The 288,358-nt window shown below is 45.1% G+C and overlaps 3 protein-coding genes and 1 pseudogene across 5 annotated transcripts; all 4 read right to left on the reverse strand.

Moving 5' to 3' along the window:
* Window positions 1-34,239: 34,239 nt before the first annotated feature.
* On the reverse strand, window positions 34,240-79,655 carry TGM3 (transglutaminase 3). Its single transcript, XM_077951383.1, has 13 exons — window positions 79,521-79,655; window positions 65,599-65,772; window positions 65,007-65,246; window positions 64,304-64,422; window positions 62,355-62,483; window positions 58,163-58,340; window positions 57,923-58,058; window positions 49,152-49,255; window positions 47,036-47,281; window positions 43,068-43,376; window positions 40,113-40,270; window positions 35,429-35,562; window positions 34,240-34,984 (listed from the first exon to the last, which is right to left on the reverse strand). Exons 1-13 carry the CDS (start codon window positions 79,525-79,527, stop codon window positions 34,837-34,839), a joined length of 2,082 nt encoding a protein of 693 aa, XP_077807509.1. The 5' UTR covers window positions 79,528-79,655; the 3' UTR covers window positions 34,240-34,836.
* An 8,969-nt stretch (window positions 79,656-88,624) lies between these two features.
* LOC716458 (ATP synthase F(0) complex subunit f, mitochondrial pseudogene) lies at window positions 88,625-89,061 on the reverse strand (annotated as a pseudogene).
* On the reverse strand, window positions 88,625-171,593 carry LOC144332053 (uncharacterized). 3 transcript variants are annotated; one of them, XR_013399768.1, is made up of 4 exons: window positions 170,603-171,592; window positions 165,054-165,168; window positions 119,286-119,397; window positions 91,691-92,736 (listed from the first exon to the last, which is right to left on the reverse strand). XR_013399768.1 is itself a non-coding variant. In XM_077951384.1 (3 exons), the coding sequence occupies exons 1-3, from the start codon at window positions 170,924-170,926 to the stop codon at window positions 91,662-91,664; spliced, it is 456 nt and encodes a 151-aa protein (XP_077807510.1). In that variant the 5' UTR covers window positions 170,927-171,593; the 3' UTR covers window positions 88,625-91,661. The 3 variants fall into 3 exon arrangements, 1 of the variants encoding a protein (XP_077807510.1); XR_013399767.1 differs by having other exon boundaries at window positions 91,691-92,739; XM_077951384.1 differs by lacking the exons at window positions 91,691-92,736; window positions 165,054-165,168 and adding an exon at window positions 88,625-91,681 and having other exon boundaries at window positions 170,603-171,593.
* A 55,883-nt stretch (window positions 171,594-227,476) lies between these two features.
* Window positions 227,477-274,789, reverse strand: STK35 (serine/threonine kinase 35). The gene is made up of 4 exons (XM_015149399.3): window positions 273,857-274,789; window positions 272,667-273,264; window positions 258,300-259,049; window positions 227,477-232,253 (listed from the first exon to the last, which is right to left on the reverse strand). Exons 1-3 carry the CDS (start codon window positions 274,145-274,147, stop codon window positions 258,337-258,339), a joined length of 1,602 nt encoding a protein of 533 aa, XP_015004885.1. The 5' UTR covers window positions 274,148-274,789; the 3' UTR covers window positions 227,477-232,253; window positions 258,300-258,336.
* Window positions 274,790-288,358: the final 13,569 nt, after the last annotated feature.

Below are 288,358 nucleotides of genomic sequence, written 5' to 3' on the forward strand. Positions count from 1 at the left end.
AGCCTCCTAAAGTGCTATTACAAGTGTGAGCCACTGCACCTGGCCCATACTCAGTTTAGAAGTGAGCATCATAGCCTGGCAGTAGAGTCCTGGGTTCTGTTATCTCCGGTCCAAACTGGCTGTGTGACCTTCAGCAGGTCGCTTACCTTCTTTGGGCCTTATTGCCTTCATTTATAAAACAAGGGTGTGAACTAGGTGTTACCAGTTCCAACGTTCTCTGATTCTGATGATCAGGATAGAGATGACAGACAGCAGCCAAAGCCTTGGGCAGCTCAGGGTACCCCAATGCTAGGCATAAAGTGAGTGCTTCACAAATTAAAACCTGTGCCTGGTGCATAATCAGATGCTTTAAAAGCAGTTTAATTGTTCTTCTGGCTATAAAGATAATACATACTCAGGTACAAAATTCAAGCAATACAGGGAACGAAGAAAGCATACATGCATATTGCTGCATATGCATGGCAATAAATTTACATGAACTGCATCGTACACAGAAGCTGTTTTGTAACCTACCCTTTTTGCTTGACCAAATATGGTGCTCCCTTTTCTTTTCTTTCTTTTTTTTCTTTTTTTGAGACAGAGTCTCGCTCTGTCACCCAGGCTGGAGTGCCGTGGCTTGATCTCAGCTCACTGCAAGCTCCGCCTCCCGGGGTCACACCATTCTCCTGCCTCAGCCTCCCGAGTAGCTGGGACTACAGGTGCCCGCCACCATGCCCAGCTAATTGTTTTATTTTTATTTTTAGTAGAGACGGGTTTCACCATAGCCAGGATGCTCTCAATCTCCAGACCTTGTGATCCACCCGCCTTGGCCTCCCAAAGTGCTGGGATTACAGCTTTTTAAATCACAGAGTATAGTTATGCATTGTCATTATTAAATGTCATCTCTTGTGTGAATTTACATAATTTTGCTAACCCTTCTTAAATTTGCAGGAATTTAGGTCATTTCCACTTTTTTGTCCCTATAAAGAAATGTAATTTTTTGCATGTATTTTTGTGTGCTTCTATGATGGGACAATTTCTGCAAAGTGAAATTGTTGAGGTGAACCCACTCTTCAAAGCAGCAGTTCCATGTGCAAGAATTTGTCCGACAGATGGATCAAAAAGTGTGGAAAGATTTAAGTACAAGGATATTTATTGCAACATTAATTATAACAGAAAGAGTGAAAACTCTCCTGTCTTCATTAGTGGGATAAATTATGATCTATCCACGTAATAAAATACTATGTAGCTATTTAAAAAGTGGAGGCAGACTGATACACGTTGATGTGAAACAATCTCCTAGGTACATTGCCAAGTTAAAAACAAAAAGTAAGGTGAAAAAAAAAAAGAGGTGGTAGAAACGAGAAGTCAGGGGGAAACCTAATTTTTGAACTCTTAGAAATGTTTGACTGTGGGTATATACTACCTTTCAAAAACATCATTATTATTATTTTTTAAAAACAACAAGCCAGGCATGGTGGTGCGCACCTGTACTCCCAGCTACTTGGAAGGCTGAGGTGGGAAGATACGTTGAGCCCAGTTTGGGTCCAGCCTGGGTAACGTAGCAAGACTCTCTCTCTAAAAACAAATAAACAAGCAAAATTATGGTGTATTTTGCCAAATTTCCCCTAGATACATACATATTCTCAAACCACCATTTTTATTCTGTTTCATTCCTGGTTCCAAAGGCCCTGTGGCTTCTCACTGCCAACAAGGTCCCAAGTTCAAACTCTTTATGGTGGCCTTCAATGCCTTTGCAATACAATTTTTTTTTTTTTTTTTTTTTTGAGATGGTGTTTCACTCTTGTTCCCCAGGCTAGAGTGCAGTGGTGCGATCTTGGCTCACTGCAACCTCTGCCTCCCTGGTTCAAACGATTCTCCTGTCTCAGTCTCCCAAGTAGCTGGGATTACATGCATGTGCTACCATGCCCAGCTAATTTTTGTATTTTAGTAGAGACAGGGTTTCACCATGTTGGCCAGGCTGGTCTCGAACTCCTGACCTAAAGTGATCTGCCCACCTTGGCCTCCCAAAGTGCTGAGATTACAGGTGTGAGCCACCATGCTCAGCCAGCAATACAATCTTAATGTATCCCAAGTCTCTTTGTTTCTCTTCATGAATGCTTGGCCTCACACAGGCTCAGCAGCAGCCCCCAGAATACCCCCGACTCCACCATGGCATGAAGATGCTGAACAAGCTACTTCCAGAAATCATGTTCTTCTGTCCTATGTGCTCAAGTAGGAGACCACAGCCAACAGTCAGATTCATGAATCTAGAGTTTAGTGGGTTCCTGGCATGTAGAAGATGCTCAGCGTATGACTGTTTAGACGGGTTATCTGTATTTAGATGGTTTACCTAAGATCTTGGCTCTGGAGTCAAACTGCCTCAGTCAAATTTCAGCATCATCACTTAGTTCCCTATTGGCAAATAAGTTAACCTTTTTCGGCCTCTGTTTTCTTATGTGTAATGTGTGGATAAAAGCAGTGCCTACCTCATAGGGTTGTTGTAAAAATTAAATGTGAATATATGTGAAGCACTTAGAACACTGCCTGGCACACACCCAGTAAGTATTAGTTGTAATTATTTTTACTTTCTTCTTTTCATTTTCTGTATTGCTTTACTTTTCTATACAAATCTGTATTATCTTTAAAGTCGGGAAAAAAATAAAAAATTTCTCATTCATGTTGCCCCTTTTTCCCATCCTAAAAACTGAATTCCAGCTCCACGTTCTTCTGGGAAGCCTGATTGCCATAGTCTCCAGGGGTCTTGCCTGCTTGGAGCTCCTGGGCACGTCCATCATCTGTCCATCCGTCTGTCTGTCCGTCCACGCACTGCACACTGCAGTGGCTTGTTTCCTTCCCACCGCAGCCCCCTTGATGAGGATGTCTTGAGGGATTCAGGTCTCTCTGTCCTCTCATCTGCTCCCCAGCACCAAGCCCTAAATCCAACGAAGAGGAGGTCATGCTAAAGCACCCTGTCCTTTGGGGAGGGGTTCAGAGAAATAAGAGTCTCTTGGGGAGTGAGGATGGAAGAGAGGCTTTCTCCAGGGAGCCAAGCACAAACGCCTGGGCAGGGCCCCTCCCCTTTGATCAGTGATGAGTTGTTCATATGCTTAAGACACCAGTAAAGTATGGGTACCAAACAATTTTTTTTTTTTTTTTTTTTTGAGACATGGTCTTCTTGTCTCCCAGGCTGGAGTGCAGTGGTGTGATCTTGGCTCACTGCAACCTCCGCCTCCTGGGTTCAAGCGATTTGATTCTCCCGCCTCAGCCTCTGAGTAGCTAGGATTACAGGCGTGCACCACCACGTCCAGCCAATTTTTTGTGATTTTAGTAGAGATGGGGTTTCACTATGTTGGCCAGGTTGGTCTCAAACCCTGGCCTCAAGGGATCTGCCCAAAGTGCTGGGATAACAGACTTGAGCCACTGTGCTTGGCCTGAATTTAAAAAAATATTTTACCAGCACTTTGGGAGGTCGAGGCGGGCAGATCACAAGGTCAGGAGATCCATACCATCCTGGCTAATACGGTGAAACCTCATTTCTACTAAAAATACAAAAAATTAGCCGGGCGTGGTGGCATGCTCCTGTAATCCCAGCTACTCGGGAGGCTGAGGCAGGGGAATCGCTTGAACCCGGGAGGTGGAGGTTGCAGTGAGCTGAGATCACACCACTGCATGGCAGCCTGGGAGAGAGAATGAGACCCTGTCTCAAAAAAAAAGAAAAGAAAAGAAAAGAAAGACTCTTGAGCCAGAATCTGCATTTTAACAGTTCCTTGGGTGCTCTGTCTACATCAGTGGTCCCTAAAGGGCGATCTAGGGTCCTCAAGACTCTTTTAGGGAATTTTTATAATGCTACTATTAAGGTTTTGTTTGTTTTTTGCCTGTTTAACTCCCATCTTCTCCTGAATGTACAGTGGAATTTTCCAGAGGCTCCATGATATATAATGTTTAAAAAGTTGAATGCAAAAGCAGCTATGAGAATCCAGCTGTTCTCTATTAAGCCTTCCAAATGGAACTAAATAGTTAAAGAAATTTGCAAAAAAAAGTTTTTATCTAAAACAACGCCACTCTTACTAATGCTATTTTTGTTCTTGGACAGTACAATTATTTTTCATAAATATGTGTTGTTTGTGTTAAGCTGCAATAGGTTTTTCAGTTTCTAAGTGAATGAATGCATACATTTTTGTAAGTTTCTCATTGTTAGCTTCCAAATCAGTAAATATCTATAGATATAACCCACATAAGCAAGTGCTCTTTGGGATCTCAATAATTTTTAAAAGTGTAAAGGGGTCTTGAGCCCCAAATGATTGAGAACTGCTGGCCTAGAGTACACTTCCCCTCTAGGATTCCGGGTCTGTTCTTTAAGAGAAAACTTCAGACTGACCCAAATCACAGGGGAGGGGGCCTGAGGCTATGGACTCAAGTAAAGATGAGGCTGATGGCCAGAAAAATCCAGAGCAGCTATGCTCTGTGGGTGGCACCCGGGCCTCTCTGCTGCTTGGAACCCCCATTTCCAGAGCCCTATGGGTCCAGCAACCACAGACCTGGTACTGCCCATGGGTGAGTTCCAAGGTCCAAGTAATCAGCTGGACACAGGATTCCCTGTGCACTCTGGCTGGGAGTCACCTGTGTTGTTTTGGGAATTCATCCTCACAAGACAATGAGTTAGAACAACTATCACAGCTAGACCTGTACTGGTTGGGCAACAGGGTGTCCCTTCCCCTCTCTGGGCCTCTGTTTACCTGGATATAAAAGGGAAGATGATACTGCTCTCTCTCACCCTTGCGTGAAGTCATCGGTCAGCTAATAAAAGACTGTGAAGCTCTAACTCACCGCTACATCACCTCATCCTGAGGGCCATGCCTGTAGCCGGTGACATAGGTGATAGGCAGCTGGCGTTCAAGCTCTTGCAGGGAGGTACTCACCCAGTCGGAAGGCAAGACGCTCTAGTACTGTCATCAGTAGACCTTCGTCCTTGCCCACCTTATGTAGGCCAGAGCTGGGTGGCAAGCCTGGAGGTAAGAGGTGGCCTCAACCCTGTCACCTGTGTCCTATTGTGCCCCCGTCTGTCTTTCCATACATCACACATTGTTAGCACCTACAAGCGGCTCTGAAGCTGCAAAGACCGCAGAGCTCACTGCGCCACTGCTTTAGATGCTCAGGAATCACCTCACTTATTATCTCTTCATTCATGTCATCCATTCTGCATTCATTCATTCCTGTCAAAACTCACTCAGCAAATACTTCTTCATGCCCACTAAAGGGAGAATCACTGTGGAACCTATTGAGATGTCAGTGGTTCTGACACTTTGTCTATCAACGTCTCAGTGTCATCTGATTCTAGATCATCCCCTTGGTTCAGTTCTGCTCAGTCACTCTGTGATGAGGATAGTGTTTTTGAAATATTTTCAGCCATGTTTCTGGTAAATTATGTTGCCCTGAGGTTCCCCACCCACTGAAGCCAAGAGTCTCTGTGCTCCAGGGAAAGGGCACAGGAGACCAATTATAATGAGTCATCATCCAGCACGGACTGCCCAGTCAGGTTTTTTGGTTTCTGTTTTGTTTTGTTTAGTCCTTCATAAGACAATGTTGTTTTTAAAGCTAGGCTTTGCCAAGAAAGGGTTTAGTAAACTCTTTTAGTTTCCATTAACTATCAGGATCCAGGCTTAATGAATCATAGCTCATTGTAGCCTGGATCTCCTGGGCTCAAGTGATTCTCCCACCTCAGCCTTCCGAATAGCTGGGAGTACAGGCATGTGCCACTATGTCTGGCTAATTTTTATTTTATTTTATTTTTTGTAGAGGCAGGGTCTCACACTGTGTTGCCCAGGCTTGGCCTCAAGTGGTCCTCCTGCCTCGGTCTCTCCAGTTGTTGGGATTACAGGCATGAACCACTGCACCTGGCCTCGATATACCATTTCAGGGAAGTCCTTTCTACCAGGGCACTGAGGGGAGCCTACCTCTGCTGAGTATGGGGAAGAGAAGTGAGGCCAAGGAAGGAGAAGCCGGCAGATTCTCTATCTGGTTTCACCTTTCCGGGGCAAATTTCCATAGTTTCAGGGAAAAGCCAAAATTAAAGGGCCTTTGCCAACCAACCTATGGTAGGCAAAAAATCAGAATGGTGGTTGCGTTTGGGGGTGGTTAGAGACAGAGATTGGAAAGGGGCATGAGGGGAGTTTCCGGAGTGACCATTTGTTCTATATCTTGATTGGAATATTGGTTACATAGGCATTTATTAAAATGCAGCAAATGTACACTTTAGATTTGTATATCTCATTATATGTGAATTTAACACCAAGAAAAAAAAACTGTAAACTGTATATCTCATTATATATGAATTTAACACCAAGAAAAAAAACTGTAAACAAACAAACAAAAAACTGTAAACAAACTCTAGTTAACCATAGGCATGCTGAAGTATTTAGAAGGAAGTGTACCAATGTCTGCAATTGACTTTGAAATGCATCAAAAATTTACTTGGTTGGATGGATGTGTGGATGGACGAATGGATGGATGGAAGAGCAATAAAATAAGCTTAGTAAAATGTTAATGGTAGGATCCTAGGTGAGGGGCATATGGCGTTCACTATTAAATTCTTTTAACTTTGCTCTCTGTTTGAACATTTTCATAATAAAATGAAAAAAGGGTTTTTGCTTCATGTAGCATCATGTTGTTTAGCTGTACAGTTCTTTTTATTGTTATTTAAATTTTTTTTTAAAGAAACAAGGTCTATGCTATGCTTCCCAGGCTGGACTCGAACTCCTGGGCTCAAGAGATCCTTCCATGTCAACCTCCTGAGTAGCTGGGACTACAGGCATATGCCACTGCACACGGCTTGCAGACCCTTTTGAATGCCTTTGCTGTATTTTGCAAATTTCCAGCCTCAATAGTCCCACCATCCAAAGCCAGAACACAGAAAACTCAAAGCCCAGCCTCCCTGGTAGGTAGGATGCAGGCCTGCCACATGCACTCATCAGATCAAACTCAGGCAAGCAAGACTCCAGCTCAGAAGTGTGCAATTGGATGGCATGGATTACTTGCAGGAAGCAGGTCTGTTGGCATGGCTGGTGGCAGAGACCAGCTTCCATGGGGATTATGGTTTACTAGTAGCTGCAGGATGAGTTCCTGCCCCAGAGGAGCATTGGCAGAGCAGGGGCAGGAGCGTTGGTAGCAGCTTCTATTTCCTCGTCAAGCCGGTTCTGAGGTTCTGGATCTTATTCCTGGAAGCTGAGTGCTCCTGATGATTCTGCGGGTCCTCCTTTATCCTTTTAAAAATGCATTTTTGCAGAGAGAGGAACTTGAGAGGTAGGACTGAAACAAGCCTCCTGTCCATGGCAGGTAGGGATCCAGAAGTTCCCATATGGTCAAGGGAGGGGAATGGAGATGCTGAAAGGACTTGTTGAATGGCAGTAGCCTGGAGTTGGGACAGAAGCCATGGAAAGTGAAGACTTCTCGGTTGGAGGCACAGGGCAGGGACCACAGCCTCCAGTGCTGGGAGCCAGCACCACATCCAGAAGGCCAGATGTGATCAGACACACATCAGCTGTCACCAATCAAGGACCAGGCCAAACCAGACAAGTCTATAAACAGAGAACATGTGGGTCCCAACCTCCCTCATAGAAGCTCCCATTCCAGGCTCCCTAGATGCAATCCTGGAGGAGAACAGAAGGAAGAAGAGTCTGAGAGATTAAGCACTTACTCAGCAGGGGCTGGATTATAATTACAAGACGGCTTGGACTGGAAGAGTCTAAGGTATGATTTACCCAAGTTTAAAATGTATTTCTTTTCTGGAGCCCAGTAGGACCAGGGCTAATAAAGATTAGTTCAGTGATAAAAATAAAGTCATCTTTTCATTACCCATTGGAGAACTGCAGTGCTACCATTTACTGTGCACTTTCTATGTGTCAGGAGCTGCTCTAATTTGCATCTTACCTACTACTAGGCACCAGTGTTGTTCCCACTTTGCTGAAGGGAAAACTGAGGCTCAGAAAGAATACACATAATTCTCAAGTTCACAAAGTTGATAATGAATAGAGTCAAAATTTGAACCCAGAGAATCTGAGTTTAGTATCTAGTTTCTTAACCATGGTGCTAGCGCTAAAATGGGCAAGGATGGACATGGCAGAAACAGAAGGAGGTTGCCATGCTCTAGCTTTGCTGCTCCATTATCACTTTGTTCAAGATTCTGCACTTCATTTGGCCAACCACCAAGCCTATGTTAGTGCCTATGTGGGCAAGTCATTGTAGAAGAGTGAGGAATTAGACCCGATCCTGCTACCAGGCATTACCTTGCTCAGAATCTTTTCATTCATTCATTCATTCATTCATTCATTCATTCATTCATCCAGATGATAATGGTGGGGAAGAGGGAAGGATTAAAAATGAATGAGACACAGTTCCTAGCCTTAAAGGAACTCACTATCTGTAAGAAAGAAAAACAAATACCCAAAAGTGACAGCCCATGGTAGAAGTGGATTATTCCTAAGAAATACATTAACAGAGAGCTGTGATAGCTCAGAGCTGGGAGAGGACATTTCCAGCAAAACTCTCCTGGGAAAGAGAATGAAAGTAATTTAATTCTGTTGGGAGAATAAGCGTTTTTTAAGGAAATCAGTTGAAAAAATATTCTTACAATAGAATCCCCAGTCTTTCCCGTGCTTAAAGAATGTTTCAAACTCTCAAGGGAGATGAACAAGGAAGAAAAAGATGAAATGGTTAGGAGTGATAATCTTCCAGCTCTGACTGTGTCCCGGCCAGTACAGCCTGGCTCATCCTCAGGCCAGTCACTCCAGAAAGTCAGACATGAATGCCGCTCCCTAAAACACAAAAATGCCTGACCGAGAGCTTTGCAGAACAGAGGAGTAAAAGGGGCTTCCAGGTATAGATATTGGCGTGAACACCTGCTGTTAGTTCCTGAAGCCTCACCAGTATGGCAAGAAGGACTGGGAGAATCAAAGAGAAGGTAACAGCAACAAAACCTTGAAAGCTCAAAAGCAGGGAGAAGACAGGTAAATAATGAGCAGATCTGGGAAAAAAACAAAAAACAAAAAACGATTTCTTACCTGGCAATGAGAAATCCAGGCAGTGGTGAAAACCAACCCAATCTTCCTTTGTAGCAAGCCGAAAAGCTCTGGAATTTGACAGATGCCTCTGTAGATGGAGGTTGGGGTGTAAGAAAATAAGAATTGAGAGCTTATTTATGAAGTATTGGGTCCCAGGTCCCCTCCACACTCTGTGAACTGAATCACTGCCCCTTCCCTGGCCCAGCAGAAGTCTGCGACTTTGTTCTTCAGTGAGAGTAAAAGAGAGGGTCTCCGGGCCAAAGCACAGCAAGCTCAGCTGAGGTCTCGGGTCTATGCTGAAAATGGGGCATTCAAGGGACATTTGTCTACTGGATGCTGAGACACTGGCCCACCCACCTCCACCTGCCCACGTGCTCCACCATGATGCCGGCAGCCAGGAGGAAACAGTGCTCACAAGTCTGTCAGCCCCAAAGGAGAGACTTAAAGATACTGACATGGGAGTTTCCTCAGCTCCACAGCCCTGTGTAGTCACCCTACAAGGTCACCCTCAAGCACACATTCCAAACTTCCAGTTTTTTATTTGTTTGCTTGTTGATGTTTGAGAAAGGGTCTCACTCTGTTGCCCAGGCTGGAGTGCAGTGGCGCCATCTCAGCTCACTGTCACCTCGACCTTCCTGGGCTCAAGTGATCCTCCTACCTCAGCCTCCTGAAGAGCTGGGACCACAGACACACACCACCACACTCGGCTAATTTAAAAATGTTTTGTAAAGATCCGGGTCTCACTATGTTGCCCATGCTCGTCTTAAATTTAGTCTAAAGCAATCCTGCCTCAGCTTCCCAAAGCATTGGTATTATAGGCGTGAGCCACCACACCCAGCCCCAATCAGTTTTTTTAGCCCCTCCTTTTAAATATGAGCAGAAAAGATTTGCCAGACATCTAAAGAAAATTTCTAACATGAAAGAGAAAGGAAAAAAATAAACATACTAAAATAAGAATCTCAGAGGAAACAGCCCATTTGAGGAGAAGAACATTCGGGAAAATAAACTATTCTTGATGTTTTCAGAGCTGTGAAAAAATATCGCAACCATAAAACAAGAGCAGGATATGATACAAAAAAGTAACATCCAAACCAAAAAAAGCTCTAGAAATTTACAAATATGATAGTGGAAATAAAAATATCTCAAAGTATACAGATAGGACAATAAAGCTGAAGATACTGCTCAGCAAGTTGTTTAAAAAGAAAACCAAGAATGTCCAAGAGAGAAAAAGACAATCAGAAGGCCAATTGATATTAACATTGATGCAACCCATCAACCTTATGCACATTTCCCTAGTTTTTACTCCTATAGATGTGTGTGTTTATTTGTATGCAAATATTATCACATGTGTAAGTTTGTGTATCCACCACCACAGCCAATGTATAAAACAACCCCATCACTAAAAGGTTCCCTTATGTTCTTTTTTTTTTGAGATGGAGTCTCGCTCTGTCGCCCAGGCTGGAGTACGGTGGCCTGATCTCGGCTCACTGCAAGCTCCGCCTCCTGGGTTCACGCCATTCTCCTGCCTCAGCCTCCCTAGTAGCTGGGACTACAGGTGCCCGCCACCATGCCTGGCTAATTTTTTGTATTTTTAGTAGAGATGGGGTTTCACCGTGTTAGCCAGGATGGTCTCGATCTCCTGACCTCATGATCCACCTGCCTCAGCCTCCCAAAGTGCTGGGATTACAGGCGTGAGCCACCGCACCCTGCCTCTTAGGTTCTTTTATAACCACATCAACTTCACCAACTTCTGCCCCTACTGTCCCTCTGTCCTACTGGCAACCACTAGGCTGTTCTTCATTTCTTTAATTTGTGTCATTTCAAGAATGTTATATAAATAGAAACATACAGTATGTAACTTTTTAGGGTTAACTTTTTTTTCCTACACAGTGTAACTCCCATGGGATTCTTCCAATTGTTTTATGTATTAATAGTTTCTTCCAAATGCTGGCCAGGATGCAGAGAACTAGGATCAGTCATGCATTTCCAGTGAGAATATAAAATAATACAGCGTCTCTGGAAACAGTTTGGCAGTTTCTTACAAAACTAAACATACAATTTCCGTATGACTCAGCAATTGTCCTCTTTGGCATTTAACTTAGAGAGGTGAAAACTTATATTCACACTAAAACCTGCACATGAATGTCCATAGCAACTTTATTCTTAATACTCCAACGCTGAAAACAGCCAGTCCTTCCGCGGATGAATTGTTAAACCATGGTACATCTGTACTGTGTTCCTCTATGCAGCTGCAAAGAGGAACAAACTATTGATATGCACGACAAGTCAGAGGCCAGTATTACCATGATAGCAAAACCAGAGAAAGGCAGTAAAAAACGAACAGACAAACAAACAAAACTAGGGTAGTGCTCTCTTTTATATTTCCTGCAGAAACCCGAGCCACCTTCCGTTGCTATACTGGGGCTGGGGCTGGGTAACCTTCCTCTGATGGGTGTGAGTTGTAAGATGCTGTGTTGTTCCTCCAGTCCTGGGATCTCTAACTAGTTCCTCTTCTTCTTACCACCTCTCAGAGTTCTCCTTTGGTTGCCTCTTGAGTTATTTCTGGGGCTTATTGTTGTACTCAGTGGGGACAAGTGGGGTGATCAAGTCTATGATGTGTTGTTTAAACTGGGAGTCCTGAGGTGTCATTTTATACTCTGAAGGGTGGCACAGAGCCACAGGTGGGAAGGAAGACAGAGATGATCTAGGGCCAAGGGTAGGGAGCTTTTTCTACACTATTATTTATGAAACAAAATTGGAGCTGTCTAAAATTTACACTGGGTCTTCTAGGTCATTTTGAATATACATATTTGTCAAGGCTGGAGTAGAGAATACATATTTTTCAGCAGCTTATTAACATGACTTATGACTTTTAAATATTTGCATACCAAATTCGTAAACCTCCATTTCTACTCTTGCCCCAGCCTGGCAATTGCTAAGGGCAGGCCTGATAAGCGTATAAGTCATTAATAAGAAGTAAAAATAAAAATACTTTCTTTAAAAGAGGGTAAAGCATTTTATTGTTTTACCTTTTAGTAAGCTGATTAGAAAACTGAACTTCGGGGCCAGGCAAGGTGGCTCGCACCTATAATCCCAGCGCTTTGGGAGGCTGAGGTGGGAAGATCACTTGAGACCAGGAGGTCAAGCAATGTGCAGCACAGTGAGAGCTTGTCTCCAAAAAAAAAAAATTTTTTTTTAAAAATTAGACAGGTGTGGCGATGAGTGCCTGTAGTCCCAACTACTTGGGAGGCTGAGGCAAGAGGACTGCCTGAGCCCAGGAGTTCAAGGTTACAATGAGCTATGATGGCGTTACTGCAGTCCAGCCTGGGCAAAAGAGTGAGACCCTGTTTCTAAAGAAAGAAAAAAGTGAACTTTATTTTTATTTCATTTTTTCTTTGCATGTTTTTGAAAGACTCATGAGGAATATGACGGGTGGTCAACTTGGAGAATGAGGCCTGGTGTCAGTTTAGAGCTGGGTCTGGCTTCACATAAAAGATAGATATTATTGCTTAGTATTATGCTAAGAAAAAGGGGGCAGTTACGTTAAAGAAATATATTAAGTAACAAAAGTAAATAGAAGATTCTAGGGCCATGGAAGAATAAGAAGCACCAGGAATCTGTCTCTTCACCTAGGCAACAATTGAACTGCCAGACTCTGTCTGATATAACTATTTTGAAACTCTGGAGTCTACCTAAGGCTTGTAAATTCCAAGGGAAGGTTTGGATGGTAAATTGCAATTAATTTTACTAAATTTTAGCTTTTAGTACAGTAGCAACTACCCATTCTCCATAGTAGGAAACTTTGCATGCATTCTGGGAGCAGCTTAAAAGAGCCAGAGTGGGCAAAAGGGACCCTGTCCTCCAAATATCAGGAATCTGTGCTCTGATTGCTGATTGCTGCTTCTAATCACAGAGGTACAGCCAAAGAGGTGGGCAATCACTCTTGTTACACCTCCTGTCATTGCTGCAAGCCCCTCTCCCTCCAGCTGAAGCAAATTCCAGGGTACTTAAAGGGGTAGGACATCTGACTTTCCCTTCATTTTTCTGTTTTTGTGGTTTTGGGGACCAGACATTAGACACTAGGATATTCAAAAGCAACTGTATTTATGGAGGAAATTAAAAAATGACTGCACATGCTCCCAAAAGGGGCAGGCTCAGCAAAGACCCAATACAACCTTAAGTTTATACCTTAGGCTGATTTTCAGCACAGAGAGAGTCTATAAGAAAAAAAGTCAAAAGCCATAAACAAAACAAAAAAACTGCAAACTCTGGGTAAAGGGGAATTGGATTTCCAGAGTTACCACATTGTTAGATTCAAATGTCTAGTTTTCAACAAAAAATCACAACGTGTACAAAGAAACATGAAAGTATGTCCCATTTAAAGGAAAAAATAAATTTGCAGAAACTGTCTCTGGAAAAGGTTTGATCTACTGGACAAAGACTTTAGAATAACTGTCTTAAAGATACTCAAAGAACTAAAGAAAAATGTAGTGAAAGTAAAGAACAAATATATAAATAAAATGGAAATATTAATAAAGGAGATAAAAACCAAAAGAGAATCAGAAACTCTGGAACTGAAAAGTACAAGAAAGGAAATAAAAAACATTTGATAGAGGATTAAAAAGTCTATTTGAACAGGCAGAAGAAAGAATCAGCAAACTTGAAGACAGGACAATTGAAATTATTGAATATAAGAAACAGAAAAAAAAAAGATTGAAGAAAAGTAAACATAACCTAACAAACCTGTGGTACACCATTAAGTGGGCCAACATAAGCATTGTGGGAATCCCAAAAGGAGAAGAATGAGAGAAAGGGCCAGAGACAATATTTGAAGAAATAATTGCTGAAAACGCCCCAAATTTGATGAAGATACAAATATAAACATCCAAGAAGCTCAATGAACTCCAAGTAGAAAGAACTCAAAGAGACCTACACCAAGACACATTAAAATCAAACTCTCAAAAATCAAAGACAGAAAATCTTAAGAGCAGCAAAAGACAAGCAACTCATCACATACAAGGGAATCTCAATAAGATTAAAAGTAAATTTCTCATAAAAACTTTTAGAGGCCCAAAAGCAGTGAGCTGATATACTAAAAGGGCTAAAAGAAAATAACTATCAATAAGAATCTTGTATCCAGCAAAACCGTCCTTTGAAAGTGAGAGAGAAATTAAGACATCCCCAGATAAACAAAAGCTGAAGGACTGTGTCACTGCTGAACCTGTTCTAGGTGAAATAAAAGGACAGTATATAGTGACTCAAAGCTGTTTGAAGAAATAGCAATCTCAGTAAAGGTAAATACACGGGCAAGTATAAAAGCTAGTATTATTGTAACAATGGTTTATAACTCCTTTTTTTGTTTTACACATGATTTAGGAGATTAATTTTGTGACATTTACAACTGAAAGGGTGGGGATGGAACTGTCAAGAAGTAGAGTTTTTGTGTATTATTGAAGTTAAGGTGGTATACATTCAAATTAGAGTGCTATGACTTTAGGATGTTAAATGTAACCCCCATGGTCACACAAAGAAAATAGTCATGGGGAGCTTTCAGTTATATGAGATACTTAGAGTAGTCAAATTTATAGAGACAGAAAGTAAAATGGTAAATTCCAGGACAGGGAAAAGGGGAATGGAGAGTTATTGTTTAATGAGTATAGAATTTTATTTTTGTGTGATGAAAAGAGGTTTTGAGATGAATGATGGTGATGGTTGCACAAAAATAAGAATGTATTGAAAATCACTAAACTGTACATTTAAAAATGGTTAAAATAGGTAATTTTATGCTATGCATATTTTACCACAATAAAAAATTGAAAAAAATAAAAAAAAAAACCCTCTATTTTAGGGAGGAGATGGAAGTGTTCTACATCTTGATTTGGGTGGTATTTACATGGTGTGTACAATTATCAAAACTCATCAAATGTAGGAAGAATCAATCTTGTTAAAATAGCCATACTGCTCAAAGCAATGTACAGATTCAATGCTATTTCTATCAAACTTTTGATGACTTTTTTTACAGAATTAGAAAAACTATTCTAAAATCTATATGGAACCCAAACAGCCTGAAGAGCCAAAGCAATCCTAAGCAAAAAGAACAAAGCTAGAGGCATCACATTACTCAACATCAATCTATACTACAAAGCTACCAGTAACCAAAACAGCATGGTACAGGTACAAAAAGAGACACATAGACCAATATAGCAGAATAGAGAACCCAGAAATAAAGCCACACACCTACAACCATCTGATCTTTGACAAAGTCAACAAAAACAAGCAATGGGGGAAGGACTCCTTATTCAATAAATGGTGCTGAGATAACAGGCTAGCCATGTGCAGAAGATTGAAACTGGACCCCTTCCTTACAACATATACAAAAACCAACTCAAGATAGATTAAAGACTTAAATGTAAAACCTAAAACTACAAAAATCCTAGAAGAAAATCTAGGAAATACCATTTTAGACAAGGGCCCTGGCAAAGATCTCATGACAAAGAAGACAAAAATAATTGCAACAAAAACAAAAACTGACAAATGGGACCTAATCAAATTAAAGAGCTTCTGCTCAGCAAAAGAAACTATCGACAGAGTAAACAGACAACCTACAGGATGGAAGAAAATATTTGCAAACCATGCATCTGACAAAGGTCTAATATCCAGAATCTATAAGGAACTTAAACAAATTAACAAGCAAAAAACAAACAACTCCATTAAAAAGTGGGCAAAGGACATAAACAGACACATTTCCAAACAGGACATATATGGAACCAACAAACCTATGAAAAACTGCTGAACGTCACTAATTATTGGAGAAATGCAAATCAAAACCACAGTGAGATACCATCTCACACCAGGCAGAATGGCTATTAGTAAAAAGCTAAAAAAATAACAGATGCTGGTGAGTTTATAGAGAAAGGGGACACTTGTATACTGCTGGTGGGAATGTAAATTAGCTCAGCCATTCTGGAAAGCAGTTTGGTGATTTCTCAAAGAACTTAAAATAGAATTACCATTCGAACCAGCAATCCCATTTTTGTATATGTACCCAAAGGAATATAAATCTACCATAAAGACACATGCACGTTATGTTTATTGCAGCACTATTCACAATAGCCAAGACATGCAACCAACCTTAATGCCCATCAACAGTAGACTGGATAAAGAAAATGTGGTACATATACACCATGGGATACTATGCAGCCATAAAAAAGAATGAGATTATGTCCTTTGCAGCAACACGGATGGAGCTGTGGGCCATTATTTTAATTCAGCTAACACAGGAACAGAAAACCAAATACATGTTCTCATTTATAAGTGGGAGTTAAACTTTGAGTACACATGGACACAAAGAAGGGAACAATAGACACCAGGGTATACTTAAGGGTGGAGAGTGGGAGGAGGGTGAAGATTGAAAAACTACCTATTGGGTACTATACTTATTACTTGGGGGATGGAATAAGCTGAACATCAATCCCCCATGATACACAATTTGTCTATGTAACAAACCTGTACATGTACCCCTGAACCTAAAATAAAAGTTAAAAATAACAAAAAGTCATCAAATGGAGCACTTAAGATTTACATTCTATTGTATGTTAATTATATCTCAATAAAAAATATAAAAACATTAAAAAGTTAAGACAGAATCAATAGTTCTCAGAGAAAGGTGAAAATTATGAGGATAGTTCACAATTCACAGAAGTTTGGGATTCATAGATCACCTTGAGGCCATCCTCTCTGAGAGTTCATGAAGCCTTATGCTTGTGAAGAAGCCATTGCTGGTGACAACAGTTGGGCAATAATAACAACCCCCTTGTTAGTGTTTCCAGCACATTATAATTTACACTAAAATTTCAGATATATAATCCTATATGACTTTGCTCAAAGAGGCTGAAAAATATATGTAATTACTGATGCCTATCTTGGGAAACTGCCCTCCAAAACATTCCAAAGGGGCTTGGCAACTGTTGGGTGGTGACTCTGTAGAACAAATAAAGCTTTTGCCTCCCTTGAGCAAACCCCATGGAATGCAATTTCTGGGCACCGTGCTGGCCAGACCTGGCATATCTAATGTCAAGAGGATAGAACAGACCTGCCCACTGAGTTGGACCATGTGTTAGGAAGCTGGCCCCCCTCCTACAGGTGCTGAGAGGATGTGAGGAGAAGGGTGCAGCAGGTACAACATAGGAGGGTCTTTGTCACCATGTCTTTCACTCTTTTCTCTCACTCTCAACTCCTACAGATACGTATATATTAAACAACAAATCAAAAGTGTATAAAGTGAAAATAAAAGTTTCTTCATTCCAATACCACTAAAATCCACCCTTCAGAAGTCACCATGGTTAAAAGACCATGATTCTTAAATTCTTTTTCTGCTCTAAGCATTTATTTTGAGTGATCTCATCCATGCCCATGACTTTGAATATCACCTGTAGTTTGATGTGTTTCGTATCTCTTATCTTCTGAGTTCCAGAAATCAATAACCAATGTCTACTGGAGAAACTCCACCAGGATATCCCTCAAGCACCAAAAACACATGCCCCAAGCTGTCTTTTTGTCTTCCCTTAATCTGATTTGATGGTGTCTGTTCCTGTCCTCCAACTCCAGCTGGAAGCATGTGGTCCTCTTCTACTCCTCCTGCCCCTCAACTCCTACATCTGGTCACCATGGCCTGTTTATCTTGTTTTTCTCATACATAAAGAATTTAAAATATTGTATGGAGTCAACTTTTCCCTGAGTTCAGATGGGTTTCAGAGGTGAGGAGCAAAAGGTTAAGATCATTGAGAAGCACAGGGAAGGAGAGCTTAGGGCAGTGATTGCCGCACACATTCCACAGAGGAGCAGGGTGAGGGGTGTCTTAGTTTGGGTTCCCTTGGAAGCAAACCCTAAGATAATCATGGGTACATAAAGTCGATTTGGGAGGTGAGTCAAAGAAACAGAAGTGAAGGAGCATTCGGAGTGATACTGGGAAGGGAGGAATGTCAGTCAAGCGTTTGTGAATGAGTAGATCACTATGGGTAACTGGGGCTCAGTCTTACTGGGACTGTCTGAGAAGCTATATAGAATATATCCTAGAACTGTCCCTCTAGAGCTGTAGGGCTGATCCCAGTCTCCACTGGTTGTGTGTCACCTCCAGAGGTTAACACCCCCACACTTCTGGAATGCACAACACATGGCTGAGCAGTCTTCTTAAGCTCCTCTAAAAGCAGAGCAGAGAGATGCCATGGCATGCACTTGATATGGGACCCTACAGTGGTACACGGAGGAAGACATAGTGCATCACAAATGTTTACGACAAGGGGAGGTGGCGTGAGCCCAGCTCCTGGACCCAACACCCACTAAATAACAGAACTTCCCTGACTATTTTATGTACATCAAAGTTTCATTAGTTGTTTGATTTGAAGAAAGCATTTTGCAGCTGCAATCATTTGAAAGACACTGTTCTTTACAGTCTGATTTCAGCCTAATTAGTAGCTTCACTGTGTGTGCCCCTCCTTGACATATATGATTGTGTATCTCCAATTCCCTGGCAGATACTGAAATTCCAGCATTAAAATCTCAAGCACTCATTCTATTCACATGAAATCTCTGTTAAGATGCACGTCCCCCTGACAGGACCCTTTCTGAGCTGCCGTTTACATTTAATGTAATTACTGATAAAATAGGATTTACATCTGCCATTTTGCTATTTGTTTTCTGCCCTGAGTCTTTGTTCTTTTATTCCTCTGTCACTGACTTATTTTATGTTGAATATTTTCTAGTGTACCATTTTAATTTCCTTGTTATTTATTTCACTATAATTCTTAAGTCATTTTCTTAGTGGTTGCCCTGGGGTTACAATTAGCATCTCAGCTTTAAAAATAATCTAGTTTAGGTTAATGCTAACTTAATGTCAATTGCATACACAAACTTTGCTCCAATAACGCTCAATTTCCTTGCCCTTTCATTGTGTAATTATTGTCATACAAATTACATTTTTATACATTATAAGCACATAAACATAGTTTTATAATTATTGCTTCATGCTGTTGTCTTTTTAAAATAATAGATTTTTAAAAAAAATTTGTGGCAAAGTATACATAACACAAAATTTAGCATTTTAACAATTTTAAGTGAACACTTCAGTGGCAGTAAACACATTCACGTTGTTGTTCAACCATCACCACCATCCATCTCCAGAACTCTTTTCATCCTGCAAAACTGAAACTCTGTGCTCATTAAACAACAACTCTTCATTTCCCCCTACCCCAAGCCCCTGACAACCACTATCCTAGTTTTGTCTCGATGAATTTGATTACTTTAGTAACTTACATGAGTGAAATTATACAGGATGTGTCCTTTTGTGACTGGCTTATTTCACTTAGCACTCAGGTTCATCCATGTTGTAGCATGTGTCAGAATTTCTTTTTCCTTCAAGTCTGAATACTACTTCATTGTATGCACATACCACGTTTTGCTTATTGCATTCATCCATTGACGAGCACTTGGGTTGTTTTTGCTTTTTGGCTAGTTTTAATAATGCTTTATAAACATGGGTATGCAAATATCTCTTTGAGACCCTACTTTCATTTCATCTGGATATATATCCAGAAGTGGAATGCTGGATCAGATGGTAATTCTACATTTAATTTTTTGAGGAACTGTCATACGGTTTTTCATAGTGGTTGTCCTGCCTTCCATTTCCACCAACACAACACAAGTGCACAAAGATTCCGGTTCCTCTACATTTTTGCCAACACAAATTATTTTCTGTGTGTGTGTGTTTTTTTAAGCAGCCATCCAAATGAGTGTTATTTTCTTAATTATTAGTCATGTTGAGCATCTTTTTATGTGCTTATTGACCATTTGCATATCTTCTTTGGAGAAATCTCTCTTCAGGTCTTTTGCTCCTTTTAGAATTTTGGATTGTTTTTTGTTCTTGAGTTTTAAGGATTCTCCATACATTCTGTATATTAATCCCTTATCAGAAATGTGATTTGCAAATATTTTCTCCCGTTCTGTGGATTGCCTTTTTACTCTATTGATAGTTTTTACAAAGTTTTTAATTTTGATGAAGTCCAATTTGTCTATTTTTTCTTTTGTTGCTTGTGCTTTTGGTGACATTGCCAAATCCAATGTCATGAAACATTTGCTCTCTGTTTTCGTCTAAGGATTTTATAGTTTTAGCTCTTACATTTAGGTCTTTGGTCCATTTTAAATTTGTTTTGTATATGTTATTAGGTAAGGGTCCAACTTCATTCTTTTGCATTTGGATATACAGTTTTCTCAGCACCAATTGTTGAAAAGACTGTCCTTTCCCCCTACTGAATGGTTTGTGTGCCCTTGCCAAAAATCATTTCATTATATGTGTGAAGATTTATTTCTGGGCTTTCTATTCTATTCTATTCTATTCCTTTGAGTCCATATGTCTGTCTTTAATGCCAGTACCACACTATAATGATTACTGTTTCTTTGTAGTAAGTTTCAAAAAATCAAATAGGAAAAAAAAGAGTTACAAAAAATAATACACTTGTACTATCTTTTATATTTGTCTAAGCAGTTAACTTTACCAGAATCTTTGTTTATTTATGTGGATTAATGTTACTTTCTAGTGTCCTTTCATTTCAGTCTGCAGATTCTTTTTAGTATTTCTTGTGGGGCAGGTTGGTTAGTGATAAATTCTGTTTTTATTTATTTGGGAATGTCTTAATTTCTCTTAATTCTTGGTTGACAGCCTTGCTTTTTCAACATTTTGAATGTGTCATCCCACTAATCTCTGGCCTCCATAGTTTCTAATGAGAGGTCACCTTTTAACCTTATTGAAGATCCATTATATATAATGAGTCATTTTTTAATTTTCAGATTCTTTCTGCCTTTGAACTATTTGATAATAATGTGCTTACATGTGAATTTCCTTGATTTTCTCCTATGTGGAGTTCATATCCTTTGAGACTCCCATTATATGTATGTTGGTGTGTTCGATGGTGTCATACAGGTTCATTTTTCTTTATTTATTTTTTCTTTCTGTTTATCAGATTGGATAATCTCAATTAACTTGTCTTCAAGATAATGGATTCTTTCTTCTGTCATCTGAAATCTGTTGTTGAGCCTCTCTAGTCAAAATTTCATTTTACTTATTTTATGAAAAGTCACTGTGCTTTTCAACTCTGGAATTTCCATTTGGTTCTTGTTTATAATTTCTATCTCTTTATTAATATTCTCTATTTGGTTAGACATCACCCCCATACTTTCCTTTAATTCTTTAGACATGCTTTCACTTAGTTCTTTGAACATATTTATAAATCTGATTTTAAATTCTTCACCTAGTAGGTACAATATCTATTTCCCTTTGGGGACAGTTTTTATTAATACTTAATTTCTCAGTATGGACATATTTTCCTGTTTCATGTGTATCTCATAATTTGTGTTGAAAACTGGACATTCTACATAATAGAACCTGGCAACTCTGGAAATCAGATTTTCACACTTTTTTGCTGTGCTGCTATTGTTGTTTCTATTCAGTTGGCTTAGTGGTCAGAGATTCCCTTAAATCCCTTGATCAATAAGTGTTTTTATCCTTTGCTAAGGGGCTCTGTGTGTGTGTTGGGGCACACCTGCATCACTTGGCAGTTCTACAATTTCTGCTTTAGACTTTACTTCCTGCTTGCATAAGACCTCAAGGCCAAATACATGTGAAATAGTGAGGCTTTCTCAAGGCTTCACACAAGCCTGTTGACAAAACAGCCTTCTAGATCCTCAGGAATACATCAGATCTTTCCAATGTGGATATTTCACTTCTCACATCTTTCTTTAAGTTTTTGGCCAGGCTCTTGTTTGACTAAATTGGTATCACCGCTCCAGGCAGCTGTGAGGTTAAACAGGTGCTGCTGATTGTTTTTCAAAAACACTTTGGGGCTAGGACTTTTCCTCCAGGGCAAACTTTAAGTCAGATCATATAAAAACAACACCTTTCCAGGGAACTGCAAGATGAATCAAATAGTGACAATGTTCTGGCGGTGGGACTACATGAGGAGCTTCAAACCTGGTCTGCCCCATCTGGTGGCTGCAAGTTACTGGTTTTTAAAGATATGGGTGATTGTGAGGTTTCTGGGTTATAAAGCTACAGAGAAGAGGGAAATGGGAGGGAAACAGGTCAAATTACAAAGTCACAGATCCTGGTGTTTTTACTGAGATTTTGCAATTTTTCTTGAATGAATGCTCCTCAGATTATTATAAATGTGGTTAATTTTGAGTTCTATAAAACTGATTTTGACAATTTTCATCAGCATTTTCATTGCTTTTAAAGAGGTCCTTATTCCTGAATTTCCAACTCCAGAATATGCATTGTATGTATGTATGTGTGTATTTTCTGTTACGGAAAATTTCAAATACATACACAAATAGAGAGAATAAGATAATAAAGTCCCATGTATCCATCAAGACAGGTTCAACAAATTTTAACATATGCCTGGTTTTGTTTCATTTTTTTGTAGTCTGCATCTCAAGAAAGCAGAGGCTCAAGTGAAGATGTAGATACTTTATTAAGGAGGGCTTTCCTAGAGAAAGAGCCAATACTAGGGTGTTATTGAGCTAGCCACTGCTAAGTGCCAATTATTGCCTTTTTTTTTTTTTTTTTTTTTTGAGATGGAGTCTCAGTCTATCACCCAGGCTGGAGTGCAGTGGTGTGATCTCAGCTCACTGCAACCTTCGCCTCCCAGGTTCAAGTGATTCTCCTGCCTCAGCCTCCTAAGTATCTGGGACTACAGGCATGCGCCACCACACCTGGCTATCATTATTATTATTATTTTTTGTATTTCTAGTAGAGATGGGGTTTCACCACATTGGCCAGACTGGTCTCGAACTCCGGACCCCAAGTGATCTACCTGTCTTGACCTCCCAAAGTGCTGAGATTACAGGTGTGAGCCATTGTGCCCAGCCTCCCAACTCATTGCCTTTGAGAAGTCATTATAAACTGCTTTTCAGGGCTGTGTGCTTCTGTGAGAAAGGTGGAAGAATGTATCCATTGAGCCCTCTTTGATGAAAGGATCATCACGCAGGGTATTAACTCCTCTATACTTCCAGTTTCAAGTGTGTGGCTGCTTAGGTGGCTCCTTGGCATCAGAAGGAAAGTCACAGACAGGGAACAAGAGTCCAAAGTACAGGTGCAAAGGGACATGCTATCACGTGCCAACACCAGTTCCTGCAGCAGCGACTGGCACAAGTGACAGGTAAGGTCAAGAGATTGCTGGGCCTAATACACATCTGTATGTTACCCCAGCTCCCTGTCCCCACCTCCCATGTTGGATTAGGATCTGCATTTATAACAAGCTTCCCAGCTGCTTTCAATGTACTCTGGAGGGCGCTTATCTCACTCTTGACGCAACTCTTGATGCACGATGCACGTTGAAATCACTGGGTTCCTGAGTCTGGTATTCACTAGTTAAACTCTGGAGGCTGGTTGTAGTAACTAGGGCTCCCTCTGCTGGTTACAATTAAGATTTCAGCAGGCTGTCTTCAGCCCACAGCTATCCATGCCTACCCCTGTGATTCCCCAGAAAAGGGGGCCTCTGCTGTGCTCTAGGCAGACCCACAGATCCCTCAATCTAGGGATCTCGCTGATGTCACAGACTCAGCTCTGACTAGACCACTTCTGACCAAAGAAAAATCCAAATCTCACCTCTTTCAAAAGTCCTGTCAATTACCTCCATTCAGAATGAATTGTACTCTCAAATCCTGGTGCTGTGGGGTGGCAGTAAGGAACCACTTTGACAGAGATGATGCTTTAGCCAATGCCTGGCCCTTACCGAGCACTTACTATCTGCCAGGTGCTATTCTGAGTGTTCGACATATATTAACTCACTCATCATCATGAGTCTATAAGGTGAGCACCATTATTATCTGTCTTGTACAAATGAGGAAACTGAGGTGCAGAGAGTTTAAGTAATTTCGCCAAAGTCATACAGCCAGTTAAGGGGCAGAGCCAGGATCCCTAGGCCATCTGGTGCAATAAATATTACTTGTATTATGACTGTGCCCACCGAGGCACTGTTAGGGCCTTGACATCCATGATCACATTTAACTTTGCAGATGAGAAGCTGGGACTCAGAGAGGAAGAGGAAGACATTGCAGCTGACCTGCGTCTGCCTGTGCCCCTGCTCAACGAGTCTGCCCAGTGAGCCTCCTGCATCAGACGCATCTGTATGCCACAAAAATGCATATTCCTCGTGAGTCTCAGCCAGTGAGCTTTGGGAGGGATTGTGAGAATCTGCATTTTAATAAGCACCCCCAGTTGATCCTGATTCACACAGAAGTTTGAGAAACCTTACCACCCTGCCCATCCGCGTCCATTAGAGCACATTCTACCAGTCACCTTAGATAAATGCTACTCGAGCATGGATCTCTTTTTCTTTATAATGGTTACAAATGCCTTCTCTGCAAGTAACAGAATCTTTGACAACAGTGGCTTAAAATCCTCAAGATCTTTATTTGTTTAGTTCATACAATGTCCAGAATTTGACAGTATCAAGATTGGTGTAGCAGCTCAGCAATGGTGCCAAAGGACCTCGTTCCTTCAACGTCTGTGTTTCACTATCCTTGACACTTGGCTGTTTTCTGTGCTTGTTGCTTCATTGCCACAAGGTGGTTGCTGCAGATCCAGGCATCTTATCTAAACAGTTACTTCCTCGGATTTTGTTGCAGCGAGGGCATGGTCACATGACAGGCTTAGCCTAGCAGATGTTCTCACCTGGAATTTTTACTTGGGAGCTGGTGTCAAGAAAAGGGCACAGTGGGGGCTCCATTCTGGGGGACAATGGTGATGGCCCTGGTGGCCAAAATGGATTCTCCTGCCACCTTTTTCTTAGGTCAAGCAATGATGTCGTTACCTGATGGGTTTTGTCGTGCAATTTTGGCTGTAGTGCCTGGCTTCATGGTCACTCTTTGCTCCTGCATGTTTTCTAAGCATGATTCCCTAATATTCCCAGCTAGTCTGTGAGTTTCCTGATGTCCTTTCAGTATTTTCTCCTCTCCTTGACTCAGCCAGTGAATGTTCATTGCTATAGACAGACTTACCAGGCTTGGATCCTTCAGGTCTCAGCTGAAACACATTCCACAGAAACGTCCCCAGGGCTCAGAGGAGAGTTGCCTATTATTCCCGTAACAAAACCTGTGTCTTTCCTTCATCACACTTATCACAGCCTGTCAGTATTTTGTTCGATTACTTGCCTTCTGGCTCCCCACTGGGCTAGAAGCTCCACGGAGTGATGGACCACTGTCTTCTTGTGTGGATAGCATAGAGCCTGACACACAACAGGTGTTCAAAATGGTTGTGGTTGAGTAGATGAATGGATACATGAATGGCTGAAGAGGGCTTGTTTTGAGATGGGGCTGACCTGGGAGTCACCCGATGGGCAGATAAGCTCCTTGCTTCAGGTCACATTCCTTCCTCCAGAGTCACATGGAGACTCCAGTTCTGTTCTTTTGCCATCGTTGATCACAAGAAGGCATCATGAAGAGAAAACCCTATTCTTAAGCAGGGTCACAAGGGTTGTCCCTGCCCTGGGTGGGGAGGGCACCCGCCACCGCAACGAACACCCATTAGCCAAGCATACCAGAGAATAATAATAAAATAATAATTAGATATAAACTATAACTGGCTCTAATGCTTGTGCATAATGCCTAGTTAGACACTGGTAACCCTGGAAATAACAGGGGGGACATTAATGATACCAGGGAGTTTTTCACCAGGCTGGCCTGTGTTGGGGCTTATTCCAGTTACTGTTGTTGCATAACAAACTATCCCTAAATGTAGTGGTGAAGAATACTCATTTATTATTCTTATGGGTGAGGATTTCCGGCAAGGGCACAGTGGGGATGGCTTGTCTGTGCTCCACGCTGTCTGGGCCTCAGCTTGAAGACTTGAGGGCTGAGGATAACTGTCAGTGTCTGGCGCTGGCGTTACCCAGAAGCTTAGTTACTCACACGATTGGTGACTGATTAGCTGATTTGTTGGCTGAATGCCCACATAAGGCCTTTCCATGTGATCTGGATTTCCTTATAACATGGTGGCTAGGTTCCAAGAGTGAGCGCTGGTGGAGGTCGGGGCAGGTGGGGGGAGAGAGAGAGCGCAAGAAAGAGAGCGAGAGAGAGGCAGAAGCCATATTGCCTTTATAATTGATCAGAAGTCACATAGGATCGCTGCCACTGAACTCCACCAGTCGAGGCAGTCTCAAAGGACCCATATTCCAAGGGAGAAATTAGACTCTGCCTTTTGATTGAGACAGGAAGAGTGTGTAGAATTAGAAATACCACTGTGGTCATTTTGGGAAAATATGATCTGTTACCACAGCCCCCCTGCCCACCCACTCCGCACTGCTCTAACCCACTAAATTGGGATTAATTCCAGCCAGTCGAGGTCAGGATCTTCCCGGTCCCTTCCACCTGCCTCTCAGCCTCATGTCACTCTGGTTCATTAACACATCTTCCCTTCTCATGTTTCTCCCCCTGCCTGAATTTGAGGAAATCGTGACGTTCTTCAAGGCCAGCTCTTATGAGAAGTCCTCCTTGATTGTTCCAGCCTCCCAGCTGGGCCTTAGGGCTTCTTTTCCCTCTGAAACCTGCTTTTCCTTTCAGGACTGGTGTGGAGCTCTGAGCACCCGGGACTTTATCAAAGAAGATGCAGCTGTGACTTTCTGGGCTGAGGCCAGGATTGCAGCACAGTGATTAAGGAGTCAGACACAGAGAGGTGACTGAAAAGGGGACAGAGTGAACCTGAAGAGGAGGGAAGGAGCTTCCCACATCACAGCTCCCTAGGGCCCACCTCATGGAGGAAGAGCAACAGAGCTGTGCCCCATTACACCTGGAGTCCCTGGATTGCTCAGGTGGAAAAGCACTGGTGTCAGTTGCACGCTTCTTTCTTTGACAGCCCACAGCCAGTCCCTTATCACGTCTTGTGGGCTCTGCCTTCTCCACTTCCCGCCCACCCATTGCTACCAACCTGGACCACACCACCCTCATCTCTTACCTGGGTGGTTACAACAACCTCCTCCATGGACTCACTGCAGCAGCCAGAGGGTTTCCTTTAGAACACAAGTCATATCCTGTCACTTCTTTGCTCAAAACCTTCCTGGGCTTCCCATCTCAATCACAATAGAAGCCCAAGTCCTTACAACGGCTTACAGGGCTCCACAGGATCTGTGTTCCCCTCCAGTTACCCTTACCCTTACTTTTTCACTGCAGGACCATTGCCTCCTTTATCTTCTGCAAACACACCAGGGGTACTCCCAACTGGCTTTGCTCCCCTGCTCCAGAACCTGCTCCTTCAGATGTTCACATGGCTCTCCCTCATCATTCATGTCAAATTTCTACCCAAATACCACCTGTCAGAGAGCCTGCCCTGCCCAATCCTGCCCCCAACATACTCCCATCCTGACTTTTATTCATCAGTGTACCAATCATTACTTGAATTTATATTTTAATTTGATTATCCATCTTATCATGTATCTCCCCCTACCTTCTCCCACTTCCATCCCACTGTCCACCTTCCCACCTCCTTGATGATAAGTTTTCAGAAAGCACTAATCATCTGTGCTGAATCCCCAGAACCTGGTCACAGGAGGGGCTCATTAATCACCTGTGATTCAATGAAATCTTGGCCATATAATTTAATGGCCTGGTGCCCATGGGAAGTCACATATTGCAAAATCAGATGAGGTGGGTTGCCAGTGTCAAACACAAGATACTAAAACCTTTTTATACAGTTATCCTCCCTACCCCTACATGCATTTCATGATTAAACAGAAGGCTGGTCCTTCAGGCGGAAGCATTGGCCCTCAGATGTTTTACAAATACCTGTAATTCCCCCATCTACCAGTAGGAGGTGCCCTACTCTCATTCCTAAGGGTTAAGAAATATTGGGAGGGGCATACTTCATACTAACATGCATGTCCTCTGAGGAGTGGGGAAGGGGGAACTGTCTATTTTTTCACTCTCTTACTGGCTTACATATTTAAGGATTTTTTATAATGTGAATATATTTGTATAAAAATAGTTTAATGCATCTATATACTTTAAAATTTTTTTAAATAGAGAAAGCAAATTTATGACAGAATGGCCAGAAAGTCTGACTATATAAGTAATATTACTTAATTTTGTTCCAGATTGAACCCCCTTGATTACATCTTCTGAGGCATACTAAAACTGCAGGTTTATTCCATGAAAGTCAGAGGCACAGATCATCCAAGGCAAAGTGTGAGAATGATGCAGTTGCTGCATAACACTCCACTTTCATTGCAGTTTTGCACAGCACAACCAATTATGCCCTGAGGAGGGACAACACATTGAACTTATCATGTTAAGGTCACTGAACTTATAATGTATTGTAATGTGACATCAATACATCATTTTATGTATATTTACCTGTGTTTCCACCTGTAGATTGGCAACCATTGACACATAAACAAATGATTTCAATAAAGTATAGTAAGTGATTATAAAGGTATGTGAAGACTAGTATGACAGCAAGGAGTGGAGAGAATTTGCTCTAAGCCTCAGCTTCCCCATTGGTACCAGTGTGTAATAATTCCACCTTTGAAGGTTGCTGGGAGGAGAAATGATATAATGTCAGGGGGAGTCCCTGGTACTAACATTCATTGTAATGGGACATGTTGAATTCAGCTCTTTGAGGCTGGCTTCTCCAGGCAAGTGTGATCAAGGTTGGGAGGAGGAGTGGTCTAGAGCTAGAAATAGGACGGGCGAAGAGGCTGCTTCTGGGAATAGGGATGCTCATCAGCATAGGAATGAGAGAGCCAATAAACTAAGCAGTTGCAGGAAAGGAGGTTGGGAGGAGGTGTTCAAGAATGCCTCCCTAGGGCTGGGTACCACAGCACAGACACACTTCCTTGTTTCTGCTTCATTTTCCCTCTGTATCTCTTTGTAAACCTGTGATGGGATTTATCAGTGGATACCTCTTTAGAATTTGTGTAGGTAGTACTGCATAACATACAGATTAGGCACTAGAGCCAGTCTACGAATCCCAGCTCTGTCATTTACTATATTGTGATCTAAGTAACTCTCAAAATCTCTGCTTCTTCATTTACAAAATGGGGATAATATTAGTACTTTCCTCAAAGAGTTGTTGGAAGGATTAAATAGATACTTATGATAACCTTAGAACAGTTACTAGCATATTGTACACTCTCAATGAATGTTAGATATTAAAATTCAATCAGTCATTTCATTCATTCATTCATTCCCAATTTCATTTATTTTTTGGCTCTTTTATGAATTCTTATAGGTACTTATCTACACCAGGCACTAGGCTAAGTGAGGAGAATGTAGGGCTAAACAAGACATGGTTTTTGCCCATGACAAGCACATAGTCTAGGACAGGGGAGGAGAGATGTAGGCCAGATGACCTTAAGCCAAAGTGGTCTAGAAAGACATGCGCCAAAGTGGTCCAAAAAGACAATGAAGGGAAGGCATAGAGAGAAAAAAAGAGACCTAGTGTGCTTGGATGCAGCGATGTGGGAGGAAGATGGGGAAAGTTTTGCAGAAGAGGAAATATTTGAACTGAGTGCTGGAGAGTGAATAAATATTTTCATGGAGCTAATTAATATAATACAATACAATAATAAATAATATCCTATGCTGCATAACAAACCACGTGAAAATGTGGTGACAAAACAACAACTAGTGCTGTGGCCAGGAATTTGTGTTAGGCTCAGCTGGGGAGTTTTCTACTGAACTACACTCCAAACTCAAATTTTAAAACAGATATGGGGATACTCTGGATATCTATTTCTTCCTCAATGAGTTTTGATTGTTTGTGTCTTTCAAGGAATTTGTTCATTTTATCTAAGTTGTCAAACTTTTTTTTTTTGAGACTGGTCTGGCTCTGTTACCCAGGTTAGAGTGCAATGGCTCCATCTCGGCTCACTGCAACTTCTGCCTCCTGGGCTCAAACCATCCTCTCACCTCAGCCTTCCGAATAGCTGGGACTACAGGTGTGTGCCACTGTGCCTGCTATTATTATTATTATTATTATTGGTACAGACAAGGTCTTGCCATGTTGCCTAGGCTGGTCTCAAACTCCTGAGCTGAAGTGATTCTCCAGCCTTGGCCTCCCAAGATTATAGGCATGAGCCACCACACCCAGCTAAGTTGTCAATCTTTTTAGCATAAGTTTGTCCATAATACTTCTAAATTATTCTTCAAATAGCTATTGGTTCTCTTATTCCTGATATTAGTAATTTGTGTCTTTTTTATATTTTGCTGATCAGTCTGGCTAGAGACTTATCAATGTTATTCATGTTTCCAAAGAACCCACTTTTAGTTACACTGAATTACTATTTTGTTTTTCTATTTTCTGTTTTATTGATTTATGCTGTTTGGTATTTCCTTTTCCATTTATTTTAGATTTTAGGTCTCCCTTCCCTTCCCTTCCCTTCCCTTCCCTTCCCTTCCCTTCCCTTCCCTTCCCTTCCCTTCCCTCTCTCTCTCTCTCTCTTTCTCTTTCTCTCTTTCTCTCTTTTTCTCTCTTTCTTTCTTTCTTTTTGATGGAGTTTTGTTCTTGTTGCCCAGGCTGGAGTGCAATGGCACAATCTTGGCTTACCACAACCTCCGCCTCCCGGGTTCAAACGATTCTCCTGTCTCAACCTCCTGAGTAGCTGGGATTACAGGCGCCCGCCACCATGCCAAATTTGTATTTGTAAAAATACAAATAATTTTGTATTTTTAGTAGAGATGGGGTTTCTCCATGTTGGTCAGGCTGGTCTCGAACTCCTGACCTCAGGTAATCTGCTGGCCTTGGCCTCCCAAAGTGCTGGGATTACAGGCGTGAGCCACCGCACCCGGCCTGGTTTAATTTCTTCTCTTTTTAGCTGCCTAAGGTGGAAGGTGAGTTCATTGATTTTTTTTTCTTTGTTTCTAATATAGACATTTTAGTGCTATAAACTTTCCTCTGCTGCATCCTATGCATTTTTATATGCTGTGTTTTTAGTTTAAAATACTTTGTAATTCTCTTTAAAAATTTCTCCTTTGACCCATAGGTTATTCAGCAGTCTTTTCTTTAGTTTCCAAATGTTTGGAGACTTTCCAGATATATTTATGTTATTGTCATCTAATTTAATTTCTTTGTCATCTAATTTAATTTCTTTGCCTTCAGAGAACATTGACACTATTTATAATTTTTATTATTGATGGACTGATTCTTTTATCATTCAAAAATATTCTTTTTCTTTAGTAACAATCTTTGGCTATTTTGTTAAATATTTCGATAGCCACTCCAGCTTTGTTATGGTTACCATTTGTGTGGTATATAACTTGTATTCTTTTATATTTAACCAATTTCAACTTTGTACTCAAATTTGATTTTTTGTAGCAGTATATAGTTGGGTCTTGCTTTTTTATCCAATCTGATAATAGTTGCCTTTTAATTGGGTGTTTGGGCAATTTACATTTAATGTGATTATTAGTATGATTGGGTTTAATCTACCATATTGCTACTTATTTTAAAAATCTGTCTCAACTATTCTTTGTTCCATTTTCTCCTTTTCTGCCTTCTTTTTCTATTAATTGAGTATTCTTTACTATTACATTGTGTTTACGTTGTTGGTTTATTACTGATAACTGGGTTTTCTTGTTGTTTTTTCTTGTTGTTTTCTTTCTTTTTTTTTTTTTTTTAGATGGAGTCTCACTCTGTTGTCTAGGCTGGAGTGCAGTGGTGCTATCTCAGTTCACTACAGCCTCCACCTTCCAGATTCAAGAGATTTTCCTGCCTCAGCCTCCCAAGTAGCTGGGATTACAGGCATGCACCACCACACCCAGCTAATTCTTGTATTTTTAGTAGAGACAGGGTTTTGCCATGTTGGCCAGGCTGGTCTCGAACTCCTGACCTCATGTCATCCGCCTGTTTCAGGCTCCTGAAGTGCTGGGATTATAGACATAAGCCACCATTCCCAGACTGTTTTCTTTTCTTTTCTTTCTCTTTCTTTTTTGAAACAGGGTCTCACTCTGTCAACCAGGCTGAAGTGCAGTGGCACCATCTTGGCTCACCGCAACTTCTGCCTCTCAAGTTCAAGTGATTCTCCTGCCTCAGCCTCCCGAGTAGCTGGGACTACAGGCACGTGCCACCACACCTGACTGATTTTTTTTTTTTTTTTTAGTAGAAATGGGGTCTCACCATATTGGGCAGGCTGGTCTTGAACTCTTGGCCTCAAGTGATCTACCCATCTTGGCCTCCCAAAGTGCTGGGATTACAGGTGTGAGACACCGTGCTGGCCTTCTTTTCTTTTACTGGTTTCTTTAGGTTTATAATATAGATTTTTAACTTTTCACAGTCTGTCTTCAATTAATATTTTATTACTTCATGTATTATATAAGAAATTTACATCAGTGTATTTTTTTCCTTCCTGGCTATTGTGTTATTATTTTCATACATTTTACTTCTACAATGTTGCTATTATTTTTGCTTTAAATGTAGAGGATGCCACCACTGAATTTCTTAGTGATGTTGATGCCCCTGTCACTACTCAGTGACATGGTGAATGGTGGGTGGGTCCTCTGGACCATCTGAGGGAAATAATCCTTTGGAAGATGTCTCCTGGCCCCTCATAATATATCAACCCCAGCATGCCCATTTCCCTGAGCCTTTTAATTCTTTCCTCTATCATGCACCGTAGCAAATCAGCCCCTTCAACTGTACTTAGCATAAGTCATCACTTCTTCCAGATGTTTGGAGCCACTAAGCCAGTTTGCACCAGCTCTTGGTATCCTCACCTGGGTGTTAAATCTCGTATCACAAAAGAATGGCCCCAAGTCAATAACTTTTTCATTGTTTAGGCTAGTGTTACAGCTTCCTTGATTAAGCACCCTCAAATCCACTGCCAGAGTTCTCCCATGATCCTGCTGTCACATGATGGCTGGTTTTTCGGATCCTTTAGACTACAGACCCTTTATTTCTTTATCGGATATGGCACATCCCCAACTGAGTTATGCTGCAACTTAACGGGACTTATCAGCCTGGAGGCCAAGAGAAGAGGCAGAAATAGATCCTGAGGAGGGCTCCTGCTGCAGGGGAGAGATTTCTTCAGTGTCTTCCCATATGGGGCAGGAGGTGGGGAGAGAAGTTACTGGATCGTAATAGGAAGGAGGCCAGGCCTGTCTATGGGCTCTGAAGGTCCAGAGGAGTTTGGAAGTCAAAATGTTTGAGGGTATCCACCCAGATGTACCCAATCCATATTGCCTGGGATAATATGGGATGAGGATGGGTTCATGGCAGCTGGATGGTGAGTGATTCAACCCCAAATCCCTAATTTACTGACTGCTTTTTTTTTTTTTTTTTTTTAAGAGATGGGGTCTCACTGTGTCATTCAAGCTGAAGTACAATGACACAACCATAGTTCACTGCAGCCTTGAACTCCTGGCTCAGGCAACAAGCAGTACAGAAAGGCTGCATTTAAACACTGGCGACACAGAGACCATCACTGGCGGCATTACATCAGCACCAGTGAAACAGACGACTGTCACTTCTCTTCTCTCTCTGTTCCAACTCTGAGGGATCAAGCAACTTCCCAGGTCGAGGAAGGAAGGGAAGGAAGGTGAGAGATGGACAGTGCCTCCTCTGCAGGCGTGAGTAAGGCCTGCGCTGCTCCCAGGGGAGAAGCTTTGAGCTGGATGTGAGGTTGAGGTTTCTATTTAGATTCTGCTGGTCTCCTGAGTTCAGAAAATGAGGCAGAGTTGTCAAAATGGTGTTAGTCAGCACAAGCGACAGAAAAGCTAATGGGATCTGCTTGAGGTTATTTTAAGGGACAAAGGCTGAGGAACCATCAGAGTGTGTATAAAGGCAGAGAAGGTTCAGGTTGAGTTAACAGCGCTGTGGCTGGCAGAAGCACGCGTTTGCTCCTGGCTGCAAGAGGAGTGTGGAGCCCCGTGTGAGCAGAGTCTAGGCCACCCCCGGAACCAGCTCTGCCAGAGGGTTCCAGCAAAAACTGTGAAGTCCCCTCTCACTCTGATGCATGTAGAAAGGCCTGAAAAGTTTGTCCAGCCACACAGAGAATGTTTGAAGCGTTCTGTGACCAGGGGCTACCTACCAAGGCAGCCTCATCTATTTTTGGACATAATGTTAGAAAGTTTTCCTAAACTGGATTGAAATGTTTCCCTATTTTTGCACCTACAGCCTTGTAGATCAAGCCCACTCCCTTTGGACATTGAAACACAGAGAACGTGGCTTCCTCAAGTTTATTCCCTGCTCCAGAAGGTCACGGCCACAGCCTCTTCTCTCCTTCACCACCTCTGGTGCAATAGCAGTCAGGTAGAGTCGCTGCTGTGTGATCGCACTTATTTAACATTTATTTTGAGTTAGGGTGTGGGTGCTGGGGCAGCTGGCTAACCATCCCCTGCCCTCTGTGGTGGCCTGAGAGAGGAGCAGGAATGCCCCGTGCAGGTTGGGGATCAGCAAACAATCTAGACCAGCTTTTCTCCTGTGTCCCATTTGGAGAGTCCCTAGGTCAGGGGCCAGTCCATCCTGCAGCATTGAAGGGCGTGAGGGATGAGCAGGGCTGTGGGGCCCACAGAGCAGGCAGCCCTGGGGAGAAGTGGCCAGGGAATGTGCAAAAGTAATCAAGTCATGGGACAGGGTGGACCTAGCCCCAACCTGGGGGAGAGGGGAAGGGGATGTGCTGGAGCCTGGAGGTCCATGTCTGGCAGCCTTGGGAGATGAGAGGGTTTCCCAGGCTGGACAGCATGGGCAGGGAGTTCATTCCATGGTGAGCTCTCCCTGCTCCGTGTTATCCAAGTTTGTACAGGAGGCCACCAGCGCCCTTCATTCGACTACGTCGATGGACAGCATGGCCTTGATTGCATGGAACTTGTTGCAGGAGAAGTCGGCGAGCAGTTGCTTGGTGCCACTCCGGGTGGGCAGGATCTCAAAACGGACCCGGGACCGCTCCTTGGGACGTAGGGTCGGCACACTGATGGGGAGTGCATGGATCAGTGTTGATATGAGACACACAGACCTTGGGCTGGACGGGCCTTCTGCAACCTCCTGTCCTGTTCTGATGGAGGCTGGGCAAGGCCACTGCTTCTTTTGCTCCCTCTAGCTGTCCTCCGGGTTACGGGGCCCCTCCAGCCCCGGGACACTTCAGCAGAGGAAGCGGGAGGGGGGTCCCATGATCTCCCAAATATTCTAAGCCCTGAAGACCAGCTCTTAGCTCTGATGACCTGGACTTCTCAAGAGTTCAAGTTTGGTGAACCCCCAAACCAAATGCAAATGCAGATTCTAGAGTTCCAAGGCCCCCAAAAGAGTAAAGAACCTAAGGTCAGAGGGAGCTCTGTCTGTCCCACCCAGAGGATCTGGAGGGCCCCCCCCGCCCCCTCCCACCCTCCCGCACCGGCCACTCAGGCCCAGGACTCACTCGATCTTCAGGTTACCCAACAGCAGGCCGCTTCCCTCCACCATCAGCACACAGTCCCTCACTGGCTCATCCAGTGGATTGGAGAAGAGCATCTGCACGTTCACAGGCTTCCGCACACGAGCCTCATCCAGCACCTACAGAGGAGAGGGACTGCCGAGTCAGGACTCCAGCTGCTCAGCCCCTGCCTGCACCTTGGTGAGGGCTGGGCAGGGTGACTGAGTAAAGGGGGTGATGTCACTGAGGATGAAGGAAGCGGAGACCATTTAGCCCTCCTAAGTGCCAGGCATATTCTGTCTGATGCCCCCTGCCCCCCAGTACACAGGGTGGTCCTAGGACATTATCCCATGCTGTGGATGAGAACCTCAGCTTTGAGGAGGAAGGGGCCCTCTGCAGCAGCCAATAGCACTGTGGCTTCCCTGTCCTGACTCCAGTTCAGCCCCTGCTTCCCAGGACAGCCCAACTCCACTGTGGGCTCTGTGAGGGTCAGGACATTTTTCATGCTGAATTTATTTTTTTCAGGGACAGGGTCTTGCTATGTTGCCCAGGCTGGCCTCAAACTCCTGGCCTCAAGTGATCCTGCTGCCTTGGCCTCCCAAAGCACTGGGATTACAGATGTGAGTCACTGTGCCCAGCCACATGCTGGATTTAATATTACTTTCCTTGGCTTTCCTGCTTATAGGTCCTGTTTCTTCCCTTAAAGCTTGAACCTCCCTCCCTGGGAGGCCCCACAGGTGTTGAAAAGGGCAGCCCCAGGCCCTGCAGCTGCTCATACCCCGGCTCACACTGTGGCTCCTTAAACTCTTTTCCAGGGCTTGGGTTCCCCCAGCTCAACCCAGGCTACTCTCCTCTGCTGACGCTCCAGTCTACCAATGTCCTTCTAAACTTCTAGAGCCCAGAGGTTCCCTGTGCACTATTTATAGTCTGAGCGGAGCTCTAGTACCACACTGTCCTTGCTCAGGGATCAGAACAGGTGAAGGCTGGGTTTGGGGTCAGAAAAGCAATTTGGACTGTTTATTCAGACCAAAAGATGAAAGCTGTTGTGTTTCTGCTAAGAAACAGCCATAATTCATTCTGAGCAGACAAGTCATCTCTTTGGGCCTCAACTTCCTCATCTGATAAAGAAGGACAATCATTTCTGCCCTCCCAGAAGGGGCCAAATGAGATCAAGGATGGGGAAGAAAGCATTTTGGAAATGGAAATGGAAATTGTATGGCTATGGGATTTCTTCTTCTTTTGAGAATGACTGAAGGTTGCTAGGGGGTTTTTGTGTTTTTGGTGGTGGTTGTTGGATTTTGTTTTTCTTGTCACTAATCCTCAGAGCAACCATTTTACAGTGACAGAGCTGAGGTTCAGGCTGATTCAATAACCTGAAAAATTCACACACTAGAAACAGCAGAGCCCAGCTGGATCTAAAGTCTTTGCTCCTTCTGATAGGTCTGCAATACCTCCCAGTAATTTGTGAATAATTGAAGCATTTTAGACACCATGGTCTATATTATCATCTCTTCCATGAAACTCATTTAAATGTATGACATAATTTGAAGAGTGCAGCATAATTTTATGCTATTGGGTTATAACAAAGCTATACAGATGTTGCCACATTTTTCATGTTGATATTTAATTTGAGATTTCCGTGCATTTTTTTCTTTTTTTAATGCTGCTTACCACTCCCTCCTATTGACCCAAATCTGTAAATGTACCCAGAGGAGAGGATAAAAGCCACCAAAAACCTCAGTTTGATAGTCACAGATGATGAGGCAATTGGGAGGACATCACCCTTTGGAAACAATGTTCAGATTGTTTTTGGCCTGGTTTCATGGTCTAAGGTCCTCAACACTAATTGCCAGCTAGTACCAGGTTAGATAATGGGGTTTTACCCAAATCATTATCTTTTCGTACAAATCACCTTCTCCAGTTTAAAAATCCGTGCTCTGTTCTGAGTGAGCTATGCACTGATCATTCAATAGAGACAAGAATGTCTTGATTTTCCGAAGGCTTAGGTGGAGGAAAGAATGTGTCTCGAAGAAGGAAGATCAGGAGTCATTTAAAAAGATTAAACTTTTAAAAAGAGTTAGTGATGGCACATTTCTAGCCCATATAAATTCTGATTTCCTTTCTAAAGATATTGTAGTATCTTTAAAGATAAGTAGACTTGCCATGGAAATCTGGAAGATATATAGCAAAAGTGTTGAATAAAAGATAACGCTGGAAGAAGGTTTGAGGACATCGGATAAGGGAATATAATGGGGAATATACTGGGGAAAACACTATTTTTTTTTTTTTTTTGTCTGAGTCTCTCTCTGTCACCCAGGCTGGAGTGCAATGGTGCAATCTCAGCTCACTGCAACCTCTGCCTCTCAGGTTCAAGCAATTCTCCTGCTTTGGCCTCCCAACTAGCTGGGATTACCGGTGCCTGCCACCATGCCTGGCTAATTTTTGTAGTTTTAGTAGAGATAGTGTTTCACCATGTTGGCCAGGCTGGTCTCGAATTCCTGATCTCAGATGATCCACCCGCCTCGGCTTCCCAAAGTGCTGGGATTACAGGAGTGAGCCACCGTGCCTGGCCAAAAACTAACTTCTTTTAAACACTGATCACTTTAGTACAGAATGTTTTCAAAACTGGACTGGCAGCCACCCAGTATCATTTTCTGGACTCAGGAGTTAGAATGGGCACTCTGCTGTCCACCATGTCTAGAGAGATAGGGAGTGTTTCTCAGAAGTGTCTTGTGAAGCAGGAGAGGCTGTCACACACAGGGCACAAGCCTGGACTGGCAATGAAACCTCTCGCCTGTGCGGGGAAGAATGCAAGTCCAGAGCCAAGGGGCTCTGTTCCAGTCCTGCCCCGAGGAAGGGGCTATTTCTCTTTTACAAACAGTGGCTCTCCACTAAGACATTGTGCCAAGGGAGACAGTGATGAACTCAGAACAGAGGTAACGCCTGCCCTTGTGGAGTTTACGGTTGGGGAGGGGTTCACAACCAAATAATTGCACAAAGACAGATAATATTCCAGTTGGGACAAATGCCTTGAAGGTAAAGGACAGAAGGTTCTGAGGGTGTATAACTGAGACCAAGCCTAATTTCGGAGCTCAGGAAAGTCTTCCCTGAGGAAATGACACTCTGCAAAGGAAGTAATTGATTGTCCCAATGACAGAGTTGGAGCAACTGAGACTCAGATTAAGGGACTTGCTCAGTGTCACCACTGATCAATGGAGGGGTTTGATACAATGCCAGATCCATTTGGTTGCATGGCCCAAGGCCTGAACGACTGCCCCTCTCAGCCCCCAGACTGGCTGCCCAGTCACTGGCTCTCTAGCCCCTAATGTAGGGGACGAACTCCCCCATCCTGAAGCACAGTCCAAAGTAACCAGGACAGTAAAAGGGTGCAATTGCAGGCCAACTGTATGGGAGAACCAGGCCCCGCATCAGAGCCAGCACCCTAGATCCCCCTGCCCTCTCTGAGGTCAGGAACCCCTGTGGCCAGCTTACAGCTTAAGGAGGGATGGGCCAGGGCAGCCATGATTATCTGGCTCCTCCTGGTTTCTGGGGCTTGGGAAACCTGTGGCACTGTGATTGTACAGAGAACGGCAATTTCTAGCTAGACGGGGGGGCGGGGGGGCAGATGGTGGGCACAGCAGATGAGAGAGGGCAGGGCCTGGCACATGAGGCTCTTGGTTGGACCCCAAGGGAAACCTTCGTGTTCTCTGTCCGTTTGTCTGCCTGTCCTTGTCCAGCCTTTTACCCTTCAGACCTATACTGCCTGGCTCCAGCACCCTCCACCTAGGGCTAGGGGGATCAGGCACAGGGGCTACAGGGTGAGGGACAGGCTTGGAGCCAGCACAGGTGCTCCTGCCGGTGCTGAGGAAGAGACAGAGTGGCACGAGGGGCCTCCCACAGACCTGCAAGCCCCACCTTCCTGGGCTCCTGAGAAGGAGCTTGGGGGTGAATGCTGCAAACAAAAGGAAGCCCTGTGAGCAGAGAACGAAAGAGGGGTCTTTGTTCTCAGCCACTTTGAAGATGCTGTTGCTGGCTGGTGATGTATCAGCACACCTTGGAGGGGCATGGGCTGGGAGTCCCAGGGCCTGAGGCCTAGCCTTGACTCTGGCAGTAGCCAGCTGTTCCCTTCTCTCTGGGCCTTGGTTTACTCGTGTGAAGTGAGAGTGGAGCATGTGACTAGGCTCCTAAGAGTCCATGATTCTGTAACTCCAGGGTCTAGACAGTGGAGAGATGCTGTGGCTCAGGCCTGTTTCTGACAGGGGGCTGGGCTGTGGCCCTGACACATCAGCTGGCTGTGTGCGGGACCCACACCCGTGCCTCTCTGTGATTCCCAAGCCTGGCGTGGCCCAGAACACAGCAGATGCTCAGCAGCTGAGTGAGAGGGGAATGAACTGAAAAGAGTCCCTCCAGACCCCCTCTCAGCTGATGCCCCCAGTGGTTCTGAACTAGAATCCGAGAAGCAGCCAGGCAAATGCACGCGTTTATCCCACCAGACAGGGAGCAGGAACACGGGCCTGAGTGGGAGTTCTTGGCTATTTGGCAGAGGCTGGACCCAAGCCGGGCCCAGTTCTCTGCCCCTCCCAGCAAGAAAAACTCTCCTTTGCAGTCTGGGAGAACTGTGGCTCTCAGGGACGGTGGGGCTCCTGGGAGCTGGGCTGGCTGGGGGCAGAACCCCTTCCCAGCCCGTTACCTCCAGAGTCAAGGTGGGGTTGTCCAGGATGATGTCCCGCTCCACCACCACCCCAGGTTCATCTGGGACCTTGCACACGGCTGTGATCCGGATCATGTTGTCGGACTTCAGGTACTTTTCATACTGAGCGTACGAGATCTTTACAGGATGCTCTGCCTCTGGAAGGAGAAGTCGGGAATCCGAGTGAGGAGGAGTGGGGATGGCTTCTGAACCTTCCTCAGAACTGACGCCAAGCCAAGGCAGGGTGAGCTGGCGGGAGGAGCTGCAGCCCCGGGCTTGACTGAGCCCTCCTTGGGCCAGGTCCTGTGGGAAGCCTCCCCTGGTTGGAGTGGGCTCCAGAGCAGGGGCCAAGGAGGCCCCAGGACTCCATCTGGCTGGGCAGATTCCCAGGAGGATGGGCTCAGAGGGGCTAAAGATACTGCTGCTTCCTCCCCACCCAAAATGTTGGAGGGCAAGTGTCCTTTTTTTTATTTTTTAAATTATTTGTAGAGATGGGGTCTTCCTATGTTGTCCAGGCTGGTCTCAAACTCCTGGGCTCAACTGATCCTCCTGCCTTGGCCTCCCAAAGTGTTGGGATTACAGACATGTGCACTGCGCCCAGCCACAAATGTCCTTCTGAGGGGCAGTGGAAGAGTACAAATGCCACCTGATTGCCAACAACAGTAGCAATCATGACAGTAACACAATAATAGGTAGGAAGGAAAGCCAGGGTATTGGCTAAACAAACACTTAGGATCCTCCCCGTCATCTAATAACCTGGGGTTCTACTGTCACAGCATCCCTTTCATTCCTCGTGCTCTCTCCTGCTTCTAAGTCATCCACACACCAGCCAGACAAAGCTTTAGAAAGCTGTTTTTTGTTTTGTTTTGTTTTTTTCTAAATCACTGTTCTTCCACGTCATATATCACTTCAAAATTTCTCCGTGGCTCCTCATTGCCTTAGATAAAGTTCCGACCCCTCAACCTGGCCCTGAATCACCTGTCCCTTAAAAGAACCTTCCACACTTCCTGTTCTGCAGACAAAACAGGCACCTTTTTGCCCCCATATTTTGACTCACATGATTCCCCCAGATGGAAATGCCTCCTCTGGCTTCTCTCCATGCATCTGGCTCCTTCCCCATGCTTTAAGTTCTCTCTTCTGACCCTGTGGGCTGTGGGGCCCTCTTCTTACCCTGACAGGCTTAGGTGCTCCCTTCCCTCAAGCTTTTATGCTGGGTGACCTGGAGGTGCCCCAGCACCCACAGTGTTACACACTCTTGTAGGTAAGACTGTGAGGAGGAAGTTGCCTCTGCTTTTAGCACTGGAGGAATTTGCCATCCCTGGCCCAAATGTGGAGAGGACAGGCCCTTGCATCAGCTGGTCCAACCCTCACCATCAGTGACTGCCAAGGTTCAGAAAAGGAGGGAGACTTAACCAGGGTCACCCAGCAACTACTTGGCAGATGACCAGACTCTAAGACCACTATACCTGCCTTCTCTCTCTTTTCCATTCCATTCTGCAAAAGGATTTTTTTAAACCATTTCCATCCTGTGAATTTTTTTTTTTTTTTGACTTCCAAAATTAGCTCTTTTGGCCAGGTATTGTGGCTCATGTCTGTAATCCCAGCACCTTGGAAAGCCAAGGTGGGAAAATTGCTTGAGGCCAGGAGTTTGAGACCAGCCTGGGCAACATAGGGAGACCCCATCTCTACAAAAAGCTTTAAAAGTTAGCTGGGCATAATGGCATGCCTATAGTCCTAGCTACTTGGGACTACAGCTACTTGGGAGGTTGAGGCAGAAGGATTGCTTGAACCCAGAGTTTGAGGCTGCAGTGAGCTATGATCACGTCAGCCTGGGAGATAGAGCAAGACCCTGTATAAAAACAAAACAAACAAACAAAAACAAACAAACAAATTAAAAAAGCCCTTTCTTTGAGTTTCTAAGGTCAATAACAGCCAGGCAGTTCCTTCTAATATTGAAAAGATTTCTGCTAAAATTCTGCCAGAAGACGGATTGCTAGGGGATGCTGCCTTCTGACAGGTGTGACACCTCTGTTTCTCTGGAGACAGAATTCTTTCAAGATGGGCAGTATAATTAATCAGTTTCTATTAGCTCCTTATGTGAAGCAAATAACCACCCCACCCTGCTAATCTGGTTTGTAAGTCCAAACTTTTCACAACAGCTTGAAGGATTTTACCAATGTGGGCACACCTGCATTCTAATCCTTCCACAGCACAACCTTTATCTGCTCCACCTTGTTCTCTTCCCATCCCTGCTACCCAAGGGCAAGGAGTCACATCCTCCCAAATGATCAGACTTCTAAGAAAACCTGTCACTGTTGTCAGGGTTCCCGAAGGTCCACTCACCCCGTGGCAGCCGTGGGAGAGCCCTGGACCAAGGTTTAGGGCCCTGTGGTCATTGCCACCCTCCCGAGGTCAAACTAGAAAAGCGATTTGTTGTGGGGGTGGGGGTGGGGGTGAGGTGGGTAACAGCAAAACAACATAGAAAACAGGGGGTGGCTCTGGACTCAGTATCAGGAAACACAGGACCAAGACCCAGCACTACCGCTACTATCTATGAGACTTTATCTCTGAAGCAAGTCACAGATCTCGCCCAGCCTCACTTTCTGCCTCTATAAGATGGATACTGAAAATCTGCCTTTTTTTAGAAGGTCAAACTGTGTGAGGTGGTGTATAATTGTAAGGGATATTGTCCATAGCCATGAACTGCCAAAGCCTCCCTCCTTCCTCCCTTGGGGCGTAAAAGGATTTTGGTTGGCATCACCCTGACATTTGGTTGGCATCACTCTGTTCATAGAGACAGCAACTTCCAAAGCATAAGACATGGATTAACCACAGGGGCTGCTCGCTACTCCATTCTTAGCCAACTAACCTGGAGCCCAGCAGACACCCTGCAGCCCCAGAAGGCCATTGGCTACCTCGGATTCGTGGATCCCCTCCAACTGCAGGATGCATTACCTTCCTCAGGGTCCAGGGACATGGTGGCAGAGTCCTTCCACACTTCATGTACAAGTGTGCCATTGTAGACGATGGTCCAGGCTGTCATGTTCACTGTCACTGTCTTCGTATCGCTGCTCAGGTTTTTGAGCAGTAGGACCAGGTTGACTTCTTTGCCCACTGCTAGCATGCCAGTGACCTTGAACTTCCCGACGATGCTGGACTCCCGTTCCTCTGCTTCCAAACCCATTGAAGACGTTGCGCCAAATGACGCATTGGGTTTAAGTTTCCCCAAAGCCTTTTGGAACACTCGTCTTTCCTGGTCAGAGCCTGTGTGGTGGGAAAAGACAGAAACACGCTAGGGATGTGGTGGCAACCTGGGCAAAGGACAGTATCCTGCCTGGACAGGTGGCCTAGGACTGGTGCTGGCTCCATTGCTGTCCTAGCAGGCATTCGACTTTCGCAGGTCTCCAGCTCACCTGTCTTAACCGGAGACTCACAGACCAGTTGGTCTCTGGCGCTTTTCCAATCAGCTCTAAATTTCCCAAAATCTGTAGAAAAGCTTTATCAGCACCTGCACACAATTACTACGTGGCTTGATCATTTGCTTGTGTTAATTAGGTTAGATTTCATTTTTTTTTTCTGATAAAATGTCTTTTGTGAGACTTAAAAAACAGATAATTTCAAAATAAATCGTAAGAACTGAGCTGAAAAAGATTAGAATACATTCATAAGCCAAAAAACGAGGTGATGATTTAAACTGACCTCATTAAAAAAATTTTTTTTGGTAAACCATGTTCTTCTGCCTTGTTTCTAAAGGTGCTTTGAGAGTCAAGGAGTGACATTTTGATCTGTGCTGGTTGACAAGGACTTCCCATGGTCGGTATGGTTCCGAGTTATGACTAGTTGAAATTGTCAAGAGATTTCAGTTTTCAAAACTGCAAGGGCTGGATAAAAATATGGGTTTTCTGACTCTGACTCAGGCTATGGGCGCTGCTGAATGTGATAGCATAAGGAGCCCACAGAGAATGACAGGGATGTACCTGAAAATGGCTCTCAGGGCACACAGAGCTGAGTAACTGACTACAAGCCCCTGAGCCAGGGCTGACTGAGCCGTTCACAAAAAGCTTGACCTGGAGATAGATCTAGGAGAAGGTGTTGACCTTCCAGGAACACAGGCAGAGGTACACAAGGAAGAGTGACCATGTTGACACCTGCAGACCATACTTACAGTCTCCCACCTTCCCCAACAACCTGTGAAATACTTAAGGCACCAGATGACTTCCTTTTCTTTTTTTTTCTCTTTTCGTTTCTTTCTTCCTTTTTCTTTTTTTTTTTTTTTTGTGGCAAGGTCTCACTCTGTCACCCAAGCTATAGTGCAGTGGCATGACCTCAACTCACTGCAACTTCCACCTCCTGGGCTCAAGAGATTCTCCTGCCTCAGCCTCCCAAGTAGCTGGGATTACAGGCACTCTCCACCAAGCCCAGCTAATTTTTGCATTTTTGGTAGAGACAGGGTTTCACCATGTTGGCCAGTCTGGTCTCAAACTCCTGATCTCAGGTGATTCGCTCACCTCGACCTCTCAAAGTGCTGGGATTACAGGCATGAGCCATGCCCCCCGGCCAGATGACTTATTGTAAGCATTTTACAATACAGCAAGCCCCTTCCCATAAATTACATGTGATTTGCAGAGACTTCAGAGGCCAACTCATCCATGCCCATCAAGTTAAGGCCCTAAGAAGAGACACAACTTGTCCAGACCACTCTGAGATGGACTGGACCAGTCACCTGCAGAGGCAGAGAGGGGGCCAGTTCCCTGGTGTCTGGACCCCTGGTCTAAGTTTCCTCCCACACACCCTGCTAAAAAGGAGGCAGGCGGCCAGATTACCTACGCTGACAGTTCCTGGTGGGCTGGGTTCCTTTTGATGCCTTCCCATCCTCTAGTCCAGTTGTAAGTCCAACCCAGAGCCGAAGGCAGTGCACAGATCTGAGCCTTCTGTGCCTGGGACCTTGAAGCAGGTGTGTTTGCACAATGAGGCTCGGAGCCTCCATGCCTATATAGGTCATCTGCTGGGCTTACTCAAGGCTAAGCTTCCTCCTGTTGTTTTCTCCCTTTGCTGTTGCTATTGCATCAATACGTAGCAACCTATTTTATGGGCTTTTCCTCCCTGAGGCCCTCAGAGAGAAGCTAGAATCATTGGGTAAGAAGATCTGGGCAACATCAGGCAGGGTGATCTGTCCTGTCATGTAAGGGCTGAGGCATTGCTAGGAGTCCTGCAGGGACCCCCTCCCCTGCCCCCATAATGGACCTGCCCGTTCTCCATTGTTTAGGAGGTTTGGCTGAGACAGCCAGAGATCAAGGTGTGGGGGTAAGGTAAGGAACCCCACAGGATCATACAGTCATGTAAGCAGCACCTGCAAAATAGTCACCTTGGGAAGTCATTGTTCCAGTGAGGCTATAGAGGTTCAAATTGATAAACAGCACCACTGCTATTTATCAAGTCCTGACTATATGCCAGGCACTGCACTTGGCACTTTGTATACCTTAGCTCATTTAAATCCTGCTAAAGACAGGCATTGCTCTTCTCATTCTTCAGGTGAGGAAGCCAGAGCTCAGAGATCAGAGGAAACTTGCTCGAGGCCACACAATTATGGCTGGTAGGGCTGGAGTTCACCTTCCGCCCCTGAGTTTTTACTCCCTGGCCCCCTACGCTTGTTTCTACGTCATAACATTGTTGAAAATACTTGTCCTACATCTCCACACCCCCAGCCCATCTGCAGCGTCCTCTGTTGCATCTGCAAGGCCCAGCATGAAGCAAGCACTCAGTAGGGGCTCAGAACATGTTTATTGACTGAGCGAAGGTCTATCTGAGCTCAATCTTGGGAATGACCTGCAGAGGAAGACTGGGGCCAAATTGAGGCCACCAATCTCATAACCCTAAAATTGTGCCTCCAATTGTTCACAAATACCAGCACCCGGGGGGGACCCGCTTGGACTTGAAGTCAGACCCCATCGCCTGCGCTCAGCTTTCCTTTTTTGTAAACTCGGCCAACACCAATAGCCAACAGTCACTTAGAGATTCAGGGCTTACTTTAGAGGGTACTGTGTGCACATTTATGAGAATGCTTTTCTTGACCCCTCAGAACCAACTGTGAGGATCAATGGAATGAACCGTTTCAAAGCATTTTAGAAAGAGTGAAATGTTGACCCCATTAAGGAGTGACTGTGGCCTGCAAGAGCAAGCACTAAATTACTTTCGGCTGTTTCTAAAAATGAACTTCGTCTTCAAATGCAGAACTTTTATCATCATTGAGAATCCTCCAAGAGATGCGCTGCTGGTTTCAAAAGCAACTCTGGGAAGCAAATGTAATTGAGTCGAGGCAGCCTCACAGCAACTGGCCTTCCAAGGTGACTTTAGGGGGACCAGCAATGTATGCATGCCTGAGATTTCAGGAGCCCGGGCATTCATACCATGTAGTCACACCTCATCTGGCCTCTTCGGAGACCTCCAAATGTGCACAATGCAAGCCCAAGTCTCTGGGTTTCTTTGTCCATTTCTTTGTTCAGATGGTTTTCTCCCTGAGTTTCTCAGAGGCTAGGGGAGCAGACTGATGGAGAAATCTCTCCCAAAGCCCTTGGGGGCCTTTCATGGGGGCCTTGTCTCTCCTTATGATGCTCAGTCATGGTGCTGTCACCCTAGCTGTGCAGTTGAGACAGGGACACAGCTGGGGATGGGCTGGGTTGGGTTGACAGCCACCCGTGCCCTGCAGCAAACTTCCACTGGCACAGCAGCTGCCCATGATGGTTTTGTTCCCTCTGGAAACAGTGCTGGGAGGTGGGGGTTAGGTGCTAGGGAACAATCCTATCATTCAGGCAGAACTGGCTGCCAGTGCGGGGGAGGGTGAGGCCTTTTCTCCTCTCCACCCTCAGAGCCATCCTCCCACAATAGAACCCCTCACAGCACTGCCCCACCAGCGTCCCTCTTACCTTCTGGGTACTTGTACTTGTCCGTGACGTCCATGCGAGCGTTACTTCCCACTGCCTTGGTGCTGATGTACCTGCCAATGGTGCGAGTATCCACGGAATTCTTCGTCTGTCTGCCGGTGGTGCCATCATACAGCCAGGTGATGCGGTCGGCATTCACCTCCGCGAAGATAAAGGGCATGTCGAAGTTCAGGTTCACATCACCCTCTCGAATACCAATGACTGAAGCGGGGCCGCACTGGAACACCCCTGGAGGCCAAGATGCAGAAGCTGGATATATGCCAAGGCCACAGCCTGCCCAGTGCCTGATTCCCCAGGGCCTTCCAGGACTGCTGCAAAGCCCTGCCTCTGCACTGCCCAAATTCCTTTATCCCTGAGTGTGTGTCCCACTCATTTGGCATTCCGCAGAGACCCTCCTGGGCTATTATTCTCTTGCTGGTCAGACTCAACCTCTACATAAGACTACACAATTCTGCATTCCGGGTGCCTAATCCATGCTGACCCACTGTCCTTGGTCTGTTTCCTAAAGAGGAAAGTCTTGCTGTCTCGTGCTCAGGGTGGCTGCCTCTTTTCTACCTCTGCAAATCGTTCTGACCTAGAAGCTCATCACTTTCCTATTAGAAGACTTCCCTGAACACGCAGCCTGCAGGGACCTCTTGTTCCTCTGAGTTCCTAAGCCTGAGCATTTCTTCCCTCTTCTTAGCACTCAGCATAGGAAGCTTAGATAGATAGATAGATAGATAGATAGATAGATAGATAGATAGATAGATGTCAGTGACTTTCATCTTTTTTCACCACAACCCCTAGAAAGAAATACATTTGACATCTTGGCACACATGTGATACAGAAACAAAAGTTTCACAGGACAATGGTCTTTAGTCTAACTATATCTAATGAGCCTTGATAGTTTATGTTCTTTTCCCCACTTTCCATTCCATTCAATTTCACTTTCCTTTTCTAAAATGATGGCCACAACCCACTAACTAGATTTTATAACCACTAATGGGTCACAATGACACTTTCGTAAAATAGTGGCCTAGCAGACATCTCGGTTTCCTCCAAGCCCCCAAATCTAGTAGCATGCACTGATTCTGGTAGAGGAGCTAGGGGTTGGGGGGTGGGGTAAGACTTAATTTTCATTGTTAGTCCTTTTAGAATAGTTTGAAGTTTTTTCAACTACATGCACGTATTACTTCATAAATCACCTTTTTTAAAATTTTTTTTGAGATGGAGTCTTGCTCTGTCTCCCAGGCCGGAGTGCCATGGTGTGATCGCGGCTCACAGCAACCTCTGTTTCCTGAGTTGCAGCGATTCCCCCTCCTCAGCCTCCCAAGTAGCTGGGATTACAGGCATGCGCCATCACGCCTGGCTAATTTTATATTTTTAGTAGAGACGGGGTTTCACCATGTTGGTCAGGCTGGTCCTGAACTCCTGATCTCAAGTGATCCACCCTCCTTAGCCTCCCAAAATGCTGAGATTACAGGTGTGAGCCACCACGCCCAATCCCATATATCACTTTTTAATGTTTCAAAAAACAATTGAAAATGAGGGTAACAGACAAGGCATGCTCTACAGGTCAGAGAAGGGAAGAAGAAAGGCTCCCGGAGAACCTGGGACCCAACCCCTGATGGGGCAGGAGACAGAGGGAGGCCAGAGGAGGAAGCAGAGGCCCGGGATGGGGATGGCAGAGGCGGCCTGCCTAAGGGGGAGCTTCGTGTGCCAGAGGGAGCTGCTGTGGGTGGTGACCAGTGGAGAACGTGGAGTAAACCCCAAGGGCAACAGGGAACCACAAATTTTCTGTGCTGGGAAGGAGAGGCTGCTGCAGTTGGTGCAGGATAATCATTACTGGCAGAGGAAGACTGCTCTCCCTGCTCACCTGGCCTGTGCCAAGGCTCTGTGCAGCAACAGTGGCCATTGTGGGTGCAGGGCAGGCACTCATTTAAATAGCAGCCCGAGCCAAACAAAATTAGCAGGGGAGATCTATTTTTAAACTATTTTTGTTTTAATCCCATCATGCATTCCAGAGGGAGAGGGCTTTGGAGTTACTTCCCTATGCTGCTGTCCACGGCTGTAAATAACTGTGAGGCTCACGACTCAGAACCACACCCAGAGAAGTTACCTTGGCTTCTTTCCTGCGGGGTAGCATCCAACACCTGCCATCCACCGTACGAGGGACCCAGGTCAGACCTCACAAACCAGCCTTCATTCCAGACATGGAAATTCCTGCAGATAGAACCAGAGACTGCAGCGCTTGCCCAAGACCACACAGCAGATGAGTGGCAAGACAGCACATCTTCGCCCCGACAGTGCAGCACGACAACGTGCATTGAGTGAGTTTGTCCTGTGACAGCTGTTATGCTAAGCCCTGGTGAGCATCGTCTCGTGGAAATCCTCACAGCACTGTGAAATGGGTACCATTTTTATGCCCGTTTTATAAAAAGGGAAACTTGGGCTCAGAGAAGTTAAGCAGTTAACAATGGTAGGGTCAAAATGTGGACCCATGTATGCCTAACTCAAAAGTCAAAGCCTTGACCAGCATGCACCTTTCTAAGGAGCAGAATGAATCCAGATTGGAGCCAGCCACCCAGGGACAAACCCACACAGCTTTCTCCCTGTGCCTGGCAGGTTATGCTTCTGTGCTCGGTGTGGGCCGAAAATGAATGGGGTTGCTGCAGGAGTGACTGGCCTACCTAAGAGCCACACCGTCTCTTGGCTGGGATCTGAACTGAAGAATGACATCTGCCAGGCCTCAAATGTTCTTCGTCTTGTGTCTCAATTTGTAAGCCTCAGTCACCACTCACCCGACGCCAGGCACAACCAGGTAGCCAAGGTCTTACTCATTCCGTCCCCCAATTCTGCCCTCTTCTCTCCTCTCCACTCCCATGGAAACTACAGTCACACTGGTCTTGGCACTTTTCAGTTCAACATGAAGAAAACATAAGTTCGACATAAATCCAAGTTCTAGTCAACCTGGAAAAAAATTTCTTTCTTTCTTTCTTTTTTTTTTTTTTTTTTTTTGTTGAGACAGAGTCTCGCTGTGTCGCCCAGGCTGGAGTATGGTGGCACAATCTCGGCTCACTGCAAGCTCCACCTCCTGGGTTCCCACCATTCTCCTGCCTCAGCCTCCCGAGTAGCTGGGACTACAGGTGCCCGCCACCACGCCTGGCTAATTTTTTGTAATTTTAGTAGAGACGGGATTTCACCATGTTAGCCAGGATGGTCTCCAGCTCCTGACCTCATGATCTGCCTGCCTTGGCCTTCCAAAGTGCTGGGATTACAGGTGTGAACCACCACGCCCACCAAAAAAAATTTCTATACTCATAAGGTGGAAAAGACAGTTCTAAGCACACCACCCATTTTAGAGGCCATAAAGGAAGAGACTCATATATTTGAGTACATAAAAATATTGAAACTACATGTAAACAAACAAAAAACCTGTAGTTCTGTTCTTGGTATGAAGGGTAAGCTCAAAACAGATGAATCTTTTTGCATATAATGAGAAACTGTGGGGGAAAAATGAAAAACTAGAAAAGACACCTGAGCATGATCAAAGCATGATGATTTTGGAGAGGAATCAGAACGTGGAGAAGCTGCACTTTGTATGAGTTTGCTCCAAGGAAAGGCCACAGTTGGGGTAAAGTACATGGAGCAAGAACTCGACAGGCAGCCCACAGCTTTCTGACCTGAGGAACCAGGAACAGAGCCTGGACCAACCTGGGTTGCTGGAGAATGAGGGGGGAATTCTGGAAAGAGTCAAGGAAGCTGCCCAAACCTCTGGGTGACCCTCAGTCATGCATGGATGAGGCAGACCACGAGCCGTTCAGCCGGAGATAAAAGTACTGAACTGAGAGCAAAGCCACTGTCTACTGCAGGGAAAACAATTTGCACGTTGAGTCACCCAAGATAAGCAGCTAAAACAAGATAACAGAATTCAGACACATGCAACATCTGGGGTATGAGCCAAAATTACTCAACAAGCAAAGAACCAGGAAAATGTGGTTTATCCTCAAGGGAAAAGACAATCCACAGAGACCAACCATAAAATAATCCAGATGTTGGAATTGTTGGACAAAGACTAAAGCAGCTACTAGAGCTAGGCTCAATGAAATAAAGGAAAATATGCTCATAACGAATGAAAAGAGATAAACTTTGGGCTGAGAAAGAGAAAATAGGAAAAAAGAACCAAATGGAAAATTTTTAACTGGAAAAAAGACCAATATCTGAAATTAAATGATAAATAAACTTATTAGCAGGATAGAGATGACAGAGGAAAGAGTCAATACATTTGAAGATAGATGACTAGAAACTATCCAGTTTGAAGGCAGTGAGACAAATGATTGAAAAAAATCAATAAAGCAGAGAAAATATATCCAACATACATGCAAGGGATTTACTGTATCAATATTGTAATGTACTTACAAATTGATAAGAGAAAGCATACTTTCCTTGAACTAAGTGATGAAAAAATAAGAAATAGAAAAAGAAAAGCATGCCCATAAATAGCAATGAGCAGGCAATTTTTACAAGAAATACAAATAACCACTGAACATATGAGAATAGTTTTAACCTCAGTACTATTAAAAGAAAATTAAAATGACAAAGAGATAATACGACAGAGATACATAGATGACAGCTATTAGACTGACAGAGATTAAAGCATAGGGTGATACTCATTGTGGTGCTCATTCCGGGTGGGAAAACAAGCACTGTCATACCCCACTGGTGGGAGTTTAAATTGCTATGACCTCTGTGGAAAGCAATTTGGCAACGAGTATAAAAACCTTTAAAAATCTACATACTCACTGAGCCAGTAGGTCCACATCTAGGAATTTCTCCCATGGAAAAACTCATGTAAGTGCACATAGATGTATATCTAAAGGTATCCACCGAGGCATTGTTTGTAATAGCAAAAGTGTTGGAGCAAAAGTTCATCAACAAGGGAACTGGCAGACAAATGGTGGCAGAGACATGGAATGGGATATCAAACGGCTGTCAAAAAGAACAAGCAAAATCAATCTAGTACTTACATGGAGAGATGTCTAAGAGATATCATGAAATAAGAAAATCAGTGTGACCAAACATCATATGTTCTCATTCATAAGTCAAGCTAAGCTATGAGGATGCAAAGGCATAAGAATGATGCAATGGACTTTGGGGACTCAGAGAGAAAAGGTGGGAAGGGCGTGAGAGATAAAAGACTACAAATTGGGTTCAGTGTATACTGCTCAGGAGATGGGTGCACCAAAATCTCACAAATCGCCACTAAAGAACTTATATAACCAAATACCACCTGTTCCCCAAAAATCTACGGAAATAAAAAAGGAAAAAGAAAAAACACCTATATGTATATATGTAGATGTATGATAAATCCATTTGTTAAAAAATTATACATAAAACATTGGAGAAAGTTAGTCTCCAATAATTCTATTTTCTTAGATATCCACCATGAACAGTTTGGTGTATATATCATGTATATAGTGCATATAAACTAAATTTTATGTTACTTATTTCTGTAATGTAATGTTTTTATTTTCTATCATGTGAATTACTCATTACTTCTATAATTAGAAAATACATGTAAGTTGAATAATCATAGCTAACACAGTGTTAACACAGAAAGTTGTGTTCTAACTGTGTTATTGCATACATTAACATACAACACCCTAAAAGACAGAAATAATTATTATTCCCCATTCAGCAACTCTGGAAACTGAGGTTCAGAGAAGTTAAGTGACTGAGAAGGTCTTACAGTGAGTAATTAAGCAGAGTGGGATTTCAATCCAGGCAGATGGGCTTAAAAAAGGGAAACAGGTTAATGGTAGGTTCCATTTTATGTAACTTGATTTTACATCGGTTCCATTCCATATAACAGAATATGATGCATTTTTGATGTATTTGAAATGATCTTATTTTTGAAGATTTTTTAATGACATGGGGGAATGTTCATGATATAATGTTTAGTGAAAAAAAAACATGACTAAAACTAAAGGTGAAGTGGTTGGTTTCGAGGTGTGGGAAAAAATGGGATGTATCTATTATATGCTCTGTCTTCTACTCATGCCTTGTAAAATGTATCATCCCAGTTCTATAAATAACAATAACTCATAGAGAAAAGATGAATGGAAAACTACCAAGTGTTGAAGATATGTGAATAAGATCATAAATGATTTTTATTTCTTTATGTATTTTGAATTTTTCTATAATTATTTTTAAAAGGGCATCATAAAAATGATCTCCAGGACCCAGGAAGTCTTTTTGGACAGGCCTTCATGGTCAGTTAGAACTCACCAAGGAGAAGGCAAGGGAAGAAGTGTGGGAAATGGTCCTAGGTGGGTGAAAGGGGCAAGGGAGGGATGAGAAAGTGAGTGAGGACACCAAGTTTCACACTCAGTTTGCTCCTGGCAGAGCAACTGAGGGGAAGGGCAGGTTGGTTAAAAAAAAAGAAAAAGTGATAAGTAGCTGTATTTTAATACTTGCTTGCAAGGCAGGAATTTAAGGCAGATCAGAAAACAACTACATCCTGGTTCCTCCCTCAGGCAAAAGTCAGCCACTTCACTTACACAGAAATATTTGGGATGTGCGTCTTTCTGATGCCCAGTGGCGCCATGTGGAAATTCCTGTGTGAGTTTCTGGTTGTGCGCCACACTCTCTCCCACCCCTCAACCTCGGGCTCCACTCCTTTCCTGAGGGTTTCAGGAGCAGGAGCTCAGGAGAGGACAGGCTGTGGGCATCAGAACTACCCGAGGCATTTATTAAAAAGTGCAGATTTCTGCTGCTTTCATCTTTCCCCACCCATATTAATTCTGATGCAGTCTTTGACATTTATAAACCACTGCTCTACAGACACCAACTGTGCTATGCTTACCTTTGAATTCACAGAGTTAGGAGACTTTGCCTAGAAAGTGGCCCCAAACCCCACCCTTCTGTAGGTAAACTCCCATTTGTCCTCACAAATTTTGTTCGGATACTACCTCTGCCAAAAATGCCTTTCCTGACACGCCGAGAGAGTGCCAACCTTACCTCTGTGCTGTCTCGAATCTTGCAAGTAATTCATTGATTTCATTGCAACTCCATACTTGCCAAGCTTTTAATGCAGCTGTAAACTCCTCTATTCAGTCTCTAAGGCCCCGTTATAAAACAAAACAAATAAACGAAAACCCTCCTCCAGCACATCTTGTTCCTCTTGGTGCCCAGAGTCCAGTGCAGGTGTGCACGGAATCACGTTTGCTGAATTGAATTGTTTCTGGGCTGAAACCACTCTCTGTCGCTTCCTCACTAAGGGCCTAGGAGCGAGTTCAGGACTAGTGGAAGCAGGTATTCAGAGGCAGAGGCCGTGGAGAGATTGCACGAGGAGCCGGGGCTTGGCTGAGGTGTGGGTGCTGACAGCTGGAGGCACTGCCTGACTCCACCTCCCTGGCAGGGCTGGGCAGTCTCTAGGTGCCTTCTACCTCAGAGTTCTGCAAAGTCTACAGGTAGAGTCAGATCTGTGACTCTAGAAATTGGGGGATCATGTCAAATGAATGAAGAAAACAAGTCAGAAAAGTCAAGATAATTTGACTAGATTGTTCTAAATCATTCGGCTGCTGCTCGGTGGCTGAATAGGCTTCAGAGACCTCCTTTGCAGTGGCCCCGAAGGAGGACATCTCAAAGAAGCATCCCAAACTCAGCTCCCCCGAAAAGTGTCCTGACTCGGAAGACAGTGAATACTCCGGAGCTGTGTGCCTCTTAAGCCAGACCATTGGTATGAGCAAAGTGGTTTAGAAAAAAATTCACCCCACTGGCTGCTGTGAATCTGATTAAAAGAAAGGCCTAGAAAATGTTACTGAGGTCCCCTGATCTGGCCCTTTGTTTTACAAGTGGGAAATTGAGGTGTAGCAAAGGCAAGGAACTTACATAATGTTATGCGCTTAAGAGTGTCTACATGTCTCCAAGTGTTTAATCTTAGACAGGTTACTTCTCTCAGGGCCTTTGTTTTCTCATCCATAAAAAATAAATTGGGGATGAAAATAACAATGCCTACGTCATTTGTGAAGATGAAATGTAAGCACTTAGAACAGTACCTGGCACACAACAATTGCTCAACAAATTATTATTTGCTGCTGTTACTATTACTAAGCACTTCTATGCTTAACCTCCCCTGATTCTCACATTCTATTACTTTAGGCAAATCTGGGCACGGTTCCAAAGCTTTCAAGACTTTTTGGTAACATACAAAGATTCATATCAGAGGTTTTCTGTCCAAACTCCAGTTGCCCTTATAATAACAGCTTAGTAATTTCACTCCAGGCAGAAGCTGGCTCTTGGTTTAGCTCTCCCCTGCATGGGATTTAACAGGGAAGGAACAGTAGGGCCCCCTTGGTTGGGAGGGCTAGCTCTCTTATAGAAAGTGGAATGGGCTGAAGCTCCAGAGAATTTAAAAGTTTAAGCTGGCAAAGGACTTAAGAAATCATCTAGTCCTAGGCTGACCCTTATATTTCACATATGAAGAAACTTGGCACCAGAAGGATAAATTGCCTTGCACAAGCCTCACAGCAATTTGGTAGTAGGGCTGGAGCTAGTGCTTGGGACTCCCTGTCCTCATGCCCTCCAGGGCTGGCTCCCTCAACCATCAGCTGTAGGGAATGGTGTAGGGAGTAACTATCAGCTCCCTTGGCTTTCTGAGAAGGTTCAGAAAAGGGGAGAGGAAGGGAGGAGTGACAAGATCCTCAGGAACAGTCAGAGCTTCTGCATCTGGCCCCCTCCCATAGGCCACAGAAGTTACCAGGGAGCCACCCTGGAATGTCTCCATCAGCTCCTACTTGTCCCAAAGGTGATGTTAAGCTGATGTGGGGGGCAGTGTGAATCACTAACCAGGAGACTTGGGTTCTAATTCTAAATTTAGCTTAAAAGCCTCACTTTCCCGCTTCCAGGACACCTTCCTTGAGGATTTCCTCCAAGTTGCCAGTATCCTTGTCTTAATCACTTGTCTGGGCATCACACACCATGCTGTGTTGCTAATTAGCCTCTACTAGTGGCTTCCCCACCCCTTGTCTCCTAACAGCACCATAAATGCTTTCAGTGGAGGAACTGAGACTTAAGCTTTCCATGTCCCTGCAGTTCCTAGTGTACAGGATAATCACAGAAAGGATATGCTGAGGGGACCTCCAACTTGTCTGACCAACCATCTCCTTTTGTAGAAGAAACTAAAGTTAGGAATGGCATAGCCCCAACGATCAGAGCTGGTTGTGATGGGATTTTGGACACAAGAACAAAGAAAAGCCCAGGGAAAACAAAATCTGGCCACAAGTAAGCGATATCATTAGAGAGAAAGTTGCATATGTGCAGATCAAGAAAGAAACTCCTTAAATAAGCTTTCTCTCCCCCAGTAAAACCCCGGAATCCATTGACCCTGGGATGAGTTACATAAGCCTCACTCTCTTTCAGAAGGGAAAGGATGCTTTTATTACTCAATTCGGTTGTTGGCATGGAGTTGTTATTTATTTGTTTTAACAGTGTTTTCCATTATTAGCTATTTTCCTTTCATTTTATACCCTTAGTTACATTAAGCACATTTCAGATAAGTTAGATATATTTATTCTGGTAATGATAAGTAATACAAATATTTTATGCAGACTACCTTAAAATTGAACATCTGAAAATAAGATGACATCTGTCATACGATTATCTAGACATATACATGCATGTGAGCAACTATGTGTGTGTGTAGCCTTTGAAATGGATTAAAAGAATAGATAGATGGGTACTTTATATAGACACATAGATATCTATGTGTATATACAGATATAAACATCATTGCCAATTGCCATCCAGTAATAACTTAGTATATGATGTAACCTTAAACAGTTGTAACAATATCTATTTTTATCTATATAACATCTATCTATCTGGTGCTCTATGCAGTTACAGATATAAGTCTACACATTTCATATAATCTACTTCCTGTGGCATCTATCATTAAATTACGTGTGTGTGTGTGTGTATTGATAGTGTGCACATGGCATATTTATGGTTAAGAATATAAATGCCCAAATATATATACAACATTTTGGCCGGGTGCAGTGGCTCACGCACGTAATCCCAGCACTTTGGAAAGCTGAGGCGGGTGTATGGCCTGAGGTCAGGAGTTCAAGACCAACCTGACCAACATGGTGAAACCCCGTCTCTACTAAAATACAAAAATTAGCTGGGCATGGTGGTGCATGCCTGTAATCTCAGCTACTTGGGAGGCTGAGGCAGGAGAATCACTTGAACCTGAGAACATGAGGTTGCAGTGAGCCGAGATATATATATATGCTAAGAGAAGATGTGTTGCTCTTCTTATTCTCTTTAAGAAAGTTTAACCCTGTCTCTACTCAAAATACAAAAAAATTAGCCAGGCGTGGTGGTGGGCACCTGTAGTCCCTGCTACTTGGGAGACTGAGGCAGGAGAATGGCGTGAACCCGGGAAGCGGAGGTTGCAGTGAGCCGAGATCACGCCACTGTAGTCCAACCTGGGTGACAGAGCAAGACTCCATCTCAAAAAAAAAAAAAAAAAAGAAAAAAAAGAAAGTTTACAAGTCATATGGATTTTTCTCTTCCAAAGTAGTATAAGGTCCAATGGATCCCATAAATTCAGAGTGAATTTAGGAGCCCTGTCTTTCACTGGGATCAGACCCTTCGTCTGACGGCGGCAAGACAGACCAGACTAGCAGACCGCAGAGCACCGAGAAGAGGTGTCTTGGGTGCTGCTAAGTGTGTAATCAGCGTTGCCAGCATTTCCATTCTACACGCTGTGATGACATGTTACTTGCCTTGCAACTCCTGTCTGGACCTGGGTCTCAGGAGGATGGTGAGAGCGAGAAGCCACTCAAATGTGGTGCTCGAGGTTCAGGCAAAGGGTGAGATACTTACCATACACTATCACTACCCTTGTCCAGGGGGTTTCCCATGCGGTCGTAGTACACATCCACACTGAGATTTCGGTCTGTGTCATGAGCTGAGCTGAAGTTGGTGATCACCCGGGAAGGAATCCCCAAAGACCGCAGCGCTGCAAGTCAGGGTGGGCATGAGAACTCAGGTGGTGGAGACGGTACCTTGGCATAGCCCACTGCCACCCACTGACCCAGCGAAGGCACACCACACCCAAGGTACCTGTGTTGAGGGTCCCAGCAAAGACCCAGCACTGGCCATATCGGACTGGGCTGAAGCCAGATTTTTTCCAGTCCTTGAGGATCTCCACGCTGCCGTTCCAGTTCCTTGGGTCACGACCACCCGTGTAAGTGCCGCTCCAATTCCCAGCAAGCACACCGTTGTCATCATTGCTATTGATCTGGGCAGAAACCACCCCCCAAAATGAGTCAGCACTAATGCCTTTCCTAGGGAGACTGACATGCAGAATTCAGAGGACAAGGTGGGGAGATGAGGAAGGAAGCCAAGGACCATGATTGAACTTTTCTTTGTCTTTCTAGGTGACTTGGGGATGATCATTGTAACATTTAACCCCTAGGGGTATGGAGTGGTTTACGAGTTTAGAGGTGCTTTCCCAAACAGGCCATGTTTGATTGTCCTTGATCCACACGTCATTCCTGTGTGGCAGCCTGACATGGGAAACAGACAGCACAGCTTGCCTGTGGCAAGGCAGGGCACAAATCCAGCTTGCAGAGGACTTCTGGTAGGAAAGAATTCACAGGCTACCACTGTTATCTGTCTGCCTGGGAGTCCATGGTTTGAAACTCTTTTTTGGTGTATGGTCTTACAAAAAGATCACTGTATTTATTTATTTATTTATTATTTTCTGATACGGAGTCTCTCTCTGTCACCCAGGCTGGAGTGCAGTGGCGTGATCTTGGCTCACTGCAAGCTTCGCCTCCCAGGTTCAAGCAATTCTCCTGGCTCAGCCTCCTGAGTAACTGGTATTATGCATGCCACCATGCCCGGCTAGGTTTTGTATTTTTGGTAGAGATGGGGTTTCACCATGTTGGTCAGGCTGATCTCAAGTGATCCGCCTATGTCGGCTCCCAAAGTGCTGGGATCATAGGCGTGAGCCACCGCACCCCTGCCAGAAAGTCACTTTAGAATTTCAGCAACTAACTTCTTCTTGGAAAGAATAAAGATAGAGTATTCCTTTTCTTTCATTCATTCAGCTATTTGTTCGTTTGTTAGTTTACTCGTTCATTTATTCAATTTAAGGCAAGGTTCTTATCTAAGTGACACAACCAAGAGGCAGCCTGAAAAGATCACTGGACTAGAAATCAAGAGACCTGAGCTCCATTGTCTTTTAGGGACACACCTGGAAATATTTACAGGTGAAATGATGACAAATGTGTAATGTCTAAGATTTATCAAATCATGTGTGAAAGAGAGGGTCAGAGATGAAATGACACCAGCCTTGAAGGGGTAATTGTTGAAGCTTGAGATGCATACACAGGAGTTCATTATGCTTTTCTCTCTACTTTTATATAGGTCTGAACTTTTCCACAATAAAAGTTAAAAGAGAAAAGGAGACAGCGAGGTTACAAGCCCCACTTTGCCACTTGCCAACTTGATGATTGCACAAAGGTCTGTTCACCTCTCCAGGCCTTAGTTCTTCACCTTCCAATAGGGAAGAGAATTTTCAAGGGAAAGTTAAGACAAAGGCGCTCGGAGGTGTCTTCTGTAGTCAAGGGTCAGGGTTTATGAAACTTTGGCTGTCGTTTATCTAAACTGTGCAATGAGAGGCTGGACCAGGATCTCCGAGGGCTCCTCCAGCCTGTGTGTCTTACTCCCTCTCCTTGGAGTGCCTGTAAGGGGCAAGGCCTATGAGAATGGACAGTCTGGACACAAAAGGATCCCTGCCCAGAACAGGCCGTGGCCAGCCTTGCCACCCCTCAGTGCAGTGGTGAGTTCTGCACCCCTTCCAGGAGGGCCTGGGCTGTCATGGCAGAGTCAGGCAAGACAGAGCCTCCTTCAAGACAGAAGGTTGTGCAGTCCTTCCCCATCTCCTGAGTCACTGGTGCCCCAGCCTCCAAAGTGGCTATCAGCATGGTCATCTCTGGCTGAAAGCTGAGCATTTCAAAGCTCTGCACAGGCCATAATTAGTTCATGGCCCAGCCCAGCTGGGAGGTCTGAACGGAGCATCTGGGAGGTGCAGCTGAGGAAACTGGCTCCACGATAAAGTGGTTTGGCCCTGGGGTGCGAGTGAGTCAGTGGCTGCAGGAGCCTCTGGCCTCACCCACTCTCTCCTAGGACAAAGAGGCTCAGCTTTCTAAGTCACCAGGGCTTTAATCAAACCTCTTCCAGGCCATTTGGTTTCAAGATTCTGCTCCAGGCTCACTTCCTCTCCATACCCTCCCTCAGCTACTCAGGTCCTCGTTCATCTCCTTAGAGCCTCTGAGTTCCCCGGGCCACCTTACTCCTTTCCTGCCAGGCTCAGTCTAAGAGTCAGCTCTTTCCAGAAGCCCTCTCAGAGGCACTCCACATATTTATTATGCAGCTGAGAAGTTGTTCACATTTCTAACCAAGTAACTAGCTCATTAGCATGAACATATCCAACTCAAAAGTCAAGAGCTCAAGAAATGCCTAAACCATGAACCATAGAAATAAATAAATAAAGGTTACAGAATTTCTGGGCAATTACTTAGTTTAAGAGGGTTAAAGTAAAGAATTCACTTTGACTTTTCACCTTTTTTTTTTGGAGACAGGTTCTTACTCTGTCACCCAGGCTGGAGTACAGTAGTGCAATCATAGCTCACTGCAGCCTGCGACCAATGGACTCATGCAATCCTCCCAGCTCAGTCTCCCGAGTAGCTGGGACTACAGGCATGTGCCACAATGCCTGGCTCCTTGTGTGTGTGTGTAGATGAGGTCTCACTATGTTGCCCAGGCTGGTCTCAAACTCCTGGGCTCGAGTGATTCCCTGCCTCAGCCTCCCAAAGTCCTGGGATTACAGGTGTGAACCACTGCGCCTGATCATGACTTTTTGCTTTTTAACTTACAACTTTTGAGCAGGTTGATCTAGGTTTAGATATTTTGGACGAATATTTTTGGAAACAGGGTCTTACTCTATAACCCAGGCCTGAGTGCAGTGGTGCCATCATAGCTGACTGTAACCTCAAGCTCCTGGGTTCAAGTAGTCCTCCTGCCTCAGCCTCCTGAGTAGCTGGACTACAGGTATGTGCCACCATGCTTGGTTAATTTTTGTTTGTTTGAGATAGGGTCTTACTCTGTCACCCAGACTGGAACACAGTGGCATGATCTTGGCTCACCACAATCTCTACCTCCTGGGCTCAAGTGATCCTTCCACCTCAGCCTCCCAAGTAGCTGGGACTACAGGCACATGCAACCATGTCCTGCTAATTTTTTTTTTTTTTTTTTTTTTGTAGAGACAGGGTTTGCCATGTTGTCCAGGCTAGTCTTGAACTCCTGGGCTCAAGTCATCCACCTGTCAAAGTGCTGGGATTACAGGTGTGAGCCACTGTGTCTGCCTATGCCTGGCTAGGTTTGTTTTTGTTTTGTTTTGTTTTGTTTAATTTCTGTAGAGATGAGATCTCACTGTGTTACCCAGGCTGGCAGCAAATTCCTGGGCTCAAGCCATCTTCCCACCTCCATCTCCCAAAGCACCGGGATTAGAGGCGTGAGCCACCACGCCCAGACTGGATGGAGACATTCTCTATGCAATGAGCGCAGAGCCATAGATGCCTCCTAGGGGATCTAGCTTGTGTGTGTGTGAGTGTGAGAGAGAGAGAGAGATTGTGAGTGTGTGAGTGTGTGTGTGTGTGTGTGTTGTAGGGGCACAGGCCTTTTCCATGAAGGCCTTGTTCTGGTCTGACTCGCATGCTGTGTGGTTTGAACAAGCCACTTCAGCTCTCCAAGCTTGTTTCCCCATCTAGATCATGAATGAGGCAGCCTACCATCTGACACTCTGGGCTGTGCTCTGGGCTGCCGAAGAGATGAGTTAGGCAAAGGAGGTCACCACCTCCAGCTCAATAGGGGTCTCGCTTCCTTTCCCAGGAGGCCCAATGATGGAGCAGAGCCCTAGATTTGCATTCTCCCATCTTTGGCAGGCACCCAAAGAGCAAGTTCCCTTTTCCTCTGAGAAAGGCTTCATGATGTGGTGGAAAGGACTTTGAAGCTGGCTGGACCCCTGGCTCTGCCTCTGCCGCATACTCACTGTGTGCCTCAGGCAAGCCCTGTAACTTAGAGGGGCCTTGTGCTCCAAGTTGGTAAAATGTGTATGATTCTAACCACCAGCTGTAATTGGTGAGGCTTTAATGAGATGACATATATAAAGAGTGTGCGTGCCTAGCCCACAGGTGGTGTTCAATATATGATGACAACTAGTTGTGATCATTTTCCTGTTACTCACCATGGCACTCAGCACCCGGCCAACATATTTGGGGTCATTTCTGCGGGCCACATCAGTAGCAGGGTCACGGCGGAAATTCAGACTCCTATCCAAGATTGAGAGGCAGATGCTCAGAATGTCTTCTTCAAACTGTTCAGAATGAGACCATACATTACAATGAAATAAATGACAAGGAGAGTTGGCTCAAGAAGGGAACTACACTGGTGAGAACCACAGGAACTGTCAGATCCTTTGACTCTGTGGCCTCTGGAACTGAGAGCTACTGAGGACAGCCACCATGCCCAGCCCTCAACCCCGCAAACTCATCCAGAGCACTCACTACACACAAGACCCTGTGTATTTCCTCAAAGACAGCGTTTGAAACAAAAAACCAAAAAAGAGAGGAAAGGATAATAAATTAAAAAATTATAAAAAAGAAAAAAGCATAAGACCTTGTGCAAACTCTCCTAAAGTGAATGCATGGGAGGTGGCCTGGTCTAGCCGACGCCCTGGCTGCCACAAACCTCAGGAGCAAGCCGTTTAGCCTGTCTGGCCTTGATTTCTCCATCTGTATAATCAGGCCAAACTCATCTCAGAGTTTTCTTCTGTCTCTGACTCCCATCCTTTTTTTTTTTTTTTTTTTTTTGAGACGGAGTCTTGCTCTGTCACCCAGGCTGGAATGTAGTGGCGCGATCTTGGCTCATTGTGACCTCCACCTCCTGGGTTCCTCCTGGGTTCGAGTGATTTTCCTGCCTCAGTCTCCCAAGTAGCTGGGATTGCAGGCCCACACCACCACACCCAGCTAATTTTTGTATTTTTAGTAGAGACAGGGTTTCGCCATTTTGGACAGGCTGGTCTTGAACTCCTGACCTCAGGTGATCCACCCGCCTCAATCTCCCAAAGTGCTGGGATTATAGGCGTGAGTCACCGCACCTGGCCTGCCTACAATCTTGAACGCGTTATTGAGACTCCTGGAGAATTTTATTTTAAGTTATAAAAATAAAATCTCTTGTTACGTATATGTATTTGAAGCGATTTTCACAAAATAAGACTTAATTGAAGTCATTGCTTCTCAAACTGAGAAGGCTGAGCTCCTCTTGACTTAGGTCTTTGCATTTGCTTTTCCTTCTGCCTGATGCTCTTTCCCAGGATCTCTGTCTGGTGCCCTCATCTCCTTCAGGTTCCTGATGAAAGGCTCCTTTCTAAGTGAGGCCCTCCCTGACCATGCCATCAAAAAAAAAAAAAAAAAAAAAAAAAAAAAAAGCCTCTGTTCCACTCCTAGGTGCACTCTATTCACTATCCTTCTCTTTTTTCCTTCCTCACAATAAAGGAGATAGCCAACTTGCTCCAGTTGACTACAGACAGGGTCTGTAGATGGTCCAAGCACACATCCTTCTGATATCCAAGGCACCCCGCCCAAGGTGCTTTATTCTAATGCCTTTGTCTGGTGGACAAAATAAAAAGTGGAGGGCATACCTGAAGTTTTCTAAACTGACCAAATCTGAGAACTCTGTAGACTCAAATGGGCATCACTGTAATAAAGGACCAAGAGGGTGTGGCTTGGAAAGGCTGAGTGGGCACACTAAGGAAGTTTCATCACATTTTTACATGGAATGAAAAACAGAAGCTACATCACTGTCCCCAGTGTCTCTAGGGGGCCTTATATCTATGTGTGCATCCTGGCACCAATACTACTTCATTGCATCAATTGAGTTATGTGTATGTTCTGTCTTGCCCACTAGATTGCGACCCCTTCAAAGATGATCTGTCTTATTCATCTCCTATATCCTTAGTGTGGATCCCAGGGTCTGACACATAATAGGTGGCCAATGAAAGTCTTCTGAATGCATGAACAAATAGAAGGGCAGGCAGATGGACAGATGTGGGACTTCCCATTGATCTGTGGGGCAAGCTGCTGAGCTTCTTGGGTAAAAGGGACATTACCCTCAGCCTCCTTATGACCCTTTTACCTGTCCAAAGTTCCAGCCAATCATGCTAATTCGATTTGTGCTTCCCACATAGATGATGCCGGCATCTTCCTGAACATACTCTTCTCTCTCAGCATGGTTACCCATAAAGACGCTATCCGCTGTTTGATACAAAAAGCAGACACCAGGGACTAGAATCCTAGGAGGACTGTAGGGATCATTCCTCCTCTTCTCCAACTCCTGAACTGGCCTGGGGGTCAGAGCAAGCCCCACCTTTAGCCCTCCCCTGACCCTTGGGTTGAAATTCTTCCAACTCCAATTGTGGGAACTATGAGCTGGAAAGAGAAGCTAGGATGACTTGAGGGTCTGAAAATGAGACCCTGGGGATGAGACACCTGCTCTTTCTGGCAGGAAGCTATCTCCAAGCTGTGGAATTATACTGTGGTATTGTCCCTTAAAATGAATCATGCTATGCAGTTTGTAAAAGCTCAATGTGATCTCGACAATATTCCCAGAAGAAACAGCAGGATGTCCATTTAATGGTGAGGACTTGGAGAGAGAGAGGGACTGCCCAGACTCAGACGCTGCTGAAGTGTCAGAGCTCCTCATTTCTAGCTTCTGCACCCTTTCCACAGCCCATGGACTTTCCCTAATCAAACTTGAGCCTGTGAAGATCATTTCCCCCATCCCCTTTCTCTTTTCTAGCTTAGGCCAGGGCTGAGAGTGTGGGTGGTTAGACACCTACCGTTCAGCCAGGGGTTAAAAAGCAGTATGAACGTCCCAAGTTTCACAGAGGAGACGCCGCCCTGGGAGGAGATCTGGAGGGCCATTGTGTACTGTCCTATGGGTGCGCTGGCAGGACTGGAGATGCTAATAGTCAGAGTATTGCCATTGATGGCCTGAAGCACCGCACTCCAGCCACCGCTACTGCCATTGGAGAGTGGAAACACAGCCTTCGTCATGGCCGACTCGGAGGGGTAAGGCCCTGTCAAAGAAGACAGAGGTTGAGAAAAACCAACAAGCACTGGTCAGACTGTGGAGAGACCAGGTTCCAATACAACCCCCGTCTGGGGGACATGAGCCAATGAAGCACCATATTCTGCCACTGGAAGTAACTGGAATGAACATACAGGCCAGATCCCTCTTGATTTGAGGATGGTGACTCTCAGTCAGGCTCAGAGATGGACAGCAACTTGCCCAAGGCCACATTGAATCATTGACAGAGTAAGGCTAGAGCCCAATGCCAGTGGTCCCACTATGGTCCCCATCACTCCTTGAATGCACAAGGGCTACTCAGGTATGTGTGTGTTTGGGCAGGGAGGGGAATGCGCAGGTACCTGTGGAGACAATGAACTCCAGTCTTTCGTTAGAGCCAAGGCCTTTGTTCATGAGCATTAAGACCTGGAAGTTTTGGCCTCTCCGCAAGATGAGCTCCCGGCTAGAGAACTTGTGTGTGTGATGCGCTTGTCGGTTGAAGGCCGTCTGCCAGTTGATACTCTGGAGTCCTAGAGCTGTGAGGCAGAAAAGAGAACCTGAAGTCCTAGGAGGCAAGGAATGGTGGTGTGGGGGAATGGTGTAAGTTACCAAAGAGCAGCTTTGGGGTGAGGCTCGTCGAGGGCAGAGCCAAATTCCTGGAAAGAATCACGTTAAAATCCAAAGACCTTGATCTTGCATAGCAAGAACATCACAACCTATTCCCATTCAGTCTTTCTAGTCTCAGTTATGCCAGCTCCCAGGATGCAAGATCACAGAAAATGCTCTGCCCTTTCAGACAGCTGAACCTCTGTGCATCCTGTTCCCACAGCTAAGAGTGTCTTTTCCCCTCCATCTGCTGAGCTGTCACTTGGCCCTTAGGGAACAGGCCAAATGTTCAGTGGAACTCCATCCAATCAATGAGGAGAACTATGTCACCAGAGCGCCTACATTCTGTCTGCTTTCAGCATTTCTCATTGCTTTGTGGATGGGGGCTCCAACAGAACTGAAGTGAGGAGCCGGGCATGGTGGCTCATGCCTGTAATCCCAGTACTTTGTGTGGCTGAGGTGGGCGGATCACCTGAGGTCAGGAGCTTGAGACCAGCCTGGCCAACATGGTGAAACCCCGTCTCTACTAAAAATACAAAGAATTAGCTGGGCGTGGTGATGCACACCTGTAATCCCAGCTACTCAAGAGGCTGAAGCAGGAGAATCACTTGAATCTGGGAGGCGGAGGTTACAGTGAGCCGAGGTCACAACCATTGCACTCCAGCCTGGGCGACAAAAGCAAAACTCTGTCTCAAAAAAAAAAAAAAGAACGGAAGGGAGGATACTTCTCTCACACCCATCATCCTGGTTTGGCTTCTTTGTTGTACCCTTGTGTGTACCCAGACGCCAAGCATGTTTCGCCTCTCCAGCATCCAGCAAATGTTTACTTTTGCATCCTTTACCTTCCCTGTATTTGTAACGCCTTGGTGTTGACCTGGGCCTCTGATGCTAGGGAGGCTGGCAGAGACTCTGAGCAGTGTTTCTAGGACTAGTGATTGGGGAATCCTTGGCCCAGAGGGGACTTGCAAATGCTCACTGGCAAGAGCTGTTTATAGGAGCAGGTCAAAGGCCATGAATGACCTGGATAAGACTCGAGGACAAACATCTCAAAATCCACCCTCCTGATTTCTTCTCACATGATTGTGAAGATGACGGAGCTAAACTGAGAAGGGTTTATGAGAGATGCCACGATGTACCAAGTGTTCGCTGAAAGAAACTTTTTGGGAAATCTTCCTATGAGTTATGTTTAAGAGGTTACGTCACCCATTCTTCTGCAAACCAAACTGGTCTCTGTCTTTACAAAGAGGCCACAGCTCTAATGAGAGTGTGAGGGTGCATTCCAGTGCCAGACACAGCTCTTTTTTATATGTGTCCATCTGTCTGCATCAGAACATCCCTTTTTAATCTTTTATTCTATTTTATTTTTGAGGCAGGATCTGGCTCTGTTGCCTCAGGCTGGAGTGCAGTGGTGTGATCTTGGCTCACTGCAACCTCTGGCTCCTGGACTCAAGGGATTCTCCCACCTCAGCCTCCCCATTGGCTGGGACTACAGGCATGAGCCACCACTCCCAGCTAACTTCTGTATTTTCTGTAGAGACAGAGTTTTGTCATATTGCCCAAGTTGGCCTCAAACTCCTGGGCTCAAGTGATCTGCACGCCTTGGCATCCCAGAGTGCTGGGATTACAGGCATGAGCCACTGCACCCGGCGCCCTCTTGATCTTTCTATTCTGATGCCTAGTGCACTGCTTGACTGTATTAGGATAATTAGATAAATAAATAGATGAAGGAATAAATGAACAAAGAAAAGACTAATGTCATGAGATAATCGTCATGACAACAGCTCAAAATTTAGTCTACAAGGAAAAGTGAATATGAAGTATTCATTCAATAAAAATATTAGAGCAACTATTATTCATAGGACATTGTGTGAGGCACAATGTTGGGAGTGTAAACGTGTATGAAGTGTAGTTGTAACTCTCCAAGAGCTTCAGCAGTGGATAAGACAAGCATAAGTGATCATGAATGATGGAATGGGGTAAATCCAGGAAAGGTGTATGAGAGATGCAGGCAGGAAAAAAAAATCACTTTCAGTTGTAGGGATCAGGAAAAGCTACACTGAAAATGCTGGGCCTTGAAAGGAGAGAGAATTTTGTCAGGGGCCCATAGAGCAGCCTGCATTCTAGACGGTGGGAAGGAGAGGCTCAAAGGCACAAGAGAAGGAGTGATGCTATTTGTCTAGAGCAGGGGCCCTTCGTGGAGAAGAGAGAAAGGTGAGACAGGAGCGAGTAGGGGCCAGGGCAGGACTGGGGAGGGGCTTCCACTCAAGAGCACTGGAGATGGGGCAGAGGGTCACCATAGGTACCCTCTCCAGTAAAATGCAGGCTCCCTGGGATGGTGAGCCAACCTGCTGTTGGAGAGAGGGGACTCAAGAGATGAGCTTACTCCCAGTTCAGGGTGCTAAATTCATTCATTCAAACATCCACTCACTCATTCATTTAACAAATATTCATTGAAAGAATAAATTAATAGATTTTTGCACAAATTCAGGGAAACTGAGACATTCGTGCAATCAACAAGGATCTGTTGAATGAAGGGAAGAAATAAGGGAGGACAGAAAGGACAGAGGGAGCAGGGGGAAAATGAGCATTCCTGTACCTGAGTAGCCAACAGAGACAGCCCAGAACTCAGACACTGGCAAACACTGAGCCCTAGATGGCTGTGTACAGCTGATAGATGCCAGATCTCTCTAGGGAAACGGCCCCCAACTTTCTCCCCTCTCCTCCTGCCAATCTTGCTCACTACTTTCTGTGCATCCCAGCCAGTTGCAATTTGGTAGAGCTTTACTCGCTTTAGAAAAAAGAATGGCTGGCCGGGTGCAGTGGCTTACACCTATAATCCCAACACTTTGGGAGGCCGAGGTGGGTGGGTCATTTGAGGTCAGGAGTTCGAGGCCAGCCTGGCCAACATGGCAAAACCCCATCTCTACTAAAAATTAAAAAATTAGACTGGCATGGTAGCGCATGCCTGTAATCACAGCTACTCAGGAGGTTGAGGCAGAAGAATCACCTGAACCTGAGAAGTGGAGCTTGCAGTGAGTTGAGATCATGCCACTGCACTCCAGCCTGGGTGACAGAGCAAGATTCCATCTCAAAATTAAAAAAAAGAAAAAAGAAAGCAAAGAAAAGAAAAACAAAAGAGAAGAGCTCTCAAATAAAAACCTCTGGAAATATATATTTTTATAAAACAAGAACTCTATGGAACATATGGTTTCAGACCACTTGAGCCTTCCTAGAGATTTTTCACCCCACCCCCAAATCCCAAAGGACGCATGTCCTTTTCCAGATAAAGCTCACTCTAGACCACGAGTTCTTTGAAAGTAGAAAGTCCGTCTCCAGAAGGCTTTGTCCAGCACAGAGGTAAGGAAAGAGGGGCAGGGTACTCAGCATCTCTTGCTGGCACCTGCCTCTCCCAACAGGCCCACACCCTTCTTTGCTCCACCAAAGCTCATGCATTGTTTGCTGCGGCTGTGTCAATAGTAGAGGCCCCTCCCATTCATCCCAGAGACCAATGTCTTGTCCCTAGAGAGGATGAAAAAGAAAAGACTGAGCTCCAGGGTACCTCCCAACAGGGAAACCTGCAGAAAGAACATGAGGGGCACTTTGCATGCCCCACTAGGTCAGACCTGGGGTGACTGTGGTGGTGGTGATCATACTATTAGCTGAAGTTTACTGGGCATTTGTGTGCCAGCCATCTTTCAAAGTGTTTATGTGCATTAGCTCATTAACTCTATGAGGCAGACACTTGCAGACGTCCTGTTTTACAGACAAGGAAGCTAAGGTGTAGAGAAACCAGGTACCTTGGTCACGGTCACCCCACTCCACAGTGGAGGACTGCAGGCTCCAGAGCCCACACTCATCATCTCTGCCTTTTCTGACACCAAGCATGAGTCCCGGCAGCACCAACAAGCCTTGCTCTCTGTTAGGGTGGCTGTGGGATGTGCGAGACTGCTGCAAGCTGGAGGAGGAGGAGGAAAAGTGGGGCTCACTTTTGTCATCAGCCTTCTTTATGCCAACTGCTATGCGCAGTCCACAGAACACGTTATGTATGTGGTCAATGAAATCTTACAATGAGAAACCAAGGCTCAGAGACCAGGTAGTTTATCTGAGGTCACATACCTGGAAATTGGCAGAGCCAGGATTCTGAACCCAGGTGTGGCATAATGAGAAATATATATTTGATCTCTGCTTTCTCTTGGCACAAAGTCCCTGAAACCCTTGGAACCTCCAAAATGATGAGTGACTTTTTGTATGCTAATGAGATGACTGGTACTGGCAGCTCCTGGATAGCCTCAGGACGGGAGCTGGTTGCCAGGGGAGCCAACCAGTGATTAGAGACTTGGGACTTTCAGCCTCATGCCCACTACCCACTTCCACAGAGGGGAGAGGGACTGGAGGTTGATTTCATCACCAATGACTGATGACTTAATGAATCATGCCTAAGAATGAAGCCTTCATAAAAACCCAAACCCCAAAGGATGGGGCCTGAGGAGCCTCCAGGCTGAACTCATGGAAGTGCTGGGAGGGGGACATGGGGGCTCTGCGCCCCTCCCCACATCTTATCCCAGGCACCTTTTCCATCTGGCTGCTTCTGAGTTGTATCCTTTTATCATAAACTGGTCATCTGTTTTCCTGAGTTCTGTAGGCTGTTCTAGCAAATCTTCAAACCTGAGAAGGGGCTGGTGGGAACTCCTGATTTAAATCTGGTCGGTCAGAAGCACAGGTGACAACTTCTGAAGCACTGGCATCTGAAGTGGGGCAGTCTTGTGGGACTGAGGGGCGTGTGCACACCCTGTGGGCTGTGTGCTAACTCCCAACAGTGTGAGAATTGAGTTGAGTTGTAGGACACCCAGTGGTGTCCACAGAGAATCGCTTGGTATGAGAACAAACCCCACACATTTGGCGGCTAGGAAGTATTAAGAGTGGTCTGGAAGAGAAAATGGTGTTTCCTCTTCACCAGGTCTTACTGACTCTACCCTGTCACTGTGGTCCTGAAACCTTTTGGAAGAGCGTCTCATGTAGGATTTTGAGTCCAGAAAGTGCCCTAGGTGGTGAGGGGCCCTCATGCTGCATCGTACACCTGCTAGCGTTTGGATTCTGACAGAGGAGAGACACCGAGCTCCTGGAAGGAAAACATCTCTTCCAAAAGAACTGTCTTCACGGGAGCTGGACAAAGGGGACAGCCTGCCCTGCATCCCCGAGTAGGGGTGCCAGCTGAGAGCGTGCTCATCAAGCTTCCGGTGTGGTTCTGAACCGTTCACCAGCTGCCTCCCTCAGTCATCATCCTGTCCCTTAACCCTAGGATTGCTCTGCCAGCCCCCAAATCAAGGATCCAATGATCCTGTCTCCCTAACCCCAAAGCCCTTGACATGGCACTCATCACAGCCCACCCTGTCAGAATGTGTAGGAAAGGAGAGGAGGGAAAGGTATTCAGCCATCTAAGGTTCTCAGGTTTACCGCTTTATGTATATTTATGAGCCTCAGGGCTGTCTTCTGCACCAGTCTGGGTGAAGGGAGGAGAAGAGACAGGAGTCGCGTGATTCTTATAACTGACTCATCAACGTACATACTTAAAAGACATCAGCGGGAAAAGAAACCTTAGAGACCGATCACATACTCCTAACCCTTATTCCAGACGTGAGCACACGGAGGCAGCAGAGGTGCTTTGCCCACAGTGTGACATCTCCAAACTCTGATTCCTCGCCACCTCCCTGAGTTAATGCTTAACTCCAGTGTCAGGCCTGGGGCAATTTCTCAGATTTTTTTTCCTGAGAACATCAGTGCCAGCAGCAATTCTAATGTGGTGGACTGCCAGATAAATATCTATCCTGATGTTCACTTGTTCCTTCTTTCCTGGTAATGAAATCCCCCATATGTACAGGCACTGCTTTCCCAGGCTCCACTCTGGCTCGGTGGCCATGAGGGTAAATTTGGGCCAAAAACTTATAGGCAGAAGTTATAGGTATTAACTTCCAGGAAATCTCTCTTTTAAAAAATTGAGGTAAAATTCACAACATAAAAATTGCCATTTAAAACATTTTAAAATGTACAATTCAGGGGCGTTTAGTACATTCACAACATGCAATTATCTCCACTATCTAGTGGCAGAACTTTCTCTTCACTCCCCAAAGAATCCCCCAATCCATTAGGAGGAACTCCCCATTTCCTCCTATCCCCAGCCCCTGCCAACTCCAGCTCTTTCTGTCTCTATGGATTTGCCTATCCTGGGCATTTCTTTTTCTTTTTGTTTCTTTTCTTTTCTTTTCTTTTTTTGAGATGGAGTCTCCCTCTGTTGCCCAGGCTGGAGTGCAGTGGTATGATCTTGGCCTCACTGCAACCACCACCTCCCAGGTTCAAGTGATTCTCCTGCCTCAGCCTCCTGAGTAGCTGGGATTACAGGCGGGTGTTACCACGCCCGGCTAATTTTTTTGTATTTTTGATAGAGATGGGGTTTCACCATGTTGGCCATCCTGGTGTCGAACTCCCGACCTCAAATTGTCCACCCACCTGGCCCCCTAAAGTGCTGGGATTACAGTCATGAGCCACCTCGCCCGGCCCTATTCTGGGCATTTCATAAATTAACAAATGGAATCACACAATGTGTGATTTGGGTCTCACTTATTTTACTTAGCGTAATGTTTTCAAGGCTCGGTCATGTTGGAGGATGTATCAGTAGTTCATTCTTTTCTTATGGCTGAATGATAGTCTATTACATGAATATTCCATGTTTTGTTGATGCATTCATCAGCTGATGGACATCTGGGTTGTCCCTACCTTTCAGCTACTCTGAGTAGTGCTGCTATGAATGTGTACTTGGTAATATTTGTTTGAATACCTGTTTTCAATTTTTATTTTATTTTTTATTTTTTAGAAAACCTCTTTATATTAAACAGTTGGCAAATGCCCTTTGCCTGTTTTCTTCCTCTTGTTCCATCCTGCTATCTGGACATGGACAAGGTTCTAGCGGTTGTCTCAGACCATGCAGAACCATATGTACCCTAGCGATGGTGGAGAGGAGACTGGACAGAGCTGGGCCCTGAGAATGGTGCCACCACCTGGCCTGCCCAGAACTGCCTGCATACAGGCTGCTCATGCAAGGAAGAAATAAACCTCTGTCTTATTTTTCTAAGCTACTTTTTTTTGGGGGGGGGGCATTCACCATCAATCACAGCCAAACATAATCACAAGTATGTTAATGTAACCCCTGCCCATTTATTCTGTGGTCCCTCTTTGGCAGAGGTTATGTGAAAAGCACAGAGAAAGACTCCAGATGTGAAAGGGAAGCTGCTATTCCGCCGTCTTAATCCTTGTCAGCCTGGCTCTGCAGTTGAATCACCTGCAGCAGACGAGTGAGAATGACTTGGTCGCCGGGTGTGTAATGGGGCTCTCATCTCCTATTCCAGAGAGGACCACCCCACAGAGGGGCTGACAGGGGGCCCAATATGGAGTGATGCTACTCCAGTGACTGGGACTATCCCTAGCCCCCACCCAGACTCTACTTCCCATATCTTTTCTCTAGACATAGATGCATTTTTATTTTACAGAAGTCTAGAGTTAATGAGGGCTGATAGAAATGCTAAAAAGTGGCCGAGCACGGTGGCTCACACTTGTAATCCCAACACTTTGGAAGACCGAGGCAGGAAGATCACCTGAGGTCAGGAGTTCGAGACCAGCCTGGCCATCACGGCGAAATCCCATCACTACTAAAAATACAAAAATTAGCTGGATGTGGTGATGTATGCCTGTAGTTCCAGCTACTCGGGAGGCTGAGGCAGGAGAATGGCTTGAACCCTGAGGTGGAGGCTGCAGTGAGCTGAGATCTCACCACTGTGCTCTTGCTGCTCCTGCCTGGGGGACAAATCAAGAAATCTAAATAGTCTTTACACACATGGATCTGGAAAAGACATGAGGTTTCACAGGGCTAATACTATGTATCAGGGTACTCTGATATTTTCTCTTCGGCTTTTTCTCTTTCTTAATGGCTGGTCACAGTCCACTAAACTGATTTTACAACCTGCTAGTGGATGGCAACTGGCAGCTTGAAAAACAGTGATGTAATCTAGTATGCCCACATGACAGGTCAGAAAGTTGAGACCCTGAAAGGGGAAGCCATCTGCGGAGGTCACAGAGTTGAAGCAGATCTTAGCCCAGAAGCCAGGTCTCAGATCCTGGTCACCGACAGGCTGTGAGTCATCCCACTTCCCACCCCTAGACACTGGGAACATCTTTAGCCCCTGGCCAGCCCTCCTCTGGCTCCAAGGACACAGGTGCTTTCCTCCTCAGCACCCATCTCTCTCTCCTTTCTCTCTTTCTAGCCTGTGCTGTTTCCTTTTAACTTCTGCCACATATCCTGACATTTGCAAGCCCTGTGCAGCACAGGTGGCACAATTTCTTGGCATTCAGGCAGAGTAAGGGGCTGGTAAGGATGAAGAGAAATGAGCCCTGGATTGGTGCCTGGACCGGTGAGAGGCCCTGAGCAAGGGCCTCAATGTCTCTGAATTGTACTTTTCTCATCTGTAGAAGAGGGACAGTGAGACCTGAACATCTTCCCTCTTAGGGTTATTGTTGGGATTCAACATATACCCATCACTAGCACCGGGACCCCCAGAGATTGGGGGAAACAAATGCCTTGGGATCCCATATATAATGGCAAAAACAAGTATTTTAATGGGCTTTTAATGGGCTGCTATTGAGGACCTCTTATGTGTCAGACACTGAGCTCAGAATTTCACCTGCGTTATGTCTTTTAATAGTCACAAAATATTGACTATTAAAAAGATGTTGCTATCCCTATTTCACAGATGAGGGATTTGGAAGTCCAGTCAGGTGAAGTCACTTACTCAATATCACATGCTTAGGCAGAGGCTGGACTGAAGCCCAGACTGAAAGCCAATTTTGCCTGAGCAGATATGACCCCTGCAGCCAACCAAGGCAGCAGTGACTTAGATACAGATCCTGGAGGGGCCATCCACAGCCTACTCCCTGCCTAGACACCCTATGGTCAGGGCAAAACAAGAGGACAGAAGGACTTCTCTTCCTAAGCGAGAGTTTAGAATCTCTGAGACCAGAGGCTGTCAACCCTAGCTGCCCAGAAGAATCACCTGGAGAATGTTCTATTGCTCTGAGACCCACCCTAGGCAAATTCAGCTAGAATCTTTGGATAGGGATGACACTGGCATTTCTTTTCTCTCCCTCCCTCTCTCCCTTCCTTCCTTTCTTTCTTTCTCTTTCTCTCTCTCTTTCTTTCTCTCTTTCTCTTTCTTTTCCTTCCTTCCTTCCCTCCCTCCCTTCTTTCCTTTCTTTATTTCTTCCTTACTTTTTTTATTTTTTTATTTTTAACAGAGTCTCTCTCTGTTGCCCAAGCTGGAGTGTAGTGGTGTCTCTAGGCAAATTCAATTAGAATCTTTGGATAGGGATGACACTGGCATTTCCTTCTTTCTTTCTCTTTCTTTCTTTCTCTTTCTTTCTTTCTTTCTTCCTTCCTTTCTTTCTCTTTTCCTTCCTTCCTTCCTTCCTTCCTTCCTTCCTTCCTTCCTTCCTTCCCTCCCTCCCTCCCTCCCTCCTTCCTTCCTTCCCTCCCTCCCTCCCTCCCTCCTTCCTTCCTTTCTTCCCTCCCTCCTTCCCTCCCTTCTTTCCTTTCTTTCTTTCTTCCTTTCTTTTTTTTTTTTTTTAATGGAGTCTCTCTGTTGCCCAAGCTGGAGTGTAGTGGTGTGATCTCAGCTCACTGCAACCTCTGCCTCCCAGGTTCAAGCGATTCTCTTGCCTCACTGTAATCTCAGCCTCCCAAGTAGTTGGGACTACAAGCGCACACCAGCGTGCCCCACTAATTTTTGCATTTTTAGTAGATGAGATTTTGCCACATTGGTCAGGCTGGTCTCAAACTCCTCACCTCAGATGATCTGCCCACCTTGGCCTCCCAATGTGCTGAGATTACAGGCGTGAGCCACTGCACCTGGCCAGCATTTTCTTTAAAGCTCTCTTGGTGATTCTAATGTGCAGCAAGGACTGAGACTCACTACCTTAGGCCTATTTATTGTCTACACTTATCAAATCTCCTTCACATGAATTATCTGACCAGAGCCACCCGGCAGTCATAGGAAGGAGGCAGGGGAGGAGTCACTGTCCTCTTTTTTAATAAGGAAAATCACGCTGAGAGAGGGTAAGGCTGACTCCTTCTGACTCCATCTCTCAGCTCCTACCAAGATCTTGGGCCTTGTGCCCTCCACTACTAAGCGAGATTTCCTAACTTCAGCACACACCCCAGCCTGGCACGTGGGCCCTGGGGAGGAGAATGATTGCTCCATCTACAGAGACAGCCCTGCGGGGCGGAGCCAGCATGAAGTTATTTGAGGTGAACAAGAGGAGCGCACAGGCACGAGGACTTTGGACTTGGGAATGGATGATGGGGGAGCAGGGAGGACTTGTGCTAAAAGGTACTTAATGGAGAGGGTCCCCTGGGAATCGCCCCGATTAGAAAATGTAATTCACCTCATAGGGTTTTTCTTAAATCCCCCAAGACAAGGAGAAAATAGGCTCATGAAAAAAGTTTCCAGGTAATCATAAGCACCCATGAGGTGGATACTGCAATAACCCCATTTTGGAGATGAGGAAACTGAGACACACAAGTTAAGTGACCTGCCCAAGACTATTCATCTTGTAAGGGGCAGAGTGGAGACTTGATCCAGAGAGCACCTCTGAACCTTCACTATTAACTCGTCAGCTATCCTGTAAGGAATCCTACAGGAACAAATGCTGAAATACGGGCAGCTGTCATTCCCGGTGGAATGAAGCTGCTCATGGGCTGTCTCTAAGGAACAGGGAGTAGCCACTGTCCCAAATGGAAGAAGGTCACGGAGCCAGGGAGAGAGGACGCAGCTGGTCCTCATTTCAAACACTGAGCAGCTGGAGTCACAAGACTCTGAGCCCAGAGGGGTGATCTCCTTTTCAGAGAGAGGGTGGATATTGCCTTGGTCCCAATGCCAGGTACAAAAATGTGAGGAGGGCCCAGGAAGCGCCTAGAAGATTTACAGAAGAGAAGGAGGCCAGAACCCAAGAGCAATTCCTGACTGCTTCCATGGGAGGAAGGGCAACTGGTGTCCCAGCTCCAAGGAGAATGGTTTCGTGGCAGACCCCGACGCTGGGAATGTTACAGGTCCTTTGGGAATGGAGGAAATGAGGCCTGGAGATGGGAAGTCCCTGAAGCCAAGGCCAGTGCTCTGCCCAGAAAAGTAGTTGGCAAGAAAACTCGCTGCCCCACAGGAACAGAGCCATTAGTCCCCAAAACAGAGATTCTGGTCTTTTGCAGGCAGAAGCCTGTGGTTCAGGTGTGTACCCTGAGGACTCTGCCACTTACCCAGGGCTTCCAAGTGGCTTTGGGGATGGGGAACTTTGCCTCCTCTCCACACTGGAGCCCTCGTTTGTGCTCACAAGCTGCTCTCCCATCCACTCTGGGGATGCCAGGCCACTTGGTGCAGATCCCTGCCAGGTCTCCCTCCACTACCTTCATTTCCAGCCGCAGCCCAGGCTGCCTTCTCCACCAAGGGGCGGAATAATAGAATCCTTTCTGATTGCAACAAGAACCTTAAATTAGGAGCTGGACACAGAGCCCTCTCAAAGCAGCACACATGTGATCCTGATAGTCCCCTGGGTTACACCTGCTCACACTGACATTTATTTTCCTGTTCCCTCTGCCCTGCAAAACCTCTCCAGATCAAGTCCAACTCATTGTCCGTGACCAAGTACTATTCATTTCTCAGAGTCTTCCCTATCCCAGATTCCAGACGAGACTAGTCTCTTTCTCTTGTTGGTCCCCGTAGCACTTACTTTGTATTTGTCATGCAGCTTAATAACAGTCTGCCTTGCATGCTACTTACCTACAAAACTGGTGTTACCAAAAAATAATCAGACTAAAAGCTACGGAGGGCAGAAACCACATCTCATTCACCTCCATATTTCCCACTACTCCTGGCACAGCTCTTCTCCCTTAGGTGTTCAGTGAATAAATTCATTAATCCAAGAAACATTGACTGGGAACTTCCTGGCTGAGTGACTTGGAGCTGAGCTAGGAACTGCATGTGGGACAAATTTAAGGGACTGAATGTATTCACCTGTCTCTCCACCACCTTTTCAAAATTGATGTTCTCCCAACCAGCCTCATTCTGTTGTGACCTTAGAACATCTCTGGTTGTTAACAGACATTTCATCACGGCTCACAGCGGGCAGGCCATTCCTGGGAGTCCACGGGAGGTCCTGCACAGGGATGGGAGAGCCCATTCCTGGGGGCTGGGCACGTGCCCGTCCACTCCCCAGCCCTGGTTTCTCTTTGTGGAGAAAGAGAAGTTAGTACTGGAAGCAACCTCAAAATGCATTCATTGCAAATCTTTCATCTTGAAAACTTGAGACTCAGGGGTGGCAGAGAACACACAAGCAGTTGGTCACAAAGCTCAAATGAGAAGCCAGGTTCAGAATTGCTTTTCTGTGTTCCGGATATTATGTGCACTTATGTAGGAGCTCAGCTCTGGCAGCAGGACATGGTGGAAAGGGCACTGCTGAGACCTAGCTGGCTCTGTGATGGATTAACTGTGTGTAAGCCTCCACCCCTTCCCGGGCCTCAGCCACCTCTGGAGGGAGAGAGATGGGCTAGATGACATCTGACCTCCCCTCTTGCTACAGTCTGTAGGGTTCAGAGCACCTCTTCTTAGCATCCCAGCCATGCCATACATTACAGCAAGGAATGGGAGACAGGGGAGGGGACCCAATGTGCAATCACCTTTCCCAGTTTTTGTGGCTTCCGAAGTAGCCAGCATTTGCCTGTTGCATCTGGCTCAGTGATTTCTTTGGCCAATCTTCCAGCAGCCCTAACTGCCATTCATAATATTTTACAGGTTTGATTCATATCTTGTTTGGATTTGGCGTCCCTGTCAACCCACTAGGCTGAGCACACAAGACAGATAATAATTAGCATGCTGCTTAGCAGGAGTGCTGATTAACAAAGGCCCAAATCCTCGACAGTAACCGCAGAGCTGGGGAACCTGCACTTCCTGTTGTTCTTTGTAACCCCTGTTCCCTGGTGCTCTCCTGTGAACCAGGACATCTTGTGGCACAGCTGCTCCTGCTACGGGGACGCTTCAGCTCATCAAGTCACTTACACAGAGCCTGTCTGGTGCTTCCGAATGTGTAGTTTGCTCCTAAGTAAGTTGATTTGAAATAAACAGTGGTTTCTTTCAAATCAACTTACATGTTGCCACTCTCGCTCCCTGGTAGCTCTGAGATGTGCTTCTTTGCTGACACTGCTGACAGCTGGATACAGCTACACTGAGAAACACGAGACCCGAATCCTGTCTGCTTTGGTTTTACGGGTAGTGATGGATGTGTAAAAGAAACACAAACAAGGCAAAGCTCGTCCTCTGCCTAAGGAGATGCGACCTCCAGCTGCACTGAACACGCTGCCCATCACTCAGAGCTACATTCCAATGATGTTCTACCCCAAGAATATGCTAGAGGTACCCAACCACCACTGAGAAAGAGCCGCCTCTCGCTAGCACTCTAAAATACGAAGTCCAGCCTTCAGAGCCCCCGAGGCAGGCAGCTGTCCCGGCTGGACACTCTTGCTTCGCAGGCTGGCCCAGGGGAAGCACAGGCTTCTGGCAAGGACCTGATGGAGAAGATGCCGGGCACTCACCAGCCATGTTTCGCCCTCCTCTGCCTCTTCTCAGGCTCCTCTGGGAATGGCACGGACAGTGCTGACAGACAGGCTGCCAAGGATTGCCTTACCATTTATAGAAGCCTCTCCTACACACCCCAATTAGAATTCTAATGAGGTGGGCGAGGCACCAGGTCATTCCTGTAGTGCCTGTAAACGTTTCACTTACGACAGACTTGTCACCCAATGGACGTGCATCATGTTTGTACAAGACCAGCTTGGGGAGAAAGGGGCAGATGATAAAGAAACTCCAATAGTTCGCATTTATAATTTTATAAAATGACGGACTGTTTCCTGGATGGTAGGGTTAGGAACTGATGACATGCTTTTCTTGTTGATCCTGGGAAGTTCTCTCTGAATCAAAGAAATGTCTCCGCAGAACCCAGAGGCAGAAAATTGTGAGGTCCTTTCTCATGATACACATATATTAGCATCTTCCACTTGCGTAGGGAAGTGAGATACAACACAGTTCGTTTGTTTAGGGTTATAGTGTGGCATAAACCATTTGATTTGGAATTAGAAGCCGTTGGTTCTGATGCTGGCCGAACCCTCAGCGGTTTCCAACCCTTGAAGCCTGGAAGCCTTGCTTATGGTTGGGGATAATCACTCCCACCCATCTCAACTCACAAAGCTGTGGACACGATCACATGAGACGGTGCACCTGAGAAGTGTCACATGGGAAGTGCATGCATGTGTACCACGACGGGTTAAACTGAGATCATGCCTGGCATTGAATGTCAGTTTCAGTCCAGATTTGGGGGAAAATTGTTATTTTTAAGGAGGCAGCAGGAACAGCCTCTAACCTTATGCTTCTGCCATGTCTTTCTCAGACTGCAGGGTCCGTCACTGACCCTCACTGGGCCCACCTTGACATCGGTTTAAAGGATGGGTATGGAGTGGGGAGAAGCTCTGACATTCTACATGTTTTTGTTTGCTTGATTGTTTCTAAGGGGATATGTTTTTTCAAAGTTCCTATTATGGATATTTACAAATATCAAAGTTTACAATGGACAAAGGAGTGAGTATATATTCTTTTAAAGTAATGCTTCAAGGATTCACGAGAGAACAGAAATGTCCCAAGGCTTCCCCCAGCATAGCAGTGGGGAAGGAAGACCGAGCACCATAACAAGGTTGGAACTTTAGGGAGAAGTGAGAATGTTTGATCTTGAGAAAGATAAAATCGAATAGACAGGTGGCTTGGAAAATTGAAGAACATAAATCAGTGTCCTTTCTCTGTCCTTTAGGCCCATGCAGCCTTTTGTACATCTTAGGACCTCTATTACCGTATGTATCCACTGCACTGAAACTATCTGTTGATATCTGTCCCCATCTCCAGACTGAGCTCCTTAAAGGCACAGGTTGCATATTATTCAAATCTTCTTCTCAGAATCTAGCACAGGGCTTGACATGTGGCTGGAACATGCACATTCTTGAATAAGTGAATCAATATCACTGTAAAGATGGGAATCATAACTACCGATTTAGTGCTTACTAATAATAGCTAATTGATTTAGTGTTTACTGTGGACAGGCACTGGCTAAACACTTTACATACATTAACTTTTCTCACCTTCATAACAACCCTATACAAAGGGGCTATTATTATTTCTATCTTATGGGGCACAGAGAGATTAACCTGGTCTCCAACCATGAGTTTCATACCCATCTGTAAATGGTTCCAGAGCCCGTGTTTGCTTAACCTTGGAGGTCAGCGCCTAAACGAGGCAGCCTTTCCCAGGCCTCTGGGGCTCTAAGACAGCTGGCTCTATACCCATGCCAGGCAGAATGGGATGTACTGTTGGCTCTGGCAGATGACTAAGAAAAGAGCAGAGGGTAGAGAGGGACATGGAAAGAGCCTGGACCCAAGAGGAGACTCATGTGTGGTCTTGGCCCCTACCCAGGGCACTAGCTGTGACGCTGGGCGAGGCCTCATGACACCAAGTTCATCCTGCCAGAAAGCTGGAGGACAGCTCCATGAACGGCATGGGATGAATAGGTGTGAAAGTGCTGTGTATGCTTCTGAGTGTGGTCTAAAGGAAAGGAGGGGTTTTGCTTATTATTGTGGTTGTTGCTGTTGGCCTGGGAGCCAAGGAAAACCAGACCCCGGGCACTCCTTTCAAAGAAAGCTGCAGCGGTGACAGGGAGGTGGTGCTCCCCTTACAAGGCAACATGAAGACACACAGTCTTGGCTCTACCAAGTCTCCTCACCTATCGAAGCCATTGTTTCCTCAACTGTAAAACTGAGTGGAATTGCTCTCAGAATCAAAGGAGATGGTGAGTGTGAAAGGCTCAGCACAGCGTTGGGCACAGCCCAGTGTAAGAAGTTAGTATTAATAATATTATATTATTAGCCTGGCTGGGTGCCATGGCTCGTGTCTGTAATTCCAGCACTTTGGGAGGCTGAGGCAGGAGGATCACTTGAGGTCAGGAGTTTGAGACCAGCCTGGGGAACACGGTAAAACCCAGTCTCTACTAAAAACACAACAATTAGCCAGGCATGGTGGTGCATGTCTATAATCCCAGCTACTCGGGAGTCCGAGGCACTGGAATCACTTGAATCTGGGAGGTGGAGGTTGCAGTGAGCCGAAATCATACCACTGCACTCCAGCCTGGGTGGCAGAGTGAGACCTTGTCTCAAAAAAAAAAAAATATATATATATATATATATATTTTATAATAAAATATATATATATATATATATATATTTTATTAGCCTCAAAGTCCCTGAGTGCCACAGGTTTTGCAAGGGGTCCTACAGGTTTGGACAGTGGTGTCTGACCACTGACCACTTGATCTTCTCTAGAAGGGTCTATAGCTGGTCAGTCTCAATCCCAGAGTAATGTAGTAAAAAAGATCCCTGAGTTGGAGTCAAAAGACCCGGATTCAAAGCCAGGCTTTGGAACTTGTCCACTGTGTGATGTTGGCTGAATTCTTTTACTTCTTTGGCCCTTGGTATCCTCATCAGCATGATCCACGCACCTTCCAGGGCTGTCGTGAGGCTCAAAGCCATGGTGACATTGTGGGTGTGATGCTCCTCTGTAGACAGGCTAGTGTGACACAGCCAGCTTGCCTTCTCCCCTCCACAGCTCCTCCAGCCAGGCTGCCTGTAGTCTTTGCAACTGACCAGCAGTAGGGCCCTGGTAAGAGTCTGCCCTGCGTTACTTAATGTTGGGTACTGGAGGATTGCGCCATGCCGCAGCCGCAGCCCCAACCTGCAGGCAGACTATAATTTGCAGCTGTGTCACAATTTCAGCTAAATGATTTTCAGTTCATGGGTGGAGCCACCCAGCTACACACAGGATGAAATTCCTGCTTGGCCACACTCTGCGCCTCAGACTGCAGTGAAGACGAAGCATGCAGATATGGGCTTTTAAAAGAAGCCAATTGATCAGTTGCCTTTTCTCTCCCTCTAATTAAGGGATTTAGGATTGTTGAAGATTTCACAACACGTGTAGAGACACAGAATCTTCTGAGAAGTCATCCAGCCCTTTCAAGCATGACACATGTCTCTCGACAACTCCTAGGATGGGGGATATTTATTTTTTATTTTATTTTGAGACAGGAGTTTCACTCTTCTTGAGCAGGCTGGAGTGCAATGGTGCAGTCTCAGCTCACTGCAACCTTCGCCTCATGGGTTCAAGTGATTCTTCTGCCTCACCCTCCCAAGTAACTGGGATTACATGCACCTGCCACCACGCCTGGCTAATTTTTGTGTTTTTAGTAGAGATGGGGTTTCACCATGTTGACCAGGCTGCTCTCCCTTGGCCTCCCAAAGTGCTGGGATTACAGATATAAGCCACTGCGCCTGGCCGGATTTTACACTTCTCAAAGCAGCCCATACTTGTACTTGAAAAGCTCTGGCTATAACATTAATTTCTAGGGTGGTTCTGTTTAAGGCCTATCTTCCCCCCATTTCATATGAGTTCCAGGAGGGCAGAGATTTTTGTCTGTACCAGTCCCTGTTTCCTTCCAGTGCTTCGCAGGTGGGCTCTCACAAAACTCAGGTTTGGCCAGGTGCAGGGGCTCACCCCTGTGATCCCAACACTTTGGAAGGCTAAGGCGGAGCATCATTTGAGGCCAGGAGTTTGAGACTAGCCTGGGCACCATAGTAAGACCTCATATTTACAAAAAACAAACAAATAAATGAATTTAAAAACTTGAGTTAAAGTGCACTGAAAGGACCAGAAAGGTCTTCATTATCTGAACTGAACATTTATTTCTCTAGAGCTTTCACCCCACTGACCTTCACTGCTCCCCAGGATGCTCACAGAGACCACATAAAACAAAGCAGTCTTTTCCTTGGTCCAACAATGATTCTACTGTCCCCCAAGTCTGGCGAATACGCCTTCCCTCCCCAAAGTCTTCTCTTTTCTAGGTCAAACATTCAGTTTCTTCAGCCATTCCTAGTGAGTAAGGTTTGGAAGCCACCATGTTGTCCTCACCATCTGTTGCCCTGTGAATTGTGCCATGTCCTTCCTCTGGGAAGGGAGTTTCAGTGGCTCCTCATGGCCTAATAGAGCCCTAGTTCCTTAGTTTGGCAGTGGAGACCTTTCAGAATATGTTCAATCTTAATTCCATTATTTTATACTACTTTTTTTTTTTTTTTTTTTTTTTTTTTGAGAGTCTCACTCTGTCGCCCAGGCTGGAGTGCAATGGTGTGATCTCGGCTCACCACAACCTCCACCTCCCGGGTAAAGTGATTCTCCTGCCTCAGCCTCCCAAGTAGCTGGGATTACAGGTGCCCACGACCACACCCGGCTAATTTTTGTATTTTTAGTAGAGACAGGGTTTCACCATGTTGGTCAGGCTGGTCTTGAACTCCTGACCTCAGGTGATCCACCTGCCTCAGCCTCCCAAAGTGCTGGGATTACAGGCAGAAGCCACCACACCCAGCCATTTTCTGCTACTCTTACATGAACTCCCCTACTCAGTGATACATGTCTAATTCTTTCTCCTAGAGCCTGACATGATGCTCCCTCACTCTACACCTGTTTGTAAAATGTGCCTGCCTGGGACAGCCACCCTATTCCTTATGTATGCAGGTCTCGTTGTCACCAAGTCCCAAAGCAAAGTTCCACTCCTCTTGAGTATTCCAGGGTGTTGTTGTGGAAAGAGGAGTTGTAGCAAAACAAGCAAACCCAGGTTTAAGTCTCAGGGACACAGTCTAGCTGTATGAACCACCTCACTGGGCCAGACACTCAACCTTTCTGAGCCTAAGGTTTCTCCTCTGAAAAATGGGCATGATGATACCTGCCCTGCCCAGCCTGTACAGTGTCATGTGGAATCATGAGATGACACAGGTAAAAGCCCCTTGTAAAAGACAAAATGCATTGACTTCTTGCTCCGAGCCTTTCAAACATGCCTGTGCCACTTGTCAGGTATCTAACTCCATTAGTGCCATTTCTAGGAACACCCTCAGAGTATAAGGTGCTCCAGGGGGGTGAGTACACGTGTCCGCGTGGTGGGCCACCATTCCTGAAGCCATGCTCTGTGCTAAGAGCTCCACATCGGTCAATGTGAAGCCATCTCAGGGTAAAGGTATTAGCATTCCATTTTCTACATAAGAAACCAGAGGCTTAGAGAGGCTAAGAAACTTGTAACACAGCCTACCAGTGGCCATAACAGGATCTGAACCCAGTTCTTTCTGACAGCAGAGGCCCTAGTCTTAACTACTATGCCTCACTATCTCTAATGAATCCTTCAATTCACTGAAACCTGTGCCTCTGGGAGGCTCACAATTGGGTTTTTTGTTTAGGAGACTGTTGTTACGGATCCTGGTGATGATGATATTCAAAATTCAGGGCTGAACAGGGAGGCAGGGCCCCTTGGGGACTCATATCAAAGCCTCAACTTTAATGTGTTTCTGCCCAAATTTTCCACTTAGACCCAAACAAATAAAACAAAATAAAACCCTGAAGGAAGAATAGATGTCTACAAGTCCCTTATAAATCACGGCAGTGCTCGTTTCGTTGAATGCCTGCTAGTATGAGGCACCGTATACATTAACAGACACCCAGCCCTTCACAGACAAGAAGCAAGCGAGCTTAAAAGACAAACTGATAATATCTAAAAATAGATGCATACCACTTGTGAAAAGAATTCAGAGGAGAGATTGATGGTGATTTTGGAGATAAGGAAGGGCTATTTATTGAGGAGGAGGCATTTCAGGTAAATACTCAAGGAAAAGATCATAGAGAGGCATCTCAGGCAGGAGGAAGAGTGAGAGAGGAGCGCATGGAGCCCTTCCTGGGGAAAGACTGCCAATGAGTTTATCTGGAGTACTCGGTGCCCTGAGGACAGCGAGGAAAAAGCTGCATAGGTCTGGCTACACCTTTAAACATGCGGGGGACACCAATCCTCAGGAACCGGGAAGGTATAGCCGTGTGCAATCCTGGCTCACCACCTAAGGCCTCTTGATGGAAGGATTGGTTTCACTGCCAAGCCGCCACTAGCCCATTTGTGAGCATGCAGCCGAAAAACCAAACAGAGAGAAGAAAAGCCACAGCCTATTGTCTGTGGTCTCTGAGGCTGCAACCTGGAGGGCCAAGTTGTGGCTTGCATAAGAGCACATCAGAGGGCCGGGTGCGGAGGCTTACGCCTGTAATCCCAGCACTTTGGGAGGCTGAGGGGCATAGATCACTTGAGGCCAAGAGCTCAAGACCGGCCTGGCCAATGTGGTGAAACCCCGTCTCTACTAAAGGTACAAAAATTAGCCGGGCATGGTAGCGCATGCCTGTAATCCCAGCTACTCAGAGGGCTAAGGCATGAGAATTGTTTGAACCCAGGAGATGGAGGTTGCAGTGAGCCGAGATCGCACCACTGCACTCCAGCCTGGGCAACAGACGGAGACACTGTGTCAAAAAAAAAAAAAAAAAAAGTACATCAAAGAGTAGCAATGACCATGGGCAGGTCATTGGGATTGTGTAAATTCTCAGAAAGGAAATGGACCAGAGAAGGCATCCAACCCAGCCTCTTCATTTGACTAATGAGGAAACTCAGGTCTGCAAATAAATAATTTGCCTAAGTTCACAGAATAACTCACCTGGATCCCAGAGCCGGAAGAGAGTGTAGGGGTCATTTTGTCCAACTTCCTCCTTTTACCCATGAAAACACCAATGTCCAAATCGTCTGGAACCAGAATGCAGACTTTCCAGCTCTCTGAATATGGTTCCTTCTGCTATGTCATTTTAGTCACTTCCTTTCTTTCATTTGAGAAACCCATCTTAGAAAGTCCTATGGGGCCAGGCATGCAAGATTAGGGAAATATTTTTCAACATGATCAATAAGAGCAAATGTTGTTGTTAACATAGTTAAGCATTTGTACAATAAATACAAAACTTACTTTATAGTCACTGTCTGATCTTTATAAGGCTCCCAGGAAGCAGATATGAATACACCTGCCATTTTACAGGGGAGAAAGTATATGACCAGATAGGTTGTCAGCTCTTTAAAGACAATGTCTTATTTGATTAACACTTGTTTGGAAAAAGAAAAAGAAAGCTTTCTTTTCCTTCTTGTTATGTCACTTATGCATATTCATTATAGATACTAGAAAATAGAGCAAAACAAAATCATAGCATACAAACCATTTGTATTTTGTTGTACGGCATGCTAGGGGTTTAAAATTCTTAGACTCAATTCTAAACTTTTGGATTCCAAATTTCATGTTCCTTCTCCTTCACCTCATGTTAGACACTAACAATTATAAATTTTAGTTGCGGAGGGAAATGATTAAACCACATGTGTGCTGCATACTTTACAGGAACTCGCACTTACCGTACTTTGCTTTGTTTTTGCCATCAGAAATAGTATAAGCTGCTTGAGTATAAACGTGATTTATTAAGAAATTGAAAGGTTTGGGAAGGGGTGAAGGGCTGCCCAGGGGAGTGTGGTGAATTAATGGGGAAGGCAGAGCTGGGAGTCTGACAGTCTCAGAATCCCTCTCTAACCCACGCCCTGTGACTCACCCACTGGTAGATTCAGAACAAGGTGCTTCCTATGTGGGCCATTTTCTCAGTTTACTAAAGTGACAAGAGAACTGAAGGCTGAGCATGGTGGCTGGCTGGGCGCGGTGACTCGTGCCTGTAATCCCAGCACTTTGGGAGGCTGAGGCGGGCAAATCACGAGGTCAGGAGATGGAGACCATCCTGGCTAACACTATGAAACTCCATCTCTACTAAAAATACCAAAAAAAAAAAAAAAAAAAATTAGCTGGGTGTGGTGGCGGGTGCCTATAGTCCCAGCTACTGGGGAGGCTGAGGCAGGAGAATGGCTTGAACCCGGGAGGCCGGAGCTTGCAGTGAGCGGAGATCGCACCACTGCACTCCAGCCTGGGTGACAGAGCAAGACTCTGTCAAAAACAAACAAACAAATAAACAAAAACAAAAACATCAAAAAAGCAGTTGGTTTACCCAGGCCGTACCTCTAGTGGCTCCTCTCCCAAGGTATCTGATAAGTAAACAGATTTTCCACTGATATCTCAAAGCAAAAAAAGTAGAAGGAGAGGAAAGTTATTTATTCTGGAGTCCATTTTGGAGTCCATTCATCCTACTACCCTATGTTTATTACGTCATTATAGGCTAAAGCTCTCTTTAGACATTTGGGGAAATTTAAAACAACACATTTTATGGAAAGCAATTTGTATTAAATCCTGGAAAGTGTAAATCTACCAATGCATATACTAGGATGATCCATAACATTTGTTAAAGAAATATTTTGGAAAAATGTAAGCAATCAATAATAGAAAATTTATTAAAGTATGAAAGATCCACACATAATCTATGCAGATACTTTAAAAAGATATAGATATATTAATTATTTGACACTGAAAGATGTTCACACTATCTTTGTATAAGAAACTTCATGTATAAATGAAGATATTTAAATAAATATATATTGATGTGATACACACACATACCTGCTCCCCAGGAAAAAATATGAAAGGTTATTTACTAGAATATGAACAGTGGTCTATGTTGTGTGATTAAGACATAATTTTTATTCAATTCTGTATGCAATTCTACATTTCTTTCATTTTTTTATGATGGGGACATGTTTTTACAATCAGAGAAAAAACATATTCCCTTTTTTTTTTTTTTTACCAGTCATCTTTTATTTGGAGATTAATTCCCATTAGGACATGAAAGGATTCAGCAACGATCAAAATTGTGTTCCTTACAGAGGGGCTCGGGCCAAGGTCATGGGGTTGGGGGGTGGTGCAGAGCGTGTCCTCTTCAGTGGTATTTGCGGAGCTGCTTGTGATTGAGATGCTTGTAGGAAATGCAGTAGTTGAAGAGCACGTAGCATGCCAGCACCATGGTAATCCCCGAGATGCTCCCCTTGCTCATGTTAATGTACTTGTTGTAGTACCAGTAGTAACCTCTTCGAAATGCTCCGAGAATGCCACTAGGGCTGAAGTCCTGCATCAAGATCCAGCTTGGCAGCTCCCCCAGTTTGACCTCCAGAAGTTTCTTGTCCTTCACTGGTACGACTGACGCCATCTTGGAGTCCTGGTGTCCGCTCCATATTCCCATTTTTAAAAACATGATCATGTTAACACAAAGAAAGTTAATAATATGTTGTAATATAAAAAGTAGATTTAAAAAGTTTATTTGTAGTGTGATCCAATTTTGATATATCTTTTTTTTTTTTTTTTTTTTTTTGAGACGGAGTCTCACGCTGTTGCCCAGGCTGGAGTGCAGTGGCGCGATCTCGGCTCACTGCAAGCTCCGCCTCCCGGGTTCCCGCCATTCTCCTGCCTCAGCCTCCTGAGTGGCTGGGACTACAGGCGCCCGCCACCACGCCCGGCTAATTTTTTGTATTTTTAGTAGAGACGGGGTTTCACTGTGGTCTCGATCTCCTGACCTTGTGATCTGCCCGCCTCGGCCTCCCAAAGTGCTGGGATTACAGGCTTGAGCCACCGCGCCCGGCCCAATTTTGATATATCTTTATGACAAATGTAGGAATTTTAAAAGCCTAGAATGTTGTACAACAAAATACAAATGATTTGTATTCTCTGATTTTGTTTTGCTGTATTTTCTAGTGGTTTATAATAAATATGCATAAGTTATGTAACAAGAAAGAAAAGTAAACTTTCTCTTTCTTTTTCTAAACAACTATTAATAAAACCAGGTTCGTGCCAAAAATAAAGATATAAAATAAGATAAATATAGTCTTGCCTTTAAACAGTTGACAACCGAAAAGAAGAGATCAAAGCAAAATGTATGCAACTAAAATATACAAGAAGACTCAGTAGGTTTACCTACTGAATTGATAAAAGATTCATGAAAGAGATGACATTTGGGACAGGTTTTAACAGATAGATGTGAATAAATAAAAATTGGAGGAGGCCAGGTGCAGTGACTCATTTTGGGAGGCCAAGGTGGGAAGATTGCTTGAGGCCAGGAGTTTGAGACAGCCTGAGCAATATAGCAAGACCCTGCCTCTGCAAAAAGACAGGGGAGAGTGAGTGGTGGCTCATACCTGTAATCCCAGCACTTTGGGAGGCCAAACTGGGTGGATCACTTGACGTCAGGAGTTCAAGACCAACCTGGCCAACATGGTGAAACTCCATTTCTACTAAAAATACAAAAATCAGCCGGGTGCAGTGGCACATACCTGTAATTCCAGTTACTCGAAAGGCTGAGGCAAGAGAAATGCTTGAACCCGGGAAGTGGAGGTTGCAGTGAGCTGAGGACATGCCACTACACTTCAACCTGAGCTATGACAGAGCGAGACTCCATCTCAAAAAAAAAAAAAAAAATTAGCCACGCATGGTGGCTCAAGCCTGTGGTCCCAGCTTCTCGGGAAGCTGAGGGAGGAAGATTGCTTGAGTCCAGGAGTTCAAGGCTGCTCTAAGCTATGATAGTGACACTACTGCAGCCTAGGCGATAGGGTGAGACCTCATCTCTAAAAAAGAAATTGGAGGAAAGGGCATTCGTATCAGAGAAAAGGCAGGAAGCAGCAATGTGAGTATGTCCAGGGAGCAGCATACACAAGGGGCTTGGTGGTACATCGCCACCTCCCCACTTTGCTTCCTGCCGCACCTACCTACTGTCATGCTTAGTCACCAAGCTCTTCCATGACTTTTCAAATAAGGCAGCTATGAAAAAGTGCAAAGTATGCATTTTCCATTCTGATTGTATCTTATTACATACTGAATTAGGTAAATAAAAATGGATTCAGCACTAAAGGACTTTAGTGAATTATTTAATAGTTTGAGAATGCATTGGCTATTGGCTGGATTTAATTAGAAATTTTGGTCTTCACCAAATGGATCCAACACTAAAGGCGCTTTAAGTCTCAAGGACAAAGTTGGAATTTCCCATGCAGTAAATTTAGATCTTCGTTTCATGCATCCATAAAGAGAGCTATAAAATTCAGAGGCCCAAGGCTTGTCCCAGCATAACATGGGCCTTCACAGCAAGTAAATAAATAACTTGAAACTGGAAGGGTAACTTCAGATGCTGCTGCCACCCTCTCTACTAGAAGACAGTGTGGACACAACAGGAAGTCGAGACATCTGGGAAACGTCTTTGGTCACCTCTTTGGAACGTAAAAGTCTGGAAAGCCCAAACAGGGTTTGCTCTTAGAGATATGGCAATATTTAAAGGACTCGTACATAGGAAACATGAAAGGAAATGGAATTATTCGTTTATGTTCATTACAACGTGAGACCAGATAAGTTCCTAGCCACTCTCTACTTTCAACAGGCCCCGAACACTTGGTCTCTCTTGACCTTCTACCCTGTAGCAAAGTGGCTGGGAGGACTTCCTCTGGCTCAGAATCTCTGTCCTCAACAATTACATCTTGGTAAAACCAGGGCAGTAAGTTAGATACCTGAGAACTTAGAGTAGAGCTAGGCTAGATTCTTGGGTCTGTCACTAACTCACTTGGAGATCTTGGGAAATGGTTTGGTCTAAGTCAGTAGGTCTCAGTCTTTGCTTCAACCTTCACATTATCTCATGTTCTATATGTGCTCACCAAAAACACCTCTCAGGCCAGATGCTGTGGCTCATGCCTGTAATCCTAATGCTTCGGGAGGCCTAGGTGGGAGCATCACGTGAGCCCAGGAGTTTGAGGCTGCAATAAGCTATGTTCATGCCACTGCACTTCAGGTTGGTCAACAGAATGAGACCCTGTCTATAAAACAAAACAAAACAAAAACATTTTTCATTAGACATAGATTGTCAATGAGTGTGGCTGCCTCTATGCATTTTCTGATCCTCTGAGATCTCTGAACAAGATGATCTTAGTGTGTTTCACACATCCCCCTCCTTGCACTTTTGAGTCTTAGGATTCTAGATATAAATTCTCATCAAAAGAGCCTTGAAAAAAATAGGCTCCTACACAATTATGTTTGCATATACTTAGAAAGAAAGATTTAAAAGAAGATGTTAACAGTGATTTTCTCTGGGAAAGGAACCTAGGGGCCTAATGGTTAAGGAAATAAAGAGACTGACTCTTTACCGTATACCCATTGATTTTTACTATTTTATTTTATTTTATTTATTTAATTTAATTTTATTTTATTTTAGAAAGGGTCTGGGTCTGTCACACAGGCTAGAGTGTCATGGTATGATCTCAGCTCACTGCAACCTGCACCTCCTGGGCTTAAGCAATCCTCCCGCCTCAGTCTCCCAAGTAGCTGGGACTACAGGCACACACCATCATGCCTGGCTAACCTAGTAGAGAAAAATAAAATAAAATAAAATAAAATAAAATTAAATTAAATTAAAAAAATATTTTAAAAAAGAAAAAACAAAAAGAGAACCTTTGGAAGAAGACGAGTAGGGTTGAAGTGGACCTACAGGCTAAGTAGGTAGACAAATAAGCAGGTCTGTTTCCTCCCTTATTTCCTCCCTTCCTTTCCTAACCCTCTTTACTTTCTTGGAAATGATCTTCAGTGCCTGCCACGAACCAGCCACCATGATTGGGTGGGTATTAATTCAGAGTTTCCTGTACTTCAGTCATTCACACAGCACTTTCTTGAGTTTTGCCACATCTGCCCACCAGCTGTATCATAATTAACTTAAAGTTTTTCTTTAAATTAACTCCCTTCCCCTTTTTTCTTTAACTTACCGGCCGGGCGTGGTAGCTCACACCTGTAATCCTAGCACTTTGGGAGGTTGAGGCGGGCAGATCACCTGGGATCAGGAGTTCGAGACTAGCTGGGCCAACATGGCAAAACCCCGTCTCTACTAAAAATACAAAAATTAGCCAGGTGAGATGGTGCATGCCTACAATCCCAGCTACTTGGAAGGCGGAGGCAGAAGCATCACTTGAATCCGGGGGACGGAGGTTGCAATGAGCTGAGATTGCCCCACTTCACTCCAGCCTGGGCAAAAGAGCAAAACTCTGCCTCAAAATAAATAAATACATTATTTAATTAACTTACCTAACTACTTTAGCCTTGCACTAATCGATAACATCCATAAAATGATTTGGTATGTCAACTATTTTTCTAATGCCTATGAAACTAAACACTGACTATTAGAATGGAAATGTCTGCCCCATGTCTGGGTTACACATGCCACACTTTGGAATTCACTAACAATAACTCATTCGGTTCCTGCAACTACTCTCTGAGTAGAAATTATCTTCCTCATCCTACACATGAGAAAACTAAGCTTCAGAGGGGTTAAGTAACTTGCCCAAGGAGACAAAACTAGCAAAGGCAGAGTAAGACTTAAAACCACTCTTGTCTCCAAGGCTCGCATTCTTTCTTTTTATTTTATTTTTATTATTTTTTAGACAGAGTCTCACTCTGTTGCTCAGGCTGGATTGCAGAGGCACGATCTCGGCTCACTGCAACCTCTGCCTCCCAGGTTCAAGTGATTCTCCTGCCTCAGCCTCTGGAGTAGTTGGGATTACAGGCACCCGCCACCACCCCGGCTAATTTTTTTGTATTTTTAATAGAGACAGGGTTTCACCACGTTGGCCAGGCTGATCTCGAACTCCTGGCCTCAAATGATACAGTTGCCTCAGCTTCCCAAAGTGCTGGACTACAGGCATGAGCCACCGCACCCTGCCCCTGCATTCTTTCTTCTAATATTGCCCTAAAGTGGAGGGAAGGGAAAAAAAGAGTAATAAAAAAATGAGACCAGTCCACAGAGGTTCAATGCATTTGATCCAACCTGCTGGTTCAGTCCCTGCAACAAGCCAAGTCCCAGCATCCATTCTTGCCTCCCTGGCAGATGCCTTGCTTCCTCCACCACAATCAAGTCGTGTGTGGTGCAAATTGGAGACCAACTTGTGTTTGTCAAGTGATGGCTTTGTTCCAATGGCAGATCCTCCCGCCATGGCTCTCCTGGTGCCAAGGCTCCTCGAAGCCTTTCTAAGCCCTGCCCTTTCAGGTTCCTAACCCTGCCTTCTCACTCACCATCCGTCAGATCCCACCTTTGTGCTAACTTCCTGGCCAGGCAGACAGGCCAAGGTTTTGCCCTCATGTTGGGGCTTGGGTTTGCTATTTTAGGTGGTGGATTTATGAGAGAAGGCGTTCATTCTGGAAAGTTTGAAAGCATCCTTTTATCTTCTCTTGTCACTAACACCATCTAGTTGCCTAGCACAGAGAAGACACATTTGCTTGGCAAAGGAGGGAAGGCTTCTCTGCCACCTCCCCCTTGGACCTTTCACCTTTGGTCCCCTACCAAAGAGGAGGCTGGGGTGTGGTCCTTCCATGAAACTGAGAGAGCACGATTAGGGCCATGTGAGGACCTGGACTCAGCCTGCCTCCCTGCTGCATTCTCTGCCTGCCAACAGCCCGCTCTGGGTTTGGTGGTAGGGATGAGGGGTGGAAGTAGAGCGTTAGAAGAAATAGAGCAAAGGAACAAATACTTATTATGGGCCTACTGTTTGTCAAACACTGTTGATACTTCATATCTGTTATCTCATCTAATACTCTCAACAACCTTACAACCATAACAAACAGATATTATTAGGCTCATCTTACAGAATTAGTAAATCCAAGTCTGGAAATCTAAATCAATTACTTAAGGTCACACAGCTACTAAAAGCCAGAGCCAAGGTTTAAGCCCAGTACTGATTCCAAAGTCCACACTGTTTTCACTATACCAGGCTACCTCCTCTATGGATGAAATATAGTTACAAGGGCCCTTAGAAATTATTTAGTTCAGGCCGGGTATGGTGGCTTATGCCTGTAATCCCAGTACTTTGGGAGGCCGAGGTGGGTGGATCACTTGAGGTCAGGAGTTTGAGACCAGCCTAGCCAACAGGGTAAAACCTTGTCTCTACTAAAAATACAAAAATTAGCTGGGCATGGTGGCAGCTGCCTGTAATCACTGCTACTTGAGAGGCCGAGGCAGGAGAATCTCTTGAACCTGGGAGGCAGAGGTTGCAGTGAGCCGAGATGGTGCCACTGCACTCCAGCCTGAGTGGCAAAGCAAGATTCTGTCTCCAAAAAGACAAAAAAGAAAGAAAGAAAGAAAGAGAGAGAGAGAGAGAGAGAGAGAGAGAAAGAAAGAAAGGAAGGAAGGAAGGAAGGAAGGAAGGAAGGAAGGAAGGAAGGAAGGAAGAAAAAGAAAGAAAGAAAGAAAGAAAGAAAGAAAGAAAGAAAGAAAGAAAGAAAGAAAGAAAGAAAGAAAGAAAGATTATCTAGTTCAGTATTTCCCAGGTTGTATGCCTTGGAACACCAGTTCCTTAGGTACAAGGAGAAGGAGGCCAAAGAATTTTGGAGAAACTTGGTCTAAATAAAATTAGATAGATGTCTTTGCTGCAGGCCTTCTCAGAGCCTTTAATATTCAAATGCGCATATGAATCTCCAAGAAGGAGCTACAGTGTCACATCACCCCAGTTACCCAGGGAGACTGTTTGTTTTGGCTGCAAAATATCCAAGAAACTAGTGTTTTACAGAACAATTGGGAAAACAGACTCCTTTATTTTACATACAAAAAGGGAGGCAGGAGACCTGTCCAAGTGACATGATAAGCTAAAGCACCATGTTTCCAAACACAACACAGCCTCATTCCTGTCCTGCTTTCCTGTCTCAGTAGAGAGGCTCTGCCCATTTCATTAGTCATTAAATAATGCAGTAAATACCTACCACATGCCAGGTCTGGGGGTAAACAAGACATCATAACAAGATACAGTGGAGAGGCCACCACCCGGGAGTGTGGTGGTGGCATTAAGACTGGGGCTGCACTTGGGACTGTACCTGAACCAGGCTTAAGGGGGTGGGGAAGCCTTCCTTGGGAACTCTGCAGGTCACAGGATGTCAGCTCTTGTGAGGTGCAAGCATGTTCCTTAGCATCTGAAATACTGGCCCCCTCACCCACACATCCATCATAAACAGGAGGGCCATTTTGGGACCAGTCCCATCCTCAAAACTCTTCTTCCTCTTGTGACAGTAAAAGAAGTAATTGGCGTGAATACAGGTTCCTTTTAAATTCTGCTACCATTGGATGAAATCTCTCTGCAGCATAGGCTAAACAGATTCCTGGGGTGCCTGACCACAGAATGATCACAGAATGTCCGTGCAGAAAGAGATCTCAGTGACCAGCTAACCCAGACCATGTTACAAATGGGGGAAAGTGAAACTGGAAGGGCTTGCTATGGCCTTGCTGTCAGGTCCAGTGTGGTGTGCCTGATCTCTTGCTAACCCACAGTTCTGAGCGGCACTTAAGCTCTCTGAAGTGGGAAGTCAAAATGTAGTATTTGTGAGCCTGCATCCCAAACGTGGGAAACAGGTGCAGGAGGGGAAGCACCCACATCCTGTGCCCTCCTGCTAAGAGCCCTCACAGTCGATCCCAGAAAAGCAACACTGGCTGCCCCAGATTCCAGGAGGTGGGTACTGGGTCCTCGTATAGCTAGTCTCTGTGTGTACATCACGTTGTGCCCTTGGGTGGGTCAGTACTCTTCTCTGGGCTTGTCTCTTCACCTACAAGAAGGAGGAGGTTGGGTTGGGTCTGGAATGTTTCCTTTAGCTGTAAAGTTCTGTGGATGCTCCAGGGAGGAGCTTGAAGTCAAATACCAAAGCACCGCCGACACCACACATCCTCTCAATGCCCCTGCTCTGCTATCTCAACCTTTTAGAGCCTGGCCATTTACTGGGCACATTTTCTCTCTGGAGGTTATAGAACCTGCGTTCAGGAGACTCAAGACCCAGGATGGATGGGCCCTGCTGCTGGCAGAGTGTAAATTACAAAAACTTGCTGGGGCCAGAGTGGGCCTGATGGGGCTGCTCTGCGAGCTGCAGGGAGGGAGCATCAGCCTGCCCTGAGGATTCTGGAGAGCGTGGCCCCTCACCCACTGCTGGGTCTACAGCTGCAGCATGGACCGGGCCCAGGGCCCACAGCTACAATGCGGAGGTGTTGAAATTGTGCTGCCTGTTGCCTTGACAACCCAGCACATGGGCCCTAGCAGTTCTCAAGCATCTGTCCCTGACAGCAGAGACCATCCTTCCATCCTGCACTTCCTCCTCACTTAGTGGGCATTTTTCTGAGGGCAGACGTGGGTGTTAAGTAACCATCCTAGAGGAAGTGCCCTCTGCAGTTCAGACTATCTCTGGAGTCCAGCTTTCAGTCCAGAAATTTGGTCAGAAGGATGGCCATGATGATAACAGATCTGGAAACTCCATTATTTTGGGAATGTTTTAAGTCATTACCCTCTGGCTGGAGATGTGTAGCTGCAGGGAACGGGAGCATCACGGTTATGGTCTTCTGTGGTTGATGAAATGTGACAGTGAAGAGGGGTTAGCTTGGTTGGGAATGGGCTCCTAGGTAGAAGTACCTGGGAGTAGGTTTGGGCTCAATGTAAGGACAACACCTTCTAGAACTCAGATAAAGGGAAATAGTACTTCAAGTGATAATGATTTGTCTGCTACCCCAGAAGGACAAACGGAGACTTAATGACAGTGACAGAAATGTTCTGGAGACAACTGGCAGACTGGCCAGAGTCAGGAGTGTTATACTAGATGGTTCATTAAGATCCTCTTTGGTGGGGCGCGATGGCTAATGCCAGTAATCCCAGCACGTTGGGAAGCCAAGACGGGCGGATTGCTTGAGCTCAAGAGTTTGAGACCAGCCTGGGCAAAAAATGAGACCCCTTTTCTACAAAAAATACAAAAATTAGCCAGGCATGGTGGTGCATACCTCTGGTCCTGGCTACTGGGTAGGCTGAGGTGGGAGGATGGCGTGAGACTGGGAGGCAGAAGTTGCAGTGAGCCAAGATCACGCCACTACAGTCTAGCCTAGGTGACAGAGCTAGACCCTGTCTCAAAAAAAAAAAAAAAAAAATTCCTTTTCAACGGGAAGCTTAAACCCTGGAAAATGCCTAATAGGAAGATGCTTGCCATTCCCAGCAGAGGTTGTCCAGAAGTGCCTTCCTTCCTCTAAGATCATTTGTACACTCTTCCAAACAGCTCTGGATTCATAAACCCACGTCCTTCCCCTCTCCACTGACTCTGTCATTCCTACTTTAGGGGTTTTAGTAATAAACACCTTGAAACCATTTCTTGAGATTCTAATTTATCTTTTCAGTCTTGAAATTCCTGGAGAATAAAGAAGCTCTCTTCTCTGTTGAGACATCTGGCTCCTAGGCTGGGATTTCAATACCAGGTGCTGCTTGGGAGTTTTTCAGTATATAATGTTTTCCACTTTCTTTGCCAAGCTGGCATGATTTTATATTTGTGATTGGTGGCTCATAGATTAATCCTTCTGCTTAGATTTCTTGATGAGAAAATTAGAAATTTGGCTACTATTCACTGCCATCTTCATTCTGCCGGGCTGTTTGGGAAGTGGAATGCTAATTTGGTGTTTTTCCATCTCTTCTAGAGAAAGTGAATAATGATTTAATTTACAGCAAAATAAATGATCGGCGAGACCTGAGATACCCCCAAATCCCTACTTATTGAGAAATTGTTCAGGGAAAGTGTGACTATTTTCCCTAGTAATATTCTGTGGTGTCCATCCAAAAACTTATACAGGAGCATAATCAGACTTGAACTCGGAAAATACGGGTTTCAGTCGTGCTTCCCTCACTGTGATAAATCACTCAGCCTCTTTGGACCTTTGTTTTTTCGTGTGCAAAATGGAGATTGAGCCATTCGTTTATTCAACAAATATCTGATTTCCTACAATGCACAAAGCACTGTGTGCAAGACAGTTCTCTAACTCGTGGAACTGAGGCATGCATGAGTTAATTAAATTATATCTGTAAAAAAGCTTTGTGAATTATGAAGTGCAGTGTGAAGAGAAGGGGTTGTTATACATAAGATGGGATCTAGAATATTTTTTCACTTCTAATGAAGCCCATTGTGTCCAATAGTAGGGACGTATTTCTGAGCAATGATCCCACTCTTTTTGTGGCTGATAGTACTGGAAATACACAAGAACAGCCATGTTTTTCTTCCTCCTGTCCTGTCCATACCGAGAAGTCTACATATTTGTGAGAAAATGGAGGCCTGCCTTCTCCTCTGCTTGAGTTCTCATCAGTTAGCTGAAAGTCTGTTTAACTCCTAGGACCTCTCTAGACACAAAGAAGCTCCACACATGTCCTAAGTTGGATGAGGCATCAGGGCCCTTTTTCTGTACTGGGGAAGCTTAGGAAGGCAGCAAGATGTGGAGTGGCAAACAAAAACAAAATACAAAAAAAAAAAAAAAAGAAATCACAGAAATTTCTTAAAGAACTAAAAACAGATCTACCATTCAATCTGGCAATCCCACTACTGGATATGTACCTAAAGGAAAAGAAGTTATATCAAAAAGACACCTACACGTGTATGTTTATTGCAGCACAATTCACAATTGCAAAGATATGGAATCAACCTAAGTGCTCATCAGCCGATGAGTGGATGGAGAAAAAGTGGTCCATGTACACCATGGAATACTACTTAGTTATAAAAAAGAATGAAATAATGTCTTTTGCAGTAACTTGAATAGAGCTGGAGGCCACTGTTCTAAGTGAAGTAACTCAGGAATGGAAAACCCAATACCATATGTTCTCACTTGTAAGTGGGAGCTAAGCTATGAGGATGCAATGACACACAGAGTGACATAATGGACTTTGGTGACTCCAAAGGAGAGGGGAGAGGGATTTTAAAAATGACATATCAGGTACAATGAACATTAATCAGGTGACAGGTGCACTAAAATCTCAGACTTCACCACTGTAAAATTCATCCATGTAACCAAAAACCATTTGTACCCCAAAGCTATTGAAAAAAGAACCCATCACTCATACAGACATCTTTACAATTCATTAGTCCCATAACTTTCACCTAGTTACTTAACTGATGAGCCTCTAGCTCCTTCTCTGTAAAATGAGGATTATAACATACAGCCTACTCACCATGCAAAGCTGTTGTAAAGCTTTAATGAGACACAGTTGTGAAAACACATTATGGAATGAAAAGACCATGTACCAATGTCAGGGGTTTGTTCAGTGCTTACCACCTGAACTTGCATTAGCAATTGTCATGTATGTGTGTCCCCATGCATCCAGATTACTAATATCGGCTTGGGCTACAACCACAAGTGATGGTATCTGATTTTATGATCATTATCTATTTAAAGAGTTTCCAACACTTCTGGAACAAATGACTTCCAAGTCATTTGTTCTCCTTCTAAATACCTATGTAGAGTCATTTTCCAGGCACAGAAGTTGAAAACTGATTTCACCTGACAGCCCAGCAAATATTGCCCAATTCCTAGGAAGGGTAACTCTATTTACTTTTCCTATTTAAGCTATAATCATTCCAAAGTCATGGCCACCTACAAGTTTACAGATGTGACTTTATTTCCAAGCCTAATGAGAGTACTAAGCCCTAGCACCACTCCTTGCAAAACCTCCTGGATGTCTCCCCACAGTTAAATCTACTCATAGACAGAAATGATAACTTAGTATGTACAACGTACTTGGAATTTATGACTTGTTTTATTAGTTCTCCCTTAGACCCTCCTTTAGAAGGATGGCCAATAAGACACTGGTGGAGAAATCGGGTCCCAGGTAACACCATGAGCATGATAAATCACTGTCACCATGGATAAGACTTGTGTGATTAATTCCTCTACTAAAATCCTACAGAGTCTGTTGGTTTTGACATTAATAATAAAGGGGGCTGGGTGCAGTGGCTCACACTTGTAATCTCAGCACTTTGGGAGACCAAGGTGGGAGGATCACTTGAGCCCAGGAGTTTGAAACCAGCCTGGGCAACATAGCAAGACCCCATCTCTATGAAATGTTTTTTTAAATTAACTAAGAGTGGTAACACGTGCTTATAACCTCAGCTACTTAGGAGACTAAGGTGAGGGGATCATTTGAGTCCAGGAGTTTGAGGTTACAGTGAGCTATAATCATGCCACTGCACTCCAGCCTGGGCATCAGAGTGAGGCCCTATCTCAAAATAAAATAATAGTAATAATAATAATGGAATGGTGAGAGCTTCATCCATAGAATCAATGAAAGCAATTGGTGCTGCCGGCCTTTCAGAACTCCACTGCTAATGATTTCTAGAGGCATTTTCCTCTAGCTGGCAGAAACATTTCTCTCCTTCATAGACAGGGATCTTCATTTTCTCCAAGGTGGAGCAGGGAGTTCGGGGCTCTGAGAAGGGAAGTGACTTGTGCAAAGTCACGAAGTGAGCTGGCGGCAGAGCCAAGACCACAGCACTTGGCACAAAGTTGGTGCTCAAGAAACGCTTGATGAATGAACGACTGCATGAACCCAAATCTGGAACTCACTTTTCTCCCCTGACTATTCTCTACAAGAAGCCACTTAGATTCCAGCCATGTTTTATCCTCTTCAGGGATGAAGTGGCTTTCCCTAAGCCTTACAAAGTCCTAGGCCTGGACTGTCCAATAAGACAGCCACGTGCTACGTGCGGCCGTGAAACACTTGAGATGCAGCTGATCCTAATTAGAATGAGCTTTAAGTCAATCTCAAATTCTGAAGGCATACTGTGAAAAAAAGTAAATTATCTCATTATAACTTTTATATTGATGACATGTTAAAATGGCCATAGATTAGATTAACTGGGTTAAATAAAATCTAATAATATCGTTAAAACTAATTGTTCCTGTTCCTTTTTACTTTTTAAAAGTGGCTACTAAAACATTTTAAATTCCATTTACAGCTTTCATTTGTGGTTTGCATTCTCCTTCTCTTGGAAAGCACTGTAATCTAGTCTATAGAAGTTTTGGAAAAAGAATTACATATTGAATTGTTAATCTTTCAATAACAATTACTTATTCAGGCTAGCCAAGAACCCAGGAAACACAGGTAAGGGTAATAATTTTCTTTTCAACACAAAATAAACATTTCTCTCTACCCTCATCCTTTCCCTAAAGTATCCATTGGACCCTCGTTAATTGTGTAACTGAAAAGCTGGGACACTCACTGAGCTATTGGTAGTGGGCTGGCAGCGGCTGGCCAGCCCAGGATGTGGGATGCCTAATCAGAACGGCCACCATCCCCATCCCAGCTGCCACAGGCACAGACCTCCCATGTGAATAGGGGAAGTGTTTTTCAGCACGCTTTTGGTGAACAAGTTTTAATAAAAATAATTATTGTAATAGCTGACGTTTATATAGCACTTTGCAATGTAAAAAAATACTTTCCCATATGTCACCTCTTTTTTTCTTTATTTCTTTTTTTTTTTTTTTTTTGAGATAGGGTCTTACTCTGTCACCCAGGCTAGAGTGCAGTGGCCTGATCTCAGCTCACTGCAACCTCTTCCTGCTGGGCTTAAGTGATTCTTCAGCCTAGGACTACAGGCATGAGCCACCAACATCCGGCTATTTTTTGTAGAGATGAGATTTTGCCATGTTGGCCAGGCTGGTCTTGAACTCATGAGTTCAAAGTGATCTGCCCGCCTTGGCCTCCCAAAGAGCTGGGATTCCAGGCATGAACCACCACCATGCCCAGCTTCCTCATTTGGTTCTCATGGCAACTCTGTGATATGGGCATTACTATGATCCTGTTTGACAGATAAGACACTAAACTCAAAGAGGTAAAGAGGTTAAGAGGCTTGTTCATGATCACACAGCTTAAAAGTGGTCGATCTGGTTTTAAATCTTGGTCTTCTAATACAAGGACTCCAGCTCTTATTTCAAGGTGTTTCAGAATCCAGTGTGTGAACTCTGACTGGCCTGACCTAGGGCTCAGTGACCTCAAGTTGTTCTTCTGCAGAACCTCTCTGGCATAGATAAACAGTGAAGGAAGAAAGGAAAGATTTAAGAAGTGGTAGAGAAGAAACTCAGGTAAGGGAACCTTAAACCTTAAAGAGAAACTTCTCTACTGGCACACTATAATCTCCACTGTAATTACCTCCTGTGCTGGGGTGCAGAGAGGGAAGGGCTCTACCATGGCTAAATCTGTTTTGTTTTTTTTTTTTTGGACAGAGTTTTGCTCTTGTTGCCCAGGCTGGAGTGCAATGGTGTGATCTCAGCTCACTGCAACCTCCGCCTCCGGGTTCAAGCGATTCTCCTGCCTCCGCCTCCAAGTAGCTGGGATTACAGGTGCCCACCACCATGCCCGGCTAATTTTTTGTATTTTTAGTAGAGATGGGGTTTCATCAATTTGGCCAGGCTGTGCTCAAACTCCTGACCTCAGATGATCCACCTGCCTCGGCCTCCCAAACTGCTGGGATTACAGGCGTGAGCCACCACGCCTGGCTGGCTAAATCCTTATTGGTGTAAGTCCTACCTACTGCTGGGCAAAAGGAGGTTTTATCCCCATCTGGGAGGTGAAGAAACTGAGTCTTAGCTATCTTAAGTTATTTATGCCTAGAGTTCCATTATTGGAAAGCTAAGCTTGTGGGAGTTATTTATATCCTACTGCTCAAGGTCATCACCAAGGTCTGATTTTTCACACAAAAAAATTGCTACCTCCAGCATAAATGGGTTAAGTCCAATGTCCATTCCACCACCCTAAGTTGCTTTTGTGCATCAATATACAAATTACATGTATTTTTATTATCACCATTTATTCTTGTTATTAATTGTTTCACAATAATCCTGGTTATTTATATCCTTGCAGTGCTTTGCATTTATTCTGCTTTCTTTGTTTGGCTTTTTAGGACACATTAACCTCTTTTAAAATACAATGTTTTCTATCTTTTTTTCTTTTTTTTTTTGAGACGGAGTTTCACTGTTGTAGCCCAGGCTGGAGTGCAATGGCGCGATGTTGGCTGACTGCAACCTCTGCCTCCTGGGTTCAAGCGATTCTCCTGCCTCAGCCTCCCGAGTACCGGGATTACAGGCACGTGTCACCACTGACAGCTAATTTTTTGCATGTTTGGTAGAGACGGGGTTTTGCCATGTTAGCTAGGCTGGTCCCAAACTCCTGACGTCAAGTGATCCACTTGCCTTTGCCTCTCGAAGTGTTGGGATTACAGGCATGAGCCACCGCGCCTGGCCGTGTTTGTTTTCTAGTCAACATACTTAAGGTTATAAATTTTCCCCCAGATATTATTTTTGCTGCATCCATGGGTTTTGATATTTCCATTATGTGTAGTAGTACCAAAACCTATTTCATTAATGATATTTCATGAACACTTTCATTATCATTCAGTTCGAAATATTTTATAATTTCCAGTGGGTTTTCTCTCTAACCTATGGATTATTCATAAGGATGATTTTTACTGTCCAAAACTGTTATCTTTTTTTGAATAGATAATATGTACACATAAAACAAAATTCAAGAAATGAAAAAAATACAGAAAACAGTCTCTCAGAAGCTACATCTGTTTGAGCCCACGCATGTGACGTAATGGAAAAGGCAAAACTGTAGGGACAGAAAACAGATCAGTGCTGTCGGGGGCTGAGGGTGGTGCCAGGGCTTGGCTACAGAGGGACACGAGAAAATTAGGGGTGATGGAGGCAGTCTATATATGCATTGCTGTGTGCCTCCATGGCTGTATGCACTTGCCAAAACTGGGGGAAATGTATACTGAAAGGGGTGAATTGCAGTGTATGTAAATTATACCTTAATTAAAAAAATAAGTCTCCCTCCCCTCTCCTGTGCCCCAGGCACCTTGTTTCTCTCTGTAGAGGTAACCACTGTTACCAGCTTCTCAAGTATCATTTTAGGGACTATTTTATTCATTTTCAAATATGTACCTGTTTTTTAGACACAAATGGCAACATTATTTATTATTATTATTTTCTTTTTTAAAAAAAGCTTTATTGAGATATAATTCACTTATTTAAAATGTATGATTTAGTGCATTCACAGTTATGTGGACAACGCCACAATCAATTTTAGAATATTTGTATCACCCCCAAAGAAACCCTGTACCCTCCCATCCTTAGACAACAACTCATTTCCCCTGTACCTAGGCAACCAGTAATCTACCTTCTATCTTTATAGATTTGCCCATTCTGGATATTTCATGTCAGTGGAACCATACTATACTTGGTTTGTTTAGAGAGAAGTGGTATCCATTAGTACCTAGCTTCTAGATTCAATAGATACCAAGTTATTTGGTAAAGGTGGGGGCTATAAGATCTCTCCAATGTAAAGATACGTTTCCTGTTTGTAATTAGTAACAAAACTTTGGCGTGATATTTTGAGACTATGAATATTCTGTTTCCTAACAACATTTCATCTAGTGGTTTTAGTGTTCATTGAAGATGCTTGTGTAAATCAGTGAGACATTCGATTACAAAGTGGTGATTTTCTATTACTATCCTATCTTCAGAAATTATGTAGTTCATAGTATTTCTAATTCAGATGTATTGTACATAGTTTGTTCTTCTGTTTTGTGTTTGTACCTCTTTTCTCTCACTGTGAAAATCTTGGTTCCTAATAATAAATAAATGTTTTGTTTTCTTTTAAATATAATTAATCATATCAACATATTTACATTATCCTATAATGTGCATTATCCTATAATGTACATTATAATGGTCCAGAAGTCTTATCATACCTAAAATGTTTCACATTACAGTACCAGGCAGGAATGCTGGATCATAGGATAAAAGCATATATGATTTTGTTAAATAGTACTAGATTCAGCCAATAGGGTTTTACCATTTTGCATTCTTGCCAGCAATGTAAGAGTTTCTGTTTTCTTACAGCCTCATCAGTATAGTGTGTTGTTAAGCTTTTGAATTTTTCAGTCAAACAGATGAGAAATGGTGTATCTGTGTAGCATAGATTTTCAAAAACCTTTTCTATTATGAAGATTTGTGAACATCCACAAAAATAGAATAGCGTAACCAATCCCATGAACACCATCATTTAGTCTCAGCAACTACCAATCCAACCACCAATGACTCCTCCGTTCATTCCCTTCTCTCAAATTATTTTGAAACAAATCCCAGATAACATTTTTCTTTCATTTTCTTTCTTTTTTAATTTTAATTTTAATTTTTTATTATACTTTAAGTTCTGGGATACATGTGCACAACGTGCAGGTTTGATACATAGGTTTACATGTGCCATGTTAGTTTGCTGCACACATCAACTCCTCATTTACATTAGGTATTTCTCCTAATGCTATCCCTCCCCCAGCCCCCAACTCCCCAACAGGCCCCAGTGTGTGATGTTCCCCACCCCGTGTCCAAATGATCTCATTGTTCAATTCCCACCTATGAGTGAGAACATGCGGTGTTTGGTTTTCTGTCCTTGTGATAGTTTGCTCAGAATAATGGTTTCCAGCTTCATCCATGTCCCTGCAAAGGACATGAACTCATCTTTTTTTATGGCTACATAGTATTCCATGGTGTATATGTGTCACATTTTCTTAATCCAGTCTATCATTGATGGACATTTGGGTTGGTTCCAAGTATTTGTTATTGTGAATAGTGCCACAATAAACATACATGTGCATGTGTCTTTATAGTAGCATGATTTGTAATCCTTTGGGTATATACCCAGTAATCGGATTGCCAGGTCAAATGGTAAATCTAGTTCTAGATCCTAGAGGAATTGCCACACTGTCTTCCACAGTGGTTGAACCAATTTACACTCCCACCAATACTGCAAAAGTGTTCCTATTTCTCCACATCCTCTCCAGCATCTGTTGTTTCCTGACTTTTTAATGATTGCCATTCTAACTGGTGTGAGATGGTATCTCATTGTGGTTTTGATTCGCATTTCACTGATGACCAGTGATGATGAGCATTTTTTCATGTGTCTGTTGGCTGCATAGATGTCTCTTTTGAGAAGTGTCTGTTCATATCCTTTGCCCACTTTTTGATGGGGTTGTTTGTTTTTTTCTCGAAAATTTGTTTGAGTTCTTTGTGGGTTCTGGATATTAGCCCTTTGTCAGATGTGTAGACTGCAAAAATTTTCTCCCATTCTGTAGGTTGCCTGTTCACTCTGATGGTAGTTTCTTTTGCCATGCAGAAGCTCTTTAGTTTAATTAGATCCCATTTGTCAATTTTGGCTTTTGTTGCCATTGGTTTTGGTGTTTTAGTCCTGAAGTCCTTGCCCATGCCTATGTCCTGAATGGTATTGCCTAAGTTTTCTTCTAGGGTTTTTGTGGTTTTAGGTCTAACATTTAAGTCTTTAATCCATCTTGAATTAATTTTTGTATAAGGTGTAAGGAAGGGATCCAGTTTCAGCTTTCTACATATGGTTAGCCAGTTTTCCCGGCACCATTTATTACATAGGGAATCCTTTCCACATTTCTTGTTTTTGTGAGGTTTGTGAAAGATCAGATGGTTGTAGATGTGTAGCATTATTTCCGAGGCCTCTGTTCTGTTCCATTGATCTATATATCTGTTTTGGTACTAGTACATGCTGTTTTGGTTACTGTAGCCTTTTAGTATAGTTTGAAGTCAGGTAGCATGATGCCTCCAGCTTTGTTCTTTTTGCTCAGGATTGTCTTGGCAATGTGGGCTTTTTTTTGGTTCCATATGAACTTTAAAGTAGTTTTTTCCAATTCTGTGAAGAAAATCATTGGTAGCTTGATGGGGATGCCATTGAATCAATAAATTACTTTGGGCAGTATGGCCATTTTCAAGATATTGATTCTTCCTATCCATGAGCATGGAATATTCTTCCATTTGTTTGTGTCCTCTTTTATTTCATTAAGCAGTGGTTTGTAGTTCTCCTTGAAGAGGCCCTTCACATCCCTTGTAAGTTGTATTCCTAGGTATTTTATTCTCTTTGTAGCAATTGTGAATGGGAGTTCACTCACGATTTGGCTCTCTGTTTATCTGTTAATGGTGTATAGGAATGGAATGCTTGTGATTTTTGCACATTGATTTTGTATCCTGAGACTTTGCTGAAATTGTTTAATCAGCTTAAGGAGATTTTGGACTGAGATGATGGGGTTTTCTAAATATACAATCATGTCATCTGCAAACAGGGACAACTTGACTTCCTCATTTCCTAATTGAATACCCTTTATTTCTTTCTCCTGCCTGATTGCCCTGGCCAGAACTTCCAGCACTATGTTGAATAGGAGTAGTGAGAGAGGGCATCCTTGTCTTGTGCTGGTTTTCAAAGGGAATGCTTCCAGTTTTTGCCCATTCAGTATGATACTGGCTGTGGGTTTGTCATAAACAGCTGCTATTATTTTGAGATACGTTCCACCAATACCTAGTTTGTTGCGAGTTTTCAGCATGAAGCACTGTTGAATTTTGTCGAAGACCTTTTCTGCATCTATTGAGATAATTGTGGTTTCCGCCGTTGGTTCTGTTTATGTGATGGATTACTTTTATTGATTTGCTTATGTGGAACCAGCCTTGCATCCCAGGGATGAAGTCAACTTGATCGTGGTGCATAAGCTTTTCGATGTGCTGCTGGATTCGGTTTGCCAGTATTTTATTGAGGATTTTTTGCGTGGATGTTCATCAGGGATATTGGTCTAAAATTCTCTTTTTTGTGTGTGTGTCTCTGCCAGGCTTTGGTATCAGGATGATATTGGCCTCATAAAATGAGTTAGAGAGGATTCCCTTTTTCTATTGATTGGAATAGTTTCAGAAGGAATGGTACCAACTCCTCTTTGTACCTCTGGTAGAAATCGTCTGTGAATCTGTCTGGTCCTGGACTTTTTTTAGTTGGTAGGCTATTGATTATTACCTCAATTTCAGAGCCTGTTATTGGTCTATTCAGAGATTCAACTTCTTCCCAGTTTAGTTTTGGGAGAGTGTATGTGTCCAGGAATTTATCCATTTCTTCTAGATTTTCTAGGTTTTTTTTATTTATTTTTTATTTTTTTGCGTACAGGTGTTTTATATTATTCTCTGATGGTAGTTTGTATTTCTGCAGGATCGGTGGTAATATCCCCTTTATCATTTTTTTATTGCATCTATGTGATTCTTCTCTCTTTTCTTCTTTATTAGTCTTGCTAGCGGTCTACCAATTTTGTTGATCTTTTCAAAAAACCAGCTCCTTCATTGATGTTTTGAAGGGTTTTCTATGTCTCTATCTCTTTCAGATCTGCTCTGATCTTAGTTATTTCTTGCCTTCTGTTAGTTTTTGAATTTGTTTGCTCTTGCTTCTGTAGTTATTTTAATTGTGACGTTAGGGTGTCGATTTTAGATCTTTCCTGCTTTCTCTTGTGGGCATTTAGTGCTATAAATTTCCCTGTACACACTGCTTTAAATGTGTCCCAGAGTTTCCGGTATGTTGTGTCTTTATTCTCATTGGTTTCAAATAACATCTTTATATCTCCCTTCATTTTATTATTTACCCAGTAGTTATTCAGTTTCCATGTAGTTGTTCAGTTTTGAGTGAATTTCTTAATCCTGAGTTCTAATTTGATTGTACTGTGGTCTGAGAGATGGTTTGCTGTGATTTCTGTTCTTTTAAATTTGCTGAGGAGTGCTTTACTTCTAATTATGTGGTCAATTTTAGAATAAGTGTGATGTGGTGCTGAGAAGAATATATATTCTGTTGCTTGGGGGTGGAGAGTTTTGCAGATGTCTATTAGGTCTGCTTGTTGCAGAGCTGAGTTCAGGTCCTGGATATCCTTGTTAACCGTCTGTCCCGTTGATCTCTCTAATATTAACAGTGGGGTGTTAAAATCTCCCATTATTATTGTGTGGGAGTCTAAGTCTCTTTCTAGGTCTCTAAGGACTTGCTTTATGAATCTGGGTGCTCCTGTATTGGGTGCACATGTATTTAGGATACTTAGCTCTTCTTGTTGAATTGATCCCTTTACCATTATGTAATGGCCTTCTTTGTCTCTTTTGATCGTTGTTGATTTAAAGTCTGTTTTATCAGAGACTAGGATTGCAACTCCTGGTTTTTTTTTGTTTTTGTTTTTGTTGTTGTTGTTTTTTTGCTTTCCATTTGCTTGGTAGATCTTCCTCCATCCCTTTATTTTGAGCCTATGTACGTCTTTGCACGTGAGATGGGTCTCCTGAATACAGCACATTGATGGGTCTTGACTCTTTATCCAATTTGTCAGTCTGTGTCTTTTAATTGGGGCATTTAGCCCCAATTAAATTAATATTGTTATGTATGAATTTGATCCTGTCATTACGATGTTTGCTGGTTATTTTGCCCGTTAATTAATGCAGTTTCTTCATAGCATCGATGGTCTTTACAATTTGGCATGTTTTTGCAGTGGCTGATACTGGTTGTTTCTTTCCATGTTTGGTGCTTCCTTCAGGATCTCTTGTAAGGCAGGCCTGGTGGTGACAAAATCTCTCAGCATTTGCTTGACTGGAAAGGATTTTATTTCTCCTTCATTTATGCAACTTAGTTTGGCTGGATATGAAATTCTGGGTTGAAAATTATTTTCTTTAAGAATGTTGAATATTGGCCCCCACTCTCTTCTAGCTTGTAGAGTTTCTGCCAAGAGATCCACTGTTAGTCTGATGGGCTTCCCTTTATGGGTAATTCGACCTTTCTGACTGCCCTTAACACTTTTTCTTTCATTTCAACCTTGGTGAATCTGACAATTATGTGTCTTGGGGTTGCTCTTCTTGAGGAGTATCTTTGTGGTGTTCTCTGTATTTTCTGAATTTGAATGTTGGCCTGCCTTGCTAGGTTGGGGAAATTCTCCTGGATAATATCCTGAAGAGTGTTTTACAACTTGGTTCCATTCTCCCCATCACTTTCAGGTACACCAATCAAACACAGACTTGGTCTTTTCACATAGTCTCATATTTCTTGGAGGCTTTGTTCATTTCTTTTTACTCTTTTTTCTCTAACCTTGTCTTTTCACTTTATTTCATTAATTTGATCTTCAATCACTGATACCCTTTCTTCCACTTGATCCAATTGGTTATTGAAGCTTGTGCATGTGTCATGAAGTTGTCGTGCCATGGTTTTCAGCTCTGTCAGGTCATTTAAGGTCTTCTCTACACTGTTCATTCTAGTTAGCCATTCATCTAATCTTTTTTCAAGGTTTTTAGCTTTCTTGCAATGGGTTTGAACATCCTCCTTTAGCTCGGAAAAGTTTGTTATTAACATCCTTCTGAAGCCTACTTCTGTCAACTCATCAAAGTCATTCTCCATCCAGCTTTGTTCCGTTGCTGGCAAGGAGCTGCCATCCTTTGGAGGAGAAGAGGTGCTCTGGTTTTTAGAATTTTCAGCTTTTCTGCTCTGATTTCTCCCCATCTTTGTGGTTTTATCTACCTTTGGTCTTTGATGTTGGTGACCTACAGATGGGGTTTTGGTGTAGATGAACTTTTTGTTGATGTTGATGCTATTCCTTTCTGTTTGTTAGTTTTCCTTCTAATAGTCAAGTCCCTCAGCTGCAGGTCTGCTGGAGTTTGCTGGAGTTCCACTCCAGACCCTGTTCCCCTGGTTATCACCAGTGGAGGCTGCAGAACAGCAAATATTGCAGAACAGCAAATATTGCTGCCTGATCCTTCCTCTGGAAGCTTCGTCCCAGAGGGGCAGCTGCTTATATGAGGTATCTGTCAGTCCCTACTGGGAGGTGTATCTCAGTTAGGTTACATGGGGGTCAGGGACCCACTTGAGGAAGCAGTCTGTCCATTCTTAGAGCTCAAATGCCATGCTGGGAGAACCACTGTTCTCTTCAGAGCTGTTAGATAGGGACGTTTAAGTCTGCAGAAGTTGTCTGCTGCCTTTTGTTCAGCTATGCCCTGCCCACAGAGGTGAAGTCTAGAGGCAGTAGGCCTTGTTGAGCTGTGGTGGTTTGCCCAGTTTGAGCTCTGCCCAGTTTGAGCTTCCTGGCCACTTTTTTTACCTACTCAAGCCTCAGCAATGGCCAACGCCCCTTCCCCAGCCAGGCTGCTGCCTCACAGATCGATCTTAGACTGCTGTGCTAGCAGTGAACCAAGGCTCCATGGACATGGGGTCCACCAAGCCAGGCATAGGAAAGAATCACCTTGTCTGCCAGTTGCTAAGACCTTGGGAAAAGCACAGTATTTGGGCAGGGAGTGTCCCGTTTTTCCAGGTAGCCTGTCATGGCTTCCCTTGGCTAGGAGAGGGAAATCCCCCAACCCCTTGCGCTGCCTGGGTGAGGCAACACCCCACTCTGCTTCAGCTCACCCTCTGTGGGCTGCACCCACTGTCCAACCAGTCCCAATGAGTTGAACCAGGTACCTCAGTTGGAAATGCAGAAATCACCTGTCTTCAACATTGATAACACTGGGAACTGCAGACCAGAGCTGTTCCTATTCAGCCATCTTGGAATGCCCCTAATTATTTTTTAAATTAAGTATTAATTACAAATTTTTGTGTCTAAAATGTGTCTAAAAATAAGTTAATACTTAATTTTAAAAATAATTGATAATTATTAATAATATTTTATATTATATAAATAATATTGTGTTTATATAATAATTTACATAACATAAACATATTACACTATAATAATATTTTATAATATTTTTAATAATTAAAAATAATGCTTAATTTAAAAATAATACTATTCTGCATTCCTTTTGCTACCTCGGCCTCCCAGGTTCAAGCGAATCACCTGCCTCAGCCTCCCAAGTAGCTGGGATTACAAGCCCCCACCATGATCCCCAACTAAATTTTTTGTATTTTCAGTAGAGACAGAGTTTCAACATGTTGGTCAGGCTGGTCTCGAACTCCTGACCTCAGGTGGTCCACCGACCTTGCCCTCCCAAAATGCTGGGATTACAGGCATGAGTCACTGTGCCCAGCCTTGCAAACTGAGTATCTTGAAGATACTTTTCTATGTTTTTTGTTGTCGTTGTTGTTGAGACAAAGTCTCACTCTATCACCCAGGCTGGAGTACAGTGGCGCAACTTTGGCTCACTGCAACTTCTGCGTCCCAGGTTCAAGTAATTCTCCTGCCTCAGCCTCCCAAAGTGCTGGGATTACAGTTGTGAGCCATCGCGCCTGACCTCCATGGCTTATTTTTAACTATTTTGCCATTTCTAATTTTACTGCATTGTAGTTAAAGATCATGGGCTAGCTGAACAATAGTTATTTTGTCTAAGGACAGGAAAGACGTGTGGCTGTCTGTACAGAGCACTGCAGAATCATGGACTATCAGATCATCGCTACCTCCTCTGGCTGATGAACTCCAGGCTCAAAGACGGTATCCTCTAAGGTTTCCTGGACTCCCTCTCCTGCTTTAGTTGCTCTCTTTACTTCACAGCCTGCTGGTGCTGTCCAGCAGTTTGCCACTAGGCTGTGCTGTTCCAGGGCAAGGGCCTGGCCTTGACCTTCCCAGGGGCTCCCCAATCCCTGAGAGGGCGTGGGCCCTCCAAAGGTCAGCTGAGCACAGGATCGGTGTGGGAAGAATGCGCACAGGCCAATGTGTTCATGTGCATTTGATTATGGTTCAGGGAACTTTGTTGTCATTTGTTAAAAACCAAATGTACAAGGTAGGTTTGGAAACCAAAGACAAAGCCTGATGGGGAGCCGTGGCTCACACCTGTAATCCCAGCACTTTGGGAGGCCAAGGCCGGCCAATTGCTTGAGCTCAGGGGTTTGAAACCAGCCAGGGTGACCTGGCGAAACCATGTCTTTACAAAATATACAAAAATTAACTGGGTGTGCTGTTGCACACCCAGCTACTCAGGAGGCTGAAGTGGGAGGATCACTTGAGCCTGGGAAGTCGAGGCTGCAGTGAGCCTACATCGCACCTCCGCAGTCTAGCCTGGGCGACAGAGTGAGACCCTGTCTCAAAACAAACAAACAAACAAACAAACAAAGCAATGCAAGGCCTTCAAAGAGAAAGGAAGTAACATAAGTCCTTAGAAAATCCTGGCAACTCCAGAACTCTAATGGTGGTTTTCCCTTTCATCTCAAATTTGCAGCCATGATTTTTCTCCTCGTACCAGAGCAAACTCTATTTTAGTGACAAGAAAATTTCTAAAACTAGTTGATTTTTCTAAAAGCCAATTCACAGACCAATATTCTGAATTAGGACAGATCCTTCACAAGTTTCCACAATCTACTCTGATTCACTGGAAATAAATTACCTTGAGCACACGTGCCCTTCTACCTGGGAACTACTGTATTTGTTAGAATCCACCAGCACTGCCGGCAAAGCCTAGGGAGCTCCGGCAAAGCCCACTTCCCGTCTCTCTAATCGCTGCTCAAAACCCCACTGAAAAAGTCAGGCTGGCCCTATGCTTAAGCCTGGACATGACTAGATCTACTGTGATGTCTTCCAGGTTAGAGTCAAGTGGTCAGGCTGGGCACAGTGGCTCACCCCTCTAATCCCAGCACTTTGGGAGGCTGAGACAGGCAGATAGCTTGAGCTCAGGTGTTCAAGACCAACCTGGGAAACAAGGCAAAACTTCATCTCTACAAAAAGTACAAACATTAGCCATGGTGGCATGCATCTGTAGTCCCAGCTACTCGGAAGGCTGAGGTGGAAGGATCTCTTGAGCCTAGGAGGTCGAGGCTGCAGTGAGCTGTGAGAGTGCCACTACACTCCAGGCTGGACAACAGAGCAAGACCCTGTCTCAAAAAAAGAAAAACAAATAGTCAAGTGGTCACAAGAGAAGCTTGCTAAAATGGCATGATTGTAATTATCCATTGCCAAACTAAAACCAGCTAATTGTCATTAATATTCCTGGGTTGTGATAGTGAAACAGCTGGGATTAAGCAGGGAGTGAATAAGGTACGTAATAATAATAACCCCTCCCTTAAGTCTGTATATAGCAGGCAGGTGTGAGAAAAGAAAGCCCTACTTTGGGAGGACTATTTATCATCCATTTCTCACTTTAATCCAGAAAGTATTTTCAAATTCTGAGTCCTTGCTTAGTCATCAAGCGCACGAATGTCGACGAAGTCAATCTCTCTAAACCCCGGCTTCCTCTTTTATAAAATGGAGACAGTTCCATCTATTTCCCAAGTTTATAGGGAGACTGAGAGAGATCACAGATAGAGATATCAGCGATAGAGAAGATTCCTTCAGTAACCACCGTGCTTGTCAAATGAGGGCCTCTGATTCTCTTGTTGTAATGATGAGGAAGTTTTCCATCCTAGCCCCTTGACACTAGTCCCTTGAATGAAAATAATCTATGAACTTTCTAGCCAGCATCATATTAACACCAAATGAAATAATGAATGGATAAGGGTGTTGGGGCATATAAAACAGTATAATGACATCACCACCTCCCTCCTTTCATATCCACACACCCCTTTCTACCTGGATAATTCAAACCTGTCCTATACAACTCAATGCTATCTCCCCCAGGAAGTCTTCCTGGAGTGCCCAGCCTCAGCTTTCAGGACTGTCTGGGTTCCCAGAGCCTCTCACACGACACTGTGATTGCATGTTTGCTCATCTGCCGCCTCCTCTGGTCTGGAGGCTAAAGGGCAAAGTCTGCGTTTTTCCTGTTGGCATCCTGTGGTGGGGTGTGGTTTCTGGCACAGGGTGGGCATGCAGTAAGTGCTTGTTGACAGATACTGATGACTTTGAAGGTATTGTTGAGAGCAGAAGGCTCTAAGGCTGGGCGTGGTGGCTAATGCCTGTAATCCTAGCACTTTGGGAGGCTGAGGCAGGCAGATTGTTTCAGCCCAGGAGTTCGAGACTAGCCCTTGCAACATGGCAAAACTTCATCTCTACTAAAAATACAAAAAAATTTAGCTGGGCATGGTGGCATGTGCCTGTACTCCCAGCTAACCAGGAGGCTGAGGCAGGAGGATTGCTTGAACCTGAGATGTGGAGGCTGCAGTGAGCCGAGATTGCATCACTGCACACCAGCCTGGGTGACAGAGTGAGCCCCTCTCTCAAAAAAAAAAACAAAACAAAACAAGAGGAGAGGGCTCTATCTCATGAAGTATGGCTTTCGCAGAGTCTTCCCCCATCTCTTGTTTGTTTGTTTGTTTTTAGAGACAAGGGTCTTGTTCTGCTGCCCAGGCTGTAATGCAATGCCCTGATCGTAGTTCACCATTACCCCCAATTCCTGGGCTCAAGCGATCCCCCTACCTCAGCTTCCCGAGTAGCTGGGACTATAGGTGCTCACCGCTGTGCCTGGCTAATTTTTTATTATTTTTGTGGAGATGGGGTCTCGCTGTGTTGCCCAAGCCAGTCTTGAACTTGTGGGTCAAAAGGTCCTCCCACCTCGGCCTCCCAAAGTGCTGGGAGGAGCCAAGAGATGGCAGGTGCTTTCAAGGCACTGAAGGAGACAGGCTCGCAGACGGAAAAGGCGAGAACTCTTGCTTCTTTCCCCACCTACTTTTTTCCTGTGGCACCAGGAACACATTGTAGAGACTGAGTCAGAATTAGTTCTCAGCTGACTGTGCGCTTCCCTCCCTGCTCTGGAATATCTGGCTCTTCCCTGGGCTGATTTCTCCTCCACAGAGGCCCCCAGTCATTCTCACTGGCTTCCTGTGGTAACACACATCTTGGCGATCTCCCAGCATCCTCCAAGACAGTGGTTCTCAAACCTCACTACACACTGGGATCACTGGTGCGCATTCCAAGAGACTTCTCTGCAGCCCTGCTCCAAGAATTCTGATTTGATCAATGTGTCGTGGGGCCCGTGTCCCATAGGCCACAGCTGGGACCACTTTAGAGGAGGCTAACATATCACTTAGAAATCAAACCAAATGGCCTTCAGAATGCCTCTAGCCTGTAATGTATTTAAGCACGTTCCCTGCTCCCCAGACACGTAGATTTTAGAAACTGATGCTGAAATGGCTTTTAGAGGTCATCTGACCCAACCTCTTCACTCAAGGATTGGGAAACTGGGGCCCAGAGAGGGTATGTGACCTGGCAGGACCGGGACTTGAACCCAGGTCTCCTAACCCTGGGTTAGGAGGTGAGTGCTTCCTTCATTAACCCACGTTGCCTTTTGGGATAGTGCAGAGCTTTAGGGGATTAGGTAGGGGAGATTCTTAACATTGCTTTCAAATGAACTACTAAAGCTCAGAATAAATCTCCATTAACCACTGCAGAAGCCCATGGCTCCAGAAAGCACAGTCGTGCACGTTGGCCAAAGCTGTTCATGGCTGTTGTTCAGACACTTATAAACAGAAAAATACTGGAATTGGTGGAATTAGGAAGATATCAATCAGGGCTGGTGTTGAGCCCCAGCTCTACCATTTACAAGTTGATTGACCTGCGACAATTTACTTCTGTGAGCTTCAGTTATCTCATCTGGACAACTGAGTAGATGGTGGCACCGTGAGGATGACACAGCCCAAGACAAAACGTGGGCGTCATCCTGGATCCCTCTAACTCCCCACCCCTCAGAACCATCAGTCACCACGTCCTGATGGTTTCTAACTCCTAAATCTATGTCTTCAGTGCATCCATTTCTCTCTGTTTCTCTTGACATTGTCCTGGCTTAGCTGCTATTCTCACTGCTGTGAATCACTGCCGTTCCCAGCTCATCTCCCTCCTCTAGTCCTGCCCACTCCAGCCTGCCCTCCACACCAAAACCAAAGTTTCCCTTAGAATTGGGACATCAGAAATTTTTTGCAATCTACCCATCTGACAAAGGGCTAATATCCAGAAGCTACGAAGAACTTAAACAAATTTACAAGAAAAAATCAAACAACCCCATCAAAAAGTGGGCAAAGGATATGAACAGACACTTTTCAAAAGAAGACATTTATGCAGCCAACAGACACATGAAAAAATGCTCATCATAACTAGCCATTAGAGAAATGCAAATCAAAACCACAATGAGATACCATTTCACACCAGTTAGAATGGCGATCATTAAAAAGTCAGGAAACGACGGGTGCTGGAGAGGATGTGGAGAAGTAGGAACACTTTTACACTGTTGGTGGACTGTAAAATAGTTCAGCCATTGTGGAAGACAGTGTGGTGATTCCTCAAGGATCTAGAAATAGAAATACCATTTGACCCAGCCATCCCATTAGTTGGTATATACCCAAAGGATTATAAATCATGCTGCTACAAAGACACATGCACATGTATGCTTATTGTGGCACTATTCATGATAGCAAAGACTTGGAACCAACCCAAATGTCCATCAATGATAGAATAGATTAAGAAAATATGGCACATATATACCATGGAATACTATGCAGCCATAAAAAAGGATGAGTTCATGTCCTTTGTAGGGACATGGATGAAGCTGGAAACCATCATTCTGAGCAAACTATCACAAGGACAGAAAACCAAACACCACATGTTCTCACTCATAGGTGGGAACTGAACGATGAGAACACTTGGACACAGGGTGGGGAACACCACACACTGGGGCCTGTCATGGGGTGGGGGGAGGGAGGAGGGATAGCATTAGGAGATATACCTAAAGTAAATGACGAGTTAATGGGTGCAGCACACCAACATGGCACATGTATACATATGTAAGAAAGCTTCACTTTGCCCACGTGTACCCTAGAACTTAAAGTATAATAAAAAAAATTGAGGTATATGCTTAAAATGTAATATAATACATTTTATTATTCATAAGTGAATCCTCATTAAAGTTGACTTTAAAATAAACGGCATGCACATTCAAATGTGAAAAAAAGAATTGGGACATCTGGCTGGGTGTGGTGGTTCACACCTGTAATCTGAGCATTTTGGGAGACTGAGGCCTAAGATCACTTGAGGCCAGGAGTTTGAGACCAGACAGGGCAACATATGGAGACCCATCTCTATGAAAATAAAAAATAAAAAATTAGCCAGGCATGGTGATGCATGCCTGTAGTCCTACCTACTCAGGAGGCTGAGGACAGAGGATCAATGGAGCCCAGGAGGTTGAGGCTGTAGTGAGCCATGACCACACCCTGCACTCCAGACTGCAGCAGAGAGACCCTGTCTTTAAAAAATAAAAATAAAAATAAAAAAGGCCAGGTGCGGTGGCTTACGCCTGTAACCTCAGCACTTTGGGAGGCCAAGGTGGGTGGATCACCTGAGGTCAGGAGTTCGAGTCTGGCCAACATGGTGAAACCCCGTCTCTACTAAAAATATAAAAATTATCCAGGCATGGTGGCAGGCCATTGTAATCCCAGCTACTCGGGAGGCTGAGGCAGGAGAATTGCTTGAACCCAGGAGGCAGAGGTTGCAATGAGCCAAGATCGTGCTGTTGCACTCCAGCCTGGGTGACAAGAGTGAAACTCTTGTCTCAAAAAATAATAATGATAATAATCATAAAGAAAAATAAAAACAAAAAAGAATAAGGACATCTCATCCTGTCATCCCATCACTTAAAACCTTCCAATGCCCTCCACCTTGAATCTCCGTCTTAGGTGAAATGCAAACGTCTGACCAGGTGCTCTGGAGTCTTGAACCTGCCTACCCCTCTGGTCTCATTTCTCCTCTTCCCTACCCACCCACCTCTATCCTCACATCCCATTCTCTGCTCACTCCAAGGCCTGAAAGCTTCTTCAGGAAGCCCTCCCTGACTTTTCCCAGCCTGAGGCAGGACCCACTGCAGTTCTCCCAAAGCATTCTGAGCTTCTATTATAACCACAGAAGGCATGATAACTGCCTGCTTACCTGACTCTCCTCCATAAAAGCACCACAGGGCAGGGACCACCTTGATCTTGAACCTGATCTTCATTGTGCCCCCAAGGTCAAGTACTGTGCCAGGCAAAATGGTTCGCACTTCCTTAAAAAGAAAAAAAAACAGACCAAACCTGTAAAATGATGTGATATTGATTTAATAAGATAATTACACAGAGGAAATGAGGAAGCACATACACAAACCCTGCACGGTGTCTGACATGCGTAAGTGATCAATAATCTGCTATGCCTCATCCCCGTTTCCCTTGCAGTTCCTAGATTCTATGATCTGGGTTCTAGTTCAAGTTTTGCTTCTAACCAGTTATTTGGTTTTTCTGGTTCTGTATTTCCTTTCCATTAATTTGACAATATGGGCCAGGCACACAGTGGCTCATGCCTGTAATCCCAGCACTCTGGGAGGCTGAGACAGGAGGACTGCTTTAGCTCGGGAGTTTGAGACCAGCCTGAGCAACATAGTGAGACCCCATCTCTATTAAAAATATATATACACAAAAAACTTGACAATATGGTCCTAATGAGCTAAAAATTATATATATTTAGGAGTCTGTATGCCTTTTCCCCTTTCTCCTTCCCTGTTAACCTCCTCTCCCTCTAAGGATCAGGAATCAAGATGGACATAGCCCTTCCATAGCACTTCCCTTGCTGTGGGATAATTAAGGAATCAGAGAGACCAAGGGGTTGAGGAGGAATTATTTAATTACTTAGGTGCATCGACCCAGTCAGATTAACATCCAAAGGACTGAGCCCCAAACAAAGAGTCAAGCTACCTTTTAAGCATTTCATGGGGCGAGGAGAGATCTGTGCAGGGAGAAGTGTATTACAGAAGTGAGAAATAAGACAGTTATTCAATTCAGACATGCATTATATTATTTTTTACTTTCCAAGGAACAACATGTTTTATGACTTGAGATTATCTGTCCAGTGACCTTGCAGCTGCACAGCTAGAGAAACAGGGTCTTCACAATGCCTGGGGAAGGGAGAGCTAAGGCTCACTAGCCACAGAGAGAAAAACAGGCAGTTAATTTTAAAGGACTGCAGCCCTTTCTCTTCCTCAGGGGGAAATGGGTTTTCTTACATACAACTGAGTTTTTTGCTTACACAGTCTTTAATTTCTTTTAATTCCTGTTCACCCCAGGCCTTCTCAGTCCTTCATGGGGACCACTGAACAGGTTGCTGAAAAGATTTTTTTTTTTTTTTTGAGATGGAGTCTCACTCTGTCACCCAGGCTGTAGTGCAGTGGCGCAATCTCGGCTCACTGCAACCTCCGCCTCCCAGGTTTAAGCGATTCTCCTGCCTCACCCTCCCGAGTAGCTGGGATTACAGGCACCTGCCACCATGCTCAGCTAATTTTTTGTATTTTTAGTACAGATGGGGTTTCACCGTGTTAGCCAAGATGGTCTCAAACTCCTGACCTCGTGATCTGCCCACCTGGGCCTCCCAAAGTGCTGGGATTACAGGCATGAGCCACGGTGCCCGGCCAGAGAAGGTTTTATTTTATTCATATTTCCAAGTCCAAAGAAATTCTTCCTGAGGTCGGGACTGCTCCCTTAAAGGGCATATAATGTACAACTCCTGGATCTTGGTGTATGAAAGCCCTGGGGACTTCAAGTACCTCTGTGTTTTCCAAGGCTGAGCCCTGCCCAAGTGGTGACAGGACACGTTTTGCCCACACCCTGTGCCTTGCCACTCTGCAGTCACCTCGCGTGCAGGGAGGGTGAGTGGTGGAGGAGAGGGCAGGACAGGACAGATCGACTGCAGGGAAGCTGAGGAAAGATGCGTGCACACGCCCTTGCTGGTACTGTCATGCTGCTGTGGCTGCCAGCTAGGGGCCTGGGCCCCCCGGGCAAGAAGCAGGAAGGAAGAAGGAGACAGGAGACCTTAGCCTTCCCATGCCATGGCATTCTTCCTCTTTCAGTTCCTCTTCCTTCCTCCACCCTAGCTTAACTTAAGAGTTCCAAGACTGCCCCAGAGTAGTTCTTGAGTCTACACTGGAACCACGAAGTGACACAGAAGCAGGAAAGGGGTTAGCCACCAACTCTGGGTGTGGAAGGGAGAGCAGCCGTCACATCCTTGGGCATCCTACCAAGAAACTGCATTCCAGGGTCTCTTTATCCACAAAGACTCTGGGGCCCGTGATCCCATTGTCGAATGTGTACTACTGTGAAACAAAGACATTTGTAAATTCAGTATGAATATGCCTGTCAGTTGCTTCAGGAAACACAGAGTTCCTCAGGCCCTTTCTCCTTAGCAGCAACACAATTCAGTTTGGTCTTTTACTGAGCAACTCATTTATACAAGCCTTCCTCTCCATCCCCAACAAAAAGAAACAAGCCAAGCCTGTCTTCCCAGGAGTTTACCACATATCTCAGGAGACGAGACATGTGTACAAATAGTCCAAGAGAGAATGAGGTAAATGCTACAACCCAATCCAGGACAGAAGTAATAGGAAAAGACTGACTCTGGCTGGAAAGATCAGAAAGGTTTCATGAAGGAGAAGATTGGCTCTGGCTGGAAAGATCAGAAAGGTTTCATGAAGGAGACCTCAGCTGAGATGGACCCTGAAGGAAGAGCAGAATTTTGATAGTCAACGTTTTCTCACTGGCTCTATTGATGGAAGCTGCGTTAGCTTGACTTAGAGAAAACCTGTCTGGGTTCCAGTAAAGTGTGTTTTTAGTCTCTGCTGCAGTTTTTGGATACCCTGGTAAAAGGATCTGATAAGGCTGGGTGGCCTTATCTCTCCAGGCCTTGGTTTCCTCTACTTGGTGTGTGAGATCGAACTCGGCTGTATGCCTGGCTCCTCCTTCTCTATTTTGTTCTCATTAGTGGTAGAAACAGAATCCAAAGCTAAAGACACAGGATGTGCCCTGCAAAAGAATGTATTATTAGGGTATTCACAGTTCTCCAAGGCTCCTTCTAGGACGTTAATCCTAGATGTGATTTCATCATCTCCTACATCTCCAATACGTTTTTCTGAAAAAAGAAAGAAATAATAAAGAAGCTGTAGACTGGGTGCTGCAGCTCACGCCTGTAATCCCAGCACAAAAAAACAGGCACAACAACACAAAAAGTATTGTTCATAGCAATACTTTTCATAATAACCAAAGACTGGAAACAATCCACATTTCCATCAACATAAGAATGGATTAAAACATTATTGTTTATTTACAGAACTAGAATACCACACAACAATGAGTAAATTTAATGGATATTTAAAATGAAAAAAGAGGCCAGGTGCAGTGGCTCATGCCTGTAATCCCAGCCCTTTGGGAGACCAAGGCAGGCAGATCACCTGAGGTCAGGAGTTCAAGACCAGCCTGGCCAACATGGTGAAACCCCGTCTCTACTAAAACTATAAAAATTAGCCAGGCGTGGTGGCGGGCACCTCTAATCCCAGCTACTTGGGAGGCTGAGGCAGGAGAATCACTTGAACCTGGGAGGAGGAGGAGGCTGCAGTGAGCCGAGATTGTGCCACTGCACTCTAGCCTGGGTGACAAAGTGAGACTCGTCTGCAAATAAAATAAAATAAAATAAAATTAGAAAAAGAGGCTGGGTGCTGTGGCTCACACCTGTAATCCCAGCACTTTGGGAGGCTGAGGTGGGTGGATCACGAGATCAGGAGTTCAAGACCAACCTGGTCAACATAGTGAAACCCCGTCTTTACTAAAAATACAAAAATTTAGCCGGGTGTGGTGGCAGGCACCTCTAATCCCAGCTACTCGCGAGGCTGAGGCAGGAGAATCGGTTGAACCCGGGAGGCAGAGATTGCAGTGACCCAAGATGGTGCCATTGCACTCCAGCCTGGGTGACAGAGTAAGCCTCTGTCTAAAAAAAAAGAGAATGAACAAAGTTGCACAACATCATGGATGAATTTCACATAGATCATAATGAAAAAAGAAGCCAAACAAAAAAGAGAAGATGCTACATGATTTCATTCATATGAAGTTCAAGAACAGGTAAAACAAATTATGGTGTTTGAAGTCACGATAGCGGTTACCCTTGTGAAATGATCCCCACAGGGTTGACAACAATTACCTGCCAGGCACTGGCCAGAAATATACTTATAATTAAGCATTAGTCAGGCTACGCTTTGGCCCACTTTCTTCTTGCTAAAGCTCACGTACTGCTAGATACTGACCATTTGCATCTTTATTGTTCCTATCAATAGGAATTCTGACATTAGCATCATAAGACTGTTTAAGAATCATTTCCCCATGTCATCCTTATTGTTCCTATAGATAAGATCTCTGACATTAGAATCATATGGCTTTTGTTTGAGGATCACTTAAGATGCTTTTCAGACCCTGAATTCCAGCAACCTGTTTGAAGACCCCTACATAGGAATGGAGTCAGCATGAGACTACAGCTTCTTCATCTCCCTGCCCCATGGCTTGACCCTGCACTCCTCAATCAATCAGCAGTCTCCAAACTTTGGCCCACTCCCAAACCGTTAAAAATCATAAGTCCTCGAGGAGAGGAAGTTGAGGTTTCCTCCCATCTCCTCATTTGGTGACCCTATGGTTAAACCTCTTTCTCTGCTGCAACCCAGTGTCTCTCGGTGTAGATTGACTTGCTGTGTGCATTGGGCAATGAACCTGTTACAATTACACTTGGGGAGATGAACCAATGACTGGAAGGGACACAAGGAAGGACACTAGGGATCTTAGAGTTTTTTTTTTTAATCTAGTTGATAGTTAACTAATATGTTCACTTTGTGTAAATTTATTGAGCCATATACTAATGATTGTGCACTTTTCTGGATGTATGTTATACTTCAATAAAATCTACATTTAAAAAAGCAAGTCAGAACCTGTTTTGGCTCCATAGCTACATTTCAAATAATAGGAAAACAATTTATGGCAAGAGAGAGAGAAGGGTGTTCCTGTTCTCTCATTCTCTCTGTTGAGATATAAATCATATTATTGATTGCACTGTAAATTACAAATGATAAAATTCACCAATTTCAAGTGCAGAATTCAATGAGTTTTAAGAAACATGTAGTAGGCTGGATGCAGTGGATAATACCTGTAATCCCAGCATTTTGGGAAGCCAAGGTAGGCAGATCATTGAGGCCAGGAGTTTGAGATCAGCACGGCCAACATGGCAAAACCCCATCTCTACTAAAAATACACACACGCACAAAACTTAGCCAGGCATGGTGGCGCATGCCTGTAGTCCCAGCTACTCAGGAGGCTGAGGCACGAGAATTGCTTGAACTCGGGAGGTGGAGGTTGCAGTGAGCCGAGATCAGGCCACTGCACTCCAGCCTGGGTGACAGAACAAGACTCTCTCAAAATATATGTATATATAGTAATGTAGTAGTATACCCCCCACTCCAGTGATGATAAACAGTATTTCCATTACTCTAAAGAGTTCCCTTGTTCTTTATAGCCAATCCTGTCCCCACCCTGTGGCCACCACTGATCTGCTTTAGAAATTTCACAATAGTTTTGTCTTCTCTAGAATTCCATATAAATGGAGTCATGGAATCTTGTCTTTAAAATTATTTTATTTAAACATTTCAATGTACGGTAGGTCACAACTAGGTTGAACTGAATGTGTCACAAGGCATTTGTCCCCCAACACTACTCTACCCCACCTTGGCAAAACACACAGGCTCTTTACTGAATGTCCTATTTTAAAAGCAAAATTGGCTAGTGGGAAGCTGCGTATCCTAATGCCAAAGAAAGATTGTATAAGAGACGCAGTATATCCTGTGCAGTCCCAGAAGACAGAGTAAAGACCTGGGGGCTGTAGCACAGAAGGCCATCTGCAGCTTAGTGGAAGCGAGGTTATTCCAAACGCTGGAGTTTATCAACCCCTAGAATGTGCTGCAACCGCAGTCAGTCAGTTCCCTGTCCACAGTGGACAAACAGAAAGGTGAGCTGTCTAACTACCAATGTCTAACTATCAAGGTGTCAGAGAAGGGAACCAGGCAGCACACTCAACTCAGTGGCTTCTGATGTCTATTCCAAATCTAATATCACATTGTAGTTAATTGAGCTCTAAAGCAAATCACATTTTTTTAAAAATTTGAGGCAGAGTCTTGCTGTGTTGCATAGGCGGGAGTGCAGTGGCACAATCTTGGCTCACTGCAACCTCTGCCTCCTGGGCTCAAGCGATTCTCCCCTCTCAGCCTTCTGGGTAGCTAGAATTACAGGCATCTGCCACCACACCTGGTTAATTTTTGTATTTTTAATAGAGATGGGGTTTTACCATGTTAGCCAGGCTGGTCTTGAACTCCTGACCTCAAGTGATCCACCCACCTCAGCCTCCCAAAATACTGAGATTACCCGTGTGAACCACTGCACCCAGCTGCAAATCACAAATATTTTTTATATCAAGTAGAATAAAGCAAAACACTACATTGGTCAAAGCATACACTTTGCAGCAACACTAGAACATCCCACTACCAGAAAAGGATATAACTCGAGATGAGAGACGCTATGAAAGGGCAACAAAAACACATGAAACCCAACGAGAATGACTAGAAGATAATGAGCCTATTTTTTTTCCTCATCAATTTTATAAACGGCTTCCAGGCTGTGAAATTAAATAAGACATAGAAGAGATGTTTTTTTCTTAATTTTTAAAAATATCATCCACAGACTCAGCAGGTGAAAGAGATGTTTTTTGAGGCAACTTCTCAGTGTTCACTAGACTCTAACCTCCTCTCTCCAATTAACACAATGGGTCTGGCGAAGCCCATCCATTTCAATAAAATTCAGTGAACATTAGCTGGGCCTTGAAGGTGCTCAGCTAGGCATTGCACAGAGTAGGGCATAAATGAGCTATAGTACCTGCCTTTGAAGTAAAATAAGAATGTGCACAACCTCAGCCCAAAGCCAGGCTAGATAGCTGTCATGGAGAAAAGGCACAAACTCTCACAAAGGTAGAAGGGAGAGCACGATGGCCAGAGAACTTAAGGCTTGAAAGAGAATGAGCTGCTGGACCCTAAAGAACAGTCTGGGTTGGGTGCAGTGGTTCAAGTCTGTAATTCTAGCACTTAGGGAGGCCAAGGCAGGAGGATCACTTGAGCCCAGGAGTTTGAGACCAGCCGGGGCAACATAGTGAGACCCTGTCTTTACAAAAATAAAAAAAATTAGTGTCCCTTGTGGTGGTGTGTGCCTGTAGTCCCAGCTGCTTGGGAGCCTGAGGTGGGAGGATTGCTTAAGCCCAGGAGTTCAAGGCAACAGTGAGCTATCATTGCACCACAGGACTCCAGCCTGGGAAACAGAGCAAGACCCTATCTCTAAGCAAAAAGAACAGGCTGATTGTCCACAATGAGATGCAACAGCATGGCTTACTTTGGAGAATTTTCTAAAAGCCAGATCATTTGTCTTTTTTTAAAACAGTCTGTTTTAAGAATAAATGTACTTAACTGGAGATTACCAGGAAATGTTGGCTTTCACCCATTTTCTTCAAGGGACACTCAGAATTTACTGAAAATAGCACAAGAACAAAATGAGGCCGGGTGCAGTGGCTCACACCTGTAATCTCAACACTTTGGGAGGCTGGGGCATGTGAATCACCTGAGGTCAGGAGTTTGAGACCAGCCTGGACAACATGGCAAAACCTTGTCTCTATTAAAAATATAAAAATTAGCTGGGCATGGTGGTGGACATCTGCAATCCCCAGCTACTCGGGAGGTTGAGGCAGGAGAATTGCTTGAACTCAGGAGGCAGAGGCTGCATTGAGCTGAGATTGTACCACTGCACTCCAGCCTGGGCAACAAAGTGAGACTCTGTCTCACAAAAATAAAAAATAAAATAAAAATAAAAAATAAAAATAAAAGAACAAATGAGCTGGGATTCCAAATAAATGGGTTCTGTTTCTAAGACTATGAAACTTTAGTTAGCTGGGCCTTGATTTTATCATCTGAAAAATAAGACAGATGGTACTACATCAGTGATTTTCACTTGTGCTTCACGGAACCTCAAGAGTATAGGGAAGCAGGGTATGACCCCAGACCCACTAGGCTCACAGTGGCTCAATTTCTGAGTCTTAATTGGGCTTCTCAGTAAGGCTTCATTTTGAATAAAGAATTTTGCTACTTTAAAAAGTTAAAATAGGCTGGGTTTAGTGGCTTATGCCTATAATCCCAACACTTTGGGAGGCTAAGGCGGGGGGATTGCATGAACCCAGGAGTTTGAAACCAGTCTGGGCAGCATAGCCAGATCCCATCTCTGAAAAAAAAAAGAAAAGAAAGAAAGAGAGAGAGAGAGAGAAAGAGAGAGAGAGAAAGAGAAAAAGAAAGAAAGAAGAGAAAAAAGAAAGAGAAGAAAGAAAGAAAGAAAGAAAGAAAAAGAAAGAGAGAAACAAAGAAACAAAGAAAGAAACAAAGAAAGAAAGAGAAAGAAAGAAAAAAGTTAAAACATAGGGTTTGCAGCCAGGTGCGGTGGCTCATGCCTGTAATCCCACACTCTGGGAGGCCAAGGCAGGTGGATCACCTGAGGTCAGTAGTTCGAGACCAGCCTGGCCAAGATGGTGAAACCCAGTCTCTACTAAAAAACACAAACATTAGCTGGGCCTGGTGGTGAGCACCTGTCATCCCAGCTACTCGGGAGGCTGAGGCTGGAGAACCGCTTGAACCCGGGAGGCAGAGGTTGCAGTGAGTCAAGGCCACGCCACTGCACTCCAGCCTGGGCGACAGAGCAAGACTCCATCTCAAAAAACAAAAACAAAAACATAGGGTTTGCTAAATACGTTGGTGGGGCTATCTTGCATCCAGACTCTGGGACTAGAATGACCTCCTCAAAGTACAAGTTCAGGACATTCCATGATATTGTGTATTTATTTTTACTTCCTATGACATTATTATACAACAATTTGTTTTCTCTACAATGTTTTTAAAATCCTCAGATAACGTTTTCTTCTTTTCCTTTTCAGCCTCACTCTTTTTTAATGTTATTTTTCTCTTTTCTTCTCTATTTTCCCATTCACTTTCCTTTCTTTTTAGATATGTGTGTAGAAGACTGGGCGCAGTGGCTCATGCCTGTAATCCCAGCACTTTGGGAGGCTGAGACAGGCAGATAACTTCAGCTCAGGAGTTTGAGACCAGCCTGGCCAACGTGGTGAAGCCCTTTCTTTACTAAAAATACAAAAAATTATCTGGGCATGTTGGTGCACACGTGCAATCCCAGCTACTGGGGAGGCTGAGGCACAAGAACCCGGGAGATGGAGGTTGTAGGGAGCCGAGATCGAGCCTCTGCACTCCAGCCTGGACAACAGAGCAAGACCCTGTCTCAACAACGACAACAACAAAAAAAGATGTGTGTAGAAAAGAGTTTTAACCTATGATGCTGGAGATTGTTAACGTTAGAAAGCCCTACTGGTAAGGTTGGCCCTGGGCTGATCTCTGGGAACTTAAGATTTTGGAAGGGTTTCCACTATTTTCTCAGTGGTAACAGTGACTCACTGCGCTAAACTGTTTAGTTTATTCGGAACACCTGCTTTCCTTCTGGGAGTCTGGAAATTCTGGTATGTGCCAGGCAGAGGTGCCTAATTGACTGATCAGATAAAAGCCTTGGAACCCCAGGCTCAGACAAGCTTCTCTGGAAGGCAACGTTTCACAGATGTTGTTAGTTTGTTGCTGGAGGAATTAAGCGCATCCTTACGTGACTCCGCTGGGAGAAAACTGGAAGTTTGCACCTGGTTTCCTCCAAACTTTGGCCCATGCACCTTTTCCCTTTGCTGATTTTGCTTTGTATCCTTTGACTGTCATAAATCATAGCTGTGAGTTCAATGACATGATGAGTCCTGGGAGCCCTCCTAGTGAGTCACTGAACCTGAGGTGGTCCTGGGAACCCCCGGCACAGAGCATCATAAGTGGACCTCACTAGAAGGACCTTGGCTCTGAAATATGGTGAAAGTGCTGTTTGAGAAAAGGAAGGATGAAGGAGCAGAAGATCTGTGGATATGAATGATGTGAAACCCCAGCTGAGTTACCACTTGTCTGTTGCAAGAGGTAAAAGTTACTGATGAAATTTGAAAATGATCGCCCCAATCCCAGAAGAATTGGCTTGCTGGACATCCTGGCTGTTTTGACAGCGCTGGCTAAAGTGAGGGGAAAAATGTTCAGTCTGCTCAAGGTCTTTCATTTTGTTCTATCCTCCAGGTGGAAGGAAAAAGGGCCCCAGCCATCCCAAAAGTTTAGCTTTGGGCCTAAGATGGTAAATATTTACCAGCCTGGCCAACATGGGGAAACCCTGTCTCTACTAAAAATACAAAACTTAGCTGGGCATGGTGGTGCACACCTGTAGTCCCAGCTACTCGGGAGGCTGAGGCAGGAGAATGGCTCGAACCCAGGAGGTGGAGGTTGCAGTGAGCCGAGACCGCGAAACTGCACTCCAGCCTGGGTGACAGAGCGAGACTCCGTCTCAAAAGAAAAAAAAACAAAAACAAAAACAATTACATCACTCTCTTCTCCAGGTGGGAGGAAAAGAAAGCAATTCCCAGGAGCAACACTTAGATACAGCAGAGAGGAAGCAGATGGGGTGGGGGGGAGGTGGTGCAGCCATTTCTATACACCTTTCCCTTCTTGCACGCCAGCCAGCCAGAGCTCCTGGCAGCTGTAAATGATGAATTTACTGCTAACGGTTTGAGTAAATATGCAACAAGAAAACAGTTTATTGTTTTTGATGGCTTTCTATTTGTGGGTATTGCATCTGGATGTATGGTAAGAATGGATGAGAAGTATTATAGGCTTTGTAATTTCATAAATGCTAGAGTGATCATCCCAACTGGGAAAAGCTGCAAAAAAAAAAAATATATATATATATATATATATATATTTATGGGACACAACTTTCTTGGTTTTTGCCACTGGTGAGCAAATCAAACTGTTTTGAGTATTAGAAATAGAGTAAGTCCCCATAGTGAGGATTTTTACTACCATGTTTGTCGATCAGAGCCCCTAGGAAAAGGCAATCAACATGAAAAGAGTCACTCACCAGATAAAAACAACTTTCGGAATTTTAAAAACCAGGCTTTAATTGCTAATGAGCTCCTATAAATCATATCAGATGTTGTGAAATCTGATCCTTACAGGATGATAATTTTCCAGCCTGCTGTGGGTCAACTTAGACTCTAAGAATGGCATGGAGACAAAGGGTTTAGGAAAGCCTTGCTTATTATTCGGACTTGGAACACAGCGATTTGGCCCTCCAGTGTCTCGCCTTTTTTGCAGTCAAAGAAATACCCTTGGTTTTTTTGGAATCTTGCATCCTCTGCCCCTAATTGCCTGGGTTCCATGGAGCTGAAACCTGATGCTGTCTGCCATGGGCTGGTTCAGCCTCTACTCCAGCTGTGCTGAGCTGAAAGGAGGCACAGGCTTGACTTTGACTCCGGGATTGGCATAGATACTGGACACCTCTTTGGGGCCCTAAATTATGAGAACATTCTGGCTGGATCATCTGGATCCCATACAAATGTCCACAGGAAATGGCTTATCCTCTGTTGGGACCATCTGAAATCAGGTGGCAGACAGGCTCTGTATTTCTCATACAGAGACCACTTGCAGTCTGACTTGGGATTACTGCTGAAAGCTGCAGGTCAGGGAGGGCACATCACAGGGACCAGGGCCCTTCGCTCACTCCTGATAGGAGGACCCTGTCATGCGCGTCTGTGTGAAGACACCACCAAACAGGCTTTGTGTGAGCAACATGGCTGTTTATTTCACCTGGGTGCAGGCGGGTTGAGTCCGAAAAGAGAGTCAGCAAAGGGAGATAAGGGTGGGGTCGTTTTTTAGAATTTGGGTAGGTAAAGGAAAATTACAGTCAAAGGGGGGTTGTTCTCTGGCGGGCAGGAGTAGGGGTCACAAGGTGCTCAGTGGGGGAGCTTTTTGAGCCAGGATGTGCTAGGAAAAGGAATTTCACAAGATAATATCATCGCTTAAGGCAAGGATCGGCCATTTTCACTTCTTTCGTGGTGGAATGTCATCAGTTAAGGCGGGGGCAGGGCATTTTCACTTCTTTTGTGATTCTTCAGTTACTTCAGGCCATCTGGGCGTATACGTGCAAGTCACAGGGGATGCGATGGCTTGGCTTGGGCTCAGAGGCCTGACAGACCCTCGATGCCCTCTTGGAGATGCCTCACTGCTGGTGATTGGTGTGTTCAACTTGCAGGACTAGTTGCAGTTTGCAACAGTGGACCGATAGCCTGGCTCCATGCCTCTCTGACCCGGGACACGCACCTTAGGGAGGCATTTTGGTTACTAAGTGCAGCTGTGCCCGGTAGGTGAGTGATCTTTTCCAGGCTGCTCAGGATAAAAGGGATGGGAGGTTATATAAACCCATTTTGAAAATCTTTGAAAATTCAGGATTCCATCCTTGACCCATTCCTGAACATGATGTATCTTTCTGGTTAAGTTATATAAAAATGTTTTTTGATGAAAATGCTTTTGTCCCTCTTGCATACAACCCTTCCAGGTGAGAGGTCTGGATGACAGCAGGGGATGGTTTTTAAAATGTAAAGTTATGATGGCTGAATGCGGCACACCGATTTTGAAACAACAGAGAGTTGACAGAAACCCTAGTACCCTGGGAGGTGCAGGGGGGCAGTGAGGGCTTTAATGTCCTTTGCCTTTCAGAACTGCTTCTGGAAGCTCTCCTTTCTTCCTGAGGGGAAAACTCCAGGTGCTGTCTTTCCCAATTCTGGGAGAGCTCTGAACTCTGACACGCTGAGCAGCAGGGGGCGACCCAGCCCCTCCACTTCCTGCACAGAACACCCCCAGAGGTCCTGCTCACTCAGGAAGCAGGCGAGCTCGCGTCACAGACAAGCAAACCGTTGGTAACTGACAGCCTCAGGCAGTCCCTCTGAAACCAAGGACTGAACTGATTTAATTGGATGAAACTGGAAGCCTAGGGTGGGAGCACTGCGATGGGAGGTCACACTTGGGGCCTTGTCAACCTGTTCCGCTAATGTATGCAGCTTGGGGTGCCCCAGTAATTGTCAACTGTTTGTTTCCAGGGGTACAACATGTGGCCTCTGGGGCTGGACTTCTTGTGTGTGTATTCTCCTGTGACAACACTGCCTTAGCCCTGGAAGGGATTCAGGTCAGCTTCAACTGACTGGACAGAGCTGCACTGTGTCTGAATTGCTGCCTTGGGCAAGGTAAAAAGGGTTCATAAAAAGACTTTACAGTTTACCTTTAAAGATCTTTATGGCTGATGGGATTTGTTTTAACTGGCTAAGTACAGGGCTCCTAAAAGGCATATAACTGACAGGATCAGTACCGCAGGCTGGTCTCATCCCGCTGGTGGGTCCTAGTGATAATTTTGCTGTAAAAATGCCTGGTCCAGAAGAGAGTTGGCATAGCAGGCCTGAGACTGCCATTCTTAGAAAGACCTGCTCACAAGTTTGGCTTATTTTGGGGGGCGGGGCACGGGGTGCAGTGGTGTCATCTTGGCTGACTGTAATCTCCACCTCCCAGGCTCAAACAATCCTCCCACCTCTGCCTCCTGAGGAGGAGGGGCTACAAGTATGCACCACCACGTCCAGCTAATTTTTGCATTTTTTGTAGAGATGAGGTTTTGCCATGTTGCCCGGGCTGGTCTCAGAACTCCTGGAGTCAAGCAATCCACTGGCCTTGGCCTCCCAAAATGCCAGGATTACAGGTGTGAGCCACTGCACCCAGCCAAGTTTGACTTTTGATGGGCATTTGGGAACACAGACTTGGGGAGGGTTCTCACCGTTCCCCAAGCGATCAGAGTGGCTCACTGCACTAAACCATTTGTACAAACAACGTGGTTTATGCCGAACACTTGTTTTCTTTCTGGAAATCCAGAATTTTTGTATATGGTAGGCGGAGGGTACATATGTGGCCATCCCCCAGAAGAAACCTTGGGCACTGAGTCTCTAATGAGTTTCCCTGGTAGACAACATCTGACATGTGTTGTCACAATTTGTTGCTGGAAGAATTAGGCATGTCCTGTGTGAGTCTACCGGGAAAAGACTTCTAAAAGCTTGGGCCTGGTTTCCTCTGTCTTTGCCCCATCCCCTTCTCCCTTTATGGATTTTGCTTTGTACCTGTTCCCTGTAATAAGTAACAGCTGTGGCCGGGCACAGTGGTTTGTGCCTACAATCCCAGTTCTTTGGGAGGATGAGGTAGGTGGATCACCTGAGGTCAGGTGTTTGAGACCAGCCTGGCTAACGTGGTGAAACCCCATCTCTACTAAAAATACAAAACTTAGCTGGCATGGCAGTACACGCCTGTAGTCCCAGCTACTCGGGAGGCTGAGGCATGAGAATCTCTTGAATCTGGGAGGCGGAGGTTGCAGTCAGCCAAGATCACAGCACTGCACTCCAAAAAAGAAAAAAGCCAAACTTGTGAGCAGGTTTTTCTAAAAGTGGCAGCCTCAGGCCTGCTATGCCAACTCTTTTCTGGACAAGGCATCTTTACAGCAAAATTATCACTAGGACCCATCACGCGCACACACACACACACACACACACACACACACACACCCCACAAAAGAGCGAGACCCTATCTCAAAAAAAAAGAGTCACAGCTGTGAATACAGCTATATGCTGAGTCTTCTGACATCTCCTAGTGAAGCAGTGAACCTGGGGATGGTCTTGGTCCTGGAGACCCCAACATAGTATGAAAAAAGGTAAAAAAGGATGAAAGAGATGTATAGGAAGGGAGAAGAAGGAAGAAGATAGTATAATACAAGAAGGTGGAGGGAAAGGGACGAAGAAGGAAACGGGGGTAAAAGTCAATATAGTGGTAGAACTGAACTTAGTGGCTTCCAGGCTGCCATACCTAATGTGAATTCAAAGACTCACAAAATCAGAAGACAATCCTGAGACATCCCTGGCACAACACAATTGTCCCAACAAAACAGAATTCCCCAAACTTCCAACTCTGCTAGGAAACATGAACGAAAATCATCACAATCAATCCTTTACAGATGTGCAAGACTTAAGAGCTTTTGTCCATTTTATGGAACTTTGACACCACTCTGTGAGGCAGGCTGGACAGGGATTCACAGAGCATTTAAAGGCCTCCTGCTCCTAAATTAATTGACCCATCTGTTTGTATTTCTCTGATAAAAAACTTTCCATGATCTGATCTGCCTTGTGTGTTGGTTTACTGTGCACATCTGCCTTTTCCACTAGACTTGATTTCCTTGAAGGGGCATGGTCTGACTTTTTTTTTTTTTTTTTTTTCTTGTCTTGTCTTTCTTTGGCTGAGAGAAAAGATACTCTTTTCTTTCTTTCTTTTCTTTTCTTTTTTTTCGAGACAGAATTTCATTCTGGTCGCCCAGGCTGGAGTGCAATGGCGCCATCTCGGCTCACTGCAACCTCTGCCTCCTGGGTTCAAGCAATTCTTCTGCCTCAGCCTCCTGAGTACCTGGGATTACAGGCACCTGCCACCATCCCCAGCTAATTTTTGTATTTTTAGTAGAGACAGGGTTTCACCATGTTGGCCAGGCTGGTCTCAAACTCCTGACCTCAGATGATCCCCCAGCCTCGGCCTCCCAAAGTGCTGGGATTACTGGTGTGAGCCATTGCGCCTGGCCAAGGTAATCTTTTTTTTCTTTCTTTCTTTTTTTTTGAGACAGTCTCATTCTGTCACCCAGGCTGGGAGTACAGTGACACGATCTCAGTTTACTGCAACCTCCACTTCTCAGGTTCAAGCAATTCTCCCACCCCAGCCTCCCGAGTAGCTGGGATTACAGGAACCCGCTACCATGCTCAGATAATTTTGGTTTTAGTAGAGATGGGGTTTCGTCATGTTGGCCAGGCCGGTCTTGAACTCCTGCCCTCAGGTGATCCACCCACCTTGGCCTCTCAAAGTGCTGGGATTACAGGTGTGAGCCACCGCATCTGGCCAAGATAATCTTTTCTAGTGATAAATTCATTGTGGGAAAATAATAAAAATAAAACAAAAATCACATGGGATCCCTATTTTAGTCAACTCTGTATCCTATTCAGATTCAAGAATAAACTGGCATACAGAAAGCAATCAACATTCATTGATCTGTTGTTAGCTAAGATTCTAGTTATGAGGACTCCTTCCTCAAGGGATTATCAGGAGAATTATATGAGAATGGACATAAGTGAACTTGGTAAACTGCAAAGCATTTTTTAGATCTAAATTAGCCATTATAATCATGCATCCTCAACCTTACATTCATTTAAGAAAATCTTTGAGCTGGGTGCGGTGACTCACACCTGTAATCCCAGCACTTTGGGAGGCTGAGACAGGAGGATCACTTGAGCCCAGGAGTTTGAGACCAACCTGGGGAACATAGCAAGACCCCTGTCTTTACAAAATTTATTTTAAAAAATTAGCTGGATATGGTGGCATGCACCTATAGTCCCAGCTACTTAGGAGGCTTAGGTGGGAGGATCACTTGAGCCCAGGAATTCAAAGCTGCAGTAAACCATGATCATGCCACTGCACTCCAGCCTGGGCAACAGATCCTATCTCAAAAAAAAAAAAAAGAAGAAGAAAGAAAGAAAAAAGAAAGAAAAGAAAGAAAGAAAGGAAGGAAGGAAGAAAAGAAAAGAAAGAAAGAAGGAGGGAGGAAGGAGGAAAGAAGGGAGGAAGGAGGAAAGGAAGGAGGAAAGGAAGGAAGGAAGAGAAAGAAAAAAGGAAGAAACAGAGAAAGAAAGAGGGAGACAGAGAGGGAGAGAGGGAAGGAAAGGAAAGAAGGGAAGAAGGAGGAAAGGAAGGAAGAAAAGAAGAAAGAAAGACAGAAAGAAAGAAAGGGAGGGAAGGAAGGAAGGGAGGAAGGAGGGAGGGAAGGAACGAAGGAAGGAAGGGGAGAGAGAGAGAAAGAAAGAGAGAGAGAAAAGAGAGAAAGAAAGGGAAGGAAGGAAAGAAGGGAGGAATGAGGAAGGAAGGAAAGAAGGAAGAAAAGAAGGGAGGGAAAGAACGAAAAAAGAAACAAAGAAAGAGAAAGAGAGGAAGGGAATGAAAGAAGGGAGGAAGAAAGGAAGAGAACAAAAGAGGAAAGAAAGAGAAAGAAAGAAACAAAAGAAAAGAAGGAGGAGGAGGAGAGGGAGGGAGGGAGGAAGGAAGGGAGGGAAGGAAAGAAGGGAGAAAGAAGGGAGAAGGGAGGGAGGGAAGGAAGGAAGGAGAGAGAAAGAAAGAGAGAAAGAAAGAGAAAAAAGGAAAGGAAGGAAGGAAAAAAGAGAAAGAAAGAAGGAAATCAAGAAAAGAAGGAAGGGAGGGAAGGAAAGAAGGAAGGAAGGAAAAAAGAGAAGAAAGAAAGAAAGAAAGAAAGAAAGAAAGAAAGAAAGAAAGAAAGAAAGAAAGAAAGAAAGAAAGAAAATAAAGAAAGAAAGAGAGAAAGAAAATTTTGAGAAGATGACTACATTTTCCAAGTGGGCTGATGAGCCGCCGCTTGTAGGAGGGTGCCTTGATTCTACCATTTGTAGATAACAACACTGAGGCTCAGAGAGTTTGAATGATTTACCTAAGGGTCACATAAACATGTTTGTATCTATGTCAATCTGTGGCTTCCCCTCAGAAATTAGATTTGACTTTATAATTTATTCTCATTTAACTTCCTAGTACAGTTGTAACAGATTTTAAGTTAATAGCTTTTTCTCTTGTCTTTCCCTTTTTGCTTTTACTTATCAAAATTGTCACAAATCTTCAACACCCCAAAAAAGGCATACTATCTCTTCATGAAGAGGTGGAAAGAACGTGAATATTGGAAAGAGACAGACTCGGGTTTGAATCTAGGCTCTGCTTCTTATTAGCCAGGCAACTTTGGGCAAAGAACTTAATTTCCATGAGACTTAACACATTTGCAAAGTAAGGTCAACAATGTCTATTAATACCTTCTAAAGTTATGAAAATGAAGGATAATATACGTGGAGCACCTAGCTCTGTGCTTGGCGCCTTGTAAACACTTTATAAATGATAGCTGAGTATTGTAGTTATTGCCATCATTACTATTAAGTTGAAACAGGAGGATAAAGAATCACAAATTTTGTGGGTTTTTTTTTTTTTTTTTGTGACAGAGTCTTGCTCTGTTGCCCAGGCTGGAGTGCAGTGGTGAGATCTTGGCTCATTGCAAGCTCTGCCTCCTGGGGTCAAGCGAGAAGCACGGATTTTGGCTGTGTTACCTACCACTTGGTAAGCGCTAGTGAAACTGGACTGGCAGGTCACTTGTGAAGCCAGCATCAAAAGGTCTTTCCCTCAAGAGACCACAAAAACAAAATATTGAAGTCAGCAACTTCCACTTCTGAGATTAGGCATTGAGTAGAATCAACAGTCCATCCAGGTGTGACATTTCTTTTTAGCATCAGCTTCACTGCTCATGACTCATTAAACTTGGAGACAAGGGATAGGAATTACTGAATTTGTCATAGCATCTCATGAATGAATGTGTATGGTAAGGACAAAAGGGGCTGAGAACCAATCCCTGTATTGGGGTGGGGAAGGGAAAATTAAAACTTCAATAAAGAGAATGACGAATAATCTGAATCAAGCAAAGTACAGGGGCGAAACCTGCCAGCTTGTGATCGAGTAATGGCGAGACCTTCTTAACTCAGTCATGTCTAAAAGAAACACCAATACTTGGGGTCAGTCTTCAGTAGATAAGAAATGTTGGGGGGGGGGGGGAACCAGGAAAGACACAGGGTCAGAGAGCTGGGAGGGAACTCAAGGTCACCAGTGTAGTCATTTTTACACTGTGGCCCCAAGTCTTCAGAGAAGCTTCGGGGACGCCACAGATCATGAAGTATTCCTTGCCAAGAGGATGGCTTGCTGTTTCGGGAACGTATACAAGCTTTTGTTCTGTTTTTGTTCCAGTTCTAAAGAATTTAAACACCAGTGTTATATACTAATGCTTGTCTTTTACAGAGGAGAACCTAAGGTCCAGAGAGGACAATTAACTTGCTCAAAGTAACACAAGGGAAGGCTTGGGTCTTCAACCCATAAGTCTTGCTCTATCCCCAAATAGGAATATGAGACAGACACACTGGCTATTCATTCCAGTTCATATGTGATGCCAGATGTGGGACTCTACCTCCCCTAAACTTAAAGGAACTCTTCTTTTTTCTGGAGACAGGGTCTCATTCTGTTTCCCAGGTTGAGTGCAGTGGCAGAATCACAGCTCACTGCAGCCTCAACCTCCTGGGCTCAAGTAATCCTCCTGCCTCAGCCTCCTGAGTAACTGGGACTACAGGCATGTACCACCATGTCCGGCTAATTTTTTGTAGAGACAGGGTCTCTCTACGTTTCCCAAACTGGTCTCAAACTCCTGAACACAAGCGATCCTCCCTCCTCAGACTCCCAACATGCTGGGATTACAGGCATAAGCCACTGTGCCAAAGTCATAATGAGAGCCCTTCTCTTGTCATTAGGAGGTGAGGTTCAGTAGGGCTTCAATGTCTGGGCAATGGAGGGTTCCTGCTTCCTGAAAGGTGACCTCTTAAAAGAGCACTCGTTTACTTACACCAGGACTGACCTCTCATCTCCAGCCTCCTGATCCGTGCTGGTCTGGCCCAGTTCCCTATTACTTTCCCACTCTCACCTTTCTGCCCCTCTAGGCTTGTCTTGGGCCCATAAACTATAGGATTGAGTGAGAAGTGCCTGGATTTCTCCATTCGCTGTTTTATTGGCTGTCATTGGACCTGAATGGGCTCCACCTCCTTGGAATTCCCTAATGCAGCCAATTGATTCCATTCATAAGAGTCCTCAAGTTCTTAAAGCTGGAAGAAAATTTTGAGACCATTTCATTGAGTCTCCTAATTTTATAGATGAAGAAACTGAGGTCTGTGTGATTCACACAGAGTCACATAGTCATATCATTCAAATTCATGTTTTGTAATTCTAGATCCAACACCCTTTCTGATAGCCAAACTATCATTCTCCCATTTAATTCAATTCATTTTAAATCCAAACATACCTATGGAGGCCAGGAGTGGTGGCTTACACCTATAATCTCAGCACTTTGGGAGGCTAAGGCAGGTGGATCACCTGAGGTCAGAAGTTCAAGACCAGCCTGACCAACATGGTGAAATTCCATCTCTACTAAAAATGCAAAAATTAGCCGGGCATGGTGGTGGGTTCTTGTAATCCTAGCTGCTCGGGAGGCTGAGGCAGGAGAATCGCTTGAACCTGGGCGGCGGAGGTTGCAGCGAGCCTGTAGTTCTAGCTACTTGGGAGGCTGAGGTGGGAGGATTGCTGGAACCCAGGAGGACAAGGCTGCAATGAGTCATGATGATGGTGCCACTGCACTCCAGCCTGGGTGACAGAATGAGACCCCTGTCTCAAAAGGAAGGGAGGGAGGGAGGGGGGAAAGAAGAAAGAAGGAAGGAAGGAAGGAAGGAAGGAAGGAAGGAAGGAAGGAAGGAAGGAAGGAAGGAAGAAAGGAAGGAAGGAAGGAAGGAAGAGCAGTGAGCAGATGGAAAGAACCAGGTTCCTGGATGGAATCATTCCTGAGCTGCCACGCCAGCCCTAGACTGCCTGTCCCTACACTTCTTGTTGCATGAGATAAATGAATCCCTCTTTGGTTCAGCCAAATAGCACTTCTCTTATATGCAGCTGAATACAGTCGTGAATGGCTCATGGGCCTTGAAAAAGTCTTGGGATTTCAACAAACAGAGGCAGAAGACAGTGCCAGGAAACGCTCAGGACAGGGAAAGCTGGGGCATGTTCTTGACAAAGCAGAAAGAGCAGACAGGGAGGTCAGAAGAGAAGTTGTGATAGGGACAGAAGACCAGGGAGGCTCAGAGAATGGATGTGGATTTCATTCTGAAAGCAGGGAGGAATTGCTAGGGGAAGTGAGCAGTGCTGTTCTTGGGGAGTTGACGCTAGTTCCTTGGCACCGAGTGAGACTTGGGCCCCCGGACGAGCAGTCAGGGCAGCTACTGAGGAGCCTGGAGCGAGAGTGGGTGGCCTACTTCGTTCCAATCTGCTGTGTTTGTATTACATTCCTGTTAGCTTAGTATCTGCACAGAACACCAGGAACCGCAGTACCGCAAACTCTTTGGCATTCTGAAGGCCCTGCTCTCACTGTGTCACTTTCCTCCCACTGGCAATTACCAGACTGGCAAACCGCAGCCTGCCGAACCTAGCCCTCTGGCTTCCAAAGTGTGCCCTGCTTTGACTGCAGCATGTTGTAAGCCACAAACATCTTCTCCAAGAAATGATTAGAGAAGGAAGCTATGAGAAAACAAATGTATATAAAAATAAGACACGGTCTTGAGTCATTGATAGGAAAATGGAAGCGGAAAAGATATCCAACCTAGAACGGCCTTGAACAAGTTCAAGGACCCACAGGCAGCTAGAAGGAAGAAAGTGTTCCCTGCTTTCGTCTTTTTGTGTGAATGGATTCTCTGATTTCCACACTTGAGCCTCAGAGGCAGGCGATGCAGTGGAAAAATACAATATTGCTCCCAGTCTGCCCCTGACTACCTGTTTGAGCTCACGAAACAAAACAAAACACCTACCACTCTCTAGACTTTAATCTCCCCACCTACCCACCTAGACACTGAGAGGACTGGACTGGAGAAATCAAAGCCTCATCCTTCTCAAAAATGTTCCAGCCCCCATCTCCCTGTGCAGCCAGCAGTGTCCCAGCTCTCTGCCCATCTAACATACCGGGCCTCATGTTGTATGTGTTTGAATCTGTCCCGAGTCCCCAGCTAGTTCCTCGAGGGCAAGAATCCTGTCTTCCCCATAGTCAGTACACATAGCAGAAACTCAATACATCTTGACTGAATGGATTGGTGAGCTGCACAATTGTTTCTTGATAAGTGTTTCAGGAGGGAAGCTGAGATGCTGTCAGGGCCTGAGACCAGGGCAGGAAATGGCATGTAAGTGACACTCCCAGGCTCTAGGCAAATCAGTTGGAAGAGAGAATGAAGCTAAGTTAGTGCAACTTATCAATAACTATATTCCATAGAATTAACCCACTAGATGTTTTCACCTTCTGTGGGGAAAAAAAAAAAAAGGGTGTTTTGGTCAAAAAAGGTTAAGAAACTTACTAACCGAATCCCACATTCCACTCATTCCTCTATGGACATGAGCCTAGAAAAGGCTCTAAGATACCTGTTTACTTTTATGTAACCTAGAATTTCCCAAACCTAGGGAACCTGTGTTTAGAAAACACCCATAAAGCATGAACGCAGTTTGAGAAGCACTGGTTTAGTGTCAATGGTTTCTACAGTGAAGTTTTTATTTACAAACCGTGTTGGGGTCTGTGAAAAGCCCCTCTAGGACCACAAATCATTGGTCACTGCATAATCAAATGGACAGACAGATATAATAATTCAGATTGTTATTATTATAATTATTATCTCATTCAGTTAACATTTATTCAACAGCAACTGATTGTCTAGTATGCATCCCACACAAGGGATATAAGGATAAATAAGATAGGGTCTCCTCTGCAAAAGAGCATGTCCCTTAAGGGGAGGAGAAAGTACAGAATATTGTGCTGAGTACTGTAAGCAGCTGTTATGGGAAGGCAGAAGAAGGTACCTGGGAGAATCATGGAAACTAGACCTTGAATAATAAAAACAATAACATTAACAACAATACCTTCATCAAGTGCTAACCACGTACCAAACACTGTTCTAAGCACTTTATGTGTATTAACCCACTTATAACTCACACAGTCTTACCAGTTACTTTCAGTATCTACATTTTACAATGAAATCATTGAGTCTCAGAGAGGCTAAGTAACTTGCCCGAGATCATGCAGCTAGAAACATGACATGGTCAGAATTCAAACCCAGGCAGACTGGCTCCGAAGTCCATACTTTTCAGCGGTAGGCTGTACTTACTGCCTTTTGGGATGAGTAGTATATCAGATGGAAAAGGACAGAAACCTTCCAGGCAAAGGGAAGAGGAAAAATAGCAAGTAGTTCTATGTGCATCAAACGTGGGCTCTCAAATCTATGCCAGTAAGTTCTGGCTGTATCCTGTGGACTTGGGTGCTCAGATCTTTCCACTGATGTCCTTTAGGCAGGAAAGGAAAACATGAGCCTTTAGGGGAATCTAGAAGTGTAGCTTTAAAAAACCTCCACAAATTTCTTTTGAAGTCTCCCACTACCATCTGAAAAATTCATGAGAACTCTATATTTGACACCATAATAGAATTGTGTTGACTCCATATAAAACATTTTAACCACTTAGCAGTTCAATTAACATTTTTACATAGAACTCCAGGAACACATGCCATTATTTCTCTTGAGGCCTCGGGTATCCCTGGCAACCTGCTCGCATCCATGACTCCCCAGCTGGAGGCCTAGCTGTAAACAGCAGGAAGTCATTTAAGATGCCTGGGCCAGAGATGGACCCAGCACATTTGCGTTTTCAAAAGGTGACTCTTCAGAATAGCAGGAACCTAGGAATAACTTAAATATCCATCAAACGAAAACTGGTTAAATAAATTACATTCATCCACTGGAATACTACAGTGCACTAATAGAATGAGAGACCAGCATGTACAGATGAGAAAAGCTCTCTAAGGTAACATATTCAATGAAAACAGCCAAGTGCAGACTAGTGTGCACAGTGGATTCCCACTCATGTGTGAGGTGTGGAAAGCATGTGTGTTTTCAGATATGCTTTTACAGGCAGAGAAAACTTTTAGAAGGAGAGACAACAAATGTCAACAGTAAGGATCTCTGGGGAGGAGAACCATGACAGAACTTACTTTTTTTTTGAGACAGAGTCTTGCTTTGCTGCCCAGGCTGGAGTGCAGAGGCACGATCTGGGCTCATTGCAACCTCCACCTCCTGGGTTCAAGTGATTCTCCTGCCTCAGCCTTCTGAGTAAATGGGATTACAGGCACCTGCCACCACACCCACTAATTTTTGTATTTTTAGTAGACATGGAGTTTTGGCATGTTGACCAGGCTAGTCTCAAAACTCCTGATGTCAGGTGATCCGCCCGCCTTGGCCTCCCAAAGTGCTGGGATTAGAGGTGTGAGCCACCACTCCTGGCTGAGAACTTACTTTTTATTGCGTATCTTTCAGTACTATTTGGATTTCTACCACATGCCATTTTTAAATAAAAGAAATAGTTTGGCCGGGCACGGTAGCTCACGCCTGTAATCCCAGCACTTTGGGAGGCTGAGGCAGGCAGATCACCTGAGATCAGGAGTTCAAGGCCAGCCTGGCCAATGTGCTGAAACCCCATCTCTACTAAAAACAAATAATAATAATACAAAAATTAACCGAGTGTGGTGGCACGCACTGTAATCCCAGTTACTCGGGAGGCTGAGGCAGGAGTATCGCTTGAACCCGGGAGGCAGAGGTTGCAGTGAGACGGGATCATGCCATTGCACTCTAACCTGGGCAACAGGAGCAAAACTCTGTCTAAAAAAAAAAAAGTTTAGTGCATCTCAGAAAGCTAAAAAATAGTTTTTAAGAAAAAGAAAAACTGAGGAAAAAACTGCTAGCAGTACAGCATAGATGATGAGTGGGGAAAAAAGAGTGACTCTAGTTGTCCCTTGGTATGTGCAGGGAGGGGTGAAGGGAGGAATTGGTTCCAGGATCCCTATGGGTATCAAAATCCATGGATGCTCAAGTCCCTTGTATAAAATGGCATGAGATTTGCATACAATCTACACACAGCCTCTCCTCCATTTTAAATCATCTCTAGATCACTTATTATACTTAATACAATGTAAACTATGTAAATAGTTGCTATACTATATTTTTTAAATTTGTATAATTTTTTATTGTGTTACTTAATTAAAAAAATACTTTTCTATTAAAAATAATTGTTTTCTCCTAACTCAACGTAAATATATTGTTATTTTGTATTGTGTTTTATTTTTCAAAGATTTTTGATCCAAAATTTGTTGAATCTGTGGGTGTGGTATGGAACTTGCAGATACAGAGGACCAATTACATAGAGAAAGACCCATTACTGGCAGGGCAAGTTAGCTCATGTCTGTAATCCCAGCACTTCAGGAGGGCGAGGCAGGCGGATCACCTGAGGTCAGGGGTTCGGGGTTCGAGACCAGCATGGGCAACATGGTGAAAACCTGTCTCTACTAAAAATACAAAAAATTTGCCAGGTGTGGTGGTGGGTACCTGTAATCCCAGCTACTCAGGAGGCTGAGGCTGGAGAATCTCTTGAACCCAGCAGGCAGAGGTTGCAGTGAGCCGAAATTACACCAATGCACTCCAGCCTGGGCAACAAGAGCAAAACTCCATCTCAAAAAAAAAAAAAAAGAGAGAGAAAGGCCTATTACAAAGCCACTGTCCTACAGCAAGATGACAAAATTGAACTAAGGAAGTGCCAGTAGGGCTAAGGAAGAAGACCGAGAGATGTTTAAGCAGTAAAAAGTCTAGGACTTGGCAACTTGTTAAGTTCCGGGGGTATAACAGAGGTAGACATTAAGAATAACTTCAGCAATAGGAGAGATGGGGGAGCTGTTCACTAGGAATCTGTGTGCAAAAGAAACAGCCAGAATGTGGGGAGGATAATGACTTCAGTGTTGGACATGCTAGGTGTGAAGTATCTTAGGACATTCAGATAGACGTGACCTATTAGAGAAGTGAGTGTAAGGTTTTTGATAATAAACAATTCCATTTATCTTATTGATGGCAATTTACTAAGTTCTAACAATGAAGAATGAAATGAGATTACCTTTCTGTGTAGTAAAGCATCCACATAGAGGGCCTGAGATTGCTATCCTGAGAAAGGCCTGCCTCGAAGGGCTGGATCTTGGCTGACTTCTGCGAACTTGCCTGGTAAAGAGTTCCCTATACTGATATGAAATTAAATGATAAGGGTGGCTCACTAGGCCTAGGCCATACTTGTGCAAACAACATAGTTTATACTGAATACCAGTTTTCCTTCTGGAAGTATGGAGTGTTTGTACAAGCTAGGCAGAGGGTGTTTATGCAACCAACCCCCGTGTAGAAACCTTGGGCACTGAGTCTGATGAGTTTCTCCGGTAGACAACTTTTTTGTTTTTGTTTTTGTTTTTGTTTTTTGAGACGGAGTCTTGCTCTGTCACCCAGGCTGGAGTGCAGTGGTGCCATCTCGGCTCGCTGCAGCCTCTGCCTCCTGGGTTCAAGCGATTCTCCTGCCTCATCCTCCCGAGTAGCTAGGATTACAGGCATGTGCCACAATGCCCAGCTAATTTTTGTATTTTTAGTAAAGATGTTTTCACCATGTTGGCCAGGCTGGTCTTGAACTCCTGACCTCAGGTGATCTGCCCGCCTTGGCCTCCCGAAGTGTTGGGATTACAGGCGTGAGCCACTGTGCCCAGCCTGGTAGACAACATTTGTTGTGTGTTGTCATAATTTGTTGCTGGAGGAATTCAGCACATCCTTTGTGACTCTACTGGGAGAGGAACGTGGAAGCTCCTGGTTTTCTCTGGACTCCCCTACATACCTTTCCCCTTCATTGATTTCGCTTTGTACCCTTTCCCTGTAATAAATCTTAGCCACAAGTATAACTATATGCTACACCCTGTAATTCCTTCTAACAAATTACCAAACCTGTGGGTGGTCTTAGAGATCCTCAACACATCTTCCTTCAGGTGGGGCTGAGGTGGGAGATACACTCAAAATCTAAATCTGCATGGTCTCTCTGTTCTCCTCCCCATCCACCAGTGCCTCTCTGTCACAATTCCTAATGAAGATATAACTTAAATGTTCATTTTTTAAAAGCCCAGAGTTTCTCATTAAAAAGGTGTGGTGCAGTGGCTCACGCCTGTAATCCCAGCATTTTGGGATGCCAAGGCAGGCAGATCACTTGAGGTCAGAAGTTCAAGACCAGCATGGCCAACACGGTGAAACCCTGTCTCTACTAAAAATACAAAAAACAGCAGGCCTGGTGAGGCATGCTGTAATCCCAGCTATTCAGGAGGCTGAGGCATGAGAATCACTTGAACCTGGGTGGAGGTTGCAGTGAACCGAGATTGTGCCACTGCACTCCAGCCTAGGTGACAGACCGAGACGCTGTTTCAAAAAAAATAGGTGTGGTGCAAGCGAGGGGTGCTCCTGCGGCTACGCCTGTCCCATAACATGGATCTGACTGACTCTGTAGCGTGCCTCAAACCAAGCTGCTGATTTCTGAGCTTTGGCAAAATGCTTGGTGATGACTACATGGGCATCTAAGTGCCTATTAATTCTGACAGTCTATGCCTTTGTGATTGTTCCATAGTGGAATGGTTTGGGATTCTCCTGAGACAAATCCCACCCGAGGAAACAAAGGCTGATTGACACAAAGCCTGTAAAAGGAGGTGCAGGAAGAATTTTCCACCCCTGGCCAGAGTCCAAACTAGCCCCTTTCAACATGTAATGAATGAATAGTGATGCACCCAGGACTTTTGATCTCTATAATCCCCAAGCTGTCCAGTTCAGGAAACTGCTCATTCTCCCAGCCAGGCTCTGGCTCCAGGAGGTCTCAGTCATAAAGGTGTGTCTCAGGGAGGAGCTACTAGGACAAGCAATGGTTCCTTATGCTGGCTCTGCTCTGAAAACTGCCAAAGTCTCAGAATACTAAGTGATGCTTCTTTGAGAGACGTGGGAGTTGGATGGCCTTTTTGTGTTATAAGTTAGAATTTTTGTGGCAGCCACACCTTATAAGGCCATATTACCAGCTGGAGTAAAAGACAAGGCCTCGCAAGACTTTCATTGTCCACCTCTGTCATCCAAGGGACTGGTCTCCTTCTTAGAGCTTTGACAGTAGTCATGTCATCTTTCCTTTTGATTCTCTCTGACAATGTCTCACTCCTCCCAAGAAAATATAACAACGCCAGTCTTGAAAATAACAACCCTACTCAGCTCCAGAAGGGAGAGCTTATTGGGCTATGAAGGGTATGGCAAGAATGCTACTCACACACAGTTTCATGCGTGTGTGGATAAGTGGGTCACTGAGTTTCCCATATAATTATAGAGACCATCTAAGTCTTTGTAAGTCCTAGCCTTTTCTTAGAGAACCCTTAGTCTTAATTCTCTCATATAGTTATCTGAGTCTAGGGTTGCCTGTAATCTGTGTCTTTCTTTTGGCAGTTTACTAAGAAATCTCTACTTTCTTCTTCTATTTCTACTCAGACTAGAATAGTCCTGCTATATTCCATTACCTTGCAGAAACACCCTTAGTTCTGAGTCATTAAAATCCAGAAAGACTCGGTTTCAAATACCACCTGTGGACTTTGGAAGGCTACATAATGTCTCTGAACTTTGTTTTCCTCACCTATGAAATAGGGGGCTATGAGGAATAAATGCAAGAATTAATGTACCACACTTGGCCTCCTGCCTTACATACAGCAAGCACTGAATACAGGGGAGCCAGTGTATTATACCACTTGCCACAGCTAAGTCTTTCTGAGCCTCCAGTTCTCTTTAATCTTTGAAGCTCAGGTTTTAGAGGCCCCCACATTGACAAAAGCATTGGCTTTTTCTTCCATTTCTTTCTCTTATCTTTGATAATTTACTATGTATTTTCTCTTTTCTTATCTCCTTATAGATAATTCTCTGAGACAGCTGAGTTCTGTTGGCACTTGTAGCCTTAGCTTAGAGTTTTTTGGTTTTTCTTTTGAGACAGAGTCTTGCTCTGTCACCCAAGCTGGAGTGCAGTGGTGCTATCTCAGCTCACTGCAACCTCCACCTCCTGGGTTCAAGCAATTCTCCTGCCTCAACCTCCCAAGTAGATGGAATTACAGGCACCTGCCACCACGCCCAGCTAATTTTTATATTTTTAATAGAGATGGCGTTTCACCATGTTGGCCAGGCTGGTCTCAAACTCCTGACCTCAAGTGATCTACCCACCTCAGGGTCCCAAAGTGCTGGGATTACAGGCATGATCCACCGCACCTGGCCACAATCTTTATTATAAGTACACACTATACTTCCTTCTTTCCCATCCATTCTTAACACTGCCATATTAAGTCAATCAGCATATGCTCATAGAGAACTTAACAAGACTACAGGCAGCATTTTCATGTCAAATAGGACCCCTTAATTTTTCTTCACGTGAATCACTAGGAGTTCGTGATAAATAATGGCTTCCAGATTAAAAAATTGTTTCCTGATTTAGTTTGAGTTTTGTAATGCCTGTAACAAGAGTGTATGATTGATTGAGATATCTAAACAACCAATTTTCTTTTTTGGACATATGCTGTACACATTCTAGATTATTTTTTCCTCCTGAGGTTCCGTTTAGGCCTCACCCCTTCGGCAAGAATAACAATAATCATATGGCATGTTGTCTACATGTGTGGGTTTCTGGAATCTACAGAGAAAAAATAAGTGTGAAACCCCTATCACGAATCTAGCCAGGATAGCTCCAAGGAAAGGCAAATGAGAGCTCTTAAATGTTAGAGTAGGCTGGGCGCGGTGGCTTATGCCTTTAATCCCAGCACTTTGGGAGGTAGAGGTGGGTGGATCACCTGAGGTCAAGAGTATGAGACCAGCCTGGCCAACATGGTAAAACCCCATCTCTACTAAAAATACAAAAATTAGCCGGACGTGCTGGTGGGTGTCTGTAATCCCAGCTACTTGGGAGGTTGAGGCAGGAGAATCACTTGAACCTGGGAGGTGGAGGTTGCAGTGAGCTGATATTGTGCCACTGCAGTCCAGCCTGGGCAACAGAGTGAGACTCTGTCGAAAAAAGAAAAGAAAAAAAATTGAGTCAAGAAACAGTAAGTCTCAGCCATCAGGAAAATACAAATCAAAACCACAAGAAGATATCGCTTTCCACCCACTAAGACAGCTATCACCAAAAACACAAATAATAATAAGGATTGGCAATTGTGGAGAAATCAGAGCCTTCTTGCAATGCTGGTGGGAATGTAAAATGGTGCAGTTGATTTGGAAAACAGTTTGGCAGTTCCTCAAAAGTTTAAACATAGAGTTACCATATGTTTCAGCAATTTCACTCCTAGGTATATACCAAAGAGAAATGTCCGCATATGTCCACAGAAAACCTTGTATATGCATATTCATAGTAGTATTATTCATAATAGTCAAAAAGTATAAATAACTCAGACGTCCATCCACTGATGAATAAGTAAGTCAAATGTAATGTATCCATATAGTAGAATATTATTCAGCAATAAAAAGGAATGAAGTACTGATACATGCTACAGCACAAATGAACTTTGAAAACATTGTGAGAAGTGAAAAGAGTCAGACACAAAAGACCACATGGTGTATTGTTCTTTTTATAGGAAATGGACAGGATAGGCAAATCCACAGAGACAGAAAGTGGATGTGTGGTTGCCGGCAGCTGAGGAGGATTGGGGGAAATGGGACTGACTACTTATCAGTACAGAGTTTCTCTTTAGGGCAAGGAAAATGTCCTAAACTCAGTTGTGGTGATGGGTGTTCAACTCTGTGAATGCACTAAAAACCATGGAATTGTATGCTTTCATTAGGTGAGCTGTATGGTATATGAATTATATCTCTAGAAAATGGTTATATTAAAAATAAAAAGGCCAGGTGTGGTGGCTCACCCCTGCAATCCCAGCACTCTGGGGGGCCAAGGCAGGCAGATCACTTCCGATCAGGAGTTCGAGACCAGCCTATACAAAAAATAGCCGGGCATGGTGGCGGGAGCCTGTAATCCCAGCTGCTTGGGAAGTGGAGGCAGGAGAATCGCTTGAGCCTGGGAGGCGGAGGTTGCAGTGAGCCAAGATCACACCACTACACGCCAGACTGGGTGACAGAGTGAGATTCCACCTCCAAATAAATAAATAAATAAGCAGTACAAGATCTTATCTTGATGACAAAGACCAAAGATCAAAAGATAGTTTGTGTAGCTGCTAGCCCTAGGCTAGTAGCAGCATGAAACTGGTAATACATGCTGTAAGGAAGGCACTCTAAGAAAAGCCAAACCTTCTAAAACAGATAAAAGTGGATCATCTAAAAAGATACTTCAATACCACCTTGCCTAGGCTGCTATAAATTATTCTGCAAACCAATCTGGATTGCTCAGGAATAATATTTATAAGTTAAAAGCTAAATCTGTATTCAATGCTATTTAGCAACCACACCAGGTAAAGGTGTTATTGGCCCATTGTGTGTACTTCACGTCCTGTGAACAACCCATAGGTCATTCTAATCCCTTCCTAGGAGTTGTTTATAGGATCTGATTTAGCACTCTGCCTGTAACATGGCAACTAAAATCGGCTTAGCCATCTGTCTCAAATGTTCTCAGTTCACCTCTTCCTGTGAGTAAGTAGCAAAAGTAAAAAATGGTGTTCCTATATTCAGTAATAACCAACTGAAAAAATATAATAAATAAGGCCCTACTGACAATGGCAACAAAGAATACCAAATGCATGAGACCTACATAGGGGAAGTATAAAATTGTACTGAAGAACATAAAACAGAAGGCCTGAATAAAAGGAACGATATTCCATGTTCCATGGGAAATTTGGTACTGAAAAGAAATCAATTCTCTCCAAATTATTCCAAAGGTTCAATATAATTCCAATGAAAATTCTAGTGGAAGCATGAGTGCGTGTGAGTGTTGTGTGTGTGAGCATGTGTGGGCATGCATGCACACGCATGTAAACAAGCATGTTTGCAAGGGTTGAGGGCACGTTTGGACACGTTAATTCTCCAGTTTGCCTGAATGAGACTGTAGCCAAGGGTTTTTTGGAAAACAAAAACAGTGAGAATGAAATGAAGAAAGATCTTCTACAGAATGAAAGGAACAGAACAGAGACCAGAAATAGGCCCTTGTATTTATGAGAAATTTGTAAATGGTATTGGGGTAACTAGCTAGCGTGAGAGGCCATGGCCTGCCCTGCTACTGAAGAGGCCCCAAGCTGGAAATCTCTATTGCATGGAAATCCCTTATGTTAAACTGAAAAGCTCTAGGCTTAGAGCACAGGTAAAAATCTGTTAATAAGGATCCAGACATGAAGACATCTAGAAATCAAGTGTAGCTCACAGGGTGGTTAAGGAATAGTGACACTGTCATGTGAGGCAGAGCTGGAAGCTATTGTATTAATGATATGACTCCCCATAATCCTGGGTTTGAAAGCAGGGGAGATACAGCAGACTCCTCTAATTCAGTCCTGGCTGTCTAATCTCTGCAATCTCGGTGAGACTGAGCCATAGGTGGGCCCTAGGGGGTTGTGACATCTTCCCTTTAAGGAGATAAGTAAATGCTTGCCACTGCTAACTACATGTTCAGTGTCTTAATTTCTGCATACCCAGAAACTAACAGGGGTGCCCAGGTGTGGTGGCTTATGCTTGTTATCCCAGTACTTTAGGAGGCCGACGAGGGAGGATTGCTTGAGCCCAGGAGTTCAAGACCAGTGTGAGAGCCGGGCGCGGTGGCTCACGCCTGTAATCCCAGCACTTTGGGAGGCCGAGGCGGGCGGATCACAAGGTCAGGAGATCGAGACCACGGTGAAACCCCGTCTCTACTAAAAATACAAAAAATTAGCCGGGCGCAGTGGCGGGCGCCTGTAGTCCCAGCTACTCAGGAGGCTGAGGCAGGAGAATGGCGTGAACCCGGGAGGCGGAGCTTGCAGTAAGCCGAGATTGCGCCACTGCACTCCAGCCTGGGCGACAGAGCGAGACTCCGTCTCAAAAAAAAAAAAAAAAAAAGACCAGTGTGAGAAACATAGTGAGACCCTGTCTTAAAAAAAAAAAAAATTAAATATTTAATGAACTAACAGAGGTCTTGGCCTCCCACACCTCTCCACTGGGAAAAGTGAAAAATTAAACCTCTCTCTCACTCTGTTTTTTAAAATATACTTTTTCTGTAATTAGAGTTAAATATGAACTGTCTCTCACTCTAGACACAAAAATTAATTCCAAATAAATTAACCTTCTGATGCAACAATTCAACTTGTAGGAATTTCATCTACTGAATACTCATAAAAAGTGGATCAAAATATGTAAAATAATATTTACTACAGTAAGATTTCTATTGGCCAAAAGAGTAGAAAATAATAACTGTTAATCTATGTTGAGGACTTACTATGGCTTTGATTGAAGCTCTTTACACAGAGTTCCTCACTTGAACTTCACAATAATGCTATGAGAAGGGTGGTATTGTTATTTCCATGTTATAGGCAGAGAAACAGTGGTGCAGAGAGGTAATGATACTATCCAAGGTCACGTATCTGGGTTTGCACTCTGAATATCTGGCTCCAAAGCTCACTCTCTTAACCAGTACTCTTCACTGCCTCAATCCAAATGTCCATTCTTCATTCATTTATTCAAAAAACGTTAACTGAGCGCTGCCATGCTCTAGGCATTGGGATAAGCACTGGAGACACCGTGAACAAAAGTAGATATGGCCGGGCGCAGTGGCTCACACCTGTAATCCCAGCACTTTGGGAGGTTGAGGCGGGTGGATCACCTGAGATCAGGAGTTTGAGACCAGCCTGGCCAACATGGTGAAACCCCATCTCTACTAAAAATACAAAAATTAGCTGGGTGTGGTGGATGGCACCTGTAGTCCTAGCTACTGAGGGACTGAGGCTGAGGGAGGAGAATCGCTTGAACCCAGGAGGAGAAAGGTTGCAGTGAGCCGAGATCACACTACTGCATTCCAGCCTGACAGCGAGACTGTCTCAAAAAAAAAAAAAAAAAAAAAAAAGTAGATATGGTCCCTCCTGTTATTGAGCTTACAGTCTAATGGGAGAACAAGACATACAATAATGCATACTTATAAACTGATGAGTGCAAGGAAGAAGGATATACAGTGCTTTCCTATGAGACCATTTAATAGGTCACATGATGAAATGCAGGGTTTGGGGAACATTTCCCTGAAGATGCCACATCAGAGCTGAGATCTGATGGGGGAGTAGGTATGTGTATGTATGTGACAGTGTGAAATGTATTAGTGAAGGGAACAGCTTGTACAATGACCCTGTGGCAGGAGGAAATGTGGTATAATCACACCTGTCACCACAAGCACGATTTTAGGGCCCTGGCTTCTAAGAAACCTATGCATGCCATCCTTTTTGCAACCTCCAAGCCAAGGGTACTAGAGCTTGGGAGGGTGAAGGGTTACAGCAGTTTGGGCCATGCCTCTATGGGATGAGAGAGAAGAAGGAGTCAATACAGTTCAGTTGTTGGGCTGGAACTTCGCATTCTTTGCGTGCAAACAGCACTTTGAGTAATACACATCTGCAGGATGGAATGAATCTGTTCTGGTCTAGAGGGAGGCCACTGTAGACCAGGCCTTCAGACATGTTCCCCTCCAGAAAGGAGAGACAAAGACAGATGGGAAGAAATAAATGACCAGAGACAGAACTCAGTTCCAAAGATACACCATGGTAACAGTGGGAGGTCCTGGCTGCTTCCAAAAGTCAGACAAAATCACACATCCACCTGCCCTCCACTGGAAAACAAGCTTCCCCAGACTCAATTCCCTGTTCACTCCATAAACACTTGGTAGGAGCAAAGCACAGGACTGCAAGCTGCAGGCAACAGAAAGAAATACTGTATGTACTTCTATATCTCATAGTGTTACCAGAAAGGGGTCCTGATCCAGACCCCAAGAGAGGGTTCTTGGACCTCGTGCAAGAAAGAATTCGGGGCGAGTCCATAGTGTAAAGTGAAGGAAAGTTTATTAAGAAAGTAAAGGAATAAAGAATGGCTACTCCAAAGGCAGGGCAGGCGTGGGCTGCTCCACTGATTACAGTTATTGATCATATGCTAAACAAGGGGTGGATTATTCATGAATTTTCCAGGAAAGGGGTGGGCGATTCCCAGAACTGAGGGCTCCTCCCCCTTTTTAGACCATATAGGATAACTTCCTGATGTTGCCATAGCGTTTGTAAACTGTCATGGTGCTGGTGGGCATGTCTTTTAGCATGCTAATGCATTATAATTTCCATAGAATGAGAAGTGAGAATGACCGGAGGTCACTTTTGTGGCCATCTTGGTTTCAGTGGGTTTTGACTGGCTTTTTTACTGCAACTTGTTGTATCAGCAAGGTCTTTGTCACCTGTGTCACCTGTATCTGCATGTATCTGACCTCCTGTCTCAATCGTGACTTAGAATGCCTCACCTCCTGGGAATGCAGCTCAATAGGTCTCAACCTTATTTTAACCAGCCCCTATTCAAGATGAAGTAGTTCTGGTTCCAATGCCTCTGACAATAGGGCCTCAAATTCTTTTTGAATAATGAGCAGTATAAATAAATAAACATAACAGGAAAAACAAGGTAGGCACACATAAAAAGGTCAAATTCTGCATAAAATACATTGTGAACAGACCATATTAAAACAAACCAACCGAAATGCCATAAATAATAAAGGACTGGAAAGAAATATTTCTTAAAAAGTATAAATTATGTTTTGCCTCTCAAGTGTGGAATTATACAGGGATTTTTACTTTTTATTTATTTTTTTTGAGATGGAGTCTTGCTTTGTTGCCCAGGCTAGAATGCAATGGCATAATCTTGGCTCACTGCAGCCTCTCTGCTTCCCAGGTTCAAACTATTATCCTGTCTCAGCCTCCTAAGTAGCTGGGATCACAGGCACGTACCACCACACCCAGTCAATTTTTGTGTTTTTAGTAGAGACAGGGTTTCACTATGTTGGCCAGGCTGGTCTCGAGCTCCTGACCTCAGGTGATTCACCTGCCTTGGCCTCCCAAAGTGCTGGGATTACAGGCGTGAGCCACCGCACCTGACCTATAGGACTTTTTAAAGCTACATTTTTATATTTCCCGAAGTTCTAAAATAAGCACAGGCTTCATTTTTTACGGCAAGATAATAAACTTTATTTAATTAATTAATTCATTCAATAGACATTCATTGAGGGTTCTAGGCACTAAGGATTCAACAGTGTGTTTGGCATCTGAAGGACCGGGACAGGCAGTGTGGCTGAGGCTGAGGGAAGGAGGAAGAGAAGAGTAGGGGGTGTGGAGGGTAGCAGGATCATAAAGGCCTTCATAAAGCATGGAAAGATTTGGTGTTTTATTCTAAATGGAATTAACTAAAACACTAAGCAAGGGTTAAATGAGGTTGGGTGTGGCAGCTCATGCCTGTGATCCCAGCACTTCGGGAAGATTGCTTGAGTCTAGGAATGAGAGACCAGCCTGGGCAACAAAGTGAGATCCTCATCTCTATGAAAAGTAAAAAAAAAAAAAAAATTATATGGGCGGTGGTGGCATACTCCTGTAGTCTCAACTATACAGGAGGTTGAGGCAGGAGGGTCACTTGAGCCAGGAGGTCAAGGCTACAGTGAGCCATGATTGTGCCACTGCACTCTAGTCTGGGTGACAGAGCAAGACCTTGTCTCAAAAAACAAAAAGAGAAAAAAAGAGTTCAAACACCCTTGCAGGAGAGATAGCAAAACAGTATAAAATTACGTGGTTCAGATACTGCAGTTAGGACTTCAGAGGAGGGTGAGGACGCTGGGCAGGAGCAGTTAGGGACGGCTTCAAAGGAGGAGGAAAATGTTGACTGGACCTGAAGGATGATGTCTCAGGCAGATGAGGAAGGTCATGTGAGCAGAGGACATGTCGCAGCCCTTTCCTTAACAAAGTCAAAACCCAAAGCCTGCCCTTAGAGGTGAATATTTTAAAGGAAGGAAGCTCTGTATTGATAATGGACAACAAGACCAGAAGAAGATGGCTGGGAATTGTAAAAATGTTGTCTGATATACCCATATTTGCTCCCATAAGAACCCAGAGTTTGTTAAGCCTCCTGGCTCTTAAGAATATTCACACTAGGGAGGAAAAGAAAATCCCACTAGAGAGCTGCCCAGAGCTTTTGTGCTTTTCTGAACCTATGGAACAATGAAGAAGAGGTTTCAGTTCTTTTTTTTTTTATTTTCTGCTTTCTTGTTATTCTTTTAAGTGAGACCTGCCTAGCCATCAAATATAGGCTTTTGACTGAACACAACACAACACAACCATAAGATATGTGTTCTGAAACAACAAGTAGGGCTTGGCTCCCCCAAGTCATTATAATGGTACAATTTTAGAGTACTTCAGGGACAGACAAAGTGCCAGGCACAACATCAAGTCAACCATGAGGGTCACTCAACAAGCAATTACTGCACAAGGGGCCAGAGCAACAAGGAAGAGGGAGGAGGCCAGGGCAGTGTTATAAAAGTAACTGAAGAATTCTTGTGTTCTGTCCTCCCACCAAACAGAAGGCAGCGTGGGCCCAGCATTACTGATTCCCAACCTAGCAACAGAAAGCAGCTCAGTGGGCTCATTTCTCCCTCAGATCTAACAAGAGCCCTTCCAACAACACCAGGTGAGCCTGGCAGTACTCGCACAAGGTATAGAGGGGGAGTTCTGCTTCAAAAAAAAGAAACGATAAAAGGCAGCCAAGGGAAGCGCTCTTCTTCCCTGCTGGGCCTGAGACTTCCATACCTCACCAAGAGATACTAAGGTAGTGGACTGGCACTGGTGGGAGGGACCCAGCCACAACAAGCAGCCCAGCCCAGTCCAGGAAGCCTCTCTATCCCATAGGCCTGAAACTCCATTCCCCCAATCCAGGGACATAGGCAGTAGCCCATGGCACCAATAAAAGAGATTCTGCCGGCCGGGCGCAGTGGCTCATGCCTGTAATCCCAGCACTTTGGGAGGCCGAGGCGGGCGGATCACAAGTTCAGGAGTTTGAGATCAGCCTGGCCAATATGGTAAAACCCCATCTCTACTAAAAATACAAAAATTAGCCAGGCGTGGTGGCGGGCGCCTGTAGTCCCAGCTACTTGGGAGGCTGAGGCAGGAGAATCACTTGAACCCAGGAGGTGGAGGTTGCAGTGAGCCAAGTTCATGCCATTGCACTCCAGCCTGGGCAACAGAGTGAGACTCCATCTCAAAATAAAAAAAAAAGGAAAAAGAAAAAAGAGATTCTGCCAAAAGTGCATGGCTTAAGAAGCCTCTTTGTCTCCATAGACCTGAGACTCCACTCATCAATGGAGAGAAATCTAGTGGCCCTGGTCTGGGGTAAGTCCTTCTGCCCCCTTAGGCAGCATGAGCAAAGACTTGTGAGAGCCCCAGCCGTGCCAAATACACCAAACAGACCCAAATAACATTGTAAAGGCTCTGAAAATGAAACTATCATGTAAACCACACTCCATGAAAGTGGGCCAGGACCTGTGTGCTAAATGTAAATACAGTGAGTGCCTACTAAAATAAAATATTTAAATAGGACCCTGAATATCCTAACATAACAGACAAAATGTCTAAGATACAATTTTAAAAATCATCTGTTATACCAAGAATCAGAAAAATCACAACTTGGACGAGAAAGAACAACCAATCAACTGATCCCAACCAAGATGAATTAGATGTCAGAATTATCTGAGAGGATTTTAAAGCGGTTGTCATAAAAATGTTTTAAAAATCAATTACCAATTCTCTTAAAACAAATAAAAAATAGAAAATCTCAGCAATAAGTAGAAATTATAAAAAAGAACCAATGAAAATTACAGAACTAAAAATACAGTAACAGAAATAGAAATCTCAACAGATAATCTCAATATTAGAGAGGAGATTACAGAATAGAATCAGTGAACTTTAGGACAGACCAAAGAATTGAACCAATGTGAGAATACAGAAAATGGACTGAAAAAAGAATGAACGGAGCCTCCAGGACTTGTGAGACTATAACAAAAAAGCCAACATTTGTATTACTGAAGTGCCAGAAGGAGAGGAGAATAAAGGGCCTAAAATAGTATTTGAATAAATAATGGCTGAAAACTTTCCAAATTTGGCAGACACAAATCTACAGATTCAAAAGCTGAGCAAACCCCAAAGAGAAATCCAAAGAAATCCATACCACAACACATGATAATTGAACTTCTGAAAACTAGAGACAAACAAAACATGTTAAAAGCAGCCAGGGAGGAACTATGCACCACTTATAGGGGAACCCAGTATGAATGACAGCAGATTTCTCATCTGAAACCATGGAGGCCAGCTGGAAGTGGCACAACATTGTTCAAGTGCTGAAAGAAAAGAACTGTCAATCATGAATTCTGTATCTGGCAAAATTACCCTTCATGAATAAAGGGGAAATAAAACCATTCTCAGACAAAGGAAAGCTAAAACAATTTGACACAAGCAAATAAATCCTTAAAGACTGGCTGAAGAAAGTTCTTCAAATAAAAAGAAATTATAAAAAAAAGGAATCGCGGAACATCAAGAAGGAAGAAAGAGCAGCGGAAAGAATCAGAAATATGCGCATATACAATAGACTATTCTCGTCATGAATTTTACAATCATAGTCACTGATTCTAACAAAAAAAAAAAAACCCTATCTGATACTCATGAAAATTATATTTAAAATCATGGAAGGTAAATAGATCTAAATGAAAGTAAGATTTCCACATTTCACTCAAAATAGTTAAGTCACATATGTATAGCATAATACTGACAGCAACCTCTAAAAGAATTATACAAAGAGATACATTTGAAAGCCTTGTAAATAAATCAAGATGAATTTTTAAAAGATGTTCAAGAAATCCAAAGAAAGACAACAGAGAGAAACAGAGTAATAAGAACTAGAGGAAAAAAAAACAGAAAACAAATAATAAAATTGCATACCTAAGAGGTTTAGTAATATCAGTAATTTATCAGTAATTAGTAATATCAGTAATATTCACTAATATCAGTAATTATCTTAAGTGTAACTTGTCTAGATACAATAATCAAGACAGAAATTGGCAGAGTGAATTTAAAAAGGATCCAAATATATGCTGCTTATAAGAGACTCATTTGAAATTCAATAACATATGTAGGATAAAAGAATATAATATTAATTTTAAAAAATCAGGAGTAGCTACATTTACATCTGATAAGGTAGATTCAGAGCAAAGAAATTTACTAGAGACAAAGAGGAACATTATATAATGATAAAAGAATCAATTTGCCAGGAAGCCATAACAATTCTGTGTGTATGCACCAAACAACAGCAAAATCAAAAGCAAAAAATAATAAGAGTTGAAAGGAGAAATAGATAAACCCACAATTACAGTTGGGGACTGTAATTCAACATCCCCCTCTAAGCAACTGATATGGTTTGGATTTGTGTCCCCCAGCACATCCCACGTCGAATTGAGGAGGGGGCTGGTGGGAGGTGATTGAATCGTGGTGTGATTTCCCCCTTGCTGTTCTCATGATAGTGAGTGAGTTCTCATGAGATCTGATGGTTTAGAAGTGTGTGGCACTTCCCCCTTTGCTCTCTCGCTGTCTCCTGCTCCACCAGGTGAAGATTGTGCCTGCTTCCCCTTTGCCTTCTGCCCTGATTGTAAGTTTCCTGAGGCTTCCCAGTCATGTTTCCTGCCAAGCCTGGGAACTGTGAGTCAACTAAACCTCTCTTCTTCATAAATTACCCAGTCTCAGGAAGTTCTTTATAGCAGTATGAGAATGGACTAATACAGCAACTAATAAAATGACTAGATGGAAGGTCAGCAACGATAGAGAAGAGCTGAACAACATGATGCTCATTTTAGGACACACTTTTCATCCTCTGGGAGAAACTTGTCTACCCCAAAGAGATTTGTACCTTGGGAAAATCCCTTGAGGAGCTCACCACGTCCCTACCTGCTGAGAGCACAGACAAGCAGAGTACAGGCTATGTTAGAATCAGCACAGAAACTTCATATGTGTAAGTATCATACATAGGTCCTTAAGGTTAGAGGAAACCTTAAAGGTCATTAGCCCAATGCTGACCCCAATGCAGTTATTTATTTCTTAAGTTATTGCCTCCACCAAGCAATCTAGCTCTGTGATGTCCAACTAAGGGCAAGAGAAGGCAACTTTCCCCTTTATGGGCCATCATAATTGATGCTCAGTGTCAGTGAGGGAAGAAGAATCGATACCATAGCTTTAGCCCATACTCCAGCAGGCCTCATGACAGAAAGCTTGCTGCCTCCCATTCTCTCTTGGGTTGTTAGGAAGTTTTTTCTTATAAAATGAGAAAAATGTTTCCTACGTTGTTAGGTAGTTCCAATTTGTACAGTCTCAAGAAGATGACGATATGGGCTGGGTATGGTGACTCACACCTGTAATCCCAGCACTTTGGGAGGCCGAGGTGGGCGGATCACCTCAAGTCAGGAGTTTGAGACCAGCCTGGCCAATGTGGTGAAACTCCGTCTCTACTAAAAATACAAAAATTAGCTGGGTGTAGTGGTACACAACTGTAGTCTCAGCTACTCAGAAGGCTGAGACAGGAAAATCACTTGAACCTGAGAGGTAGAGGTTGCAGCGAGTGGAGATCATGCCACTACACTCACTCTGTCTCAAAAAAAGAAAAAAAAAAAGAAAGAAAGACAGAAGATGAAAGTATGTATAAATTGCCCTAAAATATTTATACCCCCTCAACCAGCAAATCAGAAACGTGTGCTAAGACTGATTACAGATGTTTATAGTAACACTGCCTATCACAAACAAACCTTGATTAAACCTAAATGTCCAACAAAAGAGGACTGGTTGAATTAAATTACAGCATACCCATAGGATGAAATGCCATCTAATCACAATAATTACAAATCCTATTTTAAAAGAATACTTAAAGGCAGGGCACAGTGCCTCACGCCTGTAATCCCAGCACTTTGGGAGGCCAAGGCAGGATTGCTTGAGCCCAGGAGTTCAAGACCAGATGGTGAAACCCCATCTCTAGAAGAAATACAAAAATTCTCTGTGTATGCTGGCACATACCTGTGGTCGCAGCTATTTGGGAGGCTAAGGGGGGAGAATCACTCGAGCCTGGGAGGTCAAGGCTGAGGTGAACTATAACTGTCCTACTACACTCCAGCCTGAGTGACAGAGTGAGACCCTGTCTCAAAAAAAAAAAAAAAAAAAAAAAAAAAAAAAAAAAAGAGCACTTAATGACACGGGGAAAGGTTCATAATACATTTTAAAGTAAAAAAAAACAGGTGTTACATATACATGTATACATATACAAGTATAAACAAAATTAATAAAATATACAATTAATATACTATTAACGGGGACTATCACTACCATTAGAGAGATATTTATTCAGTGCTTTTGTTTTCCTCATATTTTATAAAAGTTTCACTTCTGTAATCAGAGAACAACACAGTTTTCTTTTTGTTGTTGTTGTTTTTTCTTTTCTGAGACAGAGCCTCACTCTGTTGTCCAGGCTAGAGTGCAGCGGCTTGATCACGGCTCACTGCAGCCTCAACCTCCTAGGCTCAAGCAATCCTCTAGCCTTAGCCTCCTGAGTAGCTGGGACTACAAGTGTGTGCTACAATGCCCAGCTAATTTTCACTTTTTTGTAGAGATGGGGATCTCACTTTGTTGCCCAGGCTGGATTCAAACTCCTGGGCTCAAGTGATCCTCCCACCTGGGCCTCCCAAAGTGCTAGGATTACAGGCATGAGCCACCACACCCAGTCTTTATTTTGATTTTGACTTAAGAATTTTACTCTTCCTCATGACAGCAATTGGCCTACCTCTTGCCGTCCTTTTCCTCCCATCCATCCTTCATGAGTCCCCTGGGGCTCTGAAAATTTGAATTCCACTGCTCTCACCTTGCCTGGCCCCAGAATGCTCCTGTCTCCCTAATTATTACTTTAGCCCGAATACACCCACAGTCCCCTTTCTTCTTTCTCTTCAGCAGGTTAAGACAGGATGGCATTTTCTGAAATCAGTTGGGAGAATGAAAAGGAAATAATTAGAGACAACACTGGCAGCAACAAAAGGGATGTGGCAAGAATTGACTTTCTTACCCAACATGCCATCTACCCCTGTGCTGTCTAATATGGCAGCCATTAGTCATGTGTGGCTACTGAGCACTCAAAATGTAGCTGGTCCAAACTGAGATGTGCTGTATGTGCAACATATGCATCAGATTTTGAAAACTTTATTTATTTATTTATTTTTGAGACAGAGTCTTGCTCTGTCGCCCAGCCTGGAGTGCAATGGCACAATCTCAGCTCACTGCAACCTCTGCCTCCCTGGTTCAAGCAATTCTCCTGCCTCAGCCTCCCAAGTAGCTGGGATTACAGACACCCGCCACCATGCTTAGCTAATTTTTGTATTTTTAGTAGAGACAGGGTTTCACCATGTTGGTGAGGCTGGTCTCAAACTCCTGACTTCTCAGGTGATCTGCCCCCTTCGGCCTCCTGAAGTGCTGAAATTACAGGCATGAGCCACTGCACCTGGCCTGAGAACTTTATTTTAAAAAAGAGTGTAGGCCGGGTGTGGTGGCTCACACCTGTAATCCCAGCACTTTGGGAGGCCAAGGTGGGCAGATCACGAGGTCAGGAGATGGAGACCATCCTGGCTGACACGGTAAAATCCCGTCTCTACTAAAAATACAAAAAAATAGTCGGGCGTGGTGGCAGGTGCCTGTAGTCCCAGTTACTTGGGAGGCTGAGGCAGGAGAATGGCATGAACCCAGGAGGCAGAGCTTGCAGTGAGCCGAGATCATGCCACTGCACTCCAGCCTGGGCGACAGAGCAAGACTCCATCTCAAAAAAAAAAAAAAAAAAAGAGTGTAAAATCTCTCTTAAATAATTTTTATATGGATTACATGCTGAAATGATTTTGGATATATTGGGTTAGATAAAATAAATGTTTAAACATTGATTCACCTAGGTTTCTATTTTTACCTTTTAAAACATGTGGCTACTAGAACATTGAAAATTATGTATGTGGCTCTATTTCTATTGGACAGTGTTGCCCTAGGGGGCTCTTCCCCCTTTCTCCCATCTGCCTCTCCCAGAGGGGTTACAAAACTAAATACTCATTTGCCCATCTCTCTTTCAGCTAGGGATGGTCATAGTGACATAGCTCTGGCCAAGTGGAAGGCTGGTGGGGTGGGGATTTGGATGGGATTCTGGGAAGGTTTTGGCTTTCCTGATTTAAAAAAAGACCGACACAATACACCCATTAGAATGAGTAAAATCTGGCACACTGATGACACCAAACACAGGTGAGGATGTGGAGCAACAGACACTCCCATTCATTGCTGGTGGGAATGCAAAGTGGTACAGTTATTTTGGAACACAGTTTGGCAGTTTCTAACAAAACTAAACATACTCTTACACTCTCACTCCTTGGTATTTACCCGAAAGAACTGAAAACGTATGTCCATACAAAAACCTGCACATAAATGTTTACATCAGCTTTATTCATAATTGTCAAAACGTGGAAGCAACTAAGATGTCCTTCAGTAGGTGACTGAATAAACTATGGTACATCTAGACAGTGGAATATTATTTAGAGCTCAAAAGAAATAAGTTATCGGCCAGGTGCCGTGGCTCATGCCTATAATCCCAGCACTTTGGGAGGCCAAGTCGGGTGGATTGCCTGAGCTCAGGAGTTCACAATCAGCCTGGACAACACGGTGAAATCCTGTCTCTACCAAAATACGAAAAATTAGCTGTACGTGGCGGCGTGTGCCTGTAGTCCCAGCTACTCAGAGACTGAGGCTGGAGAATTGCTTGAACTTGGGAGGCAGAGGTTGCAGTGAGCCAAGATCGTGCCATTGCACTCCAGCCTGGGCAACACGAGTGAGACTTCATCTCAAAAAATTAAAAAAAAAAGCCCAACAAACAAGAAATGAGTTATTAAGCCATAGAAATACATGGCTTGATAAGTATTGCATATTACAATATGCATATTACTAAATGAAGAAAAAACAATTAGAAAAGGCTGCCAACTACATGATTCCCATTATATGACATTCTGGAAAAGGCAAAACTATGGAGACAGTGAAAAAATCAGTGGTTGCCAGTGGTTGCCAGCGGTTGGGGAAAGGGAGGGATAAATAGGGGAAGCATTGAAGAGGATTTTTAGGGCAGTGAAACTACTCTGTATGAGACTATGAGACTATAACACTGAATGTATGTCATCACAGGTTTATCCAAACCCACAGAATGTACAACACCAAGAGTGAGCCCTAATGTAAACTGTGAACGTGGGGTGACTGTGATGTGTCAATATAGGTCCATCAGCTGTAACAAATGCACCACTGGCTTCAGGGATGTTGATAATGAAGAGACGGTGGGTGTGGAAGGGTGGGTAGGAGGTGTATGAGAAATCTCTGTACCTTCCACTCAATTTTGTTGTGAATCTAAGAAAAAAAAAATCTAAAGCTACTTAAATAAAGCCTTAAAAGAGAACAAAAATGTTAAAAAAAAAAAAAAAAAGACCCAGCTGGCATTGCCCCTTCCTCCCTCTCCCATTTCTTCCTGTCCTGAACGAAGGCTTAATGCCCAGAGCCGAGGCAGGCAATTCATGGCCATGAGAACCAAAGCCAGCCTGCCAAGGGAGGGGAGATGTGAGGCCTGAATTCTTGCTGGCAACGTTTAGCAACTGAACCAAAACCAATTCACATCTCTTGTCATGTGAGAAAAATAAAGCCCTGCTTTTCTGAAGGCACCTTAAGTGGTATTCTGTTTCTTGCAGCTGCACATAATCCTAAATGACAGAACAGACAAGTCTCCATAGGACAGGCCTCTGCTCTAAGCCAACACACATGTAGCCTCTGTAACTGCCACAAGCTTCCTAGGTGCCTCCTCTAGGCTCTTGCCCCTGGACTCCTGCAGCTCACTCAAGGCCGCCACCTTCATTCATGCCCACACGGGAACTATCTCATCTCCTTGTAGGTCAAGACCCAAGAGGCCCAGTTTTAAAGCTTCTGAAACCCCCTAGGCCGTTTCAGTTTTTGGTCTGGGGAACTGTGGTGGTGGGGTATGCTGACCTCATCTCCAGGTCACACGCCTCCACGGGGAAGTAGTCAGCACCATCAAGATCTACAAGGTAATACTTGAATTACGGAAAGCACAAATTATGTGTCATCGGAACCAGCAAACACACAGTAGCAGGAAGGATGCTCGCTCCCAAGGCCCTTCAGTCATCAGAGGACAACACTCAAGCCCCACCTGAGTCTTCTCCCCATTCCATCGGCCATCCCTGTCAGGATGTGGTGTCAGGGCCATTCCCAACAGCCTCTTCCGAGTAGACTCCAATTTGTCTAATTCTCCTTGAAGGGTGCTCCTGGGAGAAAAGAAAAGGCTGCTAATTTGCATGACACAGACTCTTCTCACAGCATGGAACCACCAAGACATCAAAATACACCAGCTGCCTGAACCTGAAGTGCAGCCAAACAGAAATGAGATTTTTGTGGATGCTAATAGGCACTATGCAGCCTTGGATCATTTCCTCTAGTTCTAGATCCAACTTATGTGACTGTGGGCAAGTGACTGTTACGAGAAAACCTCGGCTAAAACACTCTCCTGGTCTCAGACCTTCTGACACCAACCTAGAGCGGTTCCTCCTCCATCATGAAAAGCAGTTGAATTGGCAAACTGTGACTGTGGCAAATGTCTGTGGTTACTGTCTCAGTAAACAGCGCCCTCCATCCAGGTGCACAGGCCCAAGCCCTACGGTCATTGTCGATTCCTCTTTCTCTCCCACTCAATAATATGGAACTCATTAGCAGAACGCATAAGGTCTGCCTTCAAAATGCATCCCAAGTGCAGGTACTTCTCACCTTTCTTTACTATGCCAGTCCAAGCTATTGTCATCACACCTGGACCCTTCTAAAAGCCTATTTGGTCTTTGCTTCCACTCTCACTCCCTAAGTTCTATTCTCTACCCAGTAGCCGGAATGGCCCTATTAATCAAGTCCTGTCATTCCTCTGCTTTCACCTCTCCAACGTCCTCACATCTCCTTCTGAGTAAAATCTAAATTCCTCTCCATGGCTCAAAGGTCCTGGTAATCTAGACCCCCGCCTCTTGTCTACCTCCACTGGCTCTATCATTCCCTCCTCTCCAGCTGCTCTGGCATCCTATCTCAGAGACTCTGCACAGCTATTTCCTCTGCTTAGAACATTCTTCCACCATTTATCAGCCCCTCACTTCCTTCAGCCCTCTTGTTTGTTCTACATCCTTGGAGAGGCCCTGCATGGCACATATTTTACTGTCTGTCTCCTCCTACCAGAATGTAAGCTCTCTGATGGCAGGATCTTTGTTTCTTCCTCTATCACCAGCCCCCTAGTAGAGTGTCTGAGAATGTGCTGAATGAATGAATAAATACTGCAAATGCATAAATAGCTTGCTCAAAGTCCGACAATGGTGCTGACTGGCTTTCAGAGTCTCTACTGAGGAATAAAAATAACTTTGTCCCTCAGTGTCCCAGAGATGTCACAGGGCTCGCTTTGGTTGAACCAGAGGTAGGATGCCCCAAGTTCTACCTGTTCAGGTAGGTCTTTTCCCCAGAAGCAGCTCCTGGCAGGACGAGGGAGTCCTATGAATTCTAAAACCCCCACAGAACAGGGTTTAAAAAGTACTAAATTAGAGGTTTCTAAAGGCTTCTCTAACCCAAAACTCAAATACAGTTAGTGGATCAGAAGAAGCAAAAAGACCTTTCCTGGTCTGTCCTTCCCCTACAGCTGCTACACTTCTCGGAAAGTGGCCACAAAGGGACAAGAGAAGGAACTTGATGCCCTGTGACATTATCACCCTGATAGAGTTGCAATGCTAAACTCTGATTGAGCCCTGCTGTTTCAGAAGTGTAATGTCAAGCAATGCACTAATGAGATGAGGAAACTGCATCAAAGAAGCCAGCTCATCCTTGGGGAAATGAGAACACAGTGTCTGACGTCAGCATGACACCCAACTCCTATCTTAGCACAGGCTACAGATAGTATGCTGCTGTCAGCTTCATTATGGAAACAATACAGAAATCTGCAGCAGACATTACTCCCAGCTTCTGGACTGTGAATCAATGACACCAATGCTTCAGGAGCCAAATTGGAAGGCTAGACAAAGTCATCAAACTTGAGGATTCAGCAAGGTAATGGGACTGAATATGGTTTCTGGCGCAGAGCTGCTATTAGTCAGGGCAATGTGAAATTCACTGCTACTAGAGCTTCCTGGGTGGATTCACTCATTCATTCAACAAACATTTGCTGGCAATAAAGAGATCTGCCACGCAACAAAGAGAAGAAAAAGACTACAAAAGATTACCCTGCCTTTTGTAAACTAACAATGTAATAACTATGATGACAGTGCTAAAAAAAGAGCAGCCAGCTGGGTGTGGTGGCACATGCCTGTAATCCCAGCACTTTGGAAGGCTGGGGCAGGAGGATGGCTTGAGGCCAGGAGTTTGAGATAAGCCTTGGCAACACAGTAAGACCCCGTATTTATTTACATATATTTTTAAAAAGAGCAGCCAACATTTTTTTGAGCACTTATCCTAGCAAGTACTGCTGGATTCTTTTTTTTGTTTGTTTTTTATTTTTTGTTTTTGAGTTGGAGTCTCTGTCATGCAGGCTGGAGTGCAATGGTGCGATCTCAACTCACTGCAACATCCGCCTCCTGGGTTCAAGCGATTCTCCTGCCTCTGACTCCAGAGTAACTGGAATTACAAATCAGTGCCACCACGCCCGGGGAATTTTTGTATTTTTAGGAGAGATGGAGTTTCATCATGTTGGTAAGGCTGGTCTCGAACTCCTGACCTTGTGATCTGCCTGCCTCGGCCTCCCAAAGTGCTAGGATTACAGGTATGAGCCACTGCGCCCGGCCATGTTGGATTCTTTAAGTGCAAGATCTCACACTATCATCACAACAGCCCTCGGTATTACTATCCTTGTTTTGAAGATGAAGAAACTGAGGCTCAGACACTGATTCAGAATCACAGCAGGGTTCAAATCCCCTGACTATAAAAGCCAGTGCCCATAACTGCTAGGAAACACTGCTTACTCTAACCTAGTGCATTAACCTAAGTAGGATAAATAGGGACTTCACCTTCTGATAGTGAAGGGAGGGTTTCTGAAAACAAAAAGAAGTCCAGGTGCGGCAGTTTATGTCTATAATCCCAGCACTTTGGGAAGCCAAGGAGGGAAGATCCGTTGAGCCCAGGAGTTCAAGACCAGCCTGGGCTACACAGGGACACCTCACCCATTCCTACAAAAAATGAAAATATAATTAGCTGAGCATGGTTGTGTGTGCCTGTGGTCCCAGCTACTAAGGAGGTTGAGGTGAAAGGATCACTTGAGCTCTAGAGGACGAGGCTGCAGTGAGCTGTGACTGTGCCATTGAACTCCAGCCTGGACAACAGGGTGAGACTCTGTCTCAAAAACAAACAAACAAACAAAAAACAAAGGGCCAGGCACAGTGGCTCACACCTGTAATCCCGGCACTTTGGGAAGCAGCCAAGACGGGCAGATTTGAGATTAGGAGTTCAAGACCAGCCTGGCCAACATGGAGAAACCCCGTCTCTACTAAAAAATACAAAAACTTAGCCGGTCATGGTGGCTCATGCCTGTAACTACTTGGGAAGCTTAGGCACAAGAGTTGCTTGAGCCAGGGAGGCAGAGGTTGCAAGTTGAAGTAAGCCAAGATCGCGCCACTGCACCCCAGCCTGGGTGACAGAGTGTGACTGTCTAAAAAAAAAAAAGAGAGAGAGAGAGAAGAATATGGTGAATATGATATTCTTGCTCCTGCTGATGGAAGAAGTCAGTCCGGGAGCCCAAGTCTGGGAATCCATAACAGGGGCCGGATTACACTGCAAGCAATAATGAATGTAGCTGCCAACATACATCTTATTTCCAACTGAGAAATAAGAAAGCCTCAGAGGGGAAAATTCACTTTCCCAGACTTTTTAGTGGGGTGGAGGGGTAGAATCATTCTCATTTGACCCCCGTACATCTTGACATTTCTACTTATTAGAAATTAAAGTATAAATTAAGAAGCTTACTCTCCCTTCTCAGAATCCCATAGCTTCTCATCTGTAACTTCCTCAAAGCACCTGCCACCTTCTCTTACTACCCTGGAGAGTTGCTGACAGATGCTAACTTATTTTTACTAAATACATTACCTTACCGGAAAGGCTAAACATGCATAATAGATAATACCAGCTACCCTTTGTTGAAAGAGGCTTACAGATGGATGAGGAAACAGTGAACTGCCCAAGTAGCATAACCAAGACCAAAGTCCACCTGACTCACAGCCCAGTGATCTTTTAAGGACACGATCCTGCCTCTTCTATAGAACCATGTAAAAAGCTGAAAAACTTAGAGAAATAAAAGGAGAAATGCAGGCAAATGGTTCTGTAATCCTGCCAGAGGCTAAAAGTCCTTGTAGCAGGACAAATGCAATCCTTTCCAACCTCACAATGCAAACAGATGATAATAGTTGTCAAAAGACAAAAATTACAAGAAATTTAGTTTAAAATCTTAATTGGCTTATATTTGCATTCTAGAATCAGCCAGTGCCTCGTTCTATAAAATAGAATGAGTGCTCTGATTAGCTGAGCTGAGGAGGCTGGCTTTATAGACAGAAAAGGGCTGAAGAAAGCAGAAACGCAGAACAAAAAGCGAATTGGTTGTTTCAAAGTTATTTTCCTTGTAAAGGTTAAAGCAGAGAGGACTTCCTCATCATGCCAGCTAAAGCTGGTTTATTTGGGGATTTGGCTATATTAACTGTCTCTCTCTCCTAATTTCTAGGAAAGTCAAATAAGCAACTTAGTTTCAGCCTGGTGGCATGGAACTTCAGCATAAGTGACTCCATATTGGGTTGATGTGTTGGGCATAGTGCAGGGGCTCAGTCCAAACCAATAGCCTCTTATAAATTTTATATAACATAGTGATAACAACAATATGACTGTGGTAATAATAGAGGCAGCTTACTATGTGCCTGGAACCATTCTAGGGGCTTTACAATTTTTTAAAAAATGTCCTAAGTTCTTGAAGGCAAGGGACTTTACAAATATTAACTCCTATAATTATTATAACGATATTAAGTGGGTACTATTATTATCCCCACTTTTTAACGAGGCAAGGTTGAGAGGTTAACCAATTTGCCCCAGGCAAGCCCATGAGCACTTACCATGTGCTACAAACTAAGTCCAGAAATTGTACTAAGTATAATTAACTGGTTTAATACTCAAAGCAACTCCAAGATACCTGCTATCATTATCACCACTTTCAGAGGGAGCCACAGAGCTCAAGGCAGCCCGAACCCGGAGCCCGCGCTTAGCCACCAGCTGCGTGGCTGAGGGCAGGGCGAGCTGACCCAGGTTGGGCGCGCGTGGGGTGGGGGCTGGGTAGAGATCTGTTCACTCGAGTTCTCAGCAAGGGCCGTACTGGACGTCGGCTCTGAGTGTGACCAAGGCCCTCGGCTTCTCCAGATCCAGGTGCCCCAGCCCGGGAGCTCCGTGCCAGGGAGCCTCCGAGCATCGCGGGCCGCTACTGCCCCCTGCCGCCGCCCAGGCCCTGCAGGGAGAGCTTGCCCGGAGCAGAGGCGCACGGCTGCCAGGCCTCCGGCAGCTCCCATCCACGACCACCCAGAAACCCCGCAGAGGAAACGGAAGCCGCCGCCCGGCACTTTCTGCACTCCTCTCTCCGCCCTCAGGTCCCTGCGGCCTCCCATCGCCGTCGTCACTTCTCGTGGGCTGGCGGGTAGAGCCCACCGGCTCCCCACCCACCTGGCTCGCGGCCCACGCTCCGAACGCCAGAAGTTGCCATGGTGAAGGACGCGGGAGAAGCGCCGGAACGGGCGCGGACTCCAGGGAGGGCGCAGAGGAGGCCACGCGGGTCCTTCCTCTACCTGGGCCCAGGCACTTCCGGTCTCGTGGGCGTCGGGGAAAGCTACTTGCAGACTTCGCTGCGGGCTTAGGATCTCCGACAGGAAGGGAAGCGGGGGCTGGAGGACGCAGAGACTCTCCCTGGGCTGCTCGAAGTCCAAGCCTGTAACCTGGCTCGGGTCCTCGTTTTCCAGCCGTCAGTGACCGGCTGCCCGCGGTTGCCATTGTGACGCTGGCCGCGGAGAAGGGCAAGGTCCTGAGTCGCGTGCAGTTGCTCCTCGCCGCCACTTTCCTCCCCCAGGCTGTGGGTAGTAGACGTCAAAAGAGATACACCAAGGCGCGACCCAGACTCAGGACCGCCAGCGTGGGGGCTGCTTCAAGCATTGGACACACTTCCTGGGCCCCTCGTGACCGCACCCTCCTGGCCTCACACCGCGGGGTGGGTTTGCATGAGGGTGGGCTGAGCCCTGTCACTGAGCGACACTGACTTTTTCAAGGCCGCCTAGCTTTGGTTACAATGGATGTCTCATACTGAATTTTAATCAGTTTCTTACTGGAGGACATTAATATTTTTCAATCTTTTGTTATTACAAACAATACTAGAGTAGTGTGGTAATATCCTTGTGTGTACGTGCACACATGCAACTTTCTCTGTAAATTTCCAGAAGTAAAATTTCTATGTCAAAGGCCAAATGCAATTTTAATTTTCATGAATATGACAAAATTGCTCTTCAAAGACACTAGCAAATTTACATCTCCACCAAAACTGGAGTCCGATAATTTTAATTAGGATTATATCAACGGTGATGAACTGTTGCAAAAGAATTTTCCAGAGCCTTTGCCATTAAACCAATTCTTTGATCAGTTTTTTTAATGCAACGTAAATAGTATCCATATTCATTTTTATTTTATGGAAATTGTCTTCACTGATTCTTTTACATATAAGTTTCATGATAAAGATTTTACTTCTTTAAAATTTGTATGTCGAATTTTACTTTGGTTTCCATCATTGTGATATTTCTTATTTCAGGCTCATTTTATTGAAAAGGAAAAAAAAAGGCAACCCCGACATTCAGAAGCTAGCCTGGCATCATAGGTCCACCATGTTATCCTCCTATTGTACATAGCATCACAAAATAACCTCAGATATGGTTACAGAGAGTATGATAGACTGAGACATAGCAAATGCAAATTTGCTACTTTGAAATTTTGTCTAAGCACAGACAAAAACACGATCACTGTGCCACTCACAAAATATCAAACACCCTTCTTGGAGAAAATGAGTGACTGCTAGTCTGCTAGTTCCTTTTTTTTTTTTTTTTTTTTTGAGTTGGCGTCTGGCTCTGTCACCCAGTCTGGAGTGCTGGAGTGCAGTGGCATGATCTCGGCTCCCTGCAACCTCCGCCTCCCGGGTTCACGCCATTCTCCTGCCTCAGCCTCCCAAGTAGCTGCGACTACAGGCGCCCGCCACCACGCCCAGCTAATTTTTTGTATTTTTAGTAGAGAAGGGGTTTCACCGTGTTAGCCAGGATGGTCTCCATCTCCTGACCTCGTGATCCGCCCGCCTCAGCCTCCCAAAGTGCTGGGATTATAGGCGTGAGCCACCGCGCCCGGCCCCGTGCTAACTAGTTTTGTCTTTCTTCTAGTTTGCCTTTTCTATAGATGAGATTTATTGAGATACCCAGGCATGGAATTGGCTCCTGCTTCCTGACCACATGCAATCTAGGGTGAATCCAACTTTCATAGACCCTCCTTAAGTTACCCATAAAAGCTCAAATCCAGTAATAGGTTCTTTATAACACCCCTTTTCGAAGATACCCCCCATAGTTCTGTAACGGTATGTACTCTCCCTCAATGCAACCCAACGTGTTCAACTACAGGTGTCCTGGTGGTCTTTGGCTAAAAGGCATTGACACTAGCAAGTTCAATTTTCTTTTCTTTCCTCCTTTTTGAGACATGGTCTCACCCTGTCACCCAAGCTGGAGTGCAGTGGCGCCATCACGGTTCACTGCAGCATCAACCTTTGGGCTCAAGCAATCTTCCCATCTTAGCCCCCCAACTAGCTGGGACTACTGGCGTGCACCACCATGTCCGATTGATTTTTATTTTTATTTTATAGAGACAGGCTTTCACTATGTTGCCCAGGCTGGTCTCAAACTCCTGGGCTAAAGGGATCTGCCTGCCTTGGCCTCCCAAAGTGCTGGGATTACAGGCATGATCCACGACACCTGGCTGCCATAATTCCATTTTCTTTGGTAAAATTTTGTGGGTCCAAAAACCTGTCAATGGCAGTCCTCTATAAATGTTTAGTAAGGAGCAAATTTTACGTGGGCAGTTTGTTTTAGTTTGCATTGATTATTTCAACCAGATCTGATTTCCTTGGCTTCTTGTAATTTCCAGTGTTACCTTTAAGATGTGAATCTTCTGAGTTCTTTTCATAACAAACGTCACAGGTGCCATCTTAGCCATTGTCAATTTTATTTTGTAGGATTTGTAAACAAATCCTACAAAAAACGACTACCAGTGATAGTCATTATGAATCAGACAGAAGGTTGATAATTTTTTCATCTGCTTCTTGACTCAAGAACTTCAGCAGGGCAGTGATGTAGGACCTGGATACATAGCAAAGTAAAAATGGTCTGCTTCAACTGGCAGGCTTATTGTGTGCACCATGCCCTTTACCAGGCACTGGGAACACAGGTCCTGCCGTGAAAGTAATTCACAGTTTAATCAGAGCAATATAGGAGCTGGCTGGCCTCAACTTGCCAGATGGATGAGAATGAAAAGGGCCTTCCAAATGGAGGAAACAGCCAAATGCAATAAGTTTATTTATTCAGTAAATATTTATTGAATACTTACTTTGTGCCAGGAACTGGGCTGAGCATTGGGGATGCAGGAATGAGCATCTTCCATGTGGCCCCTGCTCTCTAGAAGCTCCTGGTCCGGTGGTGGAGATGCGTGTGAAACAGTCGCTCCAGTGACTGCAATGTGTAATAACCACTGCAGAGAAAATCCAGAGTTCTGTGGGAGCCTGGGACAATGGCAACCTGACAAGTGGGGGTCAAGGAGAGCTTCACTGAGAAACTCACTTTTAATGTATGTGAAGGATGAGCTGGTGTTTGCCAGACAAAGAGGAGGTTGTTCTTGGCGGAGGACATAATTCATGCCCTGAAGTGGGAGAAGACTTGACCCTTCTCATGGGATGAAAGCAAGCCCGTGTGGCTGGAATGAAGTGGGTTGGAGGAGGCCGTTGGGGTATGAATGAGGTGGACCAATAGCTGATCCTGCAAGGGCTATTGATCCACCACCCTAAGTTGTTTACATCTTAATTTAAAAGCAAGGAGTCAAGGAAGAGTATCAAGATAAGGAGTGGGGTGATTAGATTATAAATGCATTTTACTATGTCTATGGGAGAATGGATTGGGCAGCGGCAGGGGGATGATAAACATCATGGAACCAATTAGAAGGAGAACACTGTAGTTGTTTACAGGAGCAACAATCATAATTGACCAGGTGGCATTCAGAGGAGGGAAGTATCCATTGCAGCGTTGAGGGTGGAAATGAGATTAGAGTGGATTGAGGAGTGTGTGAGGTGAGGAATATCTGTGAAAAATATGAGAAACAACTCAGTTATGGACCAAATTGCACACTCCAAAATTCATCTTAACTCCTAATGATTTTGAATGCACTGTATTTGGAGATAAGGCCTTTAAAGAGGTAATTAAAGTTGAATGAGGTCATATGGGTAATGACCTCATCCAATATGACTAGTATCCTTCTAAGGATAGAGACACCCAGGGTGCACACAGGGAGGAAAGACCATGCAGGGATACATTGAAAAGATTGCCATCTGTAAGCCAAGGAAAGTGGCCTCAGGAGAAATCAAGCTGCCGACACCTTGATCTTGGATTTCTAGGTTCTAGAACTGTCAGAAAATACATTTCTGTTGTTTAAGCCACTCAGTCTGTGGTATTTTGTTATGGGAGTCCTGGCAGATTAATACGAACCCAAATGTCCACATAATGAACAGTTGGGTCATAAATTATAATGCATCCATATTGTGGGAAAGAGTCTCACCCTAAAATATGCCCATGCAAGTTCAAGATTTCAACTTTAGGAGGAGTTTCATTTTCATTAAATTTCTTTTCTTTGGCTTGTGAGGATTTCACTGCATTAGCAAAGACCGATACTGAGCCTCAGGAGCAGCCTCCACGCTGTCTTCTCTACAGTGACATAGTTGGTGCAGGTTTTAAGTAACAGACTCAGGCATCACTTGCATTGTTTCCTTTGTCTCTCTTATACTGGTCTTTAAAAATTTTTTATAACTTTGAGAATCGTGTGTATTTTGTTTCTGAACTTGTACGGTAACTGTGTACCATCAGTTGAAATAGTAATTATCTTTTCCATTTATGAAAATTCACCCTATGAATTTTCTTAGGAACAAATTAACCTTGTAATGAGAGGGATGACTGCTGAATTCTATGCAAATATTTAAAGGAATAAGATAGGGAAAAATGAGGTAGAGCTATATAGAGTGACATGAAAAGATGCCCAAACCATATGAAGAAAAGAGGTGTATATAGATTATGAAGCTCTTTCTGTTTTTTGAGGTTTTTTATTTTATTATTTATTTATTTATTTATTTATTTGACAAGGTCTCACTCTGACTCCTAGGCTAGAGTGAAGTGGTGTGATCATGGCTCACTGCAGCCTAAACCACCTGGGCTCAAGCAATCCTCTTACCTCAGCCTCCCAAGTAGCTGGGACTACAAGCACATGCTACCACGCCCAGCTAATTTTTGTATTTTTTATACAGATGGGATTTTGCCGTGTTGGCCAGGCTGGTCTTGAACTCCTGGCTTTAAGTGATCTGTACACCTTGACCTCCCAAAGTGCTGGGATTATAGGCTTGAGCCACTCTGCCCAGCTCTCTTTTTGTTTTCTGATACATATAACTATTCGTTAGTAGATGCTTAGGGGAAAAAATCTGGAAACATATACAGCCAATTTTAAAGTATTGTAAAAATCGTATCATTTAAGGATCTAGATTTTGCCAAATGAACCGTGTTGATGAGTTGATAACCTCCTCTAGCAGGGAAACTGTAACACATCGTAATACACTGAAGGCCAAGAAGTCAGTGAGAGAGCCATGGACTACCACTTTGATGGACCCATGCTTACCACCCATGACACATGACCCAGAGTGGCCTTTGGGGTCAGGCCACGTAGCAAACACTAGTAAAACTTAGTATTTCTCCTAGTTTCAAATAAACATAACCATGAATATATATCCTAATATTTTCCCATCTCAATGGATCATCTTGTGCCCTATGTGCCCTGCTTGAGCGAACACTGATATTTCTATAACTCTACAGATAGAGCACTCTACAAATGGATTGGCAGGTGATTCATTAGCATAGTATGTATATGCAATCAGAATACAATTTTGTGTATAAAACATCCACTGTGTATGATTCAGGGAACACAACTGTTCTGAGAAGGGAAGCACCAACACCATCAGGTATTTGTTTTCTGAGAAAGGAGGAAGATAGACTTTGATGATCTCTAGGATGGCTTCCCACTGACTCTCTAAAACCCCTGGACCTCTCTAAGCCATTGAGGAAGCAGTTGAAGTGGCTGTAGTGGAATGAAGTGGTCTCTTTAAAGAAAATTGTATCCAGAGTGACTGTTAACCAGTGTGACACATGACAATCTTTGAAATAAATGTCCTTAAAGTCATTCAGTGTGATTCTGTGTAGCTCTTCCACACTGAAGATGTTCTGTTTCATAAAAACTTAAATTTAATAATAGAATTTAATAACTATCCCCTTATGATACATCAAATATTAGTTTTCAGACTTTTAGCTACTTCTCCTAGAGGCAGAGTTTCCATAAAGAAGTCTCAGCTAAATGCTAAGCACTGTTACCAAGTGGAGAAATGAAGATTGAACATCGCCAAAGCAATTGTGCACATTTTTGGAAAATAATTTTATTTGTCAGAATGAAATTCACAGCCCTTTTAAGCAAAAAGTAGGCACATGATCAAAATGGCATTGAATTAGAAAAAGAAGTTAATCAAGCAATCTTTATTGAAGCCGTCTGTGCTAGGGTTCGTGAAGGAAGCATTGTAATCCTGGCTGACATTTATCATGACATTTATTGTATCTTGTGCCAGGCGGAGCCAGATCAAAAGGTGGGTTATCTGTGCAGCTGCCCAAAGCACTAACCCATAAGCAGCACTGAAATGTCAAGGGAACAAATGGGAAATGGGTGCCAGTTACCTGAGCATTTCACAGGATTCCTTCAGAGTTGGCAAACTAAGTGGTTTCACTCCCACCAATGTAGGCAGCACATTCAAGTGATGTGACAGGGAATAGGGGTGTGTTGGGGAAGTGGGTGAGGTCAGGACTTTCAAGCTGGGACTACCCGAAGGTGAAGGAGGAGCCAGCACGTGGGGACATCAGGTACAGGGACAGTGGTGCAGACAACCCCATCCCAGGTGATGAGGGGCTAGAGCACAGGGAACCTGGGAGAGAGGCGCCAGTGAGGTCGGAAGGTAGTCGGAAGCCACAGGAAAGAATTTAATATTATCTGAGCTGTGATGGGAAAGCATTGACGTTTTCAACAGGGAAGTGGCATGAGCTGACTCACCTTTGAAAGGACGCACTTGGCTGACCGCTGGAGAACGGCTCCAGGAAGGCAAGAGTAGAGGCAGAGAGTGGATAATGAGAGGCCATGGAGGTGAGAAGTGAGGGTGATGGACTTGGGATGACACTTCTTGTTAGAGCTAGCAGGATTGGCTGAATACAATAGTTGCTTCCTAACTGGGCAGGGCTGGGCTGGGGTTTCCATGCTCAGTCTCCTACACTGCAGCCTCCTGGCAGCAGCCAGAGGGATTTTTCTAAAATATAAATCAGAATGTTACCTTAAAACCTTCAGGTGAAATAACCTAAATGATTCCCAATAGGGAACTGGGTAAATAAATAACAGTTTCTTAGGCAATGCAATACCATGCAGTCAAGATAAACAAATGACCACGCAAACACTCTACCAATACCACCACAAATGCTCCCCAAGACAAGAATTGAAAACACAGAGTGTGAATATTATGCTACCATTTGTAAAAGAAAAAGGGAGGATGCGTGTGTGTGCATGTTTAATTTTATGTGTGTGTAAATCTCTGTAAGAAAACACAAGAACCTTTTACCTAAATGGTTTCCAGGCAGAGGATGTGGACAGGAAGGGGATAGGGTGGGAGGGAGACTGTCTGCCTTTGGTACTCTTGAGTTTTGAATCCTATGACTCTAAATAGTCATATTATCTGTTAAACAATAAGTCAAATTAAAAATTTTACATGAATTTGGCCGGGCGTGGTAGATCATGTTTGTAATCCCAGCACTTTGGGAGGCCAAGGCAGGAGCATTACTTGAGGTCAGGAGTTCAAGGCCAGCCTGGCCAACATGGTGAAACCCCATTTCTACTAAAAACACAAAATTATCCGGGTGTGGTGGCACGCACCTGTAATCTCAGCTATCAGGGAGATTGAGACAGAAAAATCGCTTGAATCTGGGAGGTGAAGGCTGCAGTGAGCCAAGATGATACCACTGTATTCCAACCTGGGTGACACAGCCAGATTCTGTCCCCCACCCCCCACAAAACTTTTTTACATTAATTAAACAAATAACTAACTTATCTCACTTCCTGTCTTCACTTAACAGAAAATCTAGTCTCCTCAGCTACAAGACCTCATAACTCAGCCTGCCCATCTCTGCCTTCACCCTCTAGCACTTTCTCATCCATGAGTCTGCAGGAAATGCCACAGTCAGCCTCAACGCTCTCTTCTATTGCAGGCTCCAGGCAGAATTCCACCCAAGTATCTGTTTATTCCAGATTCTCAGAGGTCCAGCCTTTCTTATGCGATGCTAAGTTGGAGTACTTGGTGAATCATTGTATGAGTTTTCTCCTAACTGTGTTCCAGCCACACCAGCCTCCTCTTGATCCTCAACATGGCGAGCTTAGTTCCTTCTGAGGAGTTTTGCTCTTGCAGAGAGGAGGTCTGTACTTTAACCTCTCAGGATAGCCCTGTATGGCTCTGCTCAGAAGTCACTTCCTCAGAGAGGACTTTCCCAACCTCGATTTAAATTTGCTACTCCTCACCTCCATTACTGAAAACCCATGTTCCAGTCAGGCGTGGTGGCTCAAGCCTGTAATTCCAACACTTTGGGAGGCTGAGGCGGGTGGATCATTTGAGGCCAGGAGTTTGAGACCAGTGTGGCCAGCATAGCAAAACCCTGTCTCTACAAAAATTAGCTGGGCATGGTGGCGCATGCCTGTAGTCCCAGCTACTCAGGAGGCTGAGGTAGGAGAATTACTTGAACCCAGGAGGCAGAGGTTGCAGTGAGCTCAGATTGGACCACTGCACTCCAGCCTGGGTAACAGTCAGACCTTGTCTCAAAAAAGAAAAGAACAGAAAACCCATGTTCTACTGTCTTCACAGCAATCACCCTATCTGAACTTATGTCATTTACTTGCTTATTTATTGTATGTCTCCCCACTATGCTCAGCTGTCACCATCCTCTCGATGCTTGGAACGGTGCCAGGCTCATACTAGACAGCACATACTTGTTAATGAATGAATATTTTTCTCTTTTTACTTCAATCTCTTGGTGGTCCCTACTGTCATAATATTTTTAATGGCTCTCATTGTATTATCTTATAGTGTATAGGGACAGCATACAGACTACCGTTTTCATCCTGGCTTTGCTTCTTTTTAGATCTGTGACCTTGGGCAAGTCATGAACCTCACTGGATTTTGTAAAGATTGAAAAAAGATGCAAGGAATAAAGAGCTGGTTCTGAAAAGCCTCAGTGTGAACAGGACGAATGGGAAGGACGGCTGCCCATTTCAGGATGAGAAGATGGGTCTAGTCAGGGCAGGTGACCCACCCAAGGTCACGTAACCTGGGGCGCAGAGGTCTCCACTTCCTGGACTTCCGACTCCATGCTCTGTGTGTGATTGTTGGCGTTTTCTCCTTATCATTTCTAATCCTACAAGAGCCCCCGCCTCTCCTCCACTGGGAATGGAGTCTATGTTTTTGATAAAAAAATAACCCTCATTACTGGGAATTGGTAGTTTGTCTTTTGATTTTCTTCTTGTAAATGAGTGATATGTCTGGGCCTGGAAAACAGTACACAGAATTTCTAGACAATATCATGAAATTAAATGCTGTGACACACTGACTTAGGGAAGCTGTTCATCTCGCCTTTTCTTAAAACAAATGAAACGGTTGATCAGCTTTGCCTCTGCGTATTTATTTGTTATAACTGATAGAAACACTAACATTTGGAGCCAGAGAATTGAACCTGTATTCTAATCTAAGTGCCTAAATACAAAGTCGTTTTCCAGACATCGTGTTCATATTTTATTTTCTCAATTTAGACTGTAGCCCGCAGGAATAAGGGCTGGGTTTGTAATGACCTGGAGGAGGTTGTGAATCTCTGAAATTTGACAACAGATGTCACTAGCACCACATTGCTCACAGAGCATCACGCTACCTGACATTTCAGAATTCATACATTTTCTTTGGCATAATAAAACATTTTTAAGAAAATGCAGCAGCTTATTGTAAAAAATGTCTGCCTCCTGTGCCAGGCACTAACACCGTGTCTGACCTCATTTATCCCTGCAATGGCTTTAGGAAGTCATAACAGAATCCCCATTTTATAGGGAGGGAAACCGAGGCTTAGAATGGCCTAGTATTGCCTAAGGTCATGCAGAGAATGACCCATGTCTATTTGTCTCCAAAGCTGTGTTCTTCCCATGCTATCTTTGATTAAAGTCCAGCATCGCTATAAACAGCCCCCAAAGAGTGCCATCCTTGGAGAGTGTCTACCTTGCAGCCGTCCATCTGAGCCAATTAGAGCTACTCAAATTAGGAGTGTCACACTGAAGCAGATGAATAGAGGCGGAGTGGGCTGAAATACAGAATTTAATCGAGCAAAATGATGGCACAGAAGTTCCCAGAAGCAGAATCCCAATAGGCCCCCTAGCCTGCAGCTCCCTGAAGCTAAGTCACTGACATTTGAAAAGCTTGCTCCTTAACAAATTATGCATCCCATTTTCTTTTTCCACCTCCTCCCTGTGAAGCAGCCATCAGCTTTGTCATTCATTCTTCAGGAAACTAGCCAGGATATGCCAGGGAGAGTGCAACTGAGAACTTAAGATGTCTCTTTCTTGAAAAATCTGGGAACAAAGAAGCTGTCGTTGTGCTTTTGACTCATGTCACTTTTCAATACGGTGTGGAGAATGGGTTCATCACGCCACCAAAGCCCACGTGAGGTTGGGGATGGAAGAGTGGGAGGCATGGAGGTCATTCTTGGTGTTTGCGGCGGAAGGGGAGCACTAACATTTACTATTCCCTACCTGTGGGTCAAGTGCCTTACACATGTGCTCCCATTTAATCCAATGGCCCTGCTAAATAGCTGTGTGTGCCCTTCCCATTTCAAGGATGGAGAATGAGAGGCTGAGAGGTCGCATGACTTAGTCAGGACCCAGAGTCTGGATTTAAAGCAAGTCCCCCTGACTGAAATCATCTCATTCTGCTGTGAATCCCTATCCTTTGTGTTACCAGTGCCAGCCCCTACTCCATGCCCTTCTACACAGTAGGTCACTAGAGATGTGACTCCCACATCCAAGCTCTGATCTAGGCTGGGCAACCATGGATGGCCACGCCATCCCTCTGATCCTCAGTTTCCAATGATAAAAGTCAAATGTTGGTTGTTAAAGGCTCAAATCAGACATGGTCTATTCAACATCGTTGCTGGAGCTCCTGCCTTGGGTTGGGCATCCGTGCCAGGCATAGAGGAGCAGAGAGTCTTACACTTGTTTGTGGGGGGCTAGCTGATGTTTTGCAATCTATAAAGCACCATCCAAAAGTAAGTTACTATGAAGTGAATATCGTTCAGGGGTCCAGATGCGATTTTGGTGCAGAGTGTCTCTGCTGCCCACTTCTTGTTGGGACTGCTTCTTTCCTCAGGCAAAGGACTTCTGCCTGTTTATTAATCAGTTCATCATCCATAGATTCATTCATTCATTCATCATTCATTCATTCATTCATTCATGTCATTTCTCCTATATCCAACGTTTAGCATTAACAGCTTACATGCTAAAACTAACTTCAAAAGAGTAATTACTGTTCAAACACAAAGAAAGGATGCTTTTTCTCATGAAGGCACTTACAACAGGAAGCTGCAGGTGTAAAGTTTCTCTGTGATTCTGTTTCCTCCATTAAACCAGCTCTGTTCCCCACATAGGGCTCCTCACTCCACAGGTATTTATAATCAGCGAAGGAAAGAAGAGAGAGAATAGGGCCATGTTTGACAAATGGGAATCCAGGACAGTTGAGCCCACCGGAGTCATCTGGGTGACTCTGAGGCCGATTCTGGTAGAGCAGAGGAAGTGTCTAGTGCGGACTTGGCCCTCTGGAGGAGACAGAGCCACTGGGAGCCCACAGCTACGTGATGGAGCTTTCCCAGCATGCCAGGGATGGGGCAGAGGGCTGAGGGTTCCATGCACCAGGGCATCTGCACCCTTCCTTCCATTAGTATGTGAGGCTCCACTGGCTCCCAGCAAAGTACTTTGCTCAGGGCCCCACTGGCACTGAGTAATACAAACCCAAACTGCAAGGTGATTCACACCCAGACTCATTTAACTCCACTCTGCTCTCTAGCCTACTCTGCATAAAAATCACCCAGAGGCAATGGTTTAAAAAAAATGCAGAATCCAGAGCCTCATCTGCTCCCTCAGCTTAGGATCCTGCAGATCTGGGCTGGGGAGCAGAAATCCGCTTTTTTTTTTTTTTTTTTTTTGAGACGGAGTATTGCCTTGTTGCCAGACTAGAGTGCAGTGGGGCAATCTGGGCTCACTGCAAACTCCACCTCCCGGGTTCAAGCAATTCCCCTGCCTCAGCCTCCTGAATAGCTGGGACTACAGGTGTGCACCACCACACCCAGCTAATTTTTTGCATTTTAGTAGAGATGGGGTTTCACCATGTTGGCCAGGATGGTCTCTATCTCCTGACCTCATGATCTGCCCACCTCGGCCTCCCAAAGTGCTGGGATTACAGGCATGAGCCACTGCACCTGGCCAGAAATCCTCATTTTTGACAAGTAGCCAGGTGATTCTGATAAGGGCTGTCTACTCTGACCCGGGTAACAAACAAGGAGGGTTCAACACACCTGAGCATTTGCCAGAATGATCCCAGAAAAACCTGAGCAAATATTAACTCAACACCTACTATGTACCAGGCACTCTTCTGAGGACAAGGGGACTCACTAAGTCTTCCTGGCAAATTCATCAAGTGGGAGCTGTTGTCATCTCTAACCTCATATTCTATTCTATTATAATAATCATATTATATGTTATAAATCAGGAAAGGTAGCAATGTAAATTGAGGTCGAGGAAGACCTCTCTGACAAATAAATGAGGAAATTGAAGAATGAATACAGGGGGTACCTAACTTGCTCAATGCCCTAGAACTTTTTTTTCTTTTTTTTGAGACAGTCTTGCTCTGTCACCCAGGCTGGAGTGCAGTGGCACCATCTTGGCTCACTGCCACCTCTGCCTCCCAGGTTCAAGAGATTTTCCCACCTCAGCCTCCCAAGTAGCTGAAATTACAGGCATGCACCAGCACGCCTGGCTAATTTTTATATTTTTAGTAGAGACAGGGTTTCACCATGTTATATTTTTAGTAGACAGGGGGTTTCGCCATGTTTCGAGACCAGCCTGACCAACAACATGAAACCCTGTCTCTACTAAAAATACAAAAATTAGCTAGGTGTGGTGGCTCACTGTAATCCCAGCTACTCAGGAGGCTGAGGCACGAGAATCGCTTGAACCCTGGAGGAGGAGGTTACAGTGAGCTGAGATCACACCGCTGCACTCCAGCCTGGGTGACAGAGCAAAACTCTGTCTCAAAAAAATTAAAAAAATAAAATAAAATAAAAAAAGAAATGCATCACCTGTATGGTAGGAAATTCAGTCAGGCCCCGCCCCAGACTCGCTGAATCTGACACGGTGGGTGCCGGGCTCAGTCATTTCTGTTTCATCACAGCTTCAGGTAATGCTAATGCCCGCCCAGGTGTAAGAACCACTGGGCTATTAACAGATCATCTCGTGGGTAGCTGGATGATGTCCTGCAACCCCCAAGTCGGCCTCCACCACGTCCTCTTAGCCTTGAGGTTTCTGAGGGTTTTTCTTCATTTCCCGGTTGAGTTCTCCAATTCATTCCACACATAATCAATAGATTGACAGAGGGGAGTGGGGGAAGGCAGAATTCAGAACACTCTTCTGTTTTGAAAACAATTCCGCAGTCAGAAGCACCTCCAGAGAGAGACATCCTGAGTGAGTGTGACAGCGGCCTGCTTGACCCGCCTGAGGTGTGGGCGAGTGGGCACAAGTGGCTCTTAAACAGACTCATTTCTGGCTCCATTGTTTCTGAATGCAGGCTTCTGGCAGGACCTCAAAGAGATGGCTCCGAACCAGTTTAAGCACACAGCGACAAAGGTGGGCAGCTGTCAACTTGCTAGCCCTCTGAGGTTGGGGCGTGATGCCCAGCGCTCTGCCCTCAGGCTCTAGCCCAGGGCCTTCCTGCCCTTCTGCAAGTGTGTGCCCTTCCCCCTGCTTAGAATGTTCTTTCCCAGGTCTTTGCAGAGGTCTGCTCTGTCACTGTATGAACGTCTCTGCTCAAATGCCGCCTCATCAGAAAAGCCTCCCTGGCCACTGTAGCCAAAGTAGCCGCCACCAACCCTGTTCTACTCAATCTATTTTAGTTTTCTCCCTCTGGACATTATTCAACCTACTTATCTGTCTCTTCTTCTTCTTCTTCTTCTTCTTCTTTTTTTTTTTTTTTTGAGACAGCTCTGTCGCCCAGGCTGGAGTGCAGCGGCACGATCTCAGCTCACTGCAATCTCCACCTCCTGGGTTCAAGTGATTCTCCTGCCTCAGCCTCCTGAGTAGCTGGGACTACAGGCACACACCACCACACCTGGCTGATTTTTGTATTTTTAGTAGAGATGAATGGGGTTTCACCATGTTTGTCAGGCTAGTCTCAAGCTCCTGACCTCAGGTGATCCACCCACCTTGGCCTCCCAAAGTGCTAGGATTGCAGGCGTGAGCCATGGTGTCCGGCCTGTTTCTTATATACTCACCCACCCCCCAAAACCAGAATATATTTCATGAAAGCAAAGACTTTGTTTTGCTCACCACTGAATCCCCACCTGCTAGAACAATAGCAAACACATGTTAGAGACTGAATAAATCTTTGATGAATAAATGGATGAGGCTGTCAAGACATACTTGGCTGAAGTAACCAGCTGCATTGGGCAAGTTTCAACACAGCTTTGGGATTCCTTCCCTTGGCCTGGTGCTACAGTCCAGGTCAGAATGAAAAATCATTCATTCATATTTCAAAAAATAGTAAGTGAACCCTTACCAGGTACAAGGCTCTAACTAGGCATTAGAGATATAATGATTATCAGAAACAAGCAATGCTCCTGGAGCTTACAGTCCAAATGCTACCAAATAAGCACACAAACAAAATATGAATGTGGGGCAAGGAAAGGTAACTGGTGGTGCCCCAAATCTATCTAATGGAAGGACCTGATCTAGTTTGGGGAGATAGGGAGAGCTGCCCCAAGGAAGTGACGAATAAGCAGGAGTTAAGAGTGGAGAGGAGGAAGGATGATGGGGAGAACATTCTGGACAGAGTGAACAGTATATGGAAAGGTCCTATGGCAGGATCGAGAAACCTGGTAGTGTGAGGGAGCGGAAGGATTCTACAGTGTCTACAGCAGAGACCGTAACAGGGAGGGTGATCTGAGAGAGCCCGGGTGGGTGAGGCTCATCAGTCATAATAGGGGATTTTGCTTTGATCCTAAGAGTAGAGTAGAACCACTGATACATTATAAACTGGGTGGCAGTGGTAGGTGGGTGAAATGATCAGATTTTTGTTTTAAAAAGGTCTCTATGGCAAACCACTTTGCATACATGTATTGAACTCAAAGGGCCATATATATACACACATATTATAGGTGGTAGGTAAGAACTCTGGAATGGAACACCTAGATGCAAATCCTGGCTTTATTACTTACTATCTGTGTATCCTTGGGGAAGTTAACCTGTCTATGCCTCAGTTTTCCTTTGTGCAAGATGGGGATTGGTCGGGCGCCATGCGCTTACGCCTGTAATCCCAGCACTTTGGGAGGCTGAGCGGACGGATGACTTGAGGTCAGGAGCTGGAGACCAGCCTGGCCAACATGGCGAAACCTGTCTCTAGTAAAAATAAAGAAATTAGCTGGGTGTGATGGTGCACGCCTGTAATCCCAGGTACTCGGGAGGCTGAGGCAGGAGAATCGCTTGAACCTAGGAGGCAGAGGTTGCAATGAGCTGAGATTGCTCCACTGCACTCCCGCCTGGGCGACACAGCAAGACTCTGTCTCGAAAATAAAAGAAAAAAAGAAGGATGAGGATAATGATAGTTAATGGTAGTACTTATCTTGTAGGGTAACTGTGAGGCTGACAGCAGCTAATAATCCATGTAAGGAGTTTAGAACAGTGTTTGACTCACAGTATACATTCAATAATGTTCGTTACTATTATTATAACATTTCATGTTGACTGGTATTGTTATGCTATTGAGCAGATGAAAAACTGAAGTACAGAGAAGTTAAAGCATGTGCCCAACGTTATTAGGCAAAGTAACAGAGACAAAATTCAAACCCTAAGTGTTACATTATCAGACTTCTCAGTAGCGGAGATAAATAGGACTGTTTGGGTAGGTCAGTTCCTGGTCCAAAGCACCAAAATGAACCAAGGACATTTGTCGGGACAGACTAAAAGGCAAAGAGCTCTAAAGTAATTAAGCTACCCTGACAATAGTTATTCATTAATTTGCCAATATTTTATATGTATACTAAGAAACAGCCCCAGTGCTGGAGAGTGGAAATTCTAAGATAAAATAGACATGTGATCTTGACTTAAAGAGATCATGGTCCAGTGGAAGAGATACACCAATAAACAGAAAAATGGAGCCTACAGTATCACAGGTGTTGTGAGTGAATATCGTTTAGGCTAGGCCTTACCTGCTGTCACCTTTCTAGATGGAAAAAAACTCTGCTGGCCTTGGTTCAGGCCTCATTAAGTTTAAGATCAAGCAGGATGCTATTGGCCATGAGCAACAGAAATGTACCATAGGATTTTAAAAATTTTTTATGTTTATTTATTTACTTATTTGTTTTGTTGAGATAGTGTCTCACTCTGTCACCCAGGCTGGAGTGCAGTGGTGTGATTTCTGCTCACTGAAACCTCTGCCTCCTGGGTTCAAGCGATTCTCCTGCTTCAGCCTCCCAAGTAGCTGGGATTACAGGCATCCACCACCATGCTCAGCTAATTTTTTGTTTTGTTTTGTTTGTCTGTTTGTTTTTTGAGATGGAGTCTCCCTCTGTTGCCAGGCTGGACTGCAGTGGCGCAATCTTGGCTCACTGCAACCTCCGCCTCCTGGGTTCAAGCGATTCTCCTGTCTCAGCCTCTCGAGTACCTAGGACTACAGGCATGTGCCACCACGCCTGGCTAATATTTGTATTTTTAGTAGAGATGGGATTTCACCATGTTGGCCAGGATGGTCTCGATTTCTTGACCTCATGTTCCGCCTGCCTCGGCCTCCCAAAGTGCTGAGATTATAGGCGAGAGCCACCGCACTCAGTCAGGAACTATTTTTAACCTCACATAACAGGAAATCGAAGAAGTTAGTAGGCAGGGAAACTCCAGGGTTGGCTAATTAAAAGATCTGAGTCCCATCTTTGAAACAATTTCTGGAAGAGCCATCTGAGGAGCTGTGTAGATATTTCCCTGGTGAAAAAACTGTAACTAATAAAAATTATTTTTAAAAAGAAACATTCATAGTCTCTGGAAATTGTCTTAAAGATATCTAGCAAACAGGCCAGGCACGGTGACTCACTCCTGTAATCCCAGCACCATGAGAGGCTGAAGCAGGCAAATCACATGAGGTCAAGAGTTCGAGACCAGACTGGCCAACATGGTGAAACCCCGTCTCTACTAAAAATACAAAAATTAGCTGGGTGTGGTGGTGTACACCTGTAATCTCAGCTACTTGGGAGGCTGAGGCAGGAGAGTCTCTTGAACCTGGGAGGCAAAGGTTGCAGTGAGCCGAGATCGTGCCACTGTACTCCAGCCTGGGCAACAGAGTGAGACTCCATCACTCTATCATTTGCTCTAGAATAAAAAAAAAAAAAAAAAAAGAGGCCGGGCGCGGTGGCTCAAGCCTGTAATCCCAGCACTTTGGGAGGCCGAGACGGGCGGATCACGAGGTCAGGAGATCGAGACCATCCTGGCTAACACGGTGAAACCCCGTCTCTACTAAAAAATACAAAAATCTAGCCGGGCGAGGTGGCGGGCGCCTGTAGTCCCAGCTGCTCGGGAGGCTGAGGCAGGAGAATGGCGTGAACCCGGGAGGCGGAGCTTGCAGTGAGCTGAGATCCGGCCACTGCAGTCCAGCCTGGGCAACAGAGCAAGACTCCGTCTCAAAAAAAAAAAAAAAAAAAAAAAAAAAAAAAAAAAAAAAAGACATATAGCAAATAAAGAAACATTTCACAGTAAGAATAGCATGAATCTGGGTTATCTGAGCCATAGCCTCTTCCCTTCCCCTTCCCCCAGCTCAGCACAATGAAGCTCTGCCACAAGTGGGTGCAGACAAGAACATAGCATTTCCTCTTCCCCCAGATCCTAGCTGAGGGCAGGAATATTGCAGGTCACCAGAAACACTTATTCCCCTAGCTCCATGTTGTAGAGGCTAAATTCCAGGCAAGAGCAGCTGAGAGATCTGGAGTTCTTTTCTCTACCCAGTCCCCGTTCACTCACAGGGTAGAAGTTCTACCCGAGGCATGTCGGTCTGAGATACTGGGACCCTGGTTGCCCTCGTTTCATGTTGCTCCTAAGGGAGAAGTTCTGCTCTGGGAGAGGCAAGCCGAGCAGACCAGAGACAACCACCACCACCAGCACACTACTTGTAAAGTCTGGATGTTGCTGCAAGAGGAAGAGGCTGCTGTCCTCACCCCTAGCTCTGAAGCAGTGGTGTAGAGATTTTGTCCAGAGGGAGAGAGAGGCCTTCAGAACAGAGAGCTTCAGTGTTCTCCCACAGGGGAGCTGGCTTTATTGTGAACAGAGTGTAGAGGGACGTTCAAATCAAATGATATGAACAAACAAAATACGAAAGTGGGGCAAGGAGAGGTAACTGGTGGTAATTAAACAATGGATCTTTTGGTGGTAAGCAATTACAAGGAGACAAGTAGCTTGTTGAATAAAAGAAGCTAAACCTAAATCTAGTAGTTTAACATGAAGCATCAGGGAAAGAGACAGTTAAGAAGAGCCCTTTTGGGATCAGAACAAGACTCAAAGACTGGCCTTAAAGACTACCCCTGTAAAGGGGCCCAAATTTCACAGAATCCTATTGTAGAGCAATCTTTGCCTCACAGCATTGTCGAAAACAGTAGAACAATCAACCATCAATTGGTAGAGGCTAATATCTAGGTATGATACCGACAGAGGCAGACGGCATAACAGAGATAAAGGAAAAAGACAGTCAAAGAGAGCCCTGCTAAAACCAGTGGCATCCTAGAGAGGCTGTGCTCATGCCCAAGGCTGAGTTCTCTGAGGAACAACATCAGATGTTGTGCCCTGTGTGGGGAAATAGACTTTCCTTAAATATGAATAGAATATTTATTATAGAAGTAAGCTTTATTTCTCTTGTCCTTTCATATTGGGAGAAATATTGAATACATAGAGTCCTGGATTGCTCTAGCAATGTTACTAACCAAATAAACAAGCAAACAACAAATCTGTGGGAGCATGGAGAATTGGTATTCAGAGTTGCTACAACATATTATCTAAAATGTCCGCTTTTCAAAAAAATTGTTCCATACCATAGGAAAGGTAAAAAATATTGTGAGACATGCAAAGAATTATATAAATACGTGGAAAAGAAACAAAACACTCTAAAGCAGCACTCAGGTTGAAATTTATAGCTGTAAATATGTATATTCAAAAAGAAGAAAGACCTCAAATCAATAACCCCATGTTCTGCTTTAAGAAACAAGAAAAAGAAGAGCAAAGTAAAGCAAATGAAAGAAACAGTAAATATAGAGTACAAAGAAGTGAAACAGATAGAAAAACAATAGAGAAAACCCCAACAAAACCCACACTGGTTCTTGGAAAGATGAACAATATTGATAAACTTTTAGCTAGATTGATCGAAAAAACAAAGAGAGAAAAAAACTCATATTACTAAAATGAGGAATAAAAGGGGGCATATTACAAAATCTAAAAAGGAATATTGTTAACAATTATATACCAATAAATTAGGCAAACTAGATGAAACACACAGATTCCTAAAAAGAAACAACCACCAAAACTGTCTCAAGAAGAAATAGAAAACCTGATAGATCTATAACAAGCGAAGATACTGAATCAGAAAACTTATCACAAAGAAAAGTTCTGGCCCAGATGGCTTGGTAAACTCTACCAAATGTTTAAGGAAGAATTAACATCAATCTCCCACAAACTCTTCAAAAAATACAGAAAGAGAGAACACTTCCCAACTCCTATGAAACCAATATTACCCTGATACTAAAATCAGGCAAAGACATTACAAGAAAACTATAGATCAATATCTCTCATAAATATAGATGCAATAATCTTCAACAAAATTCCTGTAAATCAAGTCTAGCAACATATATAAAGTATTATAAACCATAACCAAGTGGGATTTATCCCAGGAACGCAAGGCTGGTTTAACATCCAAAAGTCAATTCATGTAATATACAATATTAATAGAATAAAGGAGAAAAATATGGTCATTTCAACAGAGGCAGAAAAGCATTCGGGAAAATACAACACTTTTATGATTTTAAAAGATCAACAAGCTAGAAACACAAAAGAATTTTCTTAACTTGATAAAGGGCATCTATCAAAACCCCACATTTACCATCATTCGTAATGATGAAAAACTGAATACTTTCCCCTTAAGATGAAGAACAAGAAAAAGGTGTCCATTCTCAGCACTTCTATTTGCCACTTCTTTTTTTGTTGTTTTTTGTTTGTTTGTTTTATCCTTAGCAAACAAACACAGGATATTTGCCACTTCTATTCTGGAGGTTATAACCAGAAAAAATAGGCAAGAAAAATAAATACAGACATTTAACTTGGAAAGGAAGAAGTAAAACCATTTTTACTGCACATGACATAATTTTCTATAGAGAAAACATTTAAAATCCACTCAAAACTGTTATAATAGATGAACAAGCCAGCAACTATGCAGGATACAAGGTAGATATACAAATATCAATTGTATTTCTATATGTCAGCAACAAACAATCTAAAAATGAAATTTAGAAAACAATTCCAGAGATAAACCTGGAATCCTAAATAAGTGGGAACAACCTAACTGTCCATCAAGTGATTAATGGATAAGTAAAATGTGATATACCCATACAATGGAATCTTATTTAGCAATAAAAAGGAATGAAATACTGATATAAGCTTCAACATAGATGAACTTGAAAATATTATGCTAAGTGAAAGAAGCCAGCCAGAAAAGGCCACATGTCATATCATTCCATTATACAAAATGTTCAAAACAGGCAAATCTATGGAGACAGAAAGTAATTTAATGGCTGCCTGGGGTTGGGGAAGTTGAGAGGAAATGGCAAGTTACTGTTAATGGTAAATTATTTCTGTAGTGATGAAAATATTCTAAAATTGTCTGGAGTAATGGTCACACAACTTTGTGAATATACTTAAGACCACTGAAGTAGGTCTATTATATGGTATGTGAATTATATGTCAATAAAGAGCTGTTGTTTAAAAGTTTCATCTTTGCTGTATTTAGTGTCAGATTATTTTCATCTAACTTCCTCATAGTCATAAAATTACTGCCATGGCTCCAGGTATCATATCTTCATGAGACAATACCTAGAGTAAAATAAAACGGTGTGTGTTAGGAGATTGCTTTCTCGTATTTCTTTTTAAGATTGAAAAAACCTTTCTCAGAATCTTCAGGCACAATTCCTCTCACATTGGTAAGAATTGGGCCTTATGTCCAACCTTAGTATCAGGAGAATATCACTTCTCTGCTCAGAATCCTCAAAGGTTTCCCTTCTTACTCAGGTCTAAAGTCCTTATAATGGGCTACAATATCCTATATGACTGAAGCATGGCCCCTTATCCCTCAATACTGCTTTGCCACAACCTCTGTAGAATTTGTGGGGTCCCTGTTGTGGCAACTCTAAGTACGTTTCAGCATGTCTCAACAACAGCTCAGCCCTGAATTATGTTTTGGCCACAGTCCAGTCTTTCATAAGTCTATCTGTACGCTTTGCTCTGTGACAAGGACACTGTCTCGCCAAGGATGCTATAAGTGTTTTTGAAGTGGGGAAGGGTCTAACTCCAACAAGTTTTAGCATTGTTCACAGAAACAATGAATAAATCATACCCACAACTTGAATTGTTTATGTTTGGTTCGGAAACAATTTGTGCACATCTAGTATTTTTTTAGTACTTGTAATATTTAAGATTTTGGGGGCATATTGGAGTATCTAAGAGATTAACTCATTATTTTAATTGAAATGTATAATTGAGTAATTGGTTTAGATTTATGATTTTACATTAAAAAGTATAAGCAATTTTGTTAAGTGTGTAAACTGATTCGGTACATTTAAGAAGGCTTAAGGGTCGATATATTACAAGCGTTATTTAAATATCTAAAAGGTTTTGGCCAGGTGCAGTGGCTCACCCCTGTAATCCCAGCACTCTGGGAGGCCAAGGTGGGTGGATCACCTGAGGTCAGGAGTTCAAGATCAGCCTGGCCAACATGGCAAAACCCTGTCTCTACTAAAAAATACAAAAAGTAGCTGGGTGTGCTGGCACATGCCTGTAATCTCAGCTACTCGGGATTGAACCTGGGAGGCAGAGGTTGCAGTGAGCCGAGATCACGCCACTGCATTCCAGCCTGGGCGGCAGAGCAAGATTCCATCTCAAAAATAAGTAAATAAATAAATAGATAGATAAATAAATATCTAAAAGGTTTTTATTTGTTGGATAATTAAAGTACCTAAAAAGAAAACCAATTATATTAAATTTATTAATACAGTTAAAAATGTTTAAGTTAATGGCAAAGGCTTCCTTAAACTTGGTTATTAAAGTTTACTAGACCTAGAGGTAAAAAAGTAAGATTTATAAGCTGGACTTAAAAGTTTAAAGAACTAGGATTTTCTTAGAACTAATAATTTCTAACATTAATACATTTAATATTAAATCTAAAGTAATCAAAAATAATTTTATCCATCTATAAAAATAATCCTCAGGAGTCATAAACTGATATGGGCAGTTTATGGGATAGGCACATGACTCACTGGAGCCAGTGAGACATGAGAAAATGCCAGGATTTCTGGAAAGGTGTTTTGTTTTTGTTTTTGTTTTTGTTTTTTTCCCCACAAAGCCTACCAGCGCATGCCCTTTCTCTTCCCTTAGTCAATACTGTAGATGATATGAGGTCTAGAATAGGAGAATCATCATCTGCACAGGAGAACCAACACCTATTTTATGATGGCACAAGTGTAGAGCCAGAGGAGGAAGCTAAGCAATACAATGCTGTGAGAGCCAAAGGAAATGGGCCCTTGATGACATCGTCTGAGCTGCTGGATCAATCCTTACCTGAACCTACTCCTAAGCTCTTTAGTTACATGGTCCTATAAATTTCCTTTCCTGTTTAATTCCATTTTAGTTGAATTTTCTGAACATATCCTGACTAGTAGAAGGACCCAGCAGAGTGCAACGGATGGAGCCTGGATTTGGATTTAGACATAAATGGGTTCAAATCCTGACTTGGCACTCACTCACTGCGAGGCCTTGACCAGTACTTCTCCTCTCTGGGTCGCAGTTCTTTTCTGAAAAATGGCAATAACTCCTCCACCCATATACCTAAGGTACCCAGCATAGTGCCTGTGCAATACCGCACATGCCTAATCAGTGTGTTCATTTAGCATGTTATAGGTGCTAGGGAATGATCGGGAGCAGAGTCCCTGTCCTCATGGATAAGTCCATTCTTTCCCTCTTTCTCCTTTTAATTTTGTTTGCTCACATCATGTATGTCCCAAAAGTAATTGAGGAGCCGAATTGAGTCACTTCTTCCCATCCACCAGCAATGCAGAGTCCAAGTTATTTCCCTCCCCAAGACACCAGTGCATTTTCTTCCTCTGATGAGACTCCCAGGATCCCTTTGGTTGATGTTGCTGTTATTTGCGTTCACAGTTTGTTGTCCTCACTGAACTCAGGGCATCTCACTGACACCCAGCATAGGACCTGGTACACAGTAGTTATTTAATAAGTGTTTGATGAACAATCAGTTTAAACACAAAGCTCTTAAAACTCTCATCTTGTCTGTTTTCTTACACATATAAGATAGGGACAATAGTTACCTGCTCTTGATGGATTCTTCTTGCCCATGAAAGCCTACTCTGGTTCCCGCAGGCTAGAGCCATTGTACCCCTTCTCAGCTGTCTCACCTTATGTTTGATCAGCCATCTCTCCATTGGGATCCTGAAGCTGTTGGTGATTAAGGGACTAAAACCATAGCAAGCTAACAGCTGATGTGGTGGCATCCATCACTGGAGTCATTTTTCTGCCTTGGATTTGCCAGTGGATGAGATTGAGATACACCATTAACTTTGATGCTTCACTGGAGGGCTGTTCTGTGCCTTCGGTAATGAGACTTGGCAGTTCTTTTCTATTCTCTACTGGGGCTAGAGCTCAGCCTGTGGTTCCAGGCATCTGATTAAATTGTCCTCTGAATTTGTCTTTAATTCTCAAACACAAGTAAAACCAAGTCCTTTGGGAGCAGTTTCCTTTATCCACCTCTATACTGGTTAGAAAAGTGTTCAGTGCAAGAAACAGAAAAGCTAACTGTATTGGTTCTAAACCAATAGGGGTTTGTTTTTCTAATATAAGAGGCCAGAGGCAGATGGCTGCTAGTTTTGGTTCAGCAACTCAACTATGTTAGGAGACATGACTGATTCTCTTGACCTTTCACTCATGGTAAAGAGATGGCTGCCACCACACCAACCATCATGTCTGTGTTCAAGACAGAAGGAAAAAAAAAACAACAAAAAACAAACTTCAAGAACCCCCACCCTCACCCTGCATCCAACTTGGCAGACTTTTCCTTAGGTTTCATTAGCCAGAAGTGGGTCACAAGGCCACCCTTAGCTAGCTTTGAGCAACTGTCTTCTTCAGATGCTGCTGCAGCTATGCTTAGGGATTAGTGCTTGGAGTTGCAATCTTCTATATTCTTATCCAACCCCTGTGTGAGCTGGGGCCTCCTTGCCTCTCAAAATCTAAATATGATTGGCTAGAACACTTGACTGTTAAAGATTTCCTCAAGGTATCCTTGAATTTCCAGGGTTGGGTTGGAAGATGGCTGATGCCCTCTATGTCAGTTCCAGCTTTGGGCACCTGCTTTCCCAAGCGGTGTCTCTGTTCCACATTGAATCCCTTCCAATGTCTCTCATTCTGCTCCATCCTCCCCACTATCACCACCCTATGCTCCTTCAGCCAAAGAAAAGAAAACAAATGAGTAACAGCCAATCATAAAGTCTTGGGACTTTGATATTTGAGACAAAGCTCAGCCAATCATAAAGTCTTATCACACCTCCCCTTCACCATGACCTTCTTTATGTATATACATCCTGAGGTGGAGAGTTTCATCTTCTTTTTATGTGCAGTGAGCATGTATAAATGAGTATGAGTTCATATATAATCTCATACAAGGCCTCCATGTCCACCATCTCACCAGATTTCTCAGAAATCCTAGGTGTGAGAAGGTCCCCCTGCACCCAGACCTGCCTAACTTTGAGCCCTTTTGCCTTTGAGTTTCAACCCTGAGTCTTAGAGAATCCCATTACAAGAGTTAGGATTTTTGGTTGCAAATAACAGAGATCTTGCCCCCCAACCCCCACCCAACTTTAGCTTAAGGGAAAAAAGTATATAGTGGCACAGCTGTTTTTCCTAATGCTCCAAGGACAAAGGTAGAGCCCAGACCTGGGACCCAGAGGGTCTGCAAGAGACTGTCACTCACTTCGTTCTGCTGTACCCTTCCTTCAATGCAAACTGGCTTTCTCTGCTTCTGTGCCACAACCACCAAGGGCTGTAATGCTTTTATATAACAGCTCCTCCATTGAAGAGACCAGCTCAAACTAAGCTCTTTGTCCCAAGTCAATATTCCCAGGAAAGAGATTTGTTCAGCCAGGATCAAGGATCTAATCAGCTATGTTGGGTGGAAGGGGGTCACATTGCTTAAATACGACAGCCTAGTGAGCTTAAAACCAAGCTCCAGTGAGTTATCTGGGAGCATGCAGGCTACTAAGATTTTCATTTCGGCTGGGCGTGGTGGCTCAGGCCTATAACCCCAGCACTTTGGGAGGCCGAGACCAGTGGATCACTTGAGGTCAGGAGTTTGAGATCAGCCTGACCAACATGGTGAAACCCTGTCTCTACTTAAAAAATACAAAAATCAGCGGGGTGAGGTGGTGCATGCCTATAGTCCCAGCTACTCCGGAGACTGAAGCAGGAGAATCACTTGAACCCTGGGAGGTGGAGGCTGCAGTGAGCTGAATTGGCACCACTGCACTCCAGCCTGGGTGACAGAGCAAGACTCTGTCTCAAAAAAAAAAAAAAAAAAAAAAAAAAAAATTACCAGTAAAAGTGAGGAGCATTGCAAGAAAACACTTCCTTTTTGATCCATCCCCTTCTTCCTTCTTTGACTTTGGTTTTATGAAATGACCAGCAGCTATTTTGCAACCATGAGACAGACAACAAACCTGAGGACAAAAAGCCAACACAGCCGTATCAGTTAGCTTTTGCTAACAAAATATTCCAAAATGTAGTCGCTTAAAATAACATCTATTGCTCAGGATTCTGTGGGTCAGAAATTTGGGCTGGATTCAGTTGGGATGACTCACCTCTGCTCCACATGGTATTGCCTGGGATCCTGTTTATGTCTGGGGTGTCCAATGGAATGGCTGAGTCTCCCTCCATGAGGTGGAGGTTGACGCAAGCTTGTTCACACGGCAGCAGCACTTCAAGAGGACAAGAGTGGAGACTTAGGCTTAGAACATTTATACCCTCACTTCCATTGCGTTCTACTGATCAAAGACAGTCATATAGCCAGCCTGGGTCCAGAAGATGGAGAAACAGATTCTGTTTTGATGGGGACATTTGCAGTTGAGCACAACAGACAAGGCTGGTTAAGAGAAAAACAGAAAAAGTCTGGCTAGAGATGATACCTTTCTTGAGCTGTTGCAACAGTGTAGAACAGCCCTCCTTCAGACTTCATTGTATGATTATACAATTAAATATCCTGTTTTAAAGAAGACACTCTTTTACTTGCAAAGGGGTCCCTAGCCTATACACAAGAGATAAGAATGATACCTATTCATCAGACTGTTGGGAAACGAAATGAGATATGTATGTAAAGCCCTTAGCAGAGTTCCTAGGACACAGTAAGCACTCAGGAAAAGTTTGCAGGTATTGGCAAATATGGGGGACTGGCCCATCCCGAAAAGGCATTAGCAGTTCTCATCCTAAACAGAACACACACCCGTTACAGACTTCTATTAGCAACTTCCAAAGGGGACAAGCATATGCTGAGCCCAGCCCCACAGGGACCATAGAGGCCAGTTACTAGGGGTCAGTATGGACTGTGGTTAGGCCATCAGCTGCTGCAGAAAGCCGGGGTCCCATAGAAAACCTAAAACTTCAGGCCCACAAAGAGGGGTTCCAGCTCCAGTTCTAAGCAGAGAGGCCAGAGGAAATCATTGAGTTTTTTTTTTTTTTTTTTTTGATGGGGAAATTGAGGTCTGGGGAAGAGAGATGACATGCCCAGAGTCACACAGTGAGTTTGGAACCAAGTTACGAGAGAACCCAGCCTCCTGACTCACAGTCTAGAGCTCTGATCATTAAACTGTATCCACTCAGAAACTGTTTTGCTCTTCCCCCACCAAGAATGGAAATTCTTGAAGGGTTATACCTTGGGGATAAAGATGTGGCTAAAAGGTAAGACTGGAAGTAAAAGTACTTGCCCATGAATAGTGATGAGTGGTAGCCAAGGTTTAGAGCTTCTGGAGGACATGGTCTGTTTCTTGGCCTGGATATTGGATGCTGGATATATGAGTGTGCTCATTCTGTGAAATTCATAGAGCTGTAATGTTTATCATCTATGTTATATTTCAATTAAAAACTGCTTCTCCAAGATCTTATCCGTACTAGAGGACTCACGGAAGGCAGACACAGCTTGGTGTCATGGAGAAGGCATTGAATAAAGGCTCAGGAAATTTGGGTTCTAGACTTGCCCAATACTTACTAGCTGGGCAACCTTGTCTTAATGGCCTGAATGTCTGCTTCCTTATTTCTGAGACAGGAATATTAACACTTCTTCCAGTAAAACTGTAGGCTGGGTTGGGGGGGCAAACAAGATCATAGATGTGAAAAGACATAGGAAACAATCAGATATGTGTGATGCGTGCTGTCCAGGTGAGCGGGCATTATTTTCCTTTTGCGAGTGATTGTGTGGGGCAGTGGCAGGGGGGATGTTCCAGCTCAAAGTGGGTGACTCAGTCCTCACAGAAGCAAATTAGAACCTGGCCTTGTGCATCAGCTGTGCTGAACCTCAGAATCCCGTTCGTGCGAGGACGGCAGATCAAGGCAAAATCAAGACAAATGTTATTTCACTGGGGCAGCTGGTCTGTGTGTCCCAGGCATGCATACCCTCTGCGGAAGCGGAGGCTCCGCTGATATCACCGCAGTTAGCACCCTCCTCCACACCGGGACAGCAGGAGGCTGCTCCAGGTCATCAGACTCGAGGGAGGGGTGATGGAACTCTCCTAGATGGGCAGGGCCAGTGGAGGAACTGTCAGCAGCAAATTAAAAGTCTCTGGCAATCTGGGTCTTCATCTCTCATGCCATCAGTGTCTGTGAAATTGTAATTTAAGGCTAGAATTAAAGGCTAAATACCATGGCATGAGACCAGGGGCTGAGGTGGGGCAGGAGTGCAGGTAGGTTAGGGGCTAAGTGTCGGGGGCACTGGCTGCTGCCAAGAGCTGTGGGTGGACTGAGGTCTGAGAGGCCAGTTCAAGGTCAAGTGCATTCTGAGACCCCTCTCCACATGCACACCCAGCCCCCGTCACTGTGCTCCACTTACAGCCCTCACTAGGACCCACTTCATTTTTAGTGTATTTCTGGCACTCCTGCAACCCTCAGTGCCCTTCCACCTTTCTCTCCACCCACAGCTGCTCACGGCAGCGCTGCTGACTCTGCCCGAGGACTTCCTCCAGCTGCAGGAGCTGCTAAAGAACAAAAGATGCTGGATAGATACCACCATTCCCCTGGCTCCGCAGGTGAGATGCCAGCCCTGTAGCAGTCGATGTTCTCCAGAGAAACAGAAGCAAAGGGATATCTACACATAGATATAGAAAGATAGAAAATGGTTTATTATGAGGGATTGGCTCATGTGATTATGGAGGCGGACAAGTCCCGCTATCTGCTGTTTGCAAGCTGGAGGAGGCCCAGGAAAACTGGTGGCGTAGTTAGTTCCAATCCAAGTCTGAAGGCCTGAGAACCAGGTGCTTCCTGTCCCTCTCAAACAATCTACTTATGCTCAAATCCTAGCCTCAGGATCTGCTTCTGAGAGAACCCACTGCAAAGCGTGTACTGTGTGTCTTCCCTACTGGAATGTACACGCTTAGGAGCGAGGGACTCTGGTTCACTGATGTAGTCCAAGCACCTAGGATTGTGCCTGGCACATCAGAGGCTCTGGAAAAACATTTGTTGAACAGATTGTTTACGCATTGAATGGCAATTCAACAAATAGTTTTGAAGTGCCTACTTTGCCAGCTCTTTGCCAGGCATCCAGGACATACCTGGAACAAGACAGAAGGGAGTCCTACCCCGTGGTATTCATCATCTAGCGGGAGGAGAAAAATAGACAAACCCACTGCAGGCAATCAGTACTGAGACAAGGACACGCAGAGGGCTGTGGGGGCACAGAGGAGGCCATGGGTGGACGCTCGGGGGCGACAGCCTGGAGCAGGGCTGGCTTCGTGGGCATATGACCTGTGTGGTCACACGGGCCCCACCCTTGGAAGAGACCTAAACTTGGTTTTTATTTTTATTTTTATTTTTTTGAGATGGAGTCTCACTCTGTCACCCAGGCTGGAATGCAGTGGTGCGATCTCAGCTCACTGCAACCTCCACTTCTCAGGTTCAAGTGATTCTCCTGCCTCAGCCTCCTGAATAGCTGGGATTACAGGTGTGTGCCACCAAACCCAGCCTCTAAACTTGCTTTAATGCTTTGCTGTTGCCATCTGGAAATTCCTAATAATTTTGAACGTTTTCATTTTGCATTAAGTCCCACAAATCATGTATCTGGTCCTGCCTGGAATGATATCCCCACTGAGACCTGGGGGTGCTGCTTGAAGGGAGGTAAGCTGCAGAGCTCTGTGTTCCATGCAGGGGACACAGCATGTGTAAAGGCTCAGAGATGAAAGGGAGCCCAGTGTGTTCCAGAAACTGTAGTACTTTGGTTCGGTTGGAGCACAGAGGGTACAGGATGCCACAGAAGGTGGCAGGGGCCAGACTGAAGGGCCTTGTGGGTCTCCCACGCTCAGGAGTCTAGACTTTATCCAAAGGCCATATCAGGTGTTAGGAGTGGGGCAGGAGGGCACAGGGGGCAAGGCCGGTGGCAGCGAGACCTGTTTGAGCCTGTTCCAGGAATCTGGGGCAAAGAGATAGTGAGCCTGGCAGATTTGAATGACACTTAGTGGGTGGAAGACAGTACTCAGAGGTTGATTGAATACATAGGCAGAAACTGCCAAAGTCTGTTTAGACTTCATATTCAGAACCCCTAGGGAGTGGTCCCACAGGCCTGGGCACCGTGCCTCTCGGATGCTGGCTTGTGACGACGCATTTCTGCTCAAGCCGGGGAGATGAAACCCCCGTGGGGAGAGGCTTGGCTCTGGCTCCTCTTCTCCCGGCAAAAACACAGGCTTCAAATGAGCTTTCTGTCCAGAACTTTAATATGTTAAAAATGACTGTGGAGCTGGACTCTGCCTTCCAGTGCCTGAAGCTGCAGGAGTGGAAGCCTCCCGGGGCATGAGAGGGAGAGAGGGGATGATGAAGGGGACCTGACTTGATCCTGCTAGAATCCCCAAGGTCAGACATTCCGTTCTGGAGAATCCTGGTACATAGAGTGTCGGAGCCAGAAGGAAAGTTAGCTGTGGTCTCATCTGACCTCTTTCCCATGACAGATGGGAGCAGACCCTGCAGAGAAGAAATGAATTGCACAAGGTCACAAGGAGGGTTGGAGAATCCTGGGCTCCTGGCCCCTGTTCTGGTGCTCTGATTCCCAAACCCTGGCACCCCTTACTCCAGAGGATTTGAAAGGCACATCACTCAAGGTCACAGGATGCCTCTGGCTTTTTAAATAACTAAAGATGGGGGTCTCTCTATGTTGCCCAAGCTGGCTTCAAACTCCTGGGCTCAAGTGATCCTTCTGCCTTGGCCTCCAGAGCAGCTGCATGTAAATTACAGGTGAGCTCTACCATGCCTGGCTGCTTCCTTTGTTAATGAACGAAAACTCTAACTTAAAATGCTTTATACTGATGGTTTTCCAAGTGCAGTTCCCAGACCAGCTGGCATCAGCATCACTTTGTTAGAAAGGCCAGTTCTTGGCTTTACCTACTGAATCAGAAATTCTGGGGGTGGAGTCCAACCACCTGTGCTTTAACAGGTGATGTTAATACCCACTCCAGTTTGAGATCCACTGCCTTCAGCAGTAAAGATGTCTATCATCACACCAATCAAGATGCCCAGGGTTGGTTATCTCAGTGGCCCAGTGACTGTAGGGTCCCAGGTTATGCCTGTCTTCTCATTCCTCTGTCCTCAGTGTGTGGGCCTCTGACTTCATGCTTGGACTCTCCCAATCACTAGGTGACTGCTCCATCCACAGCTTCACCGTGACTTCAGGAAGCAGAGGAGATGGCCTCCCCGGACATCCCTTTTCATCAGTGAGAAAATCTTGCCTGGAAGTTCCCTAGCAGACATCCCCTCATATCTCATTGGCCAGAATTGGGCTGCGTTCCCTCCTCAAACCAATCACTGGGAAATGGAGTTATGATTAGTTAGGAGTAATCTTCAGCTACAGAGAGGAAATACAACCTAGTAAAACAAAGGCACAGGTCCTTTGCAGCAACCTGGATGGAGTTGGAGACCATTATTGTAAGTGAAGTAACTGAGGAATGGAAAACCAAACATCGTATGTTCTCACTCATAGTGGGGGCTAAGCTGTGAGGACGGAAAGGCATAAGAATGATACAATGGGAGGCAGGAGGATAGCTTAAGCCCAGGAGTTCAAGATCAGCTCTGGTAACATAGCAAGATCCCATATGTACTCTCTCTCTCTCTCTCTCTATATATATATATATATATATACACACACACACACACACATATATATATATGTTTTTTAATTAGCTGGGCATGGTGGTGCACACCTATTTTTTTAAAAAATTACTTAACGTGTGCCTCAGTTTTCACATCTGTAAAATGGACATAGTGATATTTATCTCAGGAGTGTCAGGAGGACTAAGTGAATTCATATTTGTAAAGCACCTAAGACAATACCTGGCTGTAGAAGAATTTGTTAAATAAATATCATATGTAGTTCTTTATCTTGCTTTTTTATAACTTAACTGTAGGGCTTGGAGATCATCCAGTAACAGTACAGAGGCCACTTCCTCATTCTCCTTTTTTTTTTTTTTTTTGAGACGGAGTCTCCCTCTGTCGCCCAGGCTGGAGTGCAGTGGCCGGATCTCAGCTCACTGCAAGCTCCGCCTCCCGGGTTCACGCCATTCTCCTGCCTCAGCCTCCCGAGTAGCTGGGACTACAGGCACCCGCCACCGCGCCCGGCTAGTTTTTTGTATTTTTGAGTAGAGACGGGGTTTCACCGTGTTAGCCAGGATGGTCTCGATCTCCTGACCTCATGATCCGCCCGTCTCGGCCTCCCAAAGTGCTGGAATTACAGGCTTGAGCCACCGCGCCCGGCCCTCATTCTCCTTTTTACTGTTATTATTGTTGTAGGATATTTCATTTCATGAGTATGTATAATTTATTTAACAATTAGGTTGCTTTCATTTATTTGCTATTACAAACAAAGCTGCAGCGGATAAGCTTTTCTTGTTGTTTCGTGTGTGAGTATCTATTGTAGGACAAAATCCTATGAATACAACTGCTGGGTTGAAGGATTTGTGAATTTGTAATCTGATAGACATTGCCACATTGCCCTCCCTAGAAGGTTACACCAATTTACACTCCCACCAGCAGTGCATAAAGGTGCACGCCTCTCCACAGCCTCACCACCAGAGTGGTTACCATTTCATCACACCCCTCCACCCATGACAATCCGTGTGTGTTGTTGCCTTCAATTACCCGGGAAGAAATAGACCCATGATGAGAGACAACTTGCCTGAGACACATCAGTGAGCTGCAGGAAGTTCCAGATGAGGACCCTCCTCAATCCCAGTACCGCACTTCACAGTTTACAAAGCACTTCCCGTCCTAGAGTAGACCATCCCTTGGGTCCCATACTGTGTATGGGGAGAGTAGCTCCCATGATGCTCTCACTCCCAGCAGCCAGCACCTGTGTCTTTCAGAGGACAGTTAATAGCCTGCTGGACTACCCTCTCTCCATCTCATGCCCCGGGAGGCTTCCACTCCTGCAGCATCAGGCACTGGGAGGCAGAGTCCAGCTCCACAGTCATTTTTAACATATTAAAATGCCTGCATGTGTGGAGAGCTGGAAGTGCCTAGAAAGGTATGCCCTCCAGAGGGGAATTTACTCCCTCTAATTACTGATGAGCACAGGAGTATAAATACCCCAGCTCCTTTGCCCCCCAAATGGGCCAACTCTGAGGTATGACCTAAGCCACCTCCTTTGCAGGACTGACCTGGTGGGGCTTGGCGATAACATACCCTTGCTGGCCCTGCCTACTTCCCCTACCTCCAACAGCTGTTCCTGGAAATACTTCCCACACAGTGAGTCATTTTCACAGGAATCCTTGGTTCAAGGTCAACTTCTGGAGATCCCAACCTAAGACGCCTCCATGGTCTCCTTCATGCTTCCCTGTCATTGGGCCCATTGTACAGATGAGAATACAGTGGCTAGTTAGAATTGACACACCTACCAAGTGGCCATGGTGGGGACTAGTACCTAGGACTTCTAGCTCCTTGTCCATGTTCCTTCAAAGGAAGGATCACAACTCCAGCCTTGGCTGAAAATGAAATCTGTCTCTTTTTTCTTCTCACTTCCTGAATGCAGTAAATTCACGAACACCTGCCTGTGTATGCATCTCTCCATATGGTGCGTCCCTGGGCCTCTGCCTCTTCTTGTCTCCAAAGTGAGTATGCTGTTTGATACTAAAATCGGCTCAGTATTTCATGTGGGTCACATCCTACATGTTGAGTTTGACTATAATTGCAGCAGGCAGACCATAATACATTTATTTAACACCAGCATATTTTAAATTCGGACCTCTTGCATGTTATTTGCATCTATTTGACTGGGGAGGGGGATCAACAGATACAGCTCCTGCGTTGGTCAAGTTGGCCTCTCACGACCTAGAATGGGAGCTGAGGACCAACAGGCTTGCCCCTGCCCCGGGGTCTGTACTTAAATCAGTGGCTTAGCTGACTCCTACCCTGCTCTGTCTACATACAGGGCAGAAGTTGAGGCACCTATGTGAGGCTTATGTTGCCCCAGGACTCACCTTGCCTAGGACTGGGATGATGCCTCCTCTGTGTCCAAGTGTCCACTCCCACACATGTCACTGGAGACCATGAGCTCCACGAAGGCCAACAGCACCTCTGGTCACTGCTGCATTCCCAGGGCCTGGCATGCGACAGATGTTTAAGGCACATTTTGGTTAGATGAATGAATGAATGAATGAATGAGTGAATGCATGAATGCACACTGGCTGGTACATGTTTCCAAAGCACAGTTCTGATCCTGTCCTTCTCTTGCTCAAAAACTCTTAGTGCTCCCAACAACTGCAGGATAAAATCCAAGGCTTCATTCTGGCATTCAAGGCCCTTCATACCTTGTTCCAACCTATGAATGTACAAACAATTATTGCAAATAATTCGTTTCAGAACTGTGACAATGATCCTGAAACTGAGCCTTGGAGAGGGAAAGAGGTGAATGCGCTTACTCACCTGCGTCACCGTTTCCTCCCCTCCCCTCCTCTTTTCTCCCTTCCCTTCCCTTCCTCTTTTCTCCCTTTCCCTCCCCTTTCCTCCCCTCTCTTCCTTCCTTCGCACCTGGTTAGAACATACAGCCCAGGCCCTAGGCCAAATATCAGAAATGATCTGAAGACCCTGCCTGGGAAGGGACAGCTATCTGCAAGGAAGGGGAGTTAGGATTAGCCTGAGGTTAGCATTGGAGTGGTTTCCCAGAAAGACTCTGGCTGTACTTTCCCAATCTTTCCAGGAGGGGGCGGCAGCATCCCTGGTTACAGGCGCTCACGCATCTCGGAGCTCCCGGGAAGGATGTGTCTAGGGGTGGAGAAGTGTGTGTCTGTGATTGCAAGTGTGACAGAGGGTCTCAGCATATGATTGAGTGCACATGGGTGAGAGCACTCCAAGTGAGGTGTATGTGTTCATTCGATTCTCACTCTGCTTATTGTGTATCTACTCTGTGCCAAGCCCTGACCCAGATACTTGGGACATAGCTCAAGAGACCAGGGCCCCGTAGAGGAGAGCAAAGAAAAAGGCAAGCAAGCAAGCAAATAAACAAACAAATAAATAAATAAAGTGATGTCACCAGATAATAAAGATCTAAGGTGGGGGTCGGGACTGATTTGAACCACGTGGTCAGAGCACCTCTCCAAGAAGGCGACCTCCATACTGAGACCAGAAGGACAAGAGGGAACCAGCCAAGCACAGATAGATGTAGGAGATGGTTCCAGGCAGAGGGAGCAGGGAGGGCAAAGGTGAGATGTAGCACTGTCTTGTAAGAGTTTGAGTTTGAAGAGTTCGAATTTAATTCTTTTTTCTTCTTTTTTAATTCTTTATTTTCTTTCTTTCTCCTGTCTCTCTCTCTCTCTCTCTCTCTCTCTCTCTCTCTATCTCTCTCTCTCTCTCTCTCTCTCTCTCTCTCTCTCTCTCTCTCTCTCTCTCTGTCTCGGACTCTCGCTCTGTCACCCAGGCTGGAGTGCAGTGGTGCAGTCTTGGCTCGCTGCAACCTCCATCTCTCATGTTCAAGCGATTCTCCTGTCTCAGTCTCCCGAGTAGCTGGGATTACAGGAGCACACCATCATGCTAATTTTTTGTGTTTTTAGTAGAGACGGGGTTTCACCATGTTGGCCAGGCTGGTCTCGAACTCCTAATCTCCAGTGACCCACCTGCCTCGGCCTCCCAGCGTGCTGGGATTACAGGTGTGAGCCACCGTGCCCGGCCTGTTTTTGTTTCTTGAGTTCAAATTTAATTCTAAGGACAGGAAGTCCTCAGATGTTTGAACAGCCAAGTGATGTGATGTGATGTTTGATTTGCACTTTCAAAAGATCTCTGGCTGCTGAGTGGGAATGTGTTAGAATTGGGCCAGTGACAGTGAGGAGTCTACTGCACCAGTCCAGGCCAGAGCTGCCGTGTGACCATGGGGGCTGAGGAAGTGTGTGGACACAACACATTTGGGAGGTGGCAATGCTGACAGTGGGGGCGAGAGGTGGAAGCAGGGCAGCTCCTGATTCTTGGCCTGAACCAAGACTTCTAAGGGGAACAGCTGTGTCAGGGGCAGTCTGGCATTGGAAAGGCTGATTTCTGCCTGAAACTTCTGTGGTTTGGCTCCCCGACCTGACCAGTTCAGGACTTCCAGGGCCAGTCCCTTCTCCATCCTCCTCTTTTCTGGAGGGAGGTTCTGGAAACAGCTGGTTCCATCCTAACCTCCAGGCTTACCAGGGCCCTGCAGGACTCAGGAACTGAACATTCTGCTTGGATCCTATATGGGGACTTTTCAGTTCCAGGCAGCTCTTTGTCTGCCCTTCCTCTCTCCCACCCTCCCTCCCTTCCTTTCTTCTTTCCTGCCTGCCTGTCTGCCTGCCTGCTTGCCTTGCAATCATAGAGCACTGTGGCTATTTTTTGTTGTTGTTGTTGTTGTTGTTGTTGTTGTTGTTAGAGATGGGGTCTCATTATGTTGCCCGGGCTGGTCTCGAACTCCCAGGCTCAAGCGATCCTCCTGTCTCGGCCTCCCAAAGTACTGGGATTACAGGTGTGAAACACTGCACCTGGCTTTAATGCTTTCTTCTTGACTCGTTCAATCCTTGATGGGAGACAGGTAGCATGTTGTGAAGAAGGAACCCAGACCCTATAGAGAGGCACTCAGCTAAGGTCGCAGGGAACAGTGAGACCACTCACCCAACACATAGTGAATGAGCCTTCAGAAAACTCCATGCCCAACTAATGCCAAAAGAAGCAGAGATGAGCTATCTGCCAAGCCCTACCCAAATTGTACATTTATGCACACAGTATGTGTTCCTGTGTTAGTCATTATATTGTGGGTCTGTTATGCAGCAATAGATAATTGGAATAAATAACCTTGAATCTCAGCCCTGCCCTTTCCAGCTGTGTGAACTTCAGTAAGTCACTTAAGGTCTCTGAATCTCAGTGGCCTCAACTGTGGAATAATATAAGTAATAACAGAAGGAGGATAGGTATCTCATGAGAAATTCTCATAACACCCAGAAAGGGGGACTTGTTTGTGAAGCATCCCCTACAGACAGCAAGCAGAGATATGCAGGCTTGAGCCTGAGGTTTGTGCAATACACAGTGCTGGGGTTTTTATTCAATACTCTGAAGCACTCCCTAAGGATCCAAGCTGGGTTGTCGTGGTGTTGGATGTGGTGGTGTCTGAAGAAATAAGATCAGCATTCAGAGACTTAGTGCTTCCAGGCCCACGATCCTGAGGGGGTTCACCAAAAGGCCTGCCTCCCCAAGCCACGGCCCAGGTGCCGTGCAGGCCCATCCCACAGCAGGGAGCTGAGGGCCTTGAAAACTTCACCTCTGGGACCACCACCACCATTGCGGTCACACCCCGGACTTGCAGTCCTTATATCACCAGGACTCAGGGGGTATCAGGCCCACAAACACTGTTTCCAGTCACCTTCTGCTCACCTTCCAATTCCCACTGAACCCGCTCTGAACCCTAGCTAGGAGCTATAGACCCTCCACCCCTCTTCCAGCCACAGTGGAGGGGCTGTGCTACAGACTCAACACCCGATCCTGGCAAGACGTTCACCAGGCTGTCTCCGTTCCCTGACCTATAAAGAGGGCAGGATGACCTTATTTGCGGAATTGTCATCAGGATTAAAGATAATAATAAGTACACAGTCGCTGGCCCCTCCAGCGGGTGCGAGAAGGCTGGAGGTCGGGAGGATCACCGGCAAGTGCTCCTGCAGACAGAAGCTTTGCTTCCAAGCCTCCAAGGACGCTCGCCAGCCCTCTCCAGCACGCAGGCAGATCTGGGCTGGGCTGGAGGCGTGGGTCACCACCAGAGCCCTTGCTGCCCACGGTGTGTGATGCTTGCTGTTGCCAAGTAACAGGCCTTAGCTCAGGCCCTGAGCCCCAAGGTCAGCCGCCCACCAACTGGCTTGCTATTTCTGGGCTATGGGGACTGCCAGTGCTCCTAGATTCCTTGCCTCGATCGAGCCTTGTGGGAGGAGAAGCATACCTTGGGCTCTGCTTTGGGATATCCGTAAGTTGTCATGTCCCTTTCAGAGATGATCCAGGAGAGGCTGGAATGAGAGATCCCAATCTGTCACCAGGTTTGGGGCCCAGAGAAGGGGAGGGGCTCACCAAGACACAGAGCAAATCAGTGGCACAGCATGGGCTCCTAATCTCCTAATTCCCATTCCCATTGGCGAGATGATGCAGACAGCTCAGAGAGGTCAAGTGACTGACTCAAGGTCATGCAGCAAGTAAGGGGCAAAGCTAGGATTCCAGCCAGGTCTGTCTATTCCAAGATGACTGTAGCATCATTTATGTACCCTTGTGATTTGCAGGCGGGACTCCTTGGAGAGGAGACTCAGGTATCTGCAGAAGTGTCTCAGGGCCTCGGAGGGAAGGTAAAAGAGACACTGAGCTCACAAGTGACACTCTGGTATGCCTTCCTCATTTTCATCTATTTTATTTGAGTCTCACAAAGAAAGAAAGAAAGGCTAAAGTGTTCTGGGGAAATTGATGATCCATTCAGTGCCTTAACTGCATCAATGTGAAAAATGAGGTTGACAGAGTGGAAGGGACTTGCCCAAGATACACAACAAGAACTGGGAGCCGGCCGGGTGCGGTGGCTCACACCTGTAATCCCAGCACTTTGGGAGGACGAGGCGGGTGGATCATGAGGTCAGGAGATCGAGACCATCCTGGCGAACACGGTGAAACCCTGTTTCTACTAAAAATACACAAATTAGCTGGGCGTGGTGGCATGCACCTGTAGTCCCAGCTATTTGGGAGGCTGAGGCAGGACAATTGCTTGAACCCAGGAGGCAGAGATTGCAGTGAGCTGAGTTGGTGCCATGGCACTCCAGTCTAGTGACAGAGTGAGACTCCATCTAAAAAAAACAACAACAACAACAAAGAACTGGGAGCCAGGATCCCTGACCCCTCCACTCCCCACCGTGGGTTCCCATTGCTCCCCATCTTGTGGATTGGAAACAACGCATCCAGAGGACCTATGTGCTGCCAGCTCCTTGATAGGGACTGTGCAGCAGCTACTAAATGCTGAGTCAATCCTTTTAAACCGGCATCATGAGATTCTTCTTTCATCCCCATTCCACTACCTAAGTAGCATTTTGTCCCTTTTTTCTCACGCATCTTGGACTTGGTGCACTCAGAAATGACTATGGGACTTATTGATTCACTTATTCATCGCCTCTCCCCAACTAGAAGGCCAGCAGGGCAGCAGGGACAAAGTCCCTCTTGTTGACACCTGTCTCTGCCTTGCCTGCACTAGGCTTGGCACACAGTAGGTGCTCAGGAACAGGAATGATGAAGATGGAGCCTCACAACACCGCGAGAGGGGACAGTTGTCATTTTTAGTCACCTAGTATCCTACTCCCCTTCCTAACAGTACCCTGATTTCCACATCCTGTGGATTCTTAGTGATTTGCTACATCTCCCAAAATAAATTATAGTTCTCCCCTCCCCCTGCAGAATAAGTTAATAATAAATAATAATAATAATAAATAATAATAATAACACTAACATTTATTGTTTTCTGAATGCCAGGTACTAATGTTCTAAGCACTTTACATAGACATTTCATTGAATCTTTACTATAACCTTCAGTCCAGACACAGATGTGGCTCCCAGCTCTCTTCCAGGGAAAAAGCAAGGCTCAGAGAAACAGAAACTTGCTAGGAGGTAGCAGACTGGGATTTGAACCGAGATCGACTGGCTCTGGGGGTGCCATGCCTTTTTACTCCCTTGTGAGTGCATTTTTCTTAGGCCCTGCCTCTCACTGCACTCATACAACCGAAGCGAGATGTGTGACCTCACCATCTCGCCATATGGGACGTTATCGTCTGAGTGGAATGAGGAAGGGTGGGAGAATTAGTGGAGATGCTAATCCCATAGGTGGGACCCTGACAATCAGGTAACTTCTCTTCTGGTTCCTGCCTGATTCCAAGCCTGCATCAAATCTGTGTTCCCCAATAATCTCCCAATAAATTCTCCATTCTCCCAAGAACCAAAGATTCTAACAGGTGCAAGAACAAGAGAGGACATGTCAGTTAGCTGCTGTTGTGCAATGAAACATCCCCTAAATTTAGTGGATTAAAACAATAAGCAGGCCAGGCATGGTGGCTCACGCTTGTAATCCCAGCACTCTGGGAGGCCCAGGCAGGTGGATCACCTGAAGTCAGGAGTTCAAAACTAGATTGGCCAACATGGTGAAACCTCGTCTCTACTAAAAATACAAAAATTTGCCAGGCGTGGTCGTGGGCGCCTGTAATCTCATGTGGCCTCTCACCTTCCAACAGGCTAGCTCAGGCTCATTCATGGTGGTCTCAGCGTTCCAAAGAGCGGCGGTTACTTCCAAGCCTCAGCTTGCATTATATTTGTTATTGTTTCCATTGGCCAAAGCAAGTCATGTGGCCATGACCATTGTCAGGGTACGAAGAGATTTCCAAAGGGCATAGAGAGAGGAATGGGATCGTGTGGCCATTTTTACCATGTACCACTGCCGAGAATTATTGGAGGTGGTGCTGTGCTGATCACCACTGTACAAATGGGGAAACTGAGGCACGGAGCAGGAAAGCAGCTCTCCCAGCAACACACAGTGAGTTGGACACAGAGAGGAGGTTTTCCAAACCCTGTAGAATCTCTAACCTCAGCCACTGTTTAAGGCAGGGCTTGGTTTTTCTCACTCTGATGTGAAACAAGCTGGTACAACAGTCTCTCTTGCAGTAAGGAAAATGCAACAGTGATACATTTGTTGTGCAAAATTAGAGTCCCATTTCCTGTGGGAAGTGCTCACCTGGGATAATTGCTTTTGTGCGCAGAAAAACGAGAGACGGACCTGAAAGTGTTTTCCGGAATCCAGAAAGGTGGCTTTCTTTAAAAAATCAATTACCTATTCCCACTTCAGAGAAAACACTTCACAGACGCATTTTACATTCTAAGTAGAATTCAGTGCTCCCGGCTGAAATCTACCTGAAAATTCTTCTCAAGGACTGAGTGGCCAGACAGAGGCCCCCAATTACTTCTGCTATTGACGTTTCAGGCGTAGGACGCTGTGGCCATCTCAATAATGAACTGCTTTTTTCATCCAGAGGAAAACTCAAAGTGTAAAATAGGCCTCGGACTTGGCTTTTCCTCCCACGCCTGGACTGCAATCGACTGGGTTGACGCTTCCCTGGCGCATGCTTAATAGTCACATAGGAAAGGCACTGAAGGGACTCCCTTCATCTAGGTCTGCTGCTTCAGCGTCGGGCTCAGGTTCCATCCTTCTCACTGTGGGGAACTGGATGATGATCCAGCAGCACTGGTTTTCTCGTCTGTAGAACAGGAGCAGTAACAACACACCTAGCAGCATGCAATCGTGCCAGTGTCGTGTCACAGTGAGGCGTTCCAGGCTGCAGTATGTTGTTTGAAGAGTCAACAGCTGTGCTCCTGACATCCCATTCTCCCCTCCTCCCCAGGACGAGGGAGCTAACATTTGTCAAGTACTTCCTACGCACCTTAGGCCTCGACCTTTCCACAGTTCCGTCTGGGCTCAGGCACAGCGAGTGGAGGGTGAGGTTCTGGAGTAGGACTGCCTAAATTCTATTGTCATGGCCAACCTGTCAGCCACTCCGGGAGCTCTCCAGGCTCTGGCCACTTCTCACGCCTCCACCCCTGACAGCCCGGCCCAAGAACCTCCAGCCCTTCCGAGTTCATAGGGCTCCTCCTGGCCCATCTGCCTGCTTCTTCAGCCATCTCCATCCCAATCTATTCCTAATATAGAAGCCGAGGGACCCTTTGAAAATGGAAGCCAGATCCTGCCACTCTGCTCAAAACCCTCAAAGTACCCCTCCCTACTTGGAGGAAAAGCCAAGGACCATGCAAAGGCCTGCAAAGCCCGTGATCTGACGCCTCCAACTTCCCTTCTTCCCCTTGCTTCCTCTACTGCAGCCAGCCTGGCCTAGACGCCCCCAACCCTCCACTCAGGGCTTCTGAACCTGCTGCTCCCCCTCCAGTCACCACCTGGCTCACCCCACCTCCAGTCAGGCCTCTGCTCAGTTGTCACCTCTGCAGGGAAACCTCCCTGACGGCCTGGCCCTCTACATCCCAAGACCTGACTTCTGTCTTCAAAGCTCTCCCTGACTGATGTATATGTCTTCGTTTGTTTATATATATGTATCTCCCTGTACCGGGCTCCACGTGCCAACAAAGCAGGGACTGGAGGATGGATGATTCTGAACCCCCAGGAGCTAGCATGGCCTTGCTCACCGTGGACCCTCTGGGACTGTGACTACAACAATAGCTGTCACCCACTGACCTTTGAGAAGGAGCTGGACTCCTGACATGCACTGTGTCCCCATAACTCTGAGAGGTCAGTGACAGTGGTAGTTCCCGGTGGACAGAGGATGAGCTGCCCTGAGCCACTCTGTGGGTAGGAGGAGGCACTGGGTTGTGCCCACGAGGGCAGCTCAGGCCGTGAGTCCAAGCTCAGGAAAGCTCAGAAGGCAGCAAGGCGGCGCCCGAGGGAGCACCTGGAGCCCTGCGCATGTGCAGACAGGAGGATGGAGAGGCTCGGCCTCGCAGGGTCATCACTGCCTGGGTGGGGCTCAGGCCCCAGGCAGCAGCATCCGGAACATACCAGGGCCTGGGCTCCTCCCAAGCTCCGAGCGTCACCCATGCAGGCTTCTTTCAGAGCCAGTGGGCCGGGTGAATGGGGTGGTGGGACCTGTCAGGGCAATTAGAGATCACAAAGCTGAAGAGCTGGCAGCTCAGGACATGACCTGGGGAAATTTCCCTGGGCAAACACAGAATAAAGGCTTTGCCTGCCCCTCACGCTGCCCGGTGCCAGATTATGTAATGTGTTGATGCTGCAAGTGGCGTCCTCACAGTCCTCTGAGAACTCTGCCTGCACCCCAGGAAATGAGTCCCAGAGGAATGGCCCAGCTGACTGGACACCCCCTAACCTGCCCAACTCACACACACACACACACACACACACACACACACACACATGCACAGACAGCACTGTCCAAGGGAAAGCAGAAACCTGGCTTTGGAGTCATTCACTCACAAACTCTTTATTGAGCACCTACCATGTACCCTGCCCCCTACTAGATGCTGGGGATATGGCAGCAAACACAATGGACAAAGTGATGCCCCTAGGGAACTGACATGTTGGGGGAGAGACAGGCAAGAAACATGACATGCAGGTGGGATGTCACATGGTGATGTGTGCTCTGGAGAAAAACAAAAACAAAGCCAGCAAGGAAAACAGAGGCGAGGGTGTGGCTGGGCAGACATGAGGGCAGGGGCAGTGGGGAGCAGTGCAGGAGAGTGGACAAGTGCAGGGGCCCCGGGGCAGGCCTGTGTATCCTCGCCATAACACATCAGCTCGGGGCAGGATAGGGGTATGTGGAGACTGGAACGGTGTGAGTGAGGGGAGAGGAGAGTACAGGATGTATGCATGGTGAGGACTCAGACGGATGGACACCACTGCAGGCTTCCAGCCAACAGACCTGAGGGCAAGTCCGGTCCTATCAACGTGCACAGTGTGGCAGCTGCGGGTCTCATCTACAAATAGATCTGGGGATCCCCTACCTCCTGAGGCCATGCTCCCTCCCGTCTGCAGCTTGCCCATCTATTCCTTCCCCATATTTGCTCCCTCCCCTGCAACTCACCTATGCTTTCATTCTGAGCTATGGGCAGGAGGAGATGACCTCCTGCTCCCAGTGGTCCAGGTCTGGCAGGACGGACAGCACCATGGCTGCTGGGAGAAGGAAGATGCTGCCAGGTGGGCAGGAGGGGCCCAGGTACTGGCAATCAAAAGTCAGAGCTGGGAGCAGACTCTTGGAGCTGGAAGGACCCCTCTGGACCAGCCACCGCTACCTTTCCCCTCCAGCTTTTATTTATTTATTTAAATGGTTTCTTGCTCTGTCACCCAGGCTGGAGTGCAGAGGTGCAATCTCAGCTCACTGTAGCCTCCACCTCCTGGGTTCAAGTGATACTCCTGCCTCAGCCTCCTGAGTAGCTGGGATTACAAGGTGTCTGCCACCATGCCCGGCTAATTTTTGTATTATTGTTTTTTTTTTTGTTTTTTTTTTAGCAGAGATGGGGTTTCACCATGTCAGCCAGGCTGGTCTTGAACTCCAGATCTCAAATGATCCGCCTGCCTCGGACTCCCAAAGTGTTGGGATTACAGGCGTGAGCCACCACGCCCAGCCTCCCCTGTAGCTTTTAATTCGAATATTTTTTGTACTACAGAGAAGTTAAAAGAATCATGCAATGAATATCCTTACACCCTTCACCAAGGCTCCCTAGTTAGCATTTTGTCACATTTGTGCTGTTCTTTTGATAGGCAGGTATGTGGCTGGGGTGGAGCAGGGTGGGAGAGAGAGGGAGACATAGCATAAAGCTTCACCCCTAAAAACTTGGGCATGCATTCATGTATCAAGCAGAATACTAAAACAAGGGGCATTCTCCCACACAACAAAAATACTAAATACCAAAATAACCAAAACGTTTCACATTGGCACAAGGCTGTCCTCATACACCTCGTATTCTAGTCCCCCAAATGTCTTGATAATGTCCTTTATAGCAGTTTAACTTTTATTCTTTTCAGTACGGGATTCCATCAAGGATCAGACACTTCCTTTGGTTGTTACATTCCTTTAGGGTCTAATCTAGAATGAATAGTCCCCACTGTACCGTCCTCCCCACCTTTTTTTTTCCTTTAATGACATTGACATTTGTAAAAGAGACAGCCCAGGTGTCTTGTAGAATGTTCCTCAAATTGGGTGTGTCTGATTGTTTCCTTGTGATTAGACCTGGCTAAGCATTCTGGGCACTAAATCTGCAGAGGGGAGGCTGTGTCTCCCATTGTGTTATATAAGGAGGGCCTCCTGCCAGTTTGTCCCATCACTGGTAATGCTAAGGTGTGATCATTTGACTAATGTGTTCCCAATGATATCCCTCCCCCCTCCCCCTCAGGTGAATTCTTATGTCCTTCCCACTTTTTAAAAACAATTTGATTGAAGTATAGTTGACACACAATGAATTGCCCATATTTTAATATACAACTTAATAAGTTTTGACATATGTGTCCACGCATGAAATCATCACCGTATTCCAGGGAGTGAACACACCCGTCACCCCAACGTCTCCTCAGGTATCTTTTTTGTTTTGTTTTGTTTTGAGACAGACTTTCACTCTGTTGCCCAGGCTGGAGTGCAGTGGTGCGATCTCAGCTCACTGCAGCCTCTGCTTCCTGGGTTCAAGTGATTTTCATGCCTCAGCCTCCCTAGTAGCTGGGACTACAGGTGCCCCCCACCACGCCCAGCTAATTTTTGTATTTTTAGTAGAAATGGGATTTCACCATGTTGGTCATGCTGGTCTCAAACTCCTGACCTCAAGTGATCCACACGCCTCAGCCTCCCCAAATGCTGTGATTACAGGAGTGAGCCACCGCCCCCGGCCCTCCTCAGGTATCTTTGTCCCCTGCAGCCCTTCACCATCTTGAAGGAACCACTGACTTGCTTTCAGTTACTATAGATCGGTTTGCATTTTTTAGCGTTTTATATAAATAAAATCCTACTCTTTGTGTCTCGTTCCTTTCCCTCAGCATTGTCACTTTGAGACTCAGCCCTGTTATTGCATGTATGCCTAGTTTTGCTTTGTGTTCTTGAGCAGCATTCGGCTGTGTGGATACACCACAATTCTTTTACCCACGCACTGACATGCGGATGGACAGACGGGTTGTTTCCTGTTTGGGGCTCTTACAAATGAAGATGCACATATCTAAGTCTTTGCACGGACATGGATTTCCTTTTCTTTTGAGTAAGTACCTAGAAGTGGACATGGCTAGATTTTATGGTTAATTTTTAAGAAATTGCTGAAGTGTTTCAAAAGTGGCAATACCATTTTCCATCCTACCAACAGGGCCTAAGAGTTCCAGTTCTTCCTCCTGCTTACCAACATAGGTATGTAGCAAGTAGCACCTCATTGGAGATTTAATTTGATTTTTTTTTTTTTTAAGATGGAATCTTGCTCTGTCGCGCAGGCTGGAGTGCAGCGGCGCTATCTTGGCTCACTGCAACCTCTGCCTCCCGGGTTCCAGCAATTCTCTTGCCTCAGCTTCCTGGATAGCTAGGATTACAGGTGCCTGCCACCACACCCGGCTAATTTTTGTATTTTTAGTAGAGGCGCGGTTTCACCATGTTGGCCAAGGTTGTCTCCAACTCCTGCCCTCAGGTGATCCGCCCACCTTGGCCTCCCACAGTGCTGGGATTGCAGGCATGAGGCACCGTGCCCGGCCTAATTTGATTTTTAAATTTAAATTTAAAATGTTTACAACTTAAATATAAAACAATTAAATTTAAAACTTTTAAATTTAATTTTCCTTGATGGCAAATGATGCTGAGCATCTTTTTATGTGCGATTTGCCATGCTTATGATCTCTGGTGACATGTCTATTCAAATCTTTTGCCAGCTTGCGAGGGGCGTGTTTTATTATTATTCAATTTTGACAGTTCTTTACATTCTTGATACAAATTCTTTATTAAATATACACTATGTAAAGATTTTCTCCCAGTCTGTTTTGTCTGTTTATTCTCTTAACAGTGTCACTTGAAATGCAGAAGTTTTTAGTTTTTTTTTTTTTTTTTTTTTTTTGAGACGGAGTCTCGCTCTGTCGCCCAGGCTGGAGAGCAGTGGCCGGATCTCAGCTCACTGCAAGCTCCGCCTCCCGGGTTCACGCCATTCTCCTGCCTCAGCCTCCCGAATAGCTGGGACTATAGGCGCCCGCCACCTCACCCGGCTAGTTTTTTGTATTTTTTAGTAGAGACGGGGTTTCACCGTGTTAGCCAGGATGGTCTCCATCTCCTGACCTCGTGATCCACCTGCCTTGGCCTCCCAAAGTGCTGAGATTACAGGCTTGAGCCACCGCGCCCGGCCCTTTTTTTTTTTTTTTTTTTTTTTTTTTGAGATGGAGTCTTGCTCTGTCGCCAGGTTGGAGTTCAGTGGCGGGATTTTGGTTCACTGCAACCTCCGCCTCCCAGGTTCAAGCGATTCTCCTGCCTCAGCCTCCTGAGTAGCTGGGACTACAGGCGCGTGCCACTACACCCAGTTGATTTTTGTATTTTTAGTAGAGATGGAGTTTCACCATCTTGTCCAGGATGGTCTTGATCTCTCGACCTCATGATCTGCCTGCCTCAGCCTCTCAAAGTGCTGGCATTACAGGCGTGAGCCACTGCGCCCAGCTGAAATACAGAAGTTTTAAATTTTGATGTGGTTCGATTTATCCATTTGTTCTTTTATTAATTGTGCTTTTGCTGTCATTTAAGAGATATCTGTCAGTGCCATCAGGATTTTCTTCTATGTTTTCTCCTAGAAGTTTTGTCATTTTATATTTAAATCTTCGATCCACTTCGATTTAATTTTTGTATACAGTGTGAGGCATAGATTGAGTTTATTTTTTTAAATACAGTTATCTGGTTGTTCTAGCACCATTTGTTAAAAACGCTAGCCTTTTTCCACAGCATTGCCTTTGTAACTTTGTCAAAACTCAAATGTCTAAATATATGTGGATCTAATTTTGGACTCACTATTCTTGTCTATTGATCTATATGCCTATCTTTATGCCAATACCATGCTGTTCTGATTAATGTAGCTTCATAATACTTCTTCAAATCAGATAGTGTCAGCCCTCTAACTGTTCTTTTTCGGAGTTGTTTTGACCATTTTAGGCCCTTTCATATTTTTATATGAGTTTTAAAATCAGCTTGTCGATTCCTACAAGGAAAGCCTGCTGAGATTTTGATGGGGATTCCAATGGATGTATAGGTGAGTTCAGAGAGAATTGCCATCTTAATGACTTTGAGTCTTCTGGCCCATGAACAAAATATGATTAATTCTTGCTATTCATGGTAGTTATGTTTTGTAAAGTGTCCGTGAACACTGAATTAGCCAATACTGAACCACTGATCCCAGGGGAAGTACAGAGTGCAGTTCCTGTGAGCCTCTGGTTCCAACATTCTCGTCCACTGATAGTACATTACCTTGCTTTGTGTGCATTTCTGTTTAAAGGCACCTTACGTAATAGCTATTTTCTTTTTCTTTTTCCTTCTTTTTTTTTGAGATGGAGTTTTGCTCTTGTCACCCAGGCTGGAGTGCGATGGCATGATCTTAGCTCACTGCAGCCTCCGCCTCCCAGGTTCAAGTGATTCTCCTACCTCAGCCTCCTGAGTAGCTGGGATTACAGGCGTGCACCACCATGCCCAGCTAAGTTTTGTGTTTTCAGTAGAGATGGGGTTTCACCATGTTGGTCAGGCTGGTCTCAAACTCCTGACCTCAGGTGATCCACCCACCTCAGCCTCCCAAAGTGCTGGGATTACAGGCGTGAGTCGCTACTGTTGATTCATCCACATTCAGCTGACACCCAACAGCACCATAATTCACCCCTGAACGGAGCTTTCCTAACACATGTGTCTTCTCCATGAGGCACACTGCAGCCTCCCTGTATGTGGGAACATGAGGCAGCACTTGGGCACTACGCCTAGGGGCTGCTTAACGTCACCAACGAAAAGCATACATGTGAAAAACATGGCACTAAATAGACTGCAGAAAGGAACCAGTTATGAGACCTGAATCAAGAAGGCAGAGAGTTGCCTTGTATGACTTCAGCTGGGAACGTGAGCATCTAGCTACTCACATTTTTACTGCCTGTACATGTCTCTGAGTGACTGCTACAGCACTGTGGTTACTGATTTGGGGGTTACAAATAAATTTTAGTGAGTAGGTGAATTTGCAAATACAAAATAGTGAGGATCAACTTATATCTCCTCATTTATTTAAATTTAATTTTTCCCAGCAATACTTTGTAGACCGCGCAAATCTTTGATTTCTTTTGCCAGATTTATCCATATGTAGTTCATACTTTTTGATGCTATTTTAAATGGGTATTATTTTTTCCATTTCAATTCCTGATTATTTATTGCTAGCATATGGAAATACAATGGACTGTTGTATACTGATCGTGTATCTGGCAACCTTGCTAAATTCACTTAGTTCTAATAGCTTTTTAATAGATTTCATTAGATTTTCAACATAGATGATGATGTCATCTGCAAATAAAAACAGTTTTACTTCTCTTAATCTCATGCCTTTTATTTCTTTATTTCTTGACTGATGGCACTGGCTAGAAATGCTAGTACAATGTTGAATGATAAGGGTGGACATCCTTATTCCTGATGTTAGGGGGAAGGTATTCAGTCTTCTACCATTAGTATGATGTTAGCTGTAGTTTTTTCCTAAATACCCAAGGAAGGACAAACTTAGAAGGAGTTTGGACTTTGATGGAAAAGCTGTAGTTCAGCCACTGGAAAGCAGAGAAGTTTGATGGTGTAGCCAGGCTGGAGCTGGCCTGGAGCTGCTGAGTGAGCAGTAGGCCCTCCAGAGTGTGGTCAAGGAGACAAGGCCTTCAGCAACCACTGTCATGGGCACACAGCATCATGGACATGCAGTGGGAGTCCAGGCACCAGTAGGAGCAAGAAGTCTTTAGACAATCAGGGCTGAACATGAACTTGCTCTGCTGCTGGGCATGTGAGACTCCAGCCACAGTCAACTGTGTGCAGGCCACACGAGGGCTCTGGTTTTACGAGGCCGTAGAAAGGTTACCACTAGACTGAGGCTGCAGGGTCGCAGAGAAATTGTGTTCTGGGCCTAAGGCTAAGATAAGAATCCACTGCAGACCCCTCCCCCTTCCACTCCCCTTCCCCCATGCAGGATATTGTAGGGAGTCTTTTCCTCCTGCATTGTCCTTACAGTGTCCTCCTAGTGAGGGCTGTAAACCACGCATAGTGGAATTCTGTTGCTTACCATGCAACATATATTGAAGGAGATCTTGGAACTGACGCAGATGGGCAGATCTTACTATTTTAACTGTTCTCCAAAGCTGACTGGGGAGTGGGTGTGAGTCTCAAAGGACAGTTCAGGGAAGCGAGTTGGGGCCCTGAGAGCAGAAAACTGGCTGGGTTCTGGGGTGTAGGCAACTGGCTCAGCTCGGCAGGCATCCATGGCTAATCATCTTTTGTTCCCAGATTACTGCTCATTTGATGACCCAGGAAAATACAGTACTATTTTTCTGTGCTGGAATTGGGTGTCCTCCTCTCCCAGGCCCCATCCACAGGTCAGGCTTTGCTGCCTGTCCAGGATTATGCAACACAGACGTCCACATGCTACCTCCCACCACCAGAGCTGGGACCAGACCCACCTCTCTTAGCCCCTTAGATCCCTCTTGCCTGGAACAAAAGTTCTCAAGGTATGTCCTCAATATATCCCACACTTGCCTCCACAACTCTGCGAAGTCTCTTTCAGTATTGTCATCTGGTGCATGGAGTTTTGCACATAGCAGAGGCTCAGGAAACATTTGTGTGATTATCTGTGAATCCCCAGTACCTAGCAAAGTACATGCTCAGTGAATACTTAAGGCAGGCAGGATGAAAGCAAAGCTTTGTACAAGCAAAGCAAGCTGCTCCACGGACCCATGGAGCAGCTGCACGGGTCCATTGAAGGAATCAGAGCCTTCTCCCTCCAAGTATTCAAAGCCCTTTATTTGCATTAATGCATTTCACCCTGAGAATAATCCTGTGATGGCATTCTTACCATCTTCCTCACCTTAGAGATGAAGACAACAAAACCCACAGAAGTTACATCCATTTCTAAGGATCAGACAGAAAGTGGCCACCATGGGGCTGTGACCCAGGCTCTGTATTTCAGATCCCACCCTCTTCATCACAAGATACTGCCTCTTCCCACATCTCTTCCATATTCCCAGCCTTAGAAGACAGCTGACACATAGATGCCATGCATGTTTACTGAATAAATGGTACACCAACAGACACGGCTAGGCCGTTTTCTTGTCTTTGCCTAGGTCTGCAGAGCTAATATTAAGAATGACAATACCTAGCCGTTATTGGAATGAGCCAGGGGCACACTCCGTGTGGCAGAGCGGCTAGTTGCCTACTGCAATGTCCAGTCTCCCCTTGGCCTTCGTGACAGGACCATTGTCCCTGTTTCCCGGCCTCCTTGGCCTCAGATGTGGCCATGTGAGCAAGTTCTAGCCCACGAGATATAAGTGGAAGTTTGGTGTGTGTCTTCAGGAAAGTTACTTAAAAAGAGAGGCAAGTTCTCTTCCTCTCTCCCTTTCTGCTGCTATTTGGGATGAGGATGAAATGCCTGAAGCTCCAGCAGCCATCCTGGCCCAGGAGGTGACCTTGAAGATAGAAGCCACTTGCTGAAGACCAGGAGATGGGATCCAGCATGGATTGCCACCGTTTCATGTGAGAGAGAAACCAAGCTCTAGCTTTCTCTGTGGCTTCTGTTTAGGGTCTCCTGTTTGTCCAGTGGTACCTAATCCTCAGACACAGGTGAAGTTTCCTGTTGTTTTATCTTACTTTATTTTAGAGACACAAATAAAATATCTTGCTCTGGCACCCAGGCTGGAGTACAGTGGTGTGAACATGGCTCACTACAGCCTCAATCTCCCAAGCTCAAGGGATCCTCCTGCCTCAGGCTCCCAAGCAGCTAGGATGACAGGCTCATGCCACCCTGCCTGGCTAATTTTTTTATTTTTTGTAGAGACGAGTCCACCCTATGTTGCCCAGGCTGGTCTTGAACTCTTAGGCTCAATGATCCTCCTGCCTTGGCCTCCCAAAGTGTTGGGATTACAGGCATGAGCCACCAACCCTGGCCCAGGTACAGTCATTATCCTCATTTTGCATATAAGGAAACTGAATCCTAAGTAGAGCAACTTGATTTGAAGCCAGGCAGTCTCATGGTAGAGCCTGAGTACAGAACCACTAAACTACAGGTGCCTCCTGGAAGAAGGCTAATTGCACGTATTAGGCACTGGGTAAACACTAGTTGGAGGGTAGCTGGGGTCTGCCAATGTGGGAACTAGGAATGCAGGGGTTTTGGCAGTGTCTGTGGTCTGCTGGCTGGGGGAACTGCACGCTGTGTTCTTACCACATTCAAGTGGTTGATGCCTGGGCCCTACAGCATTTTGGCAGGGCACTCACTGTGGTTATTAAATTCTTCATATTCTGGTCTGTCCTTAAGGAACCAGTAGACCAAGCAAAGGCAAGTTTTGGACGCTTCTACAGGAGGAAAATGATTCTAGCCCCATGTGAAACAGGATGGGGCAGCTACGGTCCTCTGAAAGGGAATTAGGATTTTAGAGCTGCAAAGGTGATCTTAGTATCTCCCAAAGTGGGCTCTGAAGCATTTCCCCCAAAACACCAGAATTAGAAGATGTTAATAGGTGTTCAATGTAGAAGCATCATGGATCCAAGAAGTTTGAGAAACCGGATTATTGCAGAGCTTCTCAGAGCGGTCAGCATACATTGGCACCTTCTAGGAAGGGAAGGAAATACACAGTATTCCTTAACATCATTTGAAGTTGGAGCCCTTCTATTTGAGAAGCACTTCACAGGATGTCTTTCTGGTTTTTAAAAAATACTAACGATAATATTTATGAATAATTTACTGCATGCCAAGTATTGTGTTATGTAGTATATATGCACTATCTCATTCATTCTCAGAAAAATTTATGAAGTGGGTACTTGTATTGCCATTTTATAAATGAGAAAACAGGCTCAGAGAGTAACATGGCCAAGGTCACAAGACTAAGTAGTAACGCAGAGGTCAAACCCCTCTGTCGATTACAGAATCCGCCACGCTGTTAGACTCAGGAGGTAACTTGCCACTTCTGACGCTGTTGGTAGGAGGCCATGATGGATCTGGATTCAGGTATTTTGACTCCTTTTCCAATTACTGTTTTGTACTTTGCTGCTTCTAGGTCACGGATGCGCCAGATGGTGGGTGATGCCCATCTCCCTACACTGTACTTCCCTCCCACACACCCAGAGCTGTGGCCAAGGGACCAGCTGGAGATGAAGCAGAACCTCTGGGCCTGCCCATCACCAACATGCACATGGCCTCTCCTTCCCCCTGTGGACCTGACACGTGGACTAGTCCCTGACCCCAACCCATCTGTCACGGGCCATGCTGTCCAGAAGCCAGCACTCAAGAGCAAGCCCTGGACCACTCTAGGTGTGTGGTTTTCACATTTTTAAATGGTTGAAGACAAACAATAATATTTTGTGACAATTTGGTGAAAACTATGTGAAATCCAAATGTCAGTGCCCATAAATAAAGCTCCACTGGCACACAGCCCTGCTCATTTGTTTACATGGTGTCTATGGCTGCTGTGTGTTAGGACAGCAGAGTTGAGGAGCTGCAGCAGGGGCCCTATGGCCTGCAAAGCCTAAAATATTTGCTTTTTGACCCTTCACAGAAAATGTTCGCTGACCTCTGTTTCCAGATGAAAAAAATCAAAGCCCAATAATACCATCATTCACATCTGGTGATTTCCTTCTCAAGTAGCTGGTTTCATTCCTAATCAGGGGTTGGCGGGAATGAAGTGGACTGTGACTAAGCCTCAGGAAAGAAGAGAATTTGCAGGCCAGGCACAGGGTGTGGGCCAGGGCTCAGGAGGCCTGGATTCCTGTCCTGGCACAGCCCTCTACGCTGCAGGCACCCGAGGAAGTTTCTTCTACTGGGGTTGTGAACTAGCATGCTCTGATATGATATGCAAGCAATAAATACATACTACACATTTACTATGTGCCTTCTCAGGCACTGCTTAAGCGTATCTGTATTTATCTATCCATCTATCTATCTCACATACATACACACAGATTTATATACACACTTGTGTATATATACAATATATAAATCTTTCTGCTAGTGATAAGTGCTATAAATAAAAATAAAGCATGCTAAAGAGGTGGTGATGGTAAGGTGTTTCTTTATAAGGGTGCCAGGAAGGCTCTCTCAGGTGAAATGAGCAGAGACCTGTATCAGGCAATGAAGAAAGAACGCATTCCAGGTAGCAGAAACAGCTGGTGCGAAGGCCCTGAGATGGAAGTGTCCTGTGTGCTTAAGCAATAAGGTCAAGATGGCTTGGAGGCAGAGCCTGAGGGGGTACTGGGTAGGAAATGGATCTGGGAGGCCACGGAGTGGGGAGGGTCTGGAGAATATCTTAGGCATAATAGGAGCCTACAGTGTCCTGTGCCACAGCATGATCTGTTCTGATGATTTAAAATGAAATCTGTTAGTTAGAGACTGGATTGAGGGGTGGAGCTCAATGCCTCAGAAACTATTTTGGTATCTCAGGGTGAGATATCACGAGGTAAAGACTCCCTGGGAGGCCAGCAGACCCTGCAGCTCTCCAAGTTGAAAGGCTCGAAGAGGGTGAGGGCGCCATGCCCACCACGCCTCAGAACAATGGGTGGTGAGCAGTCTGTCTGGGGGCACTGCAGGCTGAGGGGCTGTGGCATGGCCTGGAGAGGGGCAGGCTTAGGTCAGGCAACAGGGTGGACTGAGTGTGGCCCTTTAGACCTCGTCTCTTCCAGAAGTCTCCCCGAGGGTCCTTGGGTTGCAATGGAGCCTTCTCCATGCTCCACAGCCCCTGGAGCTTCCCTCTCTGTTATACCCGGCATATGAGGATGTACCCGTCTTCTGACTCCCCTTCCGTGGGCCACGAGCTCCTTGCTGGCAAGGCCTGTCTGACTCAGAAGCACTGAGTAGGTGGCTGGGAGTGGGTATTAATCCAACAACTAAGGCAGAGGCTGGAGCTGGAAGGACAGCCAGCAGCGGCTTAGGAGGGGATCAGTGAGGGCCTGGATGTCTAGCTTCTTCCACTGGAACGGACACTGGCCTGGTTCTGTATTCCAGATCCTTCCCTCCAGGGTCTGGGTGACACACTCAGACCCTATATTACAGTGATACATCCCACATTCCTCACCATTCATCTTTGAACCCTGCCCTAACTCCGTAGGACACAGGGAAAGGAGATGCTCACTGAAGGAGTGCCCGCCAAGCATTTTGCAGGAAAAACCTTTAGTCCTGAGAAGTGGGTATTTACTACTTTGTAAACGAGAAAATAGTCAGAAAGGTGATCTGCCTCAAAGACCCAGTAAAGAGCAGAGCCAGTTGTGTTCTTTTAACCCTCCTAGGCACAGGTTATGCCCCCAGCAGTGTCTGGGTCAAGAGTCTAAACCATCTACTGTCCATTCTCCCCTTATCCGTTATCAACCCGTAGTACAATGGCATAGACCTAGCCTATAACAACTTGTGACCACTTTATATCCACTCAATTGACTATAATAAAAAAGACAATATAGCAAAAATGTGGGGCAACAGGAACCCTAGTGCATTGCTGGTGGGGATGGACAATGGTGCAGACTTGGGAAAAGCCTGGCAGGTCCCCAAAAAACTAAACAGTGACTATATGACCCAGTAATTCCACTGCTTGGCATATATCCAAGGAAATTAAAAACATGGAGGGACTAGGAAGTGACTGCTAGTGGGCATGGGTTTTTTTTTTTTTTGAGATGTTCTGGAATTAGCTAGTGCAATGGCTGCCCAACTCTGTACATGTACTAAAAACCACTGAATTGTACTCTCTAAAAGATGAATTCTCTCAGTAAATCTGTTAATAAGAAAACAAATTTGTGGGCTGTCCTTCAAGTTTCAGGTTATCCCCCAGGCTAAGGACAGAAGTATCCTTTTCTAGAAACCCCATCCCCAGCAGCCACTGGACACCAACTCTTGGGCCCGGAATGTAGTTTATTCACTCGCAGATTAGGCAAGCCAGTCTTATCTCTTCCTCTAACTCACACATTCGTAAGTCCTGACTCCATCCTCCTGCAGTTTTATTTTTCCTGGGTTCCCCAGGTCTCCCTGGGAGAGCCCCTGAATGACGGGCTCCACAGCAAACATTAACCCTCACCAGACTGGGAAGCCTCACCAAGGCTGCACGATGCCAGGAGTCGGGGCTCAGCGCTCAGCAGACTCCGGGAGAATCCCAAACCTATCTCTGGGAAAATCAAAAAACCATTTGAGTGCCTACTATGTGCTGGGCCTAATATTAGGTTCTCGTTTAGCCTGCAACTTGTCTGAAGGTAGCTGTCATCACCCCCACTGTCGTTGAGGAAGTAGATGTTCAGCAAGGCTCAGTTATCTGTCCTGGCTGGCAAGTGGCAGGAGCTCTTCCCTCAGCCCACCTGGCACTCACCCAGCAGTCTTGACTTCTCTGGGTTTTAGTTTTCTTATGCATAGAGGAGCACACATCACACCTACCATGCAGTACGATGGTCGTAAAAACATCTGGCTTTTCATAGGTTCCAGTCCCTGGTTCTCATGGAATGTGGCTTTTGTTGGCCCAGGCAGAAAGGGAGATGGGCTATGTGTTTTTTTTCCCATTCCCAACCCAACCAGGATGGCATGGCTTGATTAGACCCCTTTGATTTTTGGACATGGATGCTACCAACGTCAGGGTACTGAGCTGACCTCTGACCTTTGATGGAACTGACTTCTCTGCTAAGCTTTTCCAAAACTTGATCCTTACACCCTTGTTGCTGTGGTATGGAGGCCCACCCATTTTAGCTCTTTGTTAAAACTCTCTCAAAGGTAGAACTTGCAGAACCACAGGGCTAGGGGTTGAGCGGGCTTCTGAGATGTCTGGAGGTGGGGCCCACAATGTTTACTTAGGCCCTGGACCCCCTGGAAGGGCAGACCAGGTTTGGTTTGGATCCAGGATCCCCCAGTCGCAGCTGCACGATTTTAGACAGCTTCCTGCCCTTCTAAGTGCTGGTTTCTCAGGTGTAGAATGGGAAGGCCAGTCAAAAGCCACCAGGCAGCTTCCTCAAGCACGGGGACATGGAAGCGGCCAAGGATCCTTCTCCCCCGCCACCCACCAGCTGAGATGGGGGGCTGCAACATGGGCTGGCCTCGCCACCCTCCCAAACAGGGGCAACAAACCACGAAACACTCTTTTTCAAATCACATATGGCTTCTTTGACCCCATCAAATAACTTTATTCACACAAACGTCCCTTAATTTACAAAGCCTCAGTCATTCATACACATTAGGGGATCCACAGTGTTCAAGGAACTTAAATATAATGTATCATACCAACCCAAGTAAACCAAGTACAAAAAATATTCATATAAAGTTGTTCACACGTAGGTCCTAGATTACCAGCTTCTGTGCAAAAAAAGGAAATGAAGAAAAATAGATTTATTAACTAGTATTTGAAACTAACTTTGTGCCTGGCTTAAAACCTCCCTCACACTCGTCTGTCCCACACAAATATTTAAGAAGTCACTGAAATGTACTCCCCGGCTCTGATGAAAAGAAGCCCCTGGCACAAAAGATTCCAGTGCCCCTGAAGAGGCTCCCTTCCTCCTGTGGGCTCTCCTAAAAAAACACCAGGAAGGCCTCCCTGCTGATACTGTCTGTAATCTTAGGGGGCCCTTGGGCAGGCAACGGCAATGGACTCATCTCTTGACGGCTGTAGATGCTAACACTGGCCAATTCAATGTCACACCTACTGGTTACCCTTTGAGGGCATTTCTCCAGACAGAAGCCCCTCGAAGCCTAGGTAGGGCAGGATCCGAGATGCACCTGTGTTGCCTCGAAGGCTGTGCCACAGCCCAGTATGACAGCTTGGCAGAGCCAGTATCTCTGGATTTCTGCCTCCAAAACCCAGTGGCCTGAAGAGCTAAAAAATGTCAGTTTGGCTCTTCCAAGTTTGCCAGGGCTGAGACTCCCAGGAGCTATGTCTGTCTGGGGGCTGCCAGACAGGCCTAGGAGGGAAAACCAGTCAACGGGAGGGATAGTCTGAGACCCACCAAGAGTAAGTGCCACCAGCGCCCCCAGATGTGGGGGGAAGAGGGGCGCACGGGCAGCATGGCGAGTGGGAGCAGCACTTGGTGGGCAGGGCTGGAAAGAGCCATATGGAACCAGGCAAGGGCAGAAAGTTAGGGTCCCTCCTTAGGGGGTGGCAGCCTGACTCCTGCTTTTCTAAGTTTCCAAAAGATACCCCAAGGCTAAAACCCAGACATCCATCCTATTAAGATGTCTTCTAAGAAGGTAAACAGCTAACAGCATAAAAAGAAAATTCCCACAATGCCAGCTCTTTTCCTTCTCTTAGAAAAAGATTCAAGCAAAAATAATCATCTTATTGCTCCAAACACTGGTTTTCTAGGCTAGGAGACAACTGATATGTTAAGGAGCTGAGATCTTGGAGGAAGGGAATGTGGAGGTGGGGAATGTGCAGCGCAAGGGGGCCGTGAGGAAGGCGGGGAGTGGTCCTAGCACCACAGGGTTGGGAGCAGAGGGAGCGGAGGGCGTTCGCCCCTGCCCGGGGCACCTCTGCCCTCATTCACTTAGGGGCCCCCCTGGCAGTGCCACTAAGGAGGCCAGGCCCTGTCCAGAGTCAAATCTCCACCCAGTGTTGGGTGTTTCTCCTCTGACTGTAAACAGGGTGTTTCTTAAGTAAACATTTAATATACTCCCTCAGAAAGGCAGCCACAGGGGCAAACTATGTCCAGGTGGGAGGAAAAAAATTCCCATTCTCCTGACCCAATGCCTCTGGGATGAGACGAGGCTAAGGCCTGCAACCTTAGTCCCCAGTGCCCAGAGAGGGTTCAGACGTGGCCAGTCTCGAATGAACAGACTGAGGCATCCTCCTGGCTAGAGGTAAGAGGCAGAGAGTGTGCACCTGTCCAAAGCACAGTTTTTCTGTCCTGGGCTATAGCTGCAAGTGAGTGCCCTGGTGGTGGTGGGGAGATGCGGACCTGGCTACGGCCCTCAGGAAGAGGGTGTGCGGGGTGAGAGGGTGATCCCTCCCCCGTGGCTCTCTGGGAATGAGAGAGACAGTGAAAGAGCAAGTGACAGAGGACACAGATAGGGAGAAAGAAGCCACGCACTTCCAGCTGAGCCAGGAGGCCTGGTCAGGGGAGGACAATGGAATAAGGCACTACAATCTGTCCTGCTGATTCTTCTGATGGGAAAACCAAGTTGAGATCCCTAACAGCCCAGGTCAAGAGCCCCCTTCCAATGGGCTATCCTTGCTACAGACCCAAGGAGAATGAATGACTGCCGTTTTGAGGTTTGAAAACTCCTAGAACTTGGACAGGTCCTACAAACTTGGCGGTGCTGAGCTGACGCACCAGAGAGCTGCTGACAGCCTGAGACCCAGTGAAGATGCAGGAGTGGGGACGTGACAGCAAGTGGAAGCCGATTCACAAGGGGACAGGGGAGAGTGGCATTGAGAAGACTACAGGTGCTACCTGGGGCTGAGCCGTGGCCAGTTCTCTCACCATGGAGGAGTCTGCTGAGTGCCTGAGGTGGGCAGGTGTTTGAGAAAGCAGGGGAGAGATAAGGAGGAGGGGCAGGCACTTGGGGCTAAAAAGCTGGCCTGCATTTACGCTACGGAAAGAAGTCATGCCACTAAGCAAGAACTGGAAGATGAGGGGGCATGAAGGCTGGTGACCCCTACCAGGCTGCCCACCTGACACCTACAGGGGTGCTGTTTCTTGCTATTCTGATAGCAAGAAAAATAACAAAGGGGAAGCGCGATGGCTCCAAGAACTTACTATTTAGTTAGAGCTACGGGACCTGGGGAGGGAAGAAAAAGAAAATAAGGGGCTCATTAGGCTGGAGCCTCACTAGGGATGTTAGGGCGTGGGCTGCAGCCAGGGACGGGGGTGCTGGGTTTGGGGACTGTTTTTCCCATTTGCTCATGTACAAAGAGACAGCTGCCCCCAAGAGAAGGCAGGGTGGCGGGCAGAGAAGGAACGTGCACTGCAATTAGGGGACGCTGCTGTTCCCATCCTCTCGGCTACAACTCAGTGCACTCAGGAGGCTGCCTGAGAAGTCACAGACAGGAGACAGGCAGTCACAATGGGTTTTGGCCCAGGAAGGGAAGGGCCTGGTTATCACCTGTGGGATCCTGCTGATAGCAGTCAACCTTCCGCTCACAAGGAAGAAAGCTTGGTGTTAAGGGGGTGAGAGAAGGCTGAAAGAATGTGAGCAAACGTTGCTGAGCCTGGCCTCATGCACTGTTCGCTCCCAAATTCTCAGGGCCAAAGGATTGCTATTTAGCAGGTAAAAGCCCCTGCCTTGGTCACATAGAAACGGAAATGCCCTTCAACCATCTCCCCTATCAATCCTATGCTGGTTTAGGTAAAACAAAAAACAAAAACGAACACAAAAGGATTCCCTTCCCCCTCCCCAGAGGCCCTATACTATGTGGCCATAATGGGGTGAAAAGCCTTCGGAGTGGCCAGGCAAATCCAGACAGGGAAAACACAGGAGCATTGCCCCTTCTTGCAGGGGGAGAGCAGATGGGTTCAGAGCAGCAGCCCAGGGGGAGGGAGGCTTCCCCTAGGGAGATGCAAGTGTCGCTGCAGAGTGCAAGGATGGCTGCCGCAGACAGGCATGGGTGGCGGGGCTGAAGCATCACGGCTGGGGAAGCCTGAAGGAGAGCAGCCCACAAATGGGCCCCTAACGCTGCAGGGGGTCTACCCAGTCCCACGACACCTCCCTGCTCTGGCCAGGTCTGCTGTTTTCCCATTGGATACGTCTATACTGAGGGCAGGCACCTAATAGTAAGTCTCCAGGGGTGAGGGAAATGGCGCTTGACATTATGTGTCACTGCATATGACACCACGGACCCCGGCACACAGGGCACGCCCTTCACTGTGAGGACACGACAATGGCAGCCAGTTCAGGACACCCTGTTATCATGGCAAAGTCACAACCAGATCTGAGGGCCTCAGGCCGTCTCTGTGACACATGGACACTACGGAACACATGTGGGAAGATGACAATCCAGGAGGCAGTTAGGTGAGAAGTGCTGACCTCATGGCAGTGACAGATGCCTGCTGAAGACCCAGCTGTGTTCCACACAGTTTGGCACAACAGTTGTTCCCAACAGAAAGGCAGGCTTACAGCGCTGGGATGGCTGCTCCACCGCCAGCAAGTGCGAGATGGTCACCCTCCACCCCTACCTCCCCGTTCCCTGCAACACAGGGCGGAAGAGGAAGGGATCCCACCACTGTAAGTCCTGGTGTGGCCTGGGGCTCCCAATAGCTTAAACAGAACAAAGCCTGGACTTGAGACCTTCTTAGTTCTCCTGGCCAAACCCTGGCCTTCCTCTTCCAGGTGGTTCTTCGCCTCTGATCATCTCCGAGGCCCAAGGGCTGGCCAGGGCCAGCCCACCAAGGAGTCCGGGAGTTCCTGCATCTGGCAGGGAGGCGTGGCCCAGAGGCCTCCTTGTGTCCTCATGCCCCATTCCAGGAGAAACCCCCAGGTTCCCTATGGGGAGGCAGGCCTTCTCTGGGGAAGTGAGGTGTCATAAGTAGAACTGAGAGAAGGATAAAGAAGGAAGACAGAGGGAAAGTGAAGGACAAAACCAAAAATAGCTCCCTAACCCCTTATAAAAAGTACAACTGAAATTTATACATATGCCTTGTCCACACTGAATTTCTTTAAAGAAATTGGTGCCTGTCCACAGCATTGCTTCCTGCTCTTCTGAAGTCTCAATGGTTTAAATTAAAAAAGAAAAAGGAAAGAGGAAAAAAAAAAAAAAAGAAAAAGAAAAAAAGAAAGCAAAACAAAAGAAGCGGGAAAACCCAAACAAAAGCTTCACATTGCCGGAGATCCAGCTGTCGGGAGATCGCCAACCGGCCAAGCCACCACCTGTACCCTCTGCCGTCCTCTGTAGGAGACGTGGTGAGACTGTGGGTCCCGAGGAATCGACCTGGAAGACAGAAAGTGGGTAAGGAGGGGACATTGGTCAGTAGGCCTGGGTACCAACTCCCAACCCAGAGGAACACTGAAGTTGTGTGTGCTGGGCTCTGTGGGGCAGAGCTCTAGATAGATAGGGTAAGTCTAGCTTCACAACCTCCCTGGTCTAGACACACAGGCTTATTTTTCAGATAGGGAAACTGAGGCTCAGGTTAAGTAATTTACCGAAGATCACACTGACTAAGGGGCAGACGCTAGCTGGGAACCCAAGCCTGCTGGCTCTACCTGTCAAACCAATCGTGAATCCTGGCTTCCCCGTACTATCAGGAGCAAGACACCGCAGGGCCCACCCTGGACAGTCTGTCTCCACAGACCCTGCTAGCATTGCTTCCACCCATGCTTTCTTCCCCATTCTTTGTGACTAATTGTGCTTGGTTATAAATGCCACAGCAACCCTCTCTAGGTTCAGTAATCCTGTTTTACAGAAGAGAAGAGTGAAGCTCAGGCCTCTGAGAATCCAAACCAGGCTACCTGCTAAGGTCATAAGAAGGGCCAGAATCCCACACCCAGGGGCAGGGCTGGACCAGGCTGCACTGTCTGCTGCAGTGCACTGTGGGGGTTAGGAACGAGGGCTCTGGAGCCAGAACGGGTGACTGAGCAAACAGGAGCTTCCACTTGACTGTGGGGAATTTAAGTCCTCTGTTCCCTGGTCTCACATCTGTAACTGCGTCACAGGCTATTATGAAGATTAAACAAACGTAAAACCAAGAAGAGTGCCTGATCCTATTAGTATTGGCTATTATTTGGAAACTGCCTTAGTGCCAGGCCTCAGGTATAAGACAGGAAGTCTGCCCTTCAGTGGCTTATTCTACTGGAGGCCGAGAATACAAGGGCCCACAGAGATTAGTCTTGGGCAGTCCCCGCTCTGAGCTATTGGATCAGTGCTAAGTATAGCACTGTCCTGGGCAGGGCGGGCCATCTAGGGCAACAGTGCTCCAGCCTGGTTGCACATGGAATCATCTAGGAGGTTTTTTGAGACAGGTTCTTGCTCTGTCACCCAGGTTGGAGTGCAGTGTCTTGATCACAGCTCACTGCAGCCTTGAACTCCTGTGCTCAAGCGATCCTTCCACCTCAGCCTCCTGAGTAGCTGTGACTACAGGGCACATGCTACCACACCAGGCTAATTTTTGTATTTTTAGTAGAGACGAGGTTTTGCCATGTTGTCCAGGCTGGTCTTGAACTCCTGGGCTCAAGTGATCCACCTACCTTGGCCCATCTAGGAGTTTTTAAAGTGCCTGTTTTCAGCCTGAATGACCAAAGCAGACAAGTCTTTGTGTGTGCAATCCCCCAGCGGCTTCCTTTGTGAGGCAGAGCCAGCACCGTGGCTGCCATGACTTGCCACCTGCACAGTCCGACAACACCAGCTCGTTGTCCTCAGCTCCTGGGAAGGGACCTGGCTAGTCCTCCCAAGAGGCAGCAGGATAGGACAATATTGGATAATTTACTGCCTGTTGGCCTCAGTTTCTTCCTCTGACCACTGGGCGTTCTTGGTTGAGGTCTGAGTGGAATGACTCAGGTTCCTGGCCCATAGCAGGTACGAACATACTCAATGAGTCCACCCCTTCCTAGCCAATTGTCCCCAACCAGAGACTATAAACGTGTTAAATCTGAACAGGCCATGATTTTCAGCCATGCAACCATTAGAAGTGTTTCCTGCTGGTGAGGGTGCCCCCCACACTGCTGGAGGAGGGGAAAAGCTTCTGGAAGGTAGTCTGGCACTGTTTTTAGGGCTTCAAAGGTGTTTAGACTGGTGGCTCCCTGAAATTCCACTCCTGAAAGCCAAGCTTAACAGATAAACCTAAATATGAAAAAAACTTTATGGATAAAGAAGTTAACTGAAATATTTAAATTACAAGGCAATAACTCACAAGTCCAAAAATAAGGATTAAGTAAGCAAATGATCCTTCAACTCACTGATATACTACAGAGGAAATGAGATCATTGCGTGATTATGACAAAAGCACTTCCCTGGGGTAGGTGGAAAAGAGTAGGTTACAAAGTTGTGTAGCACACAGCATGACCATAACTATGTAAAAACACAAACCCCCCAGTGTAGGAAAATCTGACAAGAAATACACCAAAATGTTGTGCTTGTTGTGACTGGATTTTCCTCTTCCCCTACTTCTGATTTTTAATACTGAACACACACCAATGTCACATTTCACTTTTTAATAGGAAAAATAGGGTACTTCAAAGAGCAAGAAAAGCCGGCAGCTCCAATAGAAAGGTCCAGATGTGGGGTCTCGTCTGGATTCTTCCATGCCCAGTGGACAAAGGAGAGCTTCCACACTGCCAAACGGGAGGTTAGACTGTGTGACTCCCTGCTCTACCAGCCCAAGGAGCGGGTGACCCAGAAAGTGGGTGTGGCTGATCTGGAAAGAAAATACAGGATTTCTCCGGCCCAGTCTTTCACTCTGCTGCTTCTATTCCTTGGTCTGTTAATTCCGCTAAAAAAAAATCCACTAGTGGGTCTTGTATCCCCGTTTTTGACTTGGAAAAAGAAAATCATCATAAACATATTCCCTGATGATTCAGCAGCCATCTCAAACTCTAGCTCTATTTAGCATGCCTATTGCTTTCTCTCTGTGCTTTCCGTAGACACAGCAGATCAACCTGAAGATGGGGGAAGAGGGTAAATAGGGTAGGCCCTTACCATCTGAAACATTAAGACCTTGTGAAATACGACGAGAAATTATACAGCCACATGTGATGTGCTAAAATAATCTTTGGGACCAGTTATGACTTTCCGGCATTCCTTTCCTCCCTCCCTGCGGACGATCTCCTGAAAAGGATGTCCATCAGCAGGAAAGTAGCACGCGGCAGCTAAAAAGCAGTGTTGGCAAGGAGGCAGGTTCAGAAACCAGAGGTTCCTTTTTACATAATAAACTAGCAGAACACAGTGTGACTGCAGAAGGTCAGACCAACAGCACAGCACTCTGCAAGAACTCCTCAGACACCAGCTTGTAATGACCACTGTAATCACTGGGTCCCACGCCAGGAAGTGAAGCTGACATTTCCCAAAGGCTCCTCCCTGCTCCCTCTAGCCCTGGCGCTGGCTCTGGTCCTCCTGTTGGAAGCCTCAGAACAGCCTACAGGTCTGAGTCTGGTTCGCTCTTGTGGGCACAAAGAAGGAAAAGAAGAGGGCTCTCCACTGGGGAGAGGATCTTGGCTTGGGGTTCTTTTCCCGTCGGGCACCACAGAAAGAGCACTTTTCCCAGGGAGCTAACAGCACAGTAAGCTCACCGAAGGTAATGGAGGCGCTTTCTGTAGCTATGAACAGGAATGGCTCAGACCACACGGTTCTGAGTTTAAGCAGCAGACCCTCCCAGGTACCTGTGGGCACAATAAAGGGTGTAGGTCTCAGTCCCAGTGGGCCCTTGGAGAGGCCTTAGGCTTGTGGTGCTTCATCCTAGCAGATGCCACATCTCAGCTCCCTCACCGCTCAGGCTGTGCCTGACTGCCAGGCTACCAGCTTCCACCGGGGCTCTTATCCCTCTCTGTGGAACCCCTATCTCGGACCAGAGCCCGCTCCTTGAGGGCAAAAGTCACACCTGCTAAGCATAATGAAAAGCGGTGATGTGATAAACCTGCAACTGACATCTGTAGTGCCCTTCCATGATTACTGTGAGGAGGGATTTGGCCAGTTTTCACAAGAAAACAGGCCCAGAGAGATGGAGCAACTTGCCCCACACCAGAGTTGCTGAGCAGTAGAACCAGCACTTAATCCAAAGTTTTCCAGCTTCGCTACCCAAAGTTTCTGCACTATGACAGTCTTCAATCAGTGCTTCCAAAGCCGGCTCAGCAATGGTTCCAACAGCTTGCATCTGAGATGATCCTGGGGGTGGAAGGTGCCAATGATCTGGGAAAACGTGCTATGAATCCTTACCTTTCTCATTTCAGCTCTTGGACCAAGTTCTCTCAGTGCATCCCACCTTCTTATTTCTAACTGGCATAACAGCAATCACTTACTGAGCAGTCTGTATGTGCAAGTTCTAACTACATTATAGGGAACAACCTCGTAAAGTCACACTGCTTTCCAATCACTGTCAAAGGATCGAGTGTTTTATCCATTGCCTCATTTCACCCCGGCAACCCTAAGAGGTAGGGGTTATTGTCCCCCTAGTCTTAGAGATGAGAAAACTGAAGCTCAAGAGAGAACAGCCTCATAGCCAGTAAGTGGTAGAGAAAAGGGTTTAACTCAGGGCAGTCTCACTCCAAAGCCCCTGCTTTTCACATGTAACGATGTAAAATCCCTTCCTAGAGAAGACAAGAAGAGCTTAAGTGGAGTTTAAAACCCATCTAATCCCTTCATTTATAAATAGACTCACTCAGAAAAAGGCTCATGGAAGGCTTACGTGCCGGTACACAGGTCTAGTGCTCGGGGGACAAAGGGGGACATGGTGCCAATGAGGCAGTGAACAGTCTTCCAGCAAGCTCCTCTGCCAGTCAGGCAGGTATCTGGTCTGTTTAAGGAGACTGAGAAACTACTCTCACGAAGGCCATTAGCAGCTTGGAGAGCAGAAGCCTGGGAGATCTGAGGGGAACATGCACAGGAGGATGGGGCTGGAGACAAGGATGGCTCATGTGTTCACCTCCTTCCCCTACTCCTCAGCCTGCAGGCACAGAATACCTTGGTGATTATCCCTTACTCTAAAAGGATGGCCTTCCTACTTTATTAGTGTCAAAATGTCATTACCTTTTGCTTTCTTTTCTAAGACACAGGGTCTCACTCTTTCATCTAAGTTGGAGTACAGTGGCGCAACCACAGCTCACTGCAGCATTAAATTCCTGGGCTCAGGCAACCCTCCTGCCTCAGCCTCCTGAGCAGCTGGGATTACAGGCACATGCCACTACACCTGGCTAGATTTAATTTTTATTTTTGTAGAGACAGGGTCTCACTACGTGACCCAGGCTGGTCTCAAACTCCTGGCTTCGTTCATGCAATCCTCCTGCCTTGGCCTCCCAAAGTGTTGGGATTATTATAGGCACGAGCTACCATGCCTGGCCTAAAACATCATTTGTTTGATGAAATGATGATGAAAGTATGAATGGTTTTAAAAATTGCTTCCCTCCCGGACCTGCCTCCCCAGTTTTTAAAATTGCACCGTCTTAGGAAATAAGGAAGTCTGGTAACCACGAGGTTTATCTTCACTCCAGTGCTCTCTCAGGGAAGAGCACAGGCTCCACGGCAGACAGTCCTGGTTCAAATACAAGCTCTGCTGGAGACAAGGGGTTATTGATCTGAGTCTCCTTCTCCTAAACTAGAAAATGGGCATGGAACTCTTTCCTCTTCAGGGGCCTGCTGTGAAGAGTGAAGAATTCTTCAAGTAAATTGCCTGTCATGGCACCTGACACAGGGTGGGGCATTCAGTAAGATCCATCTTGCTGTCATTCATGTTAATGGTCATTTTAGTTCTTAGGGTATCACAGACTGGGACTTCAAACCCAAAGCCCAGTTTTCTCTTTCTATCCTGCCTCTCAGATCTAGTTAACAGAAAACAAAGTCATCCCACTGGCTACTCATAGACTAAGGCACAGTATAAACTCAAAGTGGGGTATTACTGGGTGGCTAGCCAAGAACTCACTCTTCCCTGAATTCGCCCGCAGCCCTGTGTAGTGGTATTATCACTGAAGCTAATGATGCCCATGACATGCTAGCAGCCCTGCAAGCTTAATACGCAATACCTCATTTGTCCCAAGGACCATGTAAGAATTATCCTCATTTTACAGATGAGCAAACTGAGGCTCAGGTTATTAATTTTCAGCATATCGTGCTGTGGAGCAAGCAGGTCTCATAGGTGCACAGAGGGAAAGTCATCTGTCAGGGTCACAGAGGGCAGTCCTCCCCTTCCTCTAAGTGGGGTTAGCTTCCAAATGAGTCATTCTTCACTTGTTTAATACACCAAAGCATCTGGCTTTTCACATTCAGACATCAACATGCCAGCCCTGGGGGGTTCGGTGGCCCCAGCACGAATGTCTCTTCCAATCAGTCAGAGGCACTGAGGCCAGGAGTCACGCTTTCTGATGCATCATTCCTCTAAGGCTGAGCTCCCAACTGTGGTGCTTAAAGTAGGGCAAAAACAGGGATGACTGTGCTGTGAACGTGCCCGTTGTCAGGGTCGAAGGAATGGGAGTGCAAATGGGATAACACTGTTTTCAGTCTTCAGGTATACAGAAGGAGCAAGATGTTAGGAAAAAGAGGAGCAAGAGGGCAGAGGTTATAACAACATATACAACAGGAGCTTCGCAGTGCTCCGTGACAACCCAGAAGACCACAGGTCCACGCCTTACGACATCTGAGCCCTGACCAGGAGACCAAACCAAGGCAGCTCACCCACAGGTAGATATCCAGGGGCAGGACCCTAAGGCAGAGGAGCGTGGCTTGGAGGTGGTGTTCTCTCAAGGCATGGGCTTTGGAGTAGGAAGATCCAAAATTTACATCCCAGCTGACCTTCACCAAGTCAGGGTTCCCCCAGCCTCAGTTTGCTCAGCCTAAAATGAGGAAACGTCTACTTTGCCGGGCACAAAGACCAGTGATAATATACATAGCAGACAGAGTGAGGTGCACAGGAGGTACCTTAGTAAGTACAACCGCGGCTGCAAATCACATCCAAAAATACACAACCAAACTCACAAAACCTCACCGCAGTCACTTGCTGGGGCAAAAATTCCATACCAGATGCCTGGCCTCAAGTTGATCTTCTCTTGAGGTAACAGCCTCCCTCCTGCTTTGGGTCTTCAGCTCCTGCTGGTCTGGCTACTCCAACTCCCACCCCCTGTCATTCAGATCGCACTCACCCTTTGGGTTCTCCTCCATACGCCTTCCCCAGGAAAAACTCCCAGAGGGCCCAGTCTCTATGGGAACTCTTCTATCCCCCTGCCCAGTGAAAAGGCATCGATGACCTCAGATCCCACTAGCCTTGTCGTGTGCTCCGACCTTACCATCTCAGACCCCGAGCTTCCTGCAGGACAGAGAGAGTCTGCTGCTTCTCTTAAGCCTCTCAGGTGACCAAGTAGCAGTGTTGGGTTTTTAGGAAGAACTCAAATACCAGGTGATTGCTAGAAATCGGGAATTAGTACATAGCAATAAAACTTCACAGAATCATTCATTCCACATGATAGGATTTTAACATAAACACATGATTATAAAAAAAAATCTCTGCCTTTGGTTGAATTCCTGCGTCACTGCCAAGTGCTCTGCACATGTTCCCACTGAAAATCCCGGTAAGCCAGGTGCGGACAGTGATGCTCAGAGAGCTGGGCCACTTCTCCAAACTCCAGCAGCTGGTAAGGTACAGAGCTGGGACTGTGTCCAAGTCTGAAGCCCATGCTATTTTTCTACCATGCTACAGGGTGCTGCTCCCCTCTCACACCTTCAGAGCTGGGTGGGAGAAATAAGGCATGGAGGGATTGTAGATTTTCCTGACGTTACATAGCCTATCAGTTACACTACCAGGGGGCTCTTGTCTAGATTTCAGCTCTCTCCACTGCTCCTCCCCTTACTGACTTCTCAACAGGAGGCCTTCTTTCAAGGGGAAGAAGATGGCCAACTTTGGCAAATACATCTGTTTTACGTGGAGGGGGTCCTTGAAATCCAAGTGTGGCTATTTGGAGCAGGCCCGGCCTCAGAATGTGTCCCCGGAGTCCAAGTTAGATATGGTAAGAAGTTAATGAGAAGAGTAGAATTATGACTGGAACGCTGCGGTTTAGTCTGAAGCTATGGACTTCCCAAGATGTCTTTTCTTTTTTCTGAGATAGGGCCTTGCTTTGTCAGGCTGGAGCGCAAAGGCATGATCCTGGCTCACTGCAGCCTTGACTTCCCTGGCTTAAGTGATCCTTCCACCTCAGTCTTCCGAGTAGGGACCACAGGTGCATGCCACCGTGCCCAGCTAATTAGTCTTATTAGTCTTGCTGTCACCCAAGCTGGAGTGCAGCTCACTGCAACCTCCGCCTCCTGGGTTCAAAGTGACTCTCCTGAGTAGCTGGGACTACAGGCGCGCACCACCATGCCCGGCTAATTTTTCTATTTTTAGTAGAGACGATTTCGCCATGTTGGCCAAACTGGTCTTGAACTCCTGGGATCAAGTGATCCTCCTGCCTTGGCCTCCCAAAGTGCTAGGATTACAGGTGTGAGCCACAATGCCCTGCCCAAGATGTTAAAATGCACAAAGCCTCTTTCCAGACCCAACCATCTGTAAAATGGCAAATACATCCTACAAGTCTCTTTAGCTAACAAGCAGTCCAGGAGGTGGAGTCCTGGCTGGGGTGCTGCCAGGTATGGTGGGGCTGGTGGAGGACTACCATATGCCACATTCAAAACATACAGATTGTTTAAAGAGGTGGCTGGGGCAGCCCTACAAAAGGAACTGAGTACCAGCCCGTGCTCAGCAGGGGTCCACCCTTTACCTAGCCACCCCCTGCAGCCATCTTCCAAATTCTGTTCACCTACTTAAGTGTATCCAGAGGAAGCCAGTCCCACGGATTCTCTGAAACGTGGACGGTCGCCCAGGCTATAACAGCACAGATGCAATCACAGGAATGTGCTCACAGGAGGCAACTTACTAAGAGGCACTGAAGTGAAACACAGGAAGATGAAGGATCTTGCCTAGTGCTAAGAGTAAAGGTGGGAAACCTGGTTCCAGGCCTCTCTAGCTCTCTCCCTACTCTCCTCTGGAGACTTAATTTCTTCACCTGCCAAATGAAGGACTTGGGGCCAGCACAGGGGTTCTTAATCTGGACTCCTTCTAACCCCAAGGATGCACAGGTTCTGCAAAGCCCCTGAAGGCTGGGTAGTTTAATGTACATCCCAGGCATTTTTTTTTTTTTTTGACACAGAGTCTCACTCTGTTGCCCAGGCTGGAGTGCAATGACAGAATCTCAGCTCACTGCAACCTCCACCTCCCTGGTTCAAGTGATTCTCCTGCCTCAACCTCCCGAGTAGCTGGGATTACAGGCGTGTGCCACGACGCCCGGCTAATTTTTGTATTTTTAGTAGAGACAGGGTTTCACCATGTTGACGAGGCTGGTCTTGAACTCCTTACCTCAGGTGATTCACCAGCCTTGGCCTCCCAAAGTGCTGGGATTACAGGCGTGAGCCACTGCACCTGGCCCCAGGCATTTTTTAAATGGTAGAATAATACACCATTCAGATTCTGAGAAAGGAACAGGGCACAAAGAATACTGAGAAGTAAGAAGCCCTTTGTAGGCCCCTTATTTATTAAGGCAAAAACTAACTGGACAGCGGCACACGAGTCCCCTCAACAGGGCGCCATCAGCACAGGTGAGAAGTACAACTTGTGTGGCTGGCGCTGAGGGACATCAGGCCAAAGAGTGTTTGGAGGCAGGCAGACTTCAGCCCAATGGACCACAGCCCTTTCTAACAGGGCAACAGTGAGTCCTCCTCCTCCTTGAAGGTTTCTCGCAGAACCCAAGACCCACCGCCACTTTTTTTTTTTTTTTTTGGAGATGGAGTCTCTCTCTGTTGCCAGGCTGGAGTGCAGTGGCACCATCTCAGCTCACTGCAACCTCCGCCTCCCAGGTTCAAGTGATTCTCCTGCTTCAGTCTCCCCAATAGCTGGGATTACAGGCGCGCATCACATGCCCGGCCTGAGACTCCCCTTTAAAGTGGATGAATGTCATCAGCAGGAGACAGGCTCTATGCTGCGTCCCTGAAGCTCAATCCACGTCCCACTTATACAAGGAAGATACACACACTCTTGCAGCAACAAGTGGCAGGCCCACGTAAGGCCCAGTAAGTCAGCATGGTATGACTTACTGAGGGAAAGGGTCCGAGCAAAGCTTAAAGCTGAGACAGCATGCTGCTGCAAAGAGATGTCAGCTGCATCTCAAGTGTGCCAGAAAGTCAGGGCAGTGGAGCAAACACTTACTGTGAAAGCTCCTAGACATGAAAACTTGCTTAATATTGTTTTAAACAATTTGATTCCTTGGAGTACACTGCCAAAAGTGCTAGTATTAAAAAGTTTGCCAAATGCACACAGAGAAACAGAAGGCAAGACTGCAGATTCTGAGATTTGCAGGTCTCCGTGGTGACCAGCAGGCAGGGTTGCACACTGCCTGAGTCATCTTGTCTGTGTCTGAGAACCCAGACTCACTTAAACCTCGTCTTTCTGGCCCTGGGAGGTCAAAAGGCAATAGGGCACTGAGATGGTAGTTCCCCTAAGCACTTTAGCTAGTACACAGGCACTGGGTAGAACCCAACACCAACTAAGGGGAACTATTTGTCTCCAGAAACAGCATGGGTAATTGGCAGTTAGCTGCATGGATACCCTAATTCCCTTCCTCAACTTATTAAGTGTGGGGCTGAAAATAAAAAAGCTGCCAACTGCCTCAGTTGGTCCCCAGAGAGACAGGTTCAGCTGTGGCTGCTGTGATTAGCAAAGAAAGAACCTAAGGGAAAGGCTGAGGTTCTCAGGGCCCTTGCCAGGAGGAAGATGCTGAGGTGCCATTACTAGCTAAAGGGGAGCGGTCACTTTTCCATATGGGGACAGAATAATTTGTGGTTACAAAAAGAAAGATGCCAACAAGGTCGTTCCCACAGAGAGGTCCATATGAACTTCTGGTTACAACAACCAGTTAAAGCCCACTAAGCCAAGGGGAACTCACTGGAGGCACTTGCTAAGGGGTTTGGAGATCTCTCTGGGGGAAAGAATGCTATCACAAATTGTTAGTGAGAAGCAAAGTGAAAACGTATGATTAGCCTATGAGGATTTGGCAAAAACAAACAAAACAGCAGGATAGGGGCAATACACCGAGCCATCATTGACTCAGCTCTCATTAGGAGCTAGGAACCACGCCGGACACAGCCTACAGTGAGCAACGCTTACTGCACTGACCACACATGGAAATGGGGGCCCAGGGAAGGTAGATCACTTGCCCAAAGCCGCCCAGCTAGTAAGTAGGAGAGCTGCCGTTTAAACCTAGATTGACCAGTCCAACAGGTTCAACAGCAAGTCTCTTGATGTCTTGACACCAATATAGAAGCAAAGGTTTCTCATCTTCCTATTCAGATGTTCCCCTTTCTGCCTTCCCATGCTCTGGAAGGTGCCTGTGCAGTCTCACACTTTCTGGAGACACGTGCTGCTGGTGTGGCATCTCATCTCCTCCTCCTGGGGGACTGACAGTTCTCCCCTCATTGTTACTGACTCACCTGCCTAAAATATAGCCTTGCTCACCACTACCCACTCACCCTCATCTTTTTTGGCAGGATGAAGTTCATTCTCCTCGGGCTGGCATTCAAGGCTCTTGGCAACTTAGCCATATTTAGCTTTCTACTCTAGCCTCTAGGTGTGAACTCTAGGTGTGAACACACCTAGGGATAGGCACTCTCCACAAATTCCAGTGTTCTGTCTTTGGACGTGCTACGTCCCCTACTTCAAATATCCTCATCTGTTCGTCTTTCTTCAAGGTCCATCTTAAGTCACGTGTCCTCTACTTTGCCATCACTTACTTCTTCGGCAAAAGCCAGCTCCCTCCTCTGAGCTCCTGGTGACCCTGAAACAGTGTGGTGCATATGGACTTGCTCAGATGACCTCTCTTTGGTAGCTCGATGGAGAGCATGAGCACTGGAGCTCTGGCCCTTGAGCTGGCATGAGTTAGCCATGTGGCCAGTGGTAAATCACTTCCTTTCTCTGGAGTGGGAGTTGGGACGACAATACTCTGGACGCAGGTGAGGATTTCACAACATTTAAAAAAGAGTGGGGAGTACTGACGCTGAGCCTGCATAGGCCTAGGCTAATGTGTGGGCTTTTGTTTTTAAGCAAAAAAGTTTAAAAAGTAAAAAAATACATAATTTTTTAAAATAGAAAAAAGCTTATAGAATAAGGATATGAAGAAAGAAGGGCCAGGCACAGTGGCTCAGGCTTGTAAGCCCAGCACTTTGGGAGGCTGAGGCGGGAGGACAGCTTGAGCCCAGAAGGTCGAGGCTGCAGTAAGCCAAGATCGTGGCACTGCTGCACTCCAGCCTGGGTGACAGAGCGTGACCCTGTCTCATGTTTGTGTTTTAAGCTAAATGTTAATGAATCAAGAAGTTTTAAAAAGTTTTTTAGCTTAGAAACCAAAAAAGTTACAGTAAGCTAAGGTTAATTATTTCTAAAGAAAGAAATTCTACAATAGTGTACAGTAATGTCCTAGGCCTTCACACTGACTCATTACTTACTCACCGACTCACCCAGAGCAACGTCTAGTCCTGCAAGCTCTAGTCACAGTAAGTGCCCTATGTAGGTATACTATTTTTAATCTGTTTTTTGAAAAAAACAAAAATTGTAATATAATTTTGAAGAGATGGGGGTCTCCCTATGTGGCCCAGGCTGGTCTCAAACTCCTGGGCTCAAGTGATCTTCCTGTCTTGGCATCCCAAAGTGTTGGGAATATAGGAATAAGCCAGCAAGCCCAGCCATTCTTTACCTTTTATGCCATATTTTTACTGTACCTTTTCTATATTTACACGTATAGAACACAAACAACATCGTGTTACAACTGCCTATAGTATTCAGTACCACGACATGCTGTACAGATTTGCAACCTAGGAGCAATAGGCTCTATCTACCATATAGCCTAGGTGTCTGATTTAGGACTGTGTAAGAACACTCCATGATGTATGCACAAAGCCAAATTTACTTCACAATGGATTTCTCAGAATATATCCCCATCATTAAGTGATGCATGAGTATATAGTGAATGCAGGATAATCGGCAAGTTCCTAACTCTCAGTAACCATTTGCTGAATTTGTGTAAAGACCTAGGGTCCCCAGGGATCCAGGGAAGGGGGTCTGGTGAGCAGGCAGATGACGCAACCTCTACCCACGGCCTATATTGTCATTCAAACCATGGTGTGACAGGATGGCCAAAGGAGTGACTCCGAAGCCCCTTCCCCACTGGCTGAACGTCCAGATAAGGTTGGAGGGCCGCCCCTCAGCTCCTGATGCTTGCACTTAGAAACCTGAAGATTACTGAAACCAGACCTTCTTCCTCCACCTCCCTCCCCTGTATGCCTTTCCCTAACCCAAAATAGAAAGTATTTCCCAATTTACAAATTAAAGTGGTTCTCAAAATCAATTTTACAGCCAGCAATCATGACTCTGATGTTATATAACTAGTAAAAATAAATAAATAAAGAGAGAGTGAGATGCCCACACTGGAGAGCTGCCCTGTGACAGGATCACCAGGCTGCCCATGTGACAGGACCCCGCATAGGTTTTCAGCTCTAAAAAGCAAAACAGTACAAAAACAACAAAATGCCATGTTCTTGAGACACAATTATAGCAGAGTGCAGATGCAAATAAGGACAGAAGAGCAACACATCATCACCTAATGAGAAGCTGATTACCAAGAAAAGAACAAAAAGTAGCAAGCCTCAGTCATGAATGCAGCCCTGAGTCCAAGGGGCCATTCTGTGCCTGTGAAGGTGCTCTTTGTTCAGCAGCAAAACTGAGATCCAACAGTCCTGGGAAGACCCAGATAAACGGGCGCCACTTACCACAAACACCCACGCAGCAGAGAGTACAGTCATGTCCGCATGACCAAGACACATTTATGTATCTCCCTACTCCCCGAAACCCTCTCCTGCTGCAACATTCACTCTTAATGGCTCTGTCCCCACCACCCAGTCACTCAAGCCACTGATGATGGAGTCAGCTCCGAGCCACTCCTTTCTACTTTCCAAATTCAACCCATCTGAGAGCCCTTTTGAATCTCCAAAATGCACCTTGAATTCGCTCCCACTTCACTACCTCCCCTAACCTGGACAGCCACAGCCTCCTACTTGGGCTCCCTGCTTCCACACCTGCAGGGGCAGCCAGTGACCTCTTCCTGAACTCCGCCTTGACCACCATACTCCAGCCAGCTCCCTTCTTCTCTGCTTGGCAGAGGCCTCATCCTTCGGGTCTTGGCTTCAATGCCATCTCCTCAGAGAACCTTTCTCTGACCGCCTTGGGCAAGTCCTCATTTTCTGCTATTTTCATTTACACACAACTGAAACCGTACCTATGGTACTCCCATATGACATGTCTCTCAAACTCAGCACCTCAAGGGTGGGGACCATGTCTGCTTTTTTCACCCATGTGTTATATTAATAGAGGCACCCACCACAGTGCCTGGCACACAGTTGATCAAAAGATTAACGGGACCCCTCGGGCACGCATGTTTTCCTTTTTATTGGTGGGGGGGGGGGGAAGCACATGAGCCTGCACACATTCCGAGATACTAATTCTCGCTCTGCCACCAGAGTGCCTGAGAACTGGCATGAAAGGGCAGCAGGACCCAACGCCTGTGCGGTACCTGCTGCTGCACACCTGGCAGACCTATGCCAGCTTTTCATTCACGTTCCGTGTAATCCCCATGGCAAACCCTCCAGGTGTTAGCAACCCCTCTTTACGGAGGTGGACTCAGAGGGTCAGAGAGATGCCCAGGGTTTACATGAACTGAGGCTGGGAATTCTCATCTCCACGGCCCAAACCTGGCTCACAGCGGGTGCTCAATACATGTCTGTGGAACAGAAAAAGAAGTTTGCTAGTCACGATTCAAAGTCACGTTTAAGATTCCACTTAGAGGCCTGGCGCAGCGGCTTAAGACTGTAATCCCAGCACTTTGGGAGGCCGAGGTGGGCTGATCATCAGGTCAGGAAATTGAGACCATCCTGGCCAACATGGTGAAACCCCGTCTCTAATAAAAATACGAAAATTAGCTGGGGTGGTGGCATGCGCCTATAATCCCAGCTACTCAGGAGGCTCAGGCAGGAGAATCGCGTGAAGCCACTGAGCCGAGATCGTGTCATTGCACTCCGGCCTGGCAACAGAGCAAGACTCTGCCTCAAAAAAAAAAAAAAAAAAAAAAAAGAGAGCGAGCCTGAGTGGGAGTCAGTTGTCCCAGGGTCCCAGAGCCACATCCACCATGGAACTAGGAACATGCCAGGACAGGAGGAATGGGTGAAAGGGACAAGAGTGGTCCTTCAGGTACCTTGGTTTTCTGGAGGAGTGACTTGCCCAAGTCACAGTGCTAGGTAATTATACGATTACTTAGGGCATTATAGAAGCCAGGACCTTACAGGCCCTTCCGATTCTCAGGCCTAGGTCCAAACTTTTTGAAGGTAAAAGGGTAAAAGGTGAGGGCAATGGTCTGCACGTTTAAAAGATGGCAGGGTGGATGACTGCACCTTCACCCTCTTTTGCCAGAGCCGTTCTGAAGCTTTTGTGTTCATCAGCATCATCTGGAGAGCTGACACAATACCCCATCCCAGTTTCCAACTCAGTAGGTGCAGCCAGAAATATGAGTTTCTAACAAGTTCCCAGGTGATGCTGCTGGTCTGGGAAGCACATCCTGAGAACCACTGGTGCTAGGGTTTCTCACTGACGCTGTGTGTTGGGGGGTGGGATCGAGTGAGGAGGAGCAGAAAGGAGACAAGGGCTTGAAGACATCTTCACCAACACTCCTTACTCATGACATCCTCTGTTCCTGCTGCAGATAAAATGAAAGCAATTTTTTAACCATGGTTAAACTTCACCCAGGTTTATATAATTAGGCTGAAGACTCACATTTGGGTCTCCGTAGGGCATCAATCCCAACTCAGTTCTAAGAGCAGGAGGGAGTCTGACATTACTGCGACAGCTGTTGTCCTGCTTACAAGACTCCGGAGCAGCAGGAAGGAGCTACATGCTCTCTGAAGGCTTTTCCTGCCATACCTGTTGGTACCTCGGCCCTAAGATGCTCAGGTCAGAAGAGGGAGGAGGACCTCTGGACCATGTCAGTGGTGACATCTGGATTTCAGTTTAGGCACTTGGCCTAAACTCCAAAATATTTTTAAAAGTTAAAGTTAGCCTGTTTGTCTGGGGTGTGGTACAATCACTTCTTTCTGCTGTTCTATGCAAACCAAGGGTTCCTTCCAAACGTCATCAGATCCAAGATGCAATCTGGTTACTAACAACAGAGTGTTTACTTGTGACTTCCAGTTCTCTCTATGTCTGGTACAAGGCCGGGCTGTGCTGGTAATGCCCATACAACCTGCCAAAATCTGACAACACTATACTCCCAGCTCCATGCCTTAGATTTGCCCTGGGCGTGCCTAGCTTTCTGAGAGGGCATGTCTTAAGCACATCCAAAAAAAGTAGAAAAGAAAAAACAAAGCGGTGCTGTACATGGTGAAGGGTTTTCTTTCCCCACAAAGATGGAAGTAAACGCAGAATGAGTCAACTGGTTCACACCATCTTTGTGGTTTTCCCATTAAAATAGACAATCAATACTAAAACCCAACACGGTATAACAAGGCCAACCTGCCTCCCATTACAGCTACACTACCATGCCTCTGAGTTCAGGGGAAAACAAAAGGTGCCCATTCATAAAGCGACTTCCCCAAGCACCACATCAAGATGCTTTTTGCAGCCTGGGAAAATGCATTTTCATCTTCCTCACTATGGCCTGTGGAGTGCCCGGGTGGCCCTAATCCATTCCTCCCATGTCCCTAGACATCACTTTCTTTAATAAAGAAACAAAATACAGAGTTCTGACCTGTGTACAATGCAGGCTGAGTTATAGCTTTCCCCTGGCACCTCTAACTGAAAGTGAAATTTCTTTAAAGTTGGGAAATTCATTGCAGTGTTTTACGGTATTGATTTATTTTAAACTTGCTTGGCAGTTTTAAGGCCTGCCATGCCTCTGAATCCTAGAAACGCTGGAGGAGATCTCCATTTCCTCTGATTTTGTAATACCACAGCGGACTCACTAGTGGAAATGAAAAGAGGGGCTAGGAGCCCGAACGCAGCTGCCCTAAACAAGACAGAACCTTGGGCACTCTCCCCAGGTCCTGGGTCCACAATATATCTCCAGTTGGGAATTTCACTACCTGAACAGTACCCTTTCCTCCTGTAGCTGAGAACACTGTAATCAAACCAAACCCGAGTATGTACCCTGAGATGTGGCCCCTTCACATCTCACCTGGCTTATAAGGTACCCCTAAACTTACTTTCAAGAACCAGCCTGGAATACCACTTCCTCCACTCTTTCCTGTCTTCCTGTATCTCTACTGAGCCATCTATAACCCACTACAACCAAGTGTCCATATCTTATCTAACTAAGTTCCTAGGAGACCATACTGGGGTCCAAACAATCAATGCCTCTACTGGGCAAGTGCCTACCATATGCCAGAAGGGCTCTTGCCCACCAAATCTGACTTGGCTCTAGACTCTTTCGACACAGGGCTATGGGCAGCCACATCATTCAGAGTAAGCACGAGTGATGGAATCCCTTGCTTAAGTCAGGATTCAATGAGTGAGCTGGAAGATTTGTCAGAAAGAAATAGAGCAACTGCTGCCATTCTGCTGGGTCCTCATCAACCTTAAATCCCTGGCTGGATTCACTCAGAATGGGCTTCTGCCAGGGCACCAGGACCACAGACACGTACAATGCCTTTGGCTTTTATTGGAGCCGTTTCCTCGTAGCTGGTGCCAGACACTGGCTGACTGACAGCATGCCCTCAGTGCCGGGTGCTTTCCCAGCGGCTGGTGGGTGGAGGTGTGCTTTGGATCTCCTACTTTCCAACCTTTTGGCAATTCTGACCTGGTTGCACACCTGGCTCCTGCCTTCTCTGCTGCCAGACCTTGGTTATATGGGCACCTCACACTATCTCAGCCTTGCCTCCTCTGCCAATGTCTGGGGCAGTCATTGTAACACAGGAGGAACCCACGTGCAGGCTGACCTCACCCGAAGGGATGGCTGGTGGCCCTGAAACAGTGTGCCTGTGCTGAAACCAGTGTCAGACTGTGAAGGACGCCCATGGCAGCCCTGGGTGCTTTACTGTGTGGTGCTATTGGAGGGGAAGCCACCATCTGCCTCAGAATAGAAACCCATTAAAAGTGGCTTTAAGAGGCTGCAGAACGCAGAATGGAGTAGCAGAATTTCCAGACAGATACACCTTGTCTCAAATCTTGGCTCTCAAAACCTTAGGAAAGTGATTTTCCCCTTCCTTATCTGCAGAAAAGAGGGCACATAACAGAATAGCTAAGCAGATGATATATGATAATGATACATGTAAAGTGCTTAATTCAGGGCTCGGAATAAAAAGGCAGGGTCTCTGCCCTGCACAAGTCAAGGGGTCCCTCAAAGCAGGTTTTGATAACCAGTAGCTATTACTGTTGGTGGGAGTGTCTTTGTGTCCCTGGGGTAAGAGGAAATGGGAGGTGGAAGCACCCCTGAACATCAGGCAGCTTTGCTCACAGCTGGACGATTACAAGAGCCACTTTGATTTACCCAAAGGGATGCTATCTAGGTTAGGTGGAGCCAAGGATGCCACGGAGGAAGAACATGTGAGCAGCAACTGGGCCTTGACGTCAACAGCCCCGGGCCAGGCCTGTCCCCTCATGGATGCTTTCATGTCCTGCAGAGCTGCAAGGGACAGATTATCCCTGGGGGGCCATTGGCCCCATTACATAACTGACAGCTCAGCTTCCTGCTGTTGATGCGGCAGAAACAATCAAGAGATGGCAACAGCAGGTCACTGGGGAGCTTGTGGGACTTACAAAAAAAAAATAAAATACCAGCCTTCCCCACCTGGGGAGGAAAATGCCTCAGAAAACACCAGCAGAGAGATGAGGCCCCAAGGGACATATCTCTTTGTATACAGGTACCTAGAGCCACCAGGGTCTTCACAGTTGAAGACTGGGCTTCAATTTCCTGAGAGAAAAGAGAACCAAACACTCTGACTCTTCACTCACAACCCCCACCTCTTGTGAAGCTGTTTAGCGCTAGTGAGATGGGGTGTGGCAAAGCTGTGACCCCTACTGTATGGGGTCTCAGGGGTTCAGGGGTTCTGGATCTGCCTGGATCAAAGAATTGATCATCAAGAGACACCACCTCGACCCCACGATCTCTCTGCTCTTAATAAAACCTCCAATCTTACCCACTTCAGGGTACAGCTTAGCATTTCCCATCTCCCATCCTCCCTTTGGGAAATTCAAGGCTCTACCAAAGACTAAGCAGGGATCAGCTTCTGGGGTGCAAAACCAAACCACTGCCTTCGACTCCTTGGCAGTTACACCTTCCCATGAAGGAAGAACCTTCCTTGCTTCTACTTTCCTATGGGCTCCCTGGCTGCTCATCACCATACTCTTGACCTTTTCAGAGTAGGAGAGGAACTATCTCCTCTTGAAGCCTACTAAGTGTTCCATACCACGCATCTCATGATGCTCTGGGCTTGGTGGGCAGGAAATTCCATCTACTTAGATGCTCAGTTATTTGTTGAATTCAATCAGGAAAACATTTTAAATTTAAAGATGATTCAGTGACGCAATACACCAAACCGGTTAAAGCCATGGACTGAGTCCTGGGTTTAAGCCTAGGCTCTGCCCCTTCTTAGCTCTGTGACTTTCAGGAATTTACTTGAAAATAAGCAAAGGAATTATTGGTCATAAAGCACTCAGCCCAGGGATGACCATGAATCACTGCTGTTTTGGTCATCTTTGGCACTGCCGCCCTTCTTCACAGCCTTACCCCTCAGGCTGCCACACTCCTCAGCCAGGCACCAGGTACAGGCAAGGGAGGGCAGTCCTGTAAGGCAGGAGCTAGTTCCTGGCCATCCTGAGAGCTGGGCCAGGAAGTCATAGAGTGGACCTATCCAGTACTGGGGGTCCCAACTTCTCACCTCAAACCATTTTAAAATTTATCCTCCAGAGACTGTTTTGAATACTTTGCTGTTTAAAACAAACCATGTTAATTAAGCATTTGTTTTCCATTTTTTAGTATCATTGCTGATTAACTTGATAGCTATAGTGTAACAACACAGTTTGGGTGTAATTCTAGCACAAAGCAAACAAATTGGTCATTGAATTGGGCTTGTATGGCTTCAACAGGTAAATATGCTCTGCCTGTCAGCTAAGCTGAAAGGGCTTGTGAATTCCTGTCTTAGATTAGGGTTGTACTAGAGGTCTGGGGACACCTGGGGTACAATCTGAGATCTTGCAGAATAGCAAGTGAAATCTGAAGCGTAGGTCAAGGGGCCAACCCAGATAACCCAGTACGTTAGCCGAGAGCCACATCTTTGGACCCCAGGCAAGGGATAAATGTGTCATCTATTACTTCAACAAGAAATTAGGCCTGATTTCCTTCTCTGATGTTAGGCAGCTACCAAGATCTCATATGGAACTAGAAATACTTTCTGTGACCCCTCAGGTCACACCAACATCTGATTTCCTTCAGTAGGCCTTAGTTGCCCACTCCAAAAAGACGTCATTCGAGGGCTTTGGCTTCAAAAGGCCCTAGTAACGGAGGTTTGTATATCAGACAGCAGACTTGGCCATGAATGCAGATTCCCTCATCCCACAACACTCTCCCTGGTAACACGTGGGCGGAGGCACCTGGAACATCAGTTTGGCTGGCTTCCTGCTTGGGGTGCAAGACTGTGGCTAGCTGGTAGGAACCATTAGGAATTATTAAATATCTTTCAAAAGTGACAAATAAGAAAGAGATCAGACCCATCATTGAGTGATCTTTAAAAATAGATATACTTTTCTAGAACAAGTGATTGGACAGGGTGGGCCTTGACTACATCTTTGTTTCAAAAGAAAAGCTATTTCGCAATCCACAAAGTGAGGCTACCAAAGTCCACTGTCTTCAGAGGGAAACGGAAGCCAACACTTCTACCTAGGCCAAAGTGTGGATCTAAACAATGCTACTGTACTACAATTAATTCAGACTGTTTACACAGGGCACTTTCACAACCTATTGTGATCCCCCCAACAACCTCAATAAGATATATAGGATCAACTCCATTTTATAGATAATAAAACTGAGGCCCTCATAAGTGGAATAATTTGCCTAAGGCCACACAGTCAGGAAAACACGTAAATAAGACTCCATCCCTGCACTGTTACTAGACTTCACTTCAGGGGAATCCCAGGTTTCCAACCCAAAATGCATTTCATTTTTGCAAAAAACTAAAACTAGTTAGCCCTGACTTAAATGCGACTCTGAAATCTATAATCCTAAAACACTGATGTGTTTTTTCATCATGGTGGTATAGGGGTCAAGTGTGTTTACTTATGCAACTAGAGTTTTTTGTTGTTTTTTTTGTTTTGTTTTATTTTGTTTTGAGACAGGGTCCCTCTCTGTCACCCAGGCTGGAGTGCAGTGGTGCGATCTTGGCTCACTGCAACCTCTGCCTCCCTGGTTCAAGAGATTCTCATGCCTCAGTCTTCCAAGTACTGGGCCTATGGCATGTGCCACCACACCTGGCTAAGTTTTGTATTTTTACCAGAGACCAGGTTTCACCATGTTTCCCAGGCTGGTCTCAAACTCCTGAGCTCAAACGATCTGTCCCTACTCAGCTTCCCAGAGTGCTGGGATTACAAGGCATGAGCTACCACACCCAGCCTATTTTAATTTTTAATAGTACAAACATCCACAGATATAACCCAAAACAAAAGCTCTTTGGAGTCTGTAAATTCAAAAACGTAAAGAGGCTTTCAGACCAAAAACTTTGAGAACTACTGGTCTATTCCCTCACTGTCTCCAATTCCTCTCCTCTTCCCCTCTCAAATCCACTCGTTACAGGTTTCCCCATTACTCCACCAAAATTGTTCATAAGTACTGATGCTTTCCCATTTACTAAATCCAACGGGCAATTCCTCTCACTCAATCAACTAGCAGATGATGCCACAAGCTGGCTCCCTCCTCCTCTTGATGTCTTTTCCCCTCTCTCTGGCTCCTTCCTTTCTTCCCACCCTCAATGTTGCATCACCTGGACCTCACTCCTCTGACCTCCTCTTGTCTATTACCCACTCCAGTACTGTGGCAAATCTCTAAATTTGTATCTCTTGGCTGGACCCCTCCCTTGAACTCCAGACTCATCCAACTGTCTACTCTACACCTGTATTTGGATTCTAAATAGGCATGCCAAACTTTCAGATAACTAAAACCTAACTTTCTCCTGCCAAACCTATTCTTCCCAATGTCTTTCCCACCTTATTTAATGGCAGCTCAATATTCTTCCAATCACTTAGGCTGACACCTTGAAGTGATGATTAATTCCTTTCTCTCATACCTCACATATGATCCAGCCGGAAATCCTGCCGGCTCTGACTTCAAAAAAAAACCCTAAAATCCAATAATCACTTCTCTGTTCCACTGTTTCAAGCCATCGTCATCTCTCACCTGGATTACTGCAACAGCCTCCCACCTTGTCCCGTTATTTCAAGATGCAAAGTGATCCTTTCAAAAGAGCAGATACCACACAGCTGAAAACATCCCCATGGCCTTCCCTCTTATCCAAAAACACAAGCCAAAATCTCTACAGAGGCTTACGAGGCCTACTACTTGGTTCCTGTTATTTATCTCTTCCTATACACTCCTTGCTCACTCTAGCCAACTTTCAGGACCTTCACAGTGGCCATTACCTCGGTCTGAGATGCTCTTTCCTCAGAAATCCTTGCGACTCACTCCCTCAACTCCTTCCAACATTCGCTCAAAGGTCACTGTCTCTGGGAGACCCACTCTGATATCTTCCATTTAAAAGTACAACCCCACCCTTCCCTGCCACCCAAGCTTCATATCTCCCCTACCCTGCTCTACTCTTCTCACCCTACCCTCTCACCGCACCCAGCACGGAGCACTTTCTTGTACATTACCTATGGGTACTGTCTGTCTTCCCAATAGAATCAATGTTAAGCTCCGCACTGCAAAAATTTGTTTCGTTCACCGTGTCTAAAATGGTACTTGGAAATAGTTTCCAAAGAACATGTTGAACGAATAAATGAAATTAGCTTGTCTATCTACAAAACTTGGCAGGAGAAAGGGAGGTCAGACTCAATGTTCTTCCCGAATCAAGCCTCAGATTCTCTGACCAGTCAGATACAGCTCATCTACACAACCGATCTGAAGCTTCTGGCAACACAGGGTTTGGCTCTGGTCACAGACCTGGGCCCAGACCCACAATTCTAAGTGCCCACCTAAGACAGGGGAGGATAGGCTATGGACAAATTGGCACCACTAGTACTGTAAAGATTAGCTATAAAAGCCACAAAATGAATTAACAAAACAGCCTGGGAACTCACCAGTAACTATATTCCTAATCTTTCCCCCTCTTCTCAAGGTCACCTGTTTCTCCTAGATGAAGCAATCACTCCAATTTAGCCAAAACTCTGCCCTGCAAAACAGCACAAATCTCAAGTGTGGATATCCAAATGGAAGCCCTGATCTCAATTAGTTATGACAACCCCATAATCATAACCTAAATTCAGGTCCCTCTTCCAAGGACAACCTTCCTACGCCAGAGCAAATCTGAATTTTAAGAGGTCTTTCAAAAGCAAAAAGGATGCGATGGAAATGGGAAGTGACAGCACAAAATACACTGAAAACACTGTCTAGCCAACCCTTTCGGTTTCTAATATAGCACTACCCTAAACCTAGCTTTGGGGAGTGCTGTTCTCCTACCCACGGGTGGTAGGACCAATTGGCCCAGCACCTGGAATACATGTTTGTGGAATGAAAGAATTAAACCTAAGTGACTCACTCCAGAAATACATTCACTAAGAACACTGCACACGAAACCAAGCTCAACTTGGTATGAGCCAACCCCACCTAGAAACCAGAGGATAATGAAGGGAAAGGGAGGGAACCCACCCAAGTGATGGAAAGCTCCGTGCCTTATGGCTCCTAAGGCTCCCTGTGACCACTAGGAGATCAGCACTAGCTCCATCACCTCATCAAGACCGGCACAGTGTAGGAGCAGTTTACTTCTAGCTTACCATATTAAGGGAAAAGGGGGTGGGGGATGCTTGAATAAGATATACCCATCCTTAATTTAGTAGGATCTGGGGTAAATTACTTAATCCCTTGCAGGGTTGTAAAGGTGAAACAAAATGGTACATGTGAAACTACCTAGCATATATGCTGGTCAATTTTCTCTTACACATACATTAAACTTCAGTCCAATTGAACTATTCTGCTGTTCCTATAAATACACCTTTGGGTTTTCCAGCTCGATTTCTGTCTACACTGTTCCCTGTCCTCTCTAATTTCCACATCTACATTCCTCATTAACCCAAACTGGTCTAGTCTCTCAAATGTGCCAGGCTCCCTCTGGTTTCAGGTCCTTTGCAGAGGTTGGTCTGTCTGTCTGGGATGCTCCCTCACCCCCAATTCCCTCCTCTTGACTCTGTGCATCAACACCCGAAAGACCAATCTCCCTGAATACCTCTTCTCCTTAAACAGCTATAAAACAATTATGATTGGAAGAATCAGACCTAGTGACTCACTACAGAAATACTTTCATTGAGAATACTACACATGAAACCAAGTTCAACTTGGAGTTTCTCTCCCTAATTAAGATGCAGAATTCATGAAGACGGGGAAAGTCTCTGATTTGGCTTATCATGTCACCCCAGCCTAGCACAGTACAGTCACGGGTCGCTGAACAATGGGCTGCTTAACGATCTCTGAGAAATGAGTCACTAGGCAACTGTTGTGTAATGTCAAGAGTGTACTTACACAAACCTAGATGGTGTAGCCTACTATACACCTAGATGACATGTATGGCCTATCATTCCTGGGCTACAATTCTGTACAGCATGTTACTGTACTGAACACTATAGGCAGTTGCAACACAATGGTAAGTTTTCATGTATCTAAACACAGAAAAGGTAACACACTGCATCATAATATGCACTGTAACATTACAACAGCTGCATCACTAGGTAACAGGAAATTTTCAGTTCCATTATAATCTCATGGGACCACCATATAATATGCCATTCCTTGTTGACCAAAACGTTGTTCACACGGAGCATGACTGTACTTGACAAAGGAAAGCTCACAATAATTTTTTTTTTTTGAGACGGAGTCTCTCTCTGTCGCCTAGGCTGGAGTGCAGTGGCGCAATCTTAGCTCACGGCAAGCTCTGCCTCCTGGGTTCATGCCATTCTCCTGTCTCAGCCTCCTGAGTAGCTTTCTTTTGACTACAGGTGCCTGCCGCCACGCCTGGCTAATTTTTTGTATTTTCAGTAGAGACGGGGTTTCACTGTGTTAGCCAGGATGGTCTCGATCTCCTGACCTCGTGATCCGCCCACCTCAGAATAAATTTTTTAAATAAGCAAAGACTTCTACATAAATATTCACTAATACATTCTTTATAGTATCTAAAATGGAAAAAATCTGTTTTCTAAAGTAGGAGAATGGTTAAATTATGGTACATATAACGGGAATGTCACACCGTCCCTGAAAAGCCATACTTTTAAAGTACGACATGGAGGAATGCTCAGATTAGTAATGAGTAAAAAGAGAAAGACCTCAACCAGCTAGGGCAAGATCTAAACTATGCAGAACTGGATGTGTGAGTAGGTGGGATACAATTAGAGGTAGCGTTTATTCTCTGAAAAACTGTTTACCTCTTATGCACATTTTCTACAGTGAGCATTTATAATGATGAGAAAGAGTGTTTCTTAAAAAAGGGAGATTCAGCTTAAACGCAACCTCCTCTCAGAAGACTTCTCTAGACTTTTCAACTTGTACTCAGATAATTGCACATTTCTCCCATCAAGACATGGGGGGGAATCTTTGATAAGAAGCACTTAGTTTTCTTCAACTTTGTAGTCCCCCCCAACTTCACAGGGCCCATCCTAGGGTCCAGAATGAAGAACCCAGTACAAGAAGCGGGCACACAGGAAAAAAAGGGAGGCTGGGCAAGGTGGCTCACGCCTGTAATCCCAGCACTTTGGGAGGCTGAGACTGGCAGATCGCTTGAGGTCAAAAGTTCGAGACCAGCCTGGTCAACATGGTGAAACTCCTTCTCTATTAAAAATACAAAAATTAGCTGGGCATGATGGCAGATGCCTGTAATCTCAGCTACCCGGGTGGCTGAGGCACGAGATTCACTTGAACTCGGGAGGTAGAGGTTGCAGTGAGCCGAGATCCTGCCACTGCACCCACTGCGCTCCAGTCTGATAGACAGAGTGAGACCCTGTTTCAAAACAAAAACAAAAAAACAACAACAGAAAGCACTCACCTAGTTTAAAATCACCCAAAATGCTTAGCCCTGAATTTTAAGCAGCACATGTGACCTGGTCCATTCTGGTTTCAAGTTCAAAGGCATCAGGCCGGTCCTGTGGGTTAGCAGCTAACATATCTTTCAAGAGCTGCTTGATCCCCTCAGACATGGAAGTCCTGCGTTTTTGGGGGATGTGCAACTCCATCTTTGGGTTTTCTAGCAGCGCCTCACCAACAGGGACGATCTCAGTCCCCTGTTTAATGTAGGTCCCCAGGAGCTCCTTCTTGGTCTCAGAGTCAATAAAAGTGATTCTTTCTATCATTGCCCAGATGATAATGCCCAGGGCAAAGATGTCCGCCTTGGCTGTGTAGTGTCCCTCCCAGACTTCAGGAGCCATGTAGAAGTCCGAGCCGCAGGCTGAGGACAGCCAGTACTTATTCACATTCACATTTTTGTTGTCTTGATTGCCCTCTTTGCCTCGGGGTGCCAGCCCAGCACAGACCTTGCTTAGTCCAAAGTCGGCCACTTTGAGGATGGGGGTGCCAGACCGCTCTGTGATGAGGATGTTGTCTGGCTTCAGGTCCCTGTGCACAATATGGTTTTTGTGCAGGAAGGCAATGGCGCTCGTGAGCTGTAGCATGAAACTTTTGTTGGTGGCTGGGTCCGGCCTCCGGGACAGGACATACTGATTCAGGTCTCCACCTTCACAGAACTCCATGACAAACCAGAGATAGCAGGGCTCCTCAGCATAACCCAGGATCCTTTCTCCTAAATCAAAGAAGACAGGAAGGCGCTTGAGTGAGATGAACATAGTCACACTTCTTTTGAACTAAAGGACGCAGTGTATTCAAGAGTGACATTGGTGACAAACAACTGCTCCAAGGGGACCCGCAAAACTGGCACTGAGTCCCTTTCTACTCACACAGAACAAATCAAGGTATGACATGGGCACCAGGGACTGGTGTCAGGCACCTGGGTTTGGAATGAGGCCCAGGTGGAAACTCAGGTTTTACTGCTGTCTGGCGGACCGCAAAGCCTTTTTGTTTCATTATACTGTCTCCAAACAGGCACTGCCATACCACCCACACCTCCCAAGGCTGCTGGGCAGATGGGACAAGGAAAAGCATGCAAGAAGGCTGTCACGAGTCTGTTGCTTCTAATATCATTGTTACTCCATGCTGAGCAAATGACCTTCCCTCTTTTTTTTCCTGACTTACAGAAGGATTCTTGTTAATGTACCTAGAATGGCACTACCATTTCCTTTATTTCAGAGGCACGCTCCTACAATTTCCTTGGTTTACTTCAGAGGCACACTCCGATCCATCAATATTTTCTGCGAGCCCATCATATGCCTAGCGCAAGTTAGCTACATAACATGCCCTGTCTCTATGAGGCTTAGTTTCAAGGAGATGACAGGTATACACAGCAGCAACCATCAAAAGCTGTACATCTCCATCAGGGTCAACACCTACAAACAGTGAAGTGGGGGCAGGAGCCGCCAGATCTAAAGGTGTCAGAGGGGGCAGGACTGAACTTACCCTGTAAAAAGGCAGGCAGTAGATCAGTGGGGGAGCAGGAAGGTAATTCTAGGCTGAAAGATGGAATGGATGATGGAACACAGGGACAAAAAGACCAGAAAGGTGTAAATAGGAAGACTGGTGGGAACAGCAGAGTCTAAAGTCGATGTATAAGATAAGATTTAAATTGTGTGGGCTTGAAACTCTAGGAAAGCTGGTAACCAACCTCTCCAAGCAAATCTCAATATTCTTTATAAAGCAATTGACAGTCCAGTGAATCTTTATGTGGATGTTGTTTGATGACTACAACTGCTCCCGAAGCTAAGTCTAAGAAGGCAGATGTTTTATCTCACTGATGAGGAGAGGCTGGGCCTGCAAATGTGCTGCCTTGCTCTGGGTGGTCACAAGGTCGTTTGTAACTGAGCCAGGACCTGAAGAGAAACCCTCTCTCTGGCCCCAGTATGGAGCATCCATCCTACCAAAAATGACTGCACCTCCTCAGATAGCTGCTGGCAGAGGGTTCCTTTTACTGGTTATTTACTCTATTATAATGAAAAGCAGTGATCTGGGTGAGACTCTGCTAACCCAAACAGCCCTGAAATTACCAAGGCACACAGTCTACTAAAGCCAGTGGTCTGAGTTCTGGGTTGGACCAAGACGATGTGACGTAAAAAACAAAAGCTTGGGCCCGGCGCGGTGGCTCAAGCCTGTAATCCCAGCACTTTGGGAGGCCGAGACACGTGGATCACGAGGTCAGGAGATCGAGACCATCCTGGCTAACACGGTGAAACCTCGTCTCTACTAAAAAATACAAAAAAAAAACTAGCCGGGCGAGGTGGCGGGCACCTGTAGTCCCAGCTACTCGGGAGGCTGAGGCAGGAGAATGGCGTAAACCCGGGAGGTGGAGCTTGCAGTGAGCTGAGATCCGGCCACTGTACTCCATCCTGGGCGACAGAGTGAGACTCTGTCTCAAAAAAAAAAAAAAAAAAAAAAAAGCAAAAGCTTTAGGTTTTCTATCACAATCGGATAGACCTCACTTCCCTTGTAATTATATAATTTATTTGCTTATATTACTCACAATCAAAGTAACACAGGTAGAACCAGTTTAGGGCAGATGTTTTTTGTTCTTTTCAAATCAGTTATTTCCCCTCTCATAATCCTCTATCTAGGTCATGGGCAGAGGCCCTCTATGTAAAAATACTGCACAATGAAGCATCAATCTGAAGCGCAAGTCAAGCTAGATGCTAACGACCCACAAAAAGGAGAGCAAGAAATGTGTACTAGAGGTAGAACCAGAAAGGAAAAGATTAAAAAGCCATCCAGTTCCCTTTGCAAAGGTCACATCAGAAAACACTGAAACTTCTGGTGGGAGAATAAAGAGGAATGATGATTATTTTATATACAAAGTTAGTAACTATGGCAACCTAAGGAAAAAGAAAACAAGTCTGCAAAACAGACTATAATCTAAGTCCAGGTTATGAGAATCCAGGGAAAGAAAAAACGGTAAAAAAAAAAAAAAAGACCCCAAAGTTTGTGAGTGGTTGGGGGAGATTGGACCCTCGGACTGAGGAGCTGTTCTGAGGAAGGAGCTAGACTCAGGAGATGCTACAGGAGGGGCTGTTTGTTGAGAGGAAAATTCTGGACAGGAAGAAGTATTCTCAGAATCACACTCAGCAACAGTGGGTATGACAGAATGGAAAACTGGAAGCGCAGCTCTTTATCCCAGATACAAAAGTGTTATTATTTTTACGAGTCAAGGTCTCACTCTGTCGCCCAGGCTGGAGAGCAGAGGTGCGACCATAGCTCACAGTAGCCTCCAACTCCTGTGCTCAAGTGGTCCTCCCGCCTTGGCTTCCCAACGTAGTTCCATAAGAAGTACTTTTGAGGCTGGGTGCAGCGGCCTCAATAGTCCCAGCTTCTCAACAGCACCCAGCCTCAAAAGTACCTCTTTGCGCAGGAAGGGCCCGTGGACTTACTTCATGAGAAGCAAGGAAAATACAGTGAGACTGAGGTGTGATGAAAAGATGGCTAGAACCCTGGGCAAGTCCCTGAACCTCTCCGAGCCTCAGTCTTTTTGGTACTTCAGTCTTCACATCCATCAAATGAGATAATGAAAGTATACCACATGAGTACTATGAATTAAGTCAGATATGAACTTGGGGAAATGAACCACTGACCATCACCAACATCATCATTTCCACCCAACCCCAACCAAATCCTTGGAAGTCACCGATTTCAATAATCCCAGTGCTGTAGGCCATACAAGTAAGTTTTTACATGTTAGGCAAAAGATGAAATTTAGATCATCGAATAAAAGTGGATTATTCCATCTAAGACATCACACTTCTTAGGCTGTAACAGCTGAAACCCATGTTCTAGGTAGACCAGGCTACTCCTATTTGAAGTGATCCCTCTCCCTAGGCCTGCTGCCCCCACAATCTCTGCAGGTACAATTGAAATGTGCACCTTAAGGCTAGCTGCAATGCCAATCTATCTTACGCTCACCTGATTTCCCAGTAACTTCCCTCTTCTGACCGGCCAAGGCCCTAGTTTCATATTTTTATTTTAGTTTTTGTTAAATTATACCAGATATCCTGGTTAGCAATCTATGGCTTAACTCTTCTACTTAACCCTGAGAAATGCTGGCACATTCTGCAGATGTTTTGAGGTTGGGGGACTAGATTTCTTACTCAGTCTTCCGGCCTCCCCAGGGAGACCTACAGTCATTTCCAAGGTGCCTGTGCATTGAGGAAGGGAAAGTAACGAAACTTAGTGGATTACTGAACACTAGTTCCAAAAAGACACCAATTCCCAAAGAACCAAAGTGTCACTGCGGTCCACCAGTCAGAACAGGACTGATGGAGGGCAGGTGATCCATGGAGTTTTAGCTCAGGCCCAACTCACAGTGGGCCCCCGACCCCAACCACAACTGTGGGTATTTCCCCAGTTTCAGGATATATAATTGCAATAGACATATGCAGCAACCACTAAAATCTCCACATGAAATTCAGTTTTTTGAGCTGAGAGGAACAAACAAAATTTACTTAAGTTTTATAATTCCCTTGTCTGGTATAATCTGACAGTTGTATAAGATGAGTAAGAGCTACAAATTTAGCTTACTTCCCTGAGAGGGAGAAAACAGGCAGGTTATTTGGCCATAGTAAGGATTTGAGGTAAATTAGCCTGTGAAAGCCTACTGGGTTCCAGGTACTATTTTAAAAGTTTATTATGAGAGCTGTCTCATCTTACCAGGCTCCGTTTTACAGGTGGGGCAACTAAGGCTGAGAAAGGCTTCAGAGTCTGCCCAAGGGCCCTGCCATGAGTAACTGGGGGAGGATAGGAGACAGCCCCCACAGCAAGTTCTCCCCCCAGACCATGCTGCCTCCCAGCTCACAGAGGGCTAAAAAGTGTACTTCCGAGAGCCAGGCCTGCCTTTGGGGACAGTTTTCCTACCTTTCCCTCAAGTCTGACAGTCAGGCGACCATAATATAAATTAGGTATTTCAAAACATATCCTATGCCAGTTCACAGGGAGAGAAGATGCTTAAACCCAAGAAAAAAACCAAGCAGGTGTCTCGCATCGCATTTGTCATGGAAATTGATCAGTAGTGCTGAAGCTCCCAATAAAACATGGCTTGCTTCGCTGAAAAACGTGAGGCCAGCAGGCTTAGCATAAGGACAAGCCAGTAGGAGCTTTGGAAAGACAGGCACTTCCTGGAAAGAAATACAAAATGCTCTGGATTTTACAAGCCTATCCTTAAGGCTCCTCCAGAAGTTAGATTTCCAGGTTTTAGTCAACGCCACTTAAACAATTTCTGAGCACACACTGCTCTTGAGACACAGCGCTGCGGTGAGATGAGGGGCACCCCTGCCCTTACATAGGCTTCTGGTCATTAGAAGCAGAATGACTACAGCTGTAAGAACTAGGAAGCGGGCCCAGATCTGCCAGGAGTCGGGAGAGAAGCTGGGATGAGAGGAAGGCAAGCTGAGAATAACTGCGAGAGTCCCTGCAGCTGTGTCTCCTAGGATGAGGGGAGTGGGCACAGGAGCACGAGGGTGTGCTCCAGGGACACAAGCAGTCTGGGTAATCACAGAAGAGTTCCAGTGAATGTGCCGCAACGAGCCTGGAGCGCTTCTAAGGCGGATTTAGACTCCAAGAAATGGGAAGTGACTGAAAGTTCTTAATATATTTTATTTATTTACTTATTTTGAAACGGTCTAGCTCTGTTGCCCAGGCCGGAGTGCAGCCAATCACAGCTCACTGCTGCCTCTATATTCTGGGCTCAAGGGGGCCTCCCACCTCAGCCTCTTGAGTAGCAGGGACTACAGGCATGCGCCACCATGCCTGGCTATATTTTTCTATTTTTTGTAGAGACAGGGTCTTCTTATGTTTCCCAGGCTGGTCTTCAACTCCTGGGCTCAGGCAGTCCTTCCACCTCAGCCTCCTTAAGTACTGGGATTATAGGCATGAGCCACCACGCCTGGCCACTGACGTATTTTAGAGATATGTTGCTTACAGAATCTACAAGTCACCAATTTCAAGACATACCATTTAAGTAAGCCATATAGGCTACTGACAACGCTATGGACACACCATTGACTAAGTCAACCTCTGATTTCAGAGACGTTCAATTGTGAAAAAGCATATATTCGACAATGAAACAAGTTTCTTAAGGAGGCATGAGGGGTTGGCGATGGGAGACAGACTAGTGGCTGACTGACTTACCAAGAGGCTCTGAAACCCGGTAAAGTGAGGGCTGGCAAGGGAGGAGGTGTGAAGAGGACGTGAAAGGTCTTAGAAGTTTAGGATAAATAAAATTTAATAACTTGTCACGTAAGACAGAAAGGAAGAATTCAGAGTATCTATTCAGATAGTAATTACATTTCCTCTCATAGGTGAGGAAACTCAGGAGCAGATTAAGTAACTTGCCTCGTTGAGGGCAGGACCTTGAGTTTCATAGCCTAGATTCTCAGCAGAAGCACTGCAACTGCCTCAGTGCCAGCAGCAAAATCGCACACCTGGATGTGTTAGTTCCCACAGTGGACTCTGACGCATGTCCCCAAGAGTTTAATGTTCATCCAGTCCCTCGTGATGGTCCAACCATACAACATGCAGATTTGTCTTTCAGCAGAGGACTAATCAGGACTTTGACTTACGCACACTAGGATGACAGCAATTCAGCAGTACATATAGGAAGCCTTAAAAATGCTCAATCCATTTGAAAGAAAAATCCCACTTGAGGAATGTATTCCAAAAGTGTCAAAAAGACACAAACAAGCCTTCCCACCCAACAAAAAAAACACACACCAAACACTAGAAACACTCAGAACTGGTATGCCATACAGAGTAAGTCAAAGTGGAGGATTGGAAAACAACTGTCCAAGAATGAGAATGAGTAACAGTTAACTATGGTAATACCAATTGGCTGAAAGTTTTAAAGTATCATTATACTTCAAGAAAAGTTTACTTAAAAAGTCAAAAGAGAAAGTCACATAGCATGTAATAAGCAAGTTTTAATGTGAAGGGGGGAAAAAGGCAGAATATTAAAATTATAAAGTTATGTCTAAGAAAAAGGATTAGAGGGAACCCCGAAAAATGAAGTTTGAATAAATTATGACCATAGCCATCCCTGTTTAATTAGGAGTTAAAGAGCTGGCTCAGGTGAAGATCTGTCCTGAGAAGCTAAAGACACAGACCCATCCTGGCATGTCTTCCCAAAGAAATATGAGCATGTGGACCAAGAATTGGTCCCATTCTCAATGATTTTGGGCTGTTATGTCATTATAAAGAGGCTGGGTACCATAGCAACACCACAGGGTGTGTCCAAAGTACTTCCTAAGATTAATAGACTTGTTATGCTGGCTGCCAGGGCAAAACAGTGTCCAGAAGAGGACAACAGTAAACCCACCGGCCGGACAGGGGCTGTAAAACCAGCCAAGCCTGGGGTCAACATTCCCTCTACTACTTGCCCCCCGACCCCCCAATTACATAGCTATATGATCCTGGGCAAACTTCTTAGGACACTAAGAATCTGTTTAGTTTTTTATAAATTGAGAAGAAACACCTACATCACTGGACTGCTCTAAGGCTTAACTGTGACATACAAAGCACGCTGAATGGTGCCTGGACACCAGAGCAGACTGCTACTGGGTGTGAATTATGCTAATGTCTCTGGACACCACTGGCAGCTGTCCAATAGTTATAAGGCAGCCTGTCAAGAACATGGACACTGGAAAGAGCATCTGGATGTAAACCTAGGCCCTGACCTTTCTCTAGTGTTGTGCTGGACAAGCAACTTGACCTTGATGGATATTGATTTTCTTGTCTGTAAGAACAAGTTATAAAAACAACTTTACAGTGGCAATAATCAAATGAGAAAAGGAATACGAAAATACTATGAAATGCTAGCTATTACTACTTGGAACATCACAGGGGTTTGTTAAAATGTAGAATCCACCAGCCAGGCAGAGAGTTGGGGCACCCCTAATCCAGGGCAGTCCGGGCTCAAGTATCTCTCTCCATATGCATGGGCCTTTCCACACACCTAAGCCTCAGCTCTTGCCAGGGTTGTTTCTGATTTACCCTTTTACAACCCATCCTTCCTTTCCCCAGATTTAGTCCACATCCCTGGCAGCTGATTCCCCCAGAGCACCTCTTATAGGCTGCAGTGAAGTAACATCTGCTGTACTGTAACCATCTCTTCTGTTAGACTGGGCACTCACGGTGGAATGAAATCAAGTCTCTGGGTTCCCCATGGTATACCACACGCATACCTAGGTGGTCGATAAGAGGGTGAAATAAATCAAGATAAAAGTCATGAGCTGGAGAGGTGTAAAAAGAGAAAGAACATAGAAACTAGTAGTAGGGTATGCAGAATACACAAGTTAAAGACAACTAGGTCAGGATCCAGAATTTAGAAGTCACTAAGGAGGGTTCCTAGCCCTAAAGATATCAGCAAAGGCCATATTTGAGGTGAAAATGAACAGACTACTTCAAGTTCTACTTAGGAAGCATTCCTCGAGAGTTTACACTATGAAAGACCTTACCCAATGCAACCCCAATTAACCAAAGCTGTTAATTAAGGAAGGGCTGCTTCTATCTCCTGAGGCTGGTACCTAAAATCCAATGCACATAAAAAGCAGTCGGTCACGAGCAAGAAGTCTGTGTGGTTGCCCCAAGTCATTCAAGAGTAAAGCAGAGAGCAGGTGGGGTCCCTGGCAGCTGAGACACATAGAATGAACCAACAGAAATCAGCAGTGCCACAAGCACTGATCAATATACAACTAAAAACAAAGAGGAGCCATTAGTTTCTTTTTTTTTTTTTCTGTCGCCCAGGCTGGAGTGCACTGATGCGAACTCAGCTCACTGCAACCTCTGCCTCCTGGGTTCGAGGGATTCTCCTGCTTCAGCCTCCCGAGTAGCTGGGACTACAGGGGCCCGCCACCACGCCCGGCTAATTTTTTGTATTTTTAGTAGAGAGAGGGTTTCACCACTTTGGCCAGGCTGGTCTCGACCTCCTGACCTAAGGTGATCCGCCCATCTTGGCCTCCCAAAGTGTTGGGATCATAGGCGTGAGCCACCGCACCCGGCCTGAGCCATTAGTTTCTGAGTAAAATATGATTATGTCCATTTTACAACCAAGAAAAACAGAAGAACCTAGAACTTAAGCTACCTGTCCCAGCAATACCCCACAGCGGTTAAGAAAGCATTCTCAAGTTTGAATGTCTGGGCTTGAATCCTGACTTGGTTACTTGCTTAGCTGTTTTACATTGGGCAATTTCATTAACCTTGGTACCTCACTTGCCTCACCTGTAAAATGAAGATAATCACGGTATTGACTTCACCTGATACATAGCAACCTGCAAGTTTCAACTCTTATTTACAGGGTGAAATTGGGACTAAAACCTTCTGACTGAGTCTAGCATTCTATTGTATTGCGTTAACTTACATTTCCCCAATGCCAGCCAGCTCTCTGCCTCTTGACCTGGAGGCTCTCTAAACTCCAAGACCCAAGTCACAGAAGAGGTTTCAGAGTTGCTTTCTAAGGGCCGGGGAGGGAATGGCCTTGCTCTGCTCCGAAGGTTCCCTAGGCGCTCGACAAGTTGGGGAAGTTTGCGGGCTGAAAACCTATCTACTGCTAAGACCCTGGTCTCTCCTATACTATTACAGTTCCTCCCCCAGTTACTTCCTTCCCCTGCTTCCCCCAATGCCCCTAACTAAACTGCCAGACAACTGTACTGTTTTCTAGGATGCTACCACTTGTGACCCTGCATTATGTTCATGTGGGCGTGAGTCCTCTACATGCCTCATGGAGAAGAACTCTGCAGAGCTTCTTATAGTAGCCTAGCTCAAAGCCACTGGGTGTGCAGGCAACGTTACTTTCTAAGGCCTGGGTTCCCAGCCACCTAAAGGCATTAACATCAAACAATTGGTAAAGAACAATTAGCGTCTTATCAAGTTGAGTATAAGCTAGGCTCCCGGCTCTACCAAACTTCTAACTATTCTGTTGTATGAGTCTTGAGAGTTTGTCCTGGATTTGTGTGTGTGTGTCCTCACTTGCTATTTGTCAGAAGAATCAGTGTGTGCCTTAGACAAAGCAACAGAATTTCTGACTGACAATGACTCAGGCTTGCCTGCTGTCTAAGTGGCAGTAATCTTGAACTTTGTTTTAGGCACATTCAGGACAGGCATTCTAGCAATGGAAAACAAGGGGATAAAAGCAAACTGTTGATGCCTTCACTCCTCTCTTTATGTGAGAAGTATTTCAAAGTTAAAAACATGGGCACCAACCCTTCAACCAAATAATTTACAGGATTGTAAATGTGCTTTTAAAAAGCCTGGGAGGCTGCTTTGAGTGCTATCACTAACTCATTGCGGATAAAGTTTTGTCCCTTTTCTGGGCTTCAGTTTCCTTCCTTGTGAAACAGGCAGCCAGGTCACACATTTACGACCTCTTTCTAGTCCTCCAAAGCTTCTGCTGTCTTAACGCTTCTGGGCAGGACATGTTTGGTCTGTGTACAGAATGGAAGGAGACAATGCATTTAAGTCTCTCAAACAACATGGGGTAAGACCAAGAACAGCATTTCAGGACATTTCTCTTTTTCATACTGGATTATTTTATTAGCCAAATAGTGAAACGGACTCACTTTGTCTCTTCACCTATCCACAGTCCTAGGCACCCTACTTTCAAGCCCACCTTCTCCCTAACTCCTGATTCTCTTTCCTCTTAATTCTTGTACAAAGCCCTAGGCTCATGAGTTGACTGGTCATTTCCTCCAGTGATCTTGAATAGCATTTAAGTCTTCCTCCAGCTCTCAAACTTTTCAAATGTAAGTTCCTTTGGGGCAAGGGGTGGTGTGTTTTGCTTTGCTTTTTTTTCTTTCCCTTCTAATACCACAGCAGGGACTCGGCATTAGGTTTAGTTGAGACTTCAAGACAAATTCACACTTTTTGGCCTGTTTCAAAATCATTCTGAGTTTTAGGAGCCAGGGTCAAGGGTGACTGCAAAGGACTTTTCTATTTAATGAGAGAGCTGAACCAGGTTATCTCTAGGACTCCTTCCAGCTCTAACATTACTGGGTGGTATTTGCATGTGTAAACCCAGGGTCCCAGGACAGATCAAGACCCCTAAATTTTGGAATCCAGAATAAAGAAAGTTTAACTTCCAGTAATTTTGGTCTCTGTCCTCTATTTTAAGAAACAAAAATGATTACCTATTTACTACTTGAAAAATCAACACATTGCAAGTACACTTGAATGTCATTTTCATAAGCAGAAACAACACACATTTTCTTCACTGCTCTGTCTCTGAGCCCTGAACACCGCAGAGGTTCAAATATTTTCAATACAATAATCAACTGAAAGGGACGGATCCAATCTAGTATGTGGCCTAAAGCAAAAGATTTCATTCTTCTAGGTCTCAGTTTTAGTTCGCAAAGGGAGGAGGAAAACACCAGTGTTTCTGTCAACTTGGTGTTCCTGACAACACAGAAAATAAGGTGTGTTCTATGGTGAAACAAGTTTGGGAAACTTGAGCAAGAACAATGTGAATCTTGAAGTGGGTGAGGGTAGAAGAGTACAGAACATGGTGTGAGCTTATATGAGGCAGTGAATTCCTCCCTATGTGGAGCACTTGCTGACATTAACAGTTTGCACAGTGACCCTATGTACCTAATGTCATAGGTACATACTCACTATCTTACAATAAAGGAATGCTCCTCACAGGGTTCAAACAATTTGCTCCATGTTTTGTGTAGTCAGTCCTGGGATGAGCCAGGAGGTCTAACCCCAAATCCATGGTACTAACCACTATGCTATGCTGCCATGGGTCACTTTGGAATTTTGACAAATTCTTTGGGTGAGGAAAGTCTACATAGTATTTATATGTTGACAGAGTAGGCAAGAGCTTCAAGCTGAGGTTGAAGGTTCGAGACTGGCATCAATGAACTGAAGACACAGGAATAAACATTTGGCAAAGTGAAGTCCAACATCCCAAGGCAATCTTGTAGTAGGAAGTCCAGACCATTCATTGGCAGTAGAGGAGAAGACTGGGAAAAGTCTGAGAATAGAAGGACTTCAAAATAAGTGATGCGCTCCTAGAATATGGGTAAGATAAAAGAATATCCTAGGGAGCCTTTTTTTTTTTTTTTTTTGAGACAGAGTCTCGCTCTGTCGCCCAGGCTGGAGTGCAGTGGCGCGATATCGGCTCACTGCAAGCTCTGCCTCCCGCGTTCATGCCGTTCTCCTGCCTCAGCCTCCCGAGTAGCTGGGACTACAGGTGCCCACTACCACGCCTGGCTAATTTTTTGTATTTTTAGTAGAGATGGGGTTTCACCGTGTTAGCCAGGATGGTCTCCATCTCCTGATCCGCCTGTCTTGGCCTCCCAAAGTGCTGGGATTACAGGCCGTGAGCCACCGCGCCCGGCCTTTTTTTTTTTTTTTTTTTTTTTTTTTTTTTTAACAGGGTCTTGCTCTGTCGCCCAGGTTATAGTGCAGGATCATAGCTCACTGTAGCCTCAACCTCGCAGGCTCAAGCGATCCTCCTGCCTCTGCCTCTCGAGCAGCTGGGACTATAAGACTGTGCCATCACGTCCGGCTATTTTTTTTCTATTTTTTGTGGAGACCAGGGTCTCATTTTGGTGCCCAAGCTGTTCTCAAACTCCTGGGCTCAAGCCATCCTCCCGCCTCAGCCTCCCAAAGTGCTGGGATGACAGTTGTGAGCCATCGTGCCCTGCTGGAAGTCTTTTCAAAACAAAAACACTCACCCTGGGGAGAGGGTGGGCTTCTCAGAATGGATGGGGCAGGGACGGACTTTATAAAGTTACACATCTATTTGAAGGACTCCAGGTGATACTTATTCACGTTTCCAACTCCACTGTCAAACAATTGACTTGTAATGGGACAAAGCGTTCTCTTAGGAAAGAGACTTCCTACTACAAGACCGCCTTGGGATGTGGCACTTCACTTTGCCAAATGTTTATTCCTGTGTCCTCAGTTCATTGATGCCAGTCTCGAACCTTCAATCTCAGCTTGAAGTTCTTACCTACTCTCTCAATCTGTAAGCTGTGCAAAAGCTCCAAACAAGGTTTTAGGAAACCACCTTCTCCAAACTCACCCCAAATCCTACCCATTATTAAAAGTTCATCCTCAGGGTATGGAGAACAGCATTACGCCTTTGAAAGGATCCAGGCCTTGAATCAAGACAGATCTGGGCTCCCGTCACTTAAACTCTGAGAAATACAAGGAAACAAGGAGTCCAGTCTAACTTCTCTTTCAAGTGGATTAACCCTGATCAAGTTATTTGTTCACTTCTAAGTCTTAGTTTCTCTATTTATAGAAAGAGGATAGAACCTACTTTTGAAGTTATTACCTAAAAATTACTTCAGCACTAAGACCACAGCTGGGACTCGGATTAGTAAACTTTCTTCCCCTGGATCCTCCTGCCTCAGAAAGTCTCCTCAAACTTTCTACTGCCCCTCTCCTCCTCTCCGAGCAGACACTTAGCTACTGGTGGTATGAAAGGCTTGCAGGTACTGGGTAGTTAGGATGAACACATTCCCTAACTGCAGTTAAAACCCGGAAACTAAGATAATTAGTTCTTCCAGGACTGCAAGACCTCTTGCCTCAATGAACCCCATTTTCCTTTTAAGTAAAACCATTTGCCAGCCAGCCTCTGAGGTTAAAAAGATTAAGAACGTAAAACGGAGGAAAAAGATGTTGGATGCTTTGTTATGTGACAGCTCTCAAGGCCACCTGTGAGGGCTGTCAGCCTGCATGCCTCAGAGGACCAAGCCAGAAAACCGTCAGTTTGCTTGGCTGCCTGGGATGAAGGGCTGGGGGCCTCAGAAAAAAAGGCAGACGAGGAAGCCACAAGAGTTTGGGGGTTGGAGCTGGAGGGTGTCGGGAAACTTGGGAAAGCAAGACTGGGAGAGGGTGTGGGTGGGTCCAGTGAAGTTTTTTCTTTTTGTTTGTTTTGGGAGGGAAACAGAGAGGTCCTAGGGGGTGAGGGGACTCTGCAGCTTTGCTACTAACTGAACCCAACCCCTCCTCCACTCCTCGACGGATCTTAAATAGAAGACGTTTAATAACCATAGCTCACAAATGTTGAGCAGTTATTAAGTTAATGGTTAGCACTTAAACGAGCTCTTGTTATGGAAATACCAGCCAACTTTAGGCTCCGGGGCTGATCCTGGGACCGCAGAAGAGAGAGGGCCGAAAGCCTGGAACCAGGAAAGGAGGGTGTGTCTGGGCACAGAGTGACAGGGACCAGGTCTGAGGCCTAGAAGAGCCGGGAACAGTGTGGGTCAAGCCGTCCGGAGAGCAGGGGGTCCAGGCCCTGCGTGGGTGGAAAGGCCCGCGGTGCTCCTACCTTTCAGTGAGGTCTCCACCAGGCGCAGGTAAAGCTGCGAGCTCTTGTTGCCGTGACTCATGCGCTGGGCTAGCCCGTTGCGCTGCAGGACGCACTCCTCAAACTGCACGACGTTCTGGTGGCGCCGCTTGAGGCTGGTGAGGGCCCAGAATTCAGCCAGCGCCAGCTCCACGTTCTCAGGGGCGTCGCAGCGGATCTTCTTGACCGCCACCCGGGCCCCGCTGCGCCCGGCCACTGCCTCATAAACCACGCCGTAGCTGCCGCGCCCGATCTCCGCCAACAGGCTGTAGCGCGGCCGCGCGGACCCGCCACCGCCCTCCGGCCGTCGCCGCGCCAGGTAGGCCTCGCCCGGGGCCTCGGCCGCCACCGGATCCATGGCCTGGGCCGCCGCCGCCGGCCTCAGCTTCGTGCTGGGCGCCCGCGGCACTGGGCTTCGCCTTTTCCGCTCCGGGCTTTGTGTACCTCTGCGGGCGCCGTCCTTCCCCGTTTCCATGGCTGCGGGCGGCGGGGGGAGCAGCAACGGCGCTGCCCGGGCCCCCCCTGCCTCATCCCTCCGTCCGGCCCTGGGACGCGGAGGAGCGGGACCTTGGATTGTGACCTGCGGGCGAAAGAATCGGTTAAACGACCAGGCCGAGGCGGGGAGGCCAGGAGTGTAGGCCGCGGGGCGTCCCACCTCCTCCTCCCCCGGCCGCCGCGGCCCCTTTAAGACGGAAGCCACCACCGCTGATTGAACGGGGGAGGGGAGGGGAAAGCGGGAAAGACGGAACCACTGGGCAGCGGATCAGAGGGGGAACCGGAAAGAAAAGCAAAAACTCTCCGCTCTCTCTGTTAGCTTGTCATGTAGCGATAGGAAAAAGAAGAGCCAGCAAGCTTCACGCCTTCTGAAAACCGCCTTAGGACGCGATTTGGCCGGCGGAAATCTTTTTCTTTGCCTGGCCCCCTCCGTGACGCCCCTCCCCGCGCCCCGCCTTGTGTTCGCCCGCGTGTAAACAGTCCATTGAATTAAGCCCTAGCGGAGCCCAGCGGACCGACCCAAGTCCCCGAGGGCGGCGGGTAGAAGGGATTGGCTCAAAAGTTCGGCTTCTCGGAGCGTGACCGGCCGAGGACCCGATTTCCCTTGCCAAGCGCGGAGGCAGTGGCAGTAACTCCAGTCTCGGCGCTGGCCTTAAGTCCTCGAACGGCGCCCTTACCTGGCCCGCGCACCTCCACTTCCGGGCGGCCCGTTTCCTCCCTGGAGCCCCTGCCTGGGGATGGTCCGCTCCGGGCCTGGGCTGCCTCCGGGACCGAGCAGCGCGGGAGGTGGCCGGAGCCCGGCGTGCAGCGGATCCTTCTGCTGCTGCGGCGCACGCTGGGGAGGCCCAGGCTCCTAGACTCCCGTGGCTTTCCACGTGTTCGCGCCAGCTGAGCCCTTTACATAACCTCTTTATATAAGCTGCACCTCCCGCCGGCGCCCTGGCCAGCGGAGACTCCTGGTGGCCCATCCCCCGGGAGGCCAGCCGAGTGAGTCCTGCACCGCCCGGTCCTGCCAAGGTCGACGGAGCAGCCGCAGCCGAGCGCACCGGCACGCTTTGCCGAGACCCAATCACCGGCGAGAACACCCAGCCAACAAAAAATAGGCGCCAAATTCCCGTGATCCGCGGCGGGCTCCGGGTCTCCGCAGCGGCCCGCGCATCACCACCCCTTCTCGCCTGACCTGCGTGAAGACCAATCGTCCGCAGTAGGCGTCTAATAAATACTGATTGGGTGATGTCTTGGTCGTTTGATTCATATGTCGGGCCTGGGAACCTCAGGGACTGAGTTGGAATCCCGACCTTCCCTTCTACCAAGACAGTTATCTTGTGCAAATCATTGACCCACCCTGAGCATCCGTTTCTCTGAGGCTCTATTAAGAATGGGCCTTAATTCTCAGGAATGATAGACCCAAATGAAATACCTAGATGGACGCTAATTGGTGTGGGACTGAGTTTTAGTACTCAAAGCTCCATTTAGGCACAGATTTTTGAATATTTTGTTCTGTACTTTGTATTCCGATGTAGGCCTAGTGGGTGCCCAGTGTTTATTAACTGAATCTACGGATAATTATTGAACACCCGTAATGTGCTAGGCACCATTCTAAGTCGCTGAGCAAGTCTAAGTCTAATAGACATTCTAAGTCTAATAGACAATGCAGTTTCTGCCTTGGTTGAGGTTCTGTGCCACTGCAGGAGACAAACCACATGGGTGGCCTTGGGCAAGTTAATCAATCTTCTTGTGTATTTGTTCCTGACCTGTAAGAAGATTCACAGAGGTTATACAGGTAAAGCACTGACAGCCTTGCACACAATGTTAAATATTATTAAATAAATGCACAGGATAATTTTTGCCAGTGATAAGTGCGATGTAGAAAAAGAATGAGCTAAAGAGTGCTCACTGGGGACAGGCCATTTCTGATAATGTATTTGGTCGCTGAAAGCTTCTGTTTTCATGATTAAATTTCAAATTTACACGTAAATTTCAAGAATCGTAAAGATCATATGCTTTTCCACTAGAATAACAAATTGTTATATTTTGCTGCATTTCCATATCCTCTCGTATGTGTGTATATATACACAAATACATGTTGTGTGTGGATATCTATATGGTATATACCCCAAAATAAAGGAAATCAGTATACGGTATATAGATATTCTCACACACACACACACACATATATAAAACGTATATAATTTTTACTACATCGTTTTAGAGTTTCCAACATCAAGCTCCTTTATCCCAAATATTTGTGTGTTTCCTTAAAAAAAGACATTATCTTGCATAATCTCAGTACAGTGGTCAGAAATCAGGAATTTTAACAATTATACAATTGTTTAATACACTCCATCCATATTTAAATTTTGCTAATTGCCCCAGTAATGTCCTTTATAGCTATTCCCCAGGATCCAATTCAGTATCACATGTTGCACTGAATTGTCATGCCTCTTTAGTTTCCTTCAATCTGGAAAGGCAGTTAGTTATCCAGCCTTGCTTTGTCTTTCATGACCTTGACATTTTTGAAGAGTACTGGCGAGGTATATTGTAGAATGTCCCTAAATTTTTATTCATCTGATGTTTTCTTATGATTAGATTCAGAGTATCCATTTTTCTTTCCTCCCCACCGCCACCCACCCATCCCGTGCTATTCTGAGGGGGTGTGCATTTTTTGGCAGGAATGCTACTGAAAAAAGTTGCCTCCTCAGGGCCTTTCATCAGGAGGCACATGACATTGTGTTTGTCCCTGTATTCCCAGTGTTAACTGCCATCCTTTGGTTGAGGTGGTGTAAGGGGAGGTACGCTCCACCATAAAGTTACGATTTTTCCTTTTGTAAGTATTAAGTATTCTGTAGAAAGATATTTTGAGACTATTTAAATATCCTGTTCTTCAGACTCTTACCCACTGGTTTTAGAATTCATGGTGATTCTTGCTTGAAACAATTATTACGGTTGCAAAATGGTGATCAGAAGGTCTTTTTAACCATGACCATTAACCATCCCTACCCTCCCCCATCCTCATTCCCCCTCCACCCTTCCTAGCCTCTGGTAACCGTCATTCTACTCTCTGTCTCCATGAGTTCAATTGTTGTGATTTTTTAGATCCCACAAATAAGAACGTGAGGTGTTTTTCTTTCTGTGCTTGGCTTATTTCACTTAACATAGTGATCTCCAGTTCCATCCATGTTGTTGCAAATGACTGAATCTCATTCTTTTTAATGGCAGAATAGTACTCCATTGTGTGTAAGTTCCACATTTTCTTTATCCATTCATCTGTTGATGGACGCTTAGGTTGCTTCCAGATCTTGGCTACTGTGAACAGAACTGCAACAAACACAGGAAAATCGAAATACTAATTTCCTTTCTTTTGGGTATATACCCAACAGTGGGATGGCTGGATCATATGGTAGCTCTATTTTTAGTTTTTTGGGGAACCTCCAAACTGTTCTCCATAGTGGTTGTACTAATTTACATTCCCACCAATAGTATATGTTCTTCACATCCTTGCCAGCATTTGTTATTGCATATCTTTTGGATATAAGCCATTTTAACTGGGATGAGCTGATACCTCATTATAGTTTTGATTTGCATTTCTCTGATAATTAACAATGTTGAGCACCTTTTCATATTTCTGTTTGCCGTTTGTATGTCTTCTTTTGAGAAATGTCCGTTCAAACGTTTTACCCATTTTTAATTTGATAATTAGATTTTTTTCCTGTAGAGTTGTTTGAGCTTTTGATGTATTCTGGTTATTAATTCCTTGTCAGATAGATAGTTTGCTAATATTTTCTTCCATTCTGTGGGTTGTCTCTTTGTTGATTGCTGAGCAGAAGCTTTTTCAACTTGATGTGCTCCCATCTATCCATTTTTGCTTTGGTTGCATATGCTTAGAGAGTATTACTCAAGAACTCCTTGCCCAGACTGATGTCTTGGAGTTTCCCCAATGTTTTCTTATAGTAGTTTCACAGTTTGAGGTCTTAGATTTAATTCTTTAATCCATTTTGAGCTGATTTTTATATATGGCAAGAGATAGGGTTCCAGTGTCATTCTTCTGCGTATGGAGATCCAGTTTTCACAGCACCATTTATTGAAGAGGTTGCCTTTTCCTCAGTGTATGTTCTTGGTACCTTTGTTGAAAAAGAGTTCACTGTAGGTATGTGGATTTGTTTCTGGGTTCTCTATTCTGTTCCAATGGTTTATGTTCCTGCTTTTATTCTGGTGCCATACTGTTTTGGTTACTGTAGTTCTGTAGTATAATTTGACGATTTAAAGTCAGGTAATGTGACTCCTCCAGTTTTGTTCTTTTTGCTTAGGGTAGTTTTGGCTATTCTGGGTCTTTGATGGTTCCATTTAAATTTTAGGATAGTTTTTTTCTATTTCTGTGAAGAATGTCATTGGTATTTTGATAGGGATTGCATTGAATCTTTAGATTGCTTTGGGTAGTATGGACATTTTAACCAATATTGATTCTTCCTATCCATGAACATGAAATATCTTTCCATTTTTTGTGTGTCCTCTTCAATTTCTTTCATCAGTGTTTTATAGTTTTCATTATAGAGATCTTTCATTTCTTTAATTCCTAGGTATTTAATTTATTTATGGCTATCGTAAATGGGATTACTTTTTAAATTTCTTTTTCAGATTGTTCACTGTTGGCATATAGAAATGCTACTGATTTTTGTTGCTGATTTTGTATCCTGCAGCTGTACTGAATTTGTTTATCAGTTCTAACAGTTTTTTGGTGGTCTTTAGGTTTTTCCAAATATAAGATATAATATGCAAACAAGGATAATTTGACTTTTTCCTTTCCTATTTGGATGCCCTTTATTTCCTTCTCTTGCCTGATTGCTCTAGCTAGTACTTCTAGTACTGTGTTGAATAACAGTGGTGAAAGTGGACATCATTGTTGTATTCCAGATCTTAAAGGAAAGGCTTTCAGTTTTTCCCCATTCAGTATGGTACTAGCTGTGGGTTTGTCATATATGGCTTTTATTATGTTGGGGTATTTTCCTTCTATTCCCTTTTTTTTTTTTTAGGGTTTTTATCATGAAACGATGTTGACTTTTATCAAATGCTTTTTCATCATCAATTGAAATGATTGTATGGTTTTTGCCCTTCATTCTGACAGCCTTATTTTATCTTAATTACCTCTTTAAAGACCTTATCTTCAAATATAGTCACATTCTAAGGTGCGGGAATTATAATTTCAACATGAATTTGGAGTGAGGAGGGACACAATTCAGTCCATAATAGCCTCTTTGGCATTTGGCATTTGAATTGAAACCTGAATGTCAAGAATCCAGCTCTGAAACCTAATGAAAAGTCATTCCAAGAAGAAAGAACAAGTACAAAAGCCATGAGATGGATACAAGCTTGTGAAACCAGCCATGTGGTAAGATTTTAAAATGATACAACCTCTTGGGAAAAAAAAAAAGTTTGGCAGTTTCTTATAAAGTTAAATATATTTCTACCCTGTGGCCCAGCAATTCCATGGGTCTAAGGTAAATGAAAACTTTAGTTAATAAAGTGACTTGTGGCCGGGCGCGGTGGCTCACGCCTGTAATCCCAGCACCTTGGGAGGCCGAGGCGGGCGGATCACAAGGTCAGGAGATCGAGACCACGGTGAAACCCCGTCTCTACTAAAAATACAAAAAATTAGCCGGGCGCGGTGGCGGGCGCCTGTAGTCCCAGCTACTCAGGAGGCTGAGGCAGGAGAATGGCGTGAACCCAGGAGGCGGAGCTTGCAGTGAGCCGAGATCGCGCCACTGCACTCCAGCCTGGGCGACAGAGCGAGACTCCGTCTCAAAAAACAAAACAAAACAAAAAAAAAATAAAAAAAAATAAAGTGACTTGTATGGGCATTCACAGTGGTTTTTCCCATAAGAATTCCAAACTGGAAAATGCTGCAATGTTCAGCAATAAATGAATGGATAAACAAATTGTGTTATTCCCATACAATGAAATGTTGAGGGTGTGTTGGTGGGGGAGGAATAAAGTATTGATTCAACAGCATGTATGAATCAAAATAATTATGCTGAGTGAAAGAGGCCAGGCACAAGAGAGTACCTGCTAGATGATTCTATATACAATTCTTAACAATGCAAACTAACTTGTAGTGACAGAAAGCAGATCAGTAGTTAGGGTAGGAAGGGTGGATAGAAAACAAAAGGACATAAAACTTTTTGGGGTGATGGGTTATCTAGACTGTAGTAATAGTTTCAAGGTAGGAATATATTAAAACACTTCAAATTGTACCCGTTAAATTAGGTGTATTTATGTAAATCGGTTTTACAACTTTAACTCAATAAAGCTATAAAAATATTGGAGGGAAAAAAAGCACATACTGTAATTCCATTAATAGAAAGTCAAGCAACAATAGTCTAGCGTGGCAGAAATTACATCAGTGGTTGTTTTTCAGGTGGAAATTGACCGCTGAGGGCCACAGGGGAATTTTTTGGGTGATGGAATTTTATTGTGTATAAGTTATACCATAATAAAGTTGAATTAAAACATGAAAAAAGACATCAAAACCCTGTAGCCGTGAACACTTATGTCTTTACTTAGCAGTTTCTAAGGACAGAAGGCTGCACTGTGCGGCCCTGGCCCTGTTCCTGTGTCCCTGGCTTCGTAGGTTGAGCACAGCCAGCAGTGTCTTTCCTCCTGGCTAGTTTTCCTACCTGATTTTGTTTTGTTTTGTTTTCTAATATACATATACATGTTTTTATTTTGTTTTTAGGCATTTTATCTATTCATCCATCTATTTGAGACAGAGTCTTGCTCTGTTGCCCAAACTGGAGTGCAGTGGCATGATCATGGCACACTGCAACCTCAACCTCCTGGGCTCAAGTGATCCTCCCACCTCAGCCTCCTGAGTAGCTGGGACTGTGGATGCATGCCACTACGGTTTTACCATGTTGCCCAGGCTGGTCTCGAACTCCTGGCTCAGCCATCCTCCCACCTTGGCCTCCCAGAGTGCTGGGATTACAGGCATGAGCCACTGCACCCAGCCTATTTACTTTTTATAATTCCAGCTTTTTTTTTTTAGATTTTGGGGTACCTGTGCAGGTTTGTTACATGCATATATTGTGTGATGCTGAGGTTTGGGATACAACTGAGCCTATCATCCAGGTAATGAGCATAGTAACCAGTAGCTTTTCCACCCTTGCCCCCTCCCTCCCCACCCTAGTAGTACACAGTGTCTATTCCTGTCTTTATGTCCATGAGCACCCATTGTTTACTCCTACATATAAGTGAGAAAATGAAGTATTTGGTTTTTGGTTTTCTGTTCCTGAGTTAATTTGCTTAGGATAATGGCCTCCAGCTGCATCCTCTACCTGAATTTTGAGAGAGATTGAATATGAAGTTCTGGGAGGACCAGAAGGAGTGTGAATCCTTTTATATGCCGTTAAGGGGGCCAGACTACTTGATAAATCATTGATGGCTTGACCAAATTTTTAGTTTTTGTTTTTGTCTTGCTTAAATTATGGAAGTAAACTATACTTTACTGTTAGGACTAATAGCCAACATTTACTAAAGTTTTCTATCTGCCAGGCACGGGGATTAACAAAGAATTATGACAATTCCATAAGGTAGTGACTTTCATTAGCCCCATTTTACAGATGAAGAAACTGAATGTGAAGCTGGCACAGCTGGGTTTCAAACTAAGGCCCCAGACACTCCACACCTCTTTATTGGACTCAGCCCCTGCCCAAGCTAAGCAGTGTAAACATTACAGCGAGCCCTCTTCTACATCTTTCTTGTTGACAAACATGCCTGCCTCAATATCTCTGGAGCCTCAGACAATGCCAAACACCTGAGCTCAATATTTAGTGACATGAAGAAGAGAAGAGCAGCAGTGAGGTTTTTTGTTTGTTTTTAAAATGGAGTCTCACTCTCTCTATCGCCCAGGCTGGAGTGGAGTGGTGTGATCTCGGCTCACTGCAACCTCCACCTCCTGGATTCAAACGATTCTCCTGCCTCAGCCTCCTGAGTAGCTGGCATTACTGATGCCTGCCACCACACCTGGCTAATTTTGTGTGTGTGTGTTTTTAGTAGAGATGGGGTTTCATCATGTTGACCAGGCTGGCCTCAACTCCTGACCTCAAGTGATCCATCCACCTTGGCCTCCCAAAGGGCTGAGATTTCAGGCGTGAGCCACCACGCCTAACCAAGCAGTGAGGTGTTCAGGCCTTCCAGCAGGACAGGGATGCGGAAGGAAGCCCTTCCTCTGCTGAGCACAGAGAGCTGCATGAAATGTCACATCATTGGTTGTGCTCTCTACACTCAAGGAATCACTGACACTGGCTGAATAAAGCAACGGCTACACTTTTACTGTAAGAAAAGTCATTCATTTAACTAACATTTTTTGAACCCTTACTCCTCTATGTGCAGTTTTGGAGCTGATGTTTGGGGATGAGCAGGAGAAAACTCAGTGTCTGCCTTTGAGGGGCTGACAGAGACAATACAACAGTGCAGTTATGCAGTCCTGCATCACAGTAGTCCCATGGGGGACCAGAAAGTAAGCAAAAGATAGCAAGGGATGGGGGTCGGGCGCGGTGGCTCATATCTGCAATCCCAGCACTTTGGGAGGCCGAGGCGGGCGGATCACCTGAGGTCAGGAGTTTGAGACCAGCCTGACCAACGTGGAGAAACCCCGTCTCTACTAAAAATACAAAATTAGCCGGGCGTGGTGGCACACATCTGTAATTTCAGCTACTCAGGAGGCTGAGGCATGAGAATCGCTTGAACCCAAAAGGTAGAAGTGGCGGTAAGCCGAGATCACACCATTGCACTCCGGCCTGGGCAACAAGAGTGAAACTCCGTCCCCCCCACACACACAAAAAAAATACTAATAAAATAAAAGATAGCGGCCGGGCGCGGTGGCTCAAGCCTGTAATCCCAGCACTTTGGGAGGCCGAGACGGGCGGATCACGAGGTCAGGAGATCGAGAGACGATCCCGGCTAACACAGTGAAACCCCGTCTCTACTAAAAAATACAAAAAAATAGCCGGGCGAGGTGGCGGGCGCCTGTAGTCCCAGCTACTCGGGAGGCTGAGGCAGGAGAATGGCGTAAACCCGGGAGGCGGAGCTTGCAGTGAGCTGAGATCCGGCCACTGCACTCCAGCCTGGGTGACAGAGCAAGACTCCGTCTCAAAAAAAAAAAAATAATAAATAAAATAAAATAAAAGATAGCAAGGGATGGGGTAGATGCTATTTGGGAATGGATGGTTTAGGGAAAGCTTTCTAAGGAAGTGACCATTGAGCAGAGACCTGATTTAAATTAAAGAATAGGTCAACTGCATCTCTACTGGAAGAGCATTTCAGATCAGAGGGAATAGCAAAGGCCCTAGGTGGGAGGGAGCAGGCAAGGAGGCCAATGTGACCTGAGCTGAGTGAATGGGGGAAGAGTGGTGGGAAACACGGGAAGAGGGATGTGTGGGGCCCCACAACGAGGCAGGGACTCAGTGACTATGAAAAGAATGGTGGACTTACTGAGCACTTGCCGTATGCCAAGCACTATGGTCGGTGATGTGGCTGGACACCACTGGTCCTCCTTTCACACGAGAGTGCTGAAGCTCAGATAGGTAAGAACTGTCCCAAGTGAGAAGGCGGAACAATAAGGCTGAGGCTGGTGATCCATCTCCGTACTTCAGGGGGCTGAGGACACCTGAGGGGCAGCCAGCCCTGGGGGTGGTGCCATGGGAAAGCAGGGAGCTTCGTCCTGGGAGGGAAGGGTGGATGAAGTGAAGGAGTGTGGAGGAATGGAAGGTAGGAGACAGGGGGCTGAGGCTGCTCCAGGGGGCTGGGAGAGGGTTTATGCAGAGCGAGGAGGAAGGACTGGGGCTGAGGATTAAGGTTGGGGTTGGCATGGGGGTAGGGGCTAGGAATCAGGTGATGTGGTGGTTGTAGAAGGGGGAGCCAAGGGTGGGAGAGGGTAAGGCAGAGAGGCTGGCACAGGGGTGTAGGAGGAGGATCTCAGGAGCAGGAGGTGCTGAACACAGAAGCTTGAGGTGGCCACCTCAATGAAGGGAGTACTAGGGAGGCCTGGAGGAGAGTGTGCAGTCGCCTTGGAGAACTCCCCTCCCATGAAGGCTCTGGATTTCAGAGGGCTCCAGAAAGGCTGTCTCCAGGAAACACTGGAGCTTGTCATGATGCCTAACACAATACAACTCAAAATAACTCTACGTGGGAGAGGCTGTTTTAGTCCCCATTTTATAGATGGGAAGACTGACCGCATGTGGTGGCTCACGCCTGTAATTGCAGCACTTTGGGAGGCAGAGGTGGGTGGATCATTTGAGGCCAGGAGTTCGAAACAAGCCTGGCCAACATGGTGAGACCCTGTCTCTACTAAAAACACACAAATTAGTCAGACGTGGTGGCGCATGCCTGTACTCCCAGCTACTTGGGAGGCTGAGGTGGGAGAATTGCTGGAACCTGGGAGACAGATGTTGCAATGAGTCAAGATCATGCCCTGCACACCAGCCTGGGCAACAGAGTGAAACCCTGTCTCAAAAGGAAAAAAAAAAAAAAAAAAAAAAAGACAAATAGTGAGACTGAGGGTTGGAAGTTGTTACATCACCATACCTGGTATTTGAACCCCAGCAGTCTTAGGTTTGGGTATCCATGTTTTCAACCACTAGACCTATGGCTCTCAAGCTTGACTGCCCAATCCACTGGCATCACCTGGAAAGCTGATTAAAACCCAGATAGCTGGAGCCACCCACAGTGTGACTAATTCAGTAAGTCTCAGGTAGAGCTTGATAATTGCATTTCTGGCAAGGTCGCAGGTGATGCTGATGTTGACACTGTTATCCCGGAACCATGCTTTGATAACCACTACATCACACTGTCATGTTCCTAGACTGAGCACAAAGCAGAAGGAACTGAAGAGGATTTGAGTTCTGGTAAGAAGTCGAGGATGAATAGGAGCTGAATGAATTACCTAGGAAACTAAGCAAATAAAACATGAAGTGATTATTAAAGTCAAGAAAACAAAAACAATTGATAAGAAAAACATTGTAATCATCATAAACTACAACGCTCAGCTGGAAATAATATTACATTGTCATTGTCATGTAAAACAGCGCTTTGACGTAACTAAAAATTATGATATAATTACATTAGGAGATTTGGAGAGGGAAAGTGTGTCTGTGCGTATGGTGGAGGGGCAAGAAAAGGAGAGATAACTAAATCCTTATCTTTCATAGCCGTGAGTTAATAAAAAAATTTTAAATCAAGGAGCGATCCCATAATCAAATGTGGAAAAATACAGAATTAAAGTTATTGCTTCTGGAATGGGATCAGAGGTGAAACAGGATTTTTGTTATAAGCTTTGTGGTGGTATTTAACTTGTAATGGTATCTAACTCTTAAACATTATGTCTATTTATCATTTGGATTAAAATTGAAATTAAAAATAAAAGCGGGCATGAGCTTTAGCCACCACTGAAGCAGCCTGTCAGCTTGGTGGCGCTGTTCAGCTTCTGGCCAGGGGTTCACCTGTCCTGCTTGCATTACCCAAACACATCTGGAGAGCTAACAGTAGTACCCTTATGACACTTGGGGAACACTGAATTAGAGACACGGCACCCAGTAAGACTCAACAGAGAGGCTTCTTGTCTATTAAATGAGGGTCTCCGTTACAGAAAACAAAGATGGGTGCAGATAACAGCCACCCTATCTCCAAAATTTAATGGATGGGTCTAATTTCAAGTGTTCTTCCCACTGGCCACTGAAAAGGCTAAGAAATGTCTGACATTTCTTCCTCTCCCATTTGGGAATGGCATACAAATTTTTGTCAGGCTATGTATCTGAATATTTGCTGCAGGAAATTGGTTGCTAAGTACTTAGGAGTTGTTTATGATTTTTGGAAAGATAAAGGGCTATAATGCCAAATGAGCAGGGCAAAGGCCTTAATTCTGTAACTACTGGGACATTCAAAATAAATTATTGGGGCGTCTGGTTAAAATGTACACAACCATAAGGCAACAAAGTACACTCATTAATCAAAATGTAAAGTGATACAGCCTTTTAGAACGGCAAATTGATAACTCATTGTTTATTAATATAATTAAAAATTCACACACTTTGATCAGCAATTCCATTTCTAGGAATTTATCCTATAGAAATACTCAACCAAGTGTGGAAAAATATATGTGCAACAAGGATTTTATTGTGGTGATATATATATATTACAATAAAATATTAGAAACAATATCAGAAGTAGAGGCTTGGTTACACAGTCATTTATTTAAATACAGTATATGCCCATCACAAGAAGGAATTAGCTCTGTGTGTACTACCATACAATACATATACACAATATTTTGTTACATAAAAATGCAAATGCAAACAGGCATCTGTAATATGACCTCATTTTATTTAAACATGTATAGATAATTGCTAACCTTCACTGAGTTACTTCTGTGTATTCCGATGGTTCTAAGTGTTCATGTGTAATAACTAATTAATTAATCCAATAAGCCTTAGGGTAGGTTTTATTTTTATCTCTATTTTCCATAGAAACTGAGGCACAAAGAGGTTATATTACTTTCTCAAGGCTATGCCACTAAAAAGTGATGGAGCTTGGATTCTAGCCCTGGTGTATCTGATTCCAAAGCTCTTGATCTTGAACTAGTACATGATACAGCGTTTGTACTTACATGTTAATTTTTGTATACGTAATGGAAACTTTTGTACAAATAATACTCTAGATGCCAAGAATTCTCCCTAAGTGATTTTTTCACTTTCAGGATAACTTTGTATGATTTGAAGTTTTTATGCGTATATTTGGGTATTAATTTGAGTTCTTTTTTGTAGGTATTTAAAAAAGTAAAATTCAGTTTAAAAAACAAGTAATGTACAATAGTGTAGAATGTACCTCATCACTCATTTGGTCAATGAATACTTACTAAGCCCCTACTGTTTGCCAGATTGGGGACTGAGATGAATGGAACTCAGTTCCTATTGTAGAGGAACTCATGGTCTAGAGAAGACATGAAGAAACATCCAGTCTTGAGTCTTTTCCAGCTCTGTCGCACTGTGATGCTGTTTTAGAGTTTGGTTGGTCAGTGAGAAATGAGGCTGAGCCCGTTATCAACATTCACGGTGTGCCTCTTTCAACTAGTGGGAATCAGGGTCTCTGCTGGGCCCTGAACTTTATATACTACCATTCTTTCTCTATAGAAATTATTATTGGTTCAACAAACATTTACTGTATGTTAGCCCCCATGTTTGAGTTGGGGATCCCGGGATGAATAAGACGGTCCCTGGTGGTAAAATCTCACCATATGGTGAAGAAAACTGATGTGTTTACAAATAGTTATAGTTCTCACTTACTGAAAATAATAACTAACATTTAAGAAGCATTTACTAGACACTGTTATAAACACTTCTCAATATAATAATTTATTGAATTCTCAATCCTGTTATTATCTCTATTTGACAGATGAGGAAACAGAGACACAGAGAAGTTATGCAGCTTGCTTAAGATCACACAGCTAGGAAATTAGCCGGATGCAGTGGCTCATGTCTGTAATCCCAGCACTTTGGGAGACTGAGGCAGGTGGATCGCCTGCGGTCAGGAGTTCGAGACCAGCCTTGCCAACATGATGAAACCCCCATCTCTACTAAAAATACAAAAATTAAACAGCCGTGGTGGCGGGTGCCTGTAATCCCAGCTACTTGGGAGGCTGAGGCAGGAGAATGGCTTGAACCCGGGAGGTGGAAGTTGCGGTCAGCTGAGATCGTACCACTGCACTCCAGCCAGCCTGGGCAACAGAGCAAGACTCCATCTCAAAAAATAAATAAATAAATAAATAAATAAATAAATAAATAACACAGCTAGGAAATAGTTCAGGGGAGTCCCACCTGGAGAAGTGCTTAGAAGAGCATAGCCAGAGAGCCCACCCTGTGGTAGAACAGTCATAATAAAAATAGTGTTAACCACCATAACAGTACTTGTCACAAATCATACAAAGCTTTGTGGGATTTAAAGTGCTTTCACCTATTAAACATGTCTCAACATTGGGTGGCCCAAAATATAAGGTGTCCCTCTCACTTGTCACATTAAGAAGATTGCAGAAGAGAAAATATTCGGGGGCTCAACTTGAATATATAAATTCTTAAGGTGGTATAAATAATCAAACATCTATGTAATATTTAATTTATTATTTTAGGTACATACACACTTTCAAGATTATTTGGAAATATTGGATTTTCTCCCATTCTTCCATTTCACAAAACAATTTCTTTTCATCTCTTTCTGAGCACCTTTGATCTCAGTCACTGGGGATGATTTTCTGTGTCACACAACCCACTTTCTAGGTCATATAATTTTCACTCCTATCTAAATTGTGATCCAGTACTTTTTGAGCCTTTATACGACACTTTCTCTGAAATAGTTTAGAAGTCTCAGTGCACTAAATCTTAGGACAGATTGTTTTTCCATTTCTCCCATCGGTTTATATTTGTGATCACAACATCCAAACATTTTATGTATTGCTTTTAAAAGTGCTCTTTCTTAAGGCTTACATCTTTATAAAGTGTGTGAGGTCAGTCCCCAGTGTAATGACTTACATCCATGTCAAAAATTGCTTGCCTTTTTTTTTTTTTAAACTATTTCCTTCAGATGACTTCTGTAGATTGGCCTACCTCCAACAATACTTTGTTGTTTAAAAGAAAGTAATTGAGAGAGTCTAGGGAATATGAAAGATTCTGTGAGCTTTTATAAGAACTTAAATATAAGGCAACTCTCTCTTCTGAGAGATTTTTTTGGGGAAAAAACACCTTGCATTATGTCCAGGTGTATACTGTATGTTAACTTCACTTCATTTCTTTTTTTTTTTTTTTTTTTTGAGACAGGGTCTCACTCTGTCGCCGAGGCTGGGGTGCAGTGGTGTGATCACAGCTCACTGCAGCCTTGACCTCCCCAGGCTCAGGTGATCCTCTTGCCTCAGCCTCCCAAGTAGCTAGGACAATAGGTGCTTACCACTACGCCCAGCTAACTTTTGTAGAGACTGGGTTCTGCCATGTTGCCCAGGCTGGTCTTGAACTCCTGGGCTCAAGCAATTTACCTACCTCAGCCTCCCAAAATTCTGGGATTACAGGCGTGAGCCACCACTCCTGGCCAGACTTTGTTTCTTAAACATTCCAACCAACCTGTAGAGGTCTGTATGGTGGGCACTA

This window comes from Macaca mulatta, chromosome 10 (genome assembly GCF_049350105.2).
Source record: "Macaca mulatta isolate MMU2019108-1 chromosome 10, T2T-MMU8v2.0, whole genome shotgun sequence".
In the NCBI taxonomy this organism is placed as follows: domain Eukaryota; kingdom Metazoa; phylum Chordata; class Mammalia; order Primates; family Cercopithecidae; genus Macaca; species Macaca mulatta.

Excerpts from the sequence above, each read along its gene's own strand:
- TGM3 (XM_077951383.1), bottom strand. Across the intron at positions 65,247-65,598 it reads GGAGTTCATTGTCTCCACAG|GGCCTTACCCCTCCGAGTCG; the intron begins GTACCTGCGCAT and ends CTTCTTTGACAG. Across the intron at positions 62,484-64,303 it reads TTGGCTGGAACTTTGGACAG|TTTGAAGAAGACATTCTGAG; the intron begins GTAAAAGGGTCA and ends CATTCTGAACAG.
- LOC144332053 (XM_077951384.1), bottom strand. The coding sequence starts at position 170,926 with ATGGCAACCGCGGGCAGCCGGTCACTGACGGCTGGAAAACGAGGACCC. Across the intron at positions 119,398-170,602 it reads GAGCGTGGGCCGCGAGCCAG|GAAGTGCGAACCATTTTGCC; the intron begins GTGGGTGGGGAG and ends TTTCTTTTTAAG. Across the intron at positions 91,682-119,285 it reads CTTTTATGGAGGAGAGTCAG|ACAGGGTCTCATTCTGTTGA; the intron begins GTAAGCAGGCAG and ends TTTGTTTTATAG.
- STK35 (XM_015149399.3), bottom strand. The coding sequence starts at position 274,147 with ATGGGCCACCAGGAGTCTCCGCTGGCCAGGGCGCCGGCGGGAGGTGCA. Across the intron at positions 273,265-273,856 it reads AGTGGAGGTGCGCGGGCCAG|GTCACAATCCAAGGTCCCGC; the intron begins GTAAGGGCGCCG and ends TTTCGCCCGCAG. Across the intron at positions 259,050-272,666 it reads GGTGGAGACCTCACTGAAAG|GAGAAAGGATCCTGGGTTAT; the intron begins GTAGGAGCACCG and ends TCTTTGATTTAG.